General features: G+C 46.3%; 7 protein-coding genes and 2 long non-coding RNA genes across 18 annotated transcripts in view; 5 read left to right on the forward strand and 4 right to left on the reverse strand.

The window, feature by feature from the left end:
• The first annotated feature begins 2569 nt into the window (after positions 1-2569).
• FAM3D (family with sequence similarity 3 member D) lies at positions 2570-76909 on the forward strand. 5 transcript variants are annotated; one of them, XM_030570874.1, is made up of 12 exons: positions 2570-2590; positions 7530-7564; positions 8545-8730; positions 60718-60784; positions 62328-62435; positions 63133-63153; positions 64201-64324; positions 64797-64855; positions 69392-69442; positions 72093-72177; positions 73686-73812; positions 75047-76909. In XM_030570874.1, exons 4-12 carry the CDS (start codon positions 60772-60774, stop codon positions 75134-75136), a joined length of 678 nt encoding a protein of 225 aa, XP_030426734.1. In that variant the 5' UTR covers positions 2570-2590; positions 7530-7564; positions 8545-8730; positions 60718-60771; the 3' UTR covers positions 75137-76909. The 5 variants fall into 5 exon arrangements, with proteins under 5 accessions (XP_030426734.1, XP_030426732.1, XP_030426733.1 ...); XM_030570872.1 differs by lacking the exons at positions 2570-2590; positions 7530-7564; positions 8545-8730 and adding exons at positions 49366-49560; positions 50223-50350 and having other exon boundaries at positions 60715-60784; XM_030570873.1 differs by lacking the exons at positions 2570-2590; positions 7530-7564; positions 8545-8730 and adding exons at positions 49366-49560; positions 50223-50350.
• A 4230-nt stretch (positions 76910-81139) lies between these two features.
• Positions 81140-141006, forward strand: FAM107A (family with sequence similarity 107 member A). 2 transcript variants are annotated; one of them, XM_030570980.1, is made up of 5 exons: positions 81140-81916; positions 111939-112002; positions 131813-131987; positions 137651-137807; positions 138900-141006. In XM_030570980.1, the coding sequence occupies exons 1-5, from the start codon at positions 81893-81895 to the stop codon at positions 139005-139007; spliced, it is 528 nt and encodes a 175-aa protein (XP_030426840.1). In that variant the 5' UTR covers positions 81140-81892; the 3' UTR covers positions 139008-141006. The 2 variants fall into 2 exon arrangements, with proteins under 2 accessions (XP_030426840.1, XP_030426839.1); XM_030570979.1 differs by lacking the exons at positions 81140-81916; positions 111939-112002 and adding an exon at positions 113760-114171.
• A 19477-nt stretch (positions 141007-160483) lies between these two features.
• Positions 160484-191469, forward strand: ACOX2 (acyl-CoA oxidase 2). 3 transcript variants are annotated; one of them, XM_030569679.1, is made up of 15 exons: positions 160484-160593; positions 162335-162512; positions 164571-164733; positions 166855-167006; positions 167905-168012; positions 171310-171429; positions 171998-172113; positions 172928-173100; positions 174924-175086; positions 176165-176355; positions 178071-178232; positions 179296-179401; positions 183330-183547; positions 187294-187426; positions 189440-191469. In XM_030569679.1, the coding sequence occupies exons 1-15, from the start codon at positions 160558-160560 to the stop codon at positions 189500-189502; spliced, it is 2082 nt and encodes a 693-aa protein (XP_030425539.1). In that variant the 5' UTR covers positions 160484-160557; the 3' UTR covers positions 189503-191469. The 3 variants fall into 3 exon arrangements, with proteins under 3 accessions (XP_030425539.1, XP_030425541.1, XP_030425540.1); XM_030569680.1 differs by lacking the exon at positions 160484-160593 and adding an exon at positions 161404-161480; XM_030569681.1 differs by lacking the exons at positions 183330-183547; positions 189440-191469 and having other exon boundaries at positions 187294-187385.
• LOC115654847 lies at positions 175104-178060 on the reverse strand. Its single transcript, XR_004001287.1, has 4 exons — positions 177436-178060; positions 177007-177099; positions 176318-176452; positions 175104-175278 (listed from the first exon to the last, which is right to left on the reverse strand). It is a non-coding gene; the product is annotated as an uncharacterized LOC115654847 (long non-coding RNA).
• A 131-nt stretch (positions 191470-191600) lies between the features above and the next one.
• On the reverse strand, positions 191601-203115 carry KCTD6 (potassium channel tetramerization domain containing 6). Its single transcript, XM_030569682.1, has 3 exons — positions 203032-203115; positions 194160-194268; positions 191601-192985 (listed from the first exon to the last, which is right to left on the reverse strand). The coding sequence occupies exons 2-3, from the start codon at positions 194184-194186 to the stop codon at positions 192299-192301; spliced, it is 714 nt and encodes a 237-aa protein (XP_030425542.1). The 5' UTR covers positions 194187-194268; positions 203032-203115; the 3' UTR covers positions 191601-192298.
• Positions 203116-208047: 4932 nt separating this feature from the next.
• Positions 208048-215443, forward strand: PDHB (pyruvate dehydrogenase E1 beta subunit). Of its 3 annotated transcripts, XM_030568240.1 has the most exons (10): positions 208048-208119; positions 208201-208263; positions 208747-208854; positions 208940-209002; positions 209093-209128; positions 209273-209558; positions 212191-212301; positions 213072-213163; positions 214240-214381; positions 214917-215443. In XM_030568240.1, exons 1-10 carry the CDS (start codon positions 208066-208068, stop codon positions 215060-215062), a joined length of 1101 nt encoding a protein of 366 aa, XP_030424100.1. In that variant the 5' UTR covers positions 208048-208065; the 3' UTR covers positions 215063-215443. The 3 variants fall into 3 exon arrangements, 2 of the variants coding, with proteins under 2 accessions (XP_030424100.1, XP_030424099.1); XR_004001147.1 differs by lacking the exon at positions 214917-215443 and having other exon boundaries at positions 213058-213163; positions 214240-214331; XM_030568239.1 differs by having other exon boundaries at positions 208059-208263.
• A 1382-nt stretch (positions 215444-216825) lies between these two features.
• Positions 216826-275709, reverse strand: PXK (PX domain containing serine/threonine kinase like). Its single transcript, XM_030570498.1, is given in 21 exon segments — positions 216826-218052; positions 229095-229154; positions 230133-230202; positions 230922-231008; positions 232226-232303; positions 233310-233358; positions 235704-235782; positions 236264-236381; positions 237751-237912; positions 239856-239869; positions 239872-239907; positions 239910-239954; positions 240099-240108; positions 240169-240273; positions 242854-242928; positions 243390-243463; positions 248335-248412; positions 252155-252341; positions 259666-259713; positions 267785-267835; positions 275573-275709. Coding segments are annotated over 21 exon segments (1719 nt in total). The 5' UTR covers positions 275675-275709; the 3' UTR covers positions 216826-217861.
• A 111-nt stretch (positions 275710-275820) lies between these two features.
• LOC115655584 lies at positions 275821-285279 on the forward strand. Its single transcript, XR_004001426.1, has 4 exons — positions 275821-275919; positions 279951-280075; positions 281789-281927; positions 284906-285279. It is a non-coding gene; the product is annotated as an uncharacterized LOC115655584 (long non-coding RNA).
• A 579-nt stretch (positions 285280-285858) lies between these two features.
• Positions 285859-288358, reverse strand: part of HTD2 (hydroxyacyl-thioester dehydratase type 2) — a 3069-nt gene continuing 569 nt past the window's right edge. The window contains exon 1 of the mRNA XM_030571190.1: positions 285859-288358. This exon is cut by the window's right edge and continues 569 nt beyond it. The gene's annotated coding sequence lies outside the window, so the exon portion shown is untranslated.

Genomic DNA, 288358 nt, shown 5'->3' on the forward strand with positions numbered 1-288358 from the left:
GTTGCTGGGAACAGTGAACCACGGCCACAGGGAGCTGAGAGGCCCCGTGCCTGCTGACGCTCCAGGTAAACACAACGACAATGTATTAGATATTCAATTCAATTATTCCATAGAGTTTTAAATCATCAAATTTTGGTGTAGACCCATTTATAAGCCGACTTCTGCTCTTTGATGGGTCACTTTTTTACCAAAAATATTCGGCGTATGAACAAGTATATACGGTAATTCACCCAAGGACACAGAGTGTGGTTGGTGTCTGAGCCAATCTGAACAGGCAACACCCTGTCTTCAGCTCATTGGGCCTCACTTTGATGTCAGGTAAGTGACCTGATTTCCACATTCAGACATTACAACTCCTATGACTTAGGCTGGCAGGTCTCAACCCGCCGCATGCAGCCCAATTAGCACGCTCTGCGGTCCAGCTCAGTTGTGTGTTAAAGGCCGTGGGCTCCGGGCTCCCAGCTGTCCTGCCATGCAGTGGGCTCTGGGGTGCCAGCTGCCACCCAGCCCCATGCAGTGGGCTCAGAGTCTGGGGTCCTGGCTGCCACCCGGCCTGGCACAGCAGGATCAGGGTCCCAGCTGCTGCTGGTCCTGAACGGTGGAGTCCAGGGTTACGGCAGGGTCAGGGGTCCCTGCCCTGTGCCCGGCTTTCCGCTCCTGGCCCCACTCTGAGGAGGGGTCTTTGGGCAGAGGGCACTGGGCAGAGAGGTTTATGGGGCAGGTTGCAGGGGGACACTATGGTTCTCAACCTGCAGCCCAGGTAACACCTTGTGGCCTGCATATGTGGCCCGCAATGATAAATAGGCTGAGAACCACTGACGTAGGTGGTTATACGCTTTCCTTTCAAAGGAGGCTTTGTACTTCTATTTTTCCATGTATATCACACAACAATTGTTTATCTCCAGGTGCATTTACCATCTTAAAAAACATCTTGCATCAGCTAAACCAGTATTAACAAAGGAAAACACAATACCTGCCCCGCACCGCGCAGCCCCCGCAGCCTTTGAAAGCGTTTACATGTGCTCGCCTTTCCCTGCGGCCTGTCCGAAAGGAGCTTGACAAGCCAGGGAGTGAATTGCAGACCTGGGGGCCTTCCCCTGACCCCTGGCCATGCAGATTTCAGCTGTGACATTTTATTGACATTCATGAGCAAAGAGCTGTTTGGTTTCCAGAGTAGAAACGTTGAGTTAAATGAGAGTGACCAGTGGAAATCTGTGCCTTTGATTTCCAGGATCTGTCCCCAGCCACCCCGTCCTGCAGTCCTCCTCCCTGTATGCTATAAACTGCTCTCTGTACCGTTTAAATGTACGCTATTTGACGCCTTGTAAACCACATAAAATATGATCCGACAAGGCCTTTAACAATGAAGGATTTTGCACAAAATCTTCAGGCGCTAATTCAATTTCAGGGCTCTTTTCCCATTAAAATCAGTGTGTGACGGTACCAGGAAGCCTTGACTGAATTATAACCTTGTATTTCTTATAGGGCATTTTTTCCTGTGGGCAACAAGGTTTTTCATTTGAATCAAAGATTAGCATAAAAAAACTGAAGAGATTCCCTTGTGCTTTGATGCTGGTTTTGTTTGCTTTGGGAAATGTGAAACATTGTGGCTCCAAGAGAACAACCATCTTCTCTCCCAGGGATAACAGATTATTATTATTACACTGTGGAAATTATTTTCCGATAAACTTTGAGTTTAGTTTTTCTCTCTCCCTTTGCCAGTGGTTCCACGATCCACGTCTCTTGCATTACCAGTGAACAGTCAGAGGGAATCACTGTACTTCTGCTTTCTGATTCTTGTGTAACATTTCTGAGGATTGTTTTTTATGTCGCATATAAATCAGAGTAACACACAGCAAAGCCCAAATGTGCTGAGTGGCTCTGAATATTTAAGCAACTGTTTAAGCTTCGTGCAGTAGCCCATAGCAGCCTTTTAAAAGCAGTGACGATCTTCTCCGAAGCACATGTACTGGCATTTTTTTGTGACTGGATTATTGATGAGACTCTCCCAGCTCTGAAACAGCCTTCACAGACTATCATCTAAATCCCTCTTAATTCACGGCTTCTTGGCCATAATGGTTCTGAATAAATATTTTGTGCCAATCACTCTCACGTGGGCACCAAGTCACCTGCTACAAACTATCCATAACAATGTCAGAAGTCACATGCTCCTGGATAAGACGACCTTAACTGTTATACAACGTCACATTCTGTTAAAATGTCAGCTAGATAGCATAGGATTTCTGCTCACCCCCCAGCCATGTAACTAATGCCTGCCAACTGTCTAGTAAGTATGGAACTTTTGCTGCCAAACACAAGCACTATTAGCAATTTTCTGTATTACAGGAGCACTTAGCTGCCCCAGCTGAGATGAGGACTTCCTTGTGCGAGCTGCTGTATGCACAGTTAGTGAGACACAGCCCTGCCTACAGAGCTGACAATCTACATTGACAACACGAGTGGGAGGTGAAAATGGCAGCAGGCACCGAACGCACCTTGCCGGGGTCCATGTTCCCTCTCCACTCGGCTATGCTGCCTCGGCAACAGCGGGAGCATTTCCAAGGGTTCCTGCAAGCCTGACATCACTCGGGTAAGTTGCACTGCATTGCTAGTGTGATTCCTGCAGGTTGTTATCTGCAAATGTGAAATGTGTGTCACCGTGCTGAGAAAGTCGCCCTGAGCAGCACAGGGCTGCTGGTCCCTGCCAGGCAGTTTGTTTGTGCCAGGCAGCACTGCAGGCCCCAGAACCATTGCTCCTGCCTGGCAGCTTGCTGAAGGCAGCCCCTGCCTTGGTGGAGGAGGATGCAGGCCACCCAGCAGGTGAGGGCGATCATGTTATCCCTTTAGACAGACTCCGGATTGCCACCAGGCGCGGGGGGTGGGGGAGGATCATTATCCCACTAGACCTTTATCAGCTGAGCCCCATTTCAGCAGTAGCAGCTGGGAGTGGGGAGATTTATTCCAGGCATTATGCACCTGAAGGATCCTTCCGTTGCTTCATGGCTCAGGGTGGGAACAATCATCTGCCTGCTAGAACATCAGAGGAGCACTGAACCCATCTATTCTGGCCTGAGTACGCTGAGGGCTTCCCTGAACCCCACCACCAATGACAGGCGGTGGGCTGGAGTCACAGACTCCTCTCCTGGGAAAATGGAAGTCACCGGCTGACACATAAGAACATACATGGCAGTGTCCAAAGGGAACACCCTGTGGGCGTGAGCCCTGCAGAGCTTTGGAGATTCCCACAGTCTGCACTGGACAATAGCCACAGAAACCATGTATCGAGTCCCTTTTGTGTAATGGCATTGCCCTGTGTCGGGGGTGAAGGCGCTTTTTGCTCACCTTCCACTCTGGATTTGTGGCCTGTTTACTTAGATGCTTTGCCCTGGTCGCTAATGTTGTCATTAAACCTTGTGACGGTGCCCACAGCCTTCAGGAATGTGGTATTAATTTGTTTAATGGCTGTGTTTCTTATCAAAGGGGCAGATAGTGACTGGAGAGGAGGAATAGTCCCCCAGCCCACGGTTTCTTCTCATGAATGCGTGGTCTGTCTAATGAACGAGAACAGGGACTTTATTCCTAAATCAAATTGTAATACTAAAAATTTAAATTGCTGAGCCCAGTGTTTATCTGTGAAGCCCAAATTAATCCATGCAGAAGATAATTTGCAGCAGTGATTTCTGTCACAGGCTGATTGTTTATTAGCCATTTATTAAGATATCAACGACAAATGCTCTTGTGGTGGTTTGATGATGAGGTAACTTCAGAGTCAGGACGTAGCTTAGCTCAGGATGCGGGGGTTGGGTCCCCATGCAGCTGGGGTTCAGAACCAGAAGTTCAAGAACCGAGGTCAGGAACCAAGAGTCGGATGTCAGGAATCAGGAATTAGGGCCAGGAGACAGGAGTAGGCAGTGCTGGGTGAACAGCCCAGAGCAGCGGCTTGCGAGTTGTATGGACGACACCCTGTTCCTCCTCCTGACTTAAGCAGGGGGAAAGGGCCCGTGAGGGGCTCTGGAGTTGCACCAATTGGGACCCCATGGCAGAGCCTCCTCTCTGAGCTGGGCTTCATGGAATCCTGGTTCCAGCTGTCAGGGGGAGGGTTGGAGCGGGGTGACCCTGCAGACCCAGGTTTGAGATCGGGGGGTCATGACGGAGCCATTCAGGGAGAGCCGCATAGTTCCAATGCACCATGAGATGCTGCTGCATGGGCCTGATCCTGCCAATGCTAATATTAGTGGGGACTCCTCAGGCGAGCCCCATTACTCACTCGCACGGCCATGTCTGCAAGACCTAACCTAGCAGAAGGCCTCTGCCCCTGAATGTACTCCTTGGGCTAAGTACATCATTACACATTTCTAATAAAAGAATAAAATATTTAAGAGTCTCCATTCTCTAGGCCCAACCCTTCCGTCCGCCTCTCGGCGCTGAGGGCAGCAGAGCTCTCTGCACGAGCCCTGGGGTCCCGGGAGGTGGCTTGGGTAGCAGAAGGGGAAGGTGGAGATCAGATGGGGACAGGAGCCAGTTTCCTCAGGTCGCAGTCGCAGTAATGCCGGGAAGAGGACAGCAACGGACCTTTGGCCGGTGCAGCATAAGAAAGACTTACAAGTGATTTAATTGGCTCATTCTTTCACTACAGTGATTGCGAGTCTGACCTTCTGGCCCTCATCTCTCGCCCATTCCTTTGTGGCTGCAGTAAAATTGCCAGTATCAATAACTGTCTGCAGGATAAACAGCGCAGGGTTTGTTACAGAAACAAATGGCAGGAATTATTCAGAGTAGTTAACGGAGAGGAGGCAAAAGAATAACAGCCTGCAGTAGGGAAGGGAAGGTTCGAGTTCGCCATCATGGGGAAAAGTCTGGACTCTGAGGTCAATTGGGCAAGGGGAACATTCCTCCAGGAGGGTCATTCGGGAGATAATGAGACGTTACATCTCAAAGAAGGAAAACTGAGCAGAGTCGGGATTTGCACTGAGCCGCGGACGTCACTTCTTCACCCCTGTGCGGTGACCGCGCTAGAGGGAAGGATGAGCCCTGGTGCTCGGTGACCCTCTGATCATGACCCTGACGCTGACTGCCCCCCTTGTGTTAACTGAAACCAGAACTGGTCAAAATGAAGACGAGACTAAAACTGGCATGTTCCGTTCTCCGTCGTCCCTGGGCTCTGAATAGTCCTGGGAAGAAATTCCCTCCTGCGCAGAGGGCCACTCGTCCCAGGGTTAAATTCTGCCCCACTTCAGTCCTGATGAAGCCATATGGGACAGGTAGTCCACCAACCCTCTGCACGGGGCTGAATTGCAAATATTTGGACAACTGCCGGGGGTGCATGAAACTGTTTGCAAAGCCCCTGTAAGGTGCTAGCTTGTTCCCAGGCCACGAAGGACCCAGGGCCAGACCCAGAGTCTCTTTCCAGCCACAGATTTATTTTCCAGACAGAGACAAAATCCCCAAACCATCCCTCCAGGGCTACAGCTCCCAGGCAGTTTTCCCCTTTGCCCCTCTCAGTCCCTCCTGTTTCAGGGCCTCCTGCAGGATTCTTCCCGGCCGTGTTTGCTAAGACCCACTGCCCAAGGCTGTCTCCCTGGTGTCCCTTTTCCCCAGCAGATTCCCAGTGCCTCCCCTCCCAGCAAACGCCCTGTGGCTCCTGCTTCCCTTCTGACTGACAGCCTGGCTCCTGAGAGCCCCAGCTGCTCCCTGCCCCTCTTAGTTGCTGCAGCTGGGAGCAGATGTTCTCGCACAGGGGCAGCTCCCGGTTACACAGTTTTCGCACAAACGAGTGTCTGAAAACACGTCTCCGAATTGCACCACTGGCCGGTTTAAAATGTGCTTGCCACCCCCCAAGGAGAGGCCACAGTGACCACCCAGCCACTGCCCATAGCCAATACCTGAAGTGGGCAGATCACAAGCAGGCAGGCTGCAAACGACTGGGCAAATGCTTTGGCCTGAACCTTCCTGAATATTTGTTATTCACCAACCTAATCTGGAGCTACACTCACAGCAAACTCTATTAATGCAGAACGGTTCTGTCAGCTCCAGCTGAAATCCGCAGCATCACCACTGGCTATCGATCACTGTCACAGCCACTGGGATCCTGTATGTGACAGTATTTTGTACCTTCCTCCTGTGCTGAGGCTTGTTTCTTTGGTACAAGCAACAACACTAATAGTTATGGTGACCCAATGCATCTTTTCTCTGTTGTTTTGATGACAATTTAACTGTGAAATTTGAATTACAGCTGAAACCAAAGCGAGCACCTTGCACTGGGGTCACAAGCATGTACCATTTACAGGGAGTCTTTGGTACTAATGCAAACGCTCTCTGGGTTTTCTTCTATGGCATCACTGTAGTAGCTAAGTGCTGGTACAGTTTTATCCGTGGCCCAGCCCCCATATGGATACAGCCCACACTCTCCCCTTGTATCAGAAAACCTTTGAGGCGCTAATCAAATGTAGGGAACAAACACTCCATCAGCTGAAATACGGAGCAAGGGCAAGGTCTCTTACCAGAGGTAGCTGATGAGCTCAGTGAAATACTGGAAGAAACAGCAGATGAAAATATTAATAATGATTTTCATTATTCATGCTATTATCCATGGGAAGGCACCAGACACCCGAAACAGCCAATTGATAAGACACAACATTCATTCATTCCTATCAGGGAAACCAATACGGAGCCCGTTTCAGAGAAATACTTCCCATTATTGAAAGGTATTTTAGCTTTTCAGAATACACCAGATCTAGCACAGAAGTCAGCACTGAAATGACACCTCTGCAGTAATTGGCTCCATGGTCAGTACCAGGAGGGATTCCAAATCCTTGGTCAGAAAGAACAAAGGCATTATCCTACAGCCCTGGGGAAGGGACGGTGCCCTGTACTCTGCAGTGCTCAGCTGCACTGGTTTGTAATTACTCAGGGTTGAAATTCACCCCTGGTCAGGGGACCACATAGGTATAAATCCTATTGTGGAAGTTTAAAGGGTCCTGTGCTAGGCCTCTACACAAAGGCACTTTCCACTGTTAGGCCAACAGAAAGCTTCCATAGCAGCTGGGATTAAGACGACCTCTTCAGTGGAGTAAGACTGGTGCCCCAGAGAAGCAATAGGCCACGGTGCCGCAACATGAATTATACGCTACAACAGAGCCGCAAAACCTTGGCCTGGCCTGGCCATTCATCCAGGTGAGAGAAAACATGATATATTTCATCAAACAGTATTGATTTTATTTGATCAATATCAATTTCCATATCACGAATTCATGGTTGCATGTCGTGCAGATAGATGGAAAGCACTAGCATGCTGGTGTTCAAAAATGGCTTTAAATCCAGAGTGCTCAGAGGCCATCCTGGTAATAGATTGTCATGTCCACGTTAGGTCAGACGGAAAGAAAGAACACCATAAAATAAAACATCTTTGATGTATGGTGTGGGACTGCAAATGTGTGCCATGGCTGAGACCCTTTCTGTAACTACGTTCAATCCAGGACATTTGAGACAGCACCTCTCTGGATTATTTTGTTTTTATGTTTCAATTTTAGGGGCCTAAGAGAGAAGGCAGAGCTGCTGTCTGGAGGTAAGATTACGGCTCAGCACATGTGCTTTCTGGAGTAATGGGAATGAGGATTGTGTGGCTGGGAAATGGTGATAAGCAGGGGCGGCTCCAGGCCCCAGCACGCCAAGCGCATGCTTGGGGCAGCATGCCGCGGAGGGCGTTCTGCTGGTCGCCGGGAGGGCTGCAGACGGCTCCAGTGGACCTCCCACAGGCATGCCTGCGGAGGGTCCGCTGGTCCCGTGGTTTCGGTGGAGCATTCGCAGGCACACCTGCGGGAGGTCCGCTGGAACTGCGGGACCAGCGACTGGCAGAGCGCCCCCCGCTGCGTGCCGCCATGCTTGGGGCAGCGAAATGGCTAGAGCCGCCCCTGGTGATAAGCCCAGATACTAACATCTGCACAACCAGACACCAAAAGCCGTGCAAAGTCCATCCATGAACACACAGCTGAGCTGTAGGCTAGACGCTGCCCTCCGGGCTGTGCGTGATCAAGGAGCCAAGACCAGCACCTACTTGCCATACATTGGCGAAGAGTTAACCAGAGCAGTGACCTAATGAAACTCACTCTGTGAGTCCAGCCTGGGGCAGACTTGTTTTCCAAGCCACGCTGGGGTTTGCAAGGAAACCTCGTTGAGCCTTTGAAAGGTCAAGTGAACAACCTCACCTTGCTCCTCTCTGAGTGTTGTGCCACGTTTGAGGTAGCCATGTGTACGTAAGACAGTAGCCAGGTCTGTGTGTGAACTGTACAACTTGTATTATATACATTAGCAGTGTCCTCAGTTGTCTTCTCTGGCCCTCTCCTATCCCCTTCCCCTCCCCCTCCAAGCCACACATCGTCTTTTAGGCTGCTCCTTCCTATCTGCCTTTTACCCCAGGCCTCTTTTTGCAATTGGCTAGCAAGTACTTCACTGGATGTTGATTGGCCTGCCAGCCATGTAAATTGCTTTGAGCTCACCTGGTCAGAAATCCTCACATTTTGTCAATGCTGTGCTATCTCCTTTCAGCCGCTGGGCTGTGTGTCGCTGTGTAGACAGTCCCACCTTTCTCCTGCAACAGGAGAGATGCCTGTATGATTACAGAGTGGACTCAAGACCAATAACTAACCAGCTCGTCTCACAACCCAACATACGCTGACAAAGCCGAGTGGATACCTTGTACTGGACTGGGCTGTGCATCCCAGCCCGCGAATGGTAAAGTATTGACAACTCAATATCATCTGTTACTTGCATTCTGCGGTTTTACTCCAAGTTTCATTTGGCTACGAAGTTAGCTGTGCCCAGGGCACCCTAATAAGCAGGACACTTGATATTTCAATTGACAACTTTGACTGTTCTTTAAACCTCCTGCACTGCCTGAGCACGAATGTGAAATGTTAACTCGAGCATCTTAACAAACAGACTTAGCCTGAGGGTGAACACAACGCAGAGGCTTTGTGAACATGAATGTTCTAGAGCATCCCTGAATCTGGCCTGTCCCCCATTGCTTGATGCTAAAATCTGGGTGGCAGATACCTGACAGTCCTAGCCAGTTGTCTAGCCCCGACCTGTAGCTCCCTTCACGGCCTAGGCAGGAAATGTTGCCTCCAAGAGTTGCACTTAGAAAATAGTTTTTACTCTCTACGTGTGTCATGCACACAGAGAGTGGTTGTCAGCTGCTTAAAGGGGGGGTGGCAGGTTACTTTTTCTGAAGTTAGCCTGAAAGTGTTTCTTTATAGCGCTTTTGCGGCAATTAGCCAGCAGTATCAGTGGGATTGTGGAACCTAGAAATCCTAGAAGCAAACCGGTTTGATGGCAAAAATAGAAGTCAGTGAATGTTAAAGCCAACATTCTTCAAATAGATGCATGCAAATGTGCATACACATTTTTCAGCTTGTCCCGTGTTGGTGTGCAAATCCCCGCAATATGTGTGTGTGTCTGCGTGTGTGTGTACATTCCCTGAGCTGCATGTACACATTAGGGACATGAATGCCAAAACGAGCACATGCAGAAGTGGATGCACACTTTTGAACATGTGCTTTTGAAAATCAGGCCTATGCATGTAGCAGTAGTGTCATGTTAGAGCCACTGAGCCTGCTTCTCCTGGCACATACCATAACTCACCATGAATCCAGAGTAAACCTCCCCCCCACCCCCGCGCGAGCACAACAGAGTTACTCTAGCGAAACCCAGAGTAAGTGTAAGGAGAACTGCGTTTGTGTGAGTTAATGGAAAAATGTAGCAAAGCAAAAACCTTAGAGACCAACTTTAAGGGAAGTTCAAAGAAGAATTAGGTAAGTTCATGCAGGACAGGTCCATCAATTGCTAATAGTCAAGATGGTCAGGGATGCAACCCCATGCTCCAGGTGTCCCTAAACCTCTGACTGCCAGAAGCTGGGAATGGGCGACAAGGGATGGATCATTTGACAATTACCTATCTGTTCACTCCCTCTGAAGCACCTGGCATTAGCCACTGTCGGCAGACAGGATACTGGGCTAGATGGACCTTTGGTCTGACCCAGTATGGCCGCTCTTATGTTCTCAGGTTTAACAACAAGTTATTAAACTTGATAGTGTCATTTACATAACAGGGAAGAATCGCTTCTTCCACTGCAAGGGATAAGGGTGAACTTTGAAGCCCTATGTTATGCAAGAGGTCAGATGAGATTATTATAGTATTGCTTCTGGCCTTAAAACCTATCGGGGAAATTGAGGTCAATGGGAGTTTTCCATTGACTTCAGTGGCACCTGGATTTCACCCTATGGGCCAAATTATCTGCAGACAAAACTCCTGGGGTGTCAGAGAAATTATTCCAGCAGAGAAGTTTTACCCTATGAATGCCCACTGCAGTCAAAAGAATGACGAACCCTCATTTTTGTGTGGCAAATCTGTGGGAAACCAGTACAGAATTTAAATTACAGGCAGAAAAGAAGCACATTGTAACCTCTAATAGGAACAAAGAATCTGAGGTGACCCCAAAGATCATTGCCACTTCAGGCTGTGGTGGGGAGGATGAACCACCATTCATTTAAAAGAACTTTTACAAATCAGGAAGATGAGATTTGCATTCACGCAGAAGCTAAGAGGAGTCAAACTCAAAATTGTTCAGTTACCTGTCCCAAGGGCCAGATCCTCAGCTGGCATAAATCCATTGATCAATGACGCTTTGCTGATTTTCACCAGCTTCGCGTACAATCCAAGGCTTTGTAAGTGTCTGTGACAGACAAGATTGTCCTGCTCCGGACGGGCTCTCTGAGCTGACTGCAGGTGTGTGGCCATTTGTCCACTTGCACCCTAACATTGTTCTGAATTCTTTTTTTTCTTCTGAAACCCTCCGTGTGTTGAGCCCAGCAGAGTCTATTTCATGTTGTTTATTAGGAATAGCTTTCAAAAAGTTAGCAAGGAGACAACTCTGTTTCCTCTCGCTTTTAAAATCTATTTTCCCTTCCCAAGATATTTGTTTTACACAAGAGTAAAGGTTAAATAAACATATCTAAACAACTGAAAAACATGTTGACATTCAACTTCAAACTAGAACTCACTGAAGTGTAAAATTACACTCCTTGTTCCACAGATCTCTAGCAAACACCGCAGTTCTGTAACCCACTGCGCACTTTGTCCTGGCAGAGTTTAACATACCGTGCAAGCCACACAAAGTATTTACACTGCATCTCCACAAAGCAAAGCCCTGCTCAGTCAGTCTGCCCACCCGCCTTCCAGCTCCGAAAGGATCACAGGCAACTAGGTGGGTGCAGCTTTTTTTCGGATGATCAAACCAAAGCAGGTCACTGATGAAATGGTAACGTAGGCTCCCAGTGCAGGAGGTGTAGAGGGCAAAGAACCAGAGACATCACTGAGATGCTCTCCAACCTTCGGTCACCTGGTAAAACTTCTTCTCTTTCTGAAACTTCCTGTGATTTATATTCTGCCAAGAGAGCTTTAAAAATGCCAGCTTCACCTTGAATGAGGCATTCCCCTTTGTAATGGCCCCGGGATGGGTTATGTGCCTGGCACCCGATCTCCAGCCAGCAGCTAATGGTGAAAGACCCGGAACGGATGTGCACGAGTGAAGTCTGAGTATGAGAGTGACGTTCACCCCTGTGCTGAGTCCACACTACTCATCCTGTGACTCTGGAAAGACCAAAGGGGCACTAATGCCAGCTTAGCCAGCCTCCTGAGGATCCTCTGAGGCTCCTGAGTGTGGAGCCGTTCTATACCTCCCTGTCTCTGTATCCCTGAGTGCGACTGGAGCACCTCTGCACTCCACCCCTCCCCATCACAGCCCTGCTGGTCAGAGCATCTAACCGGAGAAGTTGATCATATTTTAAAACTACGTTCCCTCTCCTTCCGTGAGGTTTGTGGATGAATTCTGACTGCTCAGACGTTCTGGTGAGTCAGAATGAACGTGTTATTTTTTAAGCAGGCTCCCTTTCAGCCAAACTAAATTTATCTGTATGCGCAATAAGGACCAATTAATTTAACTAATTAATCTATTGGCTGTCCCTGAAATAAACTTCCAAATCTTAATTAGACCATTGTGATTGAGTGTAAGAAATTGAGCCCTGAAGGCAAGTCACCTAGGAACACGTTTACTCTCCTTGATTGCCAAAATCCAGAGTGAGTGCAGTAACAGACAACTAAAGTTAATGGGAAGAGAAGTTTTACCTTAAAACATACTATCTGACTAAGACACAGTGTACCATCTGCCAAACCAGGCACCACAAAGTAGAGAAAACAGAAAGACTAGGCTGTAAAGAAGGAGAACGAGAGAGCAAGAGACTCTGCAGAAGAGCTGAAATGAAGAGAGATCTTCAAAAAACAAACAAAACCCCAATCTTACAAACTGATTGATTAATTGCACCATTATCTTTCTGGTTACGAAAATTAAGCTGACTGGTGTATAACTCACTAGGTTATCCTTATTCCCATGTTCGTAGATCAGTACTGTATTTTCTCTTTTGCAATCCTCTGGGATCCCCCCTGTCCTCCACAACTTCTCAAAGATAATCGCTAATGGCTCAGAGATCTCGTCAGCCAGTTCCTTAAGTATTCTAGATGTATTTCGTCAGGCTCTGCTGACATGAAGATATCCAACTTATCTAAGTAATTTTTAACTTGTTCTTTCCCTATGTCAGCCTCAGATCCTACCCCATGTACACTGATGTTCACTAGGTTAATAGTCCGATCATTGCTAACCTTTCTGGTAAAAACTGAAACAAAAAGGACATTGAACAATTCAGCCATTACTGTGTTTTCTGTTACTGTCTTTCCTCCCTCACTGAGTAACAGGACTACCTATCGTTGGTCTTTCTCTTGCTTCTAAAACAGTTGTAAAATGATTTCTTGTTATCCTTTATGTCCCTAGCTAGTTTAATCTCGTTTTGTGCCTTGGCCTTTCTAATTTTGTCCCTACACGCTTGTGTTATTTTTTTATATTCATCTTTCAAAGTAATGGAGGAAAAATCATTCTAATTTCTATGTAATTTAAAATATATTCTAAGAGCCCAGTCTTTTCGTTCCAGATTCTGGTGATGTCACCTGCACTTTCTACTTTTCAACCAGATGACACAATTTTAACAAATTGAAATAGTGTTTCTTACTGGTAAATGTGTGCAGATTTATATTCCACAGCAAGTTGAAGTGAAAAGCAGATTCTTTTAGGGTCAGGTACTGTATCCTGGCCACAGAGTTCTCTGGCCACAAGTACTGCATTTGACGTTAAAAAGACAACCGTTATTTCCTATTCTGTGTATGGGGCATCAAAGATACAGTAGCATGGTCTAGTAACTGTCAGCAAATGGTGACAATTTCATGCTATCATTGTGTAGGTGATACTTTCTGAGTTTCCTTCTTTTATCCAGACACTTAATAACTTGTACACGTGTCAGAGCAGCGTATGTCTATCTTCTATTTCCTTAGCAAGCCGAAATCTTCTTTGAGTGTCTAAGGCCTGGTCTACACTACGCGTTTAAACCAATTTTAGCAGCATTAAACCGATTTAACACTGTACCAGTCCACACTATGAGGCCCTTTATATCGATATAAAGGGCTCTTTAAATCGGTTTCTGTACTCCTCCCCGACGAGAGGAGTAGCGCTAAAATCGGTATTACCATATCGGGTTAGGGTTAGTGTGGCCACAAATCGACGGTATTGGCCTCCGGGCGGTATCCCACAGTGCACCACTGTGACCGCTCTGGACAGCAATCTGAACTCGGATGCACCAGCCAGGTAGACAGGAAAAGCCCTGCAAACTTTTGAATTTCATTTCCTGTTTGGCCAGCGTGGAGCTCTGATCAGCACGGGTGGCGATGCAGTCCCAAATCCAAAAAGAGCTCCAGCATGGACCGTACGGGAGATACTGGATCTGATCGCTGTATGGGGAAACAAATCTGTTCTATCAGAGCTCCGTTACAGAAGATGAAATGCCAAAGCATTTGAAAAAAAAATCTACAGGCTACACAGTGCTGTGTGACAAGCGTAACGGGAAGCCAGAGACTCAAATGGACGCTCATGGAGGGAGGGAGGGAGGGGGTACTGAGGACTCCAGCTATCCCACAGTCCCCAGCAGTCTCCGAAAAGTATTTGCATTCTTGGCTGAGCTCCCAATGCCTGTAGGTTCAAACGCATTGTCTGGCGTGGTTCAGGGAATAGCTCGTTGATTTACTCCCCCCCCCACGTGAAAGAAAAGGGAAAGAAATCATTTCTTGACTTCTTTCAATGTCACCCTATGTCTACTGAATGCTGCTGGTAGACATGATGCTGCAGCAGTGAAGAGCAGTATCTGCTCCTCTCCCCTCCCTGGTGGCAGACGGCACAATATGACTGATATCCATCGTCACCATCAGCCCGTGAGTGCTCCTGCCTTGCCTCAGGTGAGGTCGGCTGAGGGCGCCTGGGTAAAAATAGGAATGATTCCTGGTCATTCTCAGTAGATGGGACAGAACGGCTGGTAACTGTCATCATCATCATAGCAACTGGAGCCTGAGCTCCATCAGCCCCCTCCCTTTCCTGTGTAAAGAAAAGATTCTGTACTATCATAGCAGCGGCATGCTGGGCTCCTCTCCTCCACACCGCTTAATGTCCTGCCTGGACTGTCATAGCACCGGGAGGCTGCCTCCTCCTCATTTTATCTCACTAACAAGTCACTGTTTCTTATTCCTGCATTCTTTATAACTTCATGACACAAATGGGGGGGACACTGCCACGGTAGCTCAGGAGGGTTGGGGGAGGAGGTAAGCAATGGGTGGGGTTGTTGCAGGGGCACCCCCCCGTGAATGGCATGTAGCTCATCATTTCTGCGGGATCTGACACGGAGCAGCTATCCTCTCTGATACACTGGTTCTCTAGTACATTTGCCCCATATTCTAGGCAGGACTGACTCTATTTTTAGAAACCATAAAGGAGGGATTGACTCGAGGAGTCATTCCCAGTTTTGTCTTTGCGCCCCCAGCCGATCTCAGCCAGGGGCACCCATGATAGCAGCAGACAGTACAGAAGGACAGATAACCGTCATCTCATCGCCAAATTACACTGGCAGCAGATGGTACAGAACGACTGGTAACCATCTCTGCTATCATGCAAAAGCAAATGAATGCTGCTGTGTAGCGCTGGAGTATCGCCTCTGTCCGCAGCATCCAGTACACATACGGTGACGGTAAAAAAAAAAAAAAACTGAACGGGCTCCATGGTTGCCGTGCTATGGCGTCTGCCAGGGCAATCCAGGGAAAAAGGGTGCAAAATGATTGTCTGCCGTTGCTTTCCCGGAGGAAGGAATGAGTGACATCATTTACCCAGAACCACCTGCAACAATGATTTTTGCCCCATCAGCCACTGGGCTCTCAACCCAGAATTCCAAGGGGCAGGGGAGACTGCGGGAACTATGGGATAGCTACGGATTAGCTACCCACAGTGCAACGCTCCGGAAATCGATGCTAGCCTCGGACCAGGGACGCACACCGCCGAATTAATGTGCTTAGTGTGGCTGCGTGCACCCGACTTTATATAATCTGTTTTATAAAACCGGTTTTTGTAAAATTGGGATAATCCCGTAGTGTATCTACAGCATGGGAGGAAAGACATTCTCTCTCCGTCGAATGGTTCTGTTTGACAAACATTACAGACTGTCATAGAAACAATAGAAGCAACGTGCTAGGGGCTCTGCTCCCATTAGAGGGTTAATTTCTGTTGCCCTTTTGCACAACATGCTGTGCTGCACCGTGATGTTTATTGGAACATTAAGTTTCATTAGCAAGGAAAGGACAAAACTTTATTTTCCGAGAGACGGTGCAGCACGAGGGGTTCCGAAGGCTTTTAACTACTTGGATAGACCTATAAATAAATACAAATAATGGGCTGCGCTAACAAACTTATCCACTCAGAGTGTTTGTCTATGGGCTTGTGGTACAGCCTATATCCTGCTGATGGGAACCTCGGTGGAAAGTATTTAGTGCCCATTTGAAATAGATTCATGGATTCATAGATTCTAGGGTCAGAAGGGACCAATGTGATCATCTAGTCTGACCCCCTGCACAAAGCAGGCCACAGAACCCTACCCATCCACTTCTATAACAAACCCCTAACCTATACCTGAGTTATTGAAGTCTTCAAATTGTGTTTTGAAGACCTCAAGCTGCAGAGAATCCACCAGCATGTGACCCATGCCCCACGCTGCAGGGGAAGGCGAAAAACCTCCAGGGCCTCTGCCAATCTGCCCTGGAGGAAAATTCCCTCCCAACCCCAAATATGGCGATCAGCTAAACCCTGAGCATGTGGTCAAGACTCACCAGCCAGCACTCAGAGAAGAATTCTCTGCAGTAACTCAGATCCCATCCCATCTAACATCCCATCACCGACCACTGGGCATACTTATCTGGCGATAATCAAAGATCAATTGCCAAAATTAGGCTCTCCCATTATACCATCCCTTCCATAAATTTATCAAGCTTAATCTTAAAGCCAGATATGTCTTTTGCCCCCACTACTCCCCTTGGAAGGCTGTTCCAGAACTTCACTCCTCTAATGGTTAGAAACCTTCATCTAATTTCAAGTCTAAACTTCCTAGTGTCCAGTTTATACCCATTCGTTCTTGTATCTACATTGGTACTAAGCTTAAATAATTCCTCTCCCTCCCTAATATTAATCCCTCTGATATATTTATTAAGAGCAAGCATATCCCCCCTCAGCCTTCTTTTGGCTAGACTAAACAAGCCAAGCTCTTTGAGTCTCCTTTCATATGACAGGTTTTGCATTCCTCGGATCATCCTAGTAGCCCTTCTCTGTACCTGTTCCAGTTTGAATTCATCCTTCTTAAACATGGGAGACCAGAACTGCACACAGTATTCCAGGTGGGGTCTCACCAGCGCCTTATATAATGGTACTAACACCTCCTTATCTTTGCTGGAAATACCTCGCCTGATGCATCCTAAAACCGCATTAGCTTTTTTCACGGCCATATCACATTGGCGGGTCATAGTCAACCTGTGATCTACCAATACCCCAAGGTCCTTCTCCTTCTCTGTTGCTTCCAACTGATGCATCCCCAATCTATATCTAAAGTTCTTATTATTAATCCCTAAGTGCATGACCTTGCACTTTTCACTATTAAATTTCATCCTATTATTATTATTCCAGTTTACAAGGCCATCCAGATCTTCCTGTATGATATCCCGGTCCTTCTCCGTGTTAGCAATACCTCCCAGCTTCGTGTCATCCGCGAACTTTATTAGCACATTCCCGCTTTTTGTGCCAAGGTCGGTAATAAAAAGGTTAAATAAGATTGGTCCCAAAACTGATCCTTGAGGAACTCCACTAGTAACCTCCTTCCAGCCTGACAGTTCACCCTTCAGTACTACCCGTTGTAGTCTCCCCTTTAACCAGTTCCTTATCCACCTTTCAATTCTCATATTGATCCCCATCTTTTCCAATTTGACTAATAATTCCGCATGTGGAACCGTGTCAAATGCCTTACTGAAATCGAGGTAAATTAGGTCTACCGCATTTCCTTTGTCTAAATAGTCTGTCACCTTCTCAAAGAAAGAGATCAGGTTGGTTTGGCACGATTTACCTTTAGTAAAACCATGTTGTACTTTGTCCCAATTACCATTGACCTCAATGTCCTTAACTACTTTCTCCTTCAAAATTTTTTCCAAGACCTTACATACTACAGATGTCAAACTAACAGGCCTATAGTTACTCAGATCACTCTTTCTCCCTTTCTTAAAGATAGGAACTACGTTAGCAATTCTCCAGTCGTATGATACAACCCCTGAGTTTACTGATTCATTAAAAATTATCGCTAATGGGCTTGCAATTTCATGCGCCAGTTCCTTTAATATTCTCAGATGAAGATTGTCCGGTGCCTCCGATTTTGTCCCATTAAGCTGTTCAAGTTTGGCTTCTACCTCAGATGTGGTAAAATCCACCTCCATATCATCATTCCCGTTTGTCATCCTTCCATTACCCCTAAGCTCCCCATTAGCCTTATTAAAGACTGAGGCAAAGTACTTATTTAGATATTGGGCCATGCCTAGGTAGAAATAATGGCTAGGTCCTAAAGGGAGCCAGCAATATAAATACATTTCACTACGATATATAATTTTCTTTTGCTTATTTATTCATTCACTTTATTGCCTAGCAATCTACGGCCCATTAAGAATTTTGTGGCCGTGTCCAGTGTTTGGAATGGCCTGGAAGCTGGAGGCAGGTTCGGTCTATGCAGTGTTTGGGCAGCAGTGAGAGTTTTGATTGCTAGTCACAGAGACTGAGGGCTGCCAAAGAATGACACACACTCCTGCTGCAGCAATGGACCCAAAGTGCTAATCACGCCTGCAGTTCCTGGTTATGTGGAAAATCCAGGGAAATGGATCCCTGGAGTCACACAAGACATTTTCACACTCTGAGCCTTCGTGCAGCAAGAGTCAGTGGGCTCGGGGAAAGGGAGAACATGAGGAGAGCATCCCTGGCAACATCAGGGAGAGGACAGGCAGGGGAAGGACTCACAAGCCCTAAAATGAAGAGCTGAGAGGATGCAGGGGAAATTGCCTGGGCTCCAAGATACCATATTTTCTAAATATACCCAGCCACGCAAGGCCTAGCCACAGACACACTGCAGCTCTGACTGGTTTCTGGTGGCTTCTAAAACACAGTGGGAGCCACTAGAGGGATCACAAATTATTTAAAGGGATACTACTCTTTTGCCCTACACTACAGTGGCAATGTGAGGGGTGCATGTGGCTCTGGGGTCCCTTTCTCCCTTCCTTGAGCAGCACTACAGGGGAATGAATAGGGTGGATAGGAGCAGCATCTGGCCCCCAGCTCGTTCCCCACTGTTTCTCCTGCCCTCTGGGCTGCTGCTCCCCTTCTCTCACTGGGGAGGCTATCGCAGGGGAGCAGGGCCTCTCCTGGAGAACTGCAGCCAGACACATGCCGCTTTGGCTCCCAACAGAACTGCAGCATCTGTTCCAGTTCTGCCTGAAATCCTGAGCTAGCAGGGGCCTCTCTAAAGACTCCGAGAAGGAAGTAAAATTACTCCACAATCATGAGACTCTTGAAAATCTGATGAGAGTTGGCCAGTGGGAGTTCCGTTTCATACACAAAAAGCTCATGGCAACAAGAATTACCTTCCTCGCAAAATGCAGACATTAATCTCTTGGCCCAGTGAGCAGCCAGTGTATAGGCTGTGCACTGCGGGATTTCTGGGGGCTGCTCTTCATTTATCTGTGGAAGGCATAATACATAAATGCTGCATTCACCACGTTTACCACATCATTAACGTCTCCTCAGCACTGAGAGTTCATGTACTTATGAATTGGTTGCATAAAAAAACCCAGGAGGACACGAGAATCCTCGATAGAAGGAACAAAGCCCAGCTAGAGCCAAATCACTGCCCCGAGCCCCAGACAGTCCATAGAGTTTAAGATTTGTGGATTCTTTCATCCACTGAGTCAAAACAAGTTAAGTTTTACAAAGGACTTAGTGGCTGGTTCATTCTATATCGATTGACTATAAAGCTACAGTTTGGTGAAAAACTCCCTTGGTAGCATAATGCTGCTGCCTTGTTACCGTGCCACCCGCTCCCAGGAGTTGATCACCAGCCTTGCAATACTTGGGTGTGTTTCGTAAAGATCCGGCTGCTGGACTTGGGTTATTCTGTGAGAACCCCCGTGTTCGTTCAGGGATGGGCAGGACGTACATTTCTAGTCCTCATAGTTGAGGAAGAAACCTTGAAAATGTGACATCTGAATGTGCCAGCCCAATGGAGGACAAAAGAACCCAACATTCATTTTTTAAATCGCCTGATTTTAAAGCCCATCTCATGATTCTGGGGGCCTGACTCAAGGGAGTGGGGTTGAGCTCCGGTGAGTGGGTGAGAGACTGGGAGGAAAGCTACTGATGGGCTATGGGGAGGTATGGGGTTGAGGAGCAGGGTGAGTTCTGGGGGGAAATAGGATGTTGGGGGTGCAGAGGAGGGGGGGGTTGAGGGGTTGTGGCTGAGGGCTGCACCAAGTAGTGTTTACATCATGGCTGCTGGGATGTGTGCAGGGGCTGTCAGCAGAAGTGGGAGCTGGTGGGGGCTTTGGGCCTGGGTGGGTGGGAGGGGCATTTGGGTGACTGTGAGGAATGTATGGGACAGGGGCTCTTTACAGGTGGTGGGGAGGCCCCCAATTTCATAGAATCATAGACTTGGAAGGGTCTTTAGGAGGTCATCTAGTCCAACCCCCTGCTCAAAGCAGGGCCAATCCCCAGACAGGTTTTTAACCCCAGATCCCTAAATGGCCCCCTCAAGGATTGAACTCACAACCCTGGGTTTAGCAGGCTAATGCTCAAACCACTGAGCTATCCCCTCCCCCATATGCATAGGGCCCCAGAAGTCTGTGCTCTGGGCCTACCTTGGTCAGGGCCAAGCGTTCCTGTGAGGGCTATTACTGGAGCTCTGACCAGCCAAATCGTTTAAAGATTCCATGACTTTTTCCATAGACATCGGGATGTTAACCCCAGGCTAACTGCAACTGCTGTTTCAACCAGTGGTTGCCTTCTTCATTTCATCTCCAAACTCTGTGTACATGGCAGTGATGTGTGCCGTTAAACACCTGCTGGGTTCTACCCCAGAGGAAGCTGCATTTTAATCCTGGCTGACATGATCCCAACCAATCCCTTCCCTATCTCCCAGATGAACTGCAGGGAAAGGTTGTAAAACACTTAGAGAAGTGCTGGTGACAGGCCCTGTAGAAGGGCTAAGAGTTATTTGAAGAAGGGTGTGATGGGTTGGATCACAGAAACCCCCTTGGGGCTGCCAACTGATGTGCCAAGACTACTTCTGCCCCTGCTTTCCTGCCCTGGCAGCTTAGGACTCCAGCACCCTGTCTGGTTTGAACCAGACCCGCTAGCCTGCTGCAAACCCAGACTCAAGGTCTGAACCACGTCCCCTAACAGCTGTAGGCTTAACTGAAAGCAGCTAACAGAAACGTTCCTGTCTTTAACACTCAGATGTCTAACTCCCAATCAGGTCCAAACCCCAAATAAATCCATTTTACCCTGTATAAAGCTTATACAGGGTAAACTCATAAATTGTTGGCCACTATAACACTGATAGAGAGAGATGCACAGCTGTCCCCTCCCCCCGCCGGTATTAATACATACTCTGGGTTAATTAATAAGTAAAAGTGATTTTATTAAATACAGAAAGTAGGAGTTAAGTGGTTCCAAGTAGTAACAGACAGAACAAAGTGAATGACCAAGTAAAATAAAACAGAACATGCAAGTCTATGTCTAAGAAACTAAATACAAATAAAACCTCATTAGTTCCAGTAAGCGTCCTTTTACAGACTGGTCTCTCTCTAGTCTGGGTCCAGCAATCACTCACACCCCTGTGGTTACTGTCCTTTGTTCCAGTTCCTTTCAGGTATGGAGTGGAGTGGAGATGGGGAGTGGAGATACTTCTTTAGCCAGCTGAAGACAAGATGGAGGGTCTCCCAGGGGTTTAAATAGACTTGCTCTTGTGGGGGGAGACCATCTCCTCTCTCCTATGCAAAGTCCAGCTCCAGGATGGAGTTTTGGAGTCACATGGGCAAGCTAAATGTCCATGCATGACTCAGTTTTTACCAGCCAAGCCACATCCCTGGGAAGGCTCAGATGTGGATTGGCATCTTCAAGTTCGTTGTTGGCTTAAGTGATTTTTGATTGGTCACTTAATTTGCACTTTTCTCAAGAAGCTGGCCAAATGCTCTGCTAGGCTAATTAAAATCAAGCCAGTACACAGCCAATATTCATAACTTCAAATACAAAAATGATACATGCATACTGATAGGATGAATACATTCAGTAGATCATAACCTTAATATCAATATGTTACATGGCATATGTAGCCTAAAACATATTCCAGTTGTGTCACATATACATTCATAAGAATATTCCATAAAGCCTTATGAGGGGGCACTGTCACAGAGGGTACCTGAGTTCTGTGATCTTTGCCACTAGAGATGTTCATTAACCAGAGTGGGTCTTCAGAGACCACTGCATGGGGCCAGGCAACACACAGGACCTAGGGTTTTCCTCCTCATTGTGGAGGTGGCTTGTGACTGTCGGTTGCATTGTGCAGCTTCAGACTACTGGAGATTCATGCTCCCAGCTCCCTGTAACTCCCCATGTGTCAAATGCTTCCTTTTATAAGCCGAGTAAAGGCATGTCTAGCCATTTATAGCATTATTACACCAACCCTCTGCTACACTCAAGACTCAGCTCATTTCTTCCCATCCCCTGGGCTCTGCATCGGCTCATATGTTAATTCTTACCCCTTTACTTACCACGTAAAGTCTTTATGGGTCAGCATAAAGGAGATGGGGGGGGGCCGCCAGGTTATTGTAGCAGGGGTGGGGGGAGCTGTGGTACTGCTACCCTTACTTCTGTGCTGCAGCTGGCCGCGGCGCTGTTTTCAGAGCTGGGCAGCTGGAAAGCGGTGTCTGCTGGCTGGGAGCCCAGCTCTGAAGGCAGAGCCACCGCCAGCAGCAGCGCAGAAATAAGGAGGGCCTGGTATGGTATGGCATGGCATGGCATGGCATGGCATGGCATGGCATGGCATGGCATGGTATGGCCTGCTATGGTATGGTATGGTATGGCATGGCATGGTATGGCCTGGCATGGCATGGTATGGTATGGCATGGCCTGGTATGGTATGGTATGGTATGGCATGGCCTGGCATGGCATGGCATGGCATGGTATGGTATGGCATGGCCTGGTATGGCATGGCATGGTATGGTATGGTATTGCCACCATTACTTCTGCACTGCTGCCTGCAGAGCTGGGCTCTCAGTCAGTATCTGCCACCCTCCAGCCACCTAGCTCTGAAGACAGCAGCACAGAAGTAAAGGTGGCATGGCATCATATGGTGTGGTATTGCCACCCTTACTTCAGAGCTGGGTGCCTGGCTAACAGCCGCTGCTCTCCAGCCGCCCAGAACTGACGGCAGCGCAGAAGTAAGGGGGCAATACTGTGACACCCCCCAAAATAACCCTGTGTCCCCCCCTGCAATTCCCTTTTGGCTCAGGTCCCCTAGTTTGAGAAAAGCTGGTCTCCCCTGTGAAATCTGATAATACTGGGTAAAAGCACAGAAAAGACCAGCTCTCACGGTCCATGATGCGTTTTTCATGGCCGTGAATTTGGTAGGGCCCTGCTCACCTGTCAGTACAGCTGTACTGGGTTATGTAGCTAGCAGCAGAGCTGGGTGCTGATGGACCGATGAATTCATCCTCATCCCAGTGCTCATTGGATTGCAGCGATGCTTGGAATACACAGGTTTATTCCTGCTCACACAGGGCAGCCTAATTGCCCATTTCCCAGAAGAGAGCTGTGTTCATCTCAGAGAGAAAACAACCACAGCATTTTCCTGTCTGGCTTGCATAGTTATTTATTTAAAATGTTGCTGACTGCGAGAGCTTCCTGAGACGTGTGTTTTCTTTTTCCTGGGCTCCCAGGGGAGCTCAATCAGACAGGCTCCTCTCCAACACGCATTGTAAAGGCAGCTTTGGCATAACTGAGAAAGCACCAGTTCTGAGAACACACGGGGCTTGACCCTGCGCGGTGCTGAGAACATGGGACCCCAGTGGGGTTGGGGCGCTCAACACCTTTAAGCTGCTCTCATCCAAGGCCTGTGTGTGACCTGCTGCGGTTCTCTTTCATGGCAGCTGATGCTGCTGTGACGCTCTCCTACACAACCACCCTTTGCAGGGACGCTGCTGGTGGGACTGTATGAAGATGGCGGAGATGGCGGGAATGAACGTGCCATCCTGCAACATCTAACCACTAGCCCAGGGCAGATCTCTGAAGATATGGCCGGCTCCAAAGACACAAGAAATGGAGCTAATGCTACATGTTTAACTCCTGGGAGAGAGCGCTGAGTGCATGAGTGTCTCTTTGCACAGGTGCTACCCACAGCAGAAGACAAGACTCTGTTGTCTAACCCAGCTCCCAGGCTACACTTCACCTCTCAGCACTGGTGGCACCTGGTGGGAGAAACAAGAGAAGGAAGTTTTGTGGCAGTGAAAATATTTTCACATGAATTTTACAATAGAAGCATTTGTGTGAGAAAGAGAGAGCCAGAGAGGGGTGTGCGAGGGGACTGTGTACAAAACATCATCACAGGACCCCATACTCATCTCACAACATAATCAAGTTTCATTCTCTAGAGAACAAATGTGGAGAGTTATGGCTCCCCACACAAAGAACAAATCATGCGGAGGATGGGACCCCCTACATTTCAGCAAGGGACCAACAGTCCCCTTACACCAATACTGGAAGAAGAAGGAAAAACCAGCAAATTTTATAAAATAGTCAGTGCCTGTTCCTTTCCACCTTATGCCTCGCAAAGAGTGTGAGGGAGTGTAAACGTTTACCCAGCCCTAACTCTGCCAGGGCGGAAGGCACTCCTCAAGTAAAGGTTTGTCATAACATTTTTTCCCAGATCTGGACCTTAGCGTCCAAAATATGGGTGTTAGCATGAAAACCTCCAAGCTTAGTTACCAGCTTGGACCTGGTAAAGCTGCCACCAGCCAGGAATTATACAGTGCCTATCTCACTGTGGTCTCCCCAAAACCTTCCCCGGGGGACCCCCAGATTCAGATGCCTTGAGTCCTACAACAAAGGGAAATAACCCCCTCCCCTTGTTTCCTGGTTACTTCCTCCCAGGCTCCCCTCCCTGGACGACCCTAGGAGATTCCCTGCTTCCAGTCCTGGAAACACAAGTACCGAGAAAGCTAATCTCTCTTCCCCTCCTCACCCAGAGGGTATGCAAAGTCAGGCTTAGTAAATCTAACACAAAGAGATTTTCCCCCTGACTTCTTCCTCCCACCAATTCCCTGGTGAGCTGCAGACTCAATTCCCTGGAGTCCCCACTAAAGAAAAACTCCAACAGGTCTTAAAAAGACAGCTTTATAAAAAAAAAGAAAAGTACATTAAAAATAGTCTCTGTATAAGGTGACAATCTACAGGGTCAATTGCTTAAAGGGAAAAAATGAATAAACAGCCTTATCCAAAAAGAATACAATTCAAAACACTCCAGCAACTACACACATGTAAATACAAAAAAAAACAATAGAAACCTATTGTCTTACTATCTTTGTACTTACAACTTGGAAACAGAAGATTAGAAAGCCAGGAGATAGAAAAATCACTCTCAGAGCTGAGAGGGTCAGACACAAGACAAAGAACAAAGAACTCACACCCAAACTTCCCTCCACCCAGATTTGAAAAAGTCTTGTTTCCTGATTGGTCCTCTGGTCAGGTGTTTCAGGTTACTCCTTTCCAGGTGAAAGAGACATTAACCCTTAGCTATCTGTTTATGACAAGGTTAAACCAAACTCTCCACTGACTTCACGTCAGTTGTTTTATTTCAGCAGAACAAGGCAAGCCCGGTATTTAGTGTCCCCAATATATAATAATTGCTACAACATTTGCTGCCTAATCCTCAGCACTCATAATACCAGAGGTGTCAGAAGTGAAAAACCCTCGCAGAGCAAATGTATTTTAGATGTTAAAAGAAATGTGAAGCGTGTGGAGATCAAAGACTTCTGAATAGGTAGGAATACAAAACACCCTAGTCTTTTAATTCATTAGGAGATATTTAAATGAACCCAAAGTTATTCATACTGAACACTATGGGGTCTTATTGCAAACATGGGTTGTTTTACCAGCTGCCGACCACCCAAGGGTGGCTGAAAGCACTTAATTTAACCTCCTGCCTCACAGTTCATTGAAGATTGTGTAATAGATAATGAAATATCATCCTCTTTTTCTTTTTCCTCTAATAATGCTTAAATTGAGCATGCTACATTGCTTTACCTGAATCAACGCTCAAGTTCTAACCTTGTTGGTGTTAGATCCACTAATGACACATGCCAGGGCAATTTGCCCAGGGCTGTTAGTTCTGCTGTCTCTTAAGGGATCTGTAGACACTTATAATGCCTCCTGAAGCCAGTCATATTATTGTCTCTTCCAACCGTTTCAGAATTTGGGCTGCACAGGGGTTAGGGTAATGGGAAAACATGATCTGGATTATGCCCTCATTCACCTCAAGGACCAGCTAGTGAGGTTAATCGGGTACTGGATTCAGGCCACATCAGGAGGGTTACCTGTATCTAAATCAGGAGAGTAGCGTAGAACTTTAGAAGTGTAGGACTGGACGGGACCTCAATAGGTCATCTACTCCAGTCCCCGGCATGCAAGGCAGGACTACGTAATAACTAGATCATCCCTGACAGGAGCTTGTCTAACCTGTTCTTTAAAACCTCCAGTGATGAAGATTCTGCAGCCTCCCTGGGCAATTTATTGTATGTATCTTTTCCCATGTTTCCCCAGTCCTTTCTCCAGTGGGGATTTGCCCCAATCCACACCCTCAATGGCCTGGCCTCCACAGCAAAGTCCTGGCATAGACAGGCCGAGATGCTGTTTACATTGAATGAGTTTACCCTGCTTGAAACCAGGATATGCTGTACCAGTTTGGAGAATGCAAAGAGGATATGTCTACACAGCAAAAGAACCCCACAGCTGGCCCACCCGGCAGGGTACTAGAGCCCAATGCCAGCCTGATCCTGGATGTCTAGGAAGCAATGAAGCACCCTGCAGCCGGAACTCCACGAACCTGAGTCAGCTGGCATGGGTCAGCTGTGTAGACAGGCTCAGAGTAACGAGTATTGCATCTGCTTCGGTCCATCGTTTGCTGGAATTGGGGTGACTGCACTCTGATTGAAGAAGGGAGTATCTTTTTATTAATACATAGAGTAGCGAGTTATAGAATTAATGGGAAAAGTTGAACAACAATTTGGACACTTCCCCCAAATCTTTTCTCCATTCCCCACTGCCCCACATTCAGGTCCCCATCTCGGACTGCCTCTACCGTAAGTTGGACACTGCTGATCATGGAGACAAATCTCAGCCTGTGTGTGTACATAGAGCAAAATAAGCAATCCACCGAATGTTTTAAGGCCCAGCTTGTCTCACCTGAGCTCAGGGGCCAGCACCTACCAGCGTGACCTGCTATTCAGCCCTAGCATTATGCAAAGTCTTTAAGGAGAATAAACTCCCAGGATTTGAGCAGTTCATAATGCTGTCATTGTCCACCAAGATCTCAGCAAGTTTCTAAGGCTCTCTCAATGTAGGGCCAGTCGGCCTTTTGCCAAGGCTCTGAGCTAAAGGGTGATTGGCGCAATTATGATCTTTCATACAGGGATGTATCCTGCCTTATGCTTTGCCACAAAGCAGCTGTGTAAGGGCCAAAATGCAGTGGACGTGTTGTGTGGCAACTGTGCAGAGCGGGGGGCTTTGTACCTCCCTGCTAGGTGCAGGGCCAAGCAGTACAGGTGGTGTCTCTGCCAGATCATGCAGGGTGGGTTGTGGGGGTGTATCTGTGCCCAGCTCTGGCCCGAAATGCCCTGGCCATACCCTGCAGCGAGGCAGAGAGGACACTTCCGGGGGCAGGTTGGGACTGCCGATCAGTATTGGAGGGGGAAGGGAGGAAGCTTCCATTGTTCAGCCTCCTGCCATTCATCCGGTTCTTCCATTAGCCCCACTGACCCTGCCGCACGTGTCTCCTGACCTTGATATCTCATATCGGTTTCACTCTGGGGAAGCGAGTGGCAATTGGGAATGCCTCCCGCTACCTAATTGCACCGAATAGCAGGCAATTTCCTGACATTCAAAAGATCCATCCCCACCATCCCTCTCTATGTGAAACACTAAGAAAATCTGGCCAGCACAATGTACAGCTCATTTGAATATATCTTTTCAACACAAAAAGAAAAAAAAATCCCAAACCATTCACAATTCAACTAGCCCAGTTTAAAAGCCTCCCAGGACAACAGCCTGTTATTAACATTTACAGGGCTGTGGTTGCAGGATAAAGAAAAGCTTCTGTGTGATTTGTGCTAATGTAACAATGATGGCACTTAAATTCAGTCATGTGCGGAAAACGGCAGGCGCCATAATGGTCCTCGAGAGGAAATCGACAAGGACATTATGCCAGCCTTTTTATGGCACAGGTGAGTAAGTTAGAGAGAAACTTTGCCTTCCTGCAGAGTGTCTTCAAGGGCTCTTCCTCACCAGCAGAAAAAGGGACCTCGCTGGTCATTCTCAATGGGAGCTGCTAAACCAAACTGATGGCACAATAGAGGTCTTTAGAGTTGGATTACATTTCTGATGTGGCCATTTCCATGGAGAGTTATTAGCAAGCTGTTTGTGCCGAAATTGTTACACTTGGCAACCAAAGGAGGGTTTGAAACAGTCACATTTGCAGTGTGATGCCAGTATTTTTTGTCTTGCTGCCAAATTATTCTCTGTCCTACACTGTCATTCCACAGCTTTATTTCTGCACGTCAGCCTCATTGGTAAAGAAGGCGAGAAATCCTCTGGCAACAGGAAAATCTCCCAATTAAAAAGTGTACGACACGCAAAAATGTCAGAGAAATCTCAAGAGCAGTGGTAAAAGCGGTCACCTCTTGTCCTCAATTTATGCTATTTCCTTCACCCCGGGCATTATATTTGTGCTGACAAGGATCAGTTTAACCCCTGTCTGCAATCTAATAAAAGCTTGCATGGAGGAAGCATGCATAATCTTTCTGCGGTGTCTTCGGGAACACGCACAGTAGAAAACTGCTGCCATTGCTACGTGGCCAGAACTCTGGGCTGAAATGAATTGGACCCTGCCTGATGCAGACAGTGAGACGTGCTTTCAACAGACTTCTCAGAAACCCCTGCTCACTCTGCACTGGGACAAGCCCCCACGTGGGAGAGTGGCAGCACCATGAACTCCAACTCAGGCAGCTGCCACCTGATTCCTCTCCTGAGGAGTGTAGCTGGCTTTTCCCCCAGCTGCCGTCTCCCCTGCCCCCTAAAAAAGAGGGTTCAGCTTGGGGGAATCTGGCAAAGGGCATCTACACCGAGTCTGCCTGCCCACCCCTCACTGGAAGGAGCTGTGCTGCCCTGGTTCCCTGGTGGTGCTACCTTGGTGGGGCTTCCCCGGCCTGGGGAGAATGCCCACGGGTTGCTGTGACCTGGGGAAGGGCAGTATGTGGCCTGCCACGCAGGCGCTCAGGTACCGCAGCGAGGTGTGCAGGAACCAGGTCTGCTCTGGAACAGCGTCGCGGAGCAGCCCACCCCGTCCCAGCCCCACTGCTGCAGGCTCTGCTCTGCCCCCCAACTGAGCTGCTAGCTTTCCCTCCAAAAGGCGGTGACATTTTCCCCGGCGCTCCAGAAGCCAGCGGTGCAGGGAGAGGACAAAGGCAGGTGCAGCTCACCCTTGTGCTCAGCAGCGCTGCATTCAGTCCCCAGCTCCTGCGCAGACCTCACCTCCCTGGGCTTGCTTCCCTGTCTGTGAAATGGGCTTCCTACTCCTCCCACCCTCCCGCCCGGTGGCTGACGGGTCTGGTTAGCTTGCCAGCTCACCTGGGCAGGGGTGGTCTCTTGCCATGTCTTTGTCCAGCACCAAGAGCACCGGGGCCCTGGTCTCTTGGGCTGCAGCTCCACAGCCCACGGCAGCACCCGTCCAGCCTGGAGACGCAGATGAAAATAGCAGAGCAGGCTGGAGCTTGGGCTCTGAAGCCTTGAGAGGGGGGTGGGCTTGGAGCCCGAGCCGCAGCATACTAGTGCTATCTATGCCATTGGTTTTGGTGCAGTGGCACGGGCCTACCCTTGGTGCTGCTCCTCTGATACCCTTAATAATCCGCAGTGCTGCTTCCCGCTGCTTAGCACCAGCAATGAGCTCCCTTCTCAGCCTGAACTCCAAGCATTTGTTATTTTGCTCGGCATTCAGCTGGCAGGACTCGCCCAGCCAGACTTCCCATCATTGCTACACCCAGCAAAGGCAAAGGTGTGGAAGGTGCTGCCCTTCCAAATGCTGCCCTCAGGAAATGGCTGGCCAGCTCCCATTTCTTTCCTCCTCGTCATTAATTGACCAACTCCAGTGTTGCAGTGTTAGCATTATGCTCTGTTACGCTCTGCAATAAAAACACTGCTTGTGCATAAGAAACAAATTTAATGATATGATACTAATAGGGTTAGAGATTTCCTGTGCCAGCATTAATAATTTATAGCTACATTCATTTTTTAATGCTGTTTGTGCTTCTGTAACACGAAAATGCTGCGGCTCTAGTCGATCAATCCCCCGTTTATGTTCTTGTCCAGGGGAAGTACAGTCGCCAACGCACCGGAGATAAAGGGCCCTGGAATGAAGCCACTCGAGGTGCAAATTCACCATTTGGAAATAATGTGAATTGCCTTGTCCATGGTTTAAAGGAGACACTGTGCTTAAAATGTGAACATTCCCATTATTGGCCTCACACTAGCTACTTTAAATGCAGGATATTAATTTGCTTTGAATTCACCCAGGAGCTGCTGGGATAGTTTGGGGTTTGTATATTATTGTCTGCATTTGTTAGTGCAAAAATCATCACAGAACGCTGCTGCTTGGTTCACGGGCGAAGGGCCGGCTTGTCAATTCACTGCTTTCCCCACAGGATTGGGGCTTTTAAGGGCAAATCCTGCGGCCCGGACTCAGGCTGAAATAGTTGTGAGGGCTTCAAGGCAGGTGCTATCTTATTATTGCCTGTCTGGTGCCTGGGGCAGTGGGACCCTGACCCCTGATGGGGGCACCAAGCCCCACTGAGAGATGAATTATCATCGTCACAAATAACCTCTCAGTGAGGCTAAGGAGGCCTTTGTCTGGCTGCTCCCTTCTGCTGCTGCAAGAAGAGGGTAAAGGCAAAGCAGCAGCTTTGCAACATGTTACCTCCCGTTTCCATCCATCCGCTTCCCAGGGACCAGGCAGGATCTGGTGACCTCCAGGCTCTCTGCACTCCACTCTTCCTAATCTGAAGGGAGCAGAAGGCTAGGAAACAGCAATCAGCCGAGTTGCAAAGGAAGTGTCACAGGATACTCAAGTAGCAAAGCGTAGCGGAAAAGGATCGCAAACTGCTACATGGCCACAGCGAGAGATGGGCCCATTCTATTCTATTCGGTTGGATTCTCTGTCATCTGAAGCCTTTAAATCAAGACTGGAAGTCTTTGTAAAGGGTAAATCTAGCTCAGGCCAAGGTTATAGACGTGATGCAGAAATTGTTTCATTCCCTGTGCTTTCCAGGAGGTCAGACTGGAGGATGGCAATAGACCCGCCTGGCCTTAAAATCTATGAATCCATTGTGTGCTTTGTTCTTCAGGTCTTTCTACAGCCCTCCAGACTCCTGTCCGAGCGCCGGCCAGAAAAGCATGAAGCGAAGCGACCAGCAGCTGTGCCACATGTGCTTCTAAGCCATAAAATCGGGATCCAGGTTTCAACACTCCAAACTGGAATCTGCAGTTCCGGGGGGCCCATTATTAAATTTTATTTTATTGGGGCCATTTGCCCAACCCTAATCCAGAGCTGGGTCTGAACTGTGAACCCCCTAGGGACGATTGCATCTAGGGTGTTGAGTCAAGCTCCGCTCTGCCATCGCCATCAATACTCTGGGGCCAGGAATGATCACCGACAATGGGAAATAGATAGCATGTGTCACAGCTGTCCAGAGAACAAATGGAAACAAAGCTGCAGTGGCTACTTGCTGTGCAGAGTGCTCAGTGGCCACTGTGTATTTTTTCCAGTATCTTCAACTGGATCTGGCGGGAGATTCTGCCCCTGGCAAAACTTCACCAGACCCATCTTAGACTAACTGCTGAAAACTGGGTAAAGAGGGTGTGGCACTGCTGGTTACCTCCAGACTTTCTCCTTCCATGCCCACCTCCCTCTCGGTGCCACTTCAGATGCTTTTAACTTGTCACCAGCAGCCAAGATGCCACTCACATCACTTTTACACACCTGTGGCAAGGAAAGTGAGACATCCATCCTGCTCTTGGAAAATGCCAAGCAAACCCCTCTTGTAATGAACTAACAAGAGCTCTAGAGGCTGAACCACAAACTGACAAATGTCAAATTAGGTGATTGAGAGGAAAACCAACAGGAATTCAGAAGATGCAGGGCCCAGAACCTCAGCTGACCCCAGGGGTTGCAGCACAACTCAGAAGGGGCAGCTGCAGAGGTAACCAACCTCCAATAACCCCACAGCCAAGGTGTCTGACTAGGGCTGGTTTGGCCAGTTCTTGGATTCAGACTGGTTAAACACACCTAGACTTCACACGGTTGAGTAAATCTTACAGATCTGTGGAGCTTTTGTACTCAGGTGAAATTGCTCCTGTATAGCAAGGAAAATCCTAATTTTAAAAATGCCATATTAAAAACCTTGTGTAAGTGCCAGTGTATAATGAAGGTTTGTATGCATATGGGATGGCACTTAATTTCCCCTCAACCCATGATCAAACCTCCAGAATTACATAGGATGATTCTCATAGACTCATAGACTCATAGACTCTAGGACAGGAAGGGACCTCGAGAGGTCATCGAGTCCAGTCCCCTGCCCTCATGGCAGGACCAAATACTGTCTAGACCATCCCTGATAGACATTTATCTAACCTACTCTTAAATATCTCCAGCGATGGAGATTCCACAACTTCCCTAGGCAATCTATTCCAGTGTTTAACTACCCTGACAGTTAGGAACTTTTTCCTAATATCCAACCTAAATCTCCCTTGCTGCAGTTTAAGCCCATTGCTTCTTGTTCTATCATTGGAGGCTAAGGTGAACAAGTTTTCTCCCTCCTCCTGATGACACCCTTTTAGATACCTGAAAACTGCTATCAGGTCCCCTCTCAGTCTTCTCTTTTCCAAACTAAACAAACCCAATTCCTTCAGCCTTCCTTCATAGGTCATGTTCTCAAGACCTTTAATCATTCTTGTTGCTCTTCTCTGGACCCTCTCCAATTTCTCCACATCTTTCTTGAAATGCGGTGCCCAGAACTGGACACAATACTCCAGTTGAGGCCTAACCAGCGCAGAGTAAAGCGGAAGAATGACTTCTCGTGTCTTGTTTACAACACACCTGTTTATGCATCCCAGAATCACGTTTGCTTTTTTTGCAACAGTATCACACTGTTGACTCATATTAAGCTTGTGGTCCACTATGACCCCTAGATCTCTTTCTGCCATACTTCTTCCTAGACAGTCTCTTCCCATTCTGTATGTGTGAAACTGATTGTTCCTTCCTAAGTGGAGCACTTTGCATTTATCTTTATTGAACTTCATCCTGTTTACCTCAGACCATTTCTCCAACTTGTCCAGATCATTTTGAATTTTGACCCTGTCCTCCAAAGCAGTTGCAATCCCTCCCAGTTTGGTATCATCCGCAAACTTAATAAGCATACTTTCTATGCCAACATCTAAATCGTTGATGAAGATATTGAACAGAACCGGCCCCAAAACAGACCCCTGCGGAACCCCACTTGTTATACCTTTCCAGCAGGATTGGGAGCCATTAACAACTACTCTCTGAGTACGGTTATCCAGCCAGTTATGCACCCACCTTATAGTAGCCCCATCTAAGTTGTACTTTCCTAGCTTATCTATAAGAATATCATGCGAGACCGTATCAAATGCCTTACTAAAGTCTAGGTATATCACATCCACTGCTTCTCCCTTATCCACAAGGCTCGTTATCCTATCAAAGAATGCTATCAGATTGGTTTGACACGATTTGTTCTTTACAAATCCATGCTGGCTATTCCCTATTACCTTACCACCTTCCAAGTGTTTGCAGATGATGCCTTTGATTACCTGCTCCATTATCTTCCCTGGCACAGAAGTTAAACTAACAGGTCTGTAATTTCCTGGGTTGTTTTTATTTCCCTTTTTATAGATGGGCACTATATTTGCCCCCTTCCAGTCTTCTGGAATCTCCCCCGTCTCCCATGATTTCCCAAAGATAATAGCTAGAGGCTCAGATACCTCTTCTATTAACTCCTTGAGTATTCTAGGATGCATTTCATCAGGCCCTGGTGACTTGCAGGCATCTAACTTTTCTAAGTGATTTTTTACTTGCTCTTTCGTTATTTTCTCTTCTAAACCTACCCTCTTCTCGTAAGCACTCACTATACTAGACATTCCTTCAGACTTCTCAGTGAAGACCGAAACAAAGAAGTCATTAAGCATCTCTGCCATTTCCAAGTCTCCCGTTACTGTTCCCCCCTCCTCATTGAGCAGTGGGCCTACCCTGTCCTTAGTCTTCCTCTTGCTTCTAATGTATTGATAAAAAGTCTTCTTGTTTCCCTTTATTCCCATAGCTAGTTTGAGCTCATTTTGTGCCTTTGCTTGTCTAATCTTGCCTCTGCATTCCTGTGTTATTTGCCTATATTCATCCTTCGTGATCTGACCTAGTTTCCATTTTTTATATGACGCCTTTTTATTTTGTAGGTCACGCAAGATCTCAAGGGTAAGCCAAGGTGGTCTTTTGCCACATTTTCTATCTTTCCTAACCATCGGAATAACTTGCTTTTGGGCCCTTAATAGCGTCCCTTTGAAAAACTGCCAACTTTCCTCAGTTGTTTTTCCCCTCAGTCTTAATTCCCATGGGACCTTGCCTATCAGCTCTCTGAGCTTACCAAAATCCGCCTTCCTGAAATCCATGGTCTCTATTCTGCTGTACTCCCTTCTACCTTTCCTTAGAATTGCAAATTCTATGAGTTCATGATCACTTTCACCCAAGCTTCCTTCTACTTTCAAATTCTCAACAAGTTCCTCCCTATTAGTTAAGATCAAGTCTAGAACAGCTTCCCCCCTAGTAGCTTTTTCAACTTTCTGAAATAAAAAGTTGTCTGCAATGCAGTCCAGGAACTTATTGGATAGTCTGTGCCCCGCGGTGTTATTTTCCCAACATATATCTGGGTAGTTGAAGTCCCCCATCACCACCAAATCTTGGGCTTTGGATGATTTTGTTAATTGTTTGAAAAAAGCCTCATCCACCTCTTCCGCCTGATTAGGTGGCCTGTAGTAGACTCCCAGCACGACATCACCTGTGTTTTTTACCCCTTTTAGCCTAACCCAGAGACTCTCCACCCTTCTGTCTCCTATGTCCATCTCCACCTCAGACCAAGTGTGTACATTTTTAATATATAAGGCAACACCTCCTCCCTTTTTCCCCTGTCTATCCTATCCTCAACTGTTGTTCTGTTGTATCGGTCTGGAAACAGACCCACTGTCTGTGGCATAGTGGGAACACTGCAATCTCAGTCTTATAATGGGCATGTTTTCCATCAAAACAAAGAAATGACACCAAATTATTGACATCTGTGCTCAACCCAGTATTTCCTAGACAGTGAGACGCCATCTCAATGAAAGAATTACAGCATCTTTTCTTGGGAAAACTTTCACACTAGAACCTAATGCAACATTTCTTGCTCTCTTCATTTTGTTCAGCAGAGGCTAACTCATAAACTACTACTGGATTGCGCTCCCCAGGCTCTCTCAAGGATGTCAGGGAACTAGCAATGAATCTTCTGTGCTTTTCAGCTGTTTGTGCCACAGGAGGGGAAAAGACACCCGCTTTGCACAGGTAGAAATGGCACCATGGGGAAGCAGCTCAATAGCCCAGCAGCACTTGTATGTTGTAAACAGAGACGGAAGTGTGATGTGTGGGTGCCTGGAAGAACCATTCAGTTATCCAGGCCACAACTGTCAATCTTAACTTCATGAAGTTGGGCATCTAAGGCCGTAGGAAGGCACGGAAGTGACCTGATTTTCTCAAGAGTGAGCCCCTGCATGTCTAGGTGCTTCCGTCTAACATTACTGGTAAGTGCCTATAAGGGCAAAGCCTGGGCCTCAATGACTGATTGTCTCCATAATTAAACTGGGTAGGATAAAGCTGTGGCCTACTGTTTGCATAACACCTGGCCTCTGTCCGCAGCCTGAGGCTAGTCCTCAGCAAACTGAGCAGAAGTTGGCTGGGGCACATAGTAGGGATGGGGAGAGTTATATTGAAAATAACCTTTTGGGAGTAAGCAACATAAATAGGGGTGACGAATGAGGGTTTGATAAAGTGAAATGGAAGCTAATTTCTTGGGTTGTGCATAATTGCAGCAATTCAAAATATTAAAAATGCAAAATTAGTAATAATCAGTGGCTGTTTATGATCTGTGTCTGTAGTCTGTGAATCCAACTAATATGGAGTAATTACATTCCTCTAATTCTAGGTATTTATCATCTTTTGGTTAAAGAAGACTCATAAGAAACAATAAAAACAGATTGCTCTGTATTTGGCTAGCACGGCATACTGTGCAGTTGGTGCTGTATGGGCTAATTTCTCTTTTAATGGTAAAACTGTTATAATTTGGCTTTACTTATATTTCTCTTTTAAGGGTAAAACTGTTATAATTTGGCTTTACTTATATTTCTCTTTTAAGGGTAAAACTGTTATAATTTGGCTTTACTTATATTTCTTTTTTAAGGGTAAAACAGTTATTATTTGGCTTTGCTCACATAGCTGTTACATACATGCGTTCAGAGCTCTCTAGCGTGCAGCAGCTGATCAGTTGCGCAAGAGCACCACCAATAAACAATAGCATGGCATTACAGAGAAGACACTCATGTTATCTCTTGGCTGCACAAGTTAAGACTGCTGAGTGCGGTGCAGGATAATACTTCCACTTTATTTGTCTACTGTCATATATTTTTATGGAGCATTTGCCTTTACTTATTTTCCCCCTTTAGCTCATAAGGGGACTGGGATCGCTGTGCTGCTACCGCTTGCAAATGTTTGCCAGCAGAACAAAGTTACTGCAAAGAGCCTTTCCAGCTGTACTGCGGTAATGCCTGATGAATGTATGATCAGTTTGCTAACGTGGGTCGTTCCTTAGTTGAATTAATCATTCCATTTTCCCTGTTCCACATGCGTGCACTCCAAAAGTGAATCAGAGAACTAAACACCTGAGCGGGCTGAGGTCTGCTTTTAATGGATGATGTTTGTTCTCAGCCCCAGAAGTGGTCATCAGAAATGTTAATTATCAGAGGCCTGTAGCAAGCCTGTATGGTGATGAACCTACCTCTTAAATGTGTGACTCACAGGGTGCTATGGAACCAATGACATGGTTGTCTGGCTTATGAGCTGCTGTTAATTGGAATGGGTTCCCTAGGAGGTGGTGGAACCTCCTTCCTTAGAGGTTTTTAAGGTCAAGTTTGACAAAGCCCTGGCTGGGATGATTAAGTTGGGGACTGGTCCTGCTTTGAGCAGGCGGTTGGACTAGATACCTCCTGAAGTCCCTTCCAACCCTGATATTCTATGATTAGTCTGAAGGGTCCCTCTGGTGGAGAAGTGCTTCTGTAGCTTTGTCCTGCACTCAGCAGCCTGAACCAATACTGTTGTTTTTCAGTCCCTGTGATGTTGTTTGTAATAAGTAGGGCTGCTCAAACTATTCTTTACGGATGGTATTTGTTGGGCCTTTAGCACATCTTGGTTAGCAGACTGTTAGAAAAGCGATGCTGCCTGTGTAGATGCTCAATGAATCCTCTGCAGAAATAGTTCACAAGCTCTGTTCTTTGACTGTTTGCTGCTTGTCTCACAAGGTTTGTCTCATGGCCTGGTCTCCCATATTAACATAGATGAATATATGGACCCAAAGGTGTTAACATGACCGCGTAACAGTCCAACATTAAGCAGTTTTAAACAAGGTTTGGGGTTTGGAATACAGAGACCTCAGCCTGCTTTGTACCATAGCAAACACACTTTAAAAATTCTTTAAACCATTTATTAAAGGTACAGAAAAAGAAGGGCAAGGGAAACAGGAAGGAGCAGAAATAAGGTGGGCAAGGAAAAGGACACATAGGGGTGGGGGAGACAAGGTCTTACATCCCAGGTAGTGTTTGGAATTTAGCTGGAGCCGGTGGATGTGGCGGTGTCATCTGGGTCCCTCTCTCAGGTCCAGAGATCTCTCAGGATTAGAATGAAGAAGGCCTGGCATCTCAGAAGATGGTGGGGGTGGCAGGCAGGATAGTGATGCTTGCTCCTTTCCCTTCTCTTGTCGTTCATTCAGCCAGCGTTTGCTTCCAGGCATCCGTCTTTTCCCCCAAAGTGTCTTTTTTAAAGACCCCCAAAGGGAATGAAGGGCAGAATAGCCCATCCCCTCGTTATTTTGTTCACCCATTTGGTCTAATTTGTGACCTACTCTTTTTAGTTCACTAATTTCCAGTCCTACACTTTTCTTGTTTAGCACACATGAGTCTGTGAATTATACCAAGGGGTCTTTTTGTTTGGACTATTTCAGCTTTTCTGTTTTCCATTTGCACCTTTTCCCATCAACACGCGTTGTTACAGGGCACTTCAGTATTGTAGGAACTTTGACTCACTTCTAACAATTTGGGTAAATTTGTAGGCCCAGCGATTACAAGAAGCCCTGTCCCCTAACAAGGTGACTTGAGTGTTTCAAACAGGAGAGTAATGAACACGGCTGAGCAAACACACAATGCGTGGGTATAATCATCCTTTGTGCTAACATCTCTGCGTCCACCTAAGCTGGTGGCTGTTTGAATCCATGTGAGGAGAGGGAAATTTGCCCCTGTGCAGATGGGACCAGCCTAACCCTTCAGCACCACTAACCCCCATGTGCTTCTCCACAAATGAACCCAGTTCTATTCAACCTTCTCTGGTGGTGAGTGATGCTGTCACACTGATGATGGGGCTATACACCATTGTGTTCAGAGGTGGTTGAGTGACGTGTCTGACTGCTGAACATGCCTTCTGCTAGGAGATGCCCCTGTCTTGGTAAGGGGGCAGATCAAGGGGGTTATGGGACCCAGAGACACCAAGCTTCTGCTTCTACAATACCTATAGGAAGCTTTGTAGTCATTCATATTGTCCTGACATTTAACTGTGCATAAAGCCCCTGGCAGAAGCACCGAGGAATAAAACTCTCCAACACCCCTCTGGCCCCCTCCTGACTGCCTCGGGGAAAAGACAAAGTGGACAAACTTCATTTGCATGTTTGTTACCCACCATTTCACTGGGAACATTTTGGCTAAAATTCGTAACGAAATACAACGATCTGTGTTGTGTAACCAAAAGGCAAAAGACCTGCACTAAACAGAGGTGACGGGGTTACCCTGATGCAAACCCCAATCTTGCATGGCTGGGTTGTGGGCACAGGTACGGAAGTGGGGAGGGGGGGATTTCACTTTGTGGTGAGGCCTGTTCTAAGAGGCGAGGACTCTCTCCAGCAGCCCAGCATTGCCCAGGGAACTCTCAACTTGAAGAAGGCAACATGACATAGCTGCAGCAAGAGCAGTACAGAGCTGAGCTGAACTGCGCTGCTCTCGTGAGAGGCCATGGGCAGCCCAGGGATGCAGGCTCTTTGGAGCCGTGATGTGCAGCGGAGGGTGGACTCAGTAATGACGAGCTGAAGAGCCTTTATGGGGCCTTAACCCACCTGGGGTCAGGGCTAGCTGAACCCTGAGCTGAGCTGCAGCCATACCCTAGGGTGGGACCAGGCCAGGCAGCTGTCACGGGAAGAGCCAGGACCGGCGAGGGAAGCTGCCCCGATTGTCCCTTGTGGGCACCAGCCGAGAGGTCAAGGAGGTGGACAGCTGTACTGAGCACATATTGAGGCTGCAGGGGTGGGGAGATGAACAGACTCTTCGCTAGTCAGGGGTCTTTTCTTCATTTTACTTGCGTATCTAATAATCTTGGGTTTCCCATAGTCTCTTGTTTGTGTTCCCTTTCCCTACAGTAAAGTTCTCTGCTTCAGCCCAAGTGAGAGAGCTTGCTAGAGGAGAACTGCCTGACCAGAGAGGGCTTTGTTTTATTTTGTTTCCCAGAGCAGGAATACCAGTAAGACTCTGGGTGGGACCTTGGGCCAGCATTGCTAGCAGCAGGCCAGCTCTTGCTGCTGCCAATCACACCTGGCAAAAGAGTTACACATGGAAGCTTGACTATTATCTTTAATGGCTACAGGATAATGCTGCTATTAAGATGGCACGTTGTTGTTTGCATGGCATATTATTCATTCCCCTGCCTGGCAGCTTTTCAATATCACCTGTATTTATTTTTTTTAATTCCTCCTTGTCCTTAAGAACCGTGAAGGATTCTCCCAATGGGAAGATTGCAGCCTGAGCCTGATGCTATTCCATTCCACGGCTCTGGTTTATTATTTGCTGTGTTGCAATCAAGTTAATGATCTGCTCCTGCAGTTTGATGCATTGACGTGTTGAGTAATGTTGTGCTTCATTTTAATTGCACCTCGCTGGGGGTCACTGCAATACAAGATGGTGCCTGAGCTTCCCAGGCGCAATCCTGGGTATGAACTTCCTCCACCAGTTTTGAGGCATCAGATGCTGGGGATTTAGGGTCCAGCCCTTCCCAGTGGGAATTGAGAAGAAATTGGACAGAGTTAATGCAATATAATCACTTGAGGATTCCCTGTTATTCCAGTCCCTCTGGGGCACCTGTCTTTGGCCACTGTCGGCAGACAGGACACTGGGCTAGATGGACCTTTAGTCTGACCCAGTCTGGCAGCTCTTATGTTCTTAAAATAGGGGAGATTTGTGCCCTCTTTTGCTTCCTTATGATGGCTACAGTCAGTCTGCTATGAGGGTCTTTGCATTTTAAGTTTTTCCTCTTATTCTTTCCCCTGGAAGTGTCTGTTGCATTCAGGCTAATCCTCTCCCTTTTTTGTATGTGTTGGAGGGCTTTTTGGATGACCAAGGAATGTGTTTTGGGAGCTGTCTGAGTCCTCGGTGGAAGGCAAGGGAGTGGGGGAGGGAGGGGCACTCCCTCAGAAAACAAACTCCTCTCCCAAGTGTGTCCATTAAATACATGGCAACAAAACTGGAGCCGTGCAGTCTAAATACACCTAGGACTTGATCCAAACCCCACTAAACCCAACCCCTTGACTAAACTGCTTTCACTTCCTTGGGGCTTGTGATGTCTCAAGAATTCTCCAGACGAACATAGAGTCTCCCTGGCTAGTTGAAAACTGAATCTCTACCATAAGACGCAGTGGAGAAAAACAAACACTGTTTTGGGAAACCCCTTTCAGAGCTTCTTTCTCCACCATGAAGAAGCAAAACAGGGTCCAGGCCCCATTTCCTTTAACTTTGCAGGTGACCTTTCAGCTGGTGATATTTTGCCCTGTGACGTCGCTGATCTTGGATGAACATTTCCTGCCCATTCAATCAGGTGCTTTCAGTGTTTAAGCAATTTCTGCTGTCGCTTCAATCATCCGCTCATGCCCCGTCCTCTCACGCCAGCACAACGCGGCCTCTAACCAGGAAAGGGCCCCCAACCTTTTGCAGAGCCTCCTTGGCCTCACTTTCTTTGCTCGTCTTGTTCAGCCCCATTTGGGCCCTTTTCCCTGTTACAGGCAAACAAAGGAGAGGAGCTGTTGCAAGGGTGTCCCGAGCAAGCTCAGTGAACCCTCTCATGCTCTCGCTCTCAAGCTTGACTTCCCCCGGTACAAAGAGCGGCTTGGAGACCCCAGAGACTCAGGGCTAGAAACCGCCCAGCAGGCCTCAGGCCTCCGTCAGCCAAAGCCAGGCTTTTATCATTACAGCTTCCCAAATTAGGCTGTGTCTCAGATGCTACTGAGAGCCAGGGAGGCCGTTGGGCTGCAGCATGCTGGGGTCTCTGAGGCTGTTTGTTATTGAGCAGAGCCAGGTATTACCAGCAGCTAAACAAACTAATTGGAAGGCTATTTCCCTGGGGAGGGAAGAGGCTGCTGATTGAGAATGTGCTATTTAAGCCCAGATCCTAGCTGCAGTTAAAATTTCCGTCTGAGGCCGACGAGCATCAAAATGCAAAGTTCAGGCCTAGATTTCTGTTAGTTAAAGTGATCAGTGTGAAAAGAGCTGTGACGTGATTTTACAGCTCTGCCGTTACAAAGAGGGGAGGATTCATCCCCCCAGCCCTGGAGGGCGGTTTTGGTGTCCAGATGTCTGTGCCTGAGCCCATCAGATTATTACCTGTCAGCCCTGCCCAGCCACAGCACCACACCCTGGGCCCCGATCCTGCAATCGGATCCATCATGCGCTCCTGCTCGGCAATGGCCAACGGACTCACCCAGCAACAGATGTGCAGTAGCCTTCCCCCAGCCTCTCGCCTGCCTGCCTGAGCCCAGCAATCAGTGAGTATTAAGGACACTCCAGCCCCTCAGCGGTCCTGAGGAAACTCCGGGCTGTGGCTCAAGCCCCAGCCATAGCACAGCAAGGGAAGACCGGCAAGGAAAGAAAGGGGGACAAGGACATGGAAGCAGGGAGAGAAAACCCCTCCAGAAGAGGGGCGAGGAACGGAAAGCCGGAGTGGGCTCTGGGAAATGGGAAGAGGGCCACAGATTCGGGGGCTGCAGAACGTTTCCTGGCTGGTGCTAGACTAAATCGAGACAGAGAAGGACGAGGGGTGGGAGACAAGGAGCCCAGAAACCCCTGAAGGAGCAGGAGCGAGCATAGAGAGAGGCGTGCGGCAGCGCCCAGAGGCGGCGGGGCGATGACAGGCGAGAGATGCACAGCCAGCAGTTAAAGGGGCAGGCGGCGCGGAGGGAAATGGCGACTGGCTCCAGATCTTTCATTTGCAGACTGGTCCCCTGATGTGCAGCGGCCTCTGCTCGAAGGCCTTCAGGGTCACGGGAGCCCAGCCAGCCCCACACAGAAAGAGAGGTGGCACAAACTGAGCTGTTTAACCATGCTAAGGGGGCTGAAGGCGCCTGCTAAAGTCACAGGTTGGCCTGGCAATGGCATGCAGAGTCCAATGGGAAGCCATGTTTATAGTCAAGTCATCACAATGTGTTTGATTGGTTCATGCTAACGGACGAGGCTAGGCCCCCTCCTTGCACTCCATGTGTCTGGGGCACTGGCTCTCTGCTGGTTACGCAGTGAACGTAGCATGAAGGAACCACACCAGCACTGTGTTCAGATAACTACGTTCACTAAGGACTTGTCTACACTTGCAGTGCTGCACCTCTGTAGCACTTAGTGACGACACTACCTACGTCGACAGGAGAGCTTCTCCCATGGGCGCAGTGCCTCCACCTCGCCGGAAGGCGGCAGCTATGTGGACAGAAAAAGCTGTCCTGTTGACATAGCACTGTCTACACAGGGTGTTAGGTCGGTATAACTGCATCACGCCGGGAAGTGGATTTTCCACACCCCCAAACAACATTGTTACACCAACAAGTTGGTAGTGTAGACCAAGCCTGAGTGTTCGTTCACAACATGCCAGGCCTAGCTACGTACACACACTGCTGTGCTGCCGAGAGTCTAGGCTCAGACCACAGACCACACGGCTAGAGGGCTCATGAGCTATTTAAAGGGATAATACCTGATTCCTCTATACTATGGGTGTCGTTACATGGGAGCAGCGGGAACCATAGACGGGAAAAAGTGAGCTATGTCCCATCATGGCTGCCACCCCATCCTCTCCTGAGACTCTGGGATCGACCATGACACCACTGGGCCTTGACTGGCCTGAGTGTGAAAGGCATCCTGACCAGACTGGGCCTGAGAGTGGGTATCAATGAAACTGCCCCCAGCTTCAGCAAATCCTGATCACCACCAGGGATGTGAGGCTGGGGTTCCCACTCCCTTGTGTGTCACCTTCTTTCTCCTCAGTCCAGCCGCTCTCGTTGCCTCTGTTGAACAAGGGGTAGCCAGCCAACACTGCTGTGAGCCTCTGACTGGGAATGCTGCTAAGCGCGATGCCATGAGCCTGGTCACGCTTTGCCAGGCTTCGGCACGAGGCTGCAAGTGGAAGGCAGCTGCAGAGACAGAAGGGGCCTTTGCAATTCCTGCTGTTCTCTCCTCTCCCCTCCTGAGTGCATTGGCCTTGTGTTCACTTGATTTCATCAGCCCCAGGCCTTGCGCACCTTCCTCGTGCAGGCCGAGGGGACCGGCGGAGCCACGCCGCGCAACCATGGGCGGGCTCAGAGCATTCCTGCTCCCAGTTGAGTCTGATTAAAGTTGGCTTTTCCCACCCTCCTCATGAGTTCAGAAAATGCCATCACTGATCCCTGGATGATGTGGTATCCAACAGGATTATTGCCACACATGGGGCTTAGGTTGTGCCTGACCTTTGCAATAAGCGGCAGGGTACGGTACAGGCACAGTTTTGTACTCCATGCCCTCTCCTGCCCATCAGTCTCCATGTTGAGGCACCGTTTGCCTGTTGTATACAGAATGCCCTGACTGTGGTTGGTTTTTACAATGTAACAGAGCACGGGAACACCAGAGGGGTTTTCCTGTTATCGTCCTGCTATTTCAGAGCTGTCCTGCTGGTGACGTAGGGAGGGGTTCTGCCACAGAGTCCTGAGGGGTCTTGTGGGACATTCTGAGTCGCAGATGTCTGGTATAGAGTGAGATCCATGTCTGGGAGTGAGGTCACCACACATTCAATATTCTTGTGCTGCTTTCCCCGCTAGACCAGAAATCAGGTGTAATGAGGTCACAGGAGCAGATGAAATGGTCGCTTTCGCCCTAATCCGGTGTGGGGAAAGTCTGTTCGTCTGAGCAGCAGACTGTTTCTTAAGTGTCACTTTAGGCTGTTTCTGCCTGACGCAGGGAGCAGGCCTGAGTTTTAAAACATCAATCAAATAAACCCTTGGCTGTCTAGAACTCTCAAGTAAGCAAGAAATCACTTGCCTGCTGCTGTGTTTTTGTCTGGTGAGATCCCGTGAAGTCTGTAATAGTTGTGTCTGTCTGCTGAAACATAAAACCAGGCCTCTGACCACTTGTGATCATCAAAGATCCTCTGGCTCTTTTTGATAAGAAAAAGGGTGTTAACTTCAATAGCCTGGCTAAATTCTGCCTACTTAAAATCCCCATGCAGTTGCAACTCAGTGCTGTGTTCTTTTTAACTGCCAATCCCATTAGGGTGACCAGAAGTCCCGATTTTATAGGAACAGCCCCGATTTTTATTTTTATTTGGGGAGGAGGTATGGGCTCCTATTACCCCCCGCCCCGTCCTGATTTTTCATTCTATCTATCTGGTCACACTATATCCTGAGCTCTTGCATGGTGATTGAAGAGCTGCCGTATTTCACTGTGGGGGCAGCTGCGTTTCAGGCCTGGCTGCTGTGGTTCTGGTATATCAGGTGAGGTTTGAGATCCGGGAGAATCAAAGGTGCTATATTATTGTCTGTTAGCATTAGGAGCTAGTCCAAAGGCCACAGAAGTCAGTGCAAGTTCTTCTGCAGGCTGCAGTGGGCTCGGGATCAGGCCCTACTAAGCAACTCAACAAAACCAAAGAGAGGACAAATCACGGAGCTAAAATAAATGTCAGGAATACATCCACAGGCTCCCTCTTGCTGTGGTCTCCTTGCGCAGAAGGGAAATCGGTTTATGGGGAATAAGAGATCAGGAAAACAAACCGGCTCAGCAGATAACAGACTGCGTTAGCAAAATAAGTGGCATTGAGGTACTAGCGGCATGAACCCTGAACTTGTGCTAACCAGGCCAGCTTAGCAGTGCAGGAGGCATTTACCACCTCAGCAGCTCCCATGCTACCTGCAGTTATCTCCCTAGGGAACAGGAGCAACCCGCTTTCTGCCTCATGGATGTGAGCCGGGATGCAGAGTGGGACATCAGCCAGCCTGCCTGGGGCCCGCTCCCTCTCCCCCGAGTCTCTCCGGCTGGGCAAGGAGTGAGGAGCTCACTGCCCCGCGTTTCCTGCAGGTGAAGGGCTACTAGAGTCTGGGCAGCCACTGGGCGCGTCTCTCCATGCTGAGCAAGGCAATGCCAGCTGGGAAACCTGGGATCTAATGCCATTCCCACTGAAGTCCTTGGGCCGGGGTCTCACTGACACTAAAGGCCCTTGACACCACTCTTCTGTTTACACACATCTTACAGCTGTTTGCACTGCCCAAGGCTGGTTAATGAGCCTTAGTGTTCATTCAGGCCTGTTGACTTTAATGGGGGTTGGATCAGGACCTTGGTGGTTCACTGTATTGATAAAGTACCCAGGGCTGCATTCGTTCAGGGGAAGGAGTGCAGGACAACTGTACGCAAAGGCCCCAGATCAACAGAGAATGCAAAGAAAAAAAGGACCGGGGCAAAAATCTTCCTGCACAAAGCAGAGAACCCTTAAAGTGCTAATTAGAGCTGAATAATATCTGCCACTGACCAGGTGCTGCTTCTGACCTCAGACGAGAGCGGGCCTCGCTGTTCACATTTCCCATTACAGCCCGACTGGAAGCGCTGCTCTCGGTTGGGTTACGTCAGCAGGATTTCTATTACCAGCCGGCTTCTCGGCTGTAAAGCTTTGCTCTGGGGTGATACGTGGGATCTAAGTTGTCATGCTGAAATTTACTTTTTGAATCTCCAAGATAATCCACTGGGCTCTAAGTGGTGGGAATGAAAAAGTAAAAGGCTCCATTCACCATGTGCCAGGTGAATGGGGCCTGGATCCTGAAGGATGTATATTGCATACAGCACAGAGTGGAGAACCAGTCCCTCCAAAGAGCTGTTCCTGGCATCAGGCACATAAAAGTAACAGTTTCTTAAAAGAAACCTGCCTAAGTACATGTTTGCCATTAACTGTGGGCTCCTTTGGACACATTATAGTCTTTTGGAAAAATAGGTGCTTGCCCAAGACAAACTGTACAGTTTCACATGAAGATAGCAGGCTGGATTCTGCTCGCAGTTTCATCTGTGTACATTCAGAGTCACTTCAGTCAGCAAATGGGGTTACTCCAGATTTACACCATTCTCAATGAGAGCAGAATCCAGCTTCTCTATTTTATAACCATCCAAGGACACTTTCCTTACAGATTTCTATAATTAAAGACACCAAACAATGTTCGACTAATACGAAAAGTGGCACAAAAGAAGGAACGGTAACAAAGTCCAAATTAAGGCTGACACACTGTCCGCGATGCCCACAGTATCTTTCTTACACAATGTGTAAGGTTGGAAACTGCATCATGAAACTGCACCCAAAGTAGGCTTGGTCAGTTTTCACCTTTATTCATAAATTTTCAGACAGAATTATTGTCCTTTATAGTTTCTGATCACATAACATGATAGACCATAAATAAATAAGACGGAACAAGTAGGAGTTTAAGTAACCGAGTTCTGGGGGACTGGGAAGTTCTCCTGAACTTCATGATGGTCTCTGGCCTCTGAGCGGGTGTTCTCCTGCGGTCTCTGGTCTGCCATTTCCCTGACTGGGGCCTTGCTCCCTTGGTTTCTTATTTCTTTCCATATTACACAGTCATTAGATTTCCTCCAATCAACCTTGTGTGACATGACGCATACTCAGTTGTACGTTCACCCCAAACCTTCATAATTTGTTTTTCATGCTCCAGTCTATGTTGTTAGAAATCATTAGCATTACATCAGCATTAAACATAGCCCTTCTTTTCTAGCATTCAGCAATTTCCTTTATGTTCCGATGTCATCGTTCAGTATATGTGGATCATCAGAACCTTCAATTGCTATTAAATAATAATAGGAGAGTTATGGGGCCAATACGACCTGACCTTAATGTCAGCATTTTATTATCTTTTCCAAACTGAATCTTCATAGAATCGTAGGACTGGAAGCGACTCGAGAGGTCGTCTAGTCCAGCCCGCCACAGTCAAAGCAGGAGTAAGTGTTATCTAGACCGGGGCAGGCAAACTTTTTGGCCTGAGGGCCGCATCGAGTTTCAGAAATTGTATGGAGGGCCGGTTGGGGGTGCTGTGCCTCTCCAAACAGCCAGGCATGGCTTGGATCCCGCCCCCCCCACCCCGCTTCTGGCCCACTGACGGCCTTCCCCGGGACTCCTGCCCCATCCAACCCTCCCTGTTCCCTGATGGCCCCCCCAAGACCCCTGCCCCATCCACACACCCCTCCTTCCTGTCCCCTTACTACCCCTGGACCTCCACCGCCCCATCCAACCCCTCCTCTCATTCCTGATGGCTCCCTGGGACCCCTGCCCCATCCAACCACCCCTTCTCCCTGACCACCCCCGGAACCCCCACCCCTGACTGCCCCCTGCCACCCCATCCAGCCCCCTCTCTCCTTCCTGACTGCTCCCCTGAGACCCCTGCCCCATCCAACCACACCTTTTCCCTGACTGCCCCCTGCTGCCCCATCCAACCTCCTCTCCTTCCTGACTGTCCCCTGGGACCCCTGCACCCATTCAAACCCCCCGTTCCCTGCCCTATGACCACCCCAACCGCTATCCACACCCTCACCCCCTGACCACCACCCCGAACTCCCCTGTCCTCTATCCACGCCCCCCCGCTCCTGCCTCCTTACCGCACTGCCTGGAGCACTGGTGGCTGGCAGTGCTAGAGCCACGCTGCCAGAGCACCAGGACAGGCAGCCGCACCACCTGGCTGGAGCCATCCGTGCCACCGCACAGCACAGAGACTGGGTCAGGCCCCGGCTCTGCAGCCCGGCTGCCCAGAGCATTGCACCAGCGGCGGGGTGAGCTGAGGCTGCAGGGGAGGGGGAACAGCAGGGGAGGGGCCGGGGGTGAGCCTCCTGGGGCAGGAGCTCAGGGGTTGGGCAGGGGGGTCCAGTGGGCTGGAATTGGCCCGCAAGCTATAGTTTGCCCACCTCTGATCTAGACTATCCCTGACAGGTGTTTGTCTAACCAGCTCTTAAAAAACTTCAGCATTGGAGATTTCACAACCTCCCTAGGCAATTTATTCCAGTGCTTAATTCAGGGTGACTTTTTGCCCAAAGTCTAATATCATGCTTATAAATCAGTAACAAAAAAAAAACCAAAAAAACCTAGTTGGTAATTTTGCCTGTTGTATTTTGAGGTGCTTTTTATTTTGCGGCCTTGATAGTCAGTTTTTTCCCCCCAACAACTGCATCAGACTTGAATGCTGTGTCAGCCTCCCTTTGACATTGTTTGCTCCCATGGTATGTCTTATTTCCTGTGTAACAAACTCCACACGTGCTCCCTGCATGGAAGGCCAAGCTCAGAGGGGGGACAGTGGTGTAAATTAGATCACCCCCTCACACTAACTGAGCCCCCACATGAACAGTGATTCAACTACATTATAAAGTCACTGGGCGTCTCACAGAGAAAATGTTGCTTTATTTCTCTGCCATAATTTGGGGCCTGACCCTGCAAAGTTTAACTTAGGCAAGTAACCCTATGACCTTCAGTAGTAATATTTATGTACCAGCAGGCACATGCTCATATCTTTCATCTGTTGCAATTGCTATGTGAACTACTTTAAAACTGAGCAGTAAAGAGGCACATGAGATTCTGGGATAGGTCCTGAATCTTCCTGGGTTTATATGTTGAGAAAGAAATGGGGTGGAGGCCAGCTAAGTATGAATAAAAGGTCAAAAGGATAAATGAACTAAACAAAGAAAGCAGTCACGTTTGAGCAAGATCATTCTGACTGATCCCTTCATGTGCACACGGATATTTTGTCAATGCCAAGCTGAGCTTCCATGCAAATAACCACACAGACTTCCTTGTTCTTTGGTTTGTTCTGAGCCGCTGAGCTGTGTGTAGTTGATTTAACATTTACTAGACCAGCAGCACAGTACACACGGAAGGTGTTTGTGGTGATTCACAGAGGGGCTGGGCTGTAGCATGGACTCAACCCAATGGATCACTAGACTTACAAGCCTTAGTCAGAAGGTGTCCTGTCCTCTCTCTGACAATATCCCATTTGGAACGCAGCCTTCAGAGAGTAAAGAGACCTGCTGGACGGTTTCCCTGGTATGTACATTTGACTTCAGTCCACAAAAGAGCTCTGATACCTTTGTGTTGCTGGGGCCTGGAAAGAGGGTTTTTTTTAAGTATAACTAAAATAATAGATTTTTGTCCTTTATTTTGGTTACCATTGTAGATGTTTTTTAACAATTAAATCTGGCTCAAGCAAGGGTGATTTCAGTAGCTGGGTGTAGAATAAAGCACAGCTAGTAGCAACCGTTTGGGGCAGCATATTTATTTATTATCCCTTCTTATAACACGGGGAAGTTGAGAGAGAAATCGGATTAGCTGGTGCACTTTTTACAGTCTATAACCTGGGGACAGGTTTCCTTCTTTCTACTCCTCTCTGTTCTTACCCTTCTTTAGTTCTATATATCTGCTTTTCCAAAGGAAAATTTTCCAGCCAGGGTTACTTGTACAACACTGTTTATGACAAAAGTTAGTTTTAAAGCCCTGAGCGGTTTCAATTTCTGCATGTCCATTGACTAACTTCAGATAGAACCTGTTGTCTGATGTGTGTTCTGTGCCAAACGTCTTTATCGTTTACTGATATCAGAATATCACTAGAAGTATTTCTGAAAGAAACAGAACTTTTTTAGTACCAGCGCCAAATGCTGCGGCTAGTAGTCTAAGGACCAGCTGAGTATCAATCTGTTCTTTTTTGTTAGCACCTAAAGAGCTCATACTTGAGTCAAGCCCCCCCAGAACTACCTGCTGCACACACGTCTAACAGACAGCTTACAACCTCAGCACATGACAAGGAAACAGGCAAACTGGAGGAGTGGAAGAAGACAAGGTACCCATGTAATGATCAGGTTTAGTGCAGACCACGTTTAGCGCTCACAGGCTGGATAATAATGAACTCTTCACTGCCTTACAAGCACAATCTTTTAATATTCTTGTTCCAGAGCTGAGCTGACCATTGCTGTAAATAAGGCAAATAGGTCTGTAAACTGTAGATCAGTGCAAGGCTTCAGCGCAGACTCTTTAATGCTGATATGACTCCGATGTGCCGGAGGGGAGGCTTTGGGTCCGATGTAGCCACACATTTTATTATCTTCTTTAGCTGATTTTAAATTCATCCCCAGTGCATGCAGTTCTCAACGGGGATGTTATTAAAAATGAGGACTGCGAACATCAGCTGTTGGGTTTGGTTCTCCTCTGCATCGGCGCACAGCAGGGCCAGGTTTGCAGAAACATCTGGGAGCCAGTTCCAGCTCCTGATTGGCCCTGCTGAGAGTTAGGGCTCCTTGTGCCATTGACTCTGAGTCCTTAATGGAACAAAGAATGCGGCCGTACTTACCCAGTGGGGGATTCTGCCCGGGGAAGCAGTGACAGTGAAAAAGATTTGGGGATAAGCAGCTGAACATGAGTTCCATTTGCAACGCAGGGGCCAAAGGGCTAAATGATCCCTGGATGCATGAACACGGGACTCTTCAATAGGAGTAGAGAGGTTATTGTACCTCGGTATTTGGCGCTGCTGGACTACTCTGTCCAGTTCTGCGTCCACAAGTGATGTTGAGAAATTGGGCAGGGTCTAAAGACGAGCCATGATAATGATTAACGGATTAGAAAACCTGCCTTATAGTGATAGACTCCAGGAGCTCAGTCTGTTTAGCAAAGAGAAGGTTGAGAGGTGACTTATCACAGTCTATAAGTATCTACAATGGGCTCTTCAGTCTTGCAGAGAAAGGTTTCGCGTGATCCAAGGGCTGGAAGTTGAAGCTAAAGAAATTCAGACTGGAAATAAGATGGGCATTGTTAACAGTGACTGGAACAATTTCTCCAGGGTCGTGGTGGATTCTCCATCACTGGCAAAGTTTCAGTCAGGACTGGGAATGTTTTGAACAGGTCGGCTCTAGGGCTTATGGGGAGAGGTCTCTGGCCTGTGCGATGAAGGAGGTCTGAAGAGATGCTCACAGTGGTCCCTCCTACCCGGGGAATCGTTGAATCTCTGGACTCAGCACAGTGGAGCATAAACGTAGCACAGTCATCCTCTGACACACCCCTCCCCATGCATCCTCACCTCCTCCTATGGCCCTTATACAACAGGGGAGGAGAGCAGGTTGCAAAGCTGCTGCTCTCTGGCTGGCCCTAGCCTGGAGGCCACAGGCAACCGGGCATGAATGAGAGGACCTCTGAGACTGCTCTAACTGATGCCAAGGAGGGGAAGGTCCCCACACAACCCCCAGCAGTCTGGCCCTGCATTGTCGTAACCACCATCCTGCGGACTGCTGCTCTTTACTTGCAGTCTTCATGGCCATTCTAGACTATGCAGCTGTCCAGAGCAACCCTGGACCCTCGGCTGCCTGTCACATTGATCCAAGTGCTCAGTGTGGTCACAGCAGCAGTGTAACTCATGGCCCAAACAAAGGGCAGGGTTATTAAGGTGTGAGAGCTGCCTGCAGTGTGCCGACACTGTGCGTCAGACTCCTTTATCTCACTGTTTGCCTTAGCTTCCAACCTCTTCATTTCCTCCTCTCCGTGTCCTTTGCTCTTTAATGTTTGTTTTCTCAGCCTGCAGAAATTGGTGGCTGTGCTGAGGAATTGCAGTAGAACAGGTTCTTCCAATTGACCTGCCTCTTGCTTTATGCCCAAGCCTGATAAACTTAGGGCAGATCTTCGGGGGTGGGCACAGGGTGCCATGGGAACACAACAGCTCCCAGATTGGGTCAGCGCCAAGGATCACCTGGGCCAGTAGTAGCTGGTCTCTGATGGTGGCCAGCACTAACTGCGTCACAGGAAGGTGCAAGAACCCTGCAGCTGACAGCTCCAGGAGAAACCTGCTGCCAGGGAAAATTCCCTCCCAAGCCCCAGTAATTAGTGACTGGCTTATGCCTGGAGCATCAGGTTTCATGCTTGAGCCCTGACGCGAGAGGGTTTTTTAGCACGTACCATTCTAATTCTGGGTATTTTTGGTATCCATAGAACTGTCCAGTCCTTTTGTGACTCCTGCTGAGCTCTGAGCCAGTGCCAGAGGGACTGATGTAGCTTTAATTTACCTCCAGGCCCCGCTGCAGGGCTTGATGAAACTCACTGTAGGCTGAGTTCGTGGTGGTTTGGGTATTGGCTCCGTGATGGGGAACGAAACTGGACAAAGGCTGAAAATCAAGGATAAGAAGACAATAGGCCACATTCTCAGCTGCTGGGAATTGTGTAGCTCCAGCTGAAGTCAGCTGAAGTCAGTGGAAGCCAAGATCTAGCCCAGGGCACTGAGCTGGGGATAGTTGTCTAGTGGGACAGGGCAGATCTTCCGTTGAGTCCTGTCACCTCCCGGCAATCCTGCTAGGCCCTGCCTGCCGACCCCTTCTTCACGGATCCGGCTGACTAGTCACATCAGGGTAGGAGAGGAACAGCAGGGAGGAGGAACTGAACCCAGCGCAGAGAGAACACAGCAGAGTTGGTGGTACTGGAAGCCATGGCCAGTGCCCCATTTCCTCAATGGCCACATCACCACCATAGGGAACAGTGGGTCCCAGATGCATTGTTCAACACGAGTCTCACTGTGAGCAGTTCTCCAGCACAGCGGACACTAGAATGAGCAGGGTTCTAAGCCAGGTGAGACGGGGCATCCAAGCCCATTCAGACAAGTTCCTGGGAAGAGGCATATTTAGAATAGCTCTGGTTAACAGGGCTGCCCCACAGCAGGAGGGGTTCCTGCCACATTTGGGCCCCAAATTCACCAGAGGCACCTGCATCTTCTGGGGCACGTTAGTACCCAAGCCCTGCTCTAAAGGGGCAGGAATTCCCTCACTCATCAGCCTCACCCTTCAGGACCAGCTCCACTGTGCTGTGTGCGGGGACGGAGGCAGGCCATCACTGGTGTGGCTTTGACCCTGGTGGCCTCTGAACCTTCACCCTTGCCGTCTCCAGGAGCCTTCACACTGCCTGCCCCTTACTCCAGGCAAGCCACAGAGAGTACAGTGGGCCACCCTTGTTTGGCTTCCAGACCCTTCCCCAGCTCTGGGCCAGATGCTCAGTTGGAGTGGGCAGGCACTGCTCCACTGCCTTCAGCTAGAGCTGTGCTGCTTTAAACCAGCTGTGAATCTAGCTGCTAGGCTCCTGCCTTGGCCTTCAACCCTCACACTGTTCACTGAATAACTATTTACCTACCACAGCTGTAAATTTTTCAAAAGAGTCACACCTAGTAAGCCTTTGGCCAAACATTTTATGAGCTGAACAATATATAGTAAAGAAGCCATCTGGCAGGAAGCATTTGCCTATGGACTAGCCCAGCTAATCACAGTAACCCCTACCCTTATCACAGGTAGAAATACATTTGTTCCCTGTCATTCGGTTCCGTTTTGTCGTAGAAATGTCAGCGTTTAACATCCTCGGCATTCTACAACTCAAAAGAGCCTGGGATTGATTGGGCCAGAAAGTCTCCTTAGAGACCCATTTGTCAGCCAGGATTTTCCACACTTCTGCCAAGCAAGATTGCATCCCCCCTCTTTGGCTTGCAAGAAGGAAAAAGGTTCAAACTGACCACCCTGAACATCCTCACCGAGAACAGTGATACTGATGCTGGAGGGCAGGCTGCTGGGGAAGATGCTGCCTCCTCTTACATACACAGTTAAGGCATGAACACAGGCTCACTCATCTGCCTGCTTCTCTGAACTGCCAGGTATTCTGAAGTCAAAAACAAACACATTTTGCAAACACTCTGAGCAGAACAATGATCGTTTCAAAGCAAATTGCATCTATCCGTTCAGCTAGAAGGCCCTGTGTGGGATCCTCAGCAGGGGAAGTTGGCACGGCTGCATTAAAATCAATGGAGCATTGCTGATTACACCAGTTGAGGAACTGGCCTAATTTTTTCCAAAGCTGCACAGTGAACATGTGAGACAGTTCAGGATTTGGGTCTGTCTTTTGTCTGTGCTACTTTTCTTTTGATTTCTTTGAAAGGAAAATCCTTGTCTTCCATGTTTCGGTCAGCTCAGAAGCTAGAAATGTCTATTGCCATGAGCGTGGGTGTGAGCATGTATATAAAACCAGGTTGCTGAGCTGAGGTCATCAGCCTGCCAGGAGAGAGAGAAAAGTGCAGCAGTGAAAAGAAAAGGGAAAAATAGAGAGCGGTGTTTTCCTTGGGAAACTAACCTGAGATTTTCTCCACTATTAAGAGGAGAATGTGAACATTCATAAACTGGAAAGTGCCTACTGTCTGAACCCCTCTCTGAGAATATGCACATTTTATGACATTTCTCTCCTAAGGACTGACTGCTACAAACAATATCTTGGAAAGAGCCAAGATCTAACAGGTAATTTCCTTTAACGTCATTGTCTGACCAGAGTCCTGTAAAGGAGGAAAAGTGTTGCCTGGATAATGTTTATTGAGAAATCGATTTGTTCTGGAAAAGGTTTTTAATTGCTTAGCCAAACAATCTGTACATTTCACACACACCGCCACTGTCTTCCACAACTACTTCCTTTCTACTCACCCTCTGGCTAGTTGCTTCTTCTTCCATTGCATTTCAGTGGATCATAGAAACAGTGGGATGAAATGGTCCCTGGGATACTGCAGTGAAGTGCTGGGGGTTTCACCAGGGGCAGATTTGATCCAGTGAGTTTCATTTGGGGATACATCAGAGACAAATGGCACAAACAAGTAAGTGATTTGCTGAAAGATGTATTATTTATTGGCTGATATGCCGTTTATCTCTCTGCATACCCTGCAGCACAATCAACAAGAGTATAGCTGAATATACCTTGTGTGCGGGACAGCAGCTGGCCAAGGGGAGGAAGCAATTGGTTCCCTACATTATTTTCCTGGGAGTGGTTCTTTTCCTGTTAAGGTGGGATTTGGGGCCAGTTAGAATGGGGTTGTGTTGGGAATGAAGCTGCTGTCAGTGCAAAGGGGAAACGCGGGGGGAAAAAGCCACCTTGGAAACACTCCTGCCCCTGGCCAAACTCCTAATTCATTTGAAGATGGAGCTTGATCATTTTATGAAGAAGATGATAGGACAGGGTTGCCTGTGACAGCAGGGAATTGAACTTGATGGCCCAGAAGGTCCCTTCCATCCTACATCCTTATATTTTCTGCACCTCCCTTTCCTGGTTTCTTTCGTGGTTAAGGATATTGGTGAAAACAAGCACATGGATTTTCAAGGCTCCATCCCCTGTTTCATGTTAGTGGTGCCAGCAGCATCCTGGCTTCTGGCAATACTCACAGCAGGGAGAGGAAATCTCCACAGGATCCCCTCATGGAGATCCCACTTCCCCACATTGTCCCAGAAAAGGCTGCATGACCCCAAATCTGGCAGTGCCCTGGGAGGGTGGAGCCATCTCCCCCCAACCCCATCTGACTCCCTGGCTTCATGCTCCTCCTCGTAGACCCAGAATTCTGGTGACTCAGTCGTGGCATTACACTCGGGGCTGGGCAGGGTGGGAGCCCAGAGCTCAGAAAGGCTGAGGGTGGAGGAAACGTGCTGTGTTCCCAGACATGTCTGGGGGAAGAGCGAGGAGACTGAAAGAGGCATAGGCCCTGCAGAGCAGGTCTGAGCATTCATGGCACCCGTAGCAGTCTCCAGACCTATGTGCTATTCCTGGGACACTCGACCAGTCTCATTCTCCTGCGTGCCTGGGCCCTGCGCTGTGCACACTGGTGCCACAAGAAGACAGAGGCTGTATGTCTCCTCCTTTCTCTTGCCTTTGCCCCAGGCACAGCAGGAGGGAGGCGCAGCTGCTACAGCAGGAGGATGCGCTTGCCAGGGACCTCATTTGGCTGGCTGATAAATAGCCTCTGCCGTGCCGAGGCTGAGACTGCGTGCAGGGGCTCTGAGGAGAAGAGTACTCTGTGTCCATTGGTTCCCTCGGCAAAGAGACGCCTGCCCAGTGAACTGCAGAAAGCTGGGCCAAGTGCCATAGCAATGGATTGAGTCTCCAAGACAGAACAGAAGGAGCTGGACACCTCGGGTTGACGCTTCTGCCCCATAACCCGCTTTTCTTCTTCCGGGCCTGGCTCTGGCTGGCAGCTGCAGTGCAGGCCTGGTTCTGCTCTCGTGCACTGGCAGACCAAGCAGGAGGGCCCCCACGAACGGAGCCATTCTGCAGAGGGGACTGTCTGGCTGCCTATACTGGTAACTCCCCGGCACATGTGGTGGTTGCCCCTGAGATCCTTAGAGCTGTGCGTTGGCAAGTACCCTACGCTTCGCCAAAAGGGCTGGACCCAGCCAGCTCCTGGGTGCATTTGAAATCCGTGTGGCTCCCGGTGAAAAGCAGGACTATTCGTGAGGTTAAGTCTTGGCCCTTGGAGCTCGAGATCACAGATAATTAGCTGGGTGAAAGTCCGCAGGCGTTAATAGCGATGCGGAAGACAAGCTGAGACGTTTGTTTCAGGCTTTCAGCAATCGGACCGAACTACCAGCCTTTGGTCAGGGACCGGCAGGTCCAGCCAGGGAACCCGAGGAATTGTTGGGCTTTGTCATTCTGTTCCAAATTCTCCAGCATCCGGCTCAGATCTCTTTGTGCTCCAGTCAAGCCCACGGTGCTGAGCTGGATGCAGGAAGCACTGGCTGCAGTTTTGTTGCCTGTGAGATGACGGAGGTTCTGCATCAGAGGTTCTCAAACTGTGAGTCACGACCCCATTTTAATGACATTAGACCCCAGGGCTGCCATTAGACTTGCTGGGGCCCAGACCAAAGCCCGAGCCTCACCGCCCAGGGCCAAAGCCTGAGCCTCATCGCCCGGCTGAAAAGGAAAAAATTGTGACTTTGGCCCCTGTTTTCCTTGATTCATATAGTCAAGGCCAGTGCCTGGGGCATGAATAATATTTCACTGGAGTAAATTAACTGCCAGAATATAATCTCCTGTAAATAAGGGCTTCTGGGGTCAGAAAGCCTCACGGTGCTGCTAACTGGCAATACATTGCTTAACAAATATTTATCATGTTAATAATAAACCTGGATGTGAGACAACCACACACAGAGTGAGCTTGGAGCTCCTTGAAAATGAAGCTAAGGAAAAGGCCAGTCTTTGTCGCACATCATGGCTTGGGCTGGTAAGCCCGGTGTCGTTAGCTCTTCCTTGGCAGGCTTCAATCGTCACATCAAGGAAAAGTAAAACCAGTACAGCCTTGTAACGGGGTTGAAACCCTTTGGCTTAGCAGAGACTTGGGGAGAGACAGAGTGGGAAGAAGGGGCAATAATTTGTTAGAATATAAGAACTTGCATGTCCTAAATGCAAGGTCTTGTGGGTAAGGCACTTGGCTGGCTGGGGGCTCTGGGCTCATAGTTGGCTTTGGCAGACCTGCTGGGCCAATAAGGCAGAACTTATCTTTCCCTCCAGCTCATCTCCACTCTCCCTGGGCAATACGGAAGTTCCTTCTCTGGGATCTGGTTGTGCATTGGTGGGGTGCTCCAGCCCCCACTGATCTCCTGCAGGAATGCAGCTTTGGCCCTTAGAGGACCTATCTCTAGATCTTCTCCAAAGGCCCAGGGGATGGAGTCCTGGACAGGCTGGTTTCTGGGAGGTACCACTAGTTCTTAAAAAAGCACGTTGGGATGCAAGCAAAATAATAAAATCATGCTCTTGTAGGCACAGAGCCACATTGGGAGGTGGGCAGTGGAGCTGCACCAGCCCAGCTGGAGGCCAGAGAGAAAACGAGCTTCAAGGAGCCACAGCGTCTCTGGGCGCTCACTGGCTTGCACTCAGGGCATGCATGCCCCTCTGTGGGGTGCAGAGAGAGGGGCCAGGCCTGGCCCCTCCACACCCACTTTGTGGGGGCTGGAAACACTTGCAGCACCAGCCTGAGGACTGAGGTAACGCTCAGCCCTTGCGCAACTATGGGACCATTGTCTGAGTCTGAGCAGGAAATGAAAGATCCGGGAGATGATTTGCCATTAACTCTTTGGCCCAGTGATTACATGACCTGTCAATCAGGTTATGGGAGGGTCAGTGGAGAAAAGGGAGCAACTCAAGGGAAGGATCTTTTTTCTTTCCTCTTTACGTAAAAAAGAAACACACTCTCCTTCCCCCGCAGCCTGGCAGCAGCGGTCATTATGTGCCTGTCAGACAGGAGACACGAAATCCACCACAGCTCGCGTGTGAAATTTTCCAAGGAAGAGCTAACAAAAGCAGCATTTTCTCCTTTAAGGCTGAACACAACGGAGCTGGGGGGCGCATGCCAAGCAGTTAAAATTAGCCTCCCTGCTCCAGAGCAATCACAAGTGGTAAAGCAGGAATTGAAGTAAAGGGTCCGTCCTCCACAGTCACCTGCACTGTGTGTGTCAGATCAGAGGCAGCGGCATGGGGATAGGCAGCAGCAGCTGCACAGGCGATAAATGGCCCCTTTCAGGCTTCCTTTTACCACTGATAAGGGGTTAGCTTTGGAATAGACAGGACAGCCAATCCCATTCCTTGTGGACTGAAGGTGCTCAAAGAGAATGGTAGTGAGGGCTTATAGGAGTAGACAGATAGTCCATGCTCAATCCCTACGCAGGCAAAACTCCCAGAAAGCAAATGAGACTTGTGTCTCAGTAAGGCAATATAAGCTCTCATCCTGGGGGACAAACACTGATCTTAGTCGCTCCACTGTAAATCCAAAGTACTTGGCAGACTTCTGGTGTCACCCCAGGGCAAGAAAGAATCGAATTTTGTCCTATGTCTTTATTTGCAGTAGAAATGATCCTAATGAACTTTAATAACTTGTTATAGGTAGAAGCCCCATTTAGGGTGGTAACCAAAAAAAAAAGTATTAACTACACTGCTCCCTCGATATAACGCCACCCGATATAACACGAATTTGGATATAACGTGGTAAAGCAGCCCTCTAGGGGGGCAGGGCTGCGCACTGTGGTGGATCAAAGCAAGTTCAATATAACACAGTTTCACCTATAACACGGTAAGATTTTTTGGCACCCAAGGACAGCGTTATATCGAGGTAGAGGTGTATGTGATGCAAAGAATTGAGATCTCTATGAGTATGTAATATCTGCTTGTTACTGTTTTCAGTTATTCAAATATTGTGGTTTCTTTGACGGTATTGATTTGTGATGATAAATTTTCCCTAGCATGTCAAGACCAAATCTTGCCATGTTCCCACTGGTGGTTAGCACCAGGGCCAGCTCCAGGCACCAGCTGACCAAGCACGTGCTGGGGCGGCACCTTGGGGTGGGGCAGTACTGGGCTGGGGTTTTTTTGGTTCAGCCGGGTGGTGCTGGAGGGTTTTTTTTATTTGTTTCAGCCGGGTGGCACTCGGAGGGAGGGGCTGATCGGCAGCGCTCGGGGGGGGCTTGGGTGGTGCAGCACTCGGGGGGGCAGGGGCTTGGGCGGCACTCAGGGGGTGCAGGGGCTTGGGCGGCACGGCACTTTAGGGGACAGGGGCTTGAGTGGCATGGTGCAGCACTTGAGGGGGCGAGGGGCTTGGGCAGCACAACGCTCAGGGGGCTGCGGGGGGCTTGGCAGTGCAGCATGGTGCTCAGGAGGGGGCGGGAGGCTTTGGCAGGGCAGGGGTCTTGGGCGGCATGGTGCTCGGGTGGGTGGGGGCTTGGGCGGCGTGGCACGGTGTGGCGCTTGGGGGGCAGGGGCTTGGGCGATGTGGCACAGAGCTCGGGGGGGTTCGGCAGCGTGGCATTCACGGAGGGGTGTTACGGCAGGGCGGCACTCTTTTGTTTTTGCTTGAGGCAGCACAAAAGTTAGAGCCAGCCCTGGTTAGCACTCCTTAGGATTAGAAATGTACTTTGCATAATCCAGCTATAAAATGCAACAAAACTGCCATTTGAAATATTCTGTAATAAAGAATGTGCTACACAATTTTCAAGTAAGTTTAAAACTCATTATTCTTATTATAATCATCAACATATAGAAAAAAATGGATACATTTTGAAGTAGAACATAAAACATTATGGTGGGTTCAAAGAATAAGTGGCAAGTAGCCACGGGTGGTCTTAAAAATGAAGTAAGTTTAAAACAGTGGAAGCTGGTCTCATATAATTGAGCCTAAAAATTCTAAAAATTATAAAAATGACTTGTAATAGCTCTACAAAAGCCATCACAGCTGAATCAAGTCTGTGTGTAAATATATATAATGGATGCTTCTTTGCTGTGACATCTTGTTGCTAAAATACTCTAGTAGTGTTACCGTAGCAATTAAGATCTTTAATCTAACATTCATCTATTGCTTCTGGAAGACAGTTACATTTTAAGATATTTTTTCTGTTTCAGCAGGTTGACTTGTGATCTTTGATTAGAGCCCAGATTCCACTGTCCTTGAGTGCTACAATGAGGTTGACAGGTAAGAGGAGAGAGGATATTTGTCTTTTATAATGATTATAAAAAATGCTCTTTGTTCCTATTCATTGGGCCTGTTTCTCATTCGAATTAAGACCTCTAAATTACCGTATTCAGCCGGAATGAACTAAAAGGATCTCCATGTCAATAAGTGTGCAGCCTTGTTTTTAATAACTTTTATACGGTTCAGTCTATTGTCCTTTTTCCAATGAAGTCCCTCTAGACTGGGGAAGAGGTGACTGTGGAGAGGTTCTTGGTTCCAGAAGTGCCATTCACATGCAGTATAAATATTTTCTCCAATCAAGTTTCCAAGGCAGGGAAAGAGCATTGGGCTCCACTGACGGCTGCTTTAAAACCAAACCCCAATCAGATTTATATGAACAGCTGTTCAGCGAGTTGGGGGGGTCAGGAGCCTCCTAGCTTGGGAACTCAAGCAGGACTTGGATTTACATGGCTTTTGAACGCCTCGGGTTTACTCTAAGACGGAGAAGAACATGAGTGATGCTTTGCAGTTATGTAGCATCTTTCGTCCACAGACCTCAAAGCACTACAGAAACATGCATTCATAGAGCCAAAGATTTTTAAGGCCAGAAGACACATTCTGATGATCTAGATTGACCCCCTGCATAGCACAGACCAGCAGCTCCTCCCAGTACATCAAACCCAGCCCCAGTAACTTGGGCTAAGCCCCATGTGGTGCATATTATTTGTATGTAAGAATGGGGGAGCTGAGGCACAGGGAGACCAAGCGGCTTGCCCAGCGTCACACAGTGGGCCAGTGCAGAACGTGACTCCCAGTCTCGTGCGCTCACCACTTGATCTCTTGCTACATGCAGGCCCCATTAAACAAACCCACTGGAGCTAACGAGGGCCATGCCCTAGCTCTGAACACCCCCGAGCTCTGGAGACGTTGTGGTTTGGGCTCATAGCTAAGTAGAACCCACATATCATGACATTGCTGTTGCCAGAGCACCCCACCTTTACAGCCCCCCAATTCTTTCACCTCAGGGGGATGAGCAGAACTCCCTTCCCTGCCTTCCTGTCCCTATGTCGTAGGGGATCTGGCAGTGTCTGCTCTTCTCCCCACGCAGCTTCATGGTATTGCTTGTCTCTTCTCTTTCCTTCTCCCGCTGGGGCTGCATTGGGACTGGCTGCTGAACGCTGCTTGGCGCTGTGCTCTGAGGCCGGAGATGGAGGGCAGGCACAGCCAAACGTTGGTGCTGATGGCCTGCCTAGCACCCAGTGCTGGTAATTACTTACCCAAACCCACGTGGGTGGATGTCTGCACCAGTGCAAGGCCACATCGAAGGGGGGTAGCGATCTGCCTCATGGCTCTGACTGCAGGGGGGGCTCTCGGGAAGCTAAAGAAAGAGAGTCACATTTTACTTCTCCAAAGGTCAGAGGAGAATTCTGCCAGGAATTCACTTCCTTCTCTGAGAGCGAACCATGGTCCCCAGCCAGTGGCGGGAAATTAGCTCCCCCTGGCCATGCTGCTCCCCTCTCCAGAGCACTGTGACATACACGCTATTCTTTGCCTCCCATTGCAGGGCTGATCCGGATCGCAGCCATGCTGTTCTCGCTGGGCACAGCCTGGCTCTTTGTACAGACGTACTTCAACACTGGCTGGAAGGTCGTCAGTCTGCGGAGCTGGCTGGGTAAGGCAATTTACCAGGACAGACGTCCGAGGCTTCCATAGGTGCCTCCATGGGATGTGTAATTTGTAGCCATCACGGTCCTGCCTCTGGCTGGACAGAGTATTCTGCCCCCGTCCCCTCCACGGAGCCCATTTACTCGGGGCGCGTGAATTACACTGTAAGATCTCGCCTCCATCTCTGCAGTGGGTCTGCGTGGACGGCAGGCTCTCCGTTCTGCTTGCCCACCTAGATCACCTGCACAGAGTCCTCCAACTCTGTGTCATTTAATGCCCCCGGTGGGGCCATGGGCCACGGGCCTGGCATGTAGGGTACGTCCGCCCAGCAGAAAAAGACCTGTCACAGCAAGTCTCAGAGCCTGGGGCTTGTGGGGCTGGCACTGCAGGGCTATAAAGAGCAGTGTAGACACTCCAGCTTGGGGCACAGATGTTTGCCCCTGCCCTCACTGGCTCTTCGCCCAGGGCGCCTGATCAGTTATTCTGTGATTAATCATCTTTTCTCATTTACACTCATGTACATATTTCTATAAAGTGGGTCTCCCCAGCCGGCCACATTAATCCCGAACTCTGGGTTGGGCTTTGTTTAGCCAGACAGCTGCCTTCCTCCTCCAATTGCTTCCTTTGCTGCCCAGTCTCTCTTTCGGCTTGGCAAAGGGGCGGGGGGGTTCAGAGGTGTGATGCTGCTGTTTGTCTCCCCCCAGGTTCCGAATCCGACCTGCCCAGTGAGTATACGAGTGCGCCGTTCTCATGTCACCCGTGTCACATCGGAGCTGTGCGGAGCTCTGAGAAGTGCTGGCAGAACGAGGGAGCAAAGCGGGGCTCAGTTTACAAGGCAAGGGGTGAAATCCTGCCCCGCTGAAGTGCCTGGGAGTTTCACTGTGACTCCAGTGGGGCCAGGAGTTCATCCTTGGGGCCTGACTTGTTGCCAAAGAATCACATTGAGGCCCCAGTTCCTCCCCCCTTATTGATGTCAAGTGGCCCCCTCCTAGGCGAGCCGTCCCAAGCACGCTAACCGAAGTGCTGGGCTGGACGCGGGAATCCGTGGGCGAGGTTCTCTGGCCCATGCGATGCCAGAAGTTAGACTAGAGATGCTCAGAATGGTCCCAGGTGCTGCTGCACGACAGTTCATGACAATCGCAGTGATAACAACAGCCTCCCCTCGATGGACATACTGTGTCTGTGACTCGCCTGCCTGTTGAGACAGCCGCTAAGTTAGGAGGGGGAAGTAAATCCCTTCTGGACGCTGCCCTCTGCTAACGATTACAAACGATTCACTCTGAACAAGCATCACACAAGCCTGCGCCAGACCCTACCTGATTCACCCCCTCTGGATACACCGCTCCCACGTTAAACCTTCAAACCGACTCAGCTAAACAAGCCTTTTCCTCAGCGCCCTTCATTTCACTGGCTACTGGAGTTTACCCCAGCCCATCTCTTTCCTTAGAGATGCTGCAGTTATTCCAGACACCCTTTTCTGCCCAAAATAGTTGTGTGCCAATATCAGAACAATAAACTCAAGTGGTGCCCTGCCAAGGGGATGCCCCCATCCTACAACTGTGCAAGGATGAATTTCACCCAGTGCCCCAAACACTGAACTCTCTGCTCAGATTAGACGCAAACTCCCTCTAATGTCTAGAGAAACTGAGTCAGTCCCCTCAGGATTTGGCCCATGTATTGAAAACCCGCACCAGATTACCTATGTGAAGCAATGTCCAAAGGTTGCCTGTGCAAAGCAGTACAATTCATAGTCTGTTCTTCATTCCCTTCAGAGACTCAGCCCCCGCGAAACAAGTGTGGTAATAAAAAAAGTTGTCCTGAAAGCACTTTTGCATTTAAAGTCTCGAGTGGAGCAGCCAATGTTGTTGGGCCTTCTATATGCTTTGAAAATACGATGTAAGTACTGAAGTAGCACAGCAAAAGGCCATATTACACTGGAGGTAGGAGGAACTCTCGGGAGAGGACTTGGGGGGTGGGCTGAGCAGCCTTGAAGGAGGAACCTTAGCAGCAGCCAAACCTGGGGAGAGGGATTCAGCTGCTCTTTGTTATGTTATTAATGTCTTTGCTTGATAAAAGCAGACTCAGGCAAGGGACAAATTTGGACCCTACATGGTATGTGGGCTGTGCTTGGGAACCAGCGGGCAAAAGCGCCTGCTCACACAACAGGGGAAGAAAAAACTGCTGGGTAACAATGATGATGGGCATAGGTATAAATGAGGTTGAAAATCCTTTGAAAATAGGCCTCCCTGCTGCAATGTTCATGACTATTGCAGCTGGCCTAAAACGAACCCTGCAGACGCTCTTTTCGGATGGCTGTGCTGGGCTCTTCCCTTTGGACTGACATTGATTCTCTGCGCTTTATTTCCAGAATCATGAGTGGCGTGAAGAATAACGTTGGCAGAGGGTTAAACATCGCGCTACTAAACGGTGAGTTCTCAGAGTGGGACTCCTTCTCCCTTGTACACAGGGTGCCCTGTCCCGCACCGACTGCAGTGGGAATATCACCTACAGCAGGGCTGCAAGCTCCGGCCATTTCGATGCATTTGAGCAGCTACTTATCTTCATGAGTAACTGTCAATGGGAAGGAAATGATTGTATCAGTGAGCTCAGTAACGACTCCTTGGGCTCTGGGGTTATAGCTAGTTACCTATTTAATTAACTAATGCTTGCCCAGCAAATACAGGGCCAGATCCCAGCTAGTGGAGGTCAGCCCAGGCCCAATGACTTCAGCTCATCCCAGCTGAAGACCTGGGTCTTGCACTGCAGAGCAGGAAGTAACACTCTATTGGGCCCACTCCGGAAGTCCTTAGTCAGGTAAACTCCTGTTGAGCAGCGTTCACTCCGTTTTCATCTAGTCTTGCTGGGGCAGGGACCTCAGGGTTTGGCCCCTTATTGGCTGCTGACCAAAAACATATTGATTCCTGGAGTGAATCTCCCTGGTCACTTAGCTTTTCTTTGTACTCTCCCTGTTAGTTCCAGCACCCCCTGCTGAGTTTCCCAGAGTGGGCAAAATCACTGGCCCAATGGCACAAATTTGGCACAAGCCCCAGAAACACAGACCCACACTGCTGGCTGGGCGCTGAACAGAGCCAACGCCCTCGTCCTGCCAGTCTGCAGAAAGATACGCTAGCAATAAGCAAACAGCTGGAAGGTTCAGAGCTCAGTGGGTGTCGACACAGCTCAGAGTTTAAATAGCAACCCCCCCAAAAAGCACAGAGCTTTAATGCGGGGAGGAAAGCAGGCGAAGCAAGCAGTGCCCTGGCAGAGTTAATGGAAGGCAGTCAGGTATCAGTAGGTTTGCCTACTGCTGTACGTAACACGGCACCCCTTGGGAACCCATTGAGCAGGGGCTGGGGCATAAGCCACTGGGGCAGACAATAAAAGGCACCGTAGCTTTGTCTCTGTACTAACTGTCTGTCCTTAACCCGAGAACTGAATTCTCTGGTCAGCATTTCAGTGAAAGGGCCCAGCTCCGGCGTGAAGGAGCTGTCATCTCCCCCAATGGGAGCTCAGCTCAGCAACTTCAAGTCAATCTGACAAAAGGCCGATTATCGGAGAACATCTCCGGTAGAGCGAGAGACCCCAGGGGCACTACTGTTACTCTGCCAGGGTGGTTCTGTTGCAATCAATGGAGTTGTGCTGGCAGGAGACGAGGGTAATGCAGCAGTGAAAGGAGCCCAGGGTGCACCTAGTGTATCCAATTGCAGGATCAGAATCCTGAGCGATGCATTTAGCTCGATGTGCAATTAATCTTAATTTCCATTGCTCCCACAAAACTCATGCTAGTGAAATGGAATTCCACAGTTACTGAGCAAACATTAATGATAGATGCCGGCTTCCACTGGTTTTGCTGGCAAAGGCAGCTTTCCATACCATGGGAGTGAGCATAATGAACATAACTTGTTGGGAAAGAGTCAACATGGTTTTTGTAAAGGGAAATCATGCCTCACCAATCTACTAGAATTCTCTGACGGGCTCAACAAGCATGTGGAGAAGGAGGAGCCAGTGGATATAGTGTACTTAGATTTTCAGAAAGCCTTTGACCAGGTCCCTCACCAAAGGCTCTTAAGCAAAGTAAGCTGCCCTGGCATAAGAGGGAAGGTCCTCTCCTGGATTGGTAACTGGTTAAAAGATAGGAAACAAAGGGTAGGAATAAATGATCAGTTTTCAGAATGGAGAGAGGTAAATAGTGGTGTCCCTCAGGGCTCTGTACTGGGCCCAGTCCTATTCTACATGTTCATAAATGATCTGGAAAAAGGGGTAAACAGTGAGGTGATAAAATTTGCAGATGATACAAAACTACTCAAGATAGTTCAGTCACAGGCAAACTGCAAAGAGGTACAAAAGGATCTTACAAAACTGGGTGACTGGGCAACAAAATGGCAGATGAAATTCAATGTTGATAAATGCAAAGTAATGCACATTGGAAAACAGAATCCCAACTATACGTATAAAATGATGAGGCCTAAATTAGCTGTTACCACTCAAGAGAGAGATCTTGGAGTCATTGTGAATAGTTCTCTGGAAAGATCCACTCAGTGTGCAGCGGCGTCAAAAAAGTGAACAGAATGTTGGGAATCATTAAGAAAGGGATAGATAATAAGACAGAAAATATCATGTTGCCTCTATATAAATCCATGGTACACCCACATCTAGAATACTGTGTGCAGATGTGGTCGCCCTATCTCGAAAAAGATATATTGGAATAAGAAACGGGCAACAAAAATTATTAGGAGTATGGAACTGTCTCCATATGAGGAGAGATTAATAAGACTGGGACTTTTCAGCTTGCAAAAGAGATGGCTAAGGGAGAATATGACAGAGATCTTTAAAATCATGACTGGTGTGTAGATAGGAAATAAGGAAGTGTTATTTACTCCTTCTGATAGCACAAGAACTAGGGGTCACCCAATGAAATTATTAGGGAGCACATTTAAAACAAACAAAAGGAAGTATTTCTTCACACAATGCACAGTCAACCTGTGAAACTCTTTGCCAAAGGATGTTGTGAAGGCCACAACTGTAACAGGGTTCAGAAAAGAACTAGAGAAGTTCATGGAGCATAGGTCCATCAATGGCTATTAGCCAGGATGGGCAGGGATGGTGTCCCTGGCCTCTGTTTGCCAGAAGCTGGGAATGAGCAACAGGGGATGGATCACTTGATGATTCCCTGTTCTGTTCATTCCCTCTTGGGAACCTGGCATTGGCCACTGTTGGCAGACAGGATACTGGGCTAGATGGACCTTTGGTCTGACCCAGTATGGCCGTTCTTATGTTCTTAAGGAAAGATCGTCTCCAGTACAGCCTCCATGTGGCTGCAGGCAGCTCACAAACGCCCCCCTTGTTCTGGTGGCTAGGCTGGGAGTTCAGTGGGGCCAGAGTGACCCAGGGCAAGGCATGGCCACTGGCAGGAGACAACGAGGGGGGGAGAGCTGGTCTGTTGTCTCAGCCCCAGCACAGGTCAGTAGGACCAGAGTTACATTACACTGTGAGGTTCGGGGCACTGGGTAGCGTTCCGCTGTGCTGGAAACCAGTGCGGACTGTGTCTGAGGGAGCAGCAGGGCTGACTGCCACCGGGACCCCACATGGAATCCTGGCTAACACGTCTGACAGTCTGGCCTGGGATGCCAGGGGAGTTCCTGGAAGAGTGACAATTGCACCAGCCTTTGCCAGCCCACAGCCTGCCCTTCTTCCTCTCCTCCTCCCCTGCCCCCGGGGCCATGTGGATGGAGATGTGAGCTCATGGCCTTCCCCTCTCCCTCCCACTCTGGGGAAGCTGGGAGTGCTGCTGGTGCACACCTGCTCCAGAGCCTCCCGTCCTCACACAGACTGTGTCCAGCCCCTTGCTGAATCAGAAGTGGGGCAAGAAGACGCCCAGGCCCTTCCCCTGTGTCCTGCAGACCCAGGCAGAGAGATCTGCAGGGGGCAAGATCTAGCAGTGAATGCACATCGCCATCAGCATGGGATGGGTATTACCAGTGATAGCACTGCCTGCCCCTGCATGTCAGACCTCAGCACTACAATGCACTGACATTAGAGTGTCCAAGAGCCTTCAGTTCCTGCCTGGTCTAGCTCGTTCCTGCCCGACGAGGAGAGTGAGCAGCGGTGTGATAAAGACGGAGATGGAGACAGCACGGCTGCTCCTGAGCCTCGCGACAGACACCACAGATGGTCAAAATCTGCCCACACGTCCACCTAGCCCCACAGATGTCAGGAGGTCGCATGGATGTCGGAGCAGAAGTAGGTTCAGTGAGGAGGCCAAGGGTTTAACGTAGGGGGTTGGTCTTAGGGAACCTTGCATTCCTCCAGCGTACTCTGCTCTATTTAGAATGAGAACTTCTCTGTCATTTATTAGCGGCTTCTCTGCAGGTTGATGGACTCTGCAGCACTTTTGCACTTAATAATTCCTAGGAATAGCTCAAGCAGGCCTGGGACAATCCACACTGAGCTTTTCACAATGGAATTGTGAGAGATCAGCACTCCCCGCTTTCCTTCTGCTACTGTCATCTCTCTCCTTGGCAGCTCGGACCATCTCCCTCGGATCGGAGGGTGCTGCCATTGCCTGATTTAATGTTTTCATTCCACATTATGGTCCCAGTCCTGCAATCGGCTCCACCAACTCAGACCATTCTGGAGCCCCATTGAGCCTCCTCTGCTGGCGGCGTAAGGATCTGTTCTAGTTGGTCCCTTTTGCTGGACTGGGACCTAAAACGAACTGATGGCCATTCAGCCTGGTGTCACCCACCAGCGCTGGATCCTTTCCAGACTACTAGATGGTTGTGCTAATCCCATCGCTCCAGTCGTAGGCAGCGTGTCCTTTACGAAGTGCAGGATTGCATCAAGGAGCAATTCTGCACAGATTCCTCTGGATACATGAGCTGAACAGAAGGACTAAACAATGCATTTCTGTCACGAAGTTTACATTATAGAAAGTAATTGCTCTGTTTCATTTGCCACCTTTAGGAACAAATGGCCAGGTCATGAAAACAGACGTCTTCGACATGTATTCTGGAGGTAGGGCTTTGCTTTCACTGAACACTCAGCCTCTCCCAGTGCTTCATGGTTATAGTAAAATCCAGAGTGTTGCGAGCAGTATTGAAAACTAGCTCATTCTCCTTCTCCTCTGTTTACTCGCTAGTAAAATGAAGTGGACCTAAGCAGTGCTGCCAACTCTTGCTATTTCTATTTGGTGTTTTCCTTAAAGCCCCTCCTCCTGGAATCATGTTATTATGTGAGACTCTCAGGTTTTATTTATTTTTTTTAAAAAGGACATTTCTGGCCCTCATGGCTGTGGAGAAAAGCTTGAAAATGTGCTCCCAGATGTCTTGATAGACAAAGCACATAAAAAGATCCAAATTTATTATTTTTAAAGCCTTATGATTATTAAACCAATGAGACCTGACTCATGGTTTTTGAATACTGGGGTTTGGCAATCTTGTTTATGTTGCTTGTTTTCTTCCCTTCCTATCACAGAGTAAATTACAGATTCAGTGTATGGATGCTAAGTAGTTTTCTGCATCAATCACATCTGTCTAAAAGCATCTTTTTTAAAAACAGTCTTTATCTTCCTATAGAACCCCCTCGCTCTGCTCACATGAATTATTCTGCTAGTTTTAATGGGATGATTCTTGTGAGTGAAAAAGACAGTACTGGGCCCACGTTTTGTGTCGTGTAGACACTACAGTGCCCAGATGCCAGCCCTTCTGAAACGTGTGTCTAGCACTTGGCCGATCACAGAGTGTAGCGTACGTGTTGTTAGCTCTGTAAGACAGGTCATCGGTAAGTTGTATGCTGAACTCCCAAAGGATCTGTTCTCTGTCAGGAACATCATTACTCAGTGTCTTCCAGCCAGGGACCCCAACCTACAGTCTGATGGGGGGAAATCACTTAACTGTCGCCGCACTATTTCCTTTCAAACATGGTTAATCCACCTGTCAGTATCCAAGAGGCCAAATTCTGCTACTACCCAACTGCAGCCAGCAGAGGGCAGCACTGGGCACTTCAGGGCCAGACCTTCAGCTGGCGTCAATCAGCATAGGACTGTTAGCAACAGTGGAGATGTACCAGCTTACACCTGCTGAGGATGTGGCCCAAGATGTTTAATTTTAAACCGATGTGGAAATAACAGAGGGACAAGTCACTTAGGGCTTGTTTCTGGCCTTCTGCACAGGATGACTGTCACTCTCAGGGAGGACGGGCTCGGTGTTTCCCCTCAGCCTTCCTGGATGTGTGGGTGCTCAGCAGTGTACAGGATTAGACCCGTTCTGCTCAAGAGCTATTTATGCCCTCTTACCCCTACTGGGGCTCTGCACTGGCGGCACATTTGCTGTGCAGGAGTCCATAGGCACTGACAGTAAAGACTTTGCGGTTTTCAGCTAGGTCCCTAGACAGAGCCTTACTCTGAAGAATCTCAGCGTAGGTACCAGTCAGGGTTGCAATGGAGTCACAGGGTGCTAGCTAATCTCACCAACTTTATGTAGCTAACTAAGGTCTCAGACATGCAATTGGATCAGACCATTGCACCTCAGTGTATCCAATTGCAGGATCAGGATCCTGAGCTATGTGTTTAGTTTCATGTGCCATTAATCTTAATTTCCATTGCTACCACCAGATTCATGTGAGTGCAATGAAATTCCACAGTCACTGAGCAAACATTAACACTAGATGCCAGCTTCCATCGGTTCTGCTGGCAAAGACGGCTTCCGCCATGGCAGTGGGAGAAAATAGCTCTGCAACATGGTGCAAAGGGCCCAGTCCTGCAAAGTGCAAGGGACTTTCTGCAAATTGCTGAGTGTCTTCGACCCCACTGAAGATAAAAGGTGCTGAGGGGGCGTTCGGCACCTGCTCTGATCCTACCCCAAAATGTGGAGAAATTAATTTTCAGCTGGTTTTCCCCAAGGCAGAACATTCTGTGCGCAGTTGTTGTGTGTCTGAGGCCCAGTCATTAACTCACTCCATGGAACAGCCCAGTGGGTATGGTGGGGGGGGGCAGTTGTCTTTGATCCTAATGAGTTTAGCCCAATGGCTTTTAGCTGATTGATCAGCAAGGAGGTATTTTATTAATTAGCCGAAATGATGCTGTGTGATGAACTTTGATTTCAACCAGGCTGGATCGGAAAACTATAAATAATATTTGACAGAAATGGGCTGATTTGGCTCACAAGGGAAACCCCAAGGAGAATAATTGAAGAGGAAATTATTAGTGGAATTCAGATGCCATCTTTCAAAAACCTTAGCCTTTCCATACGGTCAGGGCCTCAATGTCTGAGTAGCTGGTCAAACGACTTAGGGTTCGTTGCAGTGAGATCTCTGTGCAATATTACTCTAACATAAACCATGATTAAATGAAACCAGTATGCATGTTATGCCAGGCAAGTGTAATTGTGTGAAAGTGACATTGCTGAAACAGGTCTGCTCTCTTACCGTCAATGTGCTGCGAATTCAGCCTGACTTGGAAAATGCTGTTGTACTCTGTGGGTGACATTCTTCTCTGCAATTCATGCTGAGGGGTCTCCCAGGACCATGGGGGTCAGAGTGCTTATGCTGGGCCTCTGCCAGGGATGAATTTTACCCTATCCCTGTAAAATATCTGTTGGGAACTGGCGGTGGCTGGGTACCAGGTCTTTTAGCAGAACGTCTCTGTGGATTCTCTTTTCCCTACCAGACATCAAGCTGTTGCTGGACTTCCTGAAAGCAATCAAAAGTGGCACTATAGTGATAGTCGCCTCCTATGATGACCCAGCGACAAAGTAAGTACAATGCGAGGAGGGGACATTGGATTCCCAAGGGCCAGTCCTTCGCCCACAGTGTCAATAGCAAATCTCTCCTTCGGTTCTGGGGGAGCAGGGTCAGACCCCAGATCCATGCATTGCAATCAGAACTGGATCAGGATCACGTGCTCTACAGGGAGCTACCCCTTTAGACCATTCAGAGCATCAGACAATGCAGAACACAGCTGTTAGCTTGCCAGTCACCATGTGTCAGGCGGAGAACACATTACACCATGTGTCAGGCGGAGAACACAAAGGTGCCATGCAAGCTAATTTTTGTTGGCACGTGAGGCGGCCTGAGCCGCTCAGCCCGCTGCCGCTCTGGGGTTCCCACTGCTGGCCCCTTGCCAGCTACGGTCCCACTGCCAGCCCCACTCAGCACCTGCTGCCGGCCTGGGGGAAGGAACCCCAGGCTGGCAGCGGGCAGTGACCCCAGCTGGCAGGAGCCAGCAGCTGAAACCCCAGAGCAGGGGCAGATGGAGACACTCAGCCCACCACCAAAACCCCAGAACTGGGCAGGCTGACCTGCTCAGCCCCCACTCTGGAGTTCCGGCTGCTGGCCCCTTGCCAGCCAGGGTCCCCTCTGCAGCCCCACTCACCTTGCTTCCAGTTGGAGTTCCAGCGCAGGCCCCCTGCCAGACAGGGTCCAGACCTCCAGCCCTGCTCAGCCCTACCAGCCACCAGCTCCACTCACCTCAGCTGCCGACCTGGGGTTCCAGCTGGTTAACAACTGATCACTCAGAAGCCAGCGTGCAGCTTAAAGTATCCAAATATTTGCCACCAGACATTGGAAAACTCAGCAAGGAAAAGCAAGGGCAGGGATCACACTAAACTAATAAGATCTGCATTTTAATTTAATTTTAAATAAAGCTTCTGAAAGATTTTGAAAACCTTGTTTAATTTACATATAACAGTAGTTTGGTTATATATTATAGACTTATAAAGAGACCTTCTAAAAAACATTAACATGTATTACCAGCATGCGAAGCCTTACATTAGAGTGTATACATGAAGACTTGGCACGGCACTGCTGAAAGGTTGCCGTGCATTACACCATGTGTCAGGCGGGGAACACATTACGCATTCCACCAGTGCCCAGGAAGCTGCACTGAAGTCCCAGGAAGTCCCCCAGGAGCTATGGACAATCACAAACCTCCCCACCTTCTGCCCCAGGTGCAGGACACATTTCTTTGACCTGCCGTCTATAACAAACATATAACAGGTGTATTACCCAATTATTATAAAAATTATAACAATATGGTTTTAAAAACTCCAAACCCAGCACTCCCCTGCACACACTTCTCCCCCAGAGGAGAAGATGAAAGAACAAATAGGTGACAGATGTTCATCATGTTGCGTAATGCCCAACAGGAAGGCTCGGCACTACGCTGATGAGCATGTGGCACCAATCTCGAATGGCAGTGCGGGCTTCGCTTGAGAGGATGAGGGAGCTGCTATCCAGCAATCCTCTTTTCACTTTTTCTTAGGCTGAACGATGAAGCACGAACATTATTCACCAACCTGGGAAGTAGGCATGCGAGCAAGCTGGCCTTCCGAGACAACTGGATTTTCATAGGCGCAAAAGGGCTCAAGGATAAAAGCCCCTATGAACAGGTATTTTCCCCTCTCCCGCAAGAGTAAGCCTGCGGCCTTGGTTAGTATTCTGGCCACTTCTGCCTGAGCTGCTACCATCCAGGCTGTGCTGGTATTCTTCTGACTTGGATAAATTCTTTAAAAAAAACAAACCTGGCGAGTGCCCGGCTCCGGATGTAGTTCAGCGAGAACCTGTGGCACACATGGCAGCTTGCACCAGGGCCACCCAAAGAATTCAGGGGGCCTGGGGTCTTCGGCACAGGGGGCCCTCGCCACTGAATTGCCGCCAAAGACCCAGCACTTCAGAGGCAGGTCCCGGGGCGGAAGGACCCCCCACCGTCAAATTGCCACTGAAGACCCAGAGCAGAAGAAGCTTCGGGGGCCCGGGCCCCACGAGAGTTTTCCGGGGCCCCCAGAGTGAGTGAAGGACCCTGCTCCAGGGTCCCCGAAAAACTCTTGTGGGGGCCCCTGTGGGACCCGGGGCCTGGGGTAAATTGCCCCTCTTGCTCCCCCCTCTGGGCAGCCCTGGCGTGCACTCCCTTCCCTTGCACTGCTGCACAGCCGCATGGAACTGGAGGAACCTGCCAGGCCTTGCATGCAAACAGACAAATCAAACATTCCTTCTGCTGCCCAGTTCCTGTGTCCCACACTGAGACAATGCACAGGGCTGAACTCCAGCATGGCTCTGTTTCACACACGTGCACTGGAGAAGCCAGGGCCATAGGGATAGTGTGAGGCAAAATCCTTCTGTCCTAATTCCAGCTGTATCCAAAGCCACGGATTGGGAAGCCACTGCACAGGCCTTCCAGTGACCGGAGGTGTGACTGTCTCCTCTGTATTCCCCTCTCCACGCCGCTGTGTGCTGCTCCAGCACATACAGTCTGCACAGGCAGACGGGAGTCTGGAGCCACTGCTGCTCCTTCCAGCACACACTGGTGCTGCTTTTGCATGTGTGGGCAAAAATGTATACAGTCAGAACTTGGTTGATAATTCTGTAATGGCACAATCTTTATACCCTAAGTGGTCCACTAAAGGACAACAGCCTGCTACCGCTACCAGCTACTGGAGCTTCTCCTTTAGCTCAAGTGGTAGAGCTGTGTGCGGCAGGGCTGAACATCCATGGTCCAAGCCGTGCTGACAATGCATGTAGGGGAGATGACATTATACCCCCATTATACTGATCTGTTGTCTTGTAAATTGGATGTTCCCTTCTGCCATGCCAACCCCCTGCTTCATTTTTTTTTCCCCTCCAAAGCACTTACAAAATGAAGCAGCAAAAAACAAATATGAGGGCTGGCCTGAAGTTCTGGAAATGGAGGGCTGCGTCCCAAAGAAGATGGATTAGCAGAAGTCATAACAATACGTTCCTGTCTGGCTGGAAGAAGGCACTTCCAGCTGAATCCGGCATACGAACTGATCCCAGCTCCATGACAGCACAAAGCAACTGGCCGTTTTCAAATCACCAGCCAACTTGTAATGGTGTCTGAACACTGCTTTAAGAACCTGTGGGCTATGGTATACTACGCCGGCTATGAAGTCATAGCAAATGTCTAATCTTTCAGCATGATGTTCTATTATATTAATAAGGCACATGTTGAGGTGAAGGCAGTAATGTCAATATCAGGCATTTAATTTTCCTGTCTATCTCAAAACAATCAGTGCACAACGCCACCTGGGAAGAAATTGCTTCAGCTTCTGCTTCTTGAGTTGTTAAAAGTGATTTTAACAATTTAAATCCTCCCATGTTGTTTCCAAGAAAAGAGATCAGAGACCAGGGGGCTTTTCAGCCTTGCTGACAAAGGCAGAACAAAATCTAGTGGCTGGAAGTCAAAGTTAGATCAATTCAACCTTGAAATAAGATGCCATTTCCTAGCAAAGAGGGGGATTAAACATTGGAACAATTTTCTGGGGAGGCAGCGTGCTCCCTGTCACTTGGAGTCTTTGAAATAAGTTTTGATATCTTTTTTAAGTATACACTTTAACCCAGCTTCTAGGAGAAATTCTAAAGCCTTTGGGGGTGAGGGGGGCTGGATGTCATGGTGACCTTGGAATGTGGGAATCCTATGACTCCCCCTGTTTGTTCCCTTGCTTCATGGGCCACAGAGAGGCCAAGAAGCTCTGCACTGCCCTCAACGTGCTCGTAACACTTGCAGTTCTGCATTATGAGAATAACTGTAATCAAATCTCATGCTTCAGGGCTACAGCCAGTCACCTGCAGTGGTCAGGAAGGGATCTTTCTGCCCAGGGAACAGTTGTTATATGTGCTGTAATATATATACAGCTTACTGTATTTTTCACTCCATGCATCCAATGAAGTGGGTTATAGCCCACAAAAGCTTATGCCCAAATACATTTGTTAGTCTCTAAGGTGCCACAGGGACTCCTCATTGTTTATTTTCAAATAGTTTTCTCAGGGCATGACGACGCCTTCCAGTCCTGTCACTCAGATCCCAGTCAGCGCACGCACTTGCACACCAGTGGATACCTGCATACCAGAGGGTGAAGTCAACATTTTCGATTATTAGTGTCTGAAGGAGCCATCATCCAGACAGCAGAATTCCCAGTGAAGTCAATGAGCCAGTGATGACATCAATGGCCCGTTGACTCCAGTGGGACAGTTAGCACTATGTGCAAAGTAACCTTCATGTGCACGTCTTTGCAAGAATCAGGGCCTCAGATTGAAAGGTGTTTGTGGCAGACAGGGGTCACCTTTTCCTCTATGGACAGCATCCAGCACAACGCGGGCCCTGAATTGGTTGTCTCACAGGGACCATCAGCCTTGGGACAAAGTCCTGGGCACTGCTGAGACCCCAGGGCTCCCTGGAGCACCTCTCTCCCCTCCCCCTGCCCAACGGGAAGGCTGGGGAAGTTGCGGTGTGTGAAGTTTTTTGCTGGTGTTCTCTGGGTTTGATTCCTGCCTGCCGGAGAGGCTTTAGTGCGTGTCACTGGGGTTGTACCTGCTCTGGTGTCCCAGCAGCTCGCAGGGCTAGAGCGTGGGGAATCCAGAGAGCCCAGGATGTTTGACAGGGAGGGGGTTGCTCTTCTACGTCACACACACAGGGATGCAGGTTTCTTGCTTTCAGACATTTATCAGAAATAAATTGTCTATTTTATACGGGGGCTCTGGTTCTGCGAATATCAAATAGCTGAACAATGGGGAGTTTGGGATTTTCTGAGTCTCTAACAAAATGTCTAACCAATGATGCTAACCTGCTCATTTTTGGGGAGAGTCTCGCTGGGGAGCTGGGGAGGGCAGATCGGGCAGTGCAAGGGCAGATGAATTGTAACTGGGATAAAAGCACAGTAAAAATGACCTCATTTTCTCATTTCAAATGACCGCAGCTGAGCTCACAGAATCCCCTGAGAATAAAGCCCTAAAGGTCCTTGTGGCATGTGCAGTGAACAGGTCAGCTGACCACCTGGCTGGGTCCTCCCAGGGATGCTAACACCTCTCAGCACAGGAGCTCACGGTGAGGGTCACAGTGACCTTTACAGCATGTGCAGTGAGAGCTGACGGGCGAGGGAGGCAGAGGGGTCTAGTGGTTAAAGTCAGGGCTCTGTGCCCAACTCTGCTGCTAACGTGCTATGGAATCTGACTTCTAAGCGTGGGAAAGATGCGATTGGAAGCTACTTTTCCCTTCTGCCTCACTCATCGAACAAAGGGGCGCTGCTGGGAAGGAAGAGCCTGAGCTTTTAAAACTACACAAAAACCTTTCTTTACACAGCACCAGGCAAGCCTCTGGAACTCACAGCCACTGGAGCTCCCTGAGCCAAACAGGGCTGGAAGGAGGAGAAGGGAGCCACTTCTGGCCCCCTGTGGTAAGCTAGTCCGAACTCTGCAATGCCAGAGCTCCAGGATGAGAGCACCACTCTGCTGGGACAGAAAGAGTAGGGTTGCCTTTCAGAAGCTGGCAACCCCATATGGGCACCAGTCTGGGATCAAGAAGCCCATGGAGGTTTGCATTGCATAGCATGCCTTGGTCATCCATGCCCAGAGGGGGATTTCTGTGCAGGGATCTTCCCAGGTCTGCATGAATGGGGGAAGACATTGTGCTGTCAGGGACTGGACACCATACTAGATGATCCACTGGACTGAGCTCGTATTGAACTTCCTATGAGAAATCTGAGCAGGGCAGGGACTGGGCCATTCACCAAAATGAGCAGAGCATGTCCCTGACATGAGCCATGGAGAGAAATCACGGTTGGATGTTTCTCTGAGCTATACTCAGCCAGAAGTTAGGATCCTGATGCAGGAATTACTGGGTGGAATCATGTTGTATGGAAGGTCGGATCATAACAATCCCTTGTGACTTTACAAACCTATGAACCTTCAGCTACATGCTTCTTTATGGCTGGAGCCACCGGACACCTGCAAAGAGCACACACAGGTGGGGGTTGAACCTCATGGGCCGCACTAGGATTGTTTCACTCAGTTCTCTTTCTGGCTGCAGAGTTTCTTGCCTACTCATATGGGTAAGCAAGAGCCAGCATGCCTGGGATGTGAGTGACGGGGAGAACTTTGGCATTACAGATGCTGGACCCCATGGGTTAGATGCTTCTCTCACACCAGTGGAAATCAGAGCGACTCCACGGAAGCAAAGCTCCAGTGGTGTTAGAGGGGAAACGCCAGGGGTTTGAAACAAAGGAGGCAGGAGAGAATCCAGCACTGTTACCCTTCACTGAGAGACACTTGGGAAAGGAAGTTCTGAGCCAGTGACAAACGCATTTAACAAGTTGTGATTCTAGGTTCGAACCAGTAGATGGAAACCTTCCCGCAGGAGAGCTGGGAACACGGCTGCATGTTTAAGATCTGTACTAGAGAATCAGAGCCTGCTGTCCCAGCACCCTAGTGATTATTCACCTTGTGCTTTAGAGTCTCACTAGCCATCTGATGGTGACTACACTTCACCAGGGCCCCCACTAAGAGAGATTTCATGTAGCTACCTGACTCCCTGTGTTTGCATGGCAGAGCTGTACAGAATTTGGTAACATGTTGCCTCTATATAAATCCATGCTGTGCCCAGACCTTGAATACTGCATGCAGGTGTAGTTGCCCCATCTCAAAAAAAAATATTGGAATTGGAAAAGATTCAGAAAAGGGCAACATAGATGATTAGGGGGATGGAACTGCTTCCATATGAGAAGAGATTAATAAGAATGGGACTTTTCAGCTTGGAAAAGAGACGACTAAGGAAGAATATGACAGAGATCTATAAAATCATGAGTGGTGTGGAGAAAGGAAATAAGGAAGTGTTATTTACTCCTTCTGATAACACAAGAACTAGGGGTCACCCAATGAAATTAATGGGCAGCAGGTTTAAAACAAACAAAAGGAAGTATTTCTTCACACAACCCACAGTCAACCTGTGGAACTCCTTGCCAGAGGATATTGTGACGGCCAAGACTATAACAGGGTTCAAAAAAGAACTAGATACTTTCATGGAGGGTAGGTCCATCAGTGACTATTGGGCAGAATGGACAGGGTTCAAAACCATGCTCTGAAGTGTCCCCAACCTCTGCCAGAAGCTGGGAATGTGCAACAGGGGATGGATCACTTGATGATTCCCTGTTCTCTTCATTCCCTCTGGGGCACCTGGCATTGGCCACTGTCGTCAGACAAGAAACTGGCCATTCTTATGGCTGCAGGAAGGGAAAGGCTGGTCTAGTAGATAAGAGAAGATAGTTGAGCGGGACCCATGAGAAGTGGAGTCTACCCCTGGCTCTGCCATATGTTCTTGTGAGAAATTGGGCAAGTCACTTAAACCAGCATTTTCACAGGTGGCCACTACCTGTGTGTTCCTCATTGCCCAGTGAGAGACACCTGGGGTCTAATTGCCAGGAACGCTGAGTACTCAGATGTGTAACTGATGTCAGTAAGAGAGGGAAAAATCAGGCTCCTTGTGGGCTTTTCAGAGCCTTCAGGTGAAGGCCATGCAGCATTTCTACAGCCCGGCGTGTGCATTCCTGCAGGCTGCTCTGCGGCTTTCCTGGGCTCATGCAACCTGAGGAACTCGATCACACAGAATTAAGGCAATTTGGTTACATTACAGAGAAGCTCTTTCTGCTGCCTGGAAAAGAGGCCTGAGCCAAGCTAAAGACTAAAAGTCCACACAGATCAATGCAAAATACCTAATCCCCTGCTGAATAACCTAGCGCAGGGGGTACATGCCTGAGCCTGGGCCTTCAGCTCCACTTCGCACCCTAGATCCCCGAACCTGAAAAACAACTAGGAAAAGGAAGCTGCAGTTTCTTTTCTTAAATACAAATAAAAGCAAAATTTCCCTTAATAACTTTCAAAGGTTATTGCAAAAAGCATAGAGAGACTCATGTAAATATTTAAACCGTCAGGTGCCTGCCTGGCGTTTACCCTCGTACCAAGAGACTTCTGTGCTTTTACACTACGTTTCATGACGTCTAATGTCTCACAAATAGGTCCTCAACTGTGCTGTTAAAACACTGTTGTTAAAGCCAAGTGCTCATGCACACACCCCGGGTCAGCGCTGAGAAACCCTGTCCGTATAACCACTGCCGGAGCTTTTCAGCTAACACACGCCTCGTGCCTTGCCAGCGTCAATATGCCAGCTGGTTTACTTCCCCTCGGAAAGCAGGGATCCTCTGCTAGGGCAGATTAAATTCCCACAAGGTCTTTCATAAAAATTCTATTCAACCCTGCCATCCACCCGGGGGTTGGTCTGGTTGGATGGGAAGGGTTTCCAAGAGGCACTCATGTTCCAGGCACTGTGCGGAGACTCTACTTTGGATTCTGTGATTGAGCAATTAGTAAGGCAGGTCAAAAATCTGGGGCTTTAAAGTCAGGCTCCTAAATCGCTATTTCAGCAGCTTGATGAGCAGGCCGATTTTCAGCAGTGCTGCGGGCAGAGCAGCTCCCCCTGGAGGCACTGGACTCTAGTGATCACCCAGCACTTTGTAAAATCTACCCATTTCTTGACGTGCCTAGCCGCAGCCTTACGAGCCTCACTCCAGCCACTTTTTTTACAAAACGTTTGGCTGTGGTAGCTGCAAAAGGGGTGGGGGGGTGCCCCATGGCCTCCCGTCACTAGAGGTTTGGACGGATTCTTTATGGCTGAGATCTTCCCTGGTGAGTTTATTAAAGATCATTGAGAAGGCTCCTGAGTGGAACTGACCCTCCCCATCTCACACTGACTTTAACAGAAATAGGGTCTTCAGCACCCCACCGAATTGGCCCTGGGGGCTGATTTAGCTGGGCAGAACTCCACTGCAGCCGGAGCACGCGTCGAACAAGGCATTTACACGGTGCAGTTCGGCGGTGGTACCCACTGGGGCTAAGCCGCACACACGGTTCACGTTATGTAACATCTTTGTTTAAGATGCTTGTTTGTGAGCAGCTTCAAGAACTTGCCGAAGTTGAAGTGTTGCCTGCTTGGGATTGCAGACGCCGAGTGCAGGAGCCACAGCCTAGCCGCTGAATAATAAGCCTGCATTCTTTCTCCGAGAAGTGGGGAAATGGGCTTATTTTTCAAGGCATCTCCGCCAAGCCATCATGAAGTGCAAGACAAATGGCTAGAGAGGATGGCACAAATCCACTAGCAAACAAGGACCTCCTAGTGCTGGGGCTCAGCCGAGCCCCCAGCAGGTCGAATTCTTTCACAGATCAGCTCTGCATTCTGTGACATCTTGGTCTGTCAAGTACAATTACTATAATCTTCTGCAGCCTTTCAGAATAAGGACCCCAGCTTAGAAGCCAGGCATCTACAGGATGAAAGCTGCCTTTGTGCCTGGGCAGCCCCTGTGTGCAAGTCGGACATTAGGTATCCAAAAGTGAGTTCTTTACGTGGCAGGAGAAGAAGTCAAAGGAAAACTTCAATGCTCATCTCCTTTAAGAGCCTGCTGATTTTTGCCTGCGTTGTTCTGTGGAATAAACTGGAGCTGTCAGGGAGCCAGGAGCCGTGTGTTTGCACATTCCCTAGTGTTGAATGCAGCCCATGCTCTCCACAGATTGTGTGGACAACACCACAGAACGACACAGAGCCTGTGACTCCCAGCAAGTGCAAGCCAAGAGGACAATTCGGAGGGACTGCCGGAGATTTGGGGGAGGCTTCCTGGACACTGACCTTGTACTATGGGAGCTGCTCACGGGAAAAAGGTAATAGGATGCCTTTATTCTTTGATGCTTAAGCATTGGTGGCTTTGAAGAGATGACACTTGTCTGCTCACATGTAGCTCTGATTAACCCCTTTGTGCACTGCCCAGTCCTTTCAGGAGTTCAGTGGTGGATTAGAGACCAGGAGCGGCTGGTGTGGACACAGGTGTCAAACGCTGTCAGCTGGATGAAGTATTTCGAGCTGATCAGATTGATAAATTGGCCTTCCTTTAGGGAGCCCTCTAGAGCCAATGAGGAGCGTGGAGTGGGGCCGAACAGTGATATGCCTGGAAGCTGGAGAGCTGCATGCACGCACGCACACCCACACACCAGGCTTAGTTTTTGCAGTCACTGCCAATGACAATGGTCACTCACATAGCTGATGGTTTTAATCTTGTCGGGCAAGGTCAGCAGAGTTTTACCGACTTAACTTGTGACAGTTCTGAGCAACGTTAAAAGCAGAGCAGCATTTTGCTTTCTGGCGCATTGGGGAGATGTGTGGAGTGAGTATGCAGGTCTATACACTGCATTCTCTGTAGATCATCTACAGCATGATTCCAGGGGTCCCTCAGCAAGCCAGTGCCAGCAGTGAAGGAGACTGCTTGGGATTGTTCTACTTGCTAAACTCAGCAGCCTGGCGTCTTGCGTCACGAGTAGCTGCTCACTGCATTGTTTTTTCACTCGATTAGTGTAACTAAAGTGCGAAGTTATTCCCCTTCAGTAATGAGCACTTCTCTCTGGCCTGTTTGGCACGCCTGCCTTCACACTGCTGATCACAAATGACCCTCCACCTTGAGAAAACATGTCAGAGGCTACAGCTGAGCAAATATTCATCACAAATCATTTATTTAATGTAGCCTCTTGTCTGTTCAAGAATCACCTGCAAGCAGCTCAGAATTTCCCTGAATATATTCACTAGGCAAAAGTATGACTGGTTCTCAGAAATATTTCTTGTCCTGTCAATTGTTCACAGCTCACTCGCCACCAAGTATGCAAGGCCGGATTCCTCCGTCATTGAAAGTCAGCGGAGGGCTCTCCCTCCACTCATCCGCCAGGAGGACTCATTTGTTTTCCTCTCTTTCTCTTCTCCTATTAACTCCCCTTCCTATTAAGGTCACATTCAGCATCAAATGCCATTGGCAGAGAATAGAGGCAGCAGCAATTACAGATTCATAGATTCCAAGGCCAGGAGGGACCATTGTGAGCATCTAGCCTGACTCCCTATATAACACTGGCCAGAGACCTGCCACCAGAACAATCCCTGCAGCAGAGCTTTTCGAAAAACATCCCAGCTCAATTTCAAAACTGGTAGTGATTGAGAATCCACCATAATCCTCAGGAAATTGTGCCAATGGTTCATGACCTTCACTGTCAAAAAATTATGCCTTATTTCCAGGCTAAATTTGTCTAGCTTCAACTTCCAACCATTGGATCTGGCTATACGTCCCTCTGATAGACTGAAGAGACCATTATTAAATATTTCATCCCTGCACAGGCACCTATAGACTGTGATCAAGTCACCCCTTAACCTTCTCTTTCTTCAGTTACATAGATGGAGCTCATTGAGTCTCTCACTATAAGGCAGATTTTTTAATCCTTTCATCATTCTCATGGCTTTTCTCTGACCCCTCTCCGATTTATCAGCATCCTTCTTGAATTGTGGGCACCAGAACTGGACACAGGATTCCAGCAGCGGTCGCACCCATGCCAAACACAGATGCAAAATAACCTTTCTGCTCCTACTCAAGATTCCCCTGTTTATTCATCCCAGGCTCACATTAGCCCTTTTGACCTCAGCATCATACCCGCAGGTCATGGTCAGCTGATTATCCAGCATGATCCCCAAATCTTTTTCAGAGCTTTCCCCAGTAGAGTCCCCCATCGTGTAAGTACGGACGACATTCTTTGTTCCCAGATGTACACATTTAGCTGTATTAAAACACACATTGCTTGCTTGCCATTTACCAAGCAAGCTAGATCACTCTGAATCAGTGACCTGTCCTCTGCATTATTTACCGCTCCCTCCATTTTTGTGTCATCTGCAAACTTCCATAAATTAGCCTTTTCCTAACCTATCCTATGCACTCCAGCACTGTGACATAGAGTATAGCTGCATTCGAGCTGCACAGTGGAACGTCCTGTGTTAGCTCTGACTGAGGGGAGGCCTGGCGCTGGGAGTGGAGGGAGGGGATAGCCACGCCAACCATGATACTATCAGAGCCTCTACATCCATGCTCAGAGCAGCTAGCACCTCCTGCTGCTCAGCCCCCGTGGCTGTAATTCTAGCTCCATCAGGGATGTCCGCTGGAGTGGGAGTTTGCACCTGGCTTGAATGATGAGGTACCCGACGTCTGCGGGATGGAGGGCTGAATTTGTACCAAAGTTGCCCTGAGATGCACTTCAATACCTTCTAAGTTACACCAAGCCGTGCACTAGGAGCTGAGCAGGGACAAGATAACTGCGTTTTTTAATTTAAAGATAAAACCCCCCTCACAAGTGCTGCCATGGAGCCAGTCCTCCCCTAGTCGCCTCCAGAATCCCTGCACTGTGGCTGGTGAATGCACTGCAGCTCCCACAAAAGACAAGTGTTTCCAGTACAGCAGGCTTGGCTCTGACACGCTTCAGAAAGATGCTGCTTTGGAGACGACTTGACTTGGGTGGGTACAAACAAGGTCAGAGATTTCACTTGCATTTCAACAACCACAACGTTGCCTGGTTAGACAAAAGAATGTGGCCCTGGATTGCGGCCGTTAGGCAGGAAGCGCCGTTACAGACTAATGACTTGTGGGTCCATTTTTTATTGTCTAGAATGAATTTGATGGTGGTGGGAGGGAAAGTCCCTTTTCTCCTGTTTCCTAGGTACGGTTAGATTGTGCATAAATGGCGCAATCCTCTCTTTCCTCCAGCACTGAGTTAACGTCTATGTGCCCGAGCAGAAGCGAGCCTGGCTGAGGGCCTGGAATCAGGGGTTCCCAAATGCCAACCTCCTACCTCTGGTGTCCTTCACAGGCATTTACAAACTCTGTGTGTGTGTGCCCAGATAAAGTTTCGCCTGATAGATAAAAGTGAAGCAACAAGAGCAGGATTTAATACCGCTGCTGCAATGTCTAGTGAGTAGCTCGGCCCAGAAAACAGAGGAGCAAAGGACAAGGGAGAGGCCTAGGCAGCTGTTGGAGGATTGGCCCAGGGCCGGCATAGCAGCCCCTGTGTGACATGCCTCTCTTCAGACAGTATCGGGGCCGGGGCCAGGATATAGCTATGCCCCACTGACAGCCCTTTGTGAGTCCTGCCAGCCAGCCCCAGTTGTTTGCTTTGTGGAGAAGTTTGGCCCTCATTATGGAGGTAAGACTTTCATCCATTCCTGCAGTATCTGAGCCCCGCGCCTCCGCTGCTGGATTCAGCCTCCCAGCTGTCCTGTGAGGCAGGGACTTCAGCAGTTCCATCTTGTAGATGGGGAAACTGTGCCAGAGAGGAGAAGTGACTTGCTCAGGGACAGACAGGGTGCCTGTGGCAGAGGTGGAAATTGGGATTCTGGCTTGAGTCCCAGTTCGGTCTCTTAACCACCTCACCCTTCTCTCCGGCTCTGATTTACCCCACTGGACCAGCCCTGTGCACAGAGCCCTCATAAACAGGGCTGTGTGCTCCTTGCTGGTCTCAGATCACGAGACCCAGGGGATCCGTGACACTGAGGCTGGGTGGAAGCGTACCCTGAGGCCCGCAGCAGGAGCCACATCGAGAGGTTAGCAGAGTTTGTGGACCCTAAGGAAAGACCTCTGTCGCCACACACGAAAGGCAAAGCGGGGAGTAGGCCCAGCACAAGGAGTGAGCTGATTGCCTGTGAGAGTCAGGGAGGAATTTTCCATCCTGCACGTTGGTGCTGTGTGGGAGGATCATTACTGCCCAGGGAAGCATTAGCACAGGTCCCTCTGGAGCAGCTGGATCTGCTCTGCCCATGTGTGACGTCCCCTGTGTGAGCTCCTCCTTCCCTAGCTGTACCTGCCGGTCCTGGCCAGGTTGTGCTAACAGACACTGCACGGCAGTTTTGTCCAAGCCTTCACAAGTGTCATTAAAAGCTGCATTAAACACGCTGCTCCAGAAAGGCTGGGTTCCCTCCGCCAGGCCCAGGAAAGCTCCGTTGTAAAGAGCAGGAGCTGCACAAGGAATGCCCGAGGGGCTACACGTACATCACACCCAAGCTAGGGCTGAAGTCAAAAACTGTCCCAAATTCATGCCTGTCGGATTTAGAACAGAACAGCAGCACCGAGGGATTAAAATAAGTGGATTGTGATGTTCAGGACATTAGCAGAACAATAGGGTTTAGCAAAGAGCGCCGGCATATCTGCAGGGAGCTTGCAGGGCGTTAGCCACCAGCCGTAGCTCAGGGATCCTACAAAATTCCCCCTTCTAGGGCTGCAGCTGCTTCACCATCGCGGCCTTACATGGGGACACCAGCTCTGCACGGATCCACACCAGCACTAGCAACTTCAAGATCGGGGCTGAACCAGGGACAAGAGGCATCAGGAGGCAGAGAACACGGCCGAGGGCAGGAAGGGGGAGATCAGGGTGAAAAGGCCTCAGGGCCTGGCACTCTGCCCAGTGCTTTGCAAAGCACAGGCTCAGCAGTCATCAGTAAGCTAGAGGGGAGTAAAGGCAATGGGGAGTTATTAGATTTAGAGCAGATCAACAATCTAAGCTAATCTAGCTCACCAACCCTCCTGGGATGACTCCAGAGACTGATGTGCAGTTCGGAGGAGAGACTGCAGGAAGAGCCGTGGGATGGATGTGGAATTGCTCTTTCGTGTCTCTGCTGTTGTGTCCAGGATTTCCTTGCACCTCTTGCTCACCAGCACGTTTAACACACTAGCAATGCTGGCCCCAAGCTTCGGCTGGCAGAGCCGGGAACCTTCTCAGTGACAGGTCTGGCCACACACATTCTCCGGAATGTCAGGTTTCCACAACCCTGCAAAGACATACCCTGGTGTCAGCTCCTCTTCAGTTCCCCTTCCCTTGCAGCCGGGAGCACGGCTTGTGGATATGAACTATTGAAGGTAGCAGTCCAATGGTTTAGGACGAAGGCTTCAGACAATGACCGGGGGGTTGCGTAAGCAAATGAAGCATGCCGCGCCAGCCTGATGATCTGTTTGAAATTCTCCCTGTACAAAGGTTTAGTTATAGTCATGGGGAAGGGTCTGGCATCTCTGGGAACTGGAGCCTGAAGATAGGCCATAGGTCAAGAGTGTTAAACTGGAAACAGCAGTGGAACTGAAAACTCTGCCAAAGCTGTGAAGTCCGCCCATGTAACTCAGTTCTTTATGCACTGCCGTGGTCCTCTCCTACTTGGCCTGTCAGGATTTCTAGTCTGTCACAGGGCGAGCCCACCTGCAGCACCCTCCGGTGGCAGAACAGGCATGCTGGCCTCAAATTCCCTCCTTCAGAGTCCCCATTAACGTCACATAGGCTTTCTTGCCTCAATAATTCCCTCCTTTGGACAGTATATTACAAAAACATAGTTCAAATATTCCATAGGTCCACTTCTCCATAGTCACCAATGTATATGGTTCTTAATACTTTGCATTGTCTAGTCCACTGACCTAGCACATACCATGTGCCCGCGTCTTCCACGACACCCGGATTCTTCTTTGGACCTTTCAGCAAGACAGCCACTCAGCCCGCACAGCTAGACTGTAGCCCCGCCCTTCCCAGCAGGAACCCCTACATCCTCTCTGCTGGGAGTTCTGCCTCATCAGGGGAGCACCCATATCAGCCCCCTTTTCTAGCTTCCAGCACCCAGCTGCCAGTGGGTAAGCCCCTCCACTGCTCACACACTCCCAGAACATCAGACATTTCCGCACTTCCGGGAACAGCATGGGCCTGCCCCCACCAGCATGTCCTCACATGCCTGGCATGTGCAAGGTCCTGCCATGTGGGGGACACCATTTTCTAGAGTCCCCTGGCCCCACCAGCCTGAGCTGCATGAAGCGGGTGAGGTTAGATGACAGGGATGGAGTGGCGCCCTCTTCAGAATGGTGTCGCCCATCCGATACTGGATAAAACCACCTCTGGTTTTCTCCTACGACTGGACAGGGGACAAACCAGACAGAGAGAGGCCAGGCCAGTATCAGGAGAGATACTGCCCCTTGTCTTCTGCCTTCTCTCGCCCTTTGCTCTGGCTCTCCAACTTGAATGCCAGGAGGCAACTCCCTCAGCTGCTTTCCTGCCTTCAGCCCTCTCATCTTCTGCCTTCCACCATCTACAGCTTCCTTCAGGGACCTCCTGCAGTCTCCCAATGTCTGGCCTCCCAGGCAGCTCTCACTGCCCCTTCCTGACCAGCTCTTCTCTTTAGAGCCCAAGTGCCTTCTTTTAAGGCCAAATGGGGGTCAGCTGACCCATCACAGGTGCATTGGCCTCTTCTCTTGCCACCACGTGAAACATGACAACACATTTAAGGATGCTACATAAAAATTAAATGTACCACACAGATGTTGCCAGGATCACTAGAATGCTCTGTTCTCGGCTGTATTTCTGCCAATTTCCTGTATCCCCCGTCTACGACATCTCTGTATTACTTTTCTGACTGCTGCTGATCATCGAGCTATTTAAATACACACAAGAGCTTTGCACTCTTGTAATCAACTCATTCTGTCAGGTCCACTTATCCACAGACAATGACACAGTCCAGTGATGGTGACATCAGCCACTGGTATGGGAAACTGGTTGTCACCAAGCCCAAGTCCATAGAAAGTGAAAGCAAAGTAGCAGGTAACCTTTTTGTACTGAGGGATAGCCTGTAATCTCTGGAGAGATGTGCTACTCCCGATTTAGTGTAACTACTGTTACAGCAGTAAAAGTATAATACCATACGCTATGCCTCTGTTCAACCTTACATTCTACCCATTTCAATTGACATGGTACGTCAGGCTATTGGTGAAAGCATACTGCAGCTCTACAGAAGTTAAAGAAAGTTGCTCTTTTCTATTTAAGAAGCTTTGGATAAGGGTGAGTTCTTACTACTAATTTCTTCAGATTTTTACCTACCTTCCCCTCCCACGTACAAAGGAAGCTGCCCAAGAAATGAAACTGTGGCTTGATTTTCCCTGCAGCTCCCATCCGCACAAACACAGGATAAATAAAAGATAAAATAAAAACAAGATAAAATAGACTTGTTGTTTCAAAATGACACTGCTTCCTGCAATTTCAAATAAAATATGATTAGTTATACATTCGTTGCAAGTACGATAATTTCATCAAACTGGATGATTCATGCTGCAAAGGTAACGAATGCTACAAAAGTCAATATTTCACTTGTAAAATACAAGCTACACCCTGGAATAAAATTCCTAGAAGGAAATGGGCTAATATTACTTATACTGTACCTCGCCTCTAACAGGAGGAGAACGGTGCATTGATACATAACAGGTCCTTTGCCCTTTTCATTGGCTTTGGTGCAGGAATAAAGTAAAGCCATTGGCTATATATTCATGAGGTGTCTCTTTCAAAGCTAGTCAGTTTGTCCATCGTAAGGTTGTCCCAGATTATACGCATCTACCTGTTGATTCTGCCACTGACACAGCAAAGGTAGCAAGTAAAGAACTAAGTAGAAGTTGTGTTTCTTTTGGTTCTTCTTCCTCCAGTTCTCAGTATAGCAGGAAGCCGTGATGCCATTTTTATCAATGTCACCAGATAGCTGAACAGGTGAATTCTCTTCCAAGCCTCACATGTGGATCAGCATCTGAACACAAGCACAACCTCAAGCATTGTAGCCCAACCAACCCTAAAATGAAGGTGTCGTTTTCTGAAGGGCATATTGTTAATGAGCATCTGTTTGCCACAGACTGGACATTGGGTCAAAGCAGCACCTGGTATAATTCCATTTGTTCCAATGGAGTTTACACCAGGAAAGAATCTGATCCTTTCTCTTGAATGGTGCTGGCTGTGAAAAGGCAAGACGCTGGCAGAGAGCAGAGCTCTTAAATGCTAAGAGGAAGTTTAAAGGGAAAATCTATGTTACTAAATGGAAAATTCATATTGACCAAAAGCCGCTTCTCTCCCTTGGAGCTTTCGGAAACTCTTGTCCTGGCCATTAAAATGCTGGGCCCTTCTTTTGGAAAGAGCCGTGCAGAGTAAAGGCAAACAAGAGCAGCAGTGTTTGTGGCTGGCAGGACAGAGAAAAGCTTTATCAGGCGAGCCAGAAACGGGCTAGTTCACTGACTGCAAGGCAAAGAGCAAGGAAGAAAGAACTCTGATTTCCGGGGGAGTAACACGTAATGCCAGCCAGCCGCGCCGAGAGCCTGATCGTGATTCCACCAGAGCTATAGATCCTGGAACTTCCATCTAAAGGGAAGAAATGGAGCTGGGGGCCCAGATATGATTACTCAGAGACTGCTCTGTTCATTCTCCAGCTCAGTTCCCATTTCCTTCCTCCTAAAGCTCATTAGCCTCCTCCGGTATCAGCTGGAAAGGAACAACTGGTAACAAAAAGAGCCTCAGGAATCAAACGAGAAAATGGAACAGAATGGGCCCAACCCTCGGCAGCCATAAATCAGGGTCGTTCCATTTAAATCAATGGAGCTTGTGCAAATTTGCAGCAGCTGAGGATATGCCCCAAATGTAATTCTATGTACACATGGAGCCGCCAATTCTGAAAGGCAGAGCAAAACTCACAGGCTGGAAGCTGATGTCTTTGCTCCAAGGAAGGGATGTCAGGGAAGGCAGCAGCATCTGCATGGGAGGAGGATAGAGCAAGGGGGAAAGAGCACTTGCTTAGATTCAGATGCCCCATGGCCAGACAGGACCATTGTGATCATGTAGTCTGACCTCCCGCAGTGCACAGGTCAGAGACGGCCCCCAGTAACCCCTAGAGCAGATCTAGGAAAACAGCCCATCTGGATTTCAAAATGGTGAGAATCCACCATGACCCCTGGGCAATTGTTCCAGTAGTTAATGACCCTCACTGTTACAAACCAACACCTTATTTTCAGTGTGACTTCGTCTAGCTTCAACTTCCAGCCGTTGGATCCAGTTAGACCTTTCTCTGTTAGACTGAAGAGCTCATTAATTAAATATTTGTTCCCTGTGATCCCTTCTAGGCTGTGATCAAATCACCCCTTAACATTCTCTTTGTTAAACTGCATAGACTGAGCTCCGTGCGTCTATCACTATAAGGCAGGTTTGCTAATCCTTTAATCATTCTCCTAGCTCTTCTCTGAGCCTTCTCCAACTTATCAGCAATCTTCTTGAGCTGTGGGCCCCAGAACTGGACACAGGATTCCAGCAGCAGGCACCCACTGCCAAAAACAGGAGTGAAATAACCTCTCCGCTCCTACTTGCGATTCCCCTCTCTATGTATCCAAGGATTGCATAGCCCTTTCGGCCACAGCATTGCACTGAGCTGATTATCCACCATGACTCCCAAATCTCTGAAAGAGTCGCTGCTTCCCAGGACACAGTCCCCCATCCTGTAAGTGTGACCTACATTCTTTGTTCCTAGATCAATACGTTTACATTTACCCATATTAAAATGCACATTGTTGCGTGTACCCAGTTTACCAAGCGTTCCAGAACACTCTGTACTGAATGACTTGTCCTCTGCGTAATTTATCACTCTCCCAATTTGTGTGTCATCTGCAAACTTTATCAGTGAGGATTTTATGTTTTCTTCCTGGTCACTGATAAAAAATTTAAATAGCGTAGGTCTAAGAACAGCTTCCCACAGGCCTCCTTTAGAAACACGGTTGCTCAGTGGTGACTCCCTGTTTTAATGCTGGTGGTGGCCGAAAATGCTGGTTGAGGAGGAGAGACACTGTAAGCCTATGAACAATTGCCCTTCGGGTGCGTCTCAAAGGCTGCTTACAGGCTGTATTGACCTTAAAGAATTCTACTCTTAGGGCTGGAAAAGCATGCAGGTGTGAGATGCTGTATGACTGATGGAGGTGTGGTGTGGTGTGAAGGCTAGGTGCCCCCAGGCACTGAGGATGCTGACATCCAGGCCAGAGTTCTCAGAAAGAACCCACACTTTTGGATTGTCCCTAGTTCTTTTTTACAGGGATTGTGCACTACCCAGTTTGGACATTGCCGACCCTACGAGTTCCTCTCAGCACAGGAACACGCTCATCCTGCTAGAACAGCGGGGCCTTGGCATCGCAATCTGGGCATGACACACCCCCGTTAGGCAATGAGACCATCGATGTTAGGCAGAGCAAACGGGGCTGGTAGTCATTAAACACTACCAGGGGTTTCATGGCACCGGCGTTTTGAGAAAAGATCCAAAAATCAGCTGTGGCTGTGGGAGCAGGAGATAGAGTGGGGGTTTCCCTTGCCTTGTCCATAATAAATGCATCTGTTCAGGAGTCAGAAGAGTTTCGCTAGAATGACTGGCCTGGCCGGTGCTGAAGCGACGGCTGTTTGTGTCTCCTTGCACTGCGGAGTTTGTTGACGAGCGGTTGGCTCTGACGCAAAGGTTAGTGCACACTCTCTCTCTCCGCACAGTGCTGGTAGGGTTGGAGAGACTATGGGCCTGTGGCAAGGTTGGCGTGAGCTGGGGGATGAATCCAGTGGCTGTTTATGGTCTGACTGTCCACACAGCTCTATCCACAGGAATTCCTGCAGCCTGGTTCATGATGCCACATCCCCTCCCTTCTCCTCTTCCTCCTGTGTCCTCTTTCTGACCCCGGCAGCCTCTCCAAGCTGGGCTGTAGCCAAAGCTTTCTCAGGAAGAGCATGCCTTTCTTACAGCACTGGAGCCAGGCAGAGGGACAATTTCGTTCACAAAGACTTTCCCACCTGATTTTATGCTTATCCTTATGGCTAATTTCAGTCACAGTCAGCTAGGCACCACATTTGTGCCTTTGCACAGAAGACCCAAAGGCGCAGGCAGTACCCTGGCCTTGCAGATCTAACAAGTTGGGAGCTGTTGAACAATAGCAACCATGGTTTGCAGTGGCCAAAAGCTATGGTGGGAAGGGGGTCCCCAGCCTGGCCTTCCCTCCAGGCCCTCATCTGCAGCTTGCTCCCTCCCTTTGGCACCCATCAGCAGCAGAAGATCAGCTGAAGGGATCAGTGCAGAGTGACATGAGGGGCCCTTTGCCCAGGGGAGCTTTTTGTGGTACTTCAGCCCTGACAGGCAGCAAAAAATGGCCAGTTCGGAGCCATATCCTGAACCACGGAGCTAGTGGGTTATCCCCACACGCTGGGGTTTTGTGCCAGCTGCAGTGTCAACTGCCCTGCTAAGATGGACAGTCTGACACTGGGACCTTCTGCCTTTTGTAATTAAAGATGTGCCCGAGCCAAACCCCGTAGCCTCAGCCCGGCAAATGTTGATGTTCAGACTCTGAAACCAGATCCGCACCCAAATACCTGGCTGCTCCTGATCAGCTAGACCAAAACTCTATTCGGAACAACCCTGAATTTGGGGGGTGGGTGTCAAAATCTGGGCTTGACCGGTGAGTCTTGGGCCTTTTGCTATTTTCCACTTTTCTTGTGGGAACCAAGAGCTTTGAACCTTGTTAGCAGGAGAAAAAAGAAAAGCAGCTCAGTGGTTTGTGAAACAGAGAAAGCCCAAGTGTAATTAAAGAGCCCAGCTTGCTGACAGGCCTCAAAGTCTGGGCTTTCTCTGCAGCCACAGCCGAGGAAGGAGAACAAGCTCATGTCACTCGGACTTGCCCAGAGAAAATGCCCTGAGGTACAGCTGAACGCTGGGCAGGAAGCAAGAGCGAGCTGCTGTCTTCCAGCCCTGAGAGACCATTTCAACAGAACTAAAGGGACTGAATTCTGCTGACACTTTGGCCAAATGCCAACTGCAGTGTTTGGGAGGCTGCAGAAAGCATTTCTCGACAGATCACTGGCCCATGGAACAGAGTTCCTTTTAGGACTTTTTTGCACAATTATGCACACACATGTGCATGCACGCACACACACACACGCACCATCATTCTAACTGATCTAGCTCTTTCCAGCAGACAATCCCAAATGTGAAACTCACCCAGCAGGGTAAGGCACCAGAAGGCAGTCTGACATGCAAACAGAGCTGCTACAATTCCACCGCACAGAGCAGGAGCTGTGGGAGAGGGGAATTTTGGTGCACAAGAGTTGAGCTCAGCATTGCTGCCTCAGAAACCATTTACGTCCCCAGTGTGGAGTCAACAAAAACCAGAGCCGCTGAAAAATCTGGGTATTTTCTTTTGCTCTTTCTCCTAAAACGGTTTCCTTTGGGACTGACAAAGCCCCGTAAACGCTCAGCTGGGGTGCGGAGCGGGAGAGGTAGGTGGAGTCGTTAGTGGGAAAGTGACCAGAGCGATCACTGCCCAGGAAAAGCACCAGCTGACAGATCTGTGCCAGCTCGCTGACGCCCAAATCAAAACTGCTTCAAGTCTTCGCTGGGCGGCTGCTGCGGCTTTGTTCCTTGGGGTTTGCATTTGGATTGAACCACTCACATGTCAAGGATAATTCAGGAAGTAGCAAAATAAGAAGAATCATTTGTGTGTGTTTGTGGGGCCTGTCAGCCCCACAGGATCCTTGAGCTCTTACTGCTGTGATCTCTCCATAGCCAGCTACTGCTATGCAGCCACCTCTGGGGTGGGACTGTGGCTGTCCAGTGAACAATCTGCTCAGCTTCTACTGTATGGAAGTCTGGACAGGGAAAGTGTTGGCCAAGGATGCTGGGGCAAGACGCTAAGCTAGCAATAAAAACCCTGACACAAAGTTCACAAAGGATCTCTAACGCGTCTCCTCTGCCAAAAGCTGGGAGTGGACAATATGCAACGGCTCACTCAGCGATTGCCTGTTCTGTTCGTTCCCTCTGGGGCACCTGGCATGGGCCACTGTCAGCAGACAGGACACTGGGCTAGATGGATCTTTGGTCTGACCCAGTATGGCCATTCTTATGTTCTTCTCCATGTCTTCCAGTGACTTTCTATCTATCACTTTTGCAACGTTACTTCTACACGTACCGAGCCATGTAGGGGCTGCAGTGAGCATACTTCATTCTAAAATCAGCGTTAGCCAAACATGGGACTAGAGAGAGACTCGAGAGGGGCCTGGGTCATGAACCTCAGACCGTTGGCAGTAGCTAAACTTGCCCAATGTCCAGATGATTCAGATCCAGGTTTTTTATTTTCCCTGATTATAGAGAGATGGGCCAGCCACAATGACAGACCTGCCACAGCCTTCAATTGTCCTTTGTAAAAGAGCAGCAGAGAACTATTCAGCATTAATGTCTCAGCGAGGAACGCTTCCTTGACATCTAAAAATGTCTCCTTCAGTACAGGTGATGCTAAAACCTACTGGGCTCATTAAACTCCAGTGTAGATCATGATTCATTATTTTATGGCAACCTCAAGTGTGCTAGGTGCTGCACAAAAAACATTCAGCAGGAGGTCCCTGCTCCACAGAATGTACAGCCTGGAGGAGTGGCTTGCCAGGTGAGGGAGGGGCGTGCCACACACCAGGAAGGGGAGAAGCATGGGAGGACACGCCCACATGGCTGCCCATCTAGGAGCCATACGTCTTGGTAGTTCAGATATGAGAAGGTTTTCATTTGTGCCCAGATCAGTGCCTGGCCCAAGGGGCTGGGTTGGGCACTGGGCAGATGTGTGAGTGACAGGGGAGAGGAACCCATGCCACACTCCCATGCCGTACTCCTAGCTGGACAGGGTCCAGCTACGAAATCCTGCTCCCTCCATCTGCACAGCACAGCCAGCTGGAGCCTGCTGCCTGGGGACCCAGCCCGGCCATGCCCACCTGGGGGCTGAGACAGGATCAGCCAGGAAGTGTCTGGCTGCACAATTCACTGGAGATACTTTCCCCACCACAGGGTATTTGTGACGCGGGACAGGAAAACACAAGAGGGTGCACCATGCTGCTGCAGCCTGGGATGGCTCCCAGCAGCCACTCGAGGGCTAAGATAGCCAGTAGCAGAACGCCAGCTCACAGCCCTTTAGACAGGGGGTGGCAAAATGAGGGCAGGGAGGGCTGGGAAAGCAAAGCCCTCCCCCTGTGCCAGGCCTGGCTCCTTGTAGGACGTGGCAGCTCAAGCCAACAGCAATGCACAGAAATCGCATCCAGGAGCCTTAGGGTCCCTGTGACAATCCTCTATTCGGTGTAAATCAGACCAGCTCCATAGGTTTCACTGGAGCTACACCAATTTACATCAGCTGAGGATCTGGCCCTCGGTTCCTTACTGGTCCTTGCATGTTGAGCGAGTGCATATGGCAGACCTTTTCCTCCACCTTCCCGGGCTTCATGAGCCCCACACACGCACACAGAGTCTGAATATCTCTTCCAGGGACTTGCCCTTTCTTTACTCCTGCCGCCTGTGACATGCCCACCCTCAGAATGCCCACGCAGCACTCAAGCAGCGATGCTAACCAGCCCTGCTCTCCATTTCTAATGGCTGCAGGAACCAGGGGCTGACCCTGATTCCTTTTGCCAGGTGCAATGGTAAGTGGATGTGTTTGCCTCGGGCAGTCTTTGTCTCGGGTTGTAAAGAACTTTCCCCATTTTCATTCCCAGGCCAGTGGTGATGTGTCCAAGTCCTAGGCTGAAACCCCAACAACCCAAATGTTGGGGTTGGAAGCCAGACATCTAGGCCTGGATACAAATTCTGCAGAGACCACCTCTCCCTAATGGGCTGAACCAGAACCCAAAATCTGAACAGAGCCAACTTTGAGCCACGGGCTGGCTTTTTCTGCTAGGACCCAGCTCCTGTAGACCTGAGGCAGTGTGGTGAAGTGGGAAGAGGGCCATAGTGGGCATCAGAAGAGCTGGGTTCTGCTGGCAGCTCTGTCCTCTGACCATGAGCAAGTCAGGTAACATTTAGCATCCTATATCCCCTATCTGTGAAATAGAGATAGTGGGTGAGGTTACCATGAACACCAGCTGCATGTCAGAGCTAGGTATTGTTACTCACGAAGTTCCTGTGTGATGAATGTCGCTTGTTGCAAAGCCCAATTCTATTGGCCCCGTAATGTTCCTTGCTGTGTTCTCCTCCGCGCGACAGCAATTCAGCCTCGAATCGCTCTGGGCCCCCTTTCTATCTGCCATCAAGGTAAACTCTCAACACCCCTCGGAGTAGCCAGGAATATCATTTGCATCCTTCATTCAATGTCTCTGGTGCAATGCACAGAGTACACGAACTCGGGAGAGCAAGGAGCCTTGAATGGCCCGGCATTTCCATGGCTGGTACGAAAGGGACACTAATAGTGGTTAACAAGGTTCTGCTGAATGGTGTGAATGTAACCAGCTGAGGGCAGTGCAAGAATTTGGCTGTGTGGGTGTGCACCTGTCACACGCACAGCGCACCACAAGGGGCTAGATGAAAGGTGACCCATTGCAGGTGAGGATTTGGCTAAGGCCTAGAGCCAACAGAGGGTCCTTCAGCATAGTGAACTGCATGGCATAATGTCTTACTTTGTTTTGTGTTAGGTGGCACCCAGCCAAGACTTTCCTTTGGTCTTTGTGTTGGAGTGTCAGATTTGACAGTCAGTGCTAACGCTTCCCCAGTTGTCCTTGCACACTGATTGGCTGGGCTGGGGTAGTGTTTTATGCTGTGTCCGGCTATTCATTGCTTTGGTTAATTTGCAGGAAGCCTGCTGTTCAGACCTGGATAAAAGTGGGACATTACACGTGATCACACAGGTCTCTGTAGGGTTTGTTTTTAGACTCAATACGCAGCATGGAGATTGGACATTTATTGGGGCCGAGTCTAACTCTCATTGAATTCACTAGTGGGTTTTTCCACTTGGATTGAGCCCTGAGGCTGTCAGCTTCCCTTCTCTATCTTTGCAGTTGTACTTTGCCGGGGCAGTTGGCAAAATGGGCCTGATTCATCAGTGTTTTAAAGCTTGTGACCCTCTCCATAAAGCCACGGTTATTTCCTTAGTGCAGAACTTGCAGCCAGAGCAGTGCAAAGAGTAAAATCCAAATGAACCAGAGAGACAGGAGACCCTGCTTGGAACAGATCCCAGCCTAGAGACATAAGTGGGTACAGTTCAGATACTCCCCGGGTTATGCAAGACCCAACTTATGCAAATCCATGCTTATGGAAAAAGTTCTGTAAGCTAGAAATAGGAGGGATTTTTTGTTTTGTTTTTTTGCATAATGGTCAGAGATTCGTTTCCGACTTATGCAAAAATTGAGTTATACAAGGCGTTCTGGAACAGAACACTTGCGTAAGTCGGGGAGCCTCTGTACTGCAAAGAACACACACAGCAATTGGACTGGAGCTAAACTGAATTAAATCCATACCCGCTGTCCACTACAACAGCATCATAATATGACAGTGGGCCAATCAGTCCAACAATTCATCCTTTGCATAATGCAGAGACAATTTGCTAATGCACTAAGTCAAGGAAACATGCTTTTCTTTTTTTTAATGTCGATGCATTTATTGTCCCTGAAAGTGAAGCATCACACTGGTTAGAAGCAGGTATCCTGCTTTCCCAGTGCATGTTCATCCTGACCTGCAACACCCTCTTCCAGCTGCTTGGACCTCTCTGGTGCAATGCCAGCCAACTGCCCTGTGCAGAGCTGGTTTCTGGTGCTGGGATGCAAATGAGAGTCCGTGAGGAATGCGATGAGGTCGCCAAATCTGCTTCCATTTCAGGCCTAATCCGAACCTGAACCCTGGCCTCCCTCCAGAAATGCAAAGCTCACGCCGTGAGGTCACAGAAACCCTTAGAGAGGGAGGAAAGTGTGGTGCTTTTAATTCCTTACTAAGGTTGATGGACAAGTCTCCCGTCAATAGCTCAGTACAGGCAGCACTCACTAAGGACCTGCGCAGTGTCCTGCCACCTTGGTCATGGAGTAACTTGTACTCAATCCAGACTTTGGCCATGAATGAATAGGGTAGATTCATGGTGTGATGGCCATGCCTGTCCTGCGAGCAATGAGCATGACCTCTTGCTATTTCAGGTCGGTGTGGGCATTTGCATTAAAGGCCACAAGGGAAAAAAACCAAAGGGTGCTTGATTTATGAATAAAATAACACAAAGTGCTATTTCAAGCTCTGGCAACGTTCTACTTGAATAGCTAGTAAAATGGCCACCTGTCTGATCGTCTCAGGATGTGAGCTGCAGTAATGTGATAATAGTACAGTAATGAGATCTCATGACCGTGTAAACTTGCCATTTTTCACTACAGTTGTTGAAAAGCCATTAGGTCACTGTTCATTTTCCTGAGATCAGCCAGAAATTAAATCTCATGGAAGTCCTATAACCCTGAGCCTACCTTTAGCCCCGGTGGAATAAGACAGATTTTTAAAGGTCAGAAGATCAGTGATGAAATGTTACACCAATAAATTGCTATACTGGAAAGTACTTTGCAATATGATAGTGAAATCTACTATGTTATGGGCAGGGAATAGAGGTAATATTATCTTTGTGCTTTGCTTAAAAAAACTAATCGATGCTGTACAAAGCCAGCTATGCATATGAGTGCCAGCCAATGGGAACTGGCATAACACAGCAATGCTTCTGGTGTATTGAAACCAAGGGGAGATCAGGTAAACAAAATCAAACAACCCAGCTCAGTGCTGAGAGAACAGTGTGTGTATTTCCCATTAATTTGTTCCTTATGTACATTAAAGGATTCCCATTACTATAGAAACACAATATTCTGTCCTCCATGGGTTAAATAAAGAGGAGGTGCTATCAGAGAGGGAGGTGTTAGAAGAAGAGGTGTGGTGGCAAACTGGTCATTAAAAAAAAGCATTAAACCACTAAGCCCACATGGTCCATCCAAGAGTTCTGAAGGAACTTGAGTATTAGTGGATGAGCTGCTGACGAAGATATGAAATCTCTCATTAAAAACAGCTACTGTTCCACAGGACTGGATAGTAGCAAATGTTGAACCTATATTTTAAAAAAGGCTTGAGGGTAGTCTGGAGAATTACACGGCAGTACACCATACATCGGTACCTGGCAAACTGGTTGAAACAATGGTTAAAAATAGAATTATGAAACACCTGGAGATCATGATCTGATAGCGTCTATCCAGCCTGGTTTCTGTGAAGGAAAATCATGTCTCACTAATCCTTTAGAAGTCTTTGAATGTGCCAATGTAGTAATAGTTAAAGGAGAACAGGATGACATTATTTAGACTGCCAATATGCCTTTTACAAGATCCCTCACAAAAGACCGTAAAAGAAGCTAGGTCATCATGGAGTGAGAGGCAAGGCATTGTCAGCTGCTAGGGGACTGAAACGGAGCTGCTTGCCCCTGGGCTGGAGAGTCTGGGGCTAAGCCAGCCCTGGTGACAGGATGAGCCCACCTGAGGGGAATCAGGTATTTCAAATACAAAAGGCACCTGGAAGCTGCAGGAAGCAGGTTTGGTTGAGATGGCCAGAGGCAGGATCCTTGCCAATCAGCAGGGGAAGAGACCATGTGGATCCTGGAGCTGCAGAAAGTTTGTGTGTTTGTCTCGGGACTTCTTTGAGTTCTGTTTTGCACAATTATGTTGCCAGATTGCTGACGAGTGAATTAAGGGATCTGGGGCTGAGAAGGCAACTGGAACCATTGTGAGTTCTTAAAGGGGCCCTCGTGAAAGGGAAACAGAGGCAGGTGGTGGCCCTGGCGCGACAGAAACAAAAAGCAAAGAGTGGGATTCAATGGGAGCACAATTTGCAGATGACACAAAGAAATGCAGGGTACTCAGGACCAGCAAGGACTGTCAGGAACATCAGAGAGACCTGAACAAGCCAGGAGAATGGGCAACATAATGAGAGATGAAGGTCATTGTCAACACATGCAAAGTAATGCACATTGGAAGGAAAAAAATTAATCTGCTTGTACCTCTCAAAGGGTTCTACATTAACTGTATCACCCCAGGAAAGAGACCTGGTGATCACTGGGGACAGCTCTCAGTGCAGACCTCTTATGGAACATAAGGAACGACAGGGAGACTAATACAGAAAATAGTTTATGCCCTTCCAGAGATCAATAGGCAGCCTCGATGGGATACTGTGTGCAGTACTGGTCGGCCCATCTGCCACAGGACGTTGCTGAACTGGAGGGTGGTCAGAGAAGGGTGACAAGAATGAGCAAGAGAGTGGAAAAACTCTTCTGAAGAAAGAGTAAAAAGGTTGGAAATATTTACCTTAGAAAAGTATATAAAATACTGACTGATGCAGTATTGACATAGATCAGGAGTTTCTTTTCTCCTGGTCTCAAAGCATAAGAGCTAAGAGACATTTGATTGAATTAAAAGGTGACAAATTCAAAACTGATAGAAGGAAATACTTTTTCACACAATGCATAATTAGACGGTGGAACTCACTGCCACAGGAAGTCATTGAGGCCAAGAACATAGCAAGATTCCAAAAGAAACTGTATCAGAGGGTAGCCGTGTTAGTCTGGATCTGTAAAAGCAGCAAAGAATCCTGTGGCACCTTATAGACTAACAGACGTTTTGGAGCATGAGCTTTCGTGGGTGAATACCCACTTCCTCAGATGCATGCATCTGAGGAAGTGGGTATTCACCCACGAAAGCTCATGCTCCAAAACGTCTGTTAGTCTATAAGGTGCCACAGGATTCTTTGCTGCTTTTACAAAAGAAACTGGAGATCTATGTGGATGTCAAGAATATCTGGAGTTATAATTAATGACAAGGCCTAAAATCATAGAATCATAGAATCCCAGGGTTGGAAGGGACCTCAGGAGGTGTCTAGTCCAACCCCTTGCTCAAAGCAGGACCAATTCCCAACTAAATCATCCCAGCCAGGGCTTTGTCAAGCCGGGCCTTAAAAACCTCTAAGGAAGGAGATTCCATCACCTCCCTAGGTAACCTAGCTGCTGAAGCACCTGCCGTGCTCACCTCCAGTTGGCGCACTACTCCAGGACAGTTGGCACAGTACTGGCACCCGAGGAGTTTGGTATACTGAGCAACCCCCCAAGAAATACTTCACTCACCATCAAAGGTCTGATTGCAGAGGGCTTTGGACCAGGCCCCAGTTGCTGAGAGGGAGCATAATAGACAAACTATTCAGAATTAAGATGTGAGAGCAGAGCAGCAGCTTCAGGTAACATCTAAGAGCACCCAGCCACATGGTCTCATACAAGGCAAGGGGAGCCAGCAATGGGAGGGTGTCTCCGGTTTAAACTAACCAATGTTCACCTCAATTTTGGCTGGTGTGCTTCTAAGTCTCATATGATATGGTTTCACCAGATGGAATTGCTGTGTCTCTTGGATGTGCCTGTGGCTGGTGTGTTGTTTCAATGCATCAGACCTCCCTTGAAGGGTTATTTTTTAAGCACTAACATTGTTTTCATTAATCAATGTTCATTCACTGACCATCTGTGTAAACAGTCTCTATGTCAACTTATGGGAATTAATTACCTTTTTTCCGATCTCACTTACATTAGAATATCTTGAGCAAACTCCAGTCAAGTTAATGGAGTTATACTGGTATAAACCGTGTGTGTGTGTGAGTTCAGAACCAGGCTGTAAATGTTCTTTCACTTGGTGGCATTTTATACACCTTAATATTTCTTAGTTACCATGATCTGATTGCAGCAATTCCTCTCCTAGCTCATTTACTCAGATTTTGACTGGCAACATAATACTATGACTATAATGCTATAGGATAAGGGCTTTGACATGGACCTAAATCCATCTGATACCATACTTATAAAAGAGCAATTAAATGTGCATTATTGCTACTTGGATTGTGCCTGTGTTGACAGCTGGCTTATCTAGCAACTTTAACCAACACACGAACACAAGTAACGATTCTCGAGAGGATTAATTTTGCTGAAAGCTAGCGTTATGTTATACAGGTGTAGGACAAGTATCACATCTTCGAAATGTTGTATAGAAGGGCTGGGTAGGGCCTTTGGCAGAGTCGTGGGGTTCCTGGAGCAGACTCTCGCTCACCAGGTTAGAGATGGAAATTAACAAGTAGGCGGAAGAGGAAGAAGAAAAGCTAATTGATGCTTGCTCTTACCAGCCAGTTAATTGAGGTCCCCTGGCTTTGACTTCACCCAATTTATGGAGAAGTTCCCCAGTCACAGCTGTTCAGCACTGAAGTATCTCAGGAAACACCGTGGTTTCAGGGCGAGAAGGTGGGGAAATCCTTGGGATCTGGCTCCATGTGAGAGCAGGATCCAAACTTGGGGACTGTACAACACACAGGAGCAGAGCTGGTGCTGTATATGAAACAAAATCATATCAATAAAAGAGCAAATTCCTGCTAGGAGATCACTCGAGCCAGTCTTTATAAAATAAGTCATTTTCCCAGTTTCCTCTGCAACACGCAATGCCGCAGCCTAGCAGAGAGACTTGTACACTACCAGGAATATAGCCGGCTTAGTGTGGTGCAACGATGGAGCACCTCTTCTGGAAGTAACAAACGAAAATCCATGTCCTAGGTGAGGGCATTCACGTTTTCAATAAATACACTTATTGTATTTTAACTAACTTTTAAAGGACAGAACAACTCCAGGGCATAAGCTAGAAAGGGGGGGTTAACATGGAGGGCTCGGTGCACGTAAACTGAGGTCACTGGAGCTATGCCAGTCTATGCCAGCTGAAGCCCTGCCATGTAAACTGTAAGTATGTGCTTGATGCCCCCTTCCACAGCCGTTGTGTTTGAGAACCTCTCTCCACCAGTGGGGACATTTCCTGGCTGGATTCATGCCTGGTGGATTTTTTTCATCTCCTGTGGATTTAGGGAGCTCGAAGGAAGTCAGCCATCCTTGGAGCAGCTTCTTAGAACGGATTAGGAAGGCTAGTGACTCCTTATGCTCCTGTGCATGATGACTCCAGGCTGTTTGAGGTTCACTGGTTAGATCTCACACCTGAAGGCATGTGTGATGCTGACAGTGCTTCACCTGAAATGTCACAGCAAGCAGGACCGGTGCTAGTGTTTTTTGCGCCCTAGGCACACAGCCATTTCGCCGCCCCGCGCGCTGGTCTCGGCTCCAGTGGAGCTGCCGCAGGCGTGCCTGCAGCAGGTCCACTGGAGCCGCAGGACCAGGGGACCCTCCACAGGCATGACTGTGGCAGGTCCAAAAGAGCCGCCTGCCGCTCCCCCCTGGCAAAATGCCACCCCCCAATAATCCTGGCACCTTAGGCGATTGCCTAGGCCACCTAAATGGAAGCGCTGGCCCTGACAGTAAGCCGGCAACTGCAAACTGACAAGAATATAGGGCTCTGCTTGGAAGATGCTAAGAGCCCTTAGATCCCATTTACTTCAATCAGGATTAAGAGCACTCAGCACTGTGCAAGAGGTGCTCAGAACTTCACAGGATGAGGCCCTCAGTCCCTTTCATTTAATCTGTTAAGCATATCATGGCCTTTCTGCCTCTGGATAAGCTAGTTCTGAACCTAACAAAGAAAACTCTTCCCATCGTATCCCTGTAGGAAAGTGGCCATGATAAGGTTAACAAGGTAACCCAGGGTATTATGGGAAGGAGCCAGGTTCCAGCCAGTTCTTTGCTTCCTGTTTAGGCAGTGGGACTTTCCCCCCAACTCTGGAGTGATGCAGTGAAATAAAGCAGCAAGTTCCCAGCCTGCAGTGCTGTGAGTTGACTTAGTTTTGTTGCACTGAGCAGGCTCTGCAAAACTTCCGTGATTTAATTGTCTAATTCTCAGAGGGAACCTTCAGCCCGTCTCCAGTGATGGCATGCTTCTGGGATAGCACAAGGCCTAAGCTCTGACTTACTGCCTCCCTCCCCATGCAACTGCACATCTGGTGTTGCCATCTCTAAACCATTCCTATGTGAGTCTCACAATAATTGTGGGTTCTCCGTAAAGCCCCAGCTCCTGGAGACCAGTGATTACACACTAGACTCCAGCTTTCCTTTAAACAAGTAGTAAGTTTCTAGCCCTCAGGGTTGTAGAGAAAAGATCAAAAATGTGACTCAAGTATAAGCTAAAGACTCAGAAACCAGAAAGCAAATAAAACAATGTTTAAAAAAATACTAATGATTTTTAAGCCAATCTCATGATTTTTTTTGGAGCCTGAGTCATGATTTTTGACCGCTTGGGACTGGCAATATTGTAAATCTCAGCAGAATTCAGCCATTGTTATGTGAAGAAATTCTCTACTGATCTCTCCTACCATGCACAGCAGCCTTTGTAATCTCGCTGTGGCACACATGTTGACATTAGGCGTGTACCTCTGCATTTTTTCCCTTTGGGGTGTGTCATTAGCAGCCCGGTCTTTCTGCTTAGCCCAGATCCGAGTCCACGGTTATACAGCTAAGCACAGTACGTGACTTTTTGCGGATCAGTCCAGCTAAGCATGTTTACCATTTTGACACCGGAACAAAGCAGTTCTTTGTGTGGAGCCCAGCCTGAATGTCACTCCTGGCCTGTCACCGTTTGACCTTCCGAGGTCGTTTCAGAGCATTTTTGTTCCTCAGCACGTCAGGGCCTTCCTCTTTCTACACAATGAGTAATGCATGTCCCAGCTGACGGCCCTAGGGGGAAATTCACCCCTCAGTACAGGGCCCACCTGCAGTTTCAGCCCTGGCTGCAGAGGAGTGAATTTCACCCAGTATGAGAGCCCTTCCAGTAAAGACTCCGCAGCCTTTTTCCTGACCTGGCTCCGTTAACACACTAGGAGGAAACCCACCTGAGCCCATAACGCCAATAGAGTCTGTGGGGATGTGAGTTCTCTCAGCACAGTTGCAGTTACTGACCTTGCTGAGTGTGCATATTTAGTAACAGTTATTTGGGGGGAAATAGATTAATGTGGCAAACTCGTTCCCTTCTCTCTCTCTCTCTCTCTCTCTAAAGAAAAGAAAGCAAAAGAAGCAGGTCTCCAAATCTGCAACCTGGCTTTAGGGAACTGCTCCCCGGAGTTACACGCTGGAGCAAGCTGACACTTGCCAGCCTCAGGGCTTGTCCACACCACAGAGCCTTTGGCCTGAACAGCTGGGCAAGCAGAGCCCGCTACTGCAATGCAGCGTAAGCCAGACCACCTCCCGGAATGACACTCGCCAAGCTGCAAAGAATCCTGTGGCACCTTATAGACTAACAGACGTTTTGGAGCATGAGCTTTCGTGGGTGAATACCCACTTCACTGGATGCATGTGGTGGAAATTTCCAGGGGCAGGTATATATATATATGCAGGCAAACTAGAGATAATGAGGTAGTTCAATCAGGGAGGATGAGGCCCTGTTCTAGCAGTTGAGGTGTGAAAACCAAGGGAGGAGAAACTGGTTCTGTAGTTGGCAAGCCATTCACAGTCTTTGTTCAATCCTGAGCTGATGGTGTCAAATTTGCAGATGAACTGAAGCTCAGCAGTTTCTCTTTGAAGTCTGGTCCTGAAGTTTTTTTGCTGCAGGATGGCCACCTTAAGGTCTGCTATAGTGTGGCCAGGGAGGTTGAAGTGTTCTCCTACAGGTTTTTGTATATTGCCATTCCTAATATCTCATTTGTGTCCGTTTATCCTTTTCCGTAGCAACTGTCCAGTTTGGCCGATGTACATAGCAGAGGGGCATTGCTGGCATACTACTCACCAAGCTGACAGACGCGCTTGTCTCCTGGCACAGCTGCATCTAGAATGCGGTTTTTGCTGACATAGATACATCCACGAGGGATTAGCATGGTCGTGTAGACCAGCTCTGCAGGGTTTGCCTTGTGTTCTGTCAGGCAGCTTGCAGAGAAGGACAAGCCACGTAAGCAACGTCACCCACCACGGCAGGGCTGCACCTCACCAGCAGAATACGGGCCGTGGAAGGTGCTCTGCTGCCTGAGCGTGAGGGGCTGCCACACAGTCGTGCAAGAAGCTTCTGCTCCTCTTGTGTGCAGTGGAGCTGGGATGGGGCCAAGCCAAGGCCACAGGGTTTGTGATTATAACCCCTTGAGGGAAGGGGTGCACAGGAGCTGACTTGATTCATGCCACGCTTGGGCTTAGTGTTGTACAAAGAGGGAAGAACAATAAACCATCATTCCAGCCCTGAAGGCAAAACAGCAGCAGTAAGAGGCTATAGTGCTGCCCCGTACCCTACTCACAGGGTGCGGATAAGCTCCATACTCCTAATCCATGCTTATTGCTCCACCCAAAATCTGTCGTAAGCATAATGGGAACATGTACTCCAGGTGTTAACCCATTGAAGCCAATGGGTCTGGTCCTCCACTCCCCACCTTTTTACTCCAATGTAGCTCCCTTCAATAGAGTGACTCCTGATTCACGTGAGGGTAGAAGAGAGATTTGTATTCAAGAGATGTATTCATCACGATCCCCCTGCCCCAACCCGCTGGAGGACTGAAAATCATGTGTCAGGACACATTTTCCAAACAGTATAATAATCAGTCATTGCTTATTTCCCCTGGAGCAGCGTGGCATTGAGACTTTGTTACCGGGTGAGTCATGGGTGTCCTGGCATCTCCTGTCACCTACTGTCGCCCTCAGGCCAGGAAGTCGGAGAGTGGTCACAGGTCAATTACATTTTAACAATATAATACGCTTCCTCACCTTCTTTTATTAACTTTGACAAGATTCTGCTCTAGCTGCCTCTGGCAGGGATTTACCCAGGAGCGTTGCCAGTTTCTAGAAATGGCTGAAGCACATTTCTCAACCCATCACTGCAATGTTTTCTCTAGGTCTATGATTTGATTTGAAAAGCAAATTCCTGTCCGTACCCACAACACCTGTCCATTGACCCCACTGGATCAGGCAGAGGCACCCATTCACCACTTCCACCCATCTAGAGCAGAAAAAGATCAACTTGTGGGTAATTAACTGCATCCTGAGGGTTAGAAAGAAGCCGCTGAGGAAAGCTGAAGACCTTGTAGTGACTCAGGTGGAACTCACCCATATTGTTGGCACTATTCTTTCTTTTTCTTTGGTGGGGGAGGCAATATTCTACGGGAAATCTAGGCCCCCATACTAAGCGAATGATTTCACTAGGCCCTTGATTTTGATACTGCTGGCCAAGCCCCAGATCCTCAGCTGGTGAAAATCAGCATAAGGCCTTGGATGTCCGTGGCTCTACATTGATTTATGCCTAGTGAGGATCTGTCTCCTGTTGTTTATCTGTTGAGGAGAGGAAATGTTTGACACGTTTTAGAAGACGATCTTCCAGCATGTGGAGTGAAATCCAGGCTCAATTAAAGTCAAAGGCAAAATTACCATTGACTTCAACAGGGTCAGGATTTCACCTGTGGACTCTGAAAGACACAACTGTGCACAACATTACCTCTACCGTCCTGCAGTCTGTTTTCAGTGGGCTGAGTTTCAAATGAGGTTTAATAAAGACACGTAAGGGCTAGAAGGCGAAGTCTTTTCACAGTGACCTGAGCTGTTCCCAGTTTAGTTTGGAGCTTGCATACACAGTGATGGTTCACTAACGTCACAGCCTGGATGAACAGTAAATATATCTGGCCAGTTAGCTCAGCCCCTTGCATGCATGTGGGGAAGGATAGTTTCATCCCATACAGATCTTTGGAAAACTGAGGATCTGGCCTTGCTGATGACCTGTCTAATTTCTGTATTGATTATTTACTTAGGTAGTTTTAAATAGCAATGAACAACTGCCACCAAAAAAGCTCTAGGTGCCCTAGCAATTAATTAGACAAATGACAACCACCCTGCAGCAACAACGAATCCAATAATGAGTTAACGCCGCCAGCTAATAAATCAACCCAGCAAATGGACTCTGTAACTCCCACACCTAGGAACAGCCCCTATCTCTTCCCCCACCACCCTGTCAAATTAATGGCTTTTGAGGGTTAATATTCATCATTTATTTTATAATAGTTCCTCATCCACTCCATAGGCACAGTATTCAGTGCACTGACTGAGTCTCTGAGAATGTATTTAAGCAAAACCTAAGGCCAGATCCTCAGGAGGAGTGAATCCGCTTGGTTCCCCAGAAGTCAGCTCGCTGGGAGGGAAGACTGGTCCTGTGTTTAAGGAACTAGTCTGAGACACAGGAGATCTGCGTCAATCACTCAATTTATGACTCTGTGACAGACATCCCTGTGTATGCTGCAGTTCACCAGCTGTAAAAATGGAGCTAAGAATCCTTCCTCCCACCCCACCCCCCATCCCAAACTGCCTTGTCTATTAGTTGTAAGCTCTCTGGGGGCAGGAATTGTCTGTACAGCACCTAGCGCCATGCGGGCCCGATCTCAGTGGAGACATCTAGGCACAGCCACACCCCAAAAACTAAGTGATCATTCTCCTTTCAGCCTGAGAACGGCCCATCTTCTCTATGAGAGACTTGTTTTCATTTTCCCATGAGTCACTCTGAAATTACAAGACCCGAACCGCTCACGGTCACAACATTAATTACAAAATCGCTACAGTAGGAAAAACAACGTAAGGAACATGGCCTGCTAGGTGCCTGCCTAGGACTATGGATAGAAGAAGGAAGAAAAATAACCAACAGTGCTGATAACATACTGGATGAGTTGTCGTCAGATTTCATTGTCTCAGGGTATCAAGTAGAGGAATTTCAGCTTCGCCAGGAATATTGGGTGAATTTGCGAACCATGAAAAGCATTGTCCGAAGGAGCCGCTCCAGATAAGTATCACCTAGCAACCAGCTGCATTGGCACAGAAACCTTCAGGGAGCCGTGGAGAAATACAAAGGCTTTTTGTTTGCCCCGAAAACTTAAGAGCACAGGTTGAAATTGTTTACTAATTTAGATGCCAAAATGAATCATAGCTCAAGTAACTCCTAGGAAAGCAGGTTTGATGTGAAAGTCCATGGCCCCCTTTGGCTCCACTGAAGTTCTTTACTCTCAGAAAGACTCATCCGTCACAGTACAGAGCCTGTACCCCCTACACAGGCACAGAGGAGAGTAATCAGGCTGCACAGCAGGGAGGAGTCTGAGAATGGGAGCCTTACACATGGGCATGGGAGGCTGTGAGAGTGTATCAGACACAGAGCAGCAGGTCAAGGGTTTTGAGCATTTCATTTCTTCTATTTTTACCAGTTATCTAATGTTATCTGTCACTGAGCTGATACGGGCTTTCTCATGGGCCCACATCTGCCCTAGCAATAAGGCACTTGGGAGCTGAAGGCAAGTTTAAATCCTGCTCTGTTCCCCTTAACATGGCCCCCGTGAACTTGCTGATGCAGAGATGACCAAAAGCCACTGGCTAGTCAAGAGCAATACGGAGAGAGTTGCACCAATCCCTCCTTGGACAGAAAGTTAGTCGTGTGAATTAAGAGCTTGAGTGTGGCCAGGGTAATGGGACTGATAGGAGAATCCAAGAGAAACGTGAAGGCCCATTCTGAGGGCGAAGAATTCCATTTGGGCCGTTTAACCAGAGAGCCGGAGATTTCTGTAAATAATCGTGAGCAAAGCGCTGCTGTATCATGGAGTGGCTAGCCTGAGGACAGTGACTCTGTATTAATAACCTGATACTTGATGTTAGATCCACTTATTGCAAGTATTGTAATAGGAAAGGAGTGTTGCCTGATTGATGGTTAGCAGGGCCAGGAGGACACCTGAGTTGGAGCCGACTTGCTGTGGAACTTTGGGACAGAGACTTCAGGTGTGTACCACTTTACGGGTCGTCACCAAGTGGTGTTGCCACTTCAGAGGAAATAATACAGCCCTTTTATTGTAGTAGGCCAGTTGTTTTTCAGATCATTGTTCTCATACAAGCTTATTCATATCTGCCTTTATTTGCGGTCATTATCTTCAGGAAGTTAGAGGCCCCCTGGGCACGTTTGTCTTGTCAGGAAAACGAACCATCCTGGGGCATCTTTGCAACAACACAGAAAATTAAATATTTCCTCTTATTTGCTCCATTCCTGGCAAATGAAACAATGAAGGTTATAACTGTCAAAAGCATTGTAACAGAACAGTAATACCAGCCAGATATCTATGGATCCTAACAGGTCTGTAACATCCTGACTCTTAGCTTTCATTCTAGAACTTCTTGCTTGTGCTGAAGGTTAGCATGGCTCTGATCCATTTAAGGTTCTTCACTTTTCCTGAGGTTCGTCTGGAACCGTCCGTTTGAATGTATCCGTATGTCTCTGCTGCTGTGCAACAATTACTGTGGATGTGGAGTTCTGCTGAAGTGCCCGAGGTCAGAGAACCCAAGAGACGTTTGCTTTTCTGATGTGGCTTTGTTTGAGAGAGTGAGAGTCCTTCTGTATACGTCAGAACGGCTCTTTTCAAACTAAGCCCTTTTTTTACATAGGAGTGTTCAGGATTTTGTGTGTGCGCACACAGACACACATGCACACACACACACACGTATATAGGTACCATGTATAGGTATTGAAATACATACCAGGTAATTTCTCCACTACACCAGTAATATTAAAATCCAGCATTTCCCCCAAATCCCTGGCTTTCTGTGTGTAGCCTTCTTTACAGTTCATGGCTGTGCCATGGGTAACTTAGGACAGGGATAGGCAACCTATGGCACGCGTGTCGAAGGCAACACGCGAGCTGTTTTTCAGTGGCACTTACACTGCTCGGGTCCTGGCCACCAGTCCGGGGGCTCTGCATTTTAATTTAATTTTACATGAAGCTTCTTAAACATTTTAAAAACCTTAGTTACTTTACATACAACAATAGTTTCATTATATATTATAGACTTATAGAAAGATCCCTTCTAAAAACGTTAAAATGTATGACTGGCACATGAAACCTTAAATCAGAGTGACTAAATCAGAGACTCGGCACAGCACTGCTGAAAGGCTGCAAGCCCCTGGCTTAGGAGAAAACTCATGCCCCTGCTCTCTGGGCCCTACTGTCTTCAAAGTCCATTGACAAGTCCGTTGCCAGACTCTTTCCACTGATGTTGAATTCAGGGCCTAGGCCGGTGAAGCTAAGGCATATGGCAGAGGTGATGAATTGGACTCTAGGGCGGCTAACGGAGGTGATAGCTCCTTGCTACGTTATTCCTCCTCCTTCCTAATGCCTGGGTTGGCTGAGAAGACAGCCAAGTCCCTCTCCATCTCTGCTGGGGGAGCAGCCTGAGGTGAGAGAATGTGAGGTGCAGACTGCGAGTCTGAGGTACTGGGTGAGGTAGCTCAGACTGAGGCTATGGAGACAGGCCCTCGAGCACACAGACAGGTCACCTCTCGCATTTCTCTCTCTTCTCTTTCATAGAAAGAATATTCTCTTCAGTCCACGTTTCCTAATGGAAGTGGGAAGCATGTTATCAACGGCTCAGGTGAGTGTCTGGGGCAAGCCACACCGAGGTGGGAATGGCACGTTCTGCTCAGCCAAGCAACGGGGCGCTTCCAACGGCAAACAGGGCAACGTCCATTGTTCTGCACAATCGATGTTCCTGGGGCTTCCCCCTGCTAGCAAACACTGCCAGGCTGCAGGGCCGGGGGGGAGCTCAGAACATGGGTTCCAGCCAGCCACAATCCTGGTCCTCACTCAGGGAGGAGGCGTGTTACTGAAACACAGTATTTAATATAGGAACATCTGACTGGTTCTGTGCAGCAGCAGAAGTGGGGAGAGGGTGCAGGAAACCCTCTCCTCCGCAGAGGGACCTGCCACAGTAAGTCAAGATTACAGCCAGCAGGAAATCCACATGCAGTTCCCATTAGGCACCCACACTGACAGGGTCACACAGGGCAACCAGCAAAATGTAACTCTGCCCTGGCTCCCCTGTTTCGTTCCAGGTGGTAAAATCCCCTACAGGTGACAGCTCTGCTGCGATTGAAACACGGCTATCGTAGGGTGCCAGAGAGGAGCTCGGAGGGACAGCTGGGTGGGTTGTCTTGCAGAAGGCTAGCAGAGGGGCTCTCTCACCCCCACAGCCTGAACTTTCATCCAAACCCCAAAAGGAACCCTTCTCAATGCGGAAAGTTTCTCGCCCCCCCCCCATCCCTCTCACCGATACGTGTTTGTGGCCCCTGCTGAGACTGAGTCCCAAAATCCCACTAGATCATGGAGCTTGGGGTATAGTGCCCCCCCACATGAACCTGCTGAAGAGGATGAAGCCCTTTGGGGGATGGGGAGATGCCCCCTAAGAGCCCAGAGATGTGGGCACCACTGGAGGTTCCTTGCTGATAAGCAGTTTATCCAAACCTCCTCCTTCCCCATCTCACAGTCCCACCCGTGGCAGCCTCAGTCCCCCACCCCCCACGCTCGTCATGCTACTCTCCCCTTCCTCCCTTCCCTTCCCTTCCCCCTCCATGATCCTGTTCCCCTCCTGTTCTTTACCCCCATGCTCCTATGGACTCATCCCCTCGTGCCCTTGCCCCGCTCCCTTTCTGTTAACAGGCTGCATGCCTGGTATGACCCTGATCCTTTTGTCTGTGTGATACACTCACATGGAGCATGTGAACATGCGTGTCTGGCTTAAGCAACAACACAGCCTCCTATTTTCTCCCAGTTCAGAGAGTTTTTATTTCCTGCAAGTTGGAGAAGCTTGTGGTTTAGGTGCCAACGGTCCCGGGTTCGATCCCTGCTCATAATCATGGGGTCGGTACCTCTAGGTTGCTGTGGTTTGTGACACTTGTACCTTTTTGTCTTGTAGACTGTAAGCTCGCAAGGGTAGGAACTGCCTCTTCCTACAGACTCGCAATCTAGCACGATTTGGGCACCACCAGAGTAGGAGCAATAATCACTCGAACAGTAACACTGTTGCCCCAGATTCATGTTGCAGTGGATTATCCTGGGCGGTGTGGAGTGTGGGCCCATCTTTGGACAGTCTGGCTGTCTCTGTTTGCTTGTGCAATGCAGCTTTAAAGGCAGGAATCGCTGCTGGAACATGGGCAGTGATTCTGACGCCTCTGTCAGCTCTGGGGGTTGCTGTGAATGTTCTTGCCTAAATGGTTGTTCCAATCATCTGTCACATGTGAAGCTGTTTTCCTCCCAGGAAAAGAATCAACTCCTTCCTGAGCATTGAGCTAGCACTTGCTTTGGGAAGAATGTCCCCCAAGCGGAGCAATTACCAGCAAATAAGTCATTTCCGAGTAGAGCTGCCACACTAGAGCAGAGGAGTTAATAATGTTCCCCTAAGGTGTGGGCGGCTCCCCGCACACAACAGTAATGTAATATCACAGGAGCTGAGCAGGATGGTTTTGTTAGTGCAGAATGTGCTTGTCAGCAGGGGAGGGCAGCAGCTATGCAGCAAGCACAGATCAGATCACGTGACTGTTTATTCTCACTCCCTCTGAAAAGACCTTACAAAAGTGAGAGCGTTTAGCAGTACAGAGCCAAAAAGTCATGCACACTTGGACCTGCACAGCGCTGAGAAGAAGCACTCAGCCTAACAATCCTGAGAAGCTCAGAGACCTGGCTCTCATGTCTCAGAGGGTGGAGGACCAGGTCAGGGTACCACCTGGAGCTACTGGACTGTACAGAGCAATGCTGGTCAAATCAGGTAAGCACAAATGTCTCTGGCAAAAGTCTCCCAGGTGCCCTCCCAGGCAGAACCAGAAATTTGATGAACTTGAAATTTCCATTTGACCTTCTGCCTGCTCTTCCCCTGCATTGGCTTTGACAACAGCAAAGGTGAAGTATTTTATGAACCCGCCTAGATCTGTGCTGTCTCTGAGTTTCCCTAATAGGAATACTCTGCAGCACATCTGTGTTTATTTAAGGGACTATTTTACAGCTAGTTTTAAGTCCTGTAACTCTTTTGAGATCTCTTTCCTTTAAACCTTCTGTAGTTCACAGGCTTCTTCTGCCTCTCTGAACGGACCCATAGGCTGCTGGGTATACTGTGAGCAACCCTGTGCTGTAATTCAAATGTTCTGTTTGGAAGGGAATTATGCTGGAAGAATACGTGCTAATGAAATCTCTGCTGTTTAACTTGGAAGATTTTTCTCTGTGTTCTTTTAAATATCTTTGGGCTATCTAAAAACATTTTCTGGTGATTGGGACAATGGGATCTTTTTATCGTGGGTGTGCCAAAAGCAGAGAGCAAATATGTGATGATATATTAGTAGTGAATGTAGGATTTCTAGGCATCTGTCACTTCTTAACAAAAATAACTAAGCTGGCAGTAATTGGCAATATGTACATTAGAGAAAGAATTCTTCTATGCCCATGAAAAATTTCAGTAGTAATGACCCAAAACCCTGCTGTCTCATTATGGTTTTGGCCACTCCCATAGAATACCATGGCATGTTTTTATAAGTGTGGAGCGAAAGGCATTTCACTGAGACAGCTTGTTAATTGTTAATCAAGGCAGGAATCCAAGGACTGTCATGTGTATTTAACTGTCACAATCTGAGAAATTTTAAACTCAATTGTTAACTAATTTACCAGATTTCACCTGCTGCCACCACAGCAGGGATTTGGCTGCCGGGATAACTTTATAAGCAGTTTCAAGCTTAGCTGAAACACAGTCAAATTTGCATGAATTGTAAACACCTTATAACTTGGGTTTGTTGAAAAATAAGCCAGTGTTTGTTTCCTTTGGAAGATTTGGTGATTACCTGATCTGTTCATTCCCTCTGGGGAACCTGGCATTGGCCACTGTCAGCAGATGACACTGGGCTAGCTGGACCTTTGGTCTGACCCAGTGTGGCCGTTCTTATGTTCTTGAGAAATTAGCTAGTGAGCAGGATTGGAGCAGTCCCAGATGTCAAGTCCAACCCTTTTGGATTTGAACACCTTTTGAAGGTATCTATGCTGGCAGCTTATGTTCTCAGTAGACAATGCTAGCTGCTGGTTCTCAGTAGGCACTGGACCATGCTAAGTTACACCGGTGTAAATCTAGAGGGATTCCATTACTTTTGAGTTTCTTTGAACTTAATATGCAACAGTGTAGATGACAGCAGCATTTGTCCCCATATTTTCAAGAATGGCACTAAGAGTTGTGAGGGGCGGTACATGGGAATATTAGTGAGTACCAGCACCTAGATGCCATGAGAGAGTGTGTTACTCCTTGCACAGCTGTTTGGGGATGTAGCAGGGTGAGTCTCTTTCTCAGTAACACTGGTGTAAATCCAGAGTAATGCCACTGACTATTTACAGATCCAAAATGGCAGGCTGTAGGAAGGGCTGGATCACTCAGGAGCTTGGTAACGTGCTGTGGAGTCTTTGCCTTTCACAACAGGTTGCTGGATCAATCTAGTTAGATCAGTGGTAACCCAAAGATGTTACCAACTGAGAGCTGTTGACCTACATGGAAGTAAAGGGTGTTGTCTCCTTCCCGTGGATAGGCACCCACCTCCCAAAGCTGACACTTCCGGGGACACTACGGAAAGCTCACACTACTGCTGGCTGTGCTGCACTTGCTCTGTGGGTGAACAGAGATCTCCATTCCCCAGGGCTGTCAGCCTGGTACCCTTCACAAGCACGAAATTAATAGAACAATATATCAGGTTAGAGAGATTTGACAGAGCGCAGTACAAAATACGTTGCAGGGAACAGGCCTGCACTGGCACTAGGGAAGGACTAGGCAACCCAGCCCTCTTTTCAGTCTCCAATTTATGAATACATCGCTGTGGGGCCACCATGTCAGAGCTAATAAGAAAGACAGGGAAGCCACCAGCACTGTGCTGAGAGGGACACTCTGAAATGTGCCCCATATGTTCTTTATCCCTGAACCCGGCATCAGGAACACAGTTCAAAATCCAGGTGACAATAGGTACTGTGGCCGCTGTATAAAAATGTGAGCAGATACTGCTGTCAAGATTTCTTTGCTTTTCCCCAGCAATAGTTTGTGCCACAAAAGGCCATTTTCTTCCACCCTTATTCATGGTGAGAAGAACCTGATTCTGTGAGCAGTCCCTAGAGAGATTGCCTTTGCTATGAGATGAGCTTAATAAACTAGTGGAGAACAGTCTCTTTCCACACCTAGAGTGACATCGCACAGAGATTCACGCACTTCACCTGGTCTGAAATCACATAGATCTTAACTGTAAAAAAAAAACAAACTTTCCTTCCCATAAAACCTAACTTATTGCATTTGTAATGCCATCCGTGTTTTCTTTCTCCTCCTGACGTGGTGCCCTTTGTTCTTAGTTTTGTCCCTCAATTTTAGTCTTGATCAAAGCTTGGAGAACCTGCAATGTGTGCATTTGCCGCTCTCATTCAGAGAATTAGGAATCATTTCCCAGGGTGATCACATCAGGTTACAGTTCCCTATTGCATTATAATGACCAGAATTAGGCTTGGTTAATTATTTAAAACTATAGATTAAACAGAGACAAAGGATTTTTGCCTTCCTTTGGGAGCGTGCCCTGTTGCTCCTCGGAGACGTGACTGCTCAACCCAAGGGTGAGTGATGAGGAGGGGAATGTCTGCCAGGTCTGTAGTTATACCCTGTTACATGCGCAGCAAATTCCAGAAGCTGCCTAAGAACTAAGAACCCAGACAGTTCAGAAAATCATAATGATGATGCCAATGATGCTCTGACAGTTATGATAATTAGCATCTGCCAATCATGGGGCTTTCTGTTATTCTAATTGCAATGTCCATCACCGCTGCAGACACTAAGCTAATATAAGGTATCACTACAAAAGTTTTTTTTTCTCCTGCTGATAATAGCCCACCTTAATCGATTAGTATCATTATAGCTGGTATGGCAACACTCATTTGTACATGTTCTCTGTGTATATATATCTTCCTACTGTATTTTCTACTGCGTGCATCCGATAAAGTGGGTTTTAGCCCATGAAAGTTTATGCCCAAATAAAATAGTCTCTAAGGTGCCATAGGCTAATGTAAGGGAATCAAGTTGTTGTTTTGTCCCCAAAATGATCTTTGTTAATAATGAGACTCAACATGGTTACTGCTCTGAATCACGTACTGTAGATTTTGATCCTTTAAAAGCATCTGTCTACAGGATTTCTAAACACCACTGAGTCGCTGGTAGCTTCTAGAATACATTCACTTTTGATCACATAAACAAGATAGCTCTGCATTTGGCTCTTCTCTTAATCTACTGAACAAAACTTTCCAAATCAGTTCATTTTCCTGGGGTTTGGAGAATTCAAGAGGATCGGGCCAGGTCAGCATTCAAAATGCTTCTGATTTGGAAGCTAGGTTTTTATTAATGTCATGCAAGACACATTCCCACTGGCTAAAGAATACTAGCTGTGCTGCTCATAACTGTGACAAAACAGGGACCAGTATGTGGCTGCTTTATTGGTCTGTGTCTTCAGAGTAATGTCCAGGAGGAACTGTGTCTGGAGCAAGTAGATTGTGTCTCTCTGGTCAGGATCCTTTTGCAAATCTAACTCTGCTCTGTAAACATGTAGGGGCAGATCCTGGCATAACATCACTGACTTCAGAGGACTGTGACAATTTCCTCTGTAGAACTGCCCAAAGACCTTACTGTGGGAATTATAAAGCAAGGAGAACTCTAACAAACAGAAACTCATGACAGATTAACGTTTTCTTTGTGTTTGTGGAATAAAAGTCAAAACAATTATCTGTCCCTTTCCCACAGCATCAGATTATACCAAAGTCATTGTGCATGTCAGCAATGTTGGGAAACAGAACAATCGATCTCTGGATTCCCTTGATACAGTTGGAAATGTTACCTGAGGCTCCTCCAGAGATCTAAGACATGTTACCGTTACTTGTGCAGCGTGGGTCAAAGGGACTGTAGAAGAATTCAAAACTCCCATGACTTCTCCAGTGTAACCTCAGGCTAAAAGCATAACAAAGAGTTGCTGTTGATTTGTTACTGTATATTTTATGTCTTTGTATGACTTTCAGTACAGGATGTTGGGATACAGAACAGCCTACACCTAAATATTTCCAATCTTCTCTCTTTTTAGTAAAGTAGCAAAAGAATCGTCTAAATAACTGCAGGGTTATGATATAAATTCCCAAGAGGCAAGAAATTCAAACTGAAGGATAATTATAGAATCGTAGCGTCATAGGACTGGAAGGGACCTCGAGAGGTCATCTAGTCCAGGCCCTTGCCCTCATGGCAGGATTAAGTATTATCTAGACCGTCCCTGACAGGTGTTTGTCTAACCTGCTCCTAAAAATCTCCAATGATGGAGATTCCACAACCTCCCTAGGCAATTTATTCCAGTGCTTAACCACCCTGACAGTTAGGAAGTTTTTCCTAATGTCCAACCTAAGCCTCCCTTGCTGCAATTTAAGCCCATTGCTTCTTGTCCTATCCTCAGAGGTTAAGAAGAACAGTTTTTCTCCCTCCTCCTTGTAACAACCTTTTATGTACTTGGAAACCGTTATCATGTCCCCTCTCAGTCTTCTCTTTTCCAGACTAAACAAACCCAATTTTTTCAATCTTCCCTCACAGCTCATGTTTTCTAGACCTTTCATCATTTTTGTTGCTCTTTTCTGGACTTTCTCCAACTTGTCCACATCTTTCCTGAAATGTGGTGCCCAGAACTGGACACAGTACTCACCTGAGACCTAATCAGCGCAGAGTAGAGTGGAAGAATTACTTCTCATGTCTTGCTTACAATCTCTTTGCCTTAATTCATTCTTTAGGACATGCATATGGCATAATATATAGTGTCATCACACCACATCTCACACCATATATAGAGCCAGATTCAAAGTCCGCTGCAGTCAGTGGAAATTCCCCTATTGATTACAATCACCTTCAGATAGATCCAAAGATTGCCTTCCCGCACTCATCTGAGACCTCCTGCAAATTGGCTCAGTGAACTCGTGCCAGTTGCGTTGTCAAGGGCCTGCAGGAAGCAGAAGTTCTGGGTCTTGCTGTTTGAAATGCACACATTAAAACTTCTGGAAAATATGTGTTTTCTTCCGAAAATGTGCAGGGTTTTTAAAGTTCCTAATTCATCAAAAAGGCTCCCTTGAAACTATAGTCTTATGCTTTGTCCTGGTATCTCCCTGGGAACCTTTATGTTATACAGTGATAAGGTGGAACTTCTAGACTTAGTGTGTGGATTTTGAGATATCAGGGGCTCCTTCGGTCAACAGGGACTCTTTTCATTAAGATTTAGGGATTTTTAATAGGTGGATACTGAAATACAAGCCTGTAACAGGGCCCTTGTGGTCCATGGTATTGTCAATGTGGATGCCATTTATTTTTATGTGATACTGAAGGCGCTCTAGGTTCATGCATTAAATTTCCTTGTGGAATTCAGCATTTGCAGCCATCTCTCTTCTAAACAAACAAACTGCAAACTGTTAGCTACGTTTTTGAACAGTCACATCTACGTTTAGAGACATGAAGGCCCCAAGAGGTGCCTGCACTTCTACGTGTGCCGCCGTAGGCACACACAAAAACCCTTGCTGTGCTCATGCAACAAAGAGTACCATGGGGCACGTAGACACGTGTACATGCGCTCCAGCCTACCTTAAAGTGCTTAACTTTAAGCATGTGCTTAATTCCCATTTGTTTAATTACTGAAGAGTGTTGCGGCAGGCAGAGTGGCAGGAAAGAGATCTGTATTCAGCATGCACAGAGGCCAGTTTTATATCCTGTTTGTCTGGTAGCTGCCTTGCCCATCCTGCACTCCTGAGCCCCTGGTGACATACCAAACCAAGTCCCTCCTGAAACTTGACCTTCTTCCTCCATCTCCACACGTTGTAATGCACCTTTGACTTCAGTGTTCAAGTCAGGTGTGTGCTTTGCTAAATTGGGGCCTCTGGGGGTGCACCTCTGTCAAATTCCAGCCTCCAGCACAAACTGTACAGCTATAGGTATATCACTAAGTTCTGATTCTTGTTTAAGCCGGGGTGAATTTTGGCAGCCAGGTTATAGACATCTTAAAATCAGGGAGCACTGCTGACACATCTGATGCAGCCCTAACTGTGGCAATGTGAATGATGACATTGTTCCATTTCATCCAAATGCCCAATGTCATTTCTATGGCACAGACATTTGCTGGTGGTGCCCAGTCAAGGCCTACCAGCACTACTGCAAACCGTGGTACTAGCTTGAAAGAAAGCGCTTCATTTGAGCAGCTCGCCAGGTTAGCCAATGTCAGCCCTTTGGTGTCTGAATACAGACTTAGCTGAGATTTCTCAAACTCTTTCCACCTTCTGGCCACATTAAAGCCAGACTTCCACATGTTGGGGAACTGTACATTTGTAGCCGTTTGGCAAAGCATCACACTTCAAACATCTTTGGGAGCAGAAAGCATTCAGAATGCTGCAGAATTTTCCATCCACCCAGTGAATTTTAAATGGCCTTTGCCAGATCCTTTTTAATCTCTATGCAACAAAGGAGATTGAACTTCTAAGTGAATTAGCAAATGCAATAGTTCACAGAACAAGAAAAGGCCAAGCTGGCTATTCCTAATTGTAATTGAGGTGGGTTTTTTAAAGCTAACAGCAAGTTCTTTGTGTGTCTTTGAATATAGCCTTAAATATCTGCTTGATATTTAGTTTCCTTCCTGCCTTAACCTATCTGTTATTCAAAAGATATTAAAGCAGTTGCTATTATTTTAAACATCTCTCCCAGATCCCATCAAAAATTGCTCCATAAAGATGTTTTTTTCATATAATTTCTGCAGGATGCAGCATTTGGGGGTTTGGGTTTTTTTGTTTGGTTGGTTGCTTTGTTTTTTTTAAGTTTAGCAGATCCAGAGTTATAAAAGGAGTTGGCTTGGGCACTGGAACCTTGGTGCAAATTTGAGTTGCCATGGAGACCTGTTGTGTTTAATATTTGTGCTTTGGCAGATAAAACGCTGATTGAGTTTAGGACACCACTGTGATGGCAAATTCTCGGAAATGACTACAAACTAATCAGTGCTGCAGCTGAGCATACTGAGTGCATAATATAGGTTATTTCATAGTGTCAGAGCAACAACAAAATAATTCCAACTAGCTGTGAAAAGCCACATTGCAATTCAGTATACTGAGTTGTGGCTTTTAGATGACTCATGCAATGCATATTCTCCCAGTACACTATAAAAGTGTTGATAGTACACCAACCCAGTTCAGTAGCCACCATCGCTAATTTGCTATTTTGCCGTTACTGTACTGAGATTTGTTCTTTTTTATTACAATAAAATACAGACAGGATATGCAAATAAGCAATGGGTTACTTCCTAGAGCTGTATTCATAAATCACCATACAGGAGAACACTCTCTTCAGCCAGTGATTTTAAGAGCCCTGAACAGCCACATTTATACCTAACCTCTGGAATCTTGGTCAAGTTTTGACCTTCTGGCCAATCTCCAGCAGGAACAGGGTTTCCTAGAATTATGGACATTAATGCTCCCTCCATGTGCGTCCTGACCCCAACCCCAGAATCATGCTTCAGGCCTCTAGTTTTGCACTGGTGCCCTATGTTCCAATCACCTATAAATAGAGAGAAAGAGGAGGAGGAGGAAAAGCATTTTATTGATATAATTTGGCCTGAAGCAATCACATAACATATAGAAGTATGAAATAATGAACTACAACGCACATTCAGTCCTCCCTGAAAATCCAGCAGCAGTATTTCAAGAACGTGTAAGAGGGATAATAGATGTTTGTTTGCTGCCCTTGACTATTTTCTATACCAAGTATACATGTCTACTGCAGCACCCCCTCTAGTTAAGCTAGGACTATTGTATTTAACAGATACCACCTGTTGTAGATATTTTCTAACTTTCATCTAAGCCCCCTTTTTCAGTTGTTCCTAGTTTATTTTAAAAACTCCTTTTGGGGCTGAAATTTTCCATGCTTGGTCTCTGCTCAAAGGCGAACTTTTTTGGAAAGATTGAGTGAAATCATTTTGCAATTATTCGGTCATGAATGAAAACCTTTTCTTCAGATGTTCTAGCCAGAAAATTAGTACTCAGATAACTCAACCATCGGAAACTAGGAATTGCAAACTTGGCTTGTTTTGTAGATCTGACTGAAGCCTAAAAATCAAAGTGCTCTGAAGAGGAAAAGCTCAATAGCGTTAAAGTTATACCTTTCAAAAGTCAGAACTTTTTACATGTGTGCATTAGAATTTTTCCACACAATTTTATGAAAACATATAAATCATTTATAATAATATATTTCCAGGTTAAGGGGGCATTTATTAAGGTCATCCCAGTTAAGGCTGCATTAGTCAAGGATGCCCCAGTTGGAAACATTAATCATTGAAACATCTGTGAAATTATTTTGTTCAAATAGTGATTGATTTTTAAGTGTCAATGAGATCAACCAAACCAGCTAACTTTGACATTTCTAGCTTCAGCCCTTTTAAAATTTTTTAAGTTGGAATAAAAACAGCAGACTAGCAGACATCCAGTTAGTGGAATCCACTCGTTAGCGAAGCCAGCAGAGCTTGTGAGAGTCGCTGGTTGAGAGTTGTATATCAACAACATCGCAAGGTTGGCCAAGAACGGATTTCTAAAGGGCTGCTGACTTCGGAAGGCCTCAGTGAAGGATAGTGCTGCTTCAGCCACAAAGCCCAGGAGTCTGTGGAGCTCATAAACACTGCCAGGGAATTGTTGGCCTACTATGTGTATTATGATAAGAAAGATGAGGGGAGGGGCTATTGTTCTATTTGTCAAACACAGAGCCAGAGGCAGTCTCTGCCCTGGAGAGCAACAATCAAAACAGAGAAGCCAAAGAAAGGGTGGTGGGAAGGGACCTAACGTACAAGTAGAGTGAACAATGGGACAGCTTGTAAATCCCGTGCGGAGTGGGGGAAGGTTGTGGATGGGTTGGTTTCCTGTTTTCCTTTTGGGGGGGGTTGTTCAGCAGGAAGAGGATTATAGCTACGGGGAGGGGGAAACGTTAACGGGGAATTGAGAAGGGAAGCACAAGTCAGGCGGAGTGATGCTGGAGAGGAGAGACTGTCAGGGAGGGAGCAGGCAGCCAAGCTGCAAAAGGGAAAGAATTTCAGAGTAAAATCTATAAAAAGCAGTTAGCCTCCAAGTCCTCAGGTCTCCCCAGTACAGCTCTGGTCCTGGCGTGCTGGGGCAGAACCTCAGCTCAGAAATAAAGCTTCTGAAGCTTAATAGCCCTGGATTTCTTTCTTTCTTTGCTTTTGTTTTTAGTAATTTCCCCCTCTCAATCCTTTTGTCTCTTAGAAACCTGCTGGACCCAGCCTCAAGCTATAACCAGCCATGGCACCTGTCCACTGAGTGATTACTTTCACTTCCCTTTAGAGGGGAGTTAATCCACTTAACATTCCCTGAGATTATTCTCATGCACCCAGACCAGTAGACAAGGCAGTTAGAGCCCTTTAATAACAGCACCCCAAGCACCAGCATAGCAAGTCTCTGCCAGGTATGGGGATATATGGTCCTGTGGTCATGGTGCAAGGCCATGAAATGATCCATTTTTCCAAGACGGGGCATTTCCAGAGTGAATCCTGTCTAGTTAGAGATAAGTAGAAGGACCCCAAATATATTCTCTGTGACATGTATCTCCTGTCTCGTAGGGAAATGACATCATTGTGATCCAAACAGCAGAAGCAAATGAGATACAGTGATGGGCTTCACAGCTCGATTCACCCTCTGAGTTTGGGTTTCCACCCCAGTCCAGAAAATATAACTTAGCCCTGAAAGAGAGTGATGCTAGTGTCTGCGAGACCAGCTCCCAGGGGAAGAGAGAGCATCATGCCACTCCAGAAGCCATCACCCCTGCCTGGATAGTATTCAGAATAAGAACATAAGAATGGTCATACTGGGTCACACCAGTGGTCCATCTAGCCCAGTATCCTGTTTTATGTTCTTATAGGCAGCAGGTTTAAAACAAACAAAAGGAATTATTTTTTCACACAATAGACACACGCACGCAGAGCAGCAGGAAGGGCCTGTATTGTTCATGACCCGGACTTTGCTTCTTTGCCCAGGCCAGGCGGGGACCTCCCGCACTTTGGTGACCCTTGCAAAAATGCAGTTCTGTCTCCAGAACACCGGGCCTCTGACAGGGGCCCAAAAATGGCCAGAAACAATTATCCACTGCTGCTGCAATGTCAGTCAGAGAAAGCAGCCTGGGGGGACTGCACGGCTGAAAGACCTCAGTCTACGGAGGGTGCAGGGATATTAATTCAGTATAGATTTTGGCAATTAGATAGAGACCTGACATTTTAGCTATGTCTTGCTTCGTGGGTCTCAAAGGCAGCGTCTATCAGACTAACAAGTATGCATACAAGTATGGGGAGCTACAATTTTCCTGATGTGGCAGAGTTTCAGAAGATGCATTTGCAGTTATCTAACACTCCAGAGAAGCCATGCTTTTCAAACACCAGCTAGTGCTTTTCCAAAGCATTCTACCCATCCATGTTTTAAGGGAGGCAATCAGTGCTCCACATTGGGCTGGCCAGCATGGTCATTAACCCTCTGCTGTAAAATGCAGAGGTGGACCAAAAAGGAGACCGGCTTCAGGTCCTCAAGTCTGGTGGGGGTTTTAGCTCTGGACAGGGCTGGCTCTACGATTTTGGCTGCCCCAAGCAAAAAAAAAAAATCTGCCCGGACTGTGCCGCCCCAAGAATGGCCAGAATGCCACCCCTTAGCATGTGCCGCCCGACGCATGTGCTTCCTCCGCTGGGGCCTGGAGCTGGCCCTGGCTCTGGATTGCATTGTACAACCAATGTTTGGGGCAGCACTTGGGCTCAGATAAAAGGTTCTGGTTTGGGCCCCTTGCAGGGAGACCAGACTGCAAGTGTGAAAAATCGGGACTTGGGGGAAGGGTAATAGGAGCCTATATAAGAAAAAGACCCAAAAATCAGGACTGTCCCTTTAAAATCAGGACATCTGGTCACCCTCGTCACACACGATGGTGCATATTCTAGATATCTGTGTATTGCTCCTTAAGCAGAACTTCTCCGTTGCTTTAGAAACAGGTGATACGATAAAGGCTCACTGGATTTTTCTTGAACAAGGCGTCCTGCGTGCTAGACACAGCACAAAACCTAAGTGAAGCAAGAAGTTGCTATAGAAACTTCCTTTATATTGACTCCATATTTGCTTAAAAGTTACCTAACTTGTTGGCATGCCTGTTTCAAGTCCTGCAGATCTGCAGTGACTGACTGTGGTCTGAAATGCAAACTTTAAGGCACGATTCTCCTTTAAGATCTGCTCAGCAGTGAGAACTGCACAGGTCAGGCTGCAGACTACGCAGCGACGGCTCCAGGCACCAGCACTCCAAGCACATGCCTGGGGCGGCAAGCCGTTGTGTGCGCCCTGGAGGTCCCTGAGAGGGCAGCAGTCAGGCAGCCTTCGGCAGCTTGCCAGCAGGTGGTCAGCCGGTCCCACGGATTCGGCGGCAATTCAGCAGTGGGTATGCCGAAGCCGCGGGACTGGCGGACCTCCCACAGGCGTGCTGCCAAATCCACAGGCCTGGGGACCTCCCGCAGGCAAGCCGCCGAAGGCAGCCAGACTGCCATGCTTGGAGCGGCAAAAAAGCTAGAGGCGCCCCTGAGAATACGCACTCTGTGCCTCTGAGAAGAGAATTTCTCCCATACTCTTTGGGCCTAGGCATTGCCTTGGACCGGTAAACATTTAACAAAGGGACCTCCTCCTTTCACCACTCCTATCCCTAGGTGCGTTAACCCTGTTCCTTTAAAAGGAAATGACTTTCCCTTTTATTCCCCACTTCCTCTTCAATTTGAGGTCTTGGTTCCTATTTCACTCCAATTTCTCCTGTTTGACTTGCACGCTGCCGAGATACACAGTTTAACAGCAGGAAGGGAGCACGTGAATCTGCTGCAGCGAAAGCTGGCGTAACCATTTCCTGGCATCCAATGCTTTAGAAATCTCATGGTTTTATTAAAATAAATTGGTTCCTGACTCTGGAGCTTGATTATGCCCAGCTGGACTCTGCATTGGTATGAATGTAAACATTAGGGGCCCAATCCCGCGCTGGGTAGGTCTGCACAGCTCCATGATGATTTGGGCCTAAACCAGGCCTGGTTTACATGCTGCAAAACCAAAACCAGTGGTGGTTTGGAACCGGGCCCCCTGCTACCCAAACCTCACCCCACTGGGTAGGGCATGGCCGGAAGGGTTTGGGTTTGGCCCATTTCTAACTTAAATGTTCAATGATCATTTAGCCATCGATGCAAGCAGGAGTAGGGCCCCATATCTGTCATGCAGTCTCTCTCCCTGTACGTCTCATGGAGACAGCCCCAGGAGCCCCACATCACTGTCTGGTCTGTCTGGCTCAGGTAGATGAACCGGCTGCTTGACCGGCTCTGGGAGCTCTCCAGGCAGGCGGCCAATCCACCCCAGGGCTTTTCAGCCACAATACTCTGTTCCTTTCTCTGGAAAAACAAAGTGAAGGCAGTTCCTCTCAAGGACTGAAATGTTACATGAGGCTTCTCAGACTAATAACAAAGGCTGTGCCTTCTCCCTCAGAGCCACATGAATGCCAGGTGTCTCTGCGCCTCCAGTTTCACCCCGGAATACAAAAGGGAATTTCCACTAAGAAAGAAAGGCGAGAGAATTACGACAAGGCCAGGAAATGCGGGAGTCAGGTTGTCATCTGGGTTCGAAGCCTTTTGCTTTGGTCTTCTCTCTTGTGTTCTTTCCAAGCTAGACAGGAGGAGCACTTTCCATGCTGGCCCTCCAATTCTGTTTGTAAATGGATGTAAATGATTCTGAGATGGGTCCCATGAAAAACTTCCGTTCTCTGCTTGTCTGGCACAAAGACAAGGCGCTTCAGTCTGAGATACGGACAAAGAACTCAGAGCTCCCCACTACTGCTCCATCAGCAGGCTTTAGCCTGACCTGTGGGACCCCCTGTACCCGGAAGAGACCATTCAGGCTCTAGGGCTATCCTGTCTTCACCTCTCTCTGAAGCTGCCCTCCGGGATGCCAAGGGGTACAGCGGCTTCTCTGAGTCTCCTGCCTGCTAGGAAATGGACTGAGGCCTCCACTCCTTTCACAGCTCTGCGTGGGTGGGGAGAAAACTGCCACAAGCAGAGCCCAAACCAAGCACCCTCCAATGTCCATGGCCTGTCTCAGATCTACGCCCTCTGGCCTTTTTCCCTCTGAAAAGCGCCTTCCCTAGAAAGCCTCAAACATCTAGGCATGAGGAAAGGGAACATATGTGAACAGCTGCCAATGGCTTTTATAGGTGCTAATTGCAGAAAACCGAACACACTGGCCCCGCCCCTGCCCTGAGGCCCCGCCCCCATTCACTACATCCCCCCCCCCCTCGGTGGCTCACTCTCCCCCACCCTCACTCACTTGAGCTGGGGCAGGGGCTTGGGGTGCAGGAGGGGATGAAGACTCTAACTGAGGGTGTAGACTCTGGCATGGGGCCAGACATGAGGGGTGCAGGGTGCAGGAGGGGGCTCCGGGCTGGGGCAGGGAGTTGTGGTGCGGGAAGGGGTGAGAGGTCTGGCTGGGGGTGCTGGGGATGAGGGGTTTGGGATGCAGGAGGGGGGCTCCAGGCTGGGGGGTGGGGGCTGAGGGATTTGGGGTCCAGGAGGGGGTTCTAGGTTTGGTGGGGCTTGGGGTTGGGCTGGTTTACCTCAGGCAGCTCCTGGTCAGTGGAGCAGCGGGGCTAAGGCAGGCTCCCGGCCTGTCCTGACTCTGCGCTGCACCGCGGAAGCAGCCAGCAGGTCCGGCTCCTAGGCGGGGGGCCAGGAGGCTCCACACGCTGCTCTCACCTGCAGGCTCCCCCCCGCCTCCCTTTGGCTGCAGTTACAAGGGACATATCACTGACATATGACTGAACCTTGCAAAAACAGGCCCAGTGCTGCAGAGAGGGCGCTTGGGTTACAACACAAACCCTCCACATGATGATACTAAGCAGGCGGATAGCCTTATGGCTTTGACATTAGTTACCTGCAGGCCTGAAAACGTTGGCTGACCTCCACTAGAAACATTTCTCCTCATTTGGCCATAGGGCGCCCAGCTGGTAGAGTGCAATGGAAGAGATGCCTGGGCCCTGAATCCACAGGTAAGCCCTGAGTCGTGTTTTAGGGAACACGGGCACTTTTCTTTCTAGTCTCCACCCTGAACTGTGTCAGGCAAAGGACCCATGAAGATTTACATGAGAATGGCCAGACTGAGTCAGACTAAAGGTCCATCTAGCCCAGTGTCATGTCGTCCGGGAGGCTCCACCAGCGGCATAGCTAGGAGTGGAAATTTGGGTGGGCCCTGACTTTCCGGTGGAGAGGCAATGATGGCCTGTGCTAGCTCTTGCCCTGTTCCTAGCCCCCGTTCACAACCTTTGGGATTTTGGTATTTTCTCCCCTAGCTTTCTCGTCCTTCCCCTTGTTTCCTCTGGAAAAGGGAAGAAACAAAACAAATTAAACCCAAAAGTAGCCTGACTGACTCCCCCGCTCCACTGCTGCAAATCACTGGGCTCCACTGAAACCTGATTTTCACCAGCTGAGGATCTGGCCCTAGAAGTATATGAATCAGCCAGGCATTTATCACTGAACGGCTGCACCCAGCCATCTTTCACATCTGCCAGTAGTAATGTATGATTCTAATGGAAAATAATTTGGTATAAGAAATCATTGGCCCAGGATTCCAGCGGCCTTTAAATGTGTACTGAACTTTTCACCCCAATTACGCTGATGTAATGGGTTGTGATTTGTTTTTCTTCATTCCCAGTGTGCTGGGGCTCTAGCCACATTAACATGCAATGGGAAACTGTTCAGAACTGAGTCATTTTCCTCAGCAGTATTTGTTCTTACACAATTTTATTTGCTAGCAACCCACTTTAAGTTTGGTGACCACTTACTGACTGTGGAAGAAGGGCCTAGCCAGCCTTGTTCCATTGATTGCTCTTTCAAATGGATTTTATAGCTGAGAAGAGAAAGATGTTGCAAAACAACAGTTTGCCCTACTGTTCCCTAGACCCAAATGTAAAAGAGAGACAGTTCCTGATGTGGTGCTGCTTGCATGCACCTGCTTCCTGAGGTTACGCTGCACTGATTCGTAAATATCCAAACCATACAGGCATGTGGTTGTGAGTGAGTCATTAAGAATGAATTCCTCTTTACAGGCCACTTCAATTCCTGCATGCATGCAGCCTTTACGCAGCCTGGCACAACCGCCGTCAGCCTGACTGTGCACTGCACTAAAAAACACTTAAAAGTTCATGTACTTTATCTCTCAGTCTGTGGTTTTGGTCATTTTGTATAAATTTTAAAGCAAAAAACAGCATTACTGAACCTTGGACAACATCAGCAGGCTTGTTTGACATCCAAAATACTGTCAATTACAACATCACAAGCACATGTTTTGACATATTAACATGTGCAAAAGTATTATATGTGTGAACTGTAATATTGACGCTGTGGGGCACTGGGTTGGGTACAAAGCAATAGACCAATTGGGGATCTCTGAAAGTTGAGGATTTCATACAATTTGTCACCATTTCTTTGGAGCAGTTTATGGAGTCACGTCCTGTCGTCATGGATCCACCTGGATCTGAGCACGTTAGGGTCTGGATGCACTAGCAGTAACGTGCAAAGCAGCTGCACCGCATGGGAGTATCTGGGCCAGTGTTTGTCTTTTGTTTTATTATGAGCTATTCATTGTCATAAATGATTACAGTATGGTGACTTTCATTAATCAAGTATCAATGGGGTAGTCGTATTAGTTTAGATCTGTAAAAAGCAGCTAAGAGTCCTATGCATCTTATAGACTAACAGATGTATTGGAGCACGAGCTTTCATGGGTGAATACCCACTTTGTCAAACACATGTCAAAATAGATTTCCATTCCATACAGCTAAATGCAGTATTTGCATCATGTCATGTATCTGACGAAGTGGGTATTTGCCCACGAAAGCTGATGCTCCAATACAGCTGTTAGTCTACAAGGTGCCACAGGATTCTCTATTGCATTAATCAATCAATTATCATGAAATGCTGTAGCCAGTGAACTGAGCGGCTGGCACTGTTTTAACAAGTGGACTAATTCATTTGTATAAAATTCACACTATCATGGGGATTTTCCAAACAGCATGATTTTTTCCATGGGTACTATCATAACCTAGTCCCAGATTTGGACCTTAGCGTCCAAAGTATGGGGGTTAGCATGAAAACCTCCAAGCTTAGTTACCAGCTTGGACCTGGTAAAGCTGCCACCACCCAAAAAATTAGAGTGTTTTGGGGCACTCTGGTCCTCCCAAACCTTCCCTGGGGACCCCAAGACCCAAATCCCTTGAGTCTCACAACAAAGGGAAATAAACCTTTTCCCTTCCCCCCTCCAGGTGTTCCTGGAGAGAGACACAGAAGCAAGCTCCGTGAATCTAAACAGAGGGATTCCACCCTCCCCGTTTCCAGCCTTGGAAAACAGAAGTACCGAGAGCTAATCTCTCTTCCTCCCTCACCCAGAGGGAATGCAAAGTCAGGCTAGTAAATCTAACACACACAGATTTCCCCCTGACTTCTTCCTCCCACCAATTCCCTGGTGAGCACAGACTCAAGTCCCTGGAGTTCCCCACTAAAGAAAAACTCCAACAGGTCTTAAAAAGAAAGCTTTATGTAAAAAGAAAGAAAAATACATAAAAAATGGTCTCTCTGTATTAAGGTGACAAATACAGGGTCATTTGCTTAAAAGAATATTGAATAAACAGCCTTATTCAAAAAGAATACAATTCAAAGCACTCCAGCAACTATAGACATGTAAATACAAAAAAAACATATAAATCACTATCTGATCTTTTGTACTTACAACTGGGAAACAGAAGATTAGAGAGGCAGGAGACAGAAAAAATCACTTCTCATAGCCGAGAGAGTACAGGCAGAAGACCCAAGAACAAAAGACTCACACACAAACTTCCCTCCACCCAGATCTGAAAAAGTCTGGTTTCCTGATTGGTCCTCTGGTCAGGTGTTTCAGGTACTTCTTTCCAGGTGTAAGAGACATTAACCCTTAGCTATCTGTTTATGACAGGTACATATATGCACACCCATGGACACCCACACATAGCAAGCCACACACGTGCGCGCATGCACACGCACGCACACACACACACTTAGATTATAAGCTCTTTGGGGAAGGGACCCTCTTTTAGTTGTGTTTATACAGCGCCAAGCATCCTGGCCCTTCACTAGAGGCTACCTGGGGCTACTAAAAAACACGTACATCAACTAAAACACACATACACATGATGGGGTGGGGTGAAAGGAAGGTGTACCTGTTGGATTTTGACCTCAAATTCAATGTGTTCCTGTCGATACTGAGCCTTCTCTTTTCTCTTCCAGCGTCTATGTATTCAGAAATACAGAGGGAGCGACCTGAGGTTAGGAATTTTATGTCTCACCCAGACTACATAGATGGAAACCCGGATCTCATCAAACCTAAGAAGCTCCTAAATCCTGTAAAAGCCTCGAAAAGCCACCAAGAGCTCCACAGAGAGCTGCTTATGAACCACAAAAGGTGAGGCAAAGATGCAAATGTCTCTTCAGCTGCCTTTGCATGAGCTGGACACAGGGGCGGCTCAGGCCCCAGCACGCCAAGTGTGTGCTTGGGGCGGCAAGCCGCAAGGGGTGCTCTGCCGGCGCAGCGAGGGTGGCAGGCAGGCTGCCTTCCACGGCTTGCCTGCAGAGGGTCCGCTGGTCTCGCGGCTTCGGTGGACCTGCCTGCCTGCCATGCTTGGGGTGGCAAAATCCCTAGAGCCACCCCTGGCTGGACGAGAGAGACTGGTTTCTGGTGTCACATCAGCTCAGGAGTGACACGTTTTTGTGGTAAAGCTCTTTACTGTTATGGGCAAATAGCAAAAGGTGTGAAACAGGCTATGGTGGGAGGCAGCGTCTCTCTGCCATGCTGTAACCCAGATTGTAAACGAATCACTTGGTCATTCAGAAAAACTAAGGAGTTCCTAAATGCCGGGCCTGCTTTTCAGAGCTGCAGAGCGCTCACCAGCCCCTCCAATGGGAGGCAGTGGGAGCTGCAGGTGCTAAGCACCTCCGAGAATCAGATCACTCAGCTAGCCGAACCCTCCTCCTCTTGTCTTACTCCTTCTGCCCACCAGGCAATGCCATGATTTACAGCCCTTCTATGCCTCTTGCTCTTGGAGTGTTTGGTGTGAATTTTGTGCTGGGGAGCAGTGCTCTGTTTATTGACAGCACAGATCATATCAATGCAAGATCCTGCACACTGGGAAAATGCTGACACCTGGTTCCCTACAAGCAGACTGCTGCTAGGTTAAAGGCTGAGAGAGCATTCATGAGCCTGATTCTCCAGTGTGTTACTTCAGTTTAACCGTGTTGTAACCAATGGAGTTACAGCAGTGTAAAGCTGGAATGGGGCAATACGGAATCAGGCCCAACAGGTGCATCAGCCCTCCGCACTAACGTCCAACGTGGTGATTTCAAAAGCAGCTGGGTAAAAGCACGTTTGGTACAGAGCCCTTTGAGCAAGGAGCGAATTCTACTGATTCTCAGTGGGATGTTTCCTAACCGTCTGAACTGTTTGCAAATCTGACGTAAAGATTTGCAAATCTGACCATTTGCAAAGAGACAGTCTAGGAAGGAGTATGGCAGAAAGAGATCTAGGGGTCATAATGGACCACAAGCTAAATATGAGTCAACAGTGTGATACTGTTGCAAAAAAAGCAAACGTGATTCTGGGATGCATTAACAGGTGTGTTGTAAACAAGACATGAGAAGTCATTCTTCCACTCTACTCTGCGCTGGTTAGGCCTCAGCTGGAGTATTGTGTCCAGTTCTGGGCACCACATTTCAAGACAGATGTGGAGAAATTGGAGAGGGTCCAGAGAAGAGCAACAAGAATGATTAAAGGTCTTGAGAACATGACCTATGAAGGAAGGCTGAAGGAATTGGGTTTGTTTAGTTTGGAAAAGAGAAGACTAAGAGGGGACATGATAGCAGTTTTCAGGTATCTAAAAGGGTGTCATCAGGAGGAGGGAGAAAACTTGTTCACCTTAGCCTCTAATGATAGAACAAGAAGCAATGGGCTTAAACTGCAGCAAGGGAGATTTAGGTTGGACATTAGGAAAAAGTTCCTAACTGTCAGGGTAGTTAAACACTGGAATAAATTGCCTAGGGAGGTTGTGGAATCTCCATCTCTGGAGATATTTAAGAGTAGGTTAGATAAATGTCTATCAGGGATGGTCTAGACAGTATTTGGTCCTGCCATGAGGGCAGGGGACTGGACTCGATGACCTCTTGAGGTCTCTTCCAGTCCTAGAGTCTATGAATCTATGTAATCAAATGATAATAATATCCATTTGCTCGGCTAGTTATAAACAGCAGCGAGACTGAGTGAAAGTGACTGCAGTAATCATAAGAGACAAATCAAGGTATTTAATCAGCTAACAATCAAGCCCTTCGAAAGCAAATTGGTGTCATTGATATTGACACAACCTGGACTTGGACTGACCCTGACATTACAGGTGATAGTGTGGACTTGGACAGGTCACCAGCACACACCGCGCTGGAGCAGAGCAGAGAATGCACTTCGTTAAGCTAAACTTTTCACAGATCAATGCAAAAGTGAGCTGCAATTTGATGTTAGAGCTCAGGGCATGCGGCCTTATGTTACTTCCACTTAGCCCACTAGATGTCACCAGAATGCAGCCTATATGACCACGAGCTCGCTGGCTCTTTTGAGAACTTCAGACATCTTTTTTTTAAACTCCAGTTGTCCCCCTTCCCGCCCTCCCACACAGGGGCGGCTCTAGGAATTTTGCCGCCCCAAGCACGGCAGGCAGGCTGCCTTCTGTGGCTTGCCTGCGGAGGGTCCGCTGGTCCCGCGGCTTCGGCGGACACTCCGCAGGCCGAGGGCAGCCTGCCTGCCGCCCTTGCAGTGCCAGCAGAGCACCCCCTGCAGCTTACTGCCCCACCGCTTCCCCCACCCCAGGCCTTGTGGAGTCTAAGAGCTGAAAAGTGACCAAGAAAATCCTTGTTCCAGAAGAAAGCATGATGCCCTGTATCTTATAAAATGTGCCTCATGCCTGCAGTTTAATATAACCGTATTCAGAATATTTTGTCCAGCTTTAAAGGGCTTTCGGGGCTGATCCCAAGTGCATTGATTTACATGGAGTTTGGCTCAAGCCTACAGAAATGTGGCAGATCACAGCATAATCAGTCTTTCCCCATACTGGCCACCTGTAAAATTTTTGATTCCTCTCCCTTAAAAAATAAAACATCTCCAACTACTTCTAGAAGTTCAGTAAAATGTACAGTTCCAAACTACTCCAACCTGTCCTCCAAGGACTCTGACTTTCCATTTGCCCTGGACCAGGGGGCTAGGTAGAGGCCATCCTGTGTCAATAGCACTGAGAGCACATCTTAATCAGCTCTTCTGTTAGTTTCTTACACTTTAGCACAGTCAAACTAAAGTTAAACAAAGTCTCTGCTTCTCGAAGTTCAGCAAGTGTGGATGTGTCCCCATAAGTGTATCGGTTCGGATGAATTTATTGCTGAGCGAGTTTTGCAAATGTTGTCAGGTATGGAGTCACAATGAGGCAGAAGTGATTATAACAGATTTTAGTGATTTAGATCAAAGGGGTTTTTAATATTGACAAGGGACAGGTTCAGCGTCTCTGTGGTGGGGAAGATTTTAGACCTTCCCCCAATCCTAGAAGAGTAGGGACCCTCACACTGTAGTGTAAAGAGAGGGGAAAAGGTGGTCTTGTGTTTGGGGCATTAGACTCATGAGGATGCTGGGTTCTCTGTCACCATCTCCCTATGCAGCCCTGGGCAGGTCACCTGAACCTCTCGCTCAGTCTGTTATGTAACCGGAGCAAGTTGCCCAACACTCCCCATTCTAAGACCCTGGTTTCAGGCACCGGGAACCATTTGGGTTGAACCTGTCCATGTCAGCTGTCTGCTCAGGCTGGATTGTTTTTTTAAAAAGTTTCAGCCAAAGTGGTCAAGCCTGTGGAGGAGCAGGCAGATGTGAAACCCACTGGCAAAGTACGTGTGTCTGTGTGTATGAGAGAGAGCCAAGCTACTATTGCTATCAGTTGCAGCTCAAGTGGCAACCCAGCTGATGGCCCACATGAATGTCACTGTGATGCCAGTTTGCTTTTATAAAAACCTAGGAAATTACACACACAAAAACGCTGCTAAAAGAACATTAAAGTTGCACAACTAAGCCCTCACAAGTTAGGAAATGCCACAATTAAGCCTGCCTGTGCACTATCCACCCTGTGCACGGAATGAGGCAGGGGTCTTGATGAAAATAACAGTATGTGCCCATGTAATCGACGACTGTCTCATAAAGCGTACACACAGGCGTTTCCTGACTTCGGAGTGCTTGGCTTTGTTATTTTAATGTGGTTTTGGTGTGTTTTATAGCTGGAGACTCAACTAATAATGAGTACGTCTGACCTGTGTCTTAGGGGTTCATGTGGCCCATTATAAAGATGGTTGGAGGCGTTTGAAAAATCGGAATCTAGCTCTGGTTGGATTTTGAACATCCCAGCGGTGGAAGGTGCTTGAATCTAGGGATTTGCTTCAAGACCTTCTCTCATGTGTCCACAATGCATGAACACACAGGTGAAAGCTCCGGACATGTCTCATTTTCAGTGAGCCCATCAGGTCGCCTACCTCGGCTGCTCGGACCCGCACTGCTGTATTATCCCAAGGATGAAACTGCCACAGTTATTGACAGAAACGTCTGCGTTCAGCAGAAGGGGCCTTTTATTTTGACCAAAAGGCCCATAGGCATCACTGTGTTAGCTCCATCTCTAAAATCAGCAGAGCCATAAAGCGAGTGGTGAAGCACCTAGAGAAATATGGCGAGGAAATAAACTGCAGGGCTAATTGCTGTCACTCACTTCCCCTGCTGGTAAAAACGAAAAAACTCAGGCACTTAAACAGCCCCATAACGTTACACATGATTACGGCTACGTTTTAGTCACAGGTATTTTTCGTAAAAGTCATGGACAGGTCACAGGCAGGGGCCCGTGACCTGTCCATGACTTGTACTATATAAGCTTGGGGGTTCTAAGGCAGGGGGTGCCCCGGGGTGCCATGGGTGCTCTGGGGCAGGGAGTGGCTTGGGAGCACTATGGCTGATCTAGGGGGGGGACCATGGACACCTCAGATGCTCTGTGGGGACAGCACTTGGCCCAGAACCCCTGCGGGTGCTGGGAGGAATGGGCAGCGGTGCCCGGCCCAGGACTCCTGCAGGTGCTGGGGAGGGGGGGGGGCCAGGCGGTGGCTGCCAGGGACCCCACTGCTGCTGGGTTGGGGGGGCACAGTGGCAGAGACCTCCGCTTGTGCTTCTGGGGGATGAAGAGGGCAGTGGCCCGAGACTGCCTCAGCAGCAGCTAGTGCAGCTGGCCCAGGAGCTGCCTGGTATATTTGGACAGGCCCGGATCCAGCTGCACCAGCCACCGCAGAAATCACGGAGGTCCCAGAAAGTCACAGAATCCGTGACCTTCATGACAGACTCACAGCCTTCCACATGATCCTGTTTTAGAATTAGCTACAAATTAATGAGAAAGGACACACCAAACTGTCCCACTTCCCCAAACTCACAGAACTTGACAGTGGCAATGGACCAGGGCCACCAGGTCTGGCAAGCTTTCTATGCCCACGACTCCCAGCCACTCACTATAAACAGCACACATTTCCCAGCATGCCCTGCACGCCAGTATGCACCACGGCATGTTATACATCCCCTGTTAATGCATTAATGGATTAACAGCAGATACAAATCCCAGCCAATAAACTTCATTAACCTATAGCTAAAATGTAAAATCTTTATGATGTCATTTGAACGTTGCTTGGGTTTTGCATGTAGTTTCGGGGAGTGGATACGCTCCACCCCAGGAATAAGTGAGTTTCCATTTTATTTACCGTGATGTAGTTCAGTTTTGGCACCAGGCCTTGCATCATTATTCAGCTGGGTGAGGAAGGGCCATTTAGAACCTCAGCCAACGCCCACTGAAATGGTTGGGAGTCTCTCAATGGGGTTTGGTTCAGGTCTTTAATGTTCCTATTTGGATCTGAAGATTGGGCCCCAGCTCTCTGAACCAGCAGGCTCCGCACGTCTAACGGCAGTGAGATTCTGGGCTGAGGGCAGAAAGGGCTCCAGCTCAGAGATATTCTGCGTTCTGTTCACAGAGGCTTGGGCGTGGAGAGCAAGCCAGAGCTCCAGCGAGTGCTTGAGCACCGACGGCGAAATCAGCTGCTCAGGCAGAAAAAGGAAGAAGAAGAGGCAAAGAAATTGCAGTCTCCATTTGAACAAGAGCTTCTGAAGCGACAGCAGAGGTTGGATCAGGTAGAAACTGAATTTTAAATCACTCCCATTGTTATATGAAGTGTACCACACAAGGGCTGGAAGGTGCTTAAAATGGAGCCAAGTCCAAAGAGAGGGTTTGCTCTTCATCAGAACTGAGCCCTGGCCTTAGTCCTACCCCGAGTGCGAGGTGGTGCGGTGGAACTACAGTGGCTGAGTAGTGACCCTCCAAAGCATCCTGTCCCCAGTGGGCAGCCTCTGGCAAAACACCCCCCAGAGACTGCTGGAAATTGTTGACATAACATTTTTTCACCAGAAAATGCCAGTCACTCAAAACCAAAACCTTCCCTGGGAAAGTATTGGAGTGGGCAAAGCTTTTGCTGGGAAGGTTTCTCGGGTCTAGGATGGAATTTCTGGCCAAACTCAGAGAGGGAGACCCAGCCAGGAATAGCCAGTAATCCAGCGGTTAGGTTACTACCTAGGCCATGTGGAGCCAGGTTCCGCTCCCTGCTCTGCCTGATGCAGCCTCTCACATCCCAGGTGCACGCCCTAACCACTGGGCTATTGGCTAGGCTCTGTCTCACTCGCTCTCAGTTTCTGGGTGCAAAATTTTGAAAGGTCTCAGTCTGTTCTGCTGTAGAATGAAACCTAATGGCAACACTGTGACATTTGTCACAAAACGGTATTTTTGTTTGCCGGCCAGGCCTACTCTACAGCGTTCCATACACCTGTGCTTGGCAGGAATCGGGTCCTCCCTTCAGACCTGCTGTCAGCCCGGGCGACTGAGTGAAATTCATTCTGATTTTGCTGTCTAGTTTCTCAAACTACTTACAATTGAAATCTTTAGCTGCTCCAGATCTAATAACTAAATTGAAATAATAGTTTATAATTATCCATTGTTTATTTATGTAGGGACAGATGTGCTACCCTTACTCACATTAAGTAGGACCTTACTCTGTAAATAGGTCCACTGAAACCAACGGGACTAATAGCAGAACAAGATGCCACTCAGTCTGAGTAAAAGCTACAGAATCCGGCCAATAGTAATTAAGTATGAAACCTGCAACAGTGTAGTGAATGGATTGCACTTCTGTTCTCTAGCATACAAATAACATTCTCTGTTCTTTCATCTAGCTGGAGAGAGGACAAGAGAAGCATGAAGAACATGCACCAGAATTTATTAAAGTAAAAGAGAACTTAAGAAGAACGTCAACGCTAACTGGGGAAGAGAAAGTAGTGTAGCATCTGCCAAACCTAAATGGAGGATCATGTCAAGCTGGCGCTAATACCTACACACTGACATCTTTGTATGTGGTGGACATTTACAGCCATGTCCTTGGGGCTACTTACTGTTACTAATGCTTGCTCCAGTAGAAATGCATAAAAGGCCTTTCCCGTCCAGGACAGGGTATTTAAATGGTAAAGCTGTGGTATTTACCAGTAGAAGTACACACATGAGGAGATGTGAGGCAGACGATGTCATTCTCCCCTCAACTTGGGGGTTCATGCTAACATCCATCCCTATTAACTCTTGGTTAACCCCTTGAGATACAGCATATGCTCAAGACAGAGGCACTTATGGAATGACAGTTCTTCAACAGGTTTGGGAGACCCTCCTAAGTAATCATACCAGATGATCTCAGACCGTGTGGCTGCTGGTACTGAACTCTACAAGACAGCAGCTGTAGCTTGGGAGGGCATCCTGGAAACCTGCAGGTGACACCTTAAAGGGATGATGCTGCATATTGCTGGGAATGCCCTCGGTGACGCGCAGGGGCCAGCTGGGAGAGCTGTAGGGTGACTGTAAAATTTCCTCCTTAGAGAAGCTATGTGTTCTCGCAGTACTCCCCTGTTTAGCTGCTGTGAGAAACTCAAGTCCCATATCTGTGTGTTACTGAGTCAGCCTTGCCAAACAGGATGGGACAGCTCTTTCCTGGTGTCGATTCTGAAGTTACACTGGAAATATGTTAACGAACTAGGATGTAGCTACATAGCAGGTAGCACACTGGGCTGCACCACAGAGGCCACCCGGGATTTAAAGCTAATGTTAGACACTTAAAGCAAAGACTGGGAGTTCTGAGCATTAGTGGTAACCAGACTGCACCCTGCGCACCCGGCAGGTCCCTTTGGACCAGAGACGCTCATACCGAGAGAGTCAGAGTGGCAGACTCATTGACTCTTCTCTCCAGATTGGGCTTTGGGTCCCCTCCCACCTGCTAGGCACCTGTTATTTTAACAGCTCTGGAAAGCGCATTCCTGGTGCATTGCTTGAGAGCTGGTGTAGGCAGGGTGGGGGGGTCAGTATAAAGCCCCTCAGACCTAGCAGCTGCTCGACTTAGTGACCTGAACCAGTTTTTGTGACTGAGGAGCAGATGCGGATCACTGCAAAATACTTGGTCATGCTCTATTGTTAGCCTTTTCCCCTGGAGGCCTGTTAACGGGGGAGGAGCCACGCTCATTTGCCATGAATGCAGAGTATCTTCTAGCATTCATGGTGGCAGAGGCCAGCATGTGTTGCCATGGAAGGTGGCGCCTTTGCTGTCAGAACTCCTGCACTCCTAACCAAACTTCAGGTCCCCACGTGCCTGAACTTAGGGGACGTTCCAATCTGGAGCAAAATTCTCTGGCTCGGGCCCATCTTGGCTTCTTATCATTCACTGTGTCCCTGATAAAATATGAGAGTAAAATAACCTGCTGGCTGCCTTTGGATGCCGACTGTCTAATTGCAGCAGTCAGCGGATATGGCCTGTGACAAAGGCATCAGATGATTAAACAATATCCACTGTGTGAGCCCCAGCGGATTCACATGCAAAGTCAATGAGTTCTGGGGATTCACCACATCTTTCTTAAAAAGTTAAAGCAGCCCCCACAAACACATTGTCTGGTCTCCCCACGCTCTGTTAGTTCAAGAGACTGTTGCTTATTCTGGCAGCAAGTGTTTGTTTCCAAAATCTGTTGCCTCTGGTCAGCATAGACCCAGTTCAACAGCTACTCCATCCTGTCTGCTAAATGCAGCTTTTCAGTTAGCTTGTTGGGCAATCAGTGTGTTCTGGTTTTTTAAAGAGAAATTTCTCACCAGCACAAAAGGGGAGCAGTTGGGACCATTTTACACATGGCTGTGAAGAACACTGTGTTACACTTGCTAAGAAGCATCAACATAACTAACATTGAGTCCTGTGGCACCTTACAGACTAACAGACGTATTGGAGCATGAGCTTTCGTGGGTGAATACCCACTTCGTCGGATGGTTGTAGGTGCAGTACATGCATCTGACGAAGTGGGTATTCACCCCCGAAAGCTCATGCTCCAATACGTCTGTTAGTCTGTAAGGTGCCCCAGGACTCTGTTGTTTTTACAGATGCAGACTAACACTGCTACCTCTCTGATACCTAACGAACGTTGTTATTAGCCAAACCTAACTGAGCCAGGTCGATGGCTTCTGATGGCTACATTTCTTTCCTCCCAGGGGTTACAGCACTGGTTAAGATGTCTTAATTAAATATGGCCAAGAAATGAAACAAACTAACATCACTCCTCTAAGGGTGAAATTCACCCCAATGCAGACAGCCTGCACCAGTTACGCTCCAGGCTAATCACTCACCATAAGCAGAGCACAGGACCATATGTCAGCTCCCTGCACTGCAGTGAATTCCACCAAAAAGAGCTAAGCACTTGCATAAAGGAAAACCTGCAGTACCAAATCCTTTTAATCCATAGCATGAAAAAATCCAGCTGGCCTGGCTAAGCTGAGGGCCAAGATCAACATGGGCACATCTATAATTCCCTGTCAGTGGAATGGTTGAGTAGGCTTATGTTGGCTGAGGCGTGTGGTGTGTCACATTTTGCCCAGGTTATGGGTGACAGTAAAGCATGAATGCACTCTGGGATTCATTGAGGCTGCAGAGCGGGAAAAGGTTGGGTGTATTCTAAAGGAAGGGAGAGGCCAAATCATGCAGTTCTGAGTTGGGGTAAGTTCCCCAGTGACGAAATGTGCCTACCCGTGGAGAGACAAGGCCCAAACTCCAGCCGAGTCGAACAGCACAGTGGGTACAACCACACAAGGGACACCCCACATACCCCTGTGCACTGTGCAACCAGGCTCCCTAGCATTGCGCTCTGTGGTGGAGACTGGGCGAGGCGGCGGATGGCCAGCAGATCCACACACTGCCCAGAGCCACCGATCTCGCCACAATCCATGAGAGTCCAGCTGCTAGAGTAACACACGCAGAGCAGTTGCCTGGTTCCCTGCTCCCTGTTCCATACTGTGGAAGAGGGTTCCCGCCTCTCTAGTCCCTGCATTTGTCCCCCCAAGACAGGATGGGAGAGAAGCAAATGTTCACCCTGAGCAAGGACTGCAGGCTTTGGCTCTAAGGGGTTGTACATTTGAAATGATGCAGTGAGTATTTAAGGGTTTACTGGCAGGTTGTAAAGTGCATCATTTGCAAACACAAATATCCTCACCTGTGTTACCTGGCAACCGGTTAAGGTGTTAAAACTGATACTCCTTTCACCACAGATACCGTTTGTAGTTCACCCGCCACTCTGCTCAGCCTAGATAAACGTGGACGACAAGTTTCTAGTCAGCTTCCGGCCCTGACCCTGGAGTCTGGCCGCACTGTTGGGGTTGTAAACACTGCGGGGAACGTTTAAATCCAAAGAAATTAAGAACAATTGTCACTGAATTAAAAAATACTGATCAGTGACAACAGTTCTAGCATTATTACATTACTAGGTTTTGTAAAACCTTTTTTTTTTCCTTCTTTTAAATAAAAACCTAAATGATGGGCCTAAACTTCCTGTTAGTAGCCCTTTCAAATGCTTCCATAAATAACTGTGATTTACCCAAACAATGCACATTCCCAATACTACTGAACAGACAACCTTCTGCATTGCTTATGCTATATAATGCTCTACATACTATACACAGTGTATGTGCGTATGTATATGCACTTATACATTATGCAGTTTTATTCAAATTAACTGTTGTTGCTCACATTATTTAATGCACACATTTCTGAAGAAAGATGATCAGCAAATAAATCAAGGGATGACTGTATATTTTGTTCTTTTCCACAAGGAACTGAAAAAGCTCCATGGATGAAGGCAGAAACCAGCCAAATAAAATGATTTCAAATTAAATCACTGAAGTCCAACAGTTGATTGGTCCATTACTGCTGCAGTGTCAGGCTCTTCAAAAAAATATTTTCCTCTCCATGGGCCCAATCTTGCATTCCTTGCTCAGCCAGAACTCACACTGAATTTGCTGAAAGTAACTATGCAGGAGTAGGCCCCATATCTGTGAGGCCTTCCTGACCCACCCTCTTAAAATCGGAAACCTTTATTTTTTTAATTGCCAAACTGCAAAGTCTAGGCCGAATCCTTTAAAACAACCAGGTGAGGAACTGTAGCAAAGAGATTCTATTGAACACGTCCCTCTGGTAAGGGTCTCAAGTGGCTGTGATGCTTTGGGGCTCACCCAGGCCAGGAAGGCGTCGTGTCACCTCCTGCTCTGTAGCCCTGGGTGCTTCTGTGTTGTGCAGCTTTGGTTCAGAGCTCTGATGCGAGCAGGTTGCTCACAGCACAATGCCCTCCCCCTGGCTTCCACCAGCCTGTGTATGCTTTGCAGGGTGACCCCACCAGCCCCTCTAGCCCTGAGTCTCCGCAAAGCTGTCTCGTCTGCAGGGCTCAGCCCCTCGTCCTGCAGCATTCACAAACATTGTCAAGTTTGCTACTCCTTTAAAGAGCCAGCACCAGCCTCGGAGCTTGGCTGGGGTTTGTACTCTCCAGTTTGAAATGCTGCACAGAGCTGGTTGTGTAATAGAACAAGATGAGGTTTATTAGCACAGACCAGCGATTGAAGAGACACGAGGTAGGAGGAATTGGGATACAATGGCTACAAACAAACAAAACTAAAATACTTTTCTAAGAAAGACTAAAACCTAACGTCACAAACCAGTCTCTTGCACACAGTAGATTCCTCCCCATAGGTAGAGTGACCAGATGTCCCGTTTTTAAAGGGACAGTCTCATTTTGGGGACTTTTTCTTATATAGGCACCTATTACCCCCACCCTGTCCCATTTTTTCACAGTTGTTGTCTTGTCACCCTCCCCACAAGTGTTCTTCTGGCATGGCTAGCCACTCCTTAGCCAGGATCCGACACACACACACAGCACAAAGCACTGGGCTTCTTTGTCTCCTCGGGCAATGGATGCCAAAATGGCTTTTTCTCTCTGCAGAGAGCCTCAAAGTTTTCTCTTTGTTGTCCAAGTCAGGCAGCGCTCCGGCGGCTCAGCTTGCTATGGCCACCAGGTTGCTGACACCATGTTAATTTGAGCAGTCTCCCGCCGCCATGCTGGCTAAGTGGCTATCGCCCCCACTCACTAGTTTGCTGCCCTGCCTGTCATCACACTTTCATTGTCTCTCACGGGAGACACATCCAAGTAGGCCGGGCCATATTCCTTTGTCTAGGGCAGAATGACTTAAGCTCTACCTGCCAAACACGTCTGAAGAGCATCTTTCCAGCACATATTTATAATGTTTATAATGTTTCACATATCACCCATACATACCTACATAGCCACCGCTGCTTGCAGGGGCTGGAGTCATTAAGCCAGAGGGAGCAGCTGTACCTCTGGAAGCTCCGTGGCATAGCCACAGCCTGGGATTCACGCACTTTCTCAGTGACCCTACGGCTGATCTTTGATCACACAGAGAGAGCATGTGAAGCTCATGGTTTTAACATGAAACTAATAGAAATTCTGAGAGGACCAAAATGTTTGTCTGAACCTCTGTAAACTACAGGTGTTGAGTTTCACACAGCTCTAGTTCTAATACTAGGCAATCTATTCTCAAGGGTTCTGGTGACTCAAGCTTTAAAACAAATCCATGAACTCTGTGTCTGGAATTATGCTCCATACCACGGCAATATAGAATTTCCCATTACGAAAGTGACGAGGACAGAACTACATGAGCTGTAGGAAGCTCACTGTTAGCAATAGTGAATATATTACACCCACTGCTGAGCCCTTCTGATTCCAGCCAACAGAAAGCAGTAGAACAAATGCACGTTTAACAGCCAGCTCTTCGTTGAATATACATATGGCTTTCAGTAAAGTGAAAAGACATCTCTGAGTGAGAACTTGAGATCCTAGCTGCATTAAACCCTATTTAACTCAGTCTCATCTGTCATCAGAAGACACTTGCCTCCTGAAAGGCATTTTTAATAAGTGGAGTGAAAGCTGAAATCACAGGCTTACTGCCAGTCGTGGCTTGCCTTCCTCTGAAGATGCTGGAGGGTGTGTCTTATGGCAGGTAGAGTATTATAAGGGCCTTAAAGTTCCAGGGGAAGAAAGGACACACATATCTGAGAATAAGGAGAAATGAAGTTAGTATTTGTTGTTTCCTTATTTGCAACATTATTTTCTCTCTTTGGTGCAACAGATTCAGGTAAGAAGTCAGGTACATTTCTTTTGGAACTTTTCCTTGGAATGTCTTAGCTAGGACAATTCAAGTGCAGCTCGAAAAGTGACTATGTAAAAATGATCAATTTCTTGCTCAATAGAGCTAGTCCTTGAGTGTTTTCCTAGTCATAATTACTTATAGATTTAATGCTTCTTAGCCATGCAGATAAGAGAAAGAGTGCTGGATTCTTTTCTCTTTTTTTGTGCATCATCCACAGAAGTGTTCACTAAGGTTTGAACTACAGAGTCATTCAATTTATAATGTTCTGAACAGGATGGGCATTCTGAGCTATGTATACAGACTAGGGTGAGGAATTTATGTATTGGCATATATAGAAAATTGTGCTCAGAATTTGTGCTGGAACATTCAACTCCGAGGGACTCCCTCTTCAACCAGAGGAACAAGCAGATCGTGGTACACAACCCAGGAAAAGACAAACGGTGGGCCTTTGAAACAGTCGGAAAGCTCAGACAGCATTTCTCCCACCATGAATCACCATGCTAGAGACAAAAAGAAAAGAAAAAAATATCTTTTTAAAAAGGAGTTTTGAGGCTAACATCAAACTGAGGGGCAGTCTCTTGGTGGGTACTGACTGTGAAACGCTGGATCCCCTCCATGGGCGGGCGGGGGAGCACAGAGGGAACTTGTCCAATGGCAATAGATAACTTGTATTAGAAGAGGAAATTTATCTAATATAGAAGTGGGACACCTGAAGTTGCACCTTTCTGTTTATTTTCTAGGTCACTTGGCTGGTGTGGCGTTCCCTTGCTATTTCGTCTCTGACTCAGTGATTTTTTCCTATTAAATAAACTTTTTCTTTATTTTGCCCCTAGGCCGGTCTCTGTTGTGCAGGCTGTGTGGAGTGCGTGTGCCAAAGTGACCGGATAGCTGGGGAGATGGTTTTATTCTTCTGGGGGCGATGAACCAGAGGGGAGAAACCCAAGTGTCTGGCAGTTCAGAGCTCATGAAGGACAGATTTGGGGAGACACAGGACCAGAATGGCTGTTGGGGTCACTGGAGTATCTCATGTGGGTGGGCTGGTTACCAGTGGGAGGGCTTTGAGCCATCACAGCCAGCATTGAGGATCTGCAAGATGACAGAGTAGGCACGGCTAGAACCCCTTACTTGTCTGGGTGATCCCCAAATCATCACAATTGCTTTTCCCATTGGTGCAGACAGAGAGATATAGAAGTCTTTGCGTTTACTGTCCCCTCGCAGACCAGTCGCACCTTCATTGCTTTCCACATGTACTGAACTCAGCTGTTTGGAATGAAAATGGAAGTTACATGCTGAATGTCACCAGACATTGTGCACGAAATGTGTCTTGGCACCTTTATAGCAGGCCTGCAGCTGGATACGTATCAGCAACCCCGTTACAGTATTTATGCTGTGTTGTTTCCATAGGATATATGTACACTGCACACATCACAACAGCCGCCAGTGCTTTCTGGGAAGGTGCAGCAGTGTTCCTAGTGTTGGCCAAGCTGCAGAAAAGCTGGTAACCAGATAAAGCAGATTGCTGGAAGGAAGCTCTCTGCTAGACATATGTGTTCTTTAAAAAATTAATCTTCAGGATCTTACAGTTAGAGTGAAATCAAACTCAAGGCAAGCACAATAGTAGTGTGCTGTTATACCTGAGAATAAACTTGTCTCACCTTCAGCAGTGGGTGCTACATTGGAAGCAGAAAGCAATGGTAGGCATCACTTTTAAGCATGATAAGCACTCTGAACATCATGTTATGAACGTTATTTTAAAGTATTAAAGCTAGATACAACAGTTTCAAATGGTTTTTCAGTGGGATCTTGACCCCCTGTAGCTGTAGGCTGATGGGTCTTTGTAGTAAACAGGAGATTCCCTGCATGATGCTGCATGCTCCTATCTTCTCTGACTCTCCATTAATATGCTACAATGATTTGCCCCTTTGTAGCCTTCTTGAAGAAATCAAGATGCTCTTGAGTTCTTGGGCAAAATCCGCATGCGCCGTGATGTGGACGGAGGCTGTGCTGGTGGGAGATGCACCTTTGAAGAAGACGATGTTTTTGATGATAGAAGCTTTGGGGTTAGTAGATGGTATGCTGCATGGGATGGCTTGAATCACGTTACCATAGTAATATGGGACTACTTCATTTGTTCCATGAAGGGTCACTATGGTCCTTCATTTGCCTTAATTTATGTAGGGCTAGAAAAATGTAATCATAGAAATGTCAGTCTGGAAGGGACCTCAAGAGAGCATCTAGTCCAGCCCTCTGTGCTGAGGCAGGACCAAGTAAACCTAGACCATCCCTGACAGTTGTTTGTCCAACCTGTTTTTTTGCTGTGCAGACATACCCTATGACGAGTTTAGATTTAGACCTTGTATCATCCTGGAACATTGCATAATCTGCAATGATGAAATTCACCCTTGTGCAGAGGGTCTGCACAAAGATATAGGCAAAACATGAGGCCCTCTTAAGCCTCCAGAGTGACAGCAGTGTTCAAGTCCTAGTACGAACTCTCTAACCTTCACCGGTCAATGATGTTCTTGCTCTGCTCCAATGATCACCACTGCACCACACTCCAGTTGGGATTTAATAGCATTAACAAGGTAAAGGCACAACATGTTATTTCTATTGTAGTAAAGGGATTGCTAGTGCCTAGTTTATGAGGAAGGACAACTGATGTGGCAACCGATCCCTATGGAAAAATATTTTGGGGGAAAAGCAACCAAAGCAATGCAAAGTCAGCTGGATTTTTGTTTGTTTGCCCAGTGTCACCCAGGTTGACATATGTACTAGAGCAACCTAAAAAAAGTCTCTCTTCTTGTTTCCCAAGGAAGAGTTCTTGAATATTTATCTCTTTAGGAGTTTGTTACAGTGCCTTCACTACTCTGGGAAATATCAGGTATCTAGTTATTTATACCTAAATCTACATTTTAAAGAATGAAATAGGTTATTTTGCAGTTCTTCTACCAAGTCTGACCTATTAACTTATGTAGGCAGTGACGCTCTGGCATGTTGGTCCCAGGCTTTCAGCGACACAAGGTGGGTGAAGTAATATCTTCTATTGGAGCAACTTCTGCTGGTGAGAGAGACGAGCTTTCGAGCCACACAGAGCTCTTCTTGAGCTCAGAAGCTTGTTTCTCTCGCCAACAGCAGTTGGTCCAATAAAAGCTATTACCTTCCCCATCTTGTCACTCTATTAACTATCAGCCATTTTACTGGTTTTGAGGCCAAAATAGACCATCCGTAATGGTCATCTACTCTGATCTCCTGCATAGCACTGGCTGTAAAATTTCATCCAACAATTCCTGTATCGAGCCCAGTGACTCACATTTAAACCACAGTCCTCAGTGCCAGTTTTCCAGGCTGATATTCAAATAAATTAAAGTCCCCAGTTCAGATCATCCCCAATAATGTATTTATTTGCATTCTTCTACAGCCCTCATTTCCAGGCCATCTGGGTATCACACATTCAACTGACAAACGGACCAACTCATCTTCAGCCCAATGTTTGACACAGGCCCTAACTAGGACTAGTATTTACATTGTGATAGAACCCAGAGGCCCCAGTCAGGCCATGAGGTCTTATTGTGATAGGTGCTATACTGAGAGAAAGGAAGACAGAGATCACACCCCTAAGAGCCTACAATGTAGAGATAAACACCAGAAGGGATGCAACCAACAGGCAGAAGGATGGGGTGAGGGTGGAAACGTCATATTAATCCCAAGACTTCTTGTCTTTATTGTATTTGTTTTCTCTCTCTTACAAGAACTGAAGAGTCAGAGGGACTGTGGGGCAGTCAGGGTTGCAGCAGGGGAGAGAGAGGAATTATGGGAGGAAATGGAAACAGAAGAGCAAAGACAAGAAGGGTGATGAGAAACAGGAATGAATAGTGAGGTTGGGCAGTTGAATGTCTGCGGTGTGAGAGAGGGGCAGGGCGAAGCCACTCCTAGGGATGCAGTAGGTGAGGGGTGGGGAAAGGCAGCATTGCTAATTTTCTTTCTTCACTGCTCAACACTTTCAGACTCAGTTCCACACAGTGACAGAGACTCCAATGGAGCCCGCCATTACACTGCAGGTACTTTGCTGTTTGGCAGGCTATATGGCTCGCTGGATTGCTTTGACCCAGAAGCACTCTCAGGACCACAGTTCAGAGAGGCCTTTGATGAGGAAGGAGAATTAAAAGCTGCTGTGGTCTACAGACTCATCAAGCCAGGGCAGAGGAGGGCAAAGATGAAGCACTTGTAAAGCAAATGATAAATCTCATACACTGGTGCTCATGGGAGATTTTAACCAGAGAAAGAGAGAGATTCAGCGGTCAGCCTTAACAACTACCACCGCTAGCTTTGCCAGAGATACACAGATTACTTACCTCAGCATTAGCAGTGTCCCCATGATAGTTCTTCCAGTCAGCCCAGGGAATGTTGGCAGGTCAGAAGTAACATATCACTGCTCTACAGCCAAAATGCTTCTGAAATAAATGTAGTCCAACTTTACTAATTCTGGGTCACTGAGAATGAAAATGATGCTTAAAATTGTTGATTGGCTCTAGTTTTCAAGATATATTATTGGGTCAGTATATACGACCCTTGACTTGGGAATGGCGGAGGATAAGTGAGTTATAAAGGGAAGGGATCTCAGTTTAAACCAGAAATGACTAAAATACATCTTTGACTGGATCTATGAATAAATCTATGACTGGGTTTGGACAGTACTTGCTTTTTAGGCAAAACAATGAATGATGCAATCTGAAGCTGGTATTGCATCATACATGATAGGAATTGCATCATGTTCTTCCTAGAAGTCATGGATGATGCAATCATAATGAAGCTTACATCACTCTGCTGAACAAATTGCCCTAGATCAGCTCTAGAAATCATACAATATCCTGCTCTCTTCTTTGTCAGTGTTTGATTTTGCAAAGGGACACATTTCTGTTTAGCCAAAGTGAGCAGAGATGCCTCGTACTTGTGTGAAGAGTGCAGATAACTTCTGCTTTGTTTGTGGTGAAGTGACTTTTGCATCACAAAAGCGCAGTATAACCACTACGGTTAAGAAAGCCTGTCACCTTTCTTTTGGCTGCAAAATTGGAGATCAGGACAAGAGGTGGGCCCCACACATATGCTGCAACACTTGTGCAACAAATCTTGACCAGTGGTTGAACAGGAAAAGGAAATCTATGCCTTTTGCAGTGCCAATGATTTGGAGAGAGCCAACAGATCATACCAGCAATTGTTACTTCTGCATGGTGCCTCCAGTTGGGAAAGGTGTGTCAAAGAAGAAAAAGTGGACTGTGCATTATCCAAACATTCCATCAGCTATACGCCCAGTACCCCACGGAGAAGGACTGCCGGTTCCTGATGCACCAGAATCATTCTCATTTGAGTCAGACAAGGAAGAGGAAGAGGATGAAACTTCTGGTCCTGAACCATCAATGTCACAGGACCCACATTTTCTCCCATCCTCCTCCTCTGAACCATACCTCATAACACAAGGTGAACTGAATGACCTTGTCAGGGATTTGGAACTACCCAAGAATAAGGCAGAGCTGTTGGGCTCCAGACTACAGCAGTGGAATCTCCTGGCAGGCTATCAGGGCAAATGGAGCCCATCAATGCTGGCAGACTATTGCTGGACAGTGACAAGAGATGCTCCATTTAATGAATACAAGAGACAAGCCAAGAAGCGCCGAGTAGACACTGAATAGGACTAAACTACGTACAGAATAGTTTTTTGCCTTTTGTTTCATAATAAATTTTATTTATATAACCCTTTTGCTGATTTTTAAAGTGTTACATAAACAGGACAGGTGAAATATCATCGTGTAAAGCAACCATAAACACATGAAAAGACCTAGGTTTACAATTTATGATTAAAACTCTACTATCTACACAATATACATAGACATAAAATGTAAAAACTTAAATATCTTAGAAACAGTAGCCAATCAGTTGTTTTAATTGTCATATTTGAACTCAGCACATCAAAATACATAATAAATATCACATTTTATCTCTGAAGCAGACGGCTTCTCAAAAATTGTAGACCAGTGTAATCTGTGTACCCCAATTTTACGGGTGATCATCTCTCTCTCTCATTAATTACAATCTCCCACAAGCACTAGGCCATGAGACTTGTTACCACTCCTGCTTACAATCACTGCCTCTGGTGGGCTATATTTATTTGTTTCTCTATCACCCCACTCCAGCCCCAGCCCACTTCCTTGTCTCGTCCACCTGTTACATCTTGTCTTTAAGATAGTAAACTTTTTCAGGGTGGGGACAGACATTTATACCCTTATACAATGCTTAGCACTATAAAGCCCACCCTGGCTGTGGCTTTAAAGATCTTACTGCAGCGTAATTAGGCTTGGAAGGATTAGATTTTTATCAGTAAAGGTCAATAAATGTTGATTTCACCATACACACAAACCAATGAAAAATATCTCCACTGATCATTGAAATTTGCAGACAGGCAAAGTAAGAAAAATGCTTCTTAAGACCTTATTAGAGTTTGATGTAAGGGTATTTACAGGGCCGTCCTTAGGCATAGGCAACATAGGCAGCTGCGAAGGGCACCTGAAAATTTGGGGCACCACTGGGTCTTAGTGTCCACCCCCTTGTTTTCCTATCCCTGTTCTGACCCTTCCTGCAGGCTCCCACAGATGGCTGCTCTAGCCTGGTGAGTCTTCCTTGGGAGGGAATCTAGTAGTTAAAAGTGAAAAAACCTCCAGCCTGGCAGACCTATTAGCACAACATTGAAACTGTTAAAGAGACATTCAAGGGGTAATAAAGCCATTTAACAGGCATTTGCCAACCCCGAGGTATATACTGACAGGTTTCAGAGTGGTAGTCCTGTTAGTCTGTATCAGCAAAAACAAGGACGAGTCCCTTACTATGAAGTTTTTGCAAATAAATCTCTGACAAACTTCAGGGCATATCAAAAAACCTGTGACTGACATTTTTTATTCCCAAATTTTAGTGCTTTTAATTAGGTACTTTCTTCATGTCCATTCTGCATGAGGGAGAGGGCATGGAAGTCTCTGCGAGGAACTGTGACTCTCCGCCACCACGAGGCAGGCTGGGCATCTCATTATCCTTTGCTGTCAAGTCCCTCCTCCCCCTCCCCCACCAGGCTGTGAGTTTGGGCTGCCATCTGGCATAGGGGCACCAGTTTAATAATACTGCCTAGGGCCCCATACATCCTAAGGACGGCCCTGGGTATTTACTTTGTACATTTTGACACGTGATGTTGATAGTTCATGTTGTTATGACTACAAAGCTTTAGCTTTTTGAATCTCATTATCTACAGTCATTAAATAATTATTGTCTGCATAATTGCCTGCAACTGTGAACATTTAAATTGACAACGAAATACTTAACACCCATAATTTTGCACAACTGTGAATATTTACATTAATAAAAATCTTTTAAAAATAAGCCAATATTATCTGTTAAAATTATAAAAAAATAAAACTGGAAATCTTCCAAGTCTAAGTGTAATATTAAATAATAATTTTCATTTGTCAGCTGAGCTGTCTGTTCTACAGCTAGAGCTGCGAGAGGTTTTTTGGATGAATAGCTTATTTGCCACAGCATGTCATTTGGGGTTTATTGAATTCAAGTTGAATTTGGCTACTATTTTTGGTAAAAAAAAAATGATTTTTTTTAAAGAATATAAATGTTTTGTTTTGACATTTTCAAAATGAAACATTTTGACATTTGTAAAAAAATTTTAAGGGAAAAACACACCTGACAACTAAACAAAACATTTCATCCTACCTGAAATAATTTTTTCCATTTTTCGTTGCAGCAAGAAAAACTGAAAAACTTTCATTTCGGTTTGATCCAAAACAATTCTCCCCCCCTCCCCTCCAATTCTTCAGTTTGGCCACAAAACAAAACAAAAAAAAATCGGTTATTCACACAGCTCTAGTGACCCCTCCTGACCTGAGGAGTCAATAAACTCAATTCTTTATTGTTTTTCCTCTCTTATTCTAAACCACAGGATTTCACTGCTTCCACTGACATAATTCTCCATATGTGTTCCCCTAGTACAATCCCCAGCTCCTGCAGACAGGTCAGATACACAGTCTTACCACAAAGAATAAATGTAACTCTGCTCAGGTTAATTCTCTGGCCAAATATATTACTAGTCAAGTGCAAAGTGAAGATCTGACTCTTCAAAGCCTGTAGGTTTCCATTTATTTCATTAATTTTTAGGAGTCTTCACTATCAATGTTCTATCTGAAACTCGTCTCTTTGATTGATGCCCAGCTGGAGCGAGTGGATGGATTCACTGGTGAATGCCCAGTTGTGGTCAGAAGAAACCCAAGGAACATTCAGTCATCGCTCTTCCACAAGTAGAAGAAAAAGTAGCAGAAATTGGCTACTTGGAAGTTGTCTTGTCTGTATTAACTCTGACTAATAAAAGCATGCAACTAACGATGAAACGCATCACTCCCTGACTCAGATAATACAGACAAAAAGACATCAGGCTCCTCCCAGACCCCCAGCTACTTGCATTCTAGCTACATATGTATAAACACGAGTTACCCAGAAATGCATTTACCAGGTTTAACTATCAGAGGTGATGCACAAAACAAGTAAGACAAAACCTAGACCTAAAGGTTCAGAAACAATAAAGCTGGATATTGATTAGAATTTAAACACCCTTTATTTCAGAGCTAAGAACAAAAGGGCAATGTGAGGAACAGCTGTTTATAGATACCACAAACTACCATTTATTTACTTTGCTTTTAAGACTCTGTATTTTAATGTAAAATATTCTGCTTTGCTCTGTATTTAAAAAAGAACAACAGTGTTTTCTTACATATACTGGAGTCCTAGAGTTACATTGGTTAGAAATAATAAGGCTGTTAAAGAAAATGTATTATTTCCAGGCTACTAAAGAGCACGGTAAAACTCTGAGCAGAAAGCAGCTTCCAGCCTTGTTTACAGATTAAGATGCTTGCGCCCTGCATAAACCAGCCAGAATCCAGTTTAAAAGAAATAAAACGGTTGTGTCTAATGTGGACACACAATGGCAGGCAGATCTGGTTAACATGGCTCCCTGCTCTAAACGCAATGATGGCCATAAGTACATTTTAAAGGTGAGAAACATCCTGTCTAAATACACCTGGGTGGAAGCCCTAAAGGATAAGACCGAGAAAGAGGTGACGAGGACATTTAAAACTATTTTCAATCAAGTCAAAAATTACAGATGGACTGTGGAAAAGAATTTGTAAACAAAGCTTTAAAGAATTTGTTAACACAAATACTGTTTTGTTATCAATAATGAAGTTAAAGTGGGGGTCATGGAGAGGTTTAACAGCACTTTAAAATGAAAGATGTGGAGGTACTTTACATCCCGCAGCACCTACTGATGCAGCGACATGATGCAGGCTTTTATACAGAAGTTACCACAGAATCATCAGCGGGCGACTGATCGATGTTAACAGTTTTAACGTGCTGGCTGAGTGGAAAACAGCCTAGGCGGGCGGTTTTAAAATAAAGTTAACACAATCTCTTCTTAAAATCAGGTATGGTACCTAAATCAAAAGGGGCATCAGTTAATGGGGGAGTTCTATGTACTGCTGTTGTGCTGCGTTCACAACTGCGGCAACAACAATGAATTTATCACTATCAAGCATGGCAAACTGCGTGATGTTCCTGAGAGTAAACAGCACATCAGAACCATCACTATGGAAATAAAGCCAGACCTGAATAAAAACGTTTCATTTCATTTGGAAAGGCGAACATTAAGGCCTGGTCTACACTGCAGGGGGAGGTCGATCTAAAATACGCAACTTCAGCTATGAGATAGCATAGCTGAAGTCAACGTATCTTAGATGGACTTAGAATCAGTTACTTCACATCCTTGCGGTGCGGGATCGATGGCCGCCGCTCTCCTGTCAACTTTGCTCCCCCTCTAGCACTGCTGGAGTTCCGGAGTCGACGGCAGAGCAATCGGGGATCAATTTATCTGCATCTACACTAGATGTGATAAATCGATCCCTGATAGATTGATTGCTACCCGCCGATCCGGCCGGTAGTGTAGACATACCCTTAATGTCATGTGCACTTTGGGAAAGTTGAAGGATGGTGACTCTAAAAACTTACGGGACCTCTTTTTGTTTAAGAACTACTAAACGGCCCAGGCTGGTTATGCCCTACCAGGATAATCAGGGATTGCCTGTTCCGTAGGGAGCTGAGTTAGACTGGATATTCCACAGTCTTGTTAGAAAAGCTGGGCCGATTTTGAGAAGGGAGCTAGAAATTATTAAGCCTCACACAAAAATGGCTGTGAAACATATAACCAAAGATGTAGTGACCCACGTACCTAGTGCCATTACACACAACAAAGGCAAGTACATGCAACAAGAAGGCTCTGGTATAGTAGTGATTAGGGGAAAAAGAACAGTATCCTGCCGTCCATTTACAGGTGCTCCCTCCCATGCCCTTTAAAATGAAAGCTGCCTGAAGCCGTCGCAGATAAATGTGAAAGCTATCCGAGGAAGAGGACCGTAGATCACGGTGAAGGGGATATAGACTCCCTGGGGGACCACGAGCAGGTTTCAGGGGGGCTGCCAAGCAGGGCAGCATTAGACTCACTGGAGCCCAGGGTAGAAAGCCAAGGCCCCACTGTATGGGGCTGAAGCCCAGGGCCCTAAGCCCCACCACCTGAGGCTGAAGCTGAAGCTGAGCAATGTAGCTCCATGGGGGCCCAGACAATTGCCCTGCTTGCTACCCCCTAACGCCGACCCAGGCTTTTATATGCAGAAAACCAGTTGTGGTGGAACAGAGGGGCCGTGGAGTTTTTCTAGCACATTGGTGGGGGGGGGTCAGAAAGTAAAAGCTTGAGAACCTCTGTTTTAAAACACAACATGGCTTTCATTCATGGTGATCCTGAAGAATGTGCTGAATCCCAGCTGGATTTATTTGAAATAGCCCCATATCTAACCAGTATGAGAATCGCTTTCCTGGTGAGGTGCCACTTGGCTGCTTTAAGGGTGAATGCCCTTCAAGAATGTTTTGTTTCAGGACACAGGGATCATTACTTAGACTTCAGCAGCACTTTGCAGTGTATGCGCTGCAAGACAGCGAAAGAAGACGGTTCCGGACATTGATGACATGCCAGGGTCACCTCATTTCCACCCTTTTTACCAGCTGGCTGTCACTCTGGGTGACTGACTTATCAGTCAGACAACAACGCTTACCTTTACAAAGCCTTTATAGAATTGATTTTAAACCTACTGCGATGAAATCTTTTCTACGCAGGTGTCCCCAAGAGGGTGCAGGAAGATACAGAAGGAACTCACAAGAACACCACTTGGCTGCTGTGGGTAACAGGGGTTTTACACCGCAATTTCATTTTTCAAGAAAAAATGCTGCTGAATGGTGTGGATGTGAAAATTAAACTCAAACATAGCAAAGACACTTTTTGCCTCCTGAACAGGAATACTAGTCAGAATTATAAAGTGCATATTTAATGCTGCGACTCTCTTTCTGAAACATCTGAAAGCGGCTCCAAGGGTCCTTTTGGGACATGCAGAGGCTCTAATGACAGTCACCGCAAAGCGCCCTGTAGACTGGTTCGGGATGAAAGTTTAACGTCCCAGCCAGCAGTCACATCAGTAACCAGGAAAATCTCGTTCTGGGGCAGTCACCCAAGCAGCACATTATTGGATTTGCAAATATTTACGTCTTCGGTGGAAATTGTGCTAAAAACCCTTTCAACTTTAACCATTACAATGCTGCCACAAAAATTGTTGCTATTTTCAGCCTCCACTTACAGACAGTTTGTAGTGTAGCTGTCACTTAACCATGGCCTGGCTACTCCAAAAAACAGCTGTTCTTGGTCAATTTTTCTAAAGCCACAGTTCTCTTTGCTTTTTTGAAGCTGGTTCCCAAGAGCTTTCTTCTTTTTGCTGTTGCTGGGTATCTTGGTAGATAGCATAAGATGCTCTGCTAAATGACACACATAAAACCCAGTTTTAGGATCTAGTAACAAATATTTTTAAAAGTTTTAAACAAAATCCTATATTTTTAATGAAAAATTATTGATGACAATAGATTGCTGGATGAGGGATTTGAACTTCTGCAGAGACACAAGCTACAGGGTCTTAAACAGAGTGTATTAACCACTCTTGCTCTAATCATGTTAGGATATAGCTTGGCAAATAATTGTACAAATGTTTCTTCAGTATGTAAATGCAGAGCAGAACTGTCAAAACTAACCCCTTCTTTACACCAAAAGGGATGATAAGCATCTTTGAAAAACGTTACCTATGCTCTGTCATGTTTATTTCCAATTACTTTTGAGTGAGACCAAAATCTTCTGGTTGTGTATGGAAGGTGGGGGGAAGAGCAGGGATTCTGCATGGTTTATCTCTCCTGAAAACTGCTCTCTGATTATTTAACCAAACAGCCAAGTTATCAGTGTTTCACATTTCACAAACTTCCACATATACAATGTCAAAATAGCAGTCATTTCTAATGGCAGCAATTTTTAATTTACTTTAAGTCTTGAATATATTTAAGTTAAAAGCAAATTTTAAAAATACAGTTATTTCAAAAACTTGCCACACTTACAGCTTCTCAAAACTGTTGTGTAAACAGAATCAAGAACCCTTAACCTTCGCAATTGTACTAATAATCGCAAAGAACAACTATACCTATGCTCTTGGATATTATTAGGAATAAGGCCACTTTGAATTTGAATGCTGACTTGGTCAAAATTCCACCATATTTGGGCAAAAATAAAACAACAAGCAAACAAACAAAAATAGAATAAGAACCTGATCTTTAGGCATCTATTTTGGGTGTTTCGTTTTGTTTTTTTGGGGGGAGGAGTCATTTCTGTAGCTATGCTTTGTCTTTTTTGGCACCAACATACACAGCTACAATCTCTCTTGTAATTGTTACAATCAGAACAAGATGCAGAGAACTAAACTTCAGTGTTACCTCCAGCCTGTCTGTAGGCATCCATGTAACAGATTCCTGGAGCTGTTTGTAACTCGCAGTTTTCAAATGAAGAAACAGATTTTCCCATGAATTTAGCAAACTATGTCAAGGGCACCATTGCTTTCAGGAAACCAATAGTTAACTTTACAGACTCCCTCAGATACCAAGGCAGAGATAGAGTAAGAAAAGGAAGGATCGTGGCAAAATGTAGCGATTTCTGCAGAGAAACTTTTTACATTTTTATCATGGAAATGGCAAGTTTTAATTTTCATTGAAAAGACTGAAACATTTTAAATGAAATTAGCAAAAGCCCGCACACAGCTCCTGGCCTGCACCCATTTTTTAGGATCTGTCTGAGGGGGACTGAACAAAGATCTCCTTTGAGTGTCTTCCCAAATGCACTCTTCATGTGTAAGGGAATTTTCACAAGTACATAGTATAAAAGTATCAAAACCAGGGGTTCTCAAACTGGGTGCTGGGACCCCTCGGGGGTCACAAGGTTATTACATGGGGGGGGTCATAAGCTGTCAGCCTCCACCCCAAGCCCCGCTTTGCCTCTAGCATTTATAATGGTGTTAAATATATTTAAAATTGTTTTTAATTCATAAGGTGGGGGGTCGCACTCAGAGGCTTGCTGTGTGAAAGGGGTCACCAGTACAAAAGTCTGAGAATCACTGATGAAAACATTTGGTGATAAACTGTTTTGCTTCAGTTAGGATTTGCCTTAATCTAAAGTGAATTATTGACAGCGAGGGATAAAGTAAATATTAGCTGTTCTATTATGAGAGTAAAGCTGCATTCCAGTGACCTTCAGTCACACACAGATCTTCACCCTCAGACAGCCTCCTGTTGCATTAAATAATGGTTCACTGCTGATCTCCATGTCAGCCGTGCAGTTCAAACCAAAGCTTTACACTTTTGCTTTTGTGAAACAAATACCGACCCTGTAATATTTCCTGTCACCTCCTTTCCTGACTAGCCACTTCTGGGTCAGGTAATGGGGACAACTCACTGGAAAGAAGCTCTTTGATGAAGCTCTGTTGCCCAACTTCAGTCCAGACTCTGCCTTTGCTGCACACATAACGGGGGGGGGGACTTTGAAACAGTGTCAGGCCTTCCTGCTCTCACTAATAATGCTGCTAACTTCCTAGCCCCAGCAGCCCACGATGGAGCCTGTGTGGGGAGAAGACTCAGCCACCTAGCACAGTAGGTAGGGAGTGTGACACCTTTCAAAGACGGTTTCCTTTCCCTCACTGGCTCCAGGCTGCCGCTGCCTGCAGCATGCTCCGGCTCCCAGAGCTGTCATATGCCAGGGTGTAAGAGAGACCCCGAGGGCAAAATATGCCAACCAAAGTAGATGGGTTGGGAAAGCGTGTATCTGCCAGCCCTCAGCAAACATGGCTGCCCCTATGCTGCCGCCTGTGAGGTGGTACAAAGGGAAAATGTGGTGCAGAAGGGGCAAGGAGAGTGCCTGGGGGAAGCACCCTGGGGTGCAGGCCTGTGCTCTGCTGCAGCTCAGAGCAGGTGATCATAATAGCTCAGTGGTTTGAGCATTGGCCTTCTAAACCCAGGGTTGTGAGTTCAATCCTTGAGGGGACCATTTAGAGAAGTGGGGAGTGGTCCTGCTTTTTAGCAGGATGTTGGACTAGATGATCTCCTGAGGTCCCTTCCAACCCTAATAATCTGTGATTCTGTAATGGTCCCTCCTGGCCTTACAATCTGTGAACAGTGGAAGAATTGAGTGGGAGAGGGAGGAATACTGGGGGGAGGAGGAGGGAGATGGTGAAGTGGCAGAAGCCTGAGGGAAAAGGGAGTATGAGAGGGAGGGCCAGGGAGCAGGTAAGGGTCTGAGATGGAGGAAGCCAGAAGGGGGTGATGGGGCAGGATCTTGAGCCTGGAAGAAAGAGAGAGTGATGGGAGGGGGCACGAGTCAGCTCTGCCACCCCCAGGCTGGGAAGGGGACACGAGCCCCCGCCAAGTGGCTAAGGAGCAGGCCTCTGTCTGTGTGTGCACATTTATGTTGAATTTCCACCCCAAAATGATCTCACACCCACACATGTTGCAGGGCTGGGGTGTCCCCAGAAGCGTGAATACCCAGTGGACTGACCAAAAACAAAACCATTTTTAAAAATCAACCGCCTGGTATTTTGCGGGGGGAGACGCCTGGGTTGTGAGCTCTTGGGATCAGCCCTTCTGTTCACTGCAGTCTTGTTCTGACACCACTGGAGCAGGTGCCACGTGCCACCCACTAGAGGTCAGTGGTGGTGCACAGCAGCCAGTGTGCACTGCACAACCAGGAGTTAATGACAAAGCCTGACACGGAGAGTACTGGGAATGGAGTTTGCAGGCAGCTGCTGAGAAAGTTGGGACGGAACTGGACTGGAGATGCCACTTTCCCTTCTAATGGCTGCCAAGGAGAAGGTAGGTGAGCATGTGTGTGTTTGCCTGGGTGAATGAAGTGCAGCTAAAACAAAGTAGGAGCATGAAACTGAAGGTTACTGGATACCTCCAAGCTGCCACGTTCGCTTTTCACTGTACAGCAAGAGCAGTCGATTACATTTGTTTTATTGGGCTGAGCAATGTTTCTATGCCTTGACGATAATAGGCAGACCCTGAATTCAATGCCTTAAGATCATGCCAGGTGTTAGGATCTGTTTAGCAAAGGGCTTCCAAACTAGAAATAACTAGGAACGACAGATAGCTTTACGAAGCCAGACAACCTCTTTCATCAACTCCAGCTGAACTGGGCGTCCTTCTACTCAGCGATAGAATTGGATGTTTGTGTAGGATTACGGTTAAGGTCAGACAGATTTTAAAGCCAGAAGGGACCATTAGGATCATGTAGTCTGACCTCCTGACAGCACAGGATATAGAATTTCACCAAGTGATTCCTGCCTCAGTAACATGTGGCTGAACTAGAGAGTGTCTGGCAGAATAACTGCAATTAATTGAAAGAGCATATTCTATTTTCCTTTCCTTTCCCTTGAGTTAAATGATTCTGCAGTCATGAAATCCTTATTTTTCAGCAACTCTGCTAAACAGCTTAATCTCAATCCAAAATTAAAGTATTATCAACACATGCATCTCATTAAAAAAAAAAACGCGTCCCAGCTACAACTGTGCTTAATGGTCTTAAGTAGTCAGGAAGCCTACTTCTCGCTTAGTCATTGCTTGTCAGGGTTAATAAGCAACATGTTGGATAAAGGGCGTTAACCAGGTAAAAAGCAAAACCTAACAACCTTTTCTCCCCCTGACTTCAACCAGAAAGAGAAGTGGGATAGCTTTAAGGGAAGAACTTCTGTTTTAAGGTAAGAGACTGTTTACATGTTGAACGTAAAAAAAAGGCCATAAAGGCGGAATTATGAGTATGCTTCGGATATGTTGTGGTCGTGCAGAGGGAACTTTTCAAATTGCTGTACAGTGTATGCACTATAGCCTCAGTCCTGCAACTGGATCTGTGGGAGTAGTCGAAGTCAGGTCACTTGCTTGTGTTCACACATGCCTATGCGTTCCCCTGCAGTGTTGCAATGTTTGGGGTGCAAACACTACCAGGCACATTTAGAATGAGGGATGGGAAAGGCAGGGTAGTTTTGATAGGAAATTTTTAAGAAAAACATAACAAGAATCACTTTCCTTAAACTCTTACACTTTGAATCCTAATCCAAGATGACCATGTGCCATAAAGTGCCCTAAACATCCTCATTCTATGCTGCCATATGGTGGGGTTTAAACAGTCATGCAGATCCACATATTCTATTAAATTGTCATGAAAATTTACCTGCCTGGGGACAATATCTACTCCCGCACCTTTTGGATTGATGATGGGTGCCGGTGACCGAAAACGTACAGTATTCTATTTGCCAATTCATAGGGGGGGAAAAGAAAGTGTCTGCCCTGCACACTTAGAGTTTTGCCAGGCTGAGTTAGTGTCTGCTCAGTGGAAGCCAATCAGCTGGTGCTTTTACAGTTCTTTTGGTTGCACAAAACACCACGTTATCAGAAAAATCCAGCAAAATAGCATCAGTCCTCTGGACTAGGCATAATTCATCCTCCTTGTAAGACCAGCTCTAGACATGCAAGTAATTAATGAAAATCCTGCCATAGGGGATGCTCACCTGGGTTTTCGGGGGCTGACAGACTGATTCGTACCATCTGTTCTCAGGGCTTCCAGCAATCTCAGATGGCCCAGTGGAACAGGAGTGGCTATTTCAGGAGCTCTGGTAGCAGAGATGTGAATCCCGACCTTGAAACTGAAAGGCAGACTGCCTCCTTCAGTGTGGAGAGGCTCACTGCCATATTGGATGGAGGTGCTGACAACACCAGGACACGGAGGGCAGTGGGTGAGTGGGCCTTAAAAGACTTGATGCTTCCTTGATGAGAGAGACACTTCCATGTCCCTGTTATGTCTGTAAAAGCAGCAGAGAGTCCTGCGGCACCTTAGACTAACAGGTGTATTGGGGCATGAGGTTTTGGGGGTGAATACCCACTTTGTCAGATGTTATGCCTGCTTCTTCTCTGCAGCGGTGACTCTTATACCCAGTGAGGAACCTTCTCCTCAGACCAAACAATAAAAAATTTAAGCAAAGAAAATGTCATAAGGGGCTTTTAGAAAGAGAGAGGCTTGAGGCCAGGACTCTCCGCTGATGTAAGTCAGTCTAACACCACTGGAGCTACACAAATTTACACCCAACTTTTTGCCCCACTTTTCCTCCTCCAGATCTCTGGGTGACTTCATCAGGTGCAACAAATTAGGCAAAACATATAATTAAGGCTCAGATTTTGTCATGGATATTTTTTGGAAAGTCAGGGACAGGTCACAGACAATAAAGAAAAATTCACAGAAGCCGTGACCTGTCCCAACTTTTACTAAAAATACCCATGACAAAATGGGAAGGAATAGGACAGATGCAGGGTGGCTGGGAGCTCTGGAGCCCCCACCGCTGTGGGAGCTCAGAGTTCCAGGGTCCCCCTGACACTCCCCCCTAAGAGCAAGGAGCTCCAGAGATCTCCCTGCCCCCTCCCTGGCAGCCAGGGAGCAGGGTTGCTCCATGATTTTGGGGAGAAGAGTGGTGACTAAAAGGGGCAGCTGTGGAGGGAAAGCTGAGATGCAGCAGCCATGTTGGAGAGGGTTGGAGCAAACAGCCAGTGAGCACAGAGCAGAGACAGTCCAGTCCAAACGGCCGATAGTTCTCTGAATGTCCGAAGGTCCCTGCTTTAGCTGCTTCAAGTCTCTGGCTGGGCTCCTCTCTGCAGTTTTATCAGCTGGGAGGTGCATTCAAAATTGTACTAAAGGTCACAGATTCATAACCTCGGTCTATACGCATATTTCACAATGACCATCAAGTCCAGAACATTACAAGCTTTCATAAAAGACTGTACTCAACATATTGGGCAACCAGTTGATTCAATTGCCCATTCTTTGGGGTTCAGACCCCTGTTCTCTCCCTGTCACACTTTCTAACGACAAGTGTGTAACTGATTTGGCTGGTCCTTCCTCCTGGGCCAGCTCTCTATGCAGCAGGGTATCCCAGAGTGCATTGCTCCACATGATGCACATGTCCCCTGGGCACCGTTCCCCTGCAGAGTCAGTATGGGACAACAGCCAGGATAGTCCCAGGATGCACTGCTACAAAGACAGTGAAGTAGCATGGCTCAGGTGGGCAGGCAAACACAGTTGGATACATGGTTGTGTTATGAAATACCTGCTGTGTGGGCACAACACAATGCTGTGTGATAGCTGTGTTAAACAGCATGTCATGACCAGGTTACCATAGCGCTCACCATACTCAGGAGGTAGCCCAGCTACAAACAAAGCTTGCAGCTGTGCCAATCATAGAATATCAGGGTTGGGAGGGACCTCAGGAGGTCATCTAGTCCAATCCCCTGCTCAAAGCAGGACCAATCCCCAGACAGATTTTTGTCCCTAAATGGCCCCCTCAAGGATTGAACTCACAACCCTGGGTTTAGCAGGCCAATGCTCAAATCACTGAACTATCCCTCCCACCCCCAATGCCAAGGAGGGGGCTAGAGCAGGAGCACGTGTGGTCTGGAGGTGGTTTCTGGCCTTGTCATGTTAAGGAGGGCTGGAAAGCTGATCACTAAAATTAAGCTGTGAAGGGAAGAGGGGGATTCTGGGAGTTTGATCAGGTTGAATCCTTGCCTGTGTAGCTCACATAGCCTCTGTCTCAGCTGAAATAGAGGCTGGGATCCAGGTTGTCTGCAGAGACCTCTGCCAGGTGAGGCTTTCCCTGTGGCCAGCCACCACCGTGGTAAAGCTTTCCGTGGCTGCAGCTTGCTTTCAAACACAGCTCAGGGTTTGCTGAGAGACTGATCATACTGGGGCAGAAGCACCCCAAGCTGTACTACCGCAGAGTGAGCCCTCCTATTCTGTTTTACAGAGGCAGTAATCCACAGTGAACCTGGCTTTAGCAGAGAAAACCAATACTTCCAGAGCCAGAATGAGAGGTATGAAGCAGCAGTCAGAAGGTCTGTTTACCTCAAGGAGAAGATGCATCAAATGGGATGGACTGAAGACGGGCCTGAAATTAAGTATTGCTACAGGTAATGGCTTTAGCACTGTTAATATTATTTTAATTTAAAAAAATCTATTTAAACCACACACACTCCAGTTAAGAGGCTGGAAGATGCAACTGTTCATGGACTGATTAACAGGGGTTCCCCCACAAGCATGCTACAGATTATTACTTTAGCACTGTGCTCGGGAGAAAACAAAAACATTTGTATAAAACTGCAAGGGAACCACTCAAGAAGTAGCATACAGCTGCTCCCACAGTAAAAACGAGACACACTGGAAATGACAGTTGATCCAGCTTCCTCCCACTTCTTTCTCACACACACCCTTCCCACGGGTGCTGCTTGTGAAGACAGACGTGGTCTGGATGATCTCAGGCTGGGCTCCCAACTCACATAGTCCTTTTAAATAACCACAAGGACAACCAGAAACACATTACAAATTCTGAGTTAAAACGTGAGAATGGAAAGTAAGCATTTACCAGCAAGGTGGTGGCATGAGTCCCAGAACGGTAACTCCAATTCCTTATGAAAGGGTCTCATCCGCACAGCTGAAGACAGAGAATGCCGCCCCAATTGAATTTTTAAGTCTTTTCCATATGATAAAACGCTACTCAAATGAAAGGCCACTAGTATGACAATCTGACAATGTGGTTTGCAAAGTCACTGCAGCTCAGCTTTTGAATTCATGAACAAGGCAGGGAATTTACAAAGTTGTTGGATAAGTTCCATTTTTTAATTAAAAAAAGTTTGGTTTGTACATTTATTTAGTTATATGCATAAAGGGGAAAAGCTGCTATCCTGGGCTCTAGGCACCTTTGATATAATTTTTAAATGCAACGACAAAATAACCAGCGGCTTTGCTCGAACGAGAAAGTAAGAAAATAGCCAATCAGCACCCTAATGATACCCATCACACCTGCTTTCATCAGGCCCCTCTCCCCACTCACATCAGTGGCACTAGTCATGTGCTTCCAGTTCAGCATGTGCACAAGTGCTTTGCTGAAACAGGGCCAGAACACAGAGCACCTTGCAGGTGGACCGAGTCCCTGGCCTGCATCTCAGATATCATCACTTGGCAAGTTCTTCAAAGAGCCAAGTGCCTCACAGTGTTGGAGATAGTGGAACAGTGGCAAGTATCTCTAAAACCTGTTTTGAAAATTCATTTTTAATAATGTCTGTTCCTAGCTGGCTAAAGAGTGTATCACTGCTGTGCAGTGCGATCTTTCTTCAAGCATTCCCTTACACACGTTTCTTCCCCCACTCACCTCCCACCCTAGGTGATCTTGAAGCTCTCTGAGGTCCTGTATAACAGGAAGGGGATGATCATTTATTAAAGAGAACAGGTGTCCATCAGTTTTTAACAGAGGTGCCTCTGGTGGCACTGCAGTAAAAGAAAGAACTTTAGACTCCTTCTACCTCTTCTCATTGTTTCTATTTTATAAAAACAAAATTAAATATTTTACAAAAGAGAAATTTTCACCGTGTCCTACTGAGATGACATTATCTAAGTTCCTATGGGCTGCGGAACTTAAGAATGTGCCATTCTGGGATGGCACCATGCAGTTGAGCCAGCTGGCATGTCATCAGAGGAACTGAGTAGACATTTAAAAAAAAAATTAAGTAAATTCAAAGTTGTCCAAGTCCTAAGTGACAGTGGATGCAGTTCAGTCCGTTCCAGCTAAAATCAGTGATATTCAGTATTTTTGGTTGTAATTTAAATAGAAGGAAGAGGAAAGATGAAAGGGGGTAAAGAGAAGACAGGGTTAATAAAAATCAAAGGAAGTTTAGCGGTTGGATGGTGTTTTTTAGAATCTCAATTCAACACTACTAAGCTGATCCGAAAAGAGAGAACACCTTTCCATGGTGCCAATTAAAAGACAAGGGAGGTGTACTCATCAAAGAAATCACTCTCAAGCAAGGTATGCTATTAAAGATAAAATGGAACCAGCTTTGAAGCATTATTTTTCTCGTACTTCCTGTGTAGATGCGTTATGTTACAAAATTAATTCAAAAGATCATTAACAATGGGAACTCAGAACTGGTATGTGCTGAAGATTGTTTAAAATGGCTTATGCATTTGCACTGTTGCATTAACAATATTCTTAGAATGAGCACTCATGCAGAATACTGTCCATACATTCCTTCCAGGGCACTTGGAGGAGACCTAGCATTTAACGTCCACAGAGTCTTTAAGAACAGTATCTTGGCCCTGGGAACAGATGAACAAATTGCCAAGTGGATACCACTTGCTGACAAATACCACATTATAGGAACCTATGCTCAAACTGAATTGGGACATGGTAAGTCTACAGAGAAAATGTAGCATTTCCTTAGGAAGAAAAACTGGCCCAGATGTTACAGTTGGTGTAAATTGGCTCAGCCTCATGGACTTCATCTTAGAATATGTCTGAAGATTGTTTACAACATGAGGCACCTTTTGGGGAAATGAGCTGCTCCCACCCAAAAAATTTCAGAGACTTGAGTTTAGAGGTTGTGGAGCTGTTCATCTGTGGATTGCATGAGAGTCCCAAGGAAGAGGAAAAGCCCCTCTCGCTTTAGAGATGGCAGGAAAAAAATGAGTGTCAGAGAAAGTCTGCTGGAAGCTGAGTTTTGCTTTTTGATTCTGAAAAGTTCAGGTGGTGGAAGGGGAAGACTTGGAGTTGGATGCCAGAAAACTGGGATCCAAGAAGGGCACCCTCATCCCAGGAGTTGGTTGGGGGGATATGTCTGTCTCTACATTTTCTATTCTTGGGAAAGGGATTTGCCAGGTTGCATCAAGGGTAGATGCGCCTGGAAGATGGGTTTTAGGGTAGTACTCACCAGGCTGGGTTCCAAGCCAGAGACTAAACCACAAACCTTTGGGGAATGTCCGTACTAGCTTCCAAAAAGGTGTAACTACTGCAAGTTAAGTGGCAAACTTAACTCAAGGAAAAACTGTAGTGTAAAAATACTCCAGAAGCCTACAGGTTGGGCCTCGCCTTAAATATCCCATAGAGAGAGCTGCAAGAGCCTGCACTGAATGCACAGTCTCTGGCAGATCCTTCTCTGAGAGGAAGGGGCCTGGTAGGAAGGGGGAGCTAACGATCTACCAGAGGTCCAGTGTCGCTCTTCTGCGGTGAAGACTCGAGGATGGGGTGTCTGTCTCTCAGGTGACCCTTCTGACACACTGAGGGATTATGTCCATTTATCTTTGTGCAGGGACATTTCTCCGGGGTTTGGAGACAACAGCGATTTTTGACATTTCCACTCAGGAATTTACATTGAATACACCAAAGATCTCGGCAATGAAGTGGTGGCCTGGAGACTGTAAGTACCAAACTCAGAATTACACGCTAGTGTTCCTTGTCTGCACCGTTCAGTCACTATCCCCTCCCGCTGCCTGACTTAACTCATGTGGGTGTCAAGGCTGCCTTTGCTTGCCCCCTAAAACATACTGGGATTACTTTTTAAAGCTGTAGCCTGATTTGGGGTGTGTTAGTAGTGTTGATTTAAATCAACTTAATTTAATGTAATTTAATTATTTTTAATTAATAATCATTATTATGGATATTAAATCATATGGGGTTAGGCTCACCAATTTGTTTGATCAGAAGATAAAGTTAGTCCTCAATCAGGCTTCACAGAGTTTATAAAAGGACCTTCGGGGGTATGACAGGAAGCTCACACTGAGACAGATATAGTCATAAAGACCTTTTATTAAAATCAATGAAATAGTAAGAAAATGGCAAAACAGTTAGAATTACAGAGTTGCAATTGTATTTCTCTTATTTAAGAGATATATATGATAATACAATATTGTGTGCTGCAAACTTTAGTTAATACTCACACTCTGTTTTAATAACCCGGTGCTGGAAGACACGGGACCACGCCTCTGGCAGTTCCGGTTTCACACCTCTAGCTAAGGCAGCTAATGCAGAGCAGTTAAAGCTGTTTACTCTCTAACTTAACTCAATAAACCTTGAACTGAAATAAAGTGTAGGGAGACCAAGCTTAGCCTAGTCCCCTTAAAACTTAAAAGTTTGAAAAGAAACAAGGTCCAGCCTGCTAATAGTTAATAGCCATCGTAGATGGGTAGCATCGATACATTGTTGAAGATGGAGACAATGAAGAGTAGATAAGTGGATAGAGTGCCTCTAAAATGGTGAAATGAATTGCCCTTTTATAGGGCATTAGTCGGAAATCCTTCCTCTTATGCCCAAATTTCATCCTTCCCCCATAGAAATGTTAGGGTACACTTACCCCAAAGGCTAGTATGCATGTACGCACTTGTGGTGTACTTGTTAAGTCTGTGGCTGCAACTTTGAAAAATCCCCTTTGCCATCCCTCATTGTCTATTGGTTTAGGTAAAGATCTCTAGACATCTATGTAGGTGTTTTATCTATTTGAGTAACAAAAAGAGGTCATCTTACTTTCCTAGGAAAAGGGTCCCAAAATGTGCTAACTTTGCCTTAGCTTAATATACAGGGTTTGGGCCTGTAGGTCTCTTGCATTACAGCCAAACTTATTTTTAATATAAATCTATAAACCTATTACATCAAATACTCAAATTTTTAAGAAAAGATATATCTATGCAAGCAAGCAGATTAAACCTTAGGGCTACAGTGACCTGGTGAGCAACGTGTTTTGATGGAGTAGGGACTGTCTGTGTGCCGGATGGGAGAGCCGGGGATGTCTTTAGGTGAGGGACAGGTGCTCAGCCTGTAACCTGAGCCAGGGAGCAGGGAGGTGTGTCCGCACCTTTGCCCGGGAAGCTGGACAAAGGGAGGGGGCCGGCTGGAGGGGGTTGAGTTTAGTTTTGATTTTGGGCTGGGTGGTTGGAATTTAGAGAATCCTAAGCTGGGATCCAAAGACCCTGAACCCCCAGAAGGACTCGATTGAGGGGTCCTGGTTGTGCCTCCAAGCTCTGCTGTAACCTGCATTCTGGTTGTCCAATAAACCTTCTGTTTTACTGGCTGATTGAAAGTCACTGTGAGTCCCAGGAAGAGGGGTGCAAGGCCGGACTCCCCTACACTCTGTGACAGTGTTTTAAATATATGAATAAATGTTTACAAGTCAAAATGGACATTATGATCATCTAGACTGACCTCCTGCACAACACAGGCCAGAGATATCCACCTAGTGACTCCTGCTATGCAGGGAATCATTCTTCTCTGCTCCAAATGAGACTACGAGCCCAGTGACTTGTGGTTGAACTAAAGCAGACCTTGGAGTTACTTCCAGTCTCAGCTTAAAGACTCAAGGGATAGTGAATTTATCAACCCCGTTGAGAAGTTGTTCCACGGGTCAATTTTCCCCCACTGTTAAACATTTCACCCTATCTCCAATTAAAAATTTCTAGCTTCAACTTCCAGTGACTGGATCTTGTTAAGCCTTTGGGTCAGTCTACACTGCAACTGGAGATGTGATTGCAGCATGTGCAGACACAGCTCAAAGCAGCTTTAACCTAGCACACTTAGGTAGCAGAGCAGTGAAGCTGCAGTAACATGGCCTGCAGCATGGACAGTTCTATCCTGCCTGGGATCCTGGGTACTCACTGGGCTGGCTACTCCACAGTGCCATCGTTTCACTGCTGTTGATACTCTCACTAGCTCGACTGAAGCTAGCTCAGGTACATCTACACAGGCTGCAAGCCCACCTCCAAACACAGTGTGGAAATGCAGACCCTTTGCCTGCTGTAGCAGGGGCTCCCTCTTGTGGTGTGCACTGATCACTCAATGCTTAAGGTGCTTGCAAGAGCTCTGCTTTATTCTGTGTCCAGTTCCAGCTGAGGGTGTTTAATAAGAGCTTCACCACACCCCAACCAGCATCTGTCTGAGAAGCTCAGCCTGTAAAGCCACAGTCCCCAATACCACAAGTGGCAGAGGTCTTCTCCCTGCGGGTACTCATGGATCACAATGAACCCTGCGATCAGTTTATACCAGAAGATGGCAGGCTTTCCCAAAGTACCTTTAGAAACTAGAAACCAGCGAAAGGACTGCTTTGTTTCCTTAGTCCGCATGTGGAAGGAAGGAATAGTTTTCTGGTTACAGAGAAGAATGGAACCAGGAGCCATGGGATAAGGGCATTCATTTCTTGTGCTTGCTTCCTTACCTGCAACACTGGGATAACACACACAGTACCCCCTCTGCAGGGTGTTGAGAGGCCAAATTCGCTAGTGTCTGGAAAACTACAGAAGAGCAGAGAATCAGCACCTGTACTCACAAGCCAGTGTCTCAGGTTCCCCTTGGTTTGAGGATGGCACATTCCACACACAACTGCAGAGCCCAAGGCAATTACTACAAAATACTTAGCACTTCAATTGCATCTTAAATATTCTAGGACCTGTATGAGCATTAACTATTTACTTAGCATTTCAAAGGGAAACCGAGGCAGGAGGATTGCATGATTTGCACAAGAAAATCCAGAAAGTGAACAGTACTAGCAGGGACTTCCTGGCTCCCAAGGTCTCTGCTCAATATACTACATCACATCTTCCTCAAGGAACCATTCACTATCGACTACTCCATGTGTTACGTCAAACAGAACCAATGTCTGCTGCATTTAACTGTAAAAGCATTTATTGTATCTAATCTTAGGGAAACCTGGTATTCTTTCCCCTTTTAGTGGGCAGGTCAGCAACCCACGCTGTGGTTTTTGCCCAGTTGTATATTAAAGGAAAGTGCTACGGTTTGCATGCCTTCATCCTGCAGATCCGCAGCCTTCGTGACCATTCACCTGCACCAGGTAATTTACTCCAATCCTACAATGATGTTTCAGTTTCCTTGTTTAGTTCACTCTCAACATATTTTCTAAACACTGGCCTTCAATTTTGAATAGTCCTACATGGACACCCGACAACTGTCCCAATGTAGGACCAAGTACTTATAAAGATCTTCCTGAATTTTCAGGGGAGTCACAAGCAATGCTTACAATTGTCAAACATTGGCCCAGCATAGCTATAAATACCCCAAGCCCTTTAACTGAAGAATCATTGGCAATGCCCTTTGGCAGCTTCAGCATAAATCTACTTTCAGTTGTGAAATGGCAAGGCTCCTAGGTGTGCTGCCGTATCCATTTTTGGTATTAACATTCAAACTCTATTCCCCAGGCAGCACCTATAAATCAGTCGATAGGTAAGGTGGGCAGACAGCCCTTTGGGATTCATTTACCTCCCTCACACCGTGGGGAAAGTTTTCTTCAAGGGAAGGGTCAGGGAGTTGAATATCTTGTGCTAGATCTACAAATTTATTGACGTGTTAAGAAAAATAAAGTTCCAGTGGAAGTAAACAGGATCCATTTTCCCATTCCTTAGGGGTTATTGTGGGAGACATCGGTCCCAAAATGAATTTTGAACACATTGACAATGGCTATCTCATGCTGCAGAACATTAATATTCCTAGAGAAAACATGCTCAGCAGATTCTCTCAGGTACGTGAGGCATTAAATTACAAACACCTCAAGCAGATCCTATAACATCTAGATTTATGGCAACATTTTATCCTCAGATGAGCATGCAACTTCAATTGAAATCACTGGGAATTGTAGATGAGGGTGGAATTTACCTATATCCTAAATGTACTCTGTACATCAGGAGTCACGTTAGCGGCTAAGGCAGCGGTTCCCAAACATTTTCCCTCCATGATTCCATTTTCAGATGTATTGCCTCCCGCAGCCCCAGTCAGGATGGAGGACGCCATTTAAAAATGGCAGCCTCCGTGCAGCGTGATCTTGCACACACCGTACATGCAAGGTCATGCTGCGTGGAGGATGCCATGTTGCTTTACGAAATGGCATCCTCTGCACAGTGTGACCTCCTGCACACTCAGTGTGTGTGTGAAGTCATGCTGCATGGAAAGTACCGTTTTGTAGAGCAAAATAGCCTCTTCCATGCAGCATGACCTCACACGTACGGTGTGCGAGAGGTTGTGCCGCTCAGAGAATACCATTTTGTAAAACGGTATCCTCCACACATGCAGGATTGCTACGACCTCATCCGCTGATGGAATGACCCCGCTTGGGGGTCACAACCCCCAGTTTGGGAATCGCTGGGATAAAGATTATGATGCAGGCAAAATATATTGTTGTCAGCAGAAGAAAGAGCATGTGTATCTAAAAATGGGCACTTTATCCCTTATATACTGGAATATTTAGCTCCAAAATGACCACAGAACCATTCGTTTTACTGAAGCCAACTACTGCCCTCTGTGGGTGCTGTTTTGTTTCTCTGTATTTCAAAGTCTAGGTTCTACCAGATGGCACCTACGTGAAACGAGGGTCTGATAAGATTAACTACTTGACCATGATCATGACACGCGTTCATATACTTTGGACTGAAGTTATACCCACGCTGTTGAAGGCCTGCACCATCGCCACCAGATATTCGGTGGTTCGCCGACAGTCCAAGTTGAACCCGGGGTAATGGCATGTAGATAAACAAGGGGACAGGTGCAGTGTCACAGTGTGTCCCCCTTCTCTATCTTCTGCTTTTATTCCTGTCTCCTTTCACGTGTGATCTCATCACCATGTCATCAGTTTATTCACCTTTCTATTTGAGGAAGGAAATCAACATCTTCCATCGCTATTTCCACTAACAGCTTTTCAGCCAAATCCTAGGAGACCCCATTCACAATTACTGCCTGAGATAAGACTCAAGCTTTATATTTATATAATCCAACAGCCAGGAAAGATCACTTATTTTCTCCCTGATTGGCCACCCTTCATGTTTACATAATCCAGCAGAATCTTGAAAAAAAAGAACACTGATGGGGTAGAGAATTCTTCTTCAGTCCCATTCTATCAATGGACGAGACATTACACTGATTCCCTAGCGAACACAGTGTTGGTGTAACCATGTCATTCCCAGACCTGAAGAAGAGCTCTGTGTAGCTCGAAAGGGTCTCCCTCTCACCAGCAGTTGGTCCAATAAAAGATATTACCTCACCCACTTTGTCCCTAGTGAATAGCTACACTGCACAGTGCAGAATTTTTATTAGCATTAGAAGTCTCTGTGTAATGACTGCATTTGATGGCTATTGTCCAATTGACTTCGACTCAAGACTTTGAACACTTTCATGACTTATTTATTCATTTTCACTGAAATTCTGAAGTGAAAGTCTCCTTCAAACGTGCAACCCAGACACTGCCCCACCTTGCTAATAGGAAGCTGACTAGTTAGTTTCACTGACAAGATCAATTTTGGGAAAAAACTAAATCCAGAAAAAAGTGAAGAATAAATTAGACTGTTTAAAAAAGCTGTAAGGTCCAAATATTCATAAGAAATGCAGGGCTTGACCCCAGGATAGATTAAAGATTATAAAAGTATAGGATACCTAACAGTGCACATTAAAAAAATACATATTCTGTATTCAAGAGAGCTTTTGAAGTTTGACCATTTGGATTGGACTGTTAATACTGATAACACAAGATAATTTTTAAGTGTGTCTCTGGGTAAGGAAGTTGCCGTTGCTTGGGTTTTTCCACTTCTATTTTCAATTTTTCTTTCTCCCAGTTGAAGAAGAAATTTTGCTAAAGCACCTTTAACCTTCTGTGCCTTTATTCAGGGCCGGCGCTACCATTTAGGCAGCCTAGGCAATCGCCTAGGGCGCCAGGATTATTCGGGGGGCGGCATTTTGACGGGGAGGGGCGGCAGGCGGCTCCAGTTGACCTGCCGCAGGTGTGCCTGCGGAAGGTCTGTTGGTCCGCGGCTCCGGTGGAGCTGCCGCAGTCATGCCTGCGGACGGTCGGCTGCTCGCGCGGCTCCGGTGGACCTCCCGCAGGCATGCCTGCGGCAGCTCCACCGAAGCCACGGACCAACGGACCCTCTGCAGGAATGACTGCGGCAGCTCCACCAGAGCCGCGGGATCAGCGCGGGGGGCGGCGAAATGGCCGTGCGCCTAGGGCGCGAGAAACCATAGCGCCGGTCCTGCCTTTATTACAGAAACATCGGCGAGAGTTGGTCAGTTTGTGAGCTGCTTTCAGACCAAGGATCCTGCCTTAGGGTGACCAGATGTCCCAATTTTATAGGGACAGTCCCGATTTTTGGGTCTTTTTCTTATATAGGCTCCTATTACCTCCCACCCCCATCCCAATTTTTCACATTTGCTGTCTGGTCACCCTATCTTGTGTGCAAAGCAAAAATACTTTGGGCTCCTTAGACTACCAAGACATTTCACACTAAACTAATATTATTGCTGTCCACAGCTTTCCATACTTTATAATCATAAATCATCTTCCTACAGTGACCCAGAGGCAAAAATCCTAGACTACCAGACTCAGCAACAGAAGCTACTACCTCTGCTAGCAACAGCCTATGCCTTTCATTTCATGAACGCCTACGTGAACGAGTTCTACAACAAAGGATACACAGAGATCAGACAGGAGAATTTTGATTCACTACCTGAGGTAATTTGCAACAAAAAATAAAAAAATAATTGTTACTATTATTTGCACACACTGTGCATTTTAATCCCTAGATCTCTCAAATAATTTACAAAGCACCCCACTAGACAGATGGGAAAATGAAGGACTACGATGTTAAATGATTTGCCCAAGGCCCACAGAGATTACAGCTCAGATCTGGACGTCCAGAGTTATCTGCAGGCAAAAGACAACATTTGAAAGGTTTTTTAGCTTGAGAAAACATTGTTTCAATGATCCAATAGTTCAACATGGCTCAGATTTACTTCAGTCTTTCCACACTTACAAAAAATTAACTTCTGGGGTACAGTTGCTAATTTTGGTTGCACGTATTCCTGGAGGTTTCATCACATGACAATCTTTAATTAAAGCTTAATCTTTAATTCTTGGAGGGTTGGCAACCCTTTTCTGGGCTGAGAATCAAAATGTAACTTTTGGGGCAAACCAGTGAGAGCCTGTAAACTGGGGCGAGGGGCACACTCAGGGTAGATGGAACAAGGTGTGAAGAGGAGAGGCAGGGCCAGAGCAGGAGCAGAAAGAGGCAGACCAGGTGTGGGCCCTTGTGGAAGGGGGTAGGGGTTGAGCACCCCCAGAGAAATGAGGAAGCCAGAGCCTGGGACTCCTCCATGTGAATGCTGCGGCATGAACTAAAAGGTATCTAGTTCGCATTAATGCACTCCTCTTCAAACAGGACTAAGTTAATGCAAACTAGCTACCTTTTGTTCCACACAGGAGAGTTACAGTGTAGGAATGCTGCAAGTCACGTGCCCATAGTCCAAACTGCAGGGGCACGTAAACACAGCCTATGAATCACCTGGCAGCACGGTTTAGAAAAAGTGCACGTGGTCTGAGCATGTGCAAATTCGCAAGGACACACATGGACAAAAATCGGGCCCTTGAGTTTGCATGTCCATGCAGCCAGAGGACCTACACTACAGAAGTCAGACTTATCAGAGAATACCGTAATTTAGCTTTTTGTAAACTTTTAATGGCCTTCATTACATAAATTGTGTGGCCAAGGGCCAAACTCCTTCACTGTTAACAATGTATCTGCTTTACACAGCTTCATGCCCTTACTGCAGGCATTAAAGCCATAATTACAGAGTACTGCACTGCGGGAGCCGAGGTCTGTCTCAGGGCCTGTGGAGGCCACGGTTACTCTGCGCTGAGTGGACTCCCTTTTCTGTATACTAAACTAGCCGCTTCTTGTACTTACGAAGGGGAAAACACAGTCCTGTTCCTGCAGACTGCCAGGTAACTCTTCAGCCCTGTCTGTGTAATACCCTGCCTCCTAGTCCTCGCACTCCTTACAGCATCTTCTCCAAAGCAGTCAAGGACCTCAGCAGCTTTCCTATAATGCATGCCCAAAGCAAACCCATTTCACAAACGATTCAGTATTCACTCCAGCAGGCAGGGAAGGAGGCAGAACAGTCGCTACCCGTCCCTAGTGCTTGGGGTCTTGAGAGTCCATGGGGATGGGGAGGGGGAGGTTGTAAACAGATTGGATACATTGTACCTACCTCAAGATCCTGTCATTGGGAGGGGAAGTGAAAATACCCCTCCACACGATAAGTTAGGGAAAAGTTTTCAGTGGAATTTGTTTCCTTTTAAGGTAATTTTAAATTAAGCTTCAATTTCAAGAATTTAAACTTATTCCACTTAGACCAGGCTGTGGCATGATGTTGTTTTCCCTTGGATACATAGACTACTAATTATCTCCAGTGAATAAAACACAGTAAAGGTGTTTTACTAATTGCAGTAATAAAACATGCACCTAGTTAAAATAGGAAAAATCTAGTCCACATCCCAAGAGAGAGAGAGAGAGAGAGATCCACACCACACCCCCACCACTACGTTTGCTGGCAGTACCAGCAACGCCACAGATAGGACGGACTCAGAAATGACCTCTGTACTGTATTACTCCTGGAGATGGTCCATCCAGGTCAGCCACATCAATGGGACTTGGTGGTGAAGCTCACACTGCTTCTGTCTGTCTACCTGTCCACGGAAAAAGAGATTCAGTATTTGGGGCTCTCATGCCAGCATCTTTCATGCGCATGCACAGCTTTTTTTAAGGGGATAAATGCACCGAACACCAATTGGTTTTAAACTTTCCTTTTTTGTGGCTCATGTAGTTTTAAAGAGAATTATCTAATCACCACACAGATGGAATGTTAACAGCAATAGCAATTCTAAGCATTCATCAGGACACACATTAGCCAGACCCTGTGGAAAGCCAGGCCCATCACATCAGGTTACTGCAAACAGCAGGCAGAAAACAAAATTCCTCTGAACGGGTGGGTTTTAGACTTTTGATGGGACACAGTAACTCACCGCTCCTCCCTCACCACACAGAGAGGCTCATGAAACCTTCCAGTAGTTTGCACAGACCAAACAGGTTCAGTACAGCCTATTGCATCTGCAAAGAACAGATTATTTAAGGATGAGTGTCCGAAAATCAAAACTAAACTAAAATTCGACCTGGGTTTGAAGTCCACTAGTTAAGCCAGACTCACAAAGCCATGTTCTTTCCCCAAGCTCTGTGCACCACTGAGGCTGCGTGCTTGGCTCCCGTAGAGGAGTGGGGAAGAGCTTGGGTTACTAAGCAGCTGAAAGGAGTCCTTGCTTAACAAGTGGTGTAGGGTCCGTCCAGCCCTGCTTGGTTAGCTGGATGTCAAATGTGATGTAGTCTGGGTGGGGATCCATAGGAGGAGACAGGAGCTTGTGACAAGGAAATGTGGAACCTCGTTCCCCACCTCATACCAGAGGAGAAAGGGTCCTACATTTTGACAGTAAGTCCCCAGGTTTCCAAACCATGACCTGGTAGGTATTCAAATACACTTCCCAGGGTTTGCATCTGGCTTCAGCTGAAGAAGCCTCAGGTCTCCGCAAGAGGGGTCACTTTCAGGACATGGTGCAATTTTGGAAACATCCTGAGATGAGGACCCATTCTGTTACCCTGTTGTCAGGTTTCTGGTAAAGTGCCTTGCAGCAGTTCACTCTGGCCAGCCCATCCCTCCATCAGCCACCTATTTGTCTTCAGTGGACTCTGGAAAGTGTCAGGCACGGACCAGCGCAGACTTTCTCAAACCAGACATTTACGCAGAGGCCTATCGGCACAGAGCAACCAGGTCAGTAAAGAGCAGCTGGAGGAGAAACTTTTCCAAGTTTAACATTCGAGTAGTCCTTGAATTCAAATCCTTCATCACAAATAAGGAAGCCACCAAAATTGGCTTCTCAGCTTAAAAAAAGGAGACTGTAGTTTAAATGTAGCAAAAACCCTGTGTCATGCCGTTCTCACAGAAATGAGGATTCCGCCCTTTCCTGGTGGTACCCTTGCAAGTGAGTCAGATTTCCCTGCTCCAGATCCCACTAATATTAAATTTCTAATGCAGAATAGTAGGATTTTTAAAGCCATGCATAATTAAAGCTAGCAAATTCTGAGCAGCACTGGGTTCTAAAATAAAAATAAAAATCACTAGAAATACAAGTCACCAAATGGAATCTCTGTCATCCAGAGAGATTGCTGGGCAATTTAACTCTGTGCCATTCTAAACGTTGCCAAGAAAAATAAAACATCAGATGCTTAAGAAACTAATTCCTTCTCCAAATGGTCTGTGTAGCACAATGGAGCTCCAACTCGGATTCTAGCCATCAAGTCCTACAACAAATGAATAGTAATGATACAAGTCCACACATACATAGGTTATACACATTTACAGATCAAGTGATGTTGCGGGTCTCTGGAACCCAGGACAACGCAGCAAGCCAAATCCTCCTCCTGTTTACACCAACGTAAATGCAGAGTACCTCCCCTGAAGTCACCGTAAAGTCATACTGTAGTACATTAGAACAGTATCTGGCCCCATGTACTGAAGGCAGCAGTGTCGGAGACCAGTTGTAAATACTGTCACCATTTCTTTAAATTCATTGCTCTCTTTCACATGAATCCCAGCTAGAGAGAGATGTGAGCTGCTGTGGGTGGAGTTGATGAGTTGCCTGAGAACTTTTCTCTGACTTGTGGTTAGATGGTTTCAGTTTCCATGGCCAAAGCTCTTTGCCTTCAGGGTACCTGAAATGCAATTCATTTAAAATACTCACTTCAGACATGTCTTTTTGACATGGTGGGTACGTAGACTGGTAAACAGAGTGTGTGTTTATAGACACGTGCAATAGAAATAATTTTCTTCCCAGGCTCCTCGGAAATGCAGCAACCAAGCTACAGGGTTTGGTTCAGTCAGGAGCTGAACAGCATGAGGCATGGAACCAGTGCACAGTACAGCTTGTACAGGCTGCAAAGGTTAGTACAAATCCAGTATTCATTAGCCCTACTAGGTATGGCTGACAACAGACAACAGGAACCCATGGTCAGCTTACACAGATTTAGTAACATTCCCAATTATTTACTCTTTGTATGACAGAAGCACCTATTCCATTCCATACAGCTTATGCCTAGAGCTCCCAGCTGAGATCAGAGCCCCATTGTGCTAGGCACAGAACAAAACAGAGTGAGAGACATTTCCTGTCCCAAAGAGGTTACAGTCAAGAAAACAAGAGGCATGAGGGGAAACAGAATCCAGAGAGGTTAAGCGACTCACCCATCATCACACATCAGCCAGTAGCAGAGGAACTGGCTCTCAGTTCTGTTCTCTCTTCACTGAAATGCATCACAAATCACCATTTAACTCAATTGCCATTGAAAATGTTCATTCATTTCCTTTTGAATTCAGTGCTAGAATCAGAAAAAGTTGGAGGGTCATTGGGCAAAATTTACCTCAACGTAAGTTTATTGAAGTCTCTTAGAGTAACGGCCAGGGTGAATTAGGCCTATTATTTCCTTTTTAGCTTTAAAAGGAATTTCTACTACCAAAAAACAGGAACAGTGATAAGTCTGATACTGTAATTTCCACCTTAAGAGGAGGAAATGGAATAAATAAAATCAATTTAGCGAGACCCAAAAATGACAGTATATCCTGATGAAACTGACGTGGGAACTAAGGCAGGCAAAATATACATTCCTCAAACTGAAATTTGCCGAGACAGAGTTAACACCCTCTACACTTCAGCTCTTTAATGGAGCACACCAGGGGAACCATTAGAGAAACCTCATTCAAGGGGGAAATGAAAAGACTTGGAATTTCATTACAGCTCTAGTAGGCAACAGATAAAAATAAGTTACCTGCAAAGTTTCAGACTTTGCTGCAACCATGTTAAAAATAAAGTTATCCTCTTGTTCCCTTTTTATCTGACGGAGAATGTTTTCAAAAACAAAGATCTATAGCTCATTTGTTTTACTAAAATTAAAGAGTTTAAAATCTAATTTCTTCTGAAATGTGCACTTATAAGTTCAGCTTCAGCCTGAGACTGTCCAAATTAAACTGGAGGAAGTATAGCTCCCTCACAGGGGTTGTGTATAAAGGAAACTGACACTCAACTGCAGCTGCATTGCTTAGATGTCCCCTTAAACTGGAAACTGCACCCAGTGTGTTTAATCCAGCAGCCAAAGTTCACAACAGCGCAAGTGCTTTCCATCAGGAAAATACCGACCAGTGCTTCGAAAACATTAGAGAGGTTTTTCCTCTCCGACTAATCGCACTTTCAAAAGAAACAGTGTACTATGATCTTCCAGGTCAACGTAATCTTTCAAAAGCAGAAATAAGTAAATCCACTCTGAGCAATATTGGCTCTCTCTAATGGCATTACAGTCCAGCCAGCTGCCCAATGTATGTGTTTTCACCTTTCTGGTAGATGAAAGAGCTGCAGGCAGCCTCAATGGAGCAGGGTATTCAGCATGGCTAAGTAAAAAAGTGCAGCATTTATTATTAGGGATGGTTGAAAAATTGGAATTCTTTTCTGTGAAACAGTTTGAATGGAACAAAAAGTTTTTTTAGTTAGAAGTTTTCCAAAAAATTCAATGAATCAATCTGATACATTTCAAATGGAAAGAAATTGAAATAAAAGCTTCCATTTTGGAGCCTGCCCTCTCCTCTCCTGACCCCCAGAGAAAGGGATCAGGGACAATAAAAAAAAATTTCATTCAGCCTTTTCTGTGCACAAATTTGGATTGCAGGCTTGATCCTCCACTCATTCAAATCAATGACTGAACACCCCCAACCCACTGACTTCCCTGGTCCATGATCTTGGAGGCAGGCAGGCAGGTGGGGATTGGAGAAATGGCCCATGCGTCATAAATAAGGGCCAGGAATGCCCTTCCAACTGTGGAATAGAAGTTCAGTTAGCAGAGAGACAGACAGACAGAATTTGACCAGGATTTGTAAATAAACAAAACACTGATTAAAGAATGAGGAGTACTTGTGGCACCTTAGAGACTAACAAATTTATTTGAGCATAAGCTTTTGTGGGCTACAGCCCACTTCATCGGATGCATGCAGTGGAAAATACAGTAGGAAGATATATAAACACAGAGAACATGAAACATATCTTCATGTTCTGTGTATATATATCTTCCTACTATATTTTCCACTGCGTGCATCCAATGAAGTGGGCTGTAGCCCATGAAAGCTTATGCTCAAATAAATTTGTCAGTCCAAAAGGCGCCACAAGAATGCCTCATTCTTTTTGAGGATACAGACTAACATGGCTACCACTCTGAAAACACTGATTGTATCAGGTGTTTATCAAAGGAAAATACAGTACTGAGTAAAGAGAATGGCAGAGCAGGAATGAAAATGAAGTGAAGCTCGAGTTCCATGCTGAATTTCCCAGGTCTGTGCGAGTGACCCAACCCAGGAATGGAATTAGAAGCCAAAGCATGGTCATTTGTAACTTTTCCCACCACACTTCCTGCTTCACTGAAGACACCCCTGAACACACATCATTCTGTGACATCTTTAGTACACTAGAAAATATCAAGAGGATCAGAGGGAGAAAAAGATATTATTCGTATTATTTCTGGGCAGAATTCAACCTCTCCACTACTCCTACATAGACTTCTGTGCTTAATGATTCACCCAAGCAGCCTAATATTAACTCAGTTTGCATATTTCACTTTGGAGTTCAGCTGTACAGCTAATTATGCTCATTAGCAGGGATCATTTCTTTTGCTTTAGGTCAGCAGCCCAAAGGCTTTCCATCAACTACCTAAAACAACAAAAGCATTGTAAGCTCCTTGGGACAGGGACGTCTTTTGTTCTGTTTGTACAGCACTGAGTGCAACAGAGTCCTGGCCCAGGACTAGGGCTCCTAGGCACTATAGTAATATGAATAATCAATAATCGTTAATTGGAAAGATGCACATTCATTTGTCGCTCCCTGAAGAAAGACTGAAGTCTCCTTAGCTCTGAGCTCCTGGGAAGGTTGAGTGCTGCATGCTGCTCCAGTGCGACATCTGCAGTTGAATGGATTTGTTTTCCCCTCTCAGTCCACACTGACAATATTTTGAATAAGAGTAAGCCAAGTCTGGAAGCACTTTTCTAATCTTTATCACAGTGGTTCTCAAAGGGTGGGTTGTGACCCCGTTTTAATGGGGTTGCTAGGGCTGACATTAGACTTGCTGGGGCCAAAGCCAGAGCCCCATCACCCAGGGCTGGGGCCAAAGACGAAGCCCAAAGGCATTAGCCCTGAGCAGTGGGGCTCAGGTTACAGGCTCTCCCGCCGGGGGCTGAATCTTTTGGGCTTCGGCTTTGCCCCCTCCTGCCCAGGACAGTGAGGCTCAGGGGGGCTCAGGCTTCGGTCCCCGCTCCTGGGCTCATGGAGTAATTTTCATTGTCAGAAGGGGGTGGCAGTGCAATGAAGTTTGAGAACCCTGCTTATCACTATCACAGTGGTGATTATTACTGTCCCCTCTTCTCTTCAATACAGGGCCAGCTTTAGGCCAATTCCCCTGATTCCCTGGAATCAGGCCCCGCGCCTTAAGCGCCTTTTTAATTTTTAAAATTTTTTTACATACCTGTCTTCGGCGGCACTTTGGCGGCGGGGGGTCCGGAGCAAGTGAAGGACCCCTCACCACTGAGGTGCCGCCAAAGACCCGGACCGCCACCAGGTATTCAAATCAGGACCCACAGCTCCTAAAGCCAATCCTGCTTCCATACTGTAGAAGTCAAACATGAATGTGAACGGCCTAACCAGAATAAAAACTGGTAGAAAATGGCCAGTGAAAATGAAAGGTTTTATATCCTTTGCTGGAAGGCTTAGGTCACTCAGCATAGCCCTTATCACTGGAGACATTTATGAGGATGCATTCATAGTTGCATGTAACTCTTTTCTAGGCTCACTGCCACTACATTGTTGTGAAAAACTTCATAGACACAGTGGAGAAACTTAGAAATGAGGCTGAAATCCAGAAGATTGTGAAACACCTTTGTGACCTTTTTGCATTACATGGTATCTTCTCAAACACGGGAGATTTCCTGTATGCTGGGTACATATCTGGGGACCAAATAGACATGGTGACTGCATCCTACCTGGACCTACTCGCTGTCATTCGGTGAGCTATGATAGCATAAGAAAGTTAGACAGCAGCTTTCCCTCTACGTCCCACAAGGAGGGGGAAATGATGTTAAATAACCGTTAAGGATAGTTAAGTGTGTCACCGTCACCAAGCCTGATGGGATATCAGGTTTACATTTGTATACAAGGCCTATGTGCAAGCTTTATTTTTACAGTTAAACAGATTTAAACCCTTAGAGGTCTGAAAAAACAACACGTCTCAGGATTTCATAAATTGCCTGCTTTTAAATAGCTTCGTTTTTATCATTAAAATGTTACTACCAATTAAAGGTAATGTTTCAGGTACTTTAAATTCAGCATTTCAATTTAAAAAGAGTTGCATGCACATAAGACTTTTCTCACACAGACAACAGTCAACTAATTCTTCCTTGGCTTGAGATATTTCTCTGCGGTGACTGGATTGCAAACAATGTGGCATTGGGCTACTGCATGAGAAGCACAAAATAAAACAAAAATTAAACCGACCACATGTGACAGTGCAAAATGTAATGTGTTACCTTAACGGTGCAAAGTTAGATTTTAGAAATGGTTGTAAATGTAATAATCTAAGAGGTTATTAGCAACACAAGCAAGAAATTTTTAAGTACAATTTTACCCTGACTGTGGCTTTAAATTATACTATTTAGAGAAAAACAATCTACTTAAACTAGGAAGTTAAATAGCAACCATGCAGTGTCTTGTAGCTTTTAAACATCCAGCAGTACATACTAACATTATAAATAAAATAACCCTTGACCCATTGAATACTTTTTGCCATTTTACAAGATTTCTTAGGTTGTTTCAAAGTCATGTTTGGTTATAATCAGAAAAGATGAGAAGTTTTTCAGCCATGACTTTTAAACAAAAACAAAAATTAATCACCGAGTCATTTCTCAGATAACACAGTAAATTAATCCCTTACAACGTTTAAAAAGCTGTTTTCACATAGGATTTACTTTTCATAATAGAGCACTGCAATTTAAATATTCAATTTCATTGGGACTTCAGACTAAATTGTGAGCTAATTGGGATTTTGCACACAATAGTAAGAATACTCCCTACACAATGGACTAGAAAATAGCAATTGAGGCAGCACATATTTTTACTAGAATTTCTCAACCAGGATTCAAAAGGTAGCAAACCTAAACTGAATTTTCAAAAGACCTTAGCCGATGGAACGAATAATCAAAGATACTTCTGAGGTCAAGAATTTAACAGGACTCAAGAAAGGAGTGCCCATTTCTAATGGATAATGAAAACATGCATGGAGTCAATATTTAGGATTAAAATGAAGACAACCAAGAGTTTGAAAGGGATACAAACACTCCAGCTTTGGGACATGAGACCATCTCATTGACAGGGGCTCGGAAGAAACTTCCCATATGAGCAGGTTGTGACAGGTTTCCCTCAGGGTGCCAGTTGGAACTGGGGTATCACTGAGCCCGCCTGACCCACCAGACTGGGCTCCCTTTAACTGGGCTGCTGTGACAAGCTGCAGACCTGCTCCTGATCTCCCTCTTTCACCAGCATGCATACAGGTAGGGACAGATCCAGCTGTTGTAACATGCAAACAGGCATTCTGACTAGCCCCTGCAGGGGAAGGCTTCACCTAAGGAACTGTCTAGATACTGAAGTGCACACCCCGCTCTGGAGCACAAACCCAAGATACGCCGTCCTGTGCTGTACAGAGAACTGTACACCGTAAGCTCATGAAATTCACTCCCTCCCTCAATGTGGGGAAGAGCTATGCAACAGTTTTTTGCCCCCTATTTATGAATTCCACACACTGGGTTAAGACAAAACAACTATATTAACTACAAAAGGTAGATTTTAAGTGATTATGAAGAATAGCGAACAGAGCAAAGTAGATTAACTAGCAAATGAAACAAACATGCAAGCTAAGCTTAATGTACTAAAAGAAACTGGCTTTAACTAGCAAATTCTCACCCTAAATGTTGTTTTAGGCAGATTGCAGAGGTTATTGAAGGCCAGCTGCTCTTGCTTGCAGCTTCAAACTCCATGTATTTCTTTCAAAAGACACCTTCTAGCCTGGGTTCAGTCCTTTCTTGCCCAGTTCAGTCGGAGGTGTTTATAGCAGTCATCTTAGGTGGGGAGACAGTGAAGAATGAACCACGTTGAGGTCACTCCCCTGCCTTAAATAGGTTTTGCATATAGCAAAACTTAGTTCCCATGCCAGTCAGTGATAACACACTGGTATTCCAAGATAGATTCCAGTACCAGGTGACTTGATCACATGACCCTACAGCCATAACTCAAAGGCTGGTTGTAACATCCTCAGGAAGACTTCCCAGGAAGGTGGGAGATTAGCATCTTCTAAGACCTATTGTTCTTCCTAATGGCCCTTTCCAGCCAGCAATCTAGACTGATTGCATTCTGTCTAGTGCACGTTCCCCAGGTGTACACACATTCGTAATAGCTGCACAGACAATATTCCGAACTTCAGATACAGAAATGATACATGCATACAAATAGGATAATCATATTCAGTAAATCATAACCTTTCCAATGATCTCACATGACCCATCTTGCATAAAATACATCTTAGTTATGTCATAATCACTTCATAATCTCTATGAAAAATATGGAGATGTAGTGTCACAGGTTATTTCAGAACTACCTACTACAGCGTTTCATGCAGCTGGTACTGGCTATTGTCAGAGCCAAGATTCAGCCAAGTATTTAAACACCTCATCACTGGTGACTACTCAGGTGCTTAAAGTCAAGCATATGCTTAAATGCGTTTCTGAATCAGGGTCAGAGATAGGATATTGGACTAGATAACCCATTGGCCTGTAATTAATTATGTTTATCTCAATATACTGCAAGCTCTGTTGTCCTGAGGAAGCCCTAACACGTGTAGATTTTTTGACATTTTGAAACCAACATGGTATTTCATCTATTGCTTAGTTCTTTGTTTATATGACAACATTATCCAGTGCTTGTTAAGACTCTGGTTTTTTAAGGAGCTTTTCTAACAAGTAAACATAATCTGGAGGCATACTGTAATTCCACTTTAATTTCCTCCATTTATTTTTCAAAGGCACTAAAAGCAGAACATTTTGTGAATGAAATAAACTGTCATTTATTTAGTTATTTTAAAAAATAAATCCTCTAACAAACTTTATTTTTTTTAAATTAGTAATGCTCTTTAAAGGCTTTCTAAGATTAAATCTCTTAGATAACTATTTTACCAGTGGCAACAGCATGAAGCAGTGAATTTCTAATGCAATGATTAAGATTTGCGCTTCGTTAAAATGACGAGTGTCATTGCTTTTGATTGTGTGGTAGCAGGATGCAACTGCCGTGTGAAATACCATCTCAGTGTGAAAAAATACCTCTGTACCGAGGGCCTGCACAAACCTAGGAACCACTTAAGCCCACCCGAAGACACAAGCTGCAGGGCCTGCTGATTAAGTGATCCACATAAGATTCAATCCTGAATCAGGGACAAATCCACAGAGGTGCCAAGCACCTTCAACTGCCATTGACCCCAAGGAGAGATGAGATGGCTCAGCACATTGGACAATCTGCCTTTCACAAAGTAAGATATATTGGACAATAATCTCTCAAAAACCAGGAACATTCCTAAAATCACCAGGTTTCTTCACACTGCAGTAAATACCTAATGGCAAATATGAAATTATGTTTTCTCCCATTCGGCCCCAGCGAAGTGGTAAGGATTTCATTAACCCTGCAGTGAGTGCGGTCCATTTGCTTCTGTAGGAATGATGCAGTGCCTCTAGTGGATGCTTTCGACTTCACCGATGAAAGTTTGAATTCTGCGCTTGGCAGTTACGACGGACATGTCTACCAACGGCTTTACGAGTGGGCTCAGAAGTCACCAACCAACAAACAGGTAAGGACTGTGGGCTACTGTCACGGAATGTGGAGAGTCAGGGCCCTGCACACGCACTTCCTGCTATTCACCATGACTTTCAGCCATCCAGGAGACCAGAAGATTTATTAGAAGATAAGAACACAGTCCGAAGCAGGGCTTGTAGGTACACTCAGGACCCCTCAGCCAGATCCCTCTTGGGGGGCAAGGAACTGAGACCCCAGACTTGGGGTTCCCTGCATCTTCCCTGCCAGCCCAAAACTGAAAGAAACCCCTCCAGCCGACTCCCTCCCCTCGGCTCCTCCTCTCACCTTTGTCCAATTTCCTGGGCAGAGATGTCACCTGTCCCCACCCCTCTTCTGGCTCAGGTATCGTCCCTCAAGTAAAGTCATCCCCTGTTCTCCCACCCCCCATGCAGACAGTCCCAGTAAAACTAGACAGCATTCCCAGGTCAATCCGCCCCACTCCCTACTGCGTCACACCAGGTCAATCCGCCCCACTCCCTACTGCGTCACAGCTACAAACTACCAGCACATACGCATTAGCCTAGGCACACATTATTTTGACATATAACATTCAAGGCTGAAGAATGGAAAACAGCCAGGAGAAAGCAAGTGGACTGACGGGTTGGAATTTTGAGGCCAAAAGGTAAAAATCACAGTGCGTTCCTTGGAATGGAGTATTGAATTGTGCCAATTACATGCATGGCTCAGAATCTGAGAGTTTAATGACTGAGGCCCTGCTCGAGCAATCAGCTCCCTGTGGATGGATCTCTACTGACATCAGTGGGGCACTGCACAGCCACAAGTCTGTCCATAGAGAGCTGCTAGAGCAGGACATCAGAACCATGTCTGCCCTTGTTCTATGTGCAGAACAACCAGTAAGAACTGTGGTTTGGTGCTGGTGTGGTAATTGGAACCTTAGAAGTTTAGACCTGTTTGTTCAGTGAATTCAATGTTCACAGAAGGCACTGGCCTGACACTGCTGGAGGTGAAATCCAGTTTAACCACATAACAGGTACAGCATAGTAGCACCACTGCACGATTCTCCATACTACTGTGCCAGTCTGCCACTGCCCTTTTCTGAAGGGAATGCCCTGTAAGTGGGGACAGGGTTTGCTCGGGCCTGTTCATTCCTTGGCCGGTTCAGCAGAGGCCTACTAGTACCATTTAAAATGGTGTCTTGTCATGAGCCCTGCTGCAACAAGACCACCCTGAAACCCATCAGATGGTCTTTCAGTCATTAGTGACCAGGACCAGAACTGAACAGGCAGTCTAGAGGCTGGGGCTCTATCGCCTACTACAGTAGCCAGAGCTGTCCAGCCCTCTGGCTGTAACATTTTTGTTTTTAATTTGTTTATCGCTCTGAACTACCACTGTGAAAAGGCAAACAACATGCACAAAACCTATATATGTACAATTTAACACCATGGAAAGATATGATAGTTACACACTCTGCATTAACAGGCGGCATATTCACAGGTACTTTTATCACTACTTATCAATAAGTATGTTCTTCTTATAGTATGCTTAAGCAGTAGAAGGTATAAGTTTTAAACAAGGTAACCTCCCCTTTCCCCCATCCACACATTCTATTCTCAGCACACTGCCTTCATTTCTAACATCACATTAAAGGTGAATTAACATCACTGTTCATGTTACACTGGGTTTTCTTGCTTAATTTAAAAACACAGCTCACCTACTTGAACAAGATTTTACCTTAGTACTTTTCCCAGCAAACCAAGCACCACTAGCAAATTTTACAAACGAATGCACAATTTGAATTTTGCCTTCGGTGAATATTCAAGTTAAAAAAGTGCTTTCCGAAATTAAATGCTTTGCATCCTCATTTGGATGAGCAGCACTGCCTATTAACAATGTAGGGGGATCCCAGGTACTGGGTTGGGGGGCATTACACACTACTGTAGCATATTCTTTAAAAAATTACACTTCAAAGAGCATTCTGAGTTATTTAGAAATCATTGTTCCCCCTTAGTCACTGCTGATACCTTTCTATACTCTCCTGCTTCCACAGGTGAGCCAGGCCTATGCAAGATACCTGAAACCACTTTTTCAGAGTGCTCTGTCAAAACTATAAAGATCAACAGCTGTTTGGGACATAGACAACATCTTCTTTGGTTCCATGTATGGTGCACTAGCTAGCACACTGCCAGTGTTTTATAAATAATCAAAGAGTAACACAGAACAGTTGACTGTACTGTCTGCAAACATCAACTGGAATTCTTAGTCATTTACATTTAAGAATGGAAGGAAGCCAATCAGTTTTCATCTATGTCCATGGTTAAGCAGAGTTCCATCAGGAACTTATCTAATTTTTTTTTTAAAAATATGTTCACAGTAGCTGCCGAAGCTGCCTTATTTAGCAATCCAATTCTCAATGTTTTATTACATTCAGGTTAAAAATAATTACTTTCTTGCTGCCTGAGACATAAGTTTGCTGAGCTCATAAAATGCCTTGCACAGAATCAAGGAACTTAAGTTAACAAAACTAATGTAAAGTCACAGCCAGAGGTTCTAAAACCAGCTGCTTAGATTAAAAGCTCTGTTAAAATGTGAACTCTTTGGGACAGGGGACAGAATTCCTTCTTGTATCTTGTTGAGCAGTAAGCACTATCTGCACTTAAATTTAACCAGTCAAAACTCACACAGTATGTGCCAGCTTCACCTTGTGAAAATGATCTGTTATGATGAAAGCTTCTGATACCCTTTCTGTAAACTTCAGCCTCCAACAGGAGTGTGTGATTTAGGGTTTGCTTATTAGATGGATCTGTGGTTCTCAAGTAGAAAGGACAGATATCTTCTATTTGGTGATTAAACCAAGCATTACATCGCAAATTAATGAAGAAATGTTGTGAAGTACTTATTTCAGGATTTTCTTGTACCGTTGCAAACAAACTATTTTACAAGGGTCATATATTGGGTTTCGCTTGGCAAGAAACAGAAGCAGCTTGCTGGAGCTTCCTCAGTTCGACCTAATAGCAGTCTTTTCCTATTTGAATAAAATAAAAATCACTTAGTGCTCATAAATAAAACAAAACCAAACAATCCCCTTAGCACCAATAAAAAGGGGGGTAAAGATAAGACCAAAGAAAAACATGGCGCTGAGAAAGGTCTCCATGGTCAGAGAATTGTGAATGAGCCAACCTGAATAAGCAGTGCATACCCACTGCCAATTCCATGAACTTTAAGGGTATATTTACACTGCAACAACACACCTGTGACTGCCCCATGTCAGCTGACCCGGTTTTGCAGGAGCGTAGACGTTCCGGCTGAGCCTGCAGCCTGGGCTCGTGGACTTCCTTCCTTTGCAGAGTCCCAGAGCCCAAGCATGGACATCTACACTGCAATTTTGTAGCCTCATAGCACAATCGCGGTGAGTCTGCTGGCATGGACCAGGCGTGGGTATTTTATTGCAGTGTAGACATACCCTAAGTCCGACCAAAAAGCTGCTAAAGTGGTAGCCCAGGCTCTCTCTGACCATACCCGGGATGCTGGCGTCCATACTGGCCAGCTCAGCTAGACCAGGTGAACAGGAAGTTTGTATACCTAGAGATGATTGTGAATTATTGAAAGCAGACAAACATTACAACCTAGAAAGAGAAGTAAGCAGAATTGCACTGGCCTAGTCACTCATAGCAGATACCAAGTTTATTTATTTCAGTGTTTTCTAACTTTGATTCCTGCTTGTTAGTATTTTTTATGAATAATTCTACAGAATGCATAAAAGAAGCAGGAAAAGTGTCTAGGGAATTGGCAGATAAGAATGCGGAGCCAGAGTCCCATCGACTTCAACAAAAGCAGCCCTGCACAGGGTGATGAGAGCTCCGAGACGTGCTGGCAATTGATTTGATGAATATTTTGAAACTGGATAATGTTTCCCACCAGGTTCTAGATGTACCCTGGATTAGCATCTTTTAACTGGCATTAGTCCTTTCCAGCTTCCCATTACTCAAAACATATAGCTTCCCCTCTGAATTTTCAATATGGAAATTTCCCTATTGGAAATACGATGCTACAATGTCCATTAAGTTGAATGTTAAGAGTGAGCTAATATTCCTATGCACCAGAATAGGGAAAGTAGGAGCCTGGCCAGTTTCACTTTCCTGTATTGATATATCTTACTCCCCCGTTTTGCTTAGAATAAATTAGGAGAAGATAAAAAAATACAACTTATTTCCATATTTGACATTTTATTAGCTTCTTGCTGGCAGGCATTACATTTGGGAATAATATTGCACCGGGCATTAAAAGTATGAATTCTACCACAGGGATATTTTGCATTCAGACTCTCATATAAATATTTCTACTCACACTTTCACGGCTACAGATAATATTTGGTTGCTTGATTTATATGCATAGAAAAACAGTCGTCATAACTGTAAAAAGCCGTACTTAACAAGTACTTTAAAAGGGTAGGATTTGTTTTCCTAAAATATTACAATACTGTTAAATGATTTAGAAACTAGGTTAGTTTACATGATGCTAGCATTTCCCCCATCTGCATCTTAAATCCTGTTTGTTCTTTATTCCCAGTGTTTTAGCATTAAATGGATTACAGACCATTTAAATAAGTGAATTTAGCACTTTAGGTCGAAAGAGCTGACATAAAATTTCCTACCATACTGATTTTTAAGACTCCTTCTTTAAAAAAAGGTGTCTTAACAGTGTGAACAGGCACATGCATATCTTTTTCTGGACAAGACAAAACACAGATCTGCTAGAGCATGTAACTTCTCCAGTCCTTAATAGTTATTAATAAATAGTCTCATAAAGAAAGCCCATGCTGTTGCTTTAGTCAAAACCAGATTCCCTCAGGTATGCTGTTCCCGGAAGTTGCATGTAACCACTGAAATGGCATCTGTGGAGTCATACATCAGTCATCCGTTTTCCGTGCCAGTCTACAGAAAGTCCAGTTGTGCTCCACTGTATTTTCATTGGCCCGCTCGCTCATATGGTGAACTCTTGTATTTCTGATAGTGAAACCTTGTTTTGTAATGTACTCCATCAGATGGACTCTGAGGGAAACTTCCTGGTGGTAATCACATGGCCCAAAAGTAAAGGAAACTTGGCAGTCTCTTGTGTCCATCATGTGCTTATTCCACTTGGTAAAGTGGTTTGAAATGCCTTCCAGTAACGCATGGACCTTAGTTGTAATGGTTAACTGTGTTATGATTACTGCCACTGGATTGGAATATTTGGAAAGTTTCCGTGTGCTGGACAACTCCACTACTTCCTCAAAGGTATCCACAGGATACAAAGGCTTGGGGTCATTAAGACACTGGATTAGGGGTTCAATTTGATAAAAATCTGCTTCTTTTCGAAGCAAGTCAAATTCCTTGAAGTCCAGGGGCAAAGTCAACTCTGAAGTCCGTAAAAAATTAAGAACATACCGGAAAAGTGGTCCATCTCGGTCAATGAAGTAATTGCCCTGAGAGTCGCGGGCAGTGGGGAAGTCTCCCCCGAACATGGCCCCAAGCATTGAATCGGGATATCTTGTCAGAGTGGTGAGGGATGTTGTATACAAGTGTCCACCCACATTTATTGTGACTGGATCAGTCATCTAGAAAGAAAGAAATTCCAGAGTTTATCAAACTACCATGAGAGATTTCTTCTCTCCAACACGTGGCAGTTGCTGTCAGAAAGCTGCCAGCCCTAGAAAGAATTGCAATTGTTCAGTCTGAAACCTACCAATGGGGTTATGCAGGAATAAAATCAAGAAACCAAGCCATAATCCACACCTGGCAACTTGTAAAGCACTTTGAAGATATGCTTTCTAAGTATTAACTAAAGCCCAGAGCTCAATGTCAAATAACTATTTCATCTTCTGCAAAGTAAATATTTTCTCCATTTTACAGATGAAGAGACTGATGCACAGCGTAAGTGATTTATCCAAGGTACGAGTCAGAATTTCACCTCTGGCTCCTTGCTTTCACAATATCCCTCTTACTCAAGAAGGAGCTAGCTGAGCAGGTACAAAACCTCTTCCCAGAAAAAATGAAAGGACATAACGGAATTTTAGATCTAGGACCAAGAGCTTCCATTCAAAGGTGCAGCTAGGGGACATCATAAAAAAAACTATCAGGCAAACAGTATGCTGCGTAGAGGAGGGTCCAGAGTAGTAGAGCTAGCCTGTAGCTACAGCATCCAGATCACACCCTAAAAAGGCAGGGAGAAAAAGGACACGGCACCATCCTGGGCACTGATTCTGACAATCGGGGCCGAGGGCCAGCCGGATAGGCAGACAGACAACAGGGAACAGGATGTTTAGAGAAAGAGGTGAGAAGGAAAAATAAGAGGTATGTGTCTAGTTTTGTTATGAAAGATGAAGTTTAAGAAGCAAGAATATTTTTCCAAATAAAATGACAGCAAAGTAATTAAAGGAGCAGGAAGGGAGAACATATTTTTTTCAACTTTGTATACCAGAAAGGTGGCTTTCCAGCCCATCATCAAATTGTATCTTTTTAGAAGAAATGTAGCGCTTTTCTTGCTGTTGTTTTAAATAATTTCTACTATTTGGCTGAAGATTAAGAACATGAACTGTCCCAATACACAATATAAAATGAAACACTTATTAAAAACAAACCTATTTGCTTATATTATTTATACTAAATTCATTGTCTTCACTCAACATTAAACCCTGGGTATATACACAAGGCCAAGAGATTCGACATAAAAATCTGGAAAGCCTAATTCTGTTTTTCAGCATGCACTTATCTTTATATTGGATCACTTACCATATATCCCCAGTCTCCATTATCCATCTGTTCTGTTGTTTGATCTATGGCAGTCTGAGTTTAATTGAAGGTTGCTAGGAGGACACACAATTCACTTTCCTATTCCCCTCTGCAGGTTGGGGGGAAAACAAAAAACAACACATGTGACAGACTGTAAGTACTTACAAGAACAAGAACAGAATGTTTCTAATCAAAGAGACAGACTTGTGCCATAAACCAGTTTCTTGCATTCAACTCCAAAGCCCCTACAGTACAGGCATTTAACAAAAGAAGAACTTCCCTATACAACCTTCCAGCATATCCTTCACTTTTACTCAGACTGCTGTCTCTAGACGCAACTGGTAATCACTTTGTAGGCTGTTCTAGGCATTCCAGTTTTGTTAAACAATGAGTCTCTCTTTGAAGATGATTTATACTCAGAAGACAACCACATATTTCACTTGGGAAAAGGAGATATAGTTTAATAAGTAGCTCCAGTTACATCAATCAGAAACTTTATTTACCCACCTATTGAGATGGACTTTCAGCCATATGAGGTGGGGTGTGTATGTATCTATAGATACACACAGATATGTAATTATAATTTTAATGGTATTAATCAGCAATTCTGCATAAAATTGTACAGAAACCCATGAGGCATCACTGTGTTTAAAATAACAGTGAGATTCTCACTGGAGTTAACGCTTCATTAGAGGGGACTGCAACTTGGCTGCAAGAGTGTGAACCACAAAGTGTGAAACCTGAGCCCAAGCTGATTTCACAGCTGCCATAGAAACTTGCAAAGCAGTTTACTTTTCAATGCATTTTTATAAAGGAATCAGAATACATTTTCAACAATATTCCAACAAGAATGGTTTGAAAAAAAGTTGTGACCATAACTTTCTAAGAGATATCCTCCACAGCATTCACTCACACAGCCAGGGAAATGACTCCCTCCACTCCAGGAATGATGAGTGAAAGCCTAGGGCCTGGATTATGCAGGAGATCCCTTCTGGCCTTAAAAATCTATCAGAAGTTTGGTACAAAAATAATCCTATGAGAACTTTTTAAAAAACAATTACATAGAGACATGTTTTACAAGCCCCGCTGTTGGCAAATAAGATCAGCTGTAGTATTCAGTCTCCTTACAGCACTGCAATCGATGATCACCCAGCAAATGAAATCACAAAGCTTTGGCTGAGACAAAGCCCTACATTCTTCTGAACCTCTTCAAACTCAGACCCAAAAAGAATTTGCTCTTCTTTTCAGTCCCCAGCAAACAGGGAGTCCATATCACCCACTTCAGAAGAATGTGGAATAGTTCAATGCCTGCTCAAAACAGGCCCAGTAGCAGAGCACAATGGTTCTCTCTCAAAAGGTCAGCCAGGCACTTGGAGAACAGTGATACAGCCACAGCACACACTGCATCTCAGAATGAAAGAACTTCAGGTGTCCAATCCGGCGCTGTGACAGGGCGGATTGGCCCCAAACTGGTACAGCAGGGGTGAATCCATCCCGCCTAACAGAGGAAACCACACCCTGGCATGCTCCACCTGGAAGTCAGGTATAAAAACCTGCAGAGCTGCTCAGTCGGGGGGACCATCAGAGGGGAAGGAGGCTTGTTGCGCTCTCCAGCAGAAGAGAGGCTTGCACCCTGAGATGCAGAGGCCAGACATGCCCAGCTGCACTGCAGAGGGAAACTCAAGGACACTACGGACCTGACAGAATCTGAGAATATGGTAGGAAGTGACCCAGGGAGTTCTTAAAGGGGAACGGTGCTGAGACCGTTCAGGCCAGCGTGTTTTGAGAAGATCCCTGCCAAACCACTGGTGAGGAGAACTCGCCACTAGCAGGGCCCTGGGTCAGGACCCAGTGGAGTGGGTGGGCCTGGGTCCCCCTACCTGGGCCACCCTCCTTTGAGAGGAGCTGGCCCCACACAGTGAGTTATATGAACTCCAGCCGCTAGGCTGCATTACCCCACTAGGGGAGAGGAATTAGGTGGACTCTGGCCATTGGGCTGCACTGCCCTAGGGGCACGTTGTATGGACCCCAGCCGCTAGGTGGCACTATCCCAATCAACAAGGGGAAGTAGATGGACTCAGGCCATTGGGCCACCCCCTGTGCAAACTACAGAAGGTTTAGAACATGGACTTGGGCATAGAGAGTCTGTGCTATCTCCTGCCCCCGTGAACTAAGGGGCCGATGAGCTCCGAGCTCCGACACAGGCACTTCTTGCAAATTATGAAAAGCAACCCAGTTAAATATCACTAATCACATTGGAGTCCCATATTTATGAAGTGCACCTCAGAGCAGTGTCGCAGCAAATGTATGCTGACCTAAAAGGTGGAAAGAACCTTAGAACACCTGCTCGACTGCCATATACTAGAATTCATTTTATCAACAGTAAAGGAATTGGTGGTCAAGAAAACAAGCCTTCACAGCTTGTATTTGCTTTTAAGAATCTTCAACCTGAGCACAAGTGCAATACACAGTTGCATTACAACAGGGAGAAAGAGCGGGGAGGGAGTCTGATAAATTCCCCATAACAACACTGGAGAGGAACAGCACTCAGACTTGTAGTAACAAGCAGCAGGCTGGCTAACCTAGTGAGGAGGGCTTTAAACTAAGTTTACTGGGGGAAGGAGACCAAAGCCCTGAGGTAAGTGGGGAAGTGGGACACCGGGAGGAAGCACAAGCAGGAACACGCAAGAGGGGAGGACTCCTGCCTCATACTGAGAAAGCGGGATAATCAGCAAGTTATCTTAAGTGCCTGTACACAAATGCAAGAAGCCTGGGAAACAAGCAGGGAGAACTGGAAGTCCTGGCACAGTCAAGGAATTATGATGTGATTGGAATAACAGACTTGGTGGGATAACTCACATGACTGGAGTACTCTCATGGATAGATATAAACTGTTCAGGAAGGACAGGCAGGGTAGGAAAGGTGCAGGAGTTGCATTGTATGTAACAGAGCAGTATGACTGCTCAGAGCTCTGAAATGAAACTGCAGAAAAACCTGAGAGTCTCTGGATTAAGTTTAGAAGTGTGAGCCACAAGGGTGATATTGTGGTGGGAGTCTGCCATAGACCACCAGACCAGGGGGATGACGGGGACAAGGTTTCTTCCAGCAACTAACAGAAGTTACTAGATTACAGGCCCTGGTTCTCATGGGAGACTTTAATCACCCTGATATCTGCTGGGAGAGCAATGCAGCAGTACACAGACAATCCAGGCAGTTTTTGGAAAAGTGTAGGGGACAATTTCCTGGTGCAAGTGCTGGAGCAACCAACTAGGGACAGAGCTCTTCTTGACCTCCTGCTCACAAACAGAGAAGAGTTAGTAGGAGAAGCAAAAGTGGGTGGGAACCTGGGAGGCAGTGACCATGAGATGGTCGAGTTCAGGATCTTGACACAAGGAAGAAAGGAGGGCTGCAGAATACGGCCCCTGGACTTCAGAAAAGCAGACTTTGACTCCCTCGGGGAACTGATGGCCAGGATCCTCTGGGAGACTAACATCAGGGGGAAAGGAGTCCAGGAGAGCTGGCTGTATTTTAAAGAATCCTTATTGAGGTTGCAGGAACAAACCATCCTGGTGTGTAGAAAGAATAGTAAATATGGCAGGTGACCAGCTTGGCTTAACAGTGAAATCCTTGCTGATCTTAAACACAAAAAAGAAGCTTACAAGAAGTGGAAGATTGGACAAATGACCAGGGAGTATAAAAATATTACTCAGGCATGCAGGAGTGAAATCAGGAAGGCCAAATCACACTTGGAGTTGCAGCTACCAAGAGATGTTAAAAGTAACAAGAAGGGTTTCTTCAGGTATGTTAGCAACAAGGAGGAAGTCAAGGAACGTGTGGGCCCCTTACTGAATGAGGGAGGCAACCTAGTGACAGAGGATGTGGAAGAAGCTAATGGACTCAATGATTTTTTTGCCTCTGTCTTCACAGTCAAGGTCAGCTCCCAGACTGCTGCACTGGGCAGCACAGCGTGGGGAGGAGGTGACCAGCCCTCTGTGGAGAAAGAAGTGGTTAGGGACTATTTAGAAAAACTGGATGAGCACAAGTCCATGGGGCCGGATGTGCTGCATCCAAGGGTGCTAAAGGAGTTGGCAGATATGACTCAAGAGCCATTGGCCATTATCTTTGAAAACTCATGGCGATTGGGGGGGGGGGGGTCAGGATGACTGGAAAAAGACTACTGTAGTGCCCATCTTTAAAAAAGGGAAGGAGAAGGATCAAGGGAACTACAGGCCAGTCAGCCTCACCTCAGTCCCTGGAAAAATCATGGAGCAGGTCCCCAAGGAATCCATTCTGATGCACTTAGAGGAGAGGAAAGTGATCAGGGTCAGCATGGATTCACCAAGGGCAAATCATGCCTGACTAACCTAATTGCCTTCTGTGAGGAGATAACTGGCTCTGTGGATGAGGGGAAAGCAGTGGACGTGTTATTCCTTGACCTTGGCAAAGCTTTTGATACGGTCTCCCACAGTATTCTTGCCAGCAAGTTAAAGAAGTACGGGCTGGATGAATGGACTATAAGGTGGATAGAAAGCTGGCTAGATCGTCAGGCTCAACAGGTAGTGATCAATGGTTCCATGTCTAGCTGGCAGCCGGTATCAAGCATAGTGCCCCAAGGGTCAGTCTTGGAGCCGTTGTTGTTCAATATCTTCATTAATGATCTGGAGGATGGCGTGGACTACACCCTCAGCAAGTTTGCAAGTGACACTAAACTGGGAGGAGTGGCAGATACGCTGGAGGGTAGGGACAGGATACAGAGGGACCTACACAAATTAGAGGATTGGGCCAAAAGAAATCTGAGGAGGTTCAACAAGGACAAGTGCAGAGTCCTGCACTTAGGACGGAAGAATCCCATGCACTGCTACAGACTAGGGAAAAAATGGCTAGGCAGCAGTTCTGCAGAAAAGGACCTAGGGGTTACAGTGGACGAGAAGCTGGATATGAGTCAACAGTGTGCCCTTGTTGCCGAGAAGGCTAATGGCATTTGGGGCTGTATAAGTAAGGGCATTGCCAGCAGATCGAGGGACATGATCATACCCTCTATTCGGCATTGGTGAGGCCTCATCTGGAGTACTGTGTTCAGTTTTGGGCCCCACACTATAAGAAGGATGTGGAAAAATTGGAAAAAGTCCAGCGGAGGGCAACAAAAATGATTAGGCGGCTGGAGCACATGATTTATGAGGAGAGGCTGAGGGAACTGGGATTGTTTAGTCTGCAGAAGAGAAGAATGAAGGAGAATTTGATAGCTGCTTTCAATTACCTGAAAGGAGGTTCTAAAGAGGATGGATCTAGACTGTTCTCAGTGGTACTTGATGACAGAACAAGGAGCAATGGTCTCAAGTTGCAGTGGGGGAGGTTTAGGTTGGATATTAGGAAAAACTTTTTCACTAGGCGAGTGGTGAAGCACTGGAATGGGTTCCCTAGGGAGGTGGTGGAATCTCCTTCCTTAATGGTTTTTAAGATCAGGCTTGACAAAGCCCTGGCTGGGATGATTTAGTTGGGGATTGGTCCTGCTTTGAGCAGGGGGTTGGACTAGATGACCTCTTGAGGTCCCTTCCAACCCTGATATTTTGTAAGCAGTGAGCATCAAGGACAGCTGGCTACTTAAACTGCACAATGGGAAAAGAGATCCTCCTGTCTGCAAAGTAGGTGTGAAGCAACAGTAACATTTTAAAAAAGACGACGAGGAGAGTACTTGCTCACCAACATAAGAGATTTTCTTTTTAAAATTTCCATTATGTCGCCGATGACAGTCAACTGCAACCTTCCAACCCTTGGCACTGATAAATCAAGCAAAAGCTACCCTTTTGGGTGATCATAAAGGGAAAGAAATAGATTACATCTTCCTGTCTGTACCATAGCAAAAGGCTTCACTTGATCACAGCACTGCTATGTAACACCAGGGTGAATAATTTATGAAAGCACTTAGCTCAGACAAGCCCACGTGTCAATAAATAAATAATTAAATAAAGGGCATTCAATAAGCTGCATTGATTTTTGTGTGGGATTTGAAAGTCACTAGACATACAGAAATCTGCTTAGGCAAAGATAATATTAAAGTGAGGCGCACATTAGAAATACTCAATAGCAGCATTAAAACTGCATCGCATCATAAGTTAAAATGCCATGTGCTTCAGAAACAATTAACTTTCCTCATCAGCATTAGCCTCGAAGTTTCTAGGTTGCTCTTTTAGGCAACTCGGTGTATAGTGATTATTTATTCTGTTCAGGTACGACTCGAGTATAATGAATATCTAGAGGTAGACTAGAATGGCGAGGGAAGCCTTTGACAGCTCTGCCTTTCAACCAATGCATTATCTTAGCTAAAGGGATTTAACCACAGAATCTTTTAAGATACATTATCTGCAACTAAAGAGAATGAATGCTCTCTCGGGGTTAAAATCAGCAAGCTAGCATAAGACTCCACTTAAGCCCTATTTAGCCCACAGCAAGTTCCCCCATGCTATGCAGAATGTTGACCACATAATAAAAAGTTAATTGAGCACCATCATTTTGAGGCTGATTTTAGAGCATCTAAAGAAAACTGTCCTCAATAAGCTTTTTGGGGCAAGATACACAGCACTAGAACAGTTAAGCATGCTTGCCATTTTACCTCAGCAATGGAGGAAACAAACCCCAATGAATAGTAGAAAGCAAGTGACTGATGACAAGTGGCTGTTTAATGATGAATGATCAATGATCCCAGTATATCAAATCAGTGTGATCCCATTTATATCAGTGCAGCTTCTGTAAATGTTGTTTAATATTTCATGACTCTAGAGATCTACTACGCTATCTTACTATCAGGCATAGTGCTTATTACAGTCATTAGTCTGATTACTTTAGTGGAGCTTTTTTTGGGGGGGAAGAGAGAGACAGCGCAGGCTCAGAGTACAAATTGTAATCAAAGCCATTTGAGCATTCTCATCTGCACCATCCACACTGTGGACGAAGGTTCAAGCCAGACTGGAAGAGATTTAACCCAGTGGGGCTCTTAAGCTTTTCACTGTGTGGACCCCATTTTAGAAGAGTGTGTGCCATGCTCCAATCTCACCCCAATAATACAATGTTAGGAAACCACTTCCTATTTTTAGCTATCTTTTCCTGCAATTTAGCAGCTAGACTAGAGGACAGCCAGCACCATGCGACCTGCCAGCTGTTTGCAGACCAACTGTCCACAGACAACTGCTTTAGAGCCTACAGCTTAATCACTTCTCTCCAATAGCTCAACTAAAAGTCACTCCTAGTTCCAGTCTTTAATGGTTACTCCAGCATCAAAATACTAATCCTGGCTGTGGGTCTTCAATGGGTATCTTGGCTTTCGAGATCATTCAAGAATTTATAGACAGTTGCAGAGCTCATCTCAAAGGTTGCAAAACTAGCACTCCCACTACACAGTTACATACATTTCGCTATTCAAGCTGCTCCCAGACAGCCACTTAAGATAGGTCACTGTCTCTGGCATTCAGACATATATAGATGAAACAAATGTCCTAGCTTCAAGTATAGATAGTTACATTTGTACTCAATCTCTCTGCTGTGCACAGAGTTTGAAAGATAATATTTTCATAGAAATGGATGGAAGAAATTTAAGGCAGTCACTTGAGTCAAAAGGAACCAAGCTGGCACAAGCAGCAGCTGCATTTGCAAATACAATGGAAATGTAATCACAACACAGCATTATTCTTAACTAAAATATTTACAACTTGACTTTTTCCTTAATACAACCCTGTTCAAGGGTTGTAACACAGCTGTTTTGCTTTACTCCACAATTAATCGTGGTTTATATATTTCCAGAACCAATTTTTTTTTCTGAAATAGGTTACAGACAATAAATATTACTCTTTATTACTATTTAACTTTAAACAAGAATACAAATTTCACACACAATTGGTGGTCTTTATGTTGTCATCTCTGCATGCTTAGTTACTTTATTATAATTTACAGCATCCTCAATTCTTAAGGGGGAGAGCTTTATCAAACAATTTGTCCAAAAAAATGCATAGTTCAGACCTTTTCTTTTCGCTATAAAATTTTTTATTTTAAAAGGTGTCAGGGGATGTTTTGGAACAAACTGATAAACTGAACAGTAATAAGTCACCAGACCAGCTGGTATTCACCCACAGTTTCTGAAGGAACTCAAATGTGAAATTGCTGAACTACTAACTGTGGTTTGTAACCTATCATTTAAATCAGCTTCTGTACCAAATGACTGGAGGATAGTTAATGTGAGGCCCATTTTTAAAAGAGGCTCCAGAGGCGATCCTGACAATTACAGGCCAGTAATCCTGAATCAGAACCCGGCAGAGGATTGAAACCACAGTAAAGAACAGACTGATCAGACACATCCACTTGCTGGGGAGGAGTCAGCGCCTGCAGGGGACTGTGCCCCCCCGCTCTGCTAGACTCTGCAAGGGGCTGCCGAGCGTGGGGGTTTCCCCGGGGCCCCATGGAGACAGGACTGCCCAGGGGGAGCGGGGTCCCAGGATGAGCCCCACCAGGGAGACCCCAGGGCGGCCCGGGGACCGTACCAGCGCCAGGCTCCGGGCGCTGAGAGAGACCCCGGCCCCTGCAGCGAGCCGGCGGGTCCCCGCACGGACCCCAGCCCCAGCCCTCCGCCCGGGCTCCCGCCTGCGCCCCGCGGCCCGGGGAGGGGCCCGGCTCAGCCCACTCGCTGCTGCGGGGGCGCGGGCTGCGAAACGGGGAGGGGAACGAGCAGGACCCCGGCGCCCGGCCCCCCCCAGCCCCGGGACGGGACCCCGGCGTCCGGACCCCCCCGACTCCTCCCTAGCGTCCGCCGCCCCCCCCCAGCCCCCGACCCCCTCCCTGGCGTCCCAGCCCGGGGACGGGACCCCGGCGTCCGGCCCCCACTCACCGGCTGCGCGGGCGGCTCCCGGGCTGTGGAGAGGCCGGCGACAGCAGCGGGGACAACTGAGCGCGCGCCCGGCGTCCCTGCCGCCCCGCCCCGGGCTCCTCCCCCCGCCCCCGAGCCGCCGAGCGCCGGGCTGCCCCGGGGGGCGCACGCGCGTGTCTGTGCTGAGCGCGCGAGGGACGGGCGGGGGCTGCGGGCCCCCTGCCCCCCCCCCGCAGAAATCCCTCCTTCTCCAGCTCCCACTGAATCCTGCCCCCGAGCGTGGGCAGCGCCGCAGACCGCGCAATCCGGGGGCGCTGGAACCATCCCTGCGTCGGGGGTGCTGAGCACCATTGAACCAAACTGGGAACCCTGGGTGGGAGGCAGCCCCCCACGCCCCCCAGTGCCAGCACCTATCATTACATGCGGGGTGCAGGAAGTCACATAGCACCACTGGGTTTGTGCTAACCCTCCTCCGGCAAGGAGTTCCACAGGGTGACTGGGCACTGTGTGCCGAAATATTTCCTGGTTAGTTTTAAATCTCATGCCTAATGATTCCATTTGGTGATTTAATTTCTATCAGAACAAGTAAAGGACACTTATTTACTATCTCCACACCAGTCATGGTTTTATAGATTTCAAATCATACCCCCCCTTAGTCTCCTCTTTTCCAAGCTGAAGAGGCCTAGCCTCTTTAATCTTTTCTCATATGGGACCCTCTCCAAACCCCTAATCATTTTAGTTGCCCTTTTCTGAACGTTTTTTAGTGCTAGAATATCTTTTTTGAGGTGAGGAGACCATATCTGTACACAGTATTTGAGATGTGGGAGTACCATGGATTTATATAAGGGCAATAATATATTCTCAGTCTTATTCTCTATCCCCTTTTTAATGATTTCTAACATCCTGTTTGCCTTTTTGACTGCTTCTGCGCACTGCGTGGATATCTTCAGAGAACTATCCACGATGACTCCAAGATCTTTTTCCTGACTCGTTGTAGCTAAATTAGCCTCCATCATATTGTATGTATAGTTGAGGTTATTACTTGTGCATTACTTTACATTTATCCACATTAAATTTCATTTGCCATTTTGTTGCCCAATCACTTAGTTTTGTGAGATCTTTTTGAAGTTCTTCACAATCTGCTTTGGTGTTAACTATCTTGAGTAGGTTAGTATCATCTGCAAAATTTGCCACTTCACTGTTCACCCCTTTCTCCAGATCATTTATGAATAAATTGAATAGGACTGGTCCTAGGACTGACCCTTGGGGAACACCACTAGTTACCCCTCTCCATTCTGAGAATTTACCATTAAATCCTACCCTTTGTTCCCTGTCTTTTTACCAGATCTCAATCCATGAAAGGACCCACCCTTTTATCCCATGACAGCTTAATTTACGTAAGAGCCTTTGGTGCGGGACCTTATCAAAGACTTTCTGGAAATCTAAGTACACTATGTCCACTGGATCGCCCTTGTCCACGTTTGTTGACCCCTTCAAAGAACTCTAATAGATTAGTAAGACACGATTTCCCTTTACAAAAACCATGTTGACTACTGCTCAACAGTTTATGTTTTTCTCTGTGTCTGACAATTTTATTCTTAACTATTGGTTCAACTAATTTGCCCGGTACTGACATTAGACTTACCGGTCTGTAATTGCCAGGATCACCTCTAGAGCCCTTTTTAAATATTGGCGTTACATTAGCTAACTTCCAGTCTTTGGGTACCAAAGCCGATTTAAAGGACAGGTTACAAACCTTAGTTAATAGTTCCGCAACTTCCCATTTGAGTTCTTTCAGAACTCTTGGGTGAATGCCATCCGGTCCTAGTGACTTGTTAATGTTGAGTTTATCAATTAATTCCAAAACCTCCTCTAGTGACACTTCAATCTGTGACAGTTCCTCAGATTTGTCACCTACAAAAGCCAGCTCAGGTTTGGGAATCTCCCTAAAATCCTCAGCCATGAAGACTGAAGCAAAGAATCCATTTAGTTTCTCTGCAATGACTTTATCGTCTTTAAGCGCTCCTTTTGTATTTCGATCGTCAAGTGGCCCCACTGGTTGTTTAGCAGGCTTCCTGCTTCTGATGTACTTAAAAGACATTTTGTTATTACCTTTGGAGTTTTTGGCTAGCCGTTCTTCAAACTCCTCTTTGGCTTTTCTTATTACACTCTTGCACTTAAGTTGGCAGTGTTTGTGCTCCTTTCTATTTGCCTCATTAGGATTTGACTTCCACTTCTTAAAGGAAGTCTTTTTCTCTCTCACTGCTTCTTTTACGTGGTTGTTAAACCACAGTGGCTCTTTTTTAGTTCTTTTACTGTGTTTCTTAATTTGGGGTATTCATTGAAGTTGGGCCTCTATTATGGTGTCTTTAAAAAGGGCCCATGCAACTTGCAGGGATTTCACTTTAGTCACTGTACCTTTTAACTTTTGTTTAACTAACCCCCTCATTTTTGTATAGTTCCCCCTTTTGAAATTAAATGCCACAGTGTTGGGCTGTTGAGGTGTTCTTCCCACCACAGGGATGTTGAATGCTATTGTATTATGATCACTATTTCCAAGCAGTCCTGCTATAGTTACCTCTTGGACCAGCCCCTGCGCTCCACTCAGGATTAAATCTAGAGTTGCCTCTCCCCTTGTGGGTTCCTGTACCAGCTGCTCCATGAAGCAGTCAATTAAAGTATTGAGAAATTTTATCTCTGCATTTCGTCCTGAAGTGAAATGTTCCCAGTCAATATGGGGATAATTGAAATCCCCCACTATTATTTGGTTCTTAATTTTGATAGCCTCTCTAATTTCCCTTAGCATTTCATCATCACTATTACTGTCCTGGTCAGGTGGTCGATAATAGATCCCTAATGTTATATTTTTATTAGAGCATGAAATTTCTATCCATAGTGATTCTATGGAACACGTGGATTCGCTTAAGATTTTTACTTCATTTGAATCTACATTTTCTTTCACATATAGTGCCACTCCCCCCCTGCACGACCTGGTTCTGTCCTTATTTTGTACCCCGGAATGATTGTGTCCCATTGATTGCTCTCAGTCCACCAGGTTTCTGTGATGCCTATTATATCAATATCCTCCTCTTTCACAAAGCACTCTAGTTCACCCATCTTATTATTTAGACTTCTAGCATTTGTGTACAAGCACTTCAAAAACTTGCCCCTGTTTATTTGTCTGCCCTTATCTGATGTGCCAGATTCTTTTTTATGTGACTGTTTATCATCTGATCCAGCCCTTACATTATCCTCTTCCGTTCTCTGTTCCTGAATATAACCTGGAGATTCTCTATCATCAGACTCTCCCCTAAGAGAAGTCTGTGTCCGATCCACATACTCCTCTGCAACAGTCGGCTTTCCCCCATCTCCTAGTTTCCCCTTGTCCACATGCTTATTGATCCCCCCTCAAAGAATTCTAGTAGATTGGTGAGGCATGATTTCCCTTTACAAAAACCATGTTGACTCTTCCCCAACAAATTATGTTCATCTATGTGTCTGCCAGCCATTTGTTTAAAAACTGCTCTATGACCTTTTTAAGTGCCAGCAATCTGGTTCCATTTTGGTTTAGGTGAAGTCCATCCTTCCTGTATAGGCTCCACCTAAAGAGTGTTGCCAGCAGTGATTTTTCCAGTCTTACCCTTGCTTCAGAGACATAGATCCAGCCCCATTTCAATGGATCTGTCCCATCTCATTAACTTAACTTTCAGAGCTCTGGGGCCAGCATGGCTACATCACATGGAGACAGTAGCCCAGTGGAGCAGCATAGGCACTGTGTGACACAGAAGACACACCCTGGCTGTGCAGAGCCCAGTCCCAGGAGAACCACTTTAGGCTCCAGGGTGGTGTCTGGAACCCCATTAGTGTGTGTTGGTAAAAGTATTGTGGTCTTGTGACTTCACTGTCTGACACCACACACAAACACTATGACACAGCACAACAGCCAGAACCATGCAAGGCAACTACCAGAGTCTCCCCAGTACCAGCTAAACCTTGGGCAGTGGGATGCAAGTGCCTTGTGACGCACTCATCTTCTGGGGTGAGACCTGTGGCCTGCAGCTCAGCTCCATTAGGCTAATGGAACGTAGCAGGAAGCCCATGCGCAGGAGTCAGCACTTTCTCAAGAGGCAGCAGAAATTGGAACAAGCTCCCACAGACAGTAAGGACCATTGTAAACTGTGCAAATTCCACTCCAAGTGCCAAGTTTACCTTTTCAACCTGCAGCCCCTATCACAACCACAGATATGTCTACACTACCTGCCGGATAAATACATCTATCCCCGAGAGCTCTCCTGTGCTCCACCGCTGCGAGAGACGCAGGTGGAGTCGACAGGAGAGCGGCAGCAGTTGACTCACCGCAGTGAGTAGGTCCAAGTACGTCCAATGTAGCTGAAGTTGTGTAACTTAGATCGATATCTCCCCCACCCCAGTGTAGACCAGGCCTTGTAACATGGCCAGATTTGGCAGATTTTCACAGGCACACCCCTGATGCTACGCCAACCGCCCTGCTAAGTTTCACAGGTGCATGGCACCTCTGAACGAAAAACACTGACTCAAGAATTTTTTTTCGTGGTCAAGAATCACAACTTTTCTCCGGCTTCATTTTCAGAAGGGCCTGCACCCACCAGTCTGAAATCCCCCTTCGCCCCTCCCAACATAGCCAGAGCCAGCTGGAAGCAGCACTCAGCATGGCCAAACAAGTGAAGTCTGACAACACCAGCAGCTGGAGACAAGTCTTCCATGGGCTCCTGCCCTCCAGGGAAGGCAGCTGTAAGGATGGCGCCTGCGCACTAGTTTTGGCCCAAGCGGCTCACCATACTCTCAGGGTAAGAGGGCGTTCGGCCCGCGGATTCGCTGAACCCGCTCAATGCACCGAAGGGCGGAAGCGAGGCAAAGACAACCCCTAAGGCCGCCTCTGTCTCTTCTCGCGATAACAGTGGGTGGCTCCGCCCCTGGCCCGGCTGCCCGGCAGTGAGGGGGCGGTCCCAGGTTTGATTGGACAGACAAGGTGTTACGCGGTGACGTATGGGGCCGATAGGCAGAGGGCGGGGCAAGATGGCGGCTGCCGCAGGGGCACTGAGGAGGCTGGTGCGGTGCAGGCCCCAGCAGGTAGGGCCGGGCCGGCTGCCCCCGCCCGCCCGCCTCGCTCCCCCCGGCTCCGTGTTAACGCTTGTCCCCGTCTCTCCGCAGGGCCTGGGGCGGCTGCTGCAGCTGCGCAGCGGGATTCACGGGTCCGCGCCGGCCGCCGTCCAGGTACCGGGTCACGGAGCGCGCGGGGGGGCCCAGCCTCCACTGCCCCGCCCCAACGTACCGCCCCGCGCGCCGGGGAGCCTGGGCGGCCGGGAGGGGGCGGGGGGCGCCGCCCATCCCCCCGTGGGTGCTGCCCGCCCGCCTCGGGACCCTCCTCCGCCCGCCCTGAGCGGGCAGGCCCAGGCCCAGGCCCGTGTCCCCGCGGAGGTAAGGGAGGGAGGCGGAGAGCCCGTCGGGCCGGGGCTGCCACTTGTCCGAGGCGCTGTGACACTGGCTAAAGACCGAGTCCAGCGGCCAAGTGGCATCGTCCGTTTCCATCTTCTCACCAGTGGCCGCTGGCAGCGTATTTCCAAGAGCCGCCTTGTTCCTAGTTCCACAGCGGTGACTGCCGGCGGTTTGTGCGCAGCGCAGCTGGAGCTGTTCACACCGGACTCATTTTTTATGCTGTAAAATACTTGCCCTGAACAGTTAATCTGGCTTTATCAGGTGAATGTCCGTGACGCATTGAATCAGGCATTAGATGAGGAGCTGGAGAGGGACGAGAGAGTATTTTTGTTGGGAGAGGAAGTTGCCCAATATGATGGAGCATACAAGGTGAGCAGACTCAATTAAGTTAATAAACATAACTAACATTTGGAAATACAGTTTTAGCAACCCAGTTTTTCTTTGCTAATTGCAGATTAGCAGAGGTCTCTGGAAGAAATACGGAGACAAGAGAATAATAGATACTCCTATATCCGAGGTATGATTAAACTAGAATTTTTTTAATCTCTCCTCACCCACCCCGTCTTTTGGAACTCACACTCATCCTTAGTTTCCTTTTCTTTTTAAGATGGGCTTTACAGGAATTGCTGTAGGTGCTGCTATGGTAAGTAACTTCTGACTTTTTGAAGTGTGATCAGCTTTCGCTTGGTTTGTTTAATTAAACAGAAAAATGTTAAATGCAAAATATCTTGCTATTATGATAGCTATATTAGTAGTTAACAGTAGTTTAACCGTCTTAATTTAACAGGCTGGACTGAGGCCTATTTGTGAATTCATGACCTTCAACTTCTCCATGCAAGCAATTGATCAAGTTATAAATTCTGCTAGCAAGACACTTTACATGTCTGCAGGCATGGTGCCTGTCCCAGTTGTCTTCAGAGGTCCCAATGGTGCCTCAGCTGGAGTAGGAGCACAACATTCACAGTGCTTTGCTGCTTGGTATGGGCATTGTCCTGGACTGAAAGTAGTCAGCCCTTGGAGTTCAGAGGATGCTAAAGGTCTGCTTAAAGCATCAGTCCGGGATGACAATCCAGGTGATTGTAACTTTTTATAAATACTTTGGTCCAAAGATTAAGTGCCAGATGCTTAACTTGCTCTCCAATTAGTCTCTGAAACGTTTTTTAAAAGCAAATTTAACTATTACATTAACACCTAAGCTGTTTAAAATCACAGCTTTATTGCAAAGATTCTCCATGCCCTTATAAGAGCAATTAGGGTCTTTCTGCGCACTTTTCCTAGTGTGATATCTGCAGCTGACTTCATGGCAAGTTATATGATCAGTTTGTGCCTTTCCCAGCTCAGCTTCAATAGTCTTAATTTTTTTTTTGTGAAGTTCTTAACCATGTACTGAAGTTGAGCTGTCCCAGGAAAAACAAACTTCATACACAGGTTTCTAACTCGTCTAGTTATAAACGATTAGTTAACTCAGGGCTTGTCTACATCACAAAGTTGCAGCGCTGGTGAGGGGGTTACAGCGCTGCAACTTAGGAGGTGTACACATCTGCAGGGCATCACCAGCGCTGCAACTCCCTGTTTGCAGCGCTGGCCGTACTCCCGTTTTGTCTCGGGTGTAGAGGATCCAGCGCTGGTCATCCAGCGCTGGTAATCAAGTGTAGACACTTACCAGCGCTTTTCTTAACCTCCATGGAATAAGCAGGTATCCCAGCATACCTGAGGAAGCCTCTGGTAATCAAGCAGGTCTCCTTCCCCGGTTTGCTCTCGCATTCCCTGAACCCCCGAGCAAGCAGGTCTCCTTCCCTGTGGTTTGCAGCGGGGTTTGGGGAACGCGAGAGCAAACCGCGGCGAAGCTGGTCTCCTTCCCCGGTTTGCTCTCGCGTTCCCCGAACCCCCGTGCAAGCAGGTCTCCTTCCCTGCGGTTTGCTCTCGCGTTCCCCGAATCCCCGAGCAAGCAGGTCTCCTTCCCTGTGGTTTGCAGGGGGATTGGGGGAACGCGAGAGCAAACCACGGCGAAGCTGGTCTCCTTCCCTGCGGTTTGCTCTCGCGTTCCCCGAACCCCCGAGCAAGCAGGTCTCCTTCCCTGCGGTTTGCTCTCGCGTTCCCCGAACCCCCAAGCAAGCAGGTCTCCTTCCCTGCGGTTTGCAGGGGGGTTCGGGGAACGCAAGAGCAAACCGCGGCGAAGCTGGTCTCCTTCCCCGGTTTGCTCTCGCGTTCCCTGAATCCCCGTGCAAGCAGGTCTCCTTCCCTGCGGTTTGCTCTCGCGTTCCCCGAATCCCCGAGCAAGCAGGTCTCCTTCCCTGCGGTTTGCAGGGGGGGTTCGGGGAACGCGAGAGCAAACCGCAGCGAAGCTGGTCTCCTTCCCCGGTTTGCTCTCGTGTTCCCCGAACCCCCCTTGAAGCCGCCCAACAGCGCTGCAGTGTGGCCACATCTAACACCACTTGCAGCGCTGGTTGCTGTAAGTGTGGCCACTCTGCAGCGCTGGCCCTATACAGCTGTACTAACACAGCTGTAACAACCAGCGCTGCAAAATTGTAGATGTAGACATACCCTCAGTAGTGCTGTCTTGTTGAGTCTAAATTTATAGAGTAGAAAAGTCAAAGTTACTCTATCCATTAACCATACCACACAAATCACTGTAGTATTGCGCACCTTTGATGCATTGATTTCCTTTTTTTTTCTTTTTCCTTTTTTTTTTAAGAAAGACACCATTAACAGTGAACTTGGGAATTTTAAGGGGGCATGCTGCTCCATACAGTGGCTTTAATGCTAGCAGGCACACATGACTACGCCCATCACTTGGTGGTGATTCTCCTCTCCCCAGAGGGAGAAGCATGTGCAGTGGAGTGTCTTGTTTTGGTACCATGTCTTTAATATATAAATACCTATTACTATGTGTTTAGATTAGAAAGAGCAAAGTCAAAGAAATGTACCTGGCACTTGGAGCAGAAAGTGGTAGGGCTTGTGATAGATTTTAGTTCCTGGTGGCATTTGTTCCACAGTGTTGAACAGAACTTTCCCAGGAGGTCAGTCTCCTATACCAGTGTGCTTATTAACTACTATTGTTGAGAGTTCCATTATGCCAAAGTTCTCTTTTTAAACTCTTCCTAAAGCAGGATGTGACCTTTTTTTGCAGACTTCCAGGAACTTTAAAGGGAGAAACCTTAAACTCCTGGCCCTCATTCCTCTTGTTTGAATTCAGTTTAGAGCGAGAATAGGGAGATCCAGATGTTTAATTTCTGTAGTGACCAAGTTAGAAAAAAATTGATACAGTATTGCCCTATTAAGGAACCGGCCTTGTGCATCCTTTCCCACATGGATAATGGGACTGCTCATGGGAAAAGTTGTTGGATCAGGTCTTAGGCTTCTGCCTACCACTGAATATCTCAAATCACCAAACTTAAATGCTCATGGTTAACTTTTTTTACCATGTTAATAAACAGGATCATTTAGTCAAACTTACTAGCTGCTCAAGTTAACTGAGTAATTGTTCATGCTGATACAAACGTGCTACCTAAACTATGGTTTTATTGCATTTGTTTGCCCTCTTGTAAATGAGACAAGAAGAGTTAAGCATAATGGAGCCCCCTAACATGTTCGGAATTTGGGGGGAGGGTAGAGTAGGGAGGAGATGTTGGATGATACCGGATAATACTTTCATCTGGAGAAGTGCATCAGACTAACCAAAGTAAACACTTGATGTGTTTTCAGTTGTGATGCTGGAAAATGAGTTGATGTATGGAGTTCCTTTTGAAATGTCAGAAGCAGCTCAGTCAAAGGACTTTCTTGTTCCTATTGGAAAAGCCAAAATAGAAAGGCAAGGTAAGTTCGGAATATTCTTAACACTTCACATAATCTGCTCCTCAAATTCTCCTCCTCTCTTAAGTCACTTGAATTGAATAATGTATTTCATATACAAAACACTCCCTTCTTGTGGAATAGGAAAATATTTGAAGGGACAGAATTCTGGAAGTTGAGTTTGTTTGGACTTTAACATACTGTACTATCCTCCTGTAAACAACATCACTTGATTCCATGCTTTTGGCCACAAAGTATCTTGGTCATTAGAAATAAGGTGCATTTCTGGATCAAGACTGGAATGAGCCAGGTAATAGGCCTATGTGCTGAGTGAAATCTGTCACATTTCGCTTCCTTCCTTGTATTCAGACGACTACTCTTGTTTAGATTCTTAGTGATCTTTGATGTGCTGAACAAACCTGCAGTGGTTCAAATTTCTTATTATACATAAATTTGTTTGCAATGATGAGAAGAACTTCATAGCCATACCTTGGCAAGTTAATGCTGCTCATTCTGCATGTAGAGTACAAGCGTCGGACACCTCAAATACGGAAACTCAGGATGAGTTCAGTTGTTGAATTTCAGGCTGTTCCTAGTGTTTAAATGTTACTTTTGAATAGACTAAAATCCAGTTAAATCAATGTTCAGTCCTTATGTACTTACTATTTCAAAGCTGGACTGTGTTCTCTTGAGCTCTCAAGGGTACTTACAGCTACTGAGGGTGTGGGAGGAAGATCTGACTTCTGTAGTTAACTCTTATGTAACTTGATCCATCACCAGCTTCTGTGTTTCAGGAACCCATGTTACTTTAGTGTCACACTCCAGATCTGTTGGACACTGTCTGGAAGCAGCTGCTGTACTTGTCAAAGAAGGTGTGGAGTGTGAGGTGTGTTGTGGGAGGATTCTAGTCCCTGGTGAAGAAATTCCTTGCTCTTTAAAATCAAATTAAGGCCCTGCAAAATTAAGCCCAGTAAACTGTTTGCACTTTAAAGTCCTCTCTCATCACTGATTTAAACACCGATGGAGACAAATGTTCCTTTCATATATCTGCCATCCCCTGGCTTCCATCATAGAGCTGGGCAAAATTTAATGCCATAGATGCAAGTCAAAACCACAAGCACAAGGGAAGCTTGTGTGTGAGAGATGCTGCAGCACTGCCGTGCATAAACTAGGCAGGATGACGTTTAGTGGAATTCCTAAGGGGTGACCAGGGATCTGTGGGGGTTTATTTTTAATTGATTCAGTTAAATCAAAGGCTGTGTAGACACTCAAATCAGTATAAGCCTGACTTATATTGACCTAGCTTGTCAGGAACAGGCTATAAGTGATATGGGTCAAGTCTATATTGATTCTAATGTCCAGCCTTTTCACTCATTTAAATTTGGTTTTCAAATCAGTTAGTTAAGGTAAACTGATGTGCTCTGTGTGTAGACAAGGCATGAGTCAGGTTTTCATATTTTAAACTACGTCGAGGCAGTGAAAGGTCTGTTTTCCTTGATCCAAGGAGGCTTAATGCAGAAAAACACAAGTGAATGTGTGTGCAATGCTAATTGCATACACCTCTATATTGAGGGAGGGATGACTAGAAAGTCAGACTTCTGACACGCTGGAGGGTGAGATGGGAGTCTGTAGCATGATGTGGCTAAAATTAGTCATCTACATGCAGGTAGAAGCATCCTGTCCCAAAACAAAGTGAGTAGTTTCTCTTTGGATGTGGGGTGTGACTACAGCTGAAATACAGAATTTAGGTACTTCTGCAGAGGAAAGATGGCTAAAATAATGGATGCAAGATACACTCGGAGGAAATGCCCTAGATCGCTTGAAGTGTTGACTTTCTTTAGCCACTTATCCTCTCAAGGACTAAAACAAGAAAAGAACTAAGGTGAAGTTAACCACTTATGCAATTATAGATAGGCTTAAAGGATCTCTTGCAAAAACAAAACACTTAATACTCTCTCTAAGGTGATAAACCTCCGTACCATTAGACCAATGGACGTGGAAAGTATAGAAGCCAGTGTTGTGAAGACAAACCATCTTATAACAGTGGAAGGAGGCTGGCCCCAATTTGGAGTAGGAGCTGAAATTTGTGCTAGGATCATGGAAGGTATGTCAGAATAGCTTCTGTAGCTTATTTAACTGTGTGTTTCCAAAGTTAGCTCACTAACCTTAAACATAGGGCTTTCATGATACAGTAGCTGTCAAGACTTTTTTTTGAGGGGGGGAGGGGAAGAGAAGAGATTTATAACAGAAAACCTGAAACTTGATTTAACTAAACTTTAGCCATTTAACTTAACCACATGGCAGTGGAAAACCTTTTGCCCCTTTATTCTACTGTGGCCAGTCCCTGTAGAGCCACAGTGGCAGAGTTTGCAGGGGCTGTGTAGGTGGCAGGGAGTTAGGCAACCTGGGAATGGGCCTCAGAGCATGGGAGACATGTCCCTGCCCCTTGTAAACTTTAATTGAATGTGTGATGATAGTGAGAATTAAGCAAGAGTGTCTACAGGTTAGGTTAATATATCAAAGGACAGCTGCAGGAATAAAGGGATTGGCCCCTAGCTCACTGAGACCCTAATTCCTTTGCAAAAAGTTGTAGCTAAATCTGCATGAGCCTTTCCTAAGACCCTTTTATTCTCTTCCAGGACCTGCCTTTAATTATTTGGATGCTCCAGCTGTGCGTCTTACAGGTGCAGATGTTCCTATGCCTTATGCAAAGATTTTGGAAGAAAACTGCTTACCTCAAGTGAAAGATATCATATTTGCCGTGAAGAAAATATTAAATATCTAGGTTGTGTATATACAAGGTGCTCTTCCAAAGTGTGTGTGTCTTAAGAAGAGAACTAATAGAACGGACTATAAACTTGTATTCATAACAATGTTATATAGCTCTATTGACCTCTTGTACTGAGGGAAAGGTTTAGGTGACCTTTTAAATGTATTTAATCTGTGTTTAGTGGGTTATCCTCTCAGCTGCTTTCTTCTACCTAGCTAAGCAGTAAAGCGCACTTACAGTTGAGTGCCAGACTCATTTTGTAAAGTGTGAATCTGTATTGAAAGCAGTAGGTATTACAGAAGGTGAGAAGAAAACATTACTGTATCAAGGGAGCTTAAACCTCCCTCTATGCCATTTACAAATGTAAAAGAAATAACCTTGGACCCAAACTGCACCTGAAAATAGCAATATGCACTTAAGTGGTGATGTCTAGGACTGGAATGCAGCATCACAGCATGCTTGAGGAAAGCATTTGCTGAAGGAGTGACTGTTAAAGGTTTTAACCAGCTGTGTTTTCCTAGATGTAACTGGTAGTGATGGAATTCTACAGAGCTGGCAGCTCATCTTCTCCAATGTGGCTGTAATAATTACTACTGGAAAACTTGCAAGTTCAGTGGGGGAAGGGAGATGTTCTTCCCTTCCAGGAGGAGGTGCCTGTCTTTACAAAGTCAAAGAGGTCCATGCTAGCAAAGGGTCACCTCTGCTATAACAAGTTGCTTCTGTGCAACTCAGAGACAAGAGAGGTAAATTGCAGGGGGCAATGAGAGATGCTGGCTCCAGTACACCAGCTTTTTTAAACTATGTTCAACTGCAGCTCATTAGTTACAGCTGCCTGACTCAAGGTGCAATTTCTTTTAAAATACTAACTTATGATGGGGCTGCCAACTCTTTGGGTGTAAAATCAGTCAAGAAAATACTTGTGCTATTTGTAGTGTCCAGTACTACAGCTTCCCCTTTGTCAGATAAGAAATAAGTCAGTCTGGACTAGTTTTGTTCAATCTTAAGTAGGCTGCTAGGTCTAAAGTTAGAGGAAGATCTGCTAAAAAGGGTTAAGAATTTTACTGTTTAAATACTCCGACCATATGATCAACAGGAGCACCTGTCCATAACTCTATTCCTCATTCAGCCCCGCAGATTCACCACAAGGGTAATCCATGATCAAGTCCTGGTAAAATAAATCATTTGAAAATATTGTTACTTTAAAAAAAAAAAGCCCCTATTGAGGTTAGACAGCTTGATTCAGTAGTCTTAACTTTAGAAAGAATGAAACTCTCCTGTGGACGTTTAAGTATAGGTTTAAGACCACTACTAACCCAAATAAGGAAACAGTAGATAGTGAAGGTGTTGTGTTTAAAAAAGGAGGCCACAGTGAAGTCATTCTAGAGAAACTAGACAAGTGCTGGTACTTTACTTTAAAAGTGCTTCCCTCTAGAACAGTAAGTAAAACAATGAACAATGGTTTCAGGAGCAGCTAGTGATTAGTTACCACAGCCTGTCACAGGTGTTGCCATGTATCAGTCACTATTAGATGCAGCACCAAAATCTCTTCCTGGAGGGAACTGAATAAGCCTCACTCACATACCCAAGGAGCTGAATTCCTTCCTTTTGTGTGGACAGTCAGGAAACTGAGCAGCACTAGCCAATTATGTCAGTACTTCTGACCATAGCAAAATGGCCATCTATCACTTCAGTGCAGGGTGTAGAAGCTTCTGCTGTGTTAGATTCTTTATTTTACAGCCTCACTATCATTTTAAAGCAGGGACCCTTGTTCTCTGACTGGAGGAATTCCAATGACATTTTAATAAAAATATGACTGAATATATCACAGGTTACAGGAAACTTTATACACAACATTCTCTGCATAGTAAACACTGATGTGTACTTGAATTTAAAATGGATTATCTTTAATCCTTTAAAGTGCAATTTGTTTAAGGTTTTAAGCAAATCATAGAATAAGCAAATATTTTCAAGCAGTCAGCATTTTAAAACAAAATGTGCTCTGCAACTTCCCCAAGAACAAGATTAATTTCATATGGATGCAAAATTTACCTGTGTTAAACTCCCCAATTCAGAACTTGTGTTGAATAATCCATGCCAAATTAACTCCCATTTTGTTGCCTGAATTAACAGGCTGTTTGTTTCCCCTGTACATGTAACTGGAAACAGCTACATGTTTAGGGGGTTGTTCCAACAGTGCATTACATACAGGCATGAGCCGCATTCATGCTATATTGTTGAATTCTGGAGTACCCTCCAATGGCAGATATGCCATAGAGACAAAGTTAAAAATCTGCAGTTCCCTCACCAGTGTAGTACACTTTTGGATTAAGTGCTTTTTAAAAAAAGTGATTATCTAAAGCAAATGAGTGATTTTTGATGCAGCAAAAATAATGTGCTAACTACAAGGAATTACAGGAAAATAGGGCAGACTAACATTAGATTTTCAAGTGTGTTTGAAATAAGGGGTAGGGTGGAATCAGATGTACGGAGTCAGTATCCTCCTGCTTGTTCTTATTTTCAGATCGTAGAAATATTGCTTTACCTACCTCCCTTCCCAAAAATCACTTAACTAGAAGTTGTTCATTTTAACTGGAATAACTGAAGTCAATAGTTATCACCACAATATGGCAATGTAGGTCAAACGATGTAGTGCTGCTACTCAACGACAAGGAGAAATAATTTCTCTAGAAAAAGCTGAAATGGTTCAGAAGAACAGCTGCAAACTAATAGACCAGCATGAAGTGGCTGATCATGCCTCAACTGAGGACAGTTGTTCGTGGGAAAAATATCCAATCCTGCTGTGAAGAGTTAACTTCAACTGATCCTGGGAACACTGTAGTCACAGGTGTCTGCTTTCTTCAAAGCTCCTTTCTGAAAGTTTTGAATGGAGCTAAGTAAGGCTTCTCGGCTGGCACTGTCAGCAGGCGAAGGATCAGGATGCAGTGCCCCATCCATTTGAGGATGAAGTGGAGGAGCTGGCGGTGGTGGGGGTATAGTTGACACTCCTGTTAAGATCAGACAACAATTACACAAGAACACACCACCACAAGATTAGCTGACCGAGCAAGGCAACTGCAATTATTAGAATAGTAATAAATCCACTGGAGAAGTCATTTACCCAAGTAAGTATGCAACTTCTTGAGTACTGCAAATGGAGGACATAGAAATTAGACGTGAGAAAGACCTAGGAGATCACATCCATCCACCTGTAAGTGCAGACTAGACTGTCCCCTGATAAGAGATCATCCAAGTCACCTTTGATGGGAAGCCCTGGATGCCCCATTACCTGGAGAATCAAGGGGCAACACAACTGCAAATTATAAGAATCTTACACTGGCTGAGAGGGATGAAATAAGTCATTTCCAGGACTCTTCCCTCATCTGATTCCTATGGTTTGTTTCTTAGTACTAACACCAAGTGAAGCACTCTGCCCCCGCCCCCCCCGTCTCACAAAGCCAGACCCAATGCATAAAATAGTTGGACTGTGGCACTAAGTCTTACTGTTTCCCAGGTGTAGCTACACTGGGAAGTGAGTTTTTTTCCCCTCTAGTCAGATTATTTTCTATTCCAGGAGTTCTGTTTTTAGGTTATTAGCTATACAGGAAAGTATTGATAAGTGTTATAAATAGAACCATTTTCTAAGAAAAAGGCAAGTTCCTAGTAAAAAATTAATTATTGAGCATTGATATCCTTTTATAGATTACACTGCATCACAAATTCTTACCAGAGCTGTGAGCATAAATCTCAAAGACCATGGTGCTGGCCAGTGGCACCTTTAGCACTAAAATAATCTTGTCTTGTTTTGCTACATTTTGTGTTCTAGAATCAATTCTCAACCTCTCTTTTTGAGCCACTCCCCCCCCCCATACTATAAAAACTCCCCAGCCGAGCTGTGCCACAACAACGGGTTGTTGTTTTTTTTGCATATAAAAAGCCAGGGCTGATTTTAGGGGGTAGCAAGCAGGGAAATTACCTGGGGCCCCCACCACAAAGCTAAGTTCCTCAGACTTTGACTTTAGCCCTGGGTGGGGCCCATGGCCCTAGGCTGCAGTGACGTGGCAGGGCTTCAGCTTTCTGCACTGGGCCCTAGCAAGTCTAATGCTGCCATGCTTGGTGGCCCCCCTGAAAGTGGCTCATGGCCCCGGACCTATGGTTGAGAACCATTGGTCTAGATCACACATATGCTTCACTTTCTGTAACTTGGTGTGTCTACTTTACACTTACATCAAAAATACACGGACACAAGCTCCCTTGCAATTCCACATCACATGGCCATACAGACTCAGATCTGGGGAATTTAGTTAAGCCTGGAAGGATCTGATTTTTTAATAACCAAGATTTGCTGAACGTCAGTTTCACTGTTCAAACAGATGAAAAAAAATATTTCTATGGATAATCAAAATTTGCAGATAGGCCAAAAAAAAAGCTGCTTGAGAACTTATAGCATTTGGCTTAAGGTATTTATATTTTGACACGTGATGTTGACCATTTGTATTTTAATGGTTTAAAGCTTTAACTTTTTGAATGTGAACATCTATTTAAATAATTACTGTCTGACCTCCTCCACTGTCTGCCACCCTCATTTTCCTGCCCTGAAAATTTAAATCAAAAATAAAATTAAAAACCATAAATTCAGTTGTGCAAAATTAACTAAGAATTAAAAAAAAAGCTTAAAAACTAACATTGATATCAGTTGAAATTAAAAAATAGAGAGAGAGACTGAATTCTCCCAAGCCTATTTATAGAGTCCCCTATTCTGTCAGATACTAGGATGACTATTTCCAATACACACATCACATATGCAGCAAGGGGTGGAGGAGGTCTGATTACATCCATCACCCAAGTACTTTTTTGGTGATATGAGCTACTCAATAGACAAACTGGAAAGAGGGGAATGTGAAAGATACAGCATTGCATTTAGTCATGCCAGGTTTCGTGTATGTGGAGAACACGGGTGAAAACTGTCCCATTATCTGACAAGAGGCTAAGGGAAGGAATAGTTACCAGAGCAGAACCGTGTGCTGCCATACTTCCATTAACAACACTCTCAATGAATACCTAAGAAGTTAAGTCACACAGAATGACATTCAAAGGTTATTCAATGCTCAGCCACAAACAGAAAGCAACTGAAGCAATCGCTTCTTTCTCAACAACTTGTCCCATTCTTCCTTGCTTCTGCTGAGTCTCAGAGTAGTAAGTGGTGTAATAAAACAAGCTGAGTTCTAGAAGGAAAGAACCTTAGTTTGAAACATTTTCAATTTGTGTCAGTTTTAAAGATTGTTCCTGTGTGGAAAAATCTAAATCAAAAAAGGAGACTGTTTCTACAAAAAGCATTTTATTTGGCCAGTGATTAATGACATTCCTATGGTTACTGTACTTCAGCCACTGGCACATGGACAAGAGTTTCCGTTCCTCACAAACCAGTACCTCCTGCAATGGGGGAGATGGGGGAGACAATCCTCTGATGGGAAAACAGCCTGTTCCCATGGAAATGTGGCTGTTTCAAGCCTTTGTTTTACTCTACTCCTCTCTGGTAGAAACGTCAGTGTTCAAAGCAGGACTCTTACACCGGGCAAAATCGGACCATTTTTGTTGCAGAGATTTTTTTAAATTCATCCCCTTTTGGTAATTGAGCTGGAAGCAAAGTTAATACACATTTCAAAAGTAGAGATGACCCAAATTCATCACTGTGTAATTCACTGACCTACCTGATTTGTCCGTATGCCTGCACAGATAATTGGACCTGAAATTAAGTTCATTAATAAAATGTATTGGAAAGTTATCCCCAGCATTAGAGTCTCACTAACTAGTGTGCTCACTTATGATCAGCACAGTGTGGGAAAATACTATGACGAGATCCAGACTAACATGGGTACCCCCTGATACCATGAAGAGTGATACTTGAAATTCAGGGCAGAAGGAAGAACCAATGGTGATCCACAGCAACGGCTGAGGCAGGACGGTAAGCATTAAGGTTGAAGTGGTCAGAGTAGAACAACAGGGTAGGTGAAGTCATCCCAAATCCTTATTGTTTAACTTGTGATCAAATGAATTAGCCGTTAATATATGCCATGCCACAAAAAAGTCAAGAGCATCTGAGTAAGGAACAAGATTGCATGAGAGAGACAAAGCAGAGAAACTGATAGGAGAGGACAGAGAAAAGAATCAGAACGAAATAGACAACGAACAGAGAAGACAGACTAAAGAGGCTAAAAGGATGAGTTGTCCAATACCAAATATGAGTGATTATGAACAAAAGGACAGACTTCTGTAAGGGGACAACGATAATAGTAACACAGAAGGAAAAACGGTGTAAACTTGATGAGAACGGTGGAAAAGAGTCATCATACATCTAATGATGGATCACTATTTATCAAGTATCAGAGGGGTAGCCATGTTAGTCTGGATCTGTAAAAGCAGCAAAGAATCCTGTGGCACCTTATAGACTAACATGTTTTGGAGCATGAGCTTTCGTGGGCGGATACCCACTTCGTCAGATGCATGTAGTGGAAATTTCCAGGGGCGCGCGCGCGCGTGTGTATATATATATATATATATATATATATATATATGCAGGCAAGCTAGAGATAACGAGGTCAGTTCAATCAGGGAGGATGAGGCCCTGTTCTAGCAGTTGAGGTGTGAAAACCAAGGGAGGAGAAATAAAGACTGTGAATGGCTTGCCAATTACAAAACCAGTTTCTCCTCCCTTGGTTTTCACACCTCAACTGCTAGAACAGGGCCTCATCCTCCCTGATTGAACTACCTCATTATCTCTAGCTTGCCTGCATATATATATATATATATATATATATATACACACACACACACACACACACACACACACACCTACCTGCCCCTGGAAATTTCCACTACATGCATCTGACGAAGTGGGTATTCGCCCACGAAAGCTCATGCTCCAAAACGTCTGTTAGTCTATAAGGTGCCACAGGATTCTTTGCTACTTTTACACTATTTATCAGTCAGTCCAGGGCACGATGTTACCTAGTTTCTAGACTGGTTACTGTTTTGGATGGGGGAGATCAGTTTACTTTTTGTGCTTTTTGAGAAAGCCTTCAGAGCTACATACTATGTAACGACTGAGCTGGAAACAGAACTGCCAGCACCAGTGTGCAGCAAGGAGAAACTCAGCTTTCCTCTACTGCAGAGGCACTTTGGTTGACCTGACAATTTAAATGTGAATTTAGCCGTTACGCAGCTGCAGCTATTGAAACTGTGTTTAAGTCAGGCGGGAGACCTACCTACAAACATCACATTTGTTCTGTTGGGACGCATTCCATCATACACTTACATGAGTGTCTTTACTGACAGGTGTCTACGGGTTTCCAGGACCTGGACTCTAGTTTATAAAATGTAACAGTTATTTCATTTCAATCAGCACATCTTATAAGAAGTGTCAGGCAACAAGTCATCTGTCTGTCCTTCCTCCCTTCTGAGAAGGGAGACCCTATGGTTATGTCTGCACTGCAGTGTAAGTCCAGGGTTTGAACCCCCTTCCATCGATATACAAATTGCACTGAACTTTGCTCCCACGGTCTCCTTGGGTTGGAGGGTCTCAGCTGTATGGCTTTGCAGCGCAGATGCAGCCCCACTGGACTCGTGCTCTGGGAGTTCACAATCACTTTGCCAACTTTCTTTGTCCTCTGCACAGTCAAGTTTGATGGTCAGTCAGTTTTCCCCTCACTGCACCACAAACAAGGGCAGGAGTGGCCACATTTTGGGGAGGATGCCAAGAATTCTGGGATATGGGTGGTTGGACTTGGGTCCACATAACACAGTGTAGATGCTGGAGCCCCAGCTTGGGACCCAAGGTTCAATGATTCCTAACCTGCGGTTATAATCGAGGGTAGACACTCAAACCCTAGGTTAACAACCCGGGGCTGCTAACTCAAGTTCTACTAATGCTAGGCTTACACTGCAGTGTAAACTTACCCTTAGAGTTCATCTACACCGCAATTAAAGCACCTGTGTTGGTCACTCAGGCTTGCAGGGCTGTAAAATTGCTGTGCAGATGTTTGGGCTCAGGCTGGAGCCCGGGCTCTGGGACCCTCCCCGCATTGTGGGCAGGGGCAGCTCCCACGCCAAGCGCGTGCTTGGGGCAGCAAGCTGCGGGGGGCGCTCTGCCGGCGCCATGAGGGCGGCAGGCAGGCTGCCCTCGGCAGCTTGCCTGTGGAAGGTCCGTCGAAACCGCGGGACCAGCAGACCCTCCGCAGACAAGCTGCCGAGGGCATCCTGCCTGCCATGCTTGGGGCAGCAAAATGCCTAGAGCCACCCCTGATTGTGGGGTCCCACAGCCTGGGCTCCAGCCCAAGCCCAAGCATCTACATGGCAAAATTTACAGCCCCACAAGTGAGAGTCAGTTGATATGGGCCAGCCATCGGTGTTTAACTGCAGCGTAGACAGACCCTCACTCACCTAAATATACTTTGGTGCAGATGCAGCTACTGTCCAGCAGGAAAATACTTTACAATATTTACAGGGAGAAAGTGACTTGATGCAAGAACTTGGTTAGCAGGAAGCCTTCCCTACAGATATGTTGGAGGAGGCTGCTCAGGGCCAATGAATCATTTGTTTATCCCTAGGACTTCATGACTGAACACCTATCAAGGGTTTACAGAGTGCCGTTTTTGTTAAGAGTTTGTTACAAGGAACTGAGAGTTTATCAGATACTGGAAAGCTGAAGCCTGACTTGAAACAAAACTCAATAATGGATCTAAAGCGATAGCAATTGTGAAAATTATGTGTTTAACAGGTTGGTAAGAGAATGGGATGCAAACAAAATTATTTTAGTGATAGTTTTTAAAAAGGCTATATTTAATTACAATAATTAGTGAAGTAGCTTATGATCTACTACTACTTTGTTCCTTTTTTATATCATGAGAAGTTCAAGGTCTGTGTTCAGCTTTCCCATACAGAAACAGAACATCTTTAAAGAGAGAGAAATCAGCATTAGCTTACGTTACCGATAAATTCATGTTCAAAATGGTGTAAGTTCTATTGAAGACAGCACAGAGAGAGAGAGAGAGAGAGAGAGAGAGGACAAGTCATTATTCTGGTTCTAGTGTCAGTCATACTGTTAGCTGTACAGTTAGTTAGGTTACTCAATGCTTATACTCATACATTTTTCTATGAATTAGAATGTATTGGTTTTGAACTGTTTTAAAACTCCCATTATATAAAAAATCAGCCAAATAATTGTGAACGTAATATCGACTAGTGAAACATGATGTTTGTAATTTCACAGACACACATCCATCCATCTAAAAATGCCAAATGTCAAGGTCTGGGGGGTCCTGAAAGCACTTTTAGGTACACTAAGGTACATCTTAGAGTGATTCAATAATAAACTGCATGAGAAGCAGCCATAAGAAATAAAATCCATTCATTTTGTATGAAACATTCCAATCATTTATTTTTACCCTGAAACATTCAGATTGTGTATCTGATCTGCACATTCAAAAAAGGAAGAACAATTAATGCTATTAAGTTGGCTCACAGTGATGTAAAAGGCAGAACACCAGCACACTATGACCGTCAGCAAGACATCTCTTTCTCCTTGAAGGATTTAAAGCTAAAGAAAAAAACACCCATAGTCAAGTCCAAATCCTGCTCCTGGGGTCAACTCTACTTAAAAGATTAAGGCCAAAAGGGAACATTATGATCAACTCTGACATCCTGCATAACACAGGCCAGAGAACTTCCCCAAAACAATCCCTACAGCAGAGCTTTTGGCAAAACATCCAATCCTGATTTTAAAATGGTCAGTGATGGCGAATCCACCAGGACCCTTGGGAAATTGTTCCAATGGCTAATTACTCCCACTGTTAAAAGTTTATGCCCGATTTCCAGTCTGAATTTGTCTTATCTTCAACTTCCAGCCATTGGATTGTTAGACCTTCCTCTGCTAGACTGAAAAGCCCATTGTTAAATATTTGCTCCCCATGTAGGTATACAGACTGATCAAGTCACCCCTTAACCTTCTCATTGTTAAACTAAATAGACTCAAGGAGCTCAATCTATCACTAGAAGGTAGGTTTTCTAATCTTTTAAATCATTCTCATGGCTCTTCTCTGAGCCTTCTCAGGAGCCATGCAATGAAGAGCAAGTAATGCTTTCCCTTTTATAGCGTCCCATCCCATCGACTTTATGTACAACTCCCAATCACAAAAAATGAATGGATTCTTAAGTGAGAGCAGAATTAATGCAGTTGGGGAAAAAAACTGAACATGCAAGAGGAGGTGACAATCACTCTAGCCAAAAGCTCAGAGCCATAGGAATCTGTGTTAGAATCAGCATTTGCCACCACCTAAATAAGGTATCTCAAAAAGATTTAGTAGTAAAGCTGAGAGAATAATTTACAAGAAGTTTAGCCTCCTCCTCTTAGCAGCATGTCTGTTAGCCAGCCATGTTTTCTGTACACATTATTCAGATTTAACTGATTAATTTTTTGGAACTTTTTGCTCTGTTAACAGACATTTGAGTTATGTTGCTTCGTTGTAATTCATTAAAGTCACATAGTATTGTTTCTGCTCTGAGAGTGGATATGCACACAAGCACTACCAAAACACATTTATGGGTCCAAATTTTCTGTGAATATTCATGTATGAGTCTTTGAAATTCACTTTCTGCACTAAAAGTGTTGGAAAGCAAACACAAAAAAGAGTCATGAATGTAGCCAACATGAAATCACTGAGAATTTCAGAAGAATATTCATGGATATTTGTTTGCATTGCTCATTATTGTTTGCTAGCAGTGGCAATATTAAAACTAGGAAACAGAGCCCAGCCTGACCTTCCATATTTGAGAATGGACTTGCCTTAACCCTGAATGAAGAGAAGGGAGATGAGGGCATGTAAAAGTTACTGGTAGCCCCCCTTAATAGCTTACAAGCAGCCAGTAGGGGAAAGCAGAAGCCTCATATATACAGTAACCTGAACGTTTAAACTCTCTCTTTTCTTCTGCCTCAAAGCAGTAAGCAATTTTGGTAACAGGCACATGGTTCTTTGCAGGGTCAGGCCCCTCAGTAAGCAATACATTAAAAGTTATTCAAATCCTGCTAATTGAGAGGCTGCACATTAGGCACCACTGTAAGGGCCTTCACTCTGCTTAGATTAGGCCATTAGGTTTCCATTCCACTAGCTGCTAAGTGCTACATGTTCCAATTGCTAATGGAAGGCACCAAGAAGGCAATCTACCCTCACTTCCTTTAATTTAGAGCTGTGAGGTGGCTAATTCCCCAAGCACAGTGCTGAATGTCACTTACCAATTTCTACCCCCAGAGAGTTCAGTACAGCACTCCAGCTACAATATATGAAGATGTCTACATACAGTTCGCTATTTAGACTCTTAATCCTAGTGCTCAACCAGATCATTTTTCCCCCATCCCCCAAAGTTAATCAATGAAGTGGCAAAGAAATTGGGCTTCATGGCATTTCAAAGGTGTTGAAGGTCTCACAGCTCTTGAGGGCAGCAATGTTAAATGGTAGGAATCTAAATTATGTACTGAGCAACCCAAGCTGAAAGCAACTAAGACCGGCACCCTTATACAACACTCACTCACCAGTAAGCTCTCTAAATGAGCAGTTTAATCTGCTGACAATTCTCTCAAGGACTGATCTCTGTATTTTGCCCATGAGGGAGTCCAAGTCCAACTCCACAGCAAGGTGATGGGACCAACAGCTGCAGCGTGGGTTTGTTCTTGTAACATTTTATGCAGCTTTTGCAAAGATGTGCAAGAGAACACTCCTTATTTACAATCAATGAATTGTATCCTCCATGTGTGGAACTGTACATTTGTTATACAAAATATAAAAAATAGATGCTAAAAATAAATTGCGCACATAGTCCAGCTCTTAATTCACAAGACCTTGCATAACAAGAAGTGGTCTAATAAATGCCTTACTTAGGGATCCCTTAAAGAACTGCTGGAGTCTCAGGAAAGCTTTGAAAGAAGGGCAGTATTCTGAAAGGTTTGGGGGAGCGCTGGTTTCCTGTACTCCTCCTCTCATTCCCTCTCAAGGCCTGATCCAAAATGCACTGAAGTCAGCAGAAAGACTCCCTCTGATTTCAATGGGCTTTGGATCAGGCCCTCACCCAGGTCATACACCTAGGGATCCATGTCCCTCTGCTCTCCCTTCCCAGCTCCACATACTCACATACGGTACTTTTGCTTGGCTGGCAAGGGGCCTGTTGGGGATAGGAGTTCATGTTCAGACACATTTCCCCTCTCATTCCCATTCACTTCCTGATGTGATATGCCATCATCATGACATGCCATGTTATCACACAACTGCACTGACATGAACAGGATACAGACCAGAAATCTAGAGGAGAAAAGCTTGACACCTCTGCCAGTCACCTCCCCAATTAGTGCCCCCATGAAACTTTTGTCCTTAGTCAAAATCAGGGAACGGGGAATACAGAATGCTGCTTTGGTAGCCTGTATCTTCTTTCTAAACAATGTTCTTCAGTTGTGTCAGGATTTCCCTCTTCCTGACCAATAGGTCATTTAATGGTTTGATTGCACACAGAAGTGGAAAAGGCCTATTCCTGTAGAAAACCAGAGACCCAGTCCCCCTAACTGTATTTTACAGCTAATATCTGAAGTGCTAAAATTATCTTTAACCACTCCAATTAATGCAAAACAAGATCATCTTTTTATACCATCATGTATGTATTCAGTTTATTAAAAAATACATTCTTAAATGGTGGCAGTACTAAGAATGCCTGAAACAAAATCAGAAGCATCATCACAATTTGCATGCCACAGCACTTTTTGATTAGCACACATGCAGGGACAATTTGCATAGAATCAAATATGTTATGGACTAGATCAAGCAGTCAAGAGCACAATGTCAGAAGGACGACATATGATAGGATGTTCATAATGGAGATGACACAGAAGCCTAACACATGCTGAAACTGACAGAGTACATTTCAGTGTAAATCCACATCAATGTCAAGACATGAATCTAAGTAAAAAAAACCCAAAACCTAACTTCATTTCACAAAACAAAGAACTATTTTCTAAGCATCTATCCGTTTGGGAAAGGTAGAACTGTTGCTTGCATTTCCATCTAATTCCTCTTTTTAAAAACACATTCAAATCTTGGGGGGAACCCCCCAATCAAAATGTAAAATAAAAGTTGGCACACCTGGAGGATAACACTTGAATACAGAGCATGTAGTGGCATCCTAGTATCCTAAATCCAGTGGAACTGGAAAACTGAATCCTTCTTAGCGAGGACATAGTTCATAATTCTCAACATATTCTAAATTCGACACAGAAAAAACTCTTTGCTGAAGTCTGTGGATTACGGCGTCTTTCAGAAGGTCAATTAGAACACACACTGACATTTCCCTAACCAACTAGATGGAGGAGCTGATGCCATTCAGTGAAGCAGGTTCCTTGGACCAGAAATCCGGTGAGCTGGTCACTACTGCATAGGTAGTTGGTATCAGCGTTTCTTTCTGATAACGGATAGCATTAGCACCCCTAATAATGCTGCTCCTCAGTGATCCTTCACTGACATTTGAAATGTAAGTGATGTATTGTGGGTTAATACTGGGATCTGCAATACTCAGGAGGTACAATGATGATACAAAATTGCTAAATCACAAAACAGCATTCTGGAGCCAGCAGTCTGGATCACCAAAAAGCAAAAGCATGTTTGCAAAATAATGTAAGGTCCAGAGGATGTCTGGAAAGTACCAATGACGGTAGGATTAGGGTAGTGCAGATTTTGACAAGCACTTGTATTGTGTGGACAGATTATCTACAGGAGTATTACATGGAAATTTGTTAAACAAGGCGGCTTTGTATGTTACAAGGCTATCTAGGATGCTCAGAAGAATGCAACTGTACGAACTTTTGTCACTAGAAGGTAAATAAATGTCATCTGTATATTTTTATGGCCAGTCCTTGTCCCCTAAAACTCTATCACCCTTAAGGATATGATAGATCATCTCCCGCCCTAGAAAAACTCAATGAAAGACAGACCAACATTGCAGCGTCTCTTTCACTTACCTGCTGTAGAGGGTGGAGTGGGGGACGATGGAGAGGTCATAGGGGAACTTGCCCCAGAGCCTGCTAAACAAAATAAAAAAGCCACAGTAACTACAGCTGTAATTTCAGGATTCAACGCAGTAACATGGGCCTTCGGAAACAGTCTGATTTTACTGACTGCTTCCACTGAAGTCAATGGCATAAATTTCCACGGACTGGCATGGGTACAGAATCAGAACCAGTCTGAACTGACTAGCTGCGCAGTGTGGGTGAACAGATCAGGCTTGACAAACATCTCAGCACTCTCAGAATTCTCCCATGGGGAATGCTTCTTTTCAAAAGCAGGCAGGCTGCTTTGAAATCCAACAGCATTTAGTCTGAGACTAAATTTTGCCCTCCTTTAGGTGCATGCCACCCACTACCTGCAGACTGACCGCGTCTCTCTTTCTAGGAAAGAATTTTCTAGTCAGTTGCTATAGCTTCACCAGTTACTTTGACAGACTATTTCACAATGAATCTCTTTCTGAATAGTTACACTCTGTAAGATGGGCACTTCTTCCCCTTGCAAGTCATTTTAGTTAACAGAAACTGGCTGCACCACTAGACTATAGAGCAAGGGGATGGCTTACCACACAGAGCCATCTTCAGGACTGGACGTAGATGCAGTAACCCCCATAGCTCATTGATTCATTTTAATCACTTCTTATCAAGAAATACAAATTGCAACAGTGTTTCCACGTGAAGGATGAAGTATTCAATGGATTGCCTGACCAATGCTATTGTAAGCAACACCCAAACCTTCTGTCCAATGCTCAGAGCACTAAGTTAAGAGGTTTTCACCTATTAATAAAACTATAACAACTACCAGTGACAATGTTTTTAAACCCACATTTGACCATGATGAAATAACCAAATACTAGGATCAGCTTGTAATAGTCTGTCAGTATACAACAGAAAACTCAGTGATTTTAGATTTTCTAACTAGCATGTAATCTGATTTTTTTTTTAATCCAAAAAGAGACAGAGCTGTAAGCCTGTTGAAAGGGCTCTGTTAGTTACCTGAATTGTTTGAGTTGCTGTATTTTGCCAAGTGTTCTTCCCCACTTTCAAAGGCAGTGAGCTTTGACTTCTATAAGAATTAAAAGGTGAGAGAGAGGAAAAAAAAAAAAAAGACAGGAATGAACAGCATTTCCCATTATTTCACTGCAGGCCCTTACCAATATGCCTTTGACACATGAGGATTTGCATCAGCCCCCAAGGGGTCATTATAGCATGCGGGGATCACCAGTGCTCTAACCACACTCTTCCCTTGCGCATACTCCTGCTGTCACAGCCCTATTGGCCAACTCTGCACCAGCTAGGGAATCGTCCATTGCTGGGGAATATCCCCAGCTGCCCACTTTGGGCAGTGATATGGCCCTACTGCCAACCACAACAAGGGTCAGGAACTGGTCCTCAGAGCCAGAGATGCAGGAAATGTGCTGCAGATGCAGGAGACTGCACATTCTGCTGGGGGGGATGGGAAGCTAAGGGACAGACTGTTCTAAGTACTTTAGGCATTCATATAGCCACTCCTCACATATTCATATAGCCACTCCGTTTTTCTTTTTTAGCTCATTTAAAGTTACTGCAAATCAACTGCTGTCAGCATTTAAATATTGCTGCACAGCGCATTACCTGTCCACATACATGAAAACAATCAGAACAGATGTTCTTTCTCTCTCCGAAGAGTTCCTGTAGGTCATGGGGGTGGGAGCATATCCACATTATTCCCTCATTTCTTCAGCACACTTGGAATGTACATACTTCTCTGCATGCCAGAAACTCATGTTAAACAATCCTATTTACCTTTCGTGCCAAGATTTTTCTTTTCTTTTTCTCTTCCTCAGAACCATGGTGAGATTGAGCTCTTGTCAGTCTTCTATGCTGGTGAATCTTTAGAATATGAGAGAGACAGAGACACCAAAACAGCCCACATGAAATGTACAAAGCTTTCATCTGGCAACCTCGGAGAAGGGGAAACACTTGGAGAATACTCAAGTGGCTTTGAATTTTTAAAAAAAAATATTTAGATCTTTGCTACTAGTTTGGGGCCCAAAGACCAGAGTTAAAATAAAGTTAAAGTTAAAGTTAGATTTATAAATTTCTAGGAAATGTTTTGGGAGCCACTCGTGGAAATTCAGCTAAAGACAATGGCAGATCCATGCATATAACAGCTGCACAATGAGGCCATGGCTCCTTTACTAGGGGTGTCAAATGTACTGCAAAAACAAATGTGTTCCAACAATGATACTGTCCACCGCATGGACTGGATAGACTTCCTCTAAAAAGCATTCTGAGATCATACATCTCATACTGATCTCTTCCTCAGCTAGAGGTGGGCCTGTAACAAAACTTAAGAGAAAAACACTCCCAAAATTTGGGAAAGCTTGGATCTGATCCTCAGCTTTAAATCTGGTTTCCTTCCCTATAAAAGGCTGAGGAAAAACCCTGATTCAGATGCCCCAAACTTCAGGAAACTTTAGATCTGGACTTTGACTCAAACTTATCTATAAATTTCAACAGCCCTTTGAAGACTACTAAATTAATATTCAAGTTATCCAACATAATATAGTCCATTAAGGGCACCAATCACACTTTTATTTTTAAATGAAAGCTAATAAGAAAACAATATACGGCCAGATTTCCAAACTGTCCCCCAGTTTGTCCATGTATTTATCTGCACGCGCAAAAGCCAATACTGTGCACAAAAATCTCTCGTTTGTGTCTCTAACATGCAAAAAAGTGTTAGAAACCAGGAAGTTTGGCTTCATGATGTCATTTGGCCATTTTAGCTCATGTAGTTTTTAAATATGATAAAGTTAACTAGAAAACAAACAAGTTTGTATTTTCTATTTTAATACTCATGTTCTACCTTACATTGAGCAGCATACCTTTAAGACACCCAAATATAATTCAATTGAAAAAAATCTGTTCTAAAATGTTTCTTACATCTACTGCAATAGTCTCGCAGGCATACTTCACCTCAGTAAGATCTATTAAACCTACTGATGAAAATTTAACATTTCACCATTTGTCATAAAAATCTGTGGTTTAAAAGATATGGGGGAAAGAATGTCTGTGGGAAAGTCATAAAGAAATGCAGAAATTACCAGTTTCTGTTCTTCAGTGAGTCTCTTTTCTATACATTCCTTGGCTGCTTTCAATGCCTCTTTTAACTTTGTGGGCATCTGGTAAAGAAAAGAAAATAATCATGGCATGGGATGTACCAAGCAGAATTAACACAGCTTCACTGCCAAACATCCACTTTCAATCTGAGGTATTTCTGGATCTATGACAAGGCCCCAGGTTCTAACACTGATTGTTTAATGAAGATAACTGTATCCATCTAGACCACATGGGATTTCTGCAAGCACTGCTCCCTCCAAACCTGGCTGCAAGTCTCAACAGGAAAAGAACATGGTGTATGATGGAGGAGTTAAAGCCAATGTTCATCAAACAGCTGTTCAGATATAAGGTGCTTCAGATCGGACTGAGGACTAACGGATGGTTTAGAGTGGTTCTGTTGATTTCTTATGGGAAGGTTCCGATCAGTGGCAAGGCGATCACTCTCCCATGCAATCCTGCAGGAGTCTGTTCTGACCACTGCTGTTGGAACACACACGGGAAGTAGTTGGTAAACAGACATGGTGCTGGATCTATATTAGGTTACTCATGCTTTGAAGAGATTGTTTGTCCTGAATCTCCTACAGAACTTTATGAAATTCACATTTGTTCATCTTATAACAAAGAACCACCAAAGAAAATCTTGCTGTTTACTTCTCTTGTCCACTATGTACAAGTAACTTCTTTTCTGAGGGACAGTTTGAAGCATCTGCAGAATTCGGTGCTGAGTAGCCTCCCTCACTATCCCTAAACCCTGAGTTTGCTTTACGTTTGTGTCAGTGTTCACAGTAAGGAACAGCAACTGCCATCATCCTTAAGAAAATCTAATGAGTAAAAAATACAAGTGCTCCCAGGGACATTTCAATGAAGAAATCCGATGAACAAGCTCCCCTGCTAAGTGCTGCTGAAAGAAACAGCAGCACTGGTGCCTTGGCAGCCCTGAACATAGCTAAGTGTCCATCTCATTCACTCAACCCCCCATTTTGGATGGATAGCACCAAGGCCCAAAGCCAGCCACATAACTACACAGTCAGCAGCAATTCATGATATGCCAGTGTCGTTCACTTTTACCTTAAACTGCGGTTTCTCGGAATTCGTTAGTAGAATATCACTGAATAATCTGAAAGAAAAGAAAAGTTCAAGTTGGTGTGTTATTTCCAAGAGACAGATAGGACCAAGAAGAGAATGCTGCATTACCACCATCCCCTCCACTGCTGCTTATTCTTTGCACTAAGACAAAGTGGATTGGACCAACTTCTGCTGGTGAGAGACACAAGCTTTCATGCTCACACAGAGCTCTTCTTCAGTCTCTGCGCTGGCATTTATATGGTGCTTTTCACCCAGAGGGTCATAATGTACAAACAGCAATCCTCCCTGACACATAGCCACCTCTGATGTGGAACATAGCAAGACTAGCTAACAACGTTAGGTGACCGAGAGAGAAACACTGGCAGCTGAAACAAGGTAATTTTAGTTAGGCAGACTAGAATCTCCCAAAAATCAACTCCCCCTTTGCTTAAAATGCCATAACGACTACAGGGATCAGGTGGTTTGGGGGTTTTTTTTTTGGTACATTGCATCTAAAAGATCACTCCTCTTTCCGAGGAGAAGCTCTCTTTGCACAGTCATTATATATTATTATTCAAAATAATAAAGCGCATGGAAGACATCTGAGTAAAGCTTCACATTTCCGTTTAACTGGGGGGATTTTAACACTCCGGTTAAAGTAACTGAACAAGGAAAAAATGTTTCATTCAATCCCACTAGACAGCAGCAACAATACAACTGATTAACCCTCTCTTCAGAGCACGGGTGTAGTACACTAGAGGGCAATGTTGTTATAGTATTGCTATTTTCAGACTTTTTGAAAAACATAGTAGAAGGTTGTCCAGTGAAATGTCAGAGTTAAATCCCCCATGAACAATAGTTTAGAATTTTGACATTATTGCAGATCACCACATGTTTATGCAAGTGATGAACTTATCCAACATCCCAGATCCAGACACTCAGGAACAATAGTAGGTAGAAAATTCAGAGAAAGATGTGATAAAGTTGTCAGAGTCCCTTTAAAACCTACTTGTGGATTTCTTCCGCCCCCCACTTTTTAATTATGTGCCCTTGCCAAAACTAAATAGACTTTCTACAGAATAGTATTTTATTCAAGGAGAGAAAGGTTTATTTTTAATGTATTGGCATGTATATGAACCCAGAACCTACACATTCCAAATCATGCTACATGTACACATCAGGTCAGACTGGACATGGATTATCTTCTCTAACTCATGACCTTTATACATTCTTATACCAATACCATTTCCCTGTTGTCAGATTTCTGTTTATTTCCTCTCCCCTCAAATAAAAAAGAAGAAAGAAGACAAAAGACAAGACTGCACTGACTCTTCCCCACCAGAGAATATGGAACTCTGCAACATGCCCCAAAACGTGAGGCAAGCTACACACCGTGGGACTAGGCCACAATTCTAAAGGACAGAATATTACACTTCTGTCCATTCCCTATTTTGAGCACAAACATTGAACAAAGTAATAAAATCTACTTTGTTAATCACATTGCAGGCTCACTGCCAATCAAATCTATCAAGGATCACTTCCGCATCTTCGATGTTTTCTTATCATCCCTCCATATACTTCTGCATGTGTTCATAACTGATGGCGGGCCCATTTAAATCATCACAGCAACATGCTCTATAATCGGGCTTACGTTTTTCAGGGTTAATTACTTCCCTTTTTTGGGATTTATTTTTAGCAATTTGAATTTTATGTAGAGGTCCAAAATCAGAGGTTTTCAGGGCTCTCTTTGTATACTCTATAACATGTATATAATGTAATATTATATATTTACTCAATACAGGAATATACTCTGTGATGAATAATCTCTTATAATGTTCCCTGGCATACTTTAACGTAGAACCATTTTAAACAGCACTCTGCTAAAGTGCAGGAGGGAACATTTAGTGTACAGCAGTAGGGTCTACATGGAGCAATTAACATGCAGCACAGTAGTGCACTTTAGAAATCTCAACCCAGCACTCCACATCACTGCTCTATACAGACAAACCCTTAGATACAAGAAACCATTTCCAGTGGGTTTTTGGATAAATGCTAATTTTTTCAAATAAAATAAACATTCAGAAAACACTCATTAATTAACGTTGAAAAATCAGAAGTCCTTCATTAAAATGCAACCACCACTTGTGTGGGTGAATGTATTATATGTTACAATGTAGCAAGGGTCAGGATAGTTTAAGGAACATCATTCATATTTCACAAGTGACCTACATCAAATAAAGTTAGACCATTAATGCTCTCATTTAGGAGAGCTTATTCCTTGCCCCCCAAAAACCCCTTTATTATGAATTATGAGAGCACAGAGAAAGCTTTGCTCATATTAATATATATAACAACAACACTACAAAGTCTACAAGAAACAAGGCAACGAGAACTTACGACATCTGTAAGATCTTGGAGACAGCTGGCATACCATTCTTTAGGGCTTCACAGGAGAGTAAGGATTCCAAAACAGCCACTTTAAAAAAGGAAGGAAGGAAGGAAGGAAGGAAGGAAGGAAGGAAGGAAGAGAAAGGAGAAAGAATGGGCAGATTTTTATACTGCAGGAACACATTTGCTAACATTGCTTTCCTTGCTTTGGGATAAAAGATTAGGCACTTTTGTGTAACACTCCCTAACTAACCTTTCAACTAAGACAGTTCAGGAGCAGTAGATATTACTTTTACCAGATGATCAGAAACGGTGTAGTAAAGAAAGAATGATAAAGCAACTCAGTATCTATGTCCCATATATAATTTTTCAGGGAAAAGGCATCTCACAATACAGAAACGTACACGTATGGTACATTTTCTATTGTAATTTAGTAAATAAATTATCCAGCCTCAGAACTCTCCTTCTAAAGCCACAAGACATATTTAGTAGGTTTCTAGTGTAGTCGAAAGGCAGACAATTGAAGTTACTTTAAACAGAGACTAATACCTCCCCAACAGTATACTGACCGACTGACGCTGATGGACCAGGAGGGAAGCCGTCCACTGGGATTGAATCTGGAGGTCTCCCATACGTCATTTCATACAGTAAGTGACCAAAGCAATGTACATCAACACCTTCTAAAGTCTAGGAAGACAAAAGCCCAGCTTGCTAGAATCAAGCAATTTTGCACATTTCAGTTTCAAGATTTACAATGCTCCATTAAAGAAGGATGGGCTTGTGGTTAGGGCACAAGACTGGGGCTCAGGAGATACAGGTTCAATTCCTAGTTTTGCCACCGAACTGTGTGACCTGGGGCAAGTCCCTTAATCTCTCTGTGCCTCAATTCCCCAATGATAAACATAATCCCAGTCCTCTCATGCTTTGCCCATCTTTTCTATTTAGATGCTAAATTTGGAGGGGAGGAACAGTCTTACTATGTATACAAACTGCACCTAGCCCAAATGGCTCCTCTCATAAAATAGCCCCTTCACAAGTGATCAATTTGGCATTTTCAGTTGCAGGTGACAATTCAGCTAATTAACCTAATAACTGACCTAACTATTTTCTGTTCACACAAACCTTATTCCTACAAAATATAGATTTTTTGAAAACCACAATACTGAAAGGAAATCTTGAGCTAGCGCATTTTTCTATTATTCAAACAGCAAACACCAAGATTTAATACACTATATATAAATGTATTACTAGTAATAGTACACATACCCACACCACACCCCCCCACTGATTTCCAACTAGCCAATAAGTAGATAAAAAGGAAAGTATCCAAAGAAAGAACTACAGTATTTGTATAAAATACCAGAGAGTTTAGTGCATTTGGCTTAATTTAACATAGTGAACTAAGTGTTAATAAAGGATGTTCACGTGGCTTTTATATTTATGTTTAGTAGCAGATATTGTGGCTGCATTTATTGGCTAAGACTTTAGTAAGTTTTGATGGCACTGAGTTAATATAACCATAAACGTCTGAAAGTTTCATTGGCAACTCAGCACAACTGTTGAACAAGGTCAGCAGCTGTCCCATGTGATACCTTATGTAATTTATTACAATGAGTACTTGAGGGCAAGGCAACATACCAGTTAAAAGTTTGCAAGTTCCACAACAGGGCAGATTTCCCAACAGAGGGGGAAGCTAGGTCTAGCTTCTCTGTAGACAGAGTCAACTGTTGATGTGCAAATCTGCAGCTAAGAAATAACTTGCACCAACCCGCCCCCGCCCCACTTATGAATTTTGAAGAGCCAGACATCTACATAATGCCTCTAGTTCATTCATCTTAGAGAAAACATTCTCTATTTCATTCCAGAGATATATTCTAACTTGAGCAGATGCCTGTAGAAAGTACAACTTCTGTAACAGCATTAAGGTCACTTTTCAGGGTTGATAAACTATTGTAATATTTTATTGTCAAGCACAAATTGTTTTACTATCACATCTACAATGAATTTTCACACAGGAAATATCTATTTATCGTTTTATATATTTTAAGTGACTTACATTAATTTTCCGAAATTGTGAAAAGTACGATCGATAAAAGGATGGGAGTCCCAGCAAGGAATTCTCTAGATCCAACAACCTGCATGTATCACCATCCAACACCACATTGGAGGAATGTAGATGCCCATAAGGAAATCCTTTTTCATGCAAGAATTTTAATACCTGAAAGATCAGAGAAAAGTGTCACTGCGAGGACATCTGTTAGGATGATTGTCAGACAACGTTAGAAGTGCACTTAAAAGAATGCACAATGGATGGATCAACTCCCCAGACTCTGGATCTTTCATTTTTCCCCATTCAGCTCCCACCTTCCAGCCACACTGTCACAGAGTCAAGCCATCTTCTACAGCTCTTCATTCACAGATTGGGACTGGCACCACCTATACGATCACACTCCTCCCTATACCTCACCTGGTGGTTCCCCCACCCATCAGGCTCTAAAAGTTCATGTTCTCACATTCCTCTCTAACAACTCTTTCCTCTACCCACTTCAATCAGAATCTGCTGCATTTGGTTTCTTTTCAGTAGCTGGAATCTGAACCATCCAGTCTTCCCCATATAGGAACTATCCTGTGAGATGCACACCTTTATTGTTCTTCTCCCATGGACTTATGGGAGTTTCCCAGCAGACTGTGGGAGTTTGACCTCTTCTCCCACAATTCTACAGAGCTCCCAAAATGGCTTCTGAAAACTCCCAGAAGCCTCTGTTTCACAGCATCATGTCAGAAACAGTGGAGTACATGGGGCAGGGCAGCAAGGATCAAGAATGGAGTATTTTTGGATAAAAGGATCTCTGGCTCAGGGCAAGGACTAGTCACAAGTGAAGTGAAAGGTCTTTATCTATTCCCTCTAAAATCTCATCCCTGCAAAGGTATCTGATGAACAGTAATGGTCCTGTTTTTCCTTCCATGACCAACTCCCGTCTGCAGTACCCTGTATAACCACACAGATACTTATGTGGTGGAAGTTTGCCTGAGTCTCACGTGTGTAAGGGAGTGTATCTAGTCGAGTTACAAGTAGCCTGTTCAATAAAACAAGCATACGAAAGAAATCTTAAGACTTTAACCCCCTAAGGCTCCTACTGGTGCCAAGATTCATGACAAAATAGACTGGACTAAGGAAGCATCAGAAGAGGAGATACTGTATTATAATCTTATCAGCACATAATACGATCTTAATCAAGAAGTCTTGAAAGTTGACACTGATCAAACACTCACAATAAACCTGGAAGTCATTTTCATGTAAACAGCACCAATACACATATTGAAAAGGTTCTTGGAGCAGAATAAGAGGCTGATAAAAGGGTTTATCTACTGTCTGTTAAAAATAAGAAAAGGGTCAAACTGAACCAAAGTCTACAATATGGTTTTTAAACTTTTTTTGGAAGATTAATACATTTAATGATGTAAACTGCAGCAAGTAGAGATTTAAAAGGATGCTGCTGCCTTGAATTTTTTCTTTAAAATTTACTAATTTGGAAAAAATTCCAGTTTCTGATGGCATACCCTTTTAAGTACTAGAGCCTGATTTTTTCAAAAAAGTTACCTTTATCAGTGCTTTTATGGTATCCCTACTCCTGTCTATATTTATGGGTCTTCCAGCAAGGAAAAAAGGTAGTTACTTAGTCCCCAGCACAGCAATGGATCCACATGGCAAACCCTGGCACATGTGCAGAACTCCAGTTACATCACAATGGGAGCTCCATGCAAGGATAAGGGTCTGCATGAAAGGATCCAATTGCAGGATGGAGGCATAACTATCAGGGCTGGCTCTAGCTTTTCTGCCACTCTCTCTTCCTCTTCGGCAGCAGCTCAAAGAGGAAGAGAGGGAATGAGGGACCCGCCACCGAATTCCCGCTGAGGACCCAGACGTGCCGCCCCAAGCACCTGTTTCCTACTCTGGTGCCTGGAGCCAGCCCTGCTAACTATATAGGGGACTACACTGAACTGACTATACACAAAGTGTGGTCAAATGTACAAAATAAATTAACTGCAAAAGGATACAACATTCTTAATTCCCATCCATTATAATAATCCCAGCTGTTAATTATGAGAATATCATCCCTTTAGTCACAAATGCATTTTAAAAACAGTAAAAGGAGTTACCTCTAGTATTTGTCTCCAAATGTTTTTATTTGCTGAAGTTCAAGACCTTGAATTTTTTGGGATTGCAGTACTTCTTCAGGAATGGGCTTTTGGTTTTGCCTTTAAAAAAAATAAGTACACAGCTATTAATGAACATATAAAATGCCATGCTCATAATAAGCAATTATAATGAAGAAAACTTAAGTACTCTTGATTTACTCAACAGTAAAACATAAAAAGCACTTTATACTATTATTAACATACGCTCTAAAGACTATAAAGTAACAAAACATGGCAGAGCATTTTGCTAAAGATCAGTGCCATTGTACAGTACCTTATAGATAAGGTCCTTTAGTGTTCCCTTCTCATTGAACGGTCTAATTACCAGTGCTGAGGATTCATTGGCTGTGGCAAAAGTGATTTTGTAAATGTAGGGATGCTGCCAAAAGAAGAAGCTATTAAGAAGATTCATACATTTTAATGTGGATTACAGTAAATTCATGCTGGATTCATTTAACAGAGAACAGATATCCTGAAGTAATATCATGCATTTGAATTATTTGTTTATCAAAATGACAAACCAAACCAGAGTCTGTAGTCACATCTGCTTTATGGACCATTATTTTAGTCTTAACCAAGAATAAACATAGCAAGGATTTTATTCAGCTTCCACTGAAGTAGGCAGGAATCTTATTACCAATTTCAGTAACAACTGGAACAGGCCCTAAACTAGTAACTCACACACAGGGATGTGCACAGGAATTTAAATTTAACTGCATTTGAAGAAGCATGTTCTGTGCCTCTGCCGCAGCCCTGGGGCTGGAGGAGCTTGCTCTGCCCCCACTGATTATTGCATGGGGTGGTGCCCATGCCCCTGCTTGCCCCCCCTTGTGCACACCCCTGCCTACACATGATAAAACAGATGTACTTAAACTGGAGGTGACCAAGCACAGGGTTCAGAGGAATTTGGTGGGCATCAGGGGAAGTTAGGAGGCTGCAAATCTATTACCTGTGCTCTTCCTCATGATCTCTCTTACACTGCAGTCAGTCACTAGCTTGTTGATAAAAACATTTAGGGGTCCAGTCCTGTAAACACTCATGCATGTGAGTAACTTTAAGGTGAGTTTCATGGGACTATGCTGCATAACACGTTGTTGTAGCTGTGTCGGTCCCAAGAGATTAGATAGACAAGGTGGCTGTGGTAATCTTTTATATTTGGACCCACTTCTGTTGGTTAGAGAAACAAGCTTCTGAGCTTACACAGAGCTCTTCAGGTCTGGGAAAACTTACTTACACTTGCACGACACCACACACACACACACTTTGGTATAACTATGTCACTCCGCGGTATGAAAAATCCACACCCTTGAGCAATGTAGTTATACCAACCTTAACCCCCACATGTAAACAGCGCCGTTATGGCGGGACAGCTTCTTCCACTGACATAGTTTAATGACTCTGCAAGAGGCAGTAGCTGACAGGAGAGCTCTGTCCCAGTGGCTTAGATTGTTTTCACCAACCACACTACAGCAGTGCAACTGCACTGATGTAAATTTGTACCATAGACCTGCCCTTAGTGTCTCACAGCTGAATACAAGATGGAACAGATTGTTCAGTGTAAAGTAGTTGAATGGTTCCGTGAAATACATGTTAAAATGAAGTGGCCTGTTCTGTTCCCTATGACTGAAGGAGTATTAAATGGGCCATGTCACCTTGAGTGGTCCCTTGAAATATGTATTAACTATTTATGTTAAAACAATCTGTTCCACCTTGTGTTTAACTGTGAGACACCGAATGCAGTTATATCTATATTAGAACACTTACAGCCTGCACCACTGTGGTGATTCTGGTGAAGACACTCCCAGCCAATGGGAGAGAGCTCTGTTGGCTTCATGACTCCTGCCTCCATGAGAAGCAGTAGCAATGTCAGTGGGAGAAGCTCTCCAGTCAACATAGCGCTGTCTACACTGGCACTTAGGTCAGTATAACTCACATTGCCCAGGGGTGTTGGTGACTCATCTGTTATACTGAAGTAATTTGTAGCAGAGACAAGGTCTAAGTTTCCCAGACCTGAAGAAGAGCTCTGTACAAGGTCAGAAGCTGGTCTCTCTAACCAATAGAAGTTGGTCCATTACCTCACCCACTTTGTCTCATTTATGCTGGATAAAGTTACTCATGGGTTTGTGGGCTCAGGCCCTAGATTTGCATACGAGGCAGTTCAAGACTAAGAATTCACAGCACTAGTTTCATAACCTTTTCAGAAATCAATATCACTCACTAGAGTAACTCAGTGTAACTGGGCACTATTTACTTTCTGCTGACAACTTTGCTTGCAGAATTGGAAAAAACCAACCAACCAACCAACCAACCATACCCATTTGAAACCTGGCTGTAAGAATTAGCCCCAAGGTGACATATCAAAAAACAAGAGAGTCTCAAAGCAGAGACAGGCCGCACAAGACTCCCTTTGGGGTCAGCAAATACTCTTCCTTATTCAGATAGAGTTATTACAATTGGATCCTGCCATGTAGTGTTCCCTGGAACATAGGAAATAAGAGCACTGCCTCTGCCTCCAGGCTACTGACAGATTGCAGACAGAGCACAGAAAATCAAAACACATTTCACTGATATCCATTAGATCCTCAGGACATCTGAGGAGTTGTTAAACAATTCAATATATAGATAGCACTATTGTGAGAGCCTGAAAATCTTGGACATTTACAATCAAAGTTGATGCTAACTCAAAGTATTATTGAAAGATAGGAAGAGAAAAAGCACAGCAGCCATGACTTTGACAGTTCTGGCACTGCTACTTTCTTGCGCGATTACGTATTACCTCACCAGGATGTAGGAGGCTTAACTAGTGTTTTCAAAGGCTTTGAGCTCTTCAGATGAAAGCAATTTTATAAAAGTACAGAAGATTTTTACATCAGACTGCATACACTTTTTTCAGGATTAGTCCTCATTAAGGGTTAGCTTTGGGTTGGCTCAGTTTAAGAGTCGTCAAGGTAACACTCACAGAACAAGAAGGAAGAAGTTTCACAGCGCACTGGAAGTCTTTATCAGACAAGTATTTATCAGGGCCAAAGTCAGCCTAGAAATGAATACAAACAGTAAGGCATCAGTTGACTAATACACAGAAAAAGATGGAAGGTTTTTCACTTAGTTTTCTCACAAGTTACTGAAACATCTGCTTCTGCAAAGTTTACCTCTAGAGTAAAAGAGGGCAAATTCTAATGCAAGGTAATGCTTTACACATTATGAAGAGAAATTCCAGAAGCTAAACTAGCTCACAATTGGTTCACATTGCCATTTAGAGCCGGATCCCAAGCACTCAGGATTATGTTTCTGTTATTCACATGCAATATCTGAAACAACACTATGAAGCCAGGCTTCACTAAAATAAGATCTTGAGGATGAACTCAAAACATTTATTACTTTTGTTGAGGATGATGGCAACCACACAGAGGGGTTTCAGAATGCTGTTTTGACCAGTTCATTTATAGTTATCTTGAAGACCCTGAAAGTGGGATGAAATTTAAGATATAAGCATACCCAGCTTAACATGAGTCGCTCCTTTGGTTGATTCTTACTCTTCATTAAGAAATACCTTTTACGTATTCGCCACCCTAGAAGGAAAAAACGTTTTCACTTTTGTTTTTAAAAAAAGCTACTGAAACATAGTAGGATTTATTGCTCACTCTTTATTATGCTTCTCCAATAAGAAAATTCTTGTAGATTTAAAAAGACCTCTATCCGTAGGGAATTATACCAACACATACCAAATTTATGTCAATGTGGAAAGATACATACATAATTTAAGGCTTCAATGCTTAGTATTATCAGTGGTAAGACTCTAAATCCTTCATCATATACTATACATAATGATAGAGCTCTTCTAACTTGGCTCAAACTGTCATCATTATTCTCCATTTTAATTAAGTCTCCTTCACAAAGAGACATTTAAGGAGAGTATCAGAGGGGTAGCCATGTTAGTCTGGATCTGTAAAAGCAGCAAAGAGTCCTGTGGCACCTTATAGACTAACAGACGTTTTGGAGCATGAGCTTTCGTGGGTGAATACCCACTTCGTCAGATGCATGTAGTGGAAATTTCCAGGGCCAGGTATATATATATATGCAGGCAAGCTAGAGATAATGAGGTAGTTCAATCAGGGAGGATGAGGCCCTATTCTAGCAGCTGAGGTGTGAAAACCAAGGGAGGAGAAACTGATTCTGTAATTGGCAAGCCATTCACAGTCTTTGTTTAATCCTGAGCTGATGGTGTCAAATTTGCAGATGAACTGAAGCTCAGCAGTTTCTCTTTGAAGTCCGGTCCTGAAGTTTTTTTGCTGCAGGATGGCCACCTTAAGGTCTGCTATAGTGTGGCCAGGGAGGTTGAAGTGTTCTCCTACAGGTTTTTGTATATTGCCATTCCTAATATCTGATTTGTGTCTATTTATCCTTTTCCGTAGCGACTGTCCAGTTTGGCCGATGTACATAGCAGAGGGGCATTGCTGGCATATATTACATTGGTGGACGTGCAGGTGAATGAACCGGTGACTGTGTGGCTGATCTGGTTAGGTCCTGTGATGGTGTCACTGGTGTAGATATGTGGGCAGAGTTGGCATCGAGGTTTGTTGCATGGATTGGTTCCTGAGTTAGAGTTACTATGGTGCGGTGTGCAGTTACTGGTGAGAATATGTTTCAGGTTGGCAGGTTGCCTGTGGGCGAGGACTGGCCTGCCACCCAAGGCCTGTGAAAGTGTGGGATCATTGTCCAGGATGGGTTGTAGGTCCCTGATGATGCGTTGGAGAGGTTTTAGCTGGGGACTGTATGTGATGGTCAGTGGAGTCCTGTTGGTTTCTTTCTTGGGTTTGTCTTGCAGTAGGCGGCTTCGGGGTAAACATCTGGCTCCGTTAATCTGTTTCCTTATTTCCTCATGCGAGTATTGTAGTTTTGAGAATGCTTGCTGGAGATTTTGTAGGTGTTGGTCTCAATTTGAGGGATTAGAGCAGATGCAGTTGTACCTCAGTGCTTGGCTGTAGAAAATGGATCGTGTGATGTGCCCGGGATGGAAGCTGGAGGCATGAAGGTAGGCATAACGTTCGGTAGGTTTTCGGTATAGGGTGGTGGTAATGTGACCATCACTTATTTGCACCGTGGTGTCTAGGAAGTGGACCTCCTGTGTAGATTGGTCCAGGCTGAGGTTGATGGTGGGGTGGAAGCTGTTGAAATCGTGGTGGAATTTTTCCAGAGACTCCATCTCATGGGTCCAGATGATGAAGATGTCATCAATGTAGCGTAGGCAGAGAAGGGGCGTGAGTGGACGAGAGCTGAGGAAGCGTTGTTCCAGGTCGGCCATAAAAATATTGGCATATTGTGGGGCCATGCGGGTGCCCATAGCTGTGCCACTGATCTGGAGATATATATTGTCATTAAATTTGAAATTCACTCATGTGTATTCACCCACGAAAGCTCATGCTCCAAAACGTCTGTTAGTCTATAAGGTGCCACAGGACTCTTTGCTGCTTTTACAGATCCAGACTAACACGGCTACCACTCTGATACTTGACACCATGCAAGGCACTGCATTTAGCCATATGGAGTGGAAATCCATCACCCTCATGAAGAAACTTGCACAAATACAGACAGATATCATCTTCCTTTCCAAATGCAAATGGATGGACATCATGCCAAATGGACTAAAGGTAAAAAATCCACTGCTATCTACATACTACACAGACCACAGTGAGAGATTATGCCATACTCTATCAAAGAAACTGAGGAACCACCTGATCAGCATCCTATACAGCAAACAGGAAAACATCAAAAAAGAGCTCTCCAACCTCCAACAAATAACCAAACTTCCATACAAATGGATTTCACTAAAATAAGACAGGAGATCTACATTACTCACTTCACCTCTCTACAAAGGAAAAAGGACTGTAAGCTGTCAAAACTCCTACCTGCCTCATGGGGCCACAACTGTGGTACCCCCAACCCACCCAGCAATATCGTCAATCTATCCAACTACATACTCAGCCCAGAAGAAAAGTCTGTCCTATCTCGGGGACTCTCTTTCTGCCCTGCCACCCCCACAAACACGATACAGTTCTGCGGCGATCTGGAAGCCTACTTCCGCCGTCTCCGTCTCAAAGAATACTTTCAGGACAACACTGAACAGCGCACTGATACACAGGTACCCTCCCACCAACAGCACAAGAAGAAGAACTCCACATGGACTCCTCCTGAGGGTCGAAATGACAGTCTGGACCTCTACATTGAATGCTTCCGCCGACGTGCACAGGCAGAAATTGTGGAAAAACAACATCGCTTGCCTCATAACCTAAGTCGTGCAGAACGCAATGCCATCCACAGCCTCAGAAACCACCCTGACATTATCATCAAAGAGGCTGATAAAGGAGGTGCTGTTGTCATCATGAACAGGTCTGACTACCAAAAGGAGGCTGCCAGACAACTCTCCAACACCAAATTCTACAGGCCACTTCCCTCAGATCCCACTGAGGAATACACTAAGAAACTGCAACATCTACTCAGGACACTCCCTACACTAACATCGGAACAAATCAACATACCCTTAGAGCCCCGACCACAGTTATTCTATCTACTACCCAAGATCCACAAACATGGAAATGCTAGACGCCCCATCATCTTGGGCATTGGCACTCTCACTGAAGGACTGTCTGGATATGTGGACTCTCTACTCAGACCCTATGCCACCAGCACTCCCAGCTATCTCCGTGACACCATTGATTTCCTGAGGAAACTACAATGCATTGGTGACCTTCCAGAAAACACCATCCTAGCCACCATGGATGTAGAGGCTCTCTACATGAACATCCCACACACAGATGGAATACAAGCTGTCAGGAACAGTATCCCTGATGATGCTACAGGACAACTGGCTGCTGAGCTCTGTGCCTTTATCCTCACATACAACTATTTCAAATTTAATGACAATATATATCTTCAGATCAGTGGCACAGGTATGGGCACCCGCATGGCTCCACAATATGCCAATATTTTTATGGCCGACCTGGAACAACGCTTCCTCAGCTCTCGTCCACTCACGCCCCTTCTCTGCCTATGCTACATTGATGACATCTTCATCATCTGGATCCATGGGAAGGAGTCTCTGGAAAAATTCCACCACGATTTCAACAGCTTCCACCCCACCATCAACCTCAGCCTGGACCAATCTACACAGGAGGTCCACTTCCTAGACACCACGGTGCAAATAAGTGATGGTCACATTACCACCACCCTATACCAAAAACCTACCGAACGCTATGCCTACCTTCATGCCTCCAGCTTCCATCCCGGGCACATCATACGATCCATTGTCTACAGCCAAGCACTGAGGTACAACTGCATCTGCTCTAATCCCTCAAATTGAGACCAACACCTACAAAATCTCCAGCAAGCATTCTCAAAACTACAATACTCGCATGAGGAAATAAGGAAACAGATCAACAGAGCCAGATGTTTACCCCGAAGCCGCCTACTGCAAGACAAACCCAAGAAAGAAACCAACAGGACTCCACTGACCATCACATACAGTCCCCAGCTAAAACCTCTCCAATGCATCATCAGGGACCTACAACACATCCTGGACAATGATCCCACACTTTCACAGGCCTTGGGTGGCAGGCCAGTCCTCGCCCACAGGCAACCTGCCAACCTGAAACATATTCTCACCAGTAACTGCACACTGCACCATAGTAACTCTAGCTCAGGAACCAATCCATGCAACAAACCTCGATGCCAACTCTGCCCACATATCTACACCAGTGACACCATCACAGGACCTAACCAGATCAGCCACACAGTCACCGGTTCATTCACCTGCACGTCCGCCAATGTAATATATGCCAGCAATGCCCCTCTGCTATGTACATCGGCCAAACTGGACAGTCGCTACGGAAAAGGATAAATGGACACAAATCAGATATTAGGAATGGCAATATACAAAAACCTGTAGGAGAACACTTCAACCTCCCTGGCCACACTATAGCAGACCTTAAGGTGGCCATCCTGCAGCAAAAAAACTTCAGGACCGGACTTCAAAGAGAAACTGCTGAGCTTCAGTTCATCTGCAAATTTGACACCATCAGCTCAGGATTAAACAAAGACTGTGAATGGCTTGCCAATTACAGAATCAGTTTCTCCTCCCTTGGTTTTCACACCTCAACTGCTAGAATAGGGCCTCATCCTCCCTGATTGAACTACCTCATTATCTCTAGCTTGCCTGCATATATATACCTGGCCCTGGAAATTTCCACTACATGCATCTGACGAAGTGGGTATTCACCCACGAAAGCTCATGCTCCAAAACGTCTGTTAGTCTATAAGGTGCCACAGGACTCTTTGCTGCTATTTAAGGAGAGAGAATTGACCAGTACACTTCCGCTAAGGAACAGTAAGTAACATGGCAGCCATGTCTCTCCTTGACCAGAGACCCAAACTGCCCATTTCTTACCTATATCTTTTAGTGGCTCTACCACCTCCCACTTTGGCTCCGACCGGAAGAACATCGAAACATGCTGTAAGGCAATTTCTGCAAAGAGATTTTTAGAAGTCTGTTAATTATACACATATTGCTGAATGTTCAGGAGCAAACTGCAGAGATTCAGGCTTTGCTTCCCACGTAACGAGGCAGCAAAATTATTTTTTCTATTAAAATAAGTCACGAAACATGGCTAAAAAGTGTTTGAGCTTTTAACCTGAAGTAGTTTAGATCTTCCAAGAGAACAGTGTAAATCAGAACGCAAACTTCATGAGCTAACATTTCCTCTGTACTAGAAATGGGCCTAAGCCACAAGATCCAAGACACCCCCAGAGACAGTTCAGATGCAGATCCAAAGCTCATGGTTTGGATTACCCCATGTCTGGTCTGCCTCACAACAGGACATTTCTTTGCTATTCATCTTTAATGCCAAATTTTAAAACCTTCATTTACATTTAATTCTGCCATTATTATGTACAAACTATTCATCTATTTATTTTACTCCTTGGCTGCTCTGCTCCTGCAGAGTAACAGGGCTGACTAGTGCAAAGGCACTTACTTCCCCGCAGACATTCTGCTGGCAGCATCCAGCATGCCATTCTGAAAAAATGAAACCATTCCAGATTACTGGAGACAGACAGTACACCCCCGCAGCTGGAAAGGCAACTCTTCTTTTAGGAGTTCACAAGGTGATTTAAGAGAAACTATCACTAGGGAAAGCAGGCAAACAATGAAACTTCTCTAATGTCACTGATCTTGACTGGGACCAATAGTGCAAGTGAATAAGAATGCAGGGTTTTAGATTTTATTTGACCCATTGTGTATTATTTGCCTGTGACCATTTGTGGAAACATGCTTAGAGAAGGGGAAAATTGTTTATTGGTACAACAGTAACTTAAAGTAATGCCCCACTAATGGGGTCTGCCAAGATCACAGGCAGTGACTTAATCATTATTAATTCCCTTGGTACTTGCTGTAACAGTAATCTTGATGAACTTGCTCTGAATTAATATGAATGTCAGAATACTTCTTAGAGGATCACCACTGTTTGTTCAGTGGTAACTAGATGAGCTGATATTTTAAATGTATTACTTGTACTTTAGGTCTCCTCCATAGCTTAAATGTCAGAGAATGTTTAGGGAAAGGCAGTTCACTGTATGCAGAGCCAGCAGACACTAGGACAGGGCTGGCCAAACTTACTGACCCGCAGAGCTGTATAAGACAATCTTCAGAAGTTCAAAAAGGTGGGGCACGCCTGTGGGGGCTTGGGGTTTCAGCCCCACTCCTGCTGTGAAGTGCTGAGCCCTGGCAGGTGTGTCCTGCAGGGCTGAAGCCCCAAAATTCCTCTCCTCGCTGGGCAGATGCCCCTACCCTGCCCCCTGTTGCAAGGCAGGTATCCCGAGCTTCTCCCACCCCTCCAAGTCAAGTAGATGGAGGAGGGGGGTAGCAAGTAGGGGGGCCTCCATGAACTACGCTTTAACTGTAAAAGAGTCACATACAGCCTGCAAGCCACAGTTTGGTCACTCTTGCACTAGGATATTTCAGGGACAGCGTGGACACAAATGGAAACTAAACAGTATAATTCTGCTTTGCTAGGTTGTGCTTTTACGAAAATAAAGGTTTGCATTTTGCAGTTTATAGGGGAGTTGACACTATACGTTGTCTCTGGTATGGTTTTCCATTGGTTAGTGCTCAGAAATAAATTGTAGAATGGCTGCCTTCGTTTAAAAGCAGCTTTTTGGGGTGGACTAGGCTATCATTTTACATCAAGCTGGCTCATCTTATAAAAGTCTGGGGTTCACCAACAGAGGGGGTGCCTCTTTGTCATCTCCCCTTCAAGCTGCAATCACATAAGCTATTTCTCCCCCTAGTTGCAATCCTAAGGATCTCCCTCATTGCCCTTCAAAGCTACCTAACTATTATGGGGCTAAATATACCAACTAGTTATAAGGGGAAGTAATATTGAGCACATTTAATATATTTTCAGCTTTCTTTACTGAAACATAAGTTAGAATCAAGGAGAGAAGTCAGAACCATTTGGCTAGCAAGCTTCCTCCATAAGTGATCAGCATGAGCCCTGAACAAGTTTGAGAGCTGCTGTCATTGTTTTTTTAGAATCTTCTGCAAAAACAGAGTTTTCAGTCAACAAGATCTGAAGAACATTCGTAGTCTCCCACAAAAAGATTTATTGCCAGCAGCTTTAGTATGGACAACAACGTTTAGAAAAATTCAACAGGAAAATCTTGTTTGGATAGGTACCATAAAATTCTTCCTCCTCTCATAACTGCCTTCTACGTGCTGGACTATGGAGAAGGGGGAAAACATACAAGTCCAGAAGCAGCAGTTTATGTTGAAGAAGGATTGGCTCCTAACAAACTGGGTGAGCTCCCAGAATGTCAGTCAGTGTGGTCAATTATTCATTATTAGAATTAAAAACATACACATGCACACTTTAATTTTTCCACCTTCCCAAATTATATTATGCACCTATCAACATTTCTCAAGATGCATGATCAAAGCACGTCATCTGCATATTTATATATTGCCACAAATTTTACACAGATCAGGACACATTCCCTGTTCTGAAGAATTTAAAATCAAAGTAGAACCATAATACAATAATACACAAGTCTCTGACGGTGCTTTCATCAGTAGATCTCACAGTGCTTTACCAAGAAGCAAACATCATTATCCCCAATTTACAGATAAGAAAGTTGAGGCACACAGAGGTAAAGTGACTTGCCCAAGACCATACAGCAGGCCAGTGGTCAAACCAAGAATAGACTCCACATCTCCCAAATGCCAGTTCATGGCTGTATGTGTCAAGTCCAACTGTACATATGGGACAAGACACTGGACAGCAGCCCAGGAAAAGACCGTGTTGCAGTTACTACTAATGTGAAGACGACAGGAGGGATTACTGGCGGAGGTAGGTTTCAAGGAGGAATTTGGAAGAGGAAAGCAAGAGAAGTTGACACCCTAGGTAAATTCACTCACCCTTATTGATTAAATGGGAAGAGTTTTAGAGGGGTAAGCGTCTCTCACCCACATGTTACTGTAAGGATGAGACATTCTATACAGCACTCTAGAAAAGGACTACCTTAAAGGAAATCGAATTAGACATGGGGCTGGATGTCAGGACTCCAAGATTCTATTCCCAATGGCTCACTGTGTGCCCTTGGACAAATCACAGCCTCTGCCTTAGTATCTCCATTACAGATGCACCACCTCTGTACAACACTGAGAGCTAGGCATGAAGAATGCGAACTGTGAAAATGCCAGCTACCCATGAAGCAGTGGGCAGGAATTTGTGAGCTATAACAGCAGAACACAGTAATATATGGGGTCTCTATAGAAACCACGAGGAATTTGCACCGTGGGCTTCATAAAGTACTCAGCAAAACTTGAACAGTTCCCTGTGTGTCTTGGCTCACTGCCCCAGCTCAGGTACACTAGTTTAAACTGCCCCTTGGTAGAATCTTACGTCTCCCCTTGTTACATTTCCTCATACGGATTTTCTCGGTCCTGACCACTCTTTGTGGTAACCGCAAACTTGGTAACAACAGTACAGTAAACGCACAGATCGGTTTCATGACAGACAGCATGTGGGAACTTCAGAGTAAATTCATTCCTACATGTCACAGTATCACTTCTTAATAGTATTAATGCACAATTTATAAGGTGAGACTGGTCCTCTGTATCAGCAAGAAGGAGTAAATTTCTCCTGTACCCTTCGCTCAGCAACTATTAGGCAAGTAAATTTATTAATGCAGTTTTACAATCCTTCACTTACCTGTATAGTTTACAGAATAGTTGTTTGGATCCAAGAATTTCTTTACCAATTCACAATTGGACAGTATGTGATTGGCAGTGAGGACGTTGAGATAGTTCTGGAGTCCTTTCTGTCTTTCAGCTATGAATTCACGATCCATATTCCCAATCAACTTTTTGGGCGGTAGAGGTAGACTTAGAGCCGAGATCTTTTTTAATAAAGAGAGAGAGAGAGAGAATATCAAAACCTTCCTCTTCTAATGTCTCATGGTGGTAAATAATTGAGCCATAAAACACTAGTTTTGCACTGTTCTAAGAACCAGGTAATTTTAAAAGAGTGACTATACAGAAAGTCTATATTGTTATTTTGCTTTAAGTTCTGTGCTTGTACAGCGCTGAAAGAGTCTGCTACGAACTCATCTCAGAACGCAGAGATTTGCATATGTATCACCACCAACAGTGTCAGGAGATTTAAGTGCAAGAGCCACACTAACAAAATGAGAATAAAGCACTGTGTTTTCTCAGCATATCTATGTCATAGCACAAACCAACACTGCATCCTAGTGTCTGCTCTTGACAACCTTTCTTCTCTCCTATTTAACTTGTGCACAGATTGATAATAGTTTCTAGTTCACCCACTACCGTTATTAGGACTTAAAGAAGCTAGCAGTAAGGGCTTTTAACTTGCAGTTTCAATAACGAGACATTCTTCACATCCCATTCTAAAATTTTTGCTGTGCGACATTATACAGGTAGAGCTGTTATTCTAGTGGTGGATCACTATATACTCCATATCCTAAAGGTTGTGAGGCTTTAGTTAATGTTCATGAAGCACTTACAGCTCATCAGATGAAAGATGCTGCAGAAATGCCAGGTATTATTTTAAAGAAATCAGAAGATCGTGTTTGAAAAACAAAAATGTAGGTTGAACACAGTATTTATATCTACTTACATCATATGAATCGATACAAAATAAATTATTCATCTTTCCAACACATCCCTGTTCAGCAAATCAAAGCAGATGCCTCACAGTTACTGAGCCTTCATGGGAGAAATCCTTAAGAAACCAGGTGTCTGTCACAGAGGCCCATGGCACCAGCTGGCAAAGGGTTCCCTCTTTTGTAAAGCAACTCTTAATAGGCCTGACAAACTCACTACACCTATCTGAAGGGTAGCCGTGTTAGTCTGTACCAGCAAAAATGAGAAGTTCTTGTGGCACCTTAGAGACTAACAAACTTATTTGGGCATAAGCTTTCGTGGCCTATATCCCTAGCCCACGAAAGCTTATGCCCAAATACATTTGTTAGTCTCTAAGGTGCCATAGAGAGTCCTCATTGTTTTTGCTACTCCTAGCACACCACCATTTATCCATAAAGAATATCACACAAGATCTTAAATGAAAGCCCAGGATCACACTGATCATCCATATCATTGTGAAATGTATGTACAAATACCATGTCAGAAGTTGCAGGCACACATGCATGCACACATAAAATATATTCCTGAAATGTCTGAATCAAGGCAGGGTTAACAAACAAGTTTCTATCAGACAAAAGGATGTATATTCATCTGTCTGCCTCAGTTCACATGCAAATAAAACGATGGAAGCTCTATTTGCATACGCAGTCAACATGAACTCAGCACACCAGAGAACAAGGTGGGGGGTGGGGAGGAAGAGAGTCATGCTGACTTTAGGAACACCACAGTGAATTTTGGGGACTATATAAGGAGAAGGAAAGCCTAAGGACACTTCTATCCTTCTCTGAAGGACAGTGCTTGGGGATAGTAAACCTGGTATTTCTCTGCGTAGCCAGTGACAGGCTGGATGTTACAGGTGAAGACTTCAAGGGAGTTCAGAGACTGGGGTGCACCTATTAACCTGCAAAGCAAAGTGAGGGCTAGCTTTGGCTTGAGAAGACTGTATGAGACAGTTGCAGAAAAAGAAAGTTTGAAAACATCCACTCAATGTGCAGCAGAGTAAAAAAAGCAAACAATCTTGGGAATCGTTAAGAAAGGGATAGATACAAGACAGAAAATATCATATTGTCTCTATATAAATCCATTGTACGCCCACATCTTGAATACTGCATGCAGATCTGGTCGTCATCTGGTTAAAATATGACCATATGGATCATTGTTGCAAACACTGTTATATATTTTCAACAAATTTTGTACAAAATGTGGCATATAAGATGTTATGGAAAGGTTATGATTATGCTATCTGTATCATTTCTGTATTTCAGGTTATGAATATTGGCTCCAAACCTGGATTTCAAATGTCTGCTGCTGGGGTAACGCCCACAAGATAGTTAGCCAGCACATCTTGGGAGGCACTATTCAAATTAAGTGGCTCATCAAGAAATACTTTGCTGACAATGGACCATAGGAGATGCCCATCTACACTGAATGGACTGTCCTGCAAGTACTGTTTGGGGTATAGTTAATGGTTTCTACTGTGTCCAAACCTTCATGCGTGGACATGTGACCTACCCATACGACTCCAAACACTATCTTGTCAGTCGTAATTTTCCACTAGCTGTGCTGAGGCCTTGTTTGAAACAATGGGTTTCCCTCCAGATGGCTGAAGATATAAAAGGCTCTGGAAACCCCTCCATTTTGACTCTTTTCTGCTCCAACCTCTGGACTATGAACTTATATTAATGGAAGCATTCTAACCAAGGAATTGAGAACCTTCCAATGATTTGGCAGTAGTCAGAGATTTGACTTAGGTCAGCAGTTTATTCTATCATTGCTACAAGCCTGAACCAAGCACTTTGCAATTATTATATATATTTGATTCCTTTAACCAATTTTAACTCTTTCTTTTTATGAATAAACCTTTAGATTTTAAATATTAAACAATTGGCATCAGCATGATTTTTGGGTAAGATCTAAGTTGAATATTGACCTGGGTGTGTGGCTGGTCCTTTGGGCTCAGAAGAATCTTTTATTTGAAGAGATTGGTTTTAAAGAACCACTCATCTCTAAGTCTCGTGTTTTCAATGGTAAGACAAGGACTGGAATGCCTAGGGAAAACACTTTTCTGACTTGTTAGCCAGTGTGGTGAAGCAGAAGTTTATTTTTGTTGCTTGTTTGGTATCTTTTGGGGGATTAGCCACCAGTCCTGGGGTCTATCAGCCCTATTTTTCAATAGTTTGTCCTGAATTTGGCATTCTCAATTGCGATGCTCTGAGGCACAGTTACAACATCTCAAAAAAGATCTATTAGAATTGGAAAAGGTTCCGAAAGGGGCAACAAAAATGGTTAGGGGTATGGAATAGCTTCCACATGAGGAGAAATTAATAAAATTGGGACTTTTCAGCTTGGAAAAAGAAATGACTAAGGGGCGTGGGGGAGAAGATATGATAGAGGTCTATAAAATCATGACTGGTGTGAAGAAAGTAAGTGTTATTTACTCCTTCTCAAACACAAGAACTAGGGGTCACCAAATAAAATTAATAGGCAGCTGGTTTAAAACAAACAAAAGGAAGTCTTTCTTCACACAACGCACAGTCAACCTGTGAAACTCTTTGCCAGAGGACATTATCAAGGCCAAGACTATAACAGGGCTCAAAAAAGAACTAGATAAAATCATAGAGGATAGGTCCATCAACGGTTATTAGCCAGCATGGGCAAGGATGGTGTCCCTAGCCTCAGTTTGCCAGAAGCTGAGAATGGGTGACAAGGGATGGATCACTTGATGATTACCTGATCTGTTCATTCCCTCAGGGGAACCTGGCATTGGCCACTGTCAGAAGACAGGATACTGAGCTAGATGGACCTTTGGTTTGACCCAGTATGGATGTTCTTATGAATCAGTAGCTGATAAAATGTTGGTAGGAAAAATAAGGTTAACGTGACTGTCTTAAGTTACTGGAACATATACAAAGCATCCTAACCACTGAATTTCCCCACACACTCAACTTCCTACTTCGAGGGGGAAAAAAACCATCTCACTTGCAGGCTAAGCAAACACACATAGTCAGTCTGAGAACCTGCACCACGATTCCACCAAGATTAAAGAATTACAGCAAAGCTTCTAAACAGAAAATGCATCTGATTTCTGATCAATCAAATCAATAGAAAAAATGTCAGATCACAGTCATAAGGCTCTTCCCCTGAGAGTTAGCCACTGCTTTACAGAGAAGGGGTTCTAGTTTAGGTGACCATTTTCAAGCTCTCTCCAAATGCTCCTGGGGCAGATTCAGTTCCTTGTTTCAGAAAAACAAATTTGAATATTTAAGACAAGCCCAGTATTTTCACCTTGGACTTCTGCAACCCCACCTGCCAAATTACAAGGGGGACTGGGATCATATCTACAGAAAGGCACCTCAGTGAGGCCCTGACCCTATGAAGACTTATGTAAGTGCTTTACGGCCTGAGGGAATACTTACTCTGGGCCCTAACTCAGCACTCAGAAGTAAAGCACCCACTGCAGCCAATGGGATTTTTGCCAGAGAAGGGCCAATGCTTTAACACTTATCTTCAAACCAGAGCTTTCCTCTTAGAGATCTCTGTTGATAATTTAGAGTGCCTTGTTACACTACTTCAAGTCACTTGCTCCCTTGGTAGAGAATGATCTGAGAAGTTCTCTCAACAAAATGGAGATCACATGATATACAATTTCCACACTTTTACACTAAATCTTAAAGTAAAAAGAAGATATATAGGATGGATTGCGATAAGCTTTTCAATTCATACACTCAGGGAGACTCAGATTGAGATTTTCAAATGCAGTTTGAAGATTTAGCCACAAGTTTCCCATTAATTTCAATGGGAGCAGTGTGGCTAAATCCCCTAGTCCAGTTAGTCACTTTTGAAAATCTCAGCTATTATTTTTAAGAAGTGTCCGGTAACAAGGCAGTACAGACAACAAAAATCCATAACAGTTCCAAGTTCAAGAAGTTATCCAAGCACACATCCTGAAGCAACAGGCAATAAACAGGTCAAGAATGGAGTCAGAAAAGAACCAGGGTGGCTTATGGCTTAAAATCCAAGAGAAGTTTTATTTCTCTCTTCCAGGAATAGGTCAAAGTTTCATAGGCAATTTTACTCTGAATTAGCTTCCATCTTTACAGGAGGGGTTTAAGCTTGTTTTTTTCAAATTCCCAAGGTCAGTCACAGGGCCTAAACATTTCTAGGTTTAGCACAAGACGGTGCTGTTGGGCATTTTGGAAGGAACTAGAGACTTACAGAATTAGTAAGTCTACACGTGTATGCAATGCTGGAGTTATTTTACATAGGTCAGTGGAGCAGGAGGAAGAAAAAATAACCTTAATATGACCCATTTCCCCGAGTGTTGCCCCACAAACCTAGCTCCACCCTCTGTGCCAAGAAGGGATGTGTCAGGGTAGTGCTACACAGCAGCCAACACTGCACAGATTCCTGGCAACACTGCAGCCAATATAGGGTTTAAAGCAGTGGTTCCCAACCTGCGGTCCGCAGACTATATCCAAGGGGTCTGGCAAAGGTTGTCGTTACCATAAAACAGTGGTTCTCAACCTGTGGTTCGTAGACTCCTGGAGGTCCACAGACTACATTTAAAATACCAAGGGGGTCCGCACCTCCATTCAAAATTTGTAGGGGTCCGCAAATGAAAAAAGATTAAGAACCACTGGCTTAAGGTCACTTTAGGGACCTCTCCTTCCCGCTGTGCTTCAGGTTCTGTGCTGTGCCTCCTAGAGGCTATGTTCTGAATCCTCCCAGTTTACAGATCATGGGAAGGTCTGTTACTAAGCATCTTTTATAACTTTGACCCTTCTCAATCTTCTGTTATTTACTAAAACCACTTCTAAGGAAAGATGAGTTGAACATAACGTGAGCATTTGGGTTCAACTGAGATTGCCCGGGCTGGGGCATCTGCCCACCACCTCATAATAATAATTCCAGATGTTTCCGCCAACACAAAGAATAGTTACAATTCCCCAACAACCTTGTTCCTTCCCCACAAGCACTCTCTTTTTACCTCAGGTGTCCCCTTGATGCAATTATTCAGTTAGAGTTTTGTAGAATACATTACACCAGCTTTTTACCAGTCAGAGGTGTTGTAGGTAGCGATTTTGTCACAAGCATGCTCCATTTCTCTCTCCTAGGAAGTGGTATGTGTTTTAAAGAACAGTGATTATCAGCCTACACACAGGACCAGGAGGGAAAGTCACAGGGTTTGTCCATTCAGAAGGATTTTCTTTTCCTGCTACATGGGGGTTGTTTTTAAAACTGCTCCATTCCCACATGTGCACTCTCTTCTGAAAAACTGCTGGAATCCAGTCGTCTCCTGCTGAAGTCATGTTTGGGCTGAACACAGCTAATACATGCCAAGATATATACAGGCTAACAGAGTAGTCATGAACATTGTATGCTGTATCAGTATATTAAGGGCCCAAATTTGGATTCCATACTCAGACAAAATTCCCGGTTAGATCAAATGAAGACAGTGGGAGCTTTTCCTCATTAAGGAGTGCAGGATTGGACTGTAGAAGATAAAGTAGTAAAGTAAAGTTGGTCAATTGATAGTGGTCATACAAAATCTTGAGTGCAAATTCAGATCTGAGGGATAACCACATAGAACTCAATTAAGTTACACCTACTTAAATTGAGTCTGAATTTCGTCCCAAGTCTCTCTCTGCTTCCATATTTAATGTTGCTCATACTGTGAGCACAATTCAATATTCTTGCCCATTTTTGTTTACTAGACTTCATCAAGTAGTCAGGTTTTAAAAACCAACAAGGAAATGAAAATCAGAAACAACCTTAAGGTCCTGCAGTCACACTACATGTGACAGGGGGAAAAAAAATTAAAAAAGAGAGAAGAAAGTGACAGATAAAAATCTATTTTTAAAATACCAATAGTGCTCAATTCATGTGTTATTTGTCTGGTGTTAAACTAAGAAATCCTGGAACCACAAGCATCCTTCCTGTAAATGTTAGTTTCTGCTTGCCCCTCATCCCACACACACTTTGCCTTTTCCTACGCAAACTAAAAGAAACTACTGTCCTAAAAAAGAAAAGAAAAAGAAAAAAGCACAGTCAATTCAGTGTTTAACTGAGGAACCTTTGCAATGATACAGAAATCCATCACATGATAAGCAGCATCTGGAAGTGCTTTTAGAGGAAGACATACAATGAGATACATAGCACTTCTGTGCTGAATTAAGAAGGTCAGTATATGCCTCTGTTTTGTGCGAGTCAAAGAAAGAAGGGGTAATAATAGTACACCAAACCAGAACAAGTCACATTACTGAAGGGAAGGATTCAATATCTGCCAATCTCCTGTCTTCAGATTTAAATTGGTCACACAGGAGTTACAACCAACATTTCCCACGGTAAAACCTAAAATAGCTCATCATTTCTCCATGTTCAAAAATGTCAGTTTATAATTTTAAATTTTAAGTCATTTCATTTCCAGCCATGTAAGTTTGATGCTGTCTCTGTTCTCTTCATTGTTGTATACAAAGAAAGCAAATATATTTAAAATACACTATAATATATTAATTAGAATTCTAGTTATATAATCGGGGGGAAAAAAAATCTTACCTGCAAACTACTATTAAGCAAATCAAAGTCACTGTATCTTCTCACAATCTGCAAAATAAAGGCAGTACTGAAGCAACACACTAGATTTTATATTGCAGGATTTTTTGATAACTAAACTGCATGAGGGAAACAAATTCATATTGCCATCTTGGTTTCACTAAGCTTCTCTGTATAAATGCAAGACTGCTGGGTTTACACTACTGTCTATGAGTCTATGGCAGCAAGTGGCAAGAAAGAGAGAAAAGACGGTTACTCACCTTTGTAACTGTTGTTCTTCGAGATGTGTTGCTCACATCCATTCCAGTTAGGTGTGCGCGCCGCGCGTGCACGTTCGTCGGAAACTTTTTACCCTAGCAACTCCAGTGGGCCGGCAGGTCGCCCCCTGGAGTGGCGCCGCCATGGCGCCCAATATATATCCCTGCCGGCCCGCCCGCTCCTCAGTTCCTTCTTGCCGGCTACTCCGACAGTGGGGAAGGAGGGCGGGTGTGGAATGGATGTGAGCAACACATCTCGAAGAACAACAGTTACAAAGGTGAGTAACCGTCTTTTCTTCTTCGAGTGATTGCTCACATCCATTCCAGTTAGGTGACTCCCAAGCCATACCTAGGCGGTGGGGTCGGAGTGAGAAGTCGCGGCACGGAGCACTGCCGTTCCGAAGGCCGCATCCTCTCTCGACTGCTGTACCAGGGCGTAGTGGGAAGCAAAGGTGTGGACCGATGACCAGGTCGCTGCCCGACAGATTTCCTGGATGGGCACACGGGCGAGGAAAGCTAGCGACGACGCCTGCGCCCTGGTAGAATGCGCAGTCACACGGCCCGTAGGGACATGGGCCAAGTCATAACAGGTCCTGATGCAGGACGTAACCCACGAGGATAACCTCTGGGAGGAGATAGGAAGCCCTTTCATACGGTCCGCTACCGCCACGAAAAGCTGGGGGGATTTGCGGAAGGGTTTGGTCCTCTCTATGTAGAACGCGAGAGCTCTACGGACATCCAGCGAGTGGAGCTGCTGCTCCCTGCCTGAGGAGTGAGGTTTTGGGAAAAAAACCGGGAGGAAAATCTCTTGGTTGACGTGGAAGGCTGAGACCACCTTGGGTAGAAAGGCAGGGTGTGGTCTAAGCTGTACCTTGTCTTTGTGGAAGACCGTATATGGGGGGTCTACCACAAGGGCTCGGAGTTCCGACACCCGTCTAGCTGAGGTGATGGCTACTAGAAAGGCAGCCTTCCAAGAGAGGTAAAGCAGGGAGCAAGTAGCTAACGGCTCAAAGGGGGGCCCCATGAGCCGGGACAACACCAGGTTAAGATCCCAGGTTGGAGCAGGGGGACGGACGTTAGGGAATAACCGTTCCAGCCCTTTAAGAAATCTCGACACCGTCGGGTGAGAAAAAACGGAGCGACCGTCCGCACCCGGGTGAAAGGTGGAGATAGCTGCCAGATGGACTCGCAACGACGATAAGGCCAGACCTTGCCCTTTGAGGGACCAAACATAGTCTAAGATTTCGGATACCGAAACTTCCATAGGGCGGAGATTTCTCTCTACGCACCAACAGGAGAAGCGTTTCCATTTTGCCGAATATGTGGCTCTTGTGGACGGTTTCCTGCTGCCCAAGAGCACCTCTCTCACAGGCGTGGAGCAGCGCAGCTCGGAACCAGTTAGCCACACAGGAGCCACGCCGCTAGGTGCAGCGACTGCAGGTCTGGGTGACAGAGAGACCCGTGGTCCTGGGTAATCAGGTCCGGATGAAGGGGCAGGGGAACTGGGTCGGCTACGGCCAAGTCTAGCAGCATGGTGTACCAGTGCTGTCTGGGCCATGCCGGGGCCACCATGATCACACGAGCCCTGTCTCTGCGCACCTTCAGGAGGACCTTGTGAACCAGAGGGAACGGAGGAAACGCATAGTACAGGTGGGTCGACCACTGGATGAGGAAGGCATCCGCTATCGACCCCGGCTCCCTGCCCTGAAAGGAGCAGAACGCTTGGCACTTCCTGTTCCCCTTGGACGCAAAGAGGTCCACCCGGGGATAACCCCACCTCCGGAAAATGGAGAGAGCGACGTCCGGGCGAAGGGACCACTCGTGTGACAGGAAGGATCTGCTCAATCGATCCGCCAGCGTGTTCCGCACTCCGGGAAGGAAGGAAGCCCTGAGGTGAATGGAGTGGGCTACGCAAAAGTCCCAGAGTCGTATCGCCTCGAGGCACAGGGAGGAGGACCTGGTGCCGCCCTGCTTGTTGATATAATACATGGTCGTCGTGTTGTCCGTGAACACGGCTACACAACGACCCTGAAGCTGATGACAAAACGTTTGGCAAGCAAGGCGGACCGCTCTCAACTCCCTCATGTTGATGTGTAGCCCCACCTCCTCCTGGGACCATAGGCCCTGCGTCCGCAGGGTCCCTAGGTGGGCCCCCCAGCCTAGATCTGAGGCATCCGTTGTCAGGGATACCGAGGGCTGAGACGGGTGAAAGGGAAGACCCGCACACAATACGGACTGGTCCAACCACCAGCCGAGGGAATCTAAGACCTTCTGGGGGACTGTGATTAACATGTCTAGCGGTTGCCTTGGCCTGTAATGACTGATAAGCCACAGCTGGAGAGGCCTCATGCGGAGCCGAGCGTAGTCGGTCACAAAAGTGCACGCCGCCATGTGGCCTAACAGGGTTAGACATGTCCTCACTGACGTCAACGGGGCTGACCGCAAGCGTTGAACGATCGCCGCCATGGTCTGGAACCGCTGCCGAGGCAGCGAGGCCCTGCCCACAGTGGCGTCCAGGACGGCCCCGATAAATTCCACCTTCTGAGTGGGCCTCAGGGTGGACTTGTCTGTGTTTATCAAGAGGCCCAGACTCGCAAACATGCCGGTGATCACGCGGACATGGCTGTACACCTGCTGTTCCGACGTGCCCCGAATCAACCAGTCGTCCAGATAAGGGAACACGTGGACACGGTTGCGCCGAAGATGCGCCACGACAACTGCCATGCATTTTGTAAACACCCTCGGGGCCGTGGACAGGCCAAACGGGAGGACCGCAAATTGATAATGACGAGCCCCCACAACGAAGCGGAGGAAGCGTCTGTGGCGTGGCCAAATGGCAACGTGGAAATACGCGTCCTGCATGTCGAGGGCGGCGTACCAGTCTCCCGGATCCAGGGATGGAATGATGGTCCCCAGGGATACCATGCGGAACTTCAACTTCACGAGGTATTTGTTGAGCTCTCGCAGGTCGAGGATAGGCCTGAGGCCCCCCTTGGCCTTGGGGATCAGAAAATAGCGGGAATAAAACCCCTTGCCTTTCTCGTTTTCGGGAACCGCCTCTATAGCTCCTTTGCTGAGGAGCGTCCGCACCTCCTGCCGAAGGAATTGCTCGTGAGAGGGGTCCCTGAAGAGGGACGAGGAAGGAGGGCGGGAAGGAGGAAACGAAACAAACTGCAGGCGGTACCCCGTCTGCACCACGCTTAAGACCCAGCGGTCCGATGTTATTTGGGACCACGCCGGGAGGAAAAACGAAAGGCGGTTGGAAAACGGGGGGGAAGGATCCATAGGGGAAACTGTTACTGCGCCCTCGAGCGCACCTTCAAAATGAAGGCTTAGGACCAGGCGGGGGTTTTGAGGAGCCTTGGTTCTGCCCCCCTTGGTTCCCCGACTGCCTGCGCCTCCCGTTCCTGCCGCGGCGCCTGTAAAGGTCCTGCCGCTGGCGGAACTGGGAAAACGGCCGACGGTGCTGCTGTTGTTGCGGCCTAAAGGGTCTACGCTGTGTCACGGGGGTGTGCATCCCGAGGGACCGCGCAATGACCCGGTTGTCCTTTAAACTCTTAAGTCTGGGGTCTGTCTTATCGGAAAACAGGCCCTGGCCTTCGAAAGGAAGGTCCTGTATCGTGTGCTGGAGCTCTGGCGGAAGGCCGGAAACCTGCAGCCAGGAGATGCGACGCATCGTAACTCCTGACGCGAGGGTACGGGCAGCCGAGTCCGCAGCGTCCAAGGAGGCTTGTAAGGCTGTGCGCGCGACCTTCTTGCCTTCGTCCAGGATGGCCGTAAACTCTTGGCGAGCATCCTGTGGCAGCAGCTCCTTAAATTTGTCCACTGCCACCCAGGAGTTAAAGGCGTATCTGCTCAGCAGGGCCTGCTGGTTAGAGACCCTGAGCTGCAGCGCCCCAGCCGAATACACCTTACGGCCAAGGAGGTCCATCCGCCTGGCTTCTCTGGATTTGGGGGCCGGAGCCTCCTGGCCGTGACGCTCCCTATCGTTCACCGATTGCACTACCAGTGAACCGGGAGTCGGGTGAACATGTAAATATTCGTACCCCTTAGAAGGGGCCATGTACTTCCTCTCGACTCCTTTTGCTGTCGGAGGGATGGAGACCGGGGACTGCCAGATAGTATTGGCATTGGCCTGGATGGTCCGTATGAACGGCAGGGCGACCCTGGTGGGAGCATCGGAAGAGAGGATGGTGACAATTGGGTCCTCTATCTCCGAGACCTCCTCTGCTTGCAGACTCAGGTTTTGAGCCAATCGCCTGAGGAGGTCCTGGTGCGCCCTGAGATCCAGCGGGGGGGGACTGTTGGAGGAGGTACCCGCCACCGCCTCATCCGGGGAGGAGGATGATGAGACCCCAGGCACAATAGTGTCCAACTGAGGGTCTTCCTCAGCCCTCGCCTCTGTCTCCGGAGCCACAGCGGAGTCCTGCTGTTTGGACCCTTCGTCCCCTTCCGGGGAGGGAGGGGGGCGAGACAAAGAGGCTTCAGGGGCCCTACGCTCCGCAGTCGCCGGCCTAGCAGGGAGCTGCTGGGGGCCCTGGGCCTGATGGTACGCCCAGGGTGTCCAGAATCCCCACTGTTGTGGGCCTTGGTCCTGCAGCGGCGGATCAGCAAACAGCGCCGCCTGCCGGTCGGTGCCCAGCGCATAGCCGCTGTCCGTCTGGGAGGATACGGACGGCTGCCTCGAGGGCCACGGCGGGGCCGACCCTGGATGGTACGGGTCTGCGCGGGCCGGCACGGAGGATCGTCTCGGTGCCGGGGACCGGTGCCGGGAGTCATATCGGTGCCGGGATCGGGACCGGGACCGGGATCTGTCACGGTGCCGGGCGCCGCTTCGGTACCGGGCGCCGCTTCGGTGCCGGGACCTACTACCAGCTCAGTGCCGGGAGATCGACCGGGACCGGGACCTGCCACCAGCTCGGTGCCGGGAGATCGACCGGGACCGGGACCTGCCACCAGCTCGGTGCCGGGAGGTCGAGCGAGACCGGGACCGGGACCGGGACCTGCCACCAGCTCGGTGCCGGGAGGTCGACCGGTGCGGTGAGTAGCGTCGGGACCTGCTCCTGGAGTCGCGGTGCCGGTGACGCCGACTGGAGCCTGACCGCGACCGTCTCGATGCCGACCGTTGCCGCGAGTGCGACCGGTATCGCTGAGGGGAGCGGTGCCGGGACTGCGAGCGGCGTCGGGATCTGGAGCGCCCAAGACGTCGGGACCTGGATGGCGAACGACTGTCTCTGGGCGGCGCCGACAGCATGGGCTTGCCTCTGGACACAACCCGCACCGGAGGTACCGGGGGTGGCAGCCGAGTGGGCTCAGTCAGGGCAATAAGGTCCCGAGCCGAGGCGAAGGTCTCCGGAGTGGATGGGACCACTATCTCAACCCCAGATCTCATGGGGGAGCTCGGCGGCACCGGACTCAACGGACCCGCCGGGCCCGGAGTCAACGGTGCTGACGGTGCCGGCGGTGCCGCGGCCGATGTTGAGGCCGGGCGCTCAAGCCGGGTCTGCCTGGCCGGAGTATTAGACTTCGACGGCCTAGGCTCTAATTCCGGTGCCGGAGAAGGTCGGTGCCGGGGAGTCTTCTCGGTGCCGGAGCGATCCGGTGCCGGTGCCGAAACCACGGTCTGCGAAGTCGACGGGTCAAGTGCCGCCTCCATTAGGAGAGTTCGGAGCCTCTGATCCCTCTCCTTTTTTGTCCTCGGCTTAAAAGCCTTACAGATGCGGCACTTGTCAGATCTGTGCGATTCCCCGAGGCACTTCAGGCACGCTTCGTGGGGATCGCTGGTAGGCATGGGCTTCTTGCAGGCCGCACACTGCTTGAAGCCTGGCGAAACAGGCATGAGCCTGGCGCCCGGTGCCGGGAAGGGCTAAGCCCCCGGCAAGGAACTACTTAACAGCTATTTACTAAACTATCTACTTAACAATACTAATTAACAACTATATAGAACTAGAGATAAGCGATAAACAAGCGATAGAAACTAGGAGAGCTAGGGACGTGGAGGACAGCTATGCCGCGCTCCACAGTTCCAACGACCGACACGGCGGTAAGAAGGAACTGAGGAGCGGGCGGGCCGGCAGGGATATATATTGGGCGCCATGGTGGCGCCACTCCAGGGGGCGACCTGCCGGCCCACTGGAGTTGCTAGGGTAAAAAGTTTCCGACGAACGTGCACGCGCGGCGCGCACACCTAACTGGAATGGATGTGAGCAATCACTCGAAGAAGAAGGAAGAGTTGCTCACTGTGATGTCTAATCTTGCAAGATTCATAGATCCCCAGGCCAGAAGGGACCATTGACCATCTAGCCTGTTGTCTTGTATAACTCAGGCCACAGAACTTTCCCCAAAAAAGTCCTAGACCAGAGCTTTTAGAAAGTCATTCAATCTCAATTTAAAAATTATCAACGATAGAGAATGCGTCACAACGCTTAGTAAATTATTCCAGTGATTAACTACTCTCACAGTTAAAAGAGTACACCTTATTTCCAGTCTGAATTTGTCTTGCTTCAACTTCCATCAACACAGCTTCCTAGCAGTAATGTTATATTGGAGCAGCTTCATTACAGGTGTTTGCAGACACCTTCTGATTTTCCCATTCTAGAAGCAGCATTTTTTCTATATTTTGAATCTATGATTTTGAAGTACTTAACTTGACCTTCTCCAGAAAGTCTATCTGGTACCAGTGGATGCTCACCAGCTCTTCACAGGATATCATCATTATTACTACTTATTTTTATTACAGCATAGCATGGACAAGACAATGGTTCCACTACTAGCTGGAAGGCAGGTTCTGGCAGACTATTCAGACCCCATAATTTAGATTTAAAAATAAATACCATCTATAAACACTTGCATATATATGTAATAGGAACACACTGCACAGATTATTCTTTGTCTGGCCTAAAATATCCACAATGGCAGAAGACAATGAGGCCTTCTGTAACTACCACAGCCACATCATTCTTCTAAGATGAAGAGGTCTGACAAAAGTGTTCCTCTAACAATCACAACTTTCAGAAATTTTGGTTAAACATGGAAATAGAAAGTTTATTCCAGAAGGAAGAAAAAAACAAAAAATCACACTTGCTTCCAAAACTAGAGCAAACAGTGTACAGCATCCTAGATTATTATTATCATCCTCCTACTGACAACATAACTGAATAAATAAAATAGGAAATCATGCTCGCGCAAAGTGTGTATGAGATCAGCATGAAGACTTTTGTTCTGTGTCCACTGGTAGGATTGTCACAGAAACTAAAGGACGGATTCACCAAACTTTACTCCTGGACATTGCCCACTGTTGTTGGGACAAGTAGTCCCACTGACAATGGGTAACAGTTGGCACAAAATGGGCCCTGGTGTTATATCTTAGGTCACATAGATATAAGAAAGCCGGTCACATGCACTGGTTATCTGGAAGACCTAAACACTGAAATGAAGCCTTCATGCCAATTAATACCAATACTAGAAACAGTCTGTGACCAAACACATTCAAGCATTTCACATTCCTGACTCATTCTCAAATAGCATTTGGTCTCTAGCTAGAATTAGACTAGCCAGGATGAATCCATATCTTTTCCTATGAACAGTGGGGATTAGCCACTGGGCCAATGGGGCCTGTGCCCAGGGACCCCAGAAAAATGGGCACCCCAACCGCACTCCCCTAGCCCACGCTGCTGGGGAATGGGGGAAGCCCTTGTGCCCAACCCCACTCCTTGGCAGGACTGCTGGGTGTGGGGAGGGACAACTGCAGGAAGAAGACGTAGGGAGGGGGCCCTATTTGCTGTGGCCCAGTCCTCACAAAACCGTAATCCACCTCTGCCTAGGAAGACCTTCTGTTTAAGTGAACCAAAATTTCGAGAGATTACCTGCCAACTGTTTTCCATGGAAATTCCTCTCTGCACACGAATTATGTATTCCTAGAAATGAGAGGGAAAACAATAGAGAAAGTTATTAGAAACAGGAACTAGTGACTCAAAGTGTGAATGCATAGTCAGTCTTCTCTTTATAATGGATTTAAACTGACCACTATGAAATCTGGAAAAAGCTCAGAAATGGTGAAAATTCTGATTTAGATTTAATACCCCCCAGCTGGGAAGTGTTCTGATCAGGAGTCTTGTTCAGACCCATCTCTAGAACACACACTGAAAGATGAAATTGAATTTTAAGAGCATACAGGTTTCTGAAGCATTTAAGCACTTTCATTTATGTAATGAGAGAAAATATTGAGTACATACCCTCCTGTTAACTCAGCCAGTAAAAGCTGGAGAAAAATTAGTCCCCCAAAGATCTAACATGTAAGATATGTCCTGGAATCACAGCCACCTTCATAGCTGAACAAACTCCAGCTCCTCACTCCCAACTTTACTACCACTCATTGCTGCTGAATGCAAAAATTACTATGGAAAGCCTAGGTGAGTGGATGAAGGTGTTAATAAGCTTGAATAAGCGTACTAAGCTTGAATAACTAGCACACTTCTATTACTCCTGATGCAAAGCAGCAAACAAACAAAAAAAAAGCCATGATCGCTATCGGCGGCAGCTCCACCATGCCTCTTTCCTCTTCGGCGGCAGGTCCTTCCCTCCGAGAGGGACCGAGGGATCCCCCGCCGAATTGCTGCTGAAGAGCCCGACGTGCTGCCCCTTCTCTTTGGCCACCCCAAGCACCTGCTTGCTGAGCTGGTGCCTGAAGCCGGCCCAGCTTGTTGGAGTCTGTTTCTGAAGCTTTTCTGTTGCAAAATTGCCCCGTTTAAATCTGTTACTGAGTGGCCAGAGAGGTTGAAGTGTTCTCCTACTGGTTTTTTGAATGTTACGATTTCCAATGTCAGATTTGTGTCCATTTATTCTTTTGCACAGAGACTGTCCGGTTTGGCCAATGTTTGGCATATTCAAGCAATATCTCTCCATATAAAATCAGCATAGGATGGTTTCCACACCATTCATTCCTCTTATTAATATACCCAATTATATTAGTTATCTTTCCCCAAAGCCAAAGAAGAGCCCTGATCCCCAACCCAGGTACAATGAAAGGCAACAAAGTTAACCCCGATTTACACCAGTCTAACAAAGATTAATTAAGCAGACACTTTAAATGCCTAATTTGCAGCTAACGGTTGGGTTTTTTCCATTTCCTGATTTCTAATCTGTATTTTAGGAAGTGGGAAGAGACTGCTTTGTATATACACAGGCAGGAAAAGTAGTAACCACTTATTCAGCAAGACTCTAAGGAACATTAGCTGTTTATCTGAAAGAATGTAAGGGAAAGATGATTCACGAGGTTTGGTCATTCATCGTTACTAGTATTTTAAAGGAAGCAGAGTTATTGCCCAATCTCCCCTACTGCTCACTGTTTACACAGGGACTGACCTCACTGTGCTACTAAGGAATGTTCTCAGGCCGGCAGAATGGAGGCAGTTTCCATTCGATTACTGCTTGGGAAAATATAAAATTGCTTTCAATACAATACTGTTCTTTCCTGAATAAAATGCCAATAACACAGGTTCATCCCACTGCTTCCCTTATCTCCCTTGCAATACACTATCCCCAGCACGACTGTAAAATTCCTTAGAAGACAGATTTGGATAATACTACTAACTCACTCACTCCCCCACCCTCTAGCCCCATCCAGCTACTTTTTTTTGTCATCGGGCCTTCTCTTCCACTGCAATCAGCTCTCCCACAATCCACTGACTCCACTGGGTCAGACTAAGGGTATGTCTACATCTACAGTTTTGTAGCGCTGGTTGTTACAGCTGTATTAGTACAGCTGTATAGGGCCAGCGCTGCAGAGTGGCCACACTTACAGCAACCAGCGCTGCAAGTGGTGTTAGATGTGGCCACACTGCAGCGCTGTTGGGCGGCTTCAAGGGGGGTTCGGGGAACACGAGACCAAACCGCGGGAAAGCAGGTCTCCTTCCCCGGTTTTGCTCCAGTGTTCCCCGAACCCCCGAGCAAGCAGGTCTCCTTCCCCGCGGTTTGCTCTCGCGTTCCCTGAACCCCCGAGCAAGCAGATCTCCTTCCCCGCGGTTTGCTATCACGTTCCCCGAACCCCCCTGCAAACGGCGGGGAAGGAGACCTGCTTACTCGGGGGTGCGGGGAAGGAGACCTGCTTGCACGGGGGTTTGGGGAACACGAGAGCAAACTGGGGAAGGAGACCTGCTTCCCCGCGGTTTGCTCTCGCGTTCCCCGAACCCCCCTGCAAACCGCTGGGAAGGAGACCCGCTTGGGGGGGGTTCGGAGATCACCGGAGCAAACCGCGGGGAAGGATACCTGCTTGATTACCAGAGAGGCTTCCTCAGGTATGCTGGGATGCCTGCTTATTCCACGGAGGTCAAGAAAAGCGCTGGTACGTGTCTACACTTGATTACCAGCGCTGGATCCTCTACACCCGAGACAAAACGGGAGTACGGCCAGCGCTGCAAACAGGGAGTTGCAGCGCTGGTGATGCCCTGCAGATGTGTACACCTCCTAAGTTGCAGCGCTGTAACCCCCTCACCAGCGCTGCAACTTAGGAGTTACTATTAAGTAACTTGACGCAAAAAAAATTAGGCTGCTCCACGGTTCCTTGCTCCTCATCTGTTTTATACCAAGGAGGTTTGAAAAGCTGACAAAAGTACAGAAATCCAGGTCATCTTCGGTTCATACCAAAAGCTTATCAGAGACCAAGAAAAGCTTTTCAAGTTTCCAGCTTTTTAATGCTCGAAACTGGAAACCTAATTAAGCAAGAACCATCCACAAAATACTAGTTTAAACATTAGATTGAGATTTTTTTTTTTTTTAAGAAGGGGTTCTAAAAAGTCCCTTATAAATGATTATTTCAGAAATCTTCTAGTATGGAAAGTAGCAGTGTGATCATGAAAGCTGCTTAGACCTGCGGGTCCCTTTTATAAGGGGCAAAGTATGTTTACTATTACACAATTCATCATTAAACCACCTCATTTAAGATACTGCTGGCACAAAGGGATGCCTACATGCAGTATAAACAATGCAGCTCATGTCAGCTGTACTTTATTATAATATAAACACCATTTCATAAATAATTTATAAAAATAGGACAACAGCAGAAGAAAATGAGAGAGACACCTTGAAATTCACTGAAATTTACTGAACAAGGAAACCACTTTGGAGAGAGCAGAGAAAAGGTGCTGTCCCTCTTCCCAAAGAGGGAAGAGCTGGCTAGTTCTCTTGTCTTAACGCAAAGTGTTTTGAATTTTATTAGAGGTCGTCTGTAAAGGATGTGCTTAGAACAGAATCAGATAGAATCCAGCAAGATGCCATGCACCTTGGACTCCTACAGACTTCAGTGGCATAGGTACAAACTCAGCACTTCGCAGAATTGATCCCCGAAACTGTACGCAACACATACAGTCTAAGTACGCTGTAGCTTTCAGGTCAGGGACTCTTCCTTTGATTGTACAGCAGCCAACATAATTTGGCCACCATCCTCACTGGGACCTCTGGGTGCTACAGTAATACCAATAATAATTAGCAGTGCTATTAGAAACCTTCATGCTGATATCACTAAAATAAGCTGTGTGTTCAACAGTCAGGTATCTTGTCTTTTAAGCTATAACTGTACTTTACAAAACTACACTGGGCTGTCTTGGAGGTTTTCTTCAAAACACACAACTCAGTTTTTTTAGTTAATGGTCACCTTTAATGCTGATTCCATTGTGTGTTTCAAACCAAAGGAAAATGCTAGACAAGAGGCTGAATTCATTGCAAATTAATGGCACAAGGATCTACAAAAGTTTCTAACAACCTAGATTCTCTCCTTTCCTAAAGTTATAGCTTTAGAAAAATGTAGTCTGATTTTGTACTACATAACAATCTAAAGAGGCAGATTAAAAGATCTGAATCTTAAAATGAACTAAGGGGATGATTATATGTTTAAAAATAGTGTCCCTGTTAATCGTTACTCAAGGGAGAGAAGCTTTCAAAATATATTTTGAGGAATTATTTCAGCTTTTAACCTCTGGGCTACCTTAAAGCAGCAGACTAATGGAATGGCAAATTCCATTTCACTGTTGTAATTTCAAGGTACAATACACCAAGCAGGGAAAGAACTGATTCCAGAGAGGACATGCATGCACACTCCCTAATGGTTTTACTACTTTAAATAGTTCTGCAGCTCGCAGGTCCAGGCATGCAACTCCTGCAGCAGGGATCTGCAGAGAATATCATGAAAGACTAGTTTCCCATTTAAGGCTTAAAAAGCAAAAGTACATACACGGTCTATATTGAGACATGGAATGAGCTATGTCCAATTATATATGCTAAGAAATCCAAGAATTTTTACATTGTGTTTAATCAGAAAAAGAGCTCTCTAAAAGTTAGATCGTGGTGTTCCATACATATTCTCACTTAGGGACTTCCAGATCAAGTGCTATCAGTCCACGAGCAAAACAATCTACATATGTACTGTGATTTTGTGTTTCAGTGTAGAAACTTGAAAAAAAAATCAATTTTTTTTGTTTGTTTTTGTTTGAGAGACATGGGCTGTCTTCTCAGTCTTCACTAGCAATAAAGAGTCAAAAATCAAAAGTCAGATGACAAGTTTGTTGCTGCAGCATGAAACTGAAGAGAACCCTATATATGTACTGGCTCCACAGTGCTAACTGACATTGAACTGTATCTACTCAAAAGATCCCATGACACATGGGGAGCCAGTCTGCTGAGTGAGTAATTTTTATACTGATTTTATAGCCATTTTTCTGACAGACAACAACACTTGGTACAAGTTTAAGATGTTTGTGTGTGCTCTCTGTCAAGTGAGAGTTACATTTATTACTATGAAGTGCCAACTTTTGTCCGAACATTTCAAATACCAATCTCATTCCCTCTTCGGTTTCTGACTAATTCAAACATACACAGTGGGATATTCATGCTGAAGTTTTCTTCTCATCTACAAGAAATAGGAATCAGTCTGGTGCCAAAGGTAGAATTCTATTCAATGCCACTGAATTTATATTTCCCCAATATTTTAATGTCATACTAGCCAAACTGTTTTACTTGACCCAATTTAACAGAAACAGGCTAATCCACTAAAAGAGTCCATTTTAAGTTTCCCCATCCCTAGTTTGTGTCTTGCACTTTGTATCTTACCATGTTTAGAGATTTTTTTTCCCTGCAATTCATCACCTTTATCTTATAAGTCACTGGTTTATTCAAAACTCTGACCATTTCTGGAACCTACAACAACTTTACAGAGTATTCCTAGCCTGGATGTCATATGAAAGCAACAACACTAAATCAAACCTGGACCCAGGGTCTTGGTTTCTAAGAGCTCTGGAAGAGGGTGTTTCATTTTTAATAAATCCAATGGAACGTTCTTAAGCAATCCGCACAGCATTTGCAGCCTAACTATTACAGCATAGCACTAGGTGACTTAGTAGTGTCAGATTCAAAAGAGGAAACTATCTATTTTCATTGTTCAAACCAACACAGATGCAAGATTTTTTAAAAAATAACTGGATCTTTCACATTTTCTGCTTTAATAATCTTAGATGCCATCCATATCACAGATAAGCGTTTTAATTGTTGTTTATTATTATTTTTAACATGGCCACATCCCCTTAAATTACAGATAGAACGTATCACTGGCATATGAACAGCAGGTTTATTTATAATCCCCTTTTCGTATCTGCTACAGGGCAATACTAATTTATGAAGATTCTGCTCTCCATGTGTTCGTAGAGGATAAACACATTTATAACCAGCATTTCTTCCTTTTGGGGCCTTTTCTTTGAAAGCCTGAAGGGGTTTTCATTTAGTCTTCCTATTTCATTCAGTTTCACTTAGTCTTCCTGTTAATAAAACATAACCACCACCCTGTGGCTCCATTATGTCAGGAATACAGTAAAATGCAACTATTCCTCCCCCAAGATGTCTTGACAAGTGTCTCTTCTTGGAGGGAATCTTGCCGCTACACTTGGGATCTGTTAAAGTAATTTAATTTTCCCATAAAAGTTCAAATCAGATGCAATAGATATCAATTCCTTCTTGCTCTCGCCCAGTTTCCCAGCTCAGAAACAAGGCGATAAGGTCAGATATGCAAGATGATAGGGTAGTAGATTCATGTTAAATAGGAAATCCAGACTGCTGTGGCACTCGCTATTTTGTTTTAGCCATTACCCCACGCTGCCTCTATGTAAACTATCTGTACTATGCACACCTCAAGACCATTTTATTTAAATTCTTAATGATAGTGCTTCTAGCGTAAAAACTATTAGAAATATACGCACCCCAAACAGCTTTTAAAATCAAAAGCACAGTGCTACTGCATTCTGATCTTTTGTGCATTTCTGGTGAAGAGCAGAATTACTATTAGAATCTTCCCTAATGTGAATTAACACGGAGGTACAGAGACAAATGATCCAAGGGTTACAATCCTTGCTACTGAAATCCCACACATGGAAGTCACATCACACAGAGTATTTGGGATAGAAAACAGCTTCTGAGTGCTTTCTGTACAACAGGACTCGGTGTGTTGTTTTTTTTAATTAAATTAAATTCCTGCTAGAGAATCAACCAAAAAAAACAAACAAAACCCCTACAAACCAACCAAAAGAAAAGACATAAAAAGCTATTGTTATCTTTGTACTTGTAAAGGATTGTAATAAATGATGTTGAAAACAGTTAAATGGGGGGGGGGGTGTAGGACCCACAATGAAACTGGGATCTGGCTTGGTAGCCCAGGGAAACAGATTACATAATCTCTCATGCAACTAAACACGCTTACACATCTCAGTTTACAAAAGACAAGTAAAAGGTTTGTCAGAAAGTATACCTAAAATAGCTTTGGTTATAATGCAAGTTTGAACACAGGGCAGAATTTAGAGCTCTGGCCTTGTAAATCACTAGTCATGATTTCTAAACTCACTGATGCCTTCTAAAAGATTTCTCACAGTTAGAAGAGGGAAACTGTGTTCAGAGGGAGACTGCTTTATAAAAGTCACTTCATTAAACTACCAATTTGAGATCCTCAGACAGAAAGCATTGCAGAAGTGCAGATTATTTGTATGCTTACAATTTTGATCATACAGAATGCTTATTAACTATAAATATAGCACTATCTACCTCTACGGTTATTCGTGTTACAAACATTCACCAGACACCCACCCCCACACTGCTCCAGGGCTCCCCCCCACACCCAGCTTGCCCCCCTGGGGCTCCCCCCACACACCCTTGACTCCCCCCCCGAGCTCCCCCCCTCACACACATACCCTCCGGCTTCCCCCCCTCGGGCTCCACTCACACACACACCCCCAGCTCCCCTGGGGCTCCCCCCCAACACACACACCCCCGGCTCCCCCCCTCCCCTGGGGCTCCCCCCCAACACACACACCCCCGGCTCCCCCCCTCCCCTGGGGCTCCCCCCCTCCCCTGGGGCTCCCCCCCACACACACACCCGGCTCCTCTCCTCCCCTCGGGCTCCCCCCCACACACCCACCCAGCTTCCCTGGGGCTTCCCCCCCTCCCCACGGCTCCCCACACACACAGTTCCCCCCCCTCCCCTGGGGCTCCCCCCATCCCCTAGGGCTCCCCCACACACACACCCCCAGCTCCCCTGGGGCTCCTCCCCCAGGGCTCCCACTCACACACATCCCACCCAGCCCCCCCCCATACCCGGCTCCCCGGCCCGGCGCGGCGCTGACCGTGTGCGAGTGCAGGCTCTGGCTCGCCTCGATCACGGCTGTCAGCGGCACCGTGTCGTCCAGCAGCACCTTGCCAGCCGGCGGCTGCTCCATGAAGGCCATGCCGGGCCGGGCCGGGCCCCGCGCCGCCAGCCCGCCTCCCGCGCAGCGTCCCGCACCGCGGCCGCCGCTGTCAACACCCGGCCGGCGCCAGGCACCGCCGGGTCTTAAAGCCCGAGAGCCGGCCGGCTCGCAGCCTGGGGCGGGACAGGGCCCCGGCCCGCCTCCCGGAACTTCACTCGGGCCAGAGACCCAGCACCGCCGGTGCGGCCAGCCGGGAGACCGACACCCCGAGTCCCCCCGCCCCGGTACGGCCAGCCGGGAGACCGACACCCCGGCCCCCTCCCCCCGGTGCGGCCAGGCGGGAGACCGACACCCCGGCCCCCTCCCCGGTACAGCCAGGCGGGAGACCGACACCCCGGGCTCCCCTCCCCCGGTACGGCCAGCCGGGAGACCGACACCCCGAGTCCCCCCGGTGCGGCCAGCCGGGAGACCGACACCCCGGCCCCCTCCCCGGTACAGCCAGGCGGGAGACCGACACCCCGCCCCCCCCGCCCCGGTACGGCCAGCCGGGAGACCGACACCCCGCCCCCCCCGGTACAGCCAGGCGGGAGACTGACACCTCAGACCCCCCCGGTACGGCCAGCCGGGAGACCGACACCCCGCCCCCCCCGGTACAGCCAGGCGGGAGACTGACACCTCAGACCCCCCCGGTACGGCCAGCCGGGACACTGACACCCCCCCGCCCCGGCCAGCCAGGAGACCGACACCCCGGGCCCCTCCCCCCGGTACGGCCAGCCAGGAGACCGACACCCCGAGTCCCCCCGGTACGGCCAGCCAGGAGACCGACACCCCGGGCCCCTCCCCGGTACAGCCAGCCAGGAGACTGACACCCCGGGCCCCTCCCCGGTACAGCCAGCCAGGAGACTGACACCCCGGGCCTCCCCCCCGTACGGCCAGCCGGGAGACTGACACCCCAGCCCCCCCCCCCCCCCCCCGTACAGCCAGCCAGGAGACCGACACCCCGGGCCTCCCCCCCGTACGGCCAGCCGGGAGACTGACACCCCAGCCCCCCCCCCCCGGTACAGCCAGCCAGGAGACTGACACCCCGGGCCTCCCCCCCGTACGGCCAGCCGGGAGACTGACACCCCAGCCCCCCCCCCCGGTACAGCCAGCCAGGAGACCGACACCCCGGGCCCCCCCCCGGTACAGCCAGCCAGGAGACCGACACCCCGAGTCCCCCCGGTACGGCCAGCCAGGAGACCGACACCCCGGGCCCCTCCCCGGTACAGCCAGCCAGGAGACTGACACCCCGGGCCCCTTCCCGGTACAGCCAGCCAGGAGACTGACACCCCGGGCCTCCCCCCCGTACGGCCAGCCGGGAGACTGACACCCCAGCCCCCCCCCCCGGTACAGCCAGCCAGGAGACCGACACCCCGGGCCCCCCCCGGTACAGCCAGCCAGGAGACCGACACCCCGAGTCCCCCCGGTACGGCCAGCCAGGAGACCGACACCCTGGGCCCCTCCTGACACCCCGGGCCTCCCCCCCGTACGGCCAGCCGGGAGACTGACACCCCAGCCCCCCCCCGGTACAGCCAGCCAGGAGACCGACACCCCGGGCCCCCCCCGGTACAGCCAGCCAGGAGACCGACACCGCGGGCCCCCCCCGTACAGCCAGCCAGGAGACTGACACCCCGGGCTCTCCCGGTACGGCCAGCCGGGAGACTGACACCCCAGCCCCCCCCCCCGGTACGGCCAGCCGGGAGACCGACACCCCGGGCCCCCCCCCCCCGGTACAGCCAGCCAGGAGACCGACACCCCGGGCCCCCCCCCCAGTACAGCCAGCCAGGAGACTGACACCCCGGCCCCCCCCCAGGTACGGCCAGCCAGGAGGCTGACACCCCAGGGCCCCCCGGTATGGCCAGCCGGGAGACTGACACCCCCCCGCCCCGGTACGGCCAGCCGAGAGACCGACACCCCAGGCCCCCGCCCCGGTACAGCCAGCCAGGAGACCGACACCCCGGGCCCCCCCCCCAGTACAGCCAGCCAGGAGACCGACACCCCGGGCCCCCCCCCGGTACAGCCAGCCAGGAGACTGACACCCCGGCCCCCCCCCAGGTACGGCCAGCCAGGAGGCTGACACCCCAGGGCCCCCCGGTATGGCCAGCCAGGAGACTGACACCCCGGCCCCCCCCCCAGGTACGGCCAGCCAGGAGGCTGACACCCCAGGCCCCCCCAGTACAGCCAGCCAGGAGGCTGACAGCCCGGGCCCCCCCCCGGTAAAGCCAGCCGAGAGACTGACACCCCCCCACCCCCGTACAGCCAGCCGGGAGACTGACACCCCGGGCCCCCCCCGGTGCGGCCAGCCAGGAGACTGACACCCCCGGCCCCCCGGTGCGGCCAGCCAGGAGACTGACACCTCCGGCCCCCCCTCCCCGGTACAGCCAGCCAGGAGACTGACACCCCCTGCCCCCCCCCAGTACAGCCAGCCAGGAGACTGACACCCCGGCCCCACCCCCGGTACAGCCAGCCAGGAGACTGACACCCCCTGCCCCCCCACAGTACAGCCAGCCAGGAGACTGACACCCCGGCCCCACCCCCGGTACAGCCAGCCAGGAGGCTGACACCCTGGGCCCCCCCACGGTACGGCCAGCCAGGAGGCTGATACCCCGGGGCCCCCCTGGTACGGCTAGCCAGGACACCGACACCCCGGGCCCCCACCCGGTACAGCCAGCCAGGAGACTGACACCCTTGCCCCCACACACACACCCAGTACAGCCAGCCAGGAGACTGACATCCCGCCCCCCGGTACAGCCAGCCAGAAGACTGACACCCCGGGCCCCCCCAGTACAGCCAGCCAGGAGACTGACACCCCGGGGGGGCACTCACCCTGGGCCCCCCGGTACAGCCAGCCAGGAGACTGACACCCTGGACCGCCCTGGTGCAGCCAGCCAGGAGACTGACACCTCGGGAGGGGTGCTCACCTTGGGCCCCCCGCTAAAGCCAGCCAGGAGACTGATGCTCCACAGGGGCACTCACCTCAGGGGCCCCGCTACATCCAGCCAGGAGACTGACACCTCGGGAGGGGTGCTCACCTTGGGCCCCCCGCTAAAGCCAGCCAGGAGACTGATGCTCCACAGGGGCACTCACCTCAGGGGCCCCGCTACACCCAGCCAGGAGACTGACACCCAGGAGGGGGCTCACCCTGGGGCCCCCGCTACATCTAGCCAGGAGACTCAGAGCCAGGGGGGCACTCACCTTGGGCCCCCCCCAGTACAGCCAGCCTGGAGACTGACACCTTGGGGGGGGGGTGCTCACCTCAGAGGCCCCGTTACACTCAGCCAAGAGACTGATACCCCGGGGGGGGCACTCACCTCAGGGGGCCTCCCAGTACAGCCAGCCGGGAGACTGACAGCCGGAGGGGCTCACCCTGGGCCCCCCGCTACACCCAGCCAGGAGACTGACACCCTGAGGGGGCTCACTCTGGGCCCCCCGCTACACCCAGCCAGGAGACTGACAGTCTGGGGGGAGCTTACACTGGGCCCCCTGCTACACCCAGTGATAAGACTGACAGCCTGGGTGGGACGCTCATCCCGGCCCCTCCGCAACAACCAGCCAGGAGACTGACAACCCAGGGGCGTCTCACCTCAGGGGCCCCCGCTATAGCCAGCCAGGAGATGCACCACAGCCCCGGGAGGGCTCATCTTGGGGCCCCTGACACACACATCCAGGAGAGTCACAGCTCAGGGGATTGGGGTTGCTCACCTCAGGCAGCCAAGGGCCATCCCTCACGGACCCCACCACACCCAGCCAGGACACCCACGACAACCCAGGGTGGGCCCCTTACCATGGCCTCCCACTACACCCAGACAGGAGACTGACAGCTTGGGGGGGGTTCACCTTGGGGCCCCTGACATACACAGCCAGGGGATTCACAGCTTGGGGGATTGGGGATGCTCACCTCAGGCAGCCAGGGGCCATCCCTCAGGGGCCCCACCAAACCCAGCCCGGAGACCCACATCCACAGACCTGGGCAGGCCCCCCCACCCTGCTGGAAGCCCTGTTTCTGCACACTTGGACCCCCATCCAGGGGCTGCAGCTCCACACAGGGCCCCCTGGACTGGGTCCCCAGAAGCCTCAGGCCTGGACCCTGCTCCGCACTGAGGGGCTCCACAGCAAAACAAAAACTCTGCTGACTGGCAGGCCAGCTTGTGAGCAGCCATGCTCTAGCCGCCTAAAACTGTGATAACATGGAACTAAGTTAAGGGGATAGACTCACTCTTTTCTTCCTTCACCTTGGTTACAACTCACTCCATACTGCTTCCACTTCCATCTCCAGCAGGTACCCCAGTATGTACCCGACTGCATACAACTTGCACTCTACCCTGGGTCCTGAGCAGTGATCGCATGTGCTAGGAGAGCAACAGATCAGCACACCTAGCTGGCACCCATTCCATGCATCTTGTAAGTTATTCTGCCTTAACACTATTGAGGTCATTCACCTGTGTAGAACTGCTTTTGTAGGAATCCGCACATGAGGAGCAACTCTGTGAAGAAAAGACAAGTCCCAAAATGTTGCAGATTTTTTGCAAAAGGGGTACAAAGAAAAGTGACATAATCCAGGGAAAAGTTGCTAGAATGGGTGGTTGGGTTTTTTTTTTTTTTTAATTATTATTTTTAATTCTATTTATTCTTTCGGTAATAAATTATTTTTAATCAAACTACCACAAAAAAATCCAAATTGCACTCAGAGTTTATATTCTGAGTTTTGTTTTTTTGCCATTGCAGTGAGATTTCTTACAAAGGTTTAAAGCTCCAAACTGAACTACCCCACCTTAAGCAAGGTGCTGCATCAAAATATTTCTGATTTGATTTCAGTAGCACTAAAAAGTTCCACTTAGGATTTGGACCCCATTCTGCCAGGCACTGTACAAACACAGTGAGGGACATGATCCGTCCCTCTTCCCAAGCATTTACAATCTCATTTAAAACCAAATGAATAGGTGTGGCTGCAGTTACTGCTTTCTTCATAGTCTCAGAATAGTCACCACCTGCTATGACTTGAAGCATCACTGTTCCCTTCCCTACTCTCTCCCATTGTCCAACCTGACCCCAGCAATTATCCCCTTTCCTCCTGTTTATAACCCCAGATCCACAGGGAACAAGACCACTTCATCCCTTGCCCAGCAGGACCCTCCATTATACTTGCTTCAGAGATGCCTGTTTTGCTCCCTGACTCTCTACAGTTTATGGCTATCAGCATCTGGATTTAGATTTGGTAACTGCTCCAAACTGATACCCACTGTCTCTTACCCAGAGGTGCTGAAACTAGGAATGCTGGGCCTGCAGTAGCACTTCCTAGCTTGAAGTGGTTTCCAACATATCCAGGGTTTACAGTTTTGTTCAATGGCTTTCAGCACCCCCATTATAGAAATTGTTCCAGTGCCACTGCTCTTACCCAACAACCCCCCCCAAACTTGACCCATTATATCAAATGGACACAAAACTGCACACCAAGGGAGGCAGAAGAAAAAGGAATTAAAGTCAAAAGGAGAATTGGAGCTGGGTGCCTTTAAAAATCTTCCCAGAAGTTATTCAGGGAAGGCCTGATCCTGAGAGGTCCTGAGTGTACTTGACTCCTCACTGGGAGTCAAGAGGCTCAGCAACTGACTGTGTTAGGCCTAATGTAATAACAGAAAAGAAACCAAGTGAAGCACCTCAAACTGAGAAAAAGAAACTGAAAGTCATGTGCAGTCAGTGCTGGTTCTGTGCCAGGAGTGGCCAGGGTAAACCCAGTGCCTCAGACATGAAACAGTTTCAACATTTTTCCTGAGATGAGATCACACAGAATACAAAAAAGGCCTTGTCCACTCCCAGCTGCCCCCATCCAACCTCCTCCAGTTTCAAGGAGCCAGATTACAGACCCTGCTCCTTTGTTAAACTCCTTTTGTTTACCGTTGCATTACAGTGTGGCTTTGTAAGGACAAAACACCATTCACTTCACAATATACACAAACATCTATGGACAATTTATACTTTAGAATATTTTACTATCATGGGGGTTTTGCTAAACTGCCTGGGGAGAGGCATGTATACAGTGGAAAATAAAAAACTTTCTGAGGTTGGTGATAGTTCCCAAAATGAATTATATTAATTGTGAATAAATGTATTTCCAAGGAGATGGGAGATACTCTGGAAGGCATCGATAGCGTAATGGGCAGGGATGGAGGACTTTTGGCCAGCAAACGATACAAGATTCATCAGCTGAGAAGTGCCAGTAGTTCTGCTCCTGACGCTCTCCATTGCTCCGGGGCTGGTAAGTAATTTTTAAAGGTTCATGACAGCATCTCTAATCATGCTGACAAAGAAGCAACTGAGGCTACAATGATTCAGACTCAGTTCTTCTTTACTCCTCAAAAGCCTAATCTGTTTGAAACATTGCTTAGCACCACTAGTAACCAACCAAAAGCCTGGTGGGTCTGGACCCAAGGCACATTTCAATCAACGCAGGATAAGCAAACAACATTTAGCAATATCAACGAATCTAGGATAGACAAAACCTTAAGGCTCTGATTCTCTACTGCTTTGCACCTTGCCTAGTCATTTATACCTGCATGACATGGGTGTAAGAGGCTACCTAAACACTATGGACAATAGGCAAGAAACAAGGATGAAGACAAACGGGCTCTCTACTGATACCTTCCCTAACCCACCTCCCTCCAGTTCTAATGGACAAATTCCCCCATTGAGTGTAATTCATTTACAATTAGATTTTGTAAGACAATATGCATTTTACTTCTTAATACCTTCAAACCTCATCTCTAGACCAATAATTTACTCTCCCCAGCTTAGCATAGAGGCTGATTGTGATCAGCACGATATACAAAGGTACAAAGGGCAAAGGTAATGAGGACATTTGGGAAATAGCCTATTGCAGCAATACCAACTGGAAGTGATGAAGTCGATCATGTGAGAAAATCCTGCTAATTAATCATGCATCTGTATCAGCATCCTTCCCCTCAGCACGCACGGCTGCGGGTTAAACTTACAGCAGTTGTCCTTTGCCATTGGTATCTACTTGTCACTGAAATAGGTTAAATAATCATAGCTTGAGGATAACAGTAATGTTTACACACAAGGCAGGGAGGGGGGAGCAGTCCAGGAGCTCTCATGAATCCACTATCAAAACAGCTCCTCCACTACTTTGGGGTGTGGTTTTTTGTTTGTTTGTTTTTTGCATGGGTGAGCACGGTAGGGGGACAAAGAGCCAGAAGCAGGAAAGAATAAAATTATTGAACATCTCTAATATTGTCAGAGGAAGATCTCTTTATGCATATACAGTAAATTCAGTCCTATGCAGCTGGTCAGGCCAAGACACATGCACCACTTAAGTCCCACATAAGACCTTAAAAACCAGGCTTAGATGTGCACAGGTCTTGTTCTGTTCCTCTGCACTGAGATGAATTTCACTGTTATAGAATGAGTGTAATGAGCTTTAGAGTAAAACAGTAGTAGATGCAGACCTCAAAAAAAGTGAACATCCTTCTGGGCTGTATTAGCAGGAGTGTTGTAAGTAAGACATGAGAAGTAATTCTTCCACTCTACTCTGCGCTGATTAGGCTTCAACTGGAGTGTTGTGTCCAGTTCTGGGTGCCACATTTCAGGAAGGATGTGGACAAATTGGAGAAAGTCCAGAGAAAAGCAGCAAAAATGATTAAAGGTCTAGAAAACATGACTTATGAGGGAAGACTGAAAAAATTGGGCTTGTTTAGTCTGGAAAAGAGAAGACGGGGGGACATGATAACAGTTTTCAAGTATGTAAAAGGTTGTTACAAGGAGGAGGAAGAAAAATTGTTTTTCTTAACCTTTGAGGATAGGACAAGAAGCAATGGGCTTAAATTGCAGCAAGGGAGGCTTAGGTTGGACATTAGGAAAAACTTCCTGTCAGGGTAGTTAAGCACTGGAATAAATTGCCTAGGGAGGTTGTGGAATCTCCATCATTGGAGGTTTTAAAGAACAGGTTAGACAAACACTTGTCAGGGATGGTCTAGATAATACTTAGTCCTGCTTTGAGTGCAGGGAACTGGACTAAATGACCTCTCAAGGTCCCTTCCAGTTCTATGATTCTATGATTTCTATGATCCTGATATACATCATTACCCACCTACCTGAGAAATAAGATGATAAATCAGTATTTGTCCAATATAAATCACTTTGCTAAAGTACAAACACTGATTAAGAGAATGCAAACTGTCTGGCACTACATTGGATTAGATGAAAGTTTAATAATGATTCACTTCCAGTGCCATAAGAAAATTAGAGCATTTGCACATTGAGCTATCACAGAAGTTATGGTCTCAATGACAGAGAAAAACAGGAAACTTTTTTTTTTAAACACAAGACTTCATACAGCTACTCCACAGAGAATGAAATGGCCAATTTGGACTCAACTTTGCCATCAGTTGTTTAGTTTGACTTTCCCCAGGAGTTTGTTTGCCAGAAGAACATCCTTTAAATAACACCGGACCCTCAATTGTATAAATCTTCCACTTTTGCAGAACATAGCCTTATGTGTGAAGTCTGAATTACTGTAAATTATTTCCATTGCAACAGTATTGCCTAGTGGAGGTCTGGGACTATCAAAATCCTTTGTAGATCAGATTTCTGTCTGGAGCTACCACCAGAATTCTTTCAGCATCTCTGGTGTCAGATAATCTAGCAATGAAAGTAGTGCTTTCTCTGTACTGTCCTGTTGGGAGTTCTTTAAGGCCTCCCCATATGTACTGTAATTAATCTGGATTTTCATTTACTTTCAAAGGCCGGGAAGCTCTGGTAGTATTTCCTCCCAGCAACCCCCTAATATGAATGATTTTTAATCTGCACTGGTTTTCCAGAGCATAGTCTGTATCTATACTACAGAGACTACATTGGCTTAGCTATGTCCAGGTGGCTAAGGTGTCATAATCCCATAGTGTAGATGCAGCCTACACCAATGGAAGGGTTTTTTCCACGTGTTTAGGAACATCACCTCTCTGAACAAAGTCAGCTACATCAGCAAAAGTGTTCTTCCATCAACATAGCTGCATTTACACTGAGGGTTTGGTTGGCATAGCTCTCAGTCAAGGGTATGTATTTTTCATACAACCTGATTGCTGAAGCTATGTTGAACTAACATCTAAGTACAGACCAACCCTGGTAAGCACAGCTTATTTATATGACTGAAATAAGCAACACTTAAAAGTTAGGTTTTCAAGGTCATTATTGTTGAAAGCCTAATTTTATGCTCTTCTCCAGAGCTGAGAGAGTGAGTTGTAATTGTCAGTGCCTCCAGACTCCCTTAAGCGCTGAAGCAAGACCACCATGACAAAAGGAGTTGGAGGAGCTGAATGTGATGGTATCAGGAGCTACACTGTCAGTTACAAGCTTCAGCCTCAACATTATCAGCTACTAATTTTATTTTAAGCATTCTCAGAATATGCTTATGTATATGAGCTATACACAGAAGCTGAAGGGCTGTTAAAAAGATCTGATGCAAAACAATGCTGATATAGAGTACTAATTATTGCTTGAATGGAGCGCACAGGAAGAAGTACCAGCTGGCTGATGAGCCCTCTTCTCTTTTTAACTTAATTGTCTCTTGTTTTCAAACAGATCACCAGAGATGACAATCTGTCACAAGACAAAAATAAAACTGTTATAGAGAAGTTTTAAAAAGTCTGAGTTATCACGGGAGAATAATCAGCAGAGTTTGAGGTTTGAAAGTTGACTTCTTTATTACTTCTCATAACACAAGAACTAGGGGTCACCGAATGAATAGGCAGCAGGTTTAAAAAAAACAAAAGGAAAGTATTTCTTCACACAATGCACAGTCACCTGTGGAACTCCTTGCCAGAGGATGTTGTGAAGGCCAAGACCATAATAGGGTTCAAAAAAGAACTAGAGAAGTTCTTGGAGGATAAGTCCCTCAAGGGCTATTAGCCAGGATGGACAGGGATGGTGTCCCTAGCCTCTGTTTACCAGAAGCTGGGAATGGACAACAGGGGATGGATCACTTGATGATTCCCTGATCTGTTTATTCCCTCTGGGGCACCTGGCACTGTCGGAAGACAGGAAACTGGGCTAGATGGACCTTTGGGCCATTTTTATGTACGCTATTAACTCAGCAGCAAGTTTCACAGCCAAGAAGAGATCTACTTTTTCTCTAGCTCCTGAACAGTGAAAAAGTCTTCTTTCTCAGGACCCTTTTCTTTTAGTTGCATCAACAGCAGTTGAAACTGAGATCTGCTTGAAAGTCATGAAATTCAATGGACTACACTTGCCTTCAAATAAACAAACTCTTATTTTACTCTTTGTTTCATCTTATAAAGTCACTGATTGTGCAGCTACCTCTTACTTTTATCTTGTTCACAATATTGTCTCTAGAGTGCAGTTTAAAATGTCTTGGATACCTTTAAAAACTTTTTAAAGAACCAGATGTACATTACGGGTTCTTGCTGTCCTTAAACTACCACTACATTTTGCTGTCACCAATTTTTTAGTTGATTGCCATTTGAACAGAGAATTGCGCTGTTTAAACATGACCATTCTCTGAGCTTTAAATCTAAAACTCAGAAGTGTAGATCAAAGATTTGCTTCAGCTTGAAAGGCTAGATTGACTTATTGCGTGTTTAAAAAATCAACTGCAATTTTGATTTATAAAGCCCTGTATGGGACAAGTCTAAAGGCTACCATACCCTCACAGAAGACAGCTGCTCCGCTCAAGCTGACAGACCCCCGATTTGTACAGTGGGACACAGGCTTGGTCAGTAGAAAGCTCTTGATTCTGGCAATGGTTCCAAGAAACTCCCACAGAGTCCAAAGCCTAAGGTCTAAGAAAGGATGTTTGCTTTGTCTGTCTCTCCCCCTAATTCTGGCTGGCAGTTCTGTTTTTCACAACGTATCATTCTTAATGTAAGCATGCCTAGAGATTTAGTATATATAGATATCATAAACAGACCTGGAATGAGACTAACTTTAAGAGAGAAAAGAAACTACAGCTGCTAAAGCAGAAATCAGCCTAGCGTACTTTGACTATCCATTGTATCCACAGAGTAAGTTATGAGGCAAACTCTGCCATCAGATACACAGCACGTTGCTCTAGCTTACATTGTATAGATAATACTTAGTCCTGCCTTGAGTGCAGGGCACTGGACTAGATGACTTCTTGAGTCCCCTCAGTTCTATGATTCCTGCAGCTCGAGAATGTGTCAGACTTCGCTATTTAGTACAGCCCAGAGTTTGGGGTGTTAGCATGGGACTCTGGAGACCCCAGGTTTAATTCCCTGCAAATGTCCCATATGACTTTTTGCAGCCAGTATTTTTAAAGGTATTACACATCAAAATATGATGATAGGTGACTAGGTACTATGGGAAACCCCACGAGGTGCTTAGCTGCAGCTTTAGATGTCTACATACCTTCAAAAATCAGTCCCCTAGTCACTTTGGGCCTTACTTCCCCATCTGAAAAATAGGGATCATCGCACTTCCTGACTTCACGGGTCTGTTTAGAGGATAAATACATTAAAGTTTAAGTTTAAGAGTCTGCTCAAACACTATGATACTAGGGGGCAGATAACTACCTTGTCAGGTAAATTTAAGGTTACAGCAGCCACCTAATTTATTCTGATCTGAGATACTTATCTTGGCTCCATGTTTATTCTGATCTGATCAAACTCTGCCTGTCTCTCTCATACACATTTGGCTCCATGTGTTGTCTGAAATAACAGACCTATTAAAAACCCTCTTTCCAAAGCAGATCACCCAATAAGCAATTCTGGAGTATAAAGGATTTAGCTCATAAAGCTACCATGTGTAGCCACATGTCTGTAAAGTTCCCTTATAATTTAGTTTTAAGAGTTCCTTCATTTGTGACAGGTTGCACATGACATTTAGTTTGTAAGTTTAGCAGTGGTAGGAGGTTTATCCAAGACCTCTACACAGGACCATTTTTGTTTGGCTTAATGATAGCCTTAAATCCAATGACTCCTTTCGCTTGAAAATTAAGTGGAACAATGCATTAATTGTGAAAGAAACATCAGAGCTACCCTAATAAGGCAGCGTTTGAATAAAAGCTTTTTATTCTTGTAAGTCAGGGGAGAGGATGACATGCATGTGTTAATATGAATCCAATGCTGCTGCTTTATTCACCCCTGTAGGCCCTTAGACTTCACTGAATTCACAGAAGGGGGGCTATGTGTGAGAGAGATCTGGCCCCTTGCCATATCTAGAACCTCAAACCAAACAAGAGTTCAAAACTCAATATATCAGACATATAAAATGTGGCACATATTGTGCAATAGTAACAAGGAACCAAGAGAATACTATATGTATTTATCTGAGATACTTATCTTGGCTCTATGTTTACTAGTCAGGGGACAGGAATCTCTTGACCAACACCAGAACATTACGTGAAGTAAACATTTCTTTGTAAAAGCTTCCAGTAAAGAATGGTGTTTATTTTGGTGAAAGACAGTTGAGCTAGGAAGCAGAATAGGCTTGGTGGCACACAATGGTAATAGATGTAAGGTAAGTATGGATCACACTGATCTTCGTGTGTCCTTACAGGCCATCAAAAGTGATGTTTTACATCTCTCACCTACAAGGCACAGTAGCTCTCAAAACGAACAGCAAGCTGTTACTGTTTCTGCAGGCTTCCTCCTACCAAGGTTTGAGGTACCATACATGTGAGGCCCCCGCCACATACTTCTG

Source organism: Gopherus evgoodei, chromosome 7 (assembly GCF_007399415.2).
Source record: "Gopherus evgoodei ecotype Sinaloan lineage chromosome 7, rGopEvg1_v1.p, whole genome shotgun sequence".
NCBI lineage: Eukaryota > Metazoa > Chordata > Testudines > Testudinidae > Gopherus > Gopherus evgoodei.

What these genes read in the sequence shown, in the direction of transcription:
- FAM3D (XM_030570874.1), top strand. An exon ending in AAACATCGCGCTACTAAACG is followed by an intron (nt 64,856 to 69,391) that starts GTGAGTTCTCAG and finishes TGCCACCTTTAG; the next exon opens with GAACAAATGGCCAGGTCATG. An exon ending in ATAAAAGCCCCTATGAACAG is followed by an intron (nt 73,813 to 75,046) that starts GTATTTTCCCCT and finishes TCCCCTCCAAAG; the next exon opens with CACTTACAAAATGAAGCAGC.
- FAM107A (XM_030570979.1), top strand. Translation starts at nt 114,015, where the DNA reads ATGCACACTTGGACCTGCACAGCGCTGAGAAGAAGCACTCAGCCTAAC. An exon ending in CTGCTTATGAACCACAAAAG is followed by an intron (nt 131,988 to 137,650) that starts GTGAGGCAAAGA and finishes TTCTGTTCACAG; the next exon opens with AGGCTTGGGCGTGGAGAGCA. An exon ending in GACAGCAGAGGTTGGATCAG is followed by an intron (nt 137,808 to 138,899) that starts GTAGAAACTGAA and finishes TCTTTCATCTAG; the next exon opens with CTGGAGAGAGGACAAGAGAA.
- ACOX2 (XM_030569679.1), top strand. Translation starts at nt 160,558, where the DNA reads ATGCCACTTTCCCTTCTAATGGCTGCCAAGGAGAAG. An exon ending in CAGTCCAAGTTGAACCCGGG is followed by an intron (nt 173,101 to 174,923) that starts GTAATGGCATGT and finishes ATCTTCCTACAG; the next exon opens with TGACCCAGAGGCAAAAATCC. An exon ending in AGCTTGTACAGGCTGCAAAG is followed by an intron (nt 179,402 to 183,329) that starts GTTAGTACAAAT and finishes ACTCTTTTCTAG; the next exon opens with GCTCACTGCCACTACATTGT.
- KCTD6 (XM_030569682.1), bottom strand. Translation starts at nt 194,186, where the DNA reads ATGGATAATGGAGACTGGGGATATATG. An exon ending in ATGGAGACTGGGGATATATG is followed by an intron (nt 192,986 to 194,159) that starts GTAAGTGATCCA and finishes CTTTCTTTCTAG; the next exon opens with ATGACTGATCCAGTCACAAT.
- PDHB (XM_030568239.1), top strand. Translation starts at nt 208,066, where the DNA reads ATGGCGGCTGCCGCAGGGGCACTGAGGAGGCTGGTGCGGTGCAGGCCC. An exon ending in AATATGATGGAGCATACAAG is followed by an intron (nt 208,855 to 208,939) that starts GTGAGCAGACTC and finishes TGCTAATTGCAG; the next exon opens with ATTAGCAGAGGTCTCTGGAA. An exon ending in TTGTGCTAGGATCATGGAAG is followed by an intron (nt 214,382 to 214,916) that starts GTATGTCAGAAT and finishes ATTCTCTTCCAG; the next exon opens with GACCTGCCTTTAATTATTTG.